Source organism: Pan troglodytes, chromosome 4 (assembly GCF_028858775.2).
Source record: "Pan troglodytes isolate AG18354 chromosome 4, NHGRI_mPanTro3-v2.0_pri, whole genome shotgun sequence".
In the NCBI taxonomy this organism is placed as follows: Eukaryota; Metazoa; Chordata; class Mammalia; order Primates; family Hominidae; genus Pan; species Pan troglodytes.
The window spans coordinates 152,634,290-152,922,647 of record NC_072402.2 but is presented as its reverse complement, the minus strand read 5'-3'; the positions used below and the strand labels follow the sequence as shown (position 1 = coordinate 152,922,647).

General features: G+C 41.2%; 2 protein-coding genes and 1 pseudogene across 9 annotated transcripts; 1 reads left to right on the top strand and 2 right to left on the bottom strand.

Annotated features, from left to right (window-relative positions):
* Positions 1–74,467: 74,467 nt before the first annotated feature.
* On the bottom strand, positions 74,468–255,047 carry KIF4B (kinesin family member 4B). Of its 6 annotated transcripts, none has more exons than XM_054684741.2 (3): positions 209,052–213,337; positions 95,005–95,149; positions 74,468–74,526 (listed from the first exon to the last, which is right to left on the bottom strand). In XM_054684741.2, the coding sequence occupies exon 1, from the start codon at positions 213,222–213,224 to the stop codon at positions 209,520–209,522; it is 3,705 nt and encodes a 1,234-aa protein (XP_054540716.2). In that variant the 5' UTR covers positions 213,225–213,337; the 3' UTR covers positions 74,468–74,526; positions 95,005–95,149; positions 209,052–209,519. The 6 variants fall into 6 exon arrangements, 3 of the variants coding, with proteins under 3 accessions (XP_054540716.2, XP_518055.4, XP_054540717.2); XR_010157386.1 differs by lacking the exons at positions 74,468–74,526; positions 209,052–213,337 and adding exons at positions 251,273–251,381; positions 254,917–255,047; XR_010157385.1 differs by lacking the exons at positions 74,468–74,526; positions 209,052–213,337 and adding exons at positions 254,215–254,262; positions 254,917–255,035.
* Positions 116,588–117,737, top strand: LOC100614931 (large ribosomal subunit protein eL6-like; annotated as a pseudogene).
* Positions 255,048–260,106: 5,059 nt separating the features above from the next.
* Positions 260,107–286,184, bottom strand: MRPL22 (mitochondrial ribosomal protein L22). 3 transcript variants are annotated; one of them, XM_001170128.7, is made up of 7 exons: positions 285,986–286,184; positions 285,859–285,907; positions 276,124–276,241; positions 270,616–270,681; positions 269,840–269,917; positions 267,005–267,074; positions 260,107–260,392 (listed from the first exon to the last, which is right to left on the bottom strand). In XM_001170128.7, exons 1-7 carry the CDS (start codon positions 286,011–286,013, stop codon positions 260,181–260,183), a joined length of 621 nt encoding a protein of 206 aa, XP_001170128.3. In that variant the 5' UTR covers positions 286,014–286,184; the 3' UTR covers positions 260,107–260,180. The 3 variants fall into 3 exon arrangements, with proteins under 3 accessions (XP_001170128.3, XP_016809594.3, XP_001170109.1); XM_016954105.3 differs by lacking the exon at positions 285,859–285,907 and having other exon boundaries at positions 285,986–286,086; XM_001170109.6 differs by lacking the exon at positions 276,124–276,241 and having other exon boundaries at positions 285,986–286,051.
* Between the last annotated feature and the right edge of the window lie 2,174 nt (positions 286,185–288,358).

Genomic DNA, 288,358 nt, shown 5'->3' with positions numbered 1-288,358 from the left:
GACCATTTGCATCTCTACTAGACACAAATGTACAAGTTAACACATTACTTCATGGAGTCTCAGTCTAATCAACAATAAATAACAAGACAAAGTTACATGTCCTAGAATGAACTAATCCTTGGTAGGCCAGCTAGACCATGCTTCAACATATCATTGGAAGGGCATGATAGTCATCCTCTTCCAGGTTTGAATAATTTTTTAAGCATATTTATTAAGTTAACTTACTATATGGAAGGCATTTTTAGCACTTTATATATACTTATTCATGGGATCCTAGCCACAACCGCATGAGGTATCTGCTATGATTTTCCCATTTTTTTATTATACTTTAAGTTCTAGGGTACATGTGCACAACGTGCAGGTTTGTTACATATGTATACATGTGCCATGTTGGTTTGCTGCAACCATTAACTCATCATTTACATTAGGTATTTCTCCTAATGCTATCCCTCCCCGACACCCCCACCCCACGACAGGCCCCAGTGTGTGATGTTCCCCGCCCTGTGTCCAAGTGTTCTCATTGTTCAATTCCCAACTATGAGTAAGAACATGCGGTGTTTGGTTGTCTGCCCTTGCAATAGTTTGCTCAGAATGATGGTTTCCAGCTTCATCCATGTCCCTGCAAAGGACATGAACTCATCATTTTTTATGGCTGCATAGTATTCCATGGTGTATATGTGCCACATTTTCTTAATCCAGTCTATCATTGTTGGACATTTGGGTTGGTTCCGAGTCTTTGCTATTGTGAATAGTGCCGCAATAAACATACATGTGCATGTGTCTTCATACTAGCATGATTTATAATCTTTTGGGTATATACCCAGTAATGGGATGGCTGGGTCAAATGGTATTTCTAGTTCTAGATCCTTGAGGAATCGCCACACTGACTTCCACAATGGTTGAACTAGTTTACACTCCCATCAACAGTATAAAAGTGTTCTTATTTCTCCACATCCTCTCCAGCACCTGTTGTTTCCTGACTTTTTAATGATCGCCATTCTAACTTGTGTGAGATGGTATCTCGTTGTGGTTTTGATTTGCATTTCTCTGATGACCAGTGATGATGAGCATTTTTTCATGTGTCTGTTGGCTGCATAAATGTTGTCTTTTGAAAAGTTACTTTTCACATCCTTTGCCCCCTTTTTGATGGGGTTGTTTGATTTTTTCTTGTAAATTTGTCTAAGTTCTTTGTAGATTCTGGATATTAGCCCTTTGTCAGATGGGTAGATTGCAAAAATTTTCTCTCATTCTGTAGGTTGCCTGTTCACTCTGATGATAGTTTCTTTTGCTGTGCAGAAGCTCTTTAGTTTAATTAGATCCCATTTGTCTATTTTGGCTTTTGTTGCCATTGCTTTTGGTGTTTTAGTCATGAAGTCCTTGGCCATGCCTATGTCCTGAATGGTATTGCCTAGGTTTTCTTCTAGGGTTTTTATGGTTTTAGGTCTAACATTTAAGTCTTTAATCCATCTTAAATTAATTTTTATATAAGATGTAAGGAAGGGATCCAGTTTCAGCTTTCTACATATGGCTACCCAGTTTTCCCAGCACCATTTATTAAATAGGGAATCATTTCCCCATTGCTTGTTTTTGTCAGGTTTGTCAAAGATCGGATAGTTGCAGATATGTGGCATTATTTCTGAGGGCTCTGTCCTGTTCCATTGATTTATATCTCTGTTTTGGTACCAGTACCATGCTGTTTTGGTTACTGTAGCCTTGTAGTATAGTTTGAGGTCAGGTAGCACGATGCCTCCAGCTTTGTTCTTTTTGCTTAGGATTGTCTTGATGATGCAGGCTCTTTTTTGGTTCCATATGAACTTTAAAGTAGTTTTTTCCAATTCTGTGAAGAAAGTCATTGGTAGCTTGATGGGGATGGCTATTGAATCTATAAATTACCTTGGGCAGTACGGTCGTTTTCACGATATTGATTCTTCCTATCCATGAGCATGGAATGTTCTTCCGTTTGTTTGTGTCCTCTTTTATTCCATTGAGCAGTGGTTTGTAGTTCTCCTTGAAGAGCTCCTTCACATCTCTTGTAAGTTGGATTCCTAGGTATTTTATTCTCTTTGAAGCAATTGTGACTGGGAGTTCACTCATGAGTTGGCTCTCTGTTTGTCTGTTATTGGTGTATAAGAAAGCTTGTGATTTTTGCACATTGATTTTGTATCCTGAGACTTTGCTGAAGTTGCTTATCAGCTTAAGGAGATTTTGGGCTGAGACAATGGGGTTTTCTAAATATACAATCATGTCATCTGCAAACAGGGACAATTTGACTTCCTCTTTTCCTAATTGAATACCCTTTATTTCCTTCTCTTGCCTGATTGCCCTGGCCAAAACTTCCAACACTATGTTGAATAGGAGTGGTGAGAGAGGGCATCCCTGTCTTGTGGCAGTTTTCAAAGGGAATGCTTCCAGTTTTTGCCCATTCAGTATGATATTGGCTGTGGGCTTGTCATAAATAGCTCTTATTATTTTGAGATACATTCCATCAATACCTAGTTTATTGAGAGTTTTTAGCATGAAGGGTTGTTGAATTTTGTTGAAGGCCTTTTCTGCATCTATTGAGATAATCATGTGGTTTTTGTCTTTGGTTCTGTTTATGTAATGGATTACGTTTATTGATTTGCATATATTGAACCAGCCTTGCATCCCAGGGATGAAGCCAACTTGATTGTGCTGGATAAGCTTTTTGATGTGCTGCTGGATTCAGTTTGCCAGTATTTTATTGAGGATTTTCGCATTGATGTTCATCAGGGATATCGGTCTAAAATTCTCTTTTTTTGTTGTGTCTCTGCCAGGCTTTGGTATCAGGGTGATGCCGGCCTCATAAAATGAGTTAGGGAGGATCCCTTCTTTTTCTATTGATTGGAATAGTTTCAGAAGAAGCGGTGCCAGCTCCTCTTTGTACCTCTGGTAGAATTCGGCTGTGAATCCATCTGGTCCAGGACTTTTTTTGATTAGTAGGCTATTAATTATTGCCTCAATTTCAGAGCCTGTTATTGGTCTATTCAGCAATTCAACTTCTTCCAAGTTTAGTCTTGGGAGGGTGTAGGTGTCCAGGAATTTATCCATTTCTTCTAGATTTTCTAGTGTATTTGTGTAGAGGTGTTTATAGTATTCTCTGATGGTAGTTTGTATTTCTGTGGGATTGGTGATGATATCCCCTTTATCATTTTTTATTGCATCTATTTGATTCTTCTCTCTTTTCTTCTTTATTAGTCTTGCTAGTGGTCTATCAATTTTGTTGATCTTTTCAAAAAGCCAGCTCCTGGATTCATTGATTTTTTGAAGGGATTTTTGTGTCTCTCTCTTCTTCAGTTCTGCTCTGTTCTGCTCTTATTTTTTACATATTAGAAAAAGTGAGGGCACAGATGGGTTAATTGACTTGCCTAAAGTCAAATGGATAGTAAGTGGTGTCACAGGGATTAGAACCCAGGCTTACAACAAAGTCCCCATTCTTAACATACCATTGTGCCTTACTAGGATAAAGTAATATGACAGTCTACCACGGCCGCAGGGATTGTATTTCATTACTGTCAAAACACCAGCACCTAGCTCAGTGTCAGACAGATGGGCAATCATACATGTTTGCAGGTTTGAATCTAGAGCTAGGACTAAAGTAAGCTATCCCTGAGACCATAAATTATTAAGTGCCACTATGTGCCAGACACTGAGCTTGCTCATGAACTAACAATTTGAGAATTCAGTTGAGCTACTCAGAAGCTTAAAACTAGTAAGTGAGCGTAGGAGACATGGCCCTGCTCTCACAGAGCTCACAGCCCAAAGGGGAGAAAAGAAGTAAACAAGGATCAAGAGCACAACATGAGGCATACTGTGAATGGGAAAGTATGGGGTGGCATGGAGGACCATAATATGTAGGCTTAATGTGGTCCAAGAATCAGAATCCCTGAAGAATGATACTTGTCCATCTGTGACTGTTTAGTCCTTAGAAATCATCTGGACCTCTTGACCATCTACAAGTCTTCCTTCCTGGAAAACCAAAGAGGACAATGATATCTTTTCCATTTTAGGCCAAAGTCAAAGATTAGACTAGTGCCCATCTTACAAATACACTCATAGATATATTGCAGGAATTGGGATGGTTGGGGAGGAGGATGGCAGAGGACTCATCAGCCTGGTGGACCTGCACCTTCTTATCAAGTTACCTAACAGTACTGTGCCATGGGAGATGCTCAAGCAGTATTTGATAAATTCATTCATTTGAATGGATTAATTAATGACTGTTTTTACAAAGATTACATTAGGTGCAACTAAGTGAAATAATATGTCAAGTGTAAAAGACTACCTTGAAGTTAGTGCTTCTAGTTAGTGCTAAGTCTCTATGCTGTCACCTTGAAGTGGAGACAAGCATCATTTGGCACTGGAAGTGTCAACCGCTCCTGTGAAGTACCCTACTGCTGCTGCTGACTCACCTAAAACTGTAGAGATTCAGCAACGAAAGAATGGTGTTTTTCCAGGAAGAAGGATGGGAGAGCCATACTTTTAACAGTTCTGACTCATATCTCCTCCGGAGAAGGGAGCCTCTTGCCAGCTATAAAGAAGAGAATGGAGACCATGGAAGTCACTGAGAAACAGTGAACATGGCAGGGAAGAAGCCAATGACATATTTTATTCAATTAAAGCTGTCTCTGTTTATATAAGGCTTTATGGGCTTTAGTTAATGTAGCATGGGCCAAAATGTGTGGAGCTACTGATGCTCAGGAGTTAACCTAATGGGCCGATGCTGCCTACAATCAGCTGACACTAAGCCCAGACTTATTCTCTGCTCTTTCCCAGAATTTACATCATATAATTCTGTGCACACCTCAAAGCCAGAGAATTCCAAATGTGTCTTACCCACTTGGGTATCCCAATATCCAAATACAGTGCTTAGAACATGGAAGGGACTCCATAAATGTTGATCCTCTCTTGGTCTATGGCATCTGTGCACAGAGGTGGACTCCTTTGACCTGGAAGTTCCCGTTTAGCAACTGGGCAGAAAGGAACTGCGTGTTATGCCTCTCGGCTTAAAGAAGAGCTTTGGTTACCTCACCCTGGCAGAAAGTCAATGGGAAGTCATGTGATTTGTGGGGCCTGGCTTCATTGAGCAGAGATTGATGGCCAAGGGCAAGCTGGCCTCTGGGTCAAGGTGGCACTGGGCCAGTGAGCTCTTCTGGGAGGGTGCAGCGGATGAAGCATGGCAATTTTTAATGCAGCTCTGAGTTTTTTTTCTAAAGATAATATACTTCCAAAGCTTTGATCTTGGGTGTTTTCATTGCTGAGGTCTGCATTTTTATACATAGAGGACTCCAAGTTGGCTGGCCCTTCAGAGGAAATAGGATAGGATTCTGAGTCTCTTTTATCTTTTTTTTTTAATTTTTGAGGTTAAACTAGATAAATCTAATTTTCAGGATATGCTCACGCAAAACTGATTGAAATAACAAAAGTGTGTGGAAATGTGTAAAGCCCAACTGATTTTTGTTATTTTCACATCAAACTGGGGTTTTCAAATCGGTCTATCTACCTACTGTGTGTGTATGGTAGAGGGAAAGGGTCTTTGTTTCAGGTTCCATACTTTTATGCAAATTAAATACCAAGACACCGTCTAGTCCATAGGCTGGCAAAGTACACCTGTTTTTGTAACGAAGTTTTATTGCAGTAGCCATGCTCATTCCTATACGTGTTGTCTATGGCTGCTTTTGCACTACAGCAGCAGAACTGAGTAGTGTGACAAAGATAGTATGATCCGCAAAGCCTTAAATATTCACTATCTGGGCCTTTACAGAAAAACATTGTTGACCCCTGATCTTTCAACACATTTTGCATTCTTTCCAGGTGAGCAATAAAGAAAACGTCCTTGGCACACTACTGCAGAAGCTTGAACTGAAACTTCTCTGCATACAATAAAGATAGTAGCACCAGAAATCCAATAATTTTGTAGCTATTTTTATTTTCCAATATTTTTATTTTTCTCTCACTCATGTTCTTGTGCAGCCTCTCATCCTTTTACTCCATTGCAAGAGAAATATTTGTCAGTCTTCAGCTAAGATAACAGGTTTGAAAACCAGGCTGTGAAAGAGAGGGAATTTTCTCAATTCTTTAGCTTTCACTTAACATATCCAGTGTCAGGCCTGCTGCTCCACCAAAGTGAAAAAGACCCCCACTCCTAAGTCCGATGGTCAGTTATACCACATAAAGAAACCACATTTTTTTGGACGTGGGAGAAACTCTATGACCCTGAGTAAAAAGAAACTGTATTGAAGGCATTCAGTCATCACTTTCTGGAACATAACTTCCAGTTAGTGCTAAGTCTCTATGCTGTCACTGCTTTAGATTCTGTAATCCCAGACTAATTCTGGTGCCTGTTCAGTTACTCCCCAGGAACAAAAGTCATGTGTGGATGCAAAACACAAAAGGAAATGGGAGAAGTGGTATTAAAAATCATCAGAATATATCAACAACAGAAAATGGAAAAGCCTACTCATCACCTAATAAACTCAGTTTATTTGTTCTTTGATTCATTTCTTCATGTTCCTTCACTTAATAGATGTTTAATAAGCACCTAAAATATGTCAAGCATTGACCTAAACTCTGGGGACACGGAAGGTAACAGAACAGAGAAGTTCACTTAGACCATATGTTCTAATGTGAAGACAGATAATAAATAAGTAAATGAATGAAAATTACAAATCATGATCATTGCTACGCAGGAAGTCACCAGAGTGAAATCAAGGTATAAAAGGGAGCCTACTTAGAATTCTCATTGCCTAGCACAGCACCTAGTACACAGAACGTGCACCTTTTTAAAAAAAAGTAATGGTCGAATGTAAAACCAAATATTAAACATACTGTATTTGTTGTCACTTCTATATGGGCAGCTCAAAGCAACTTTGATTTGTAGAAAAGGACTAAAAGGAAGAGAGAAGAGGCCTAAGAGGCACTATCTTCCTCCAAAGAGTTTATGATAGACAGAACAACAAATTCTCCTTCAAGTGCATTTGCAATGATAAGGCATGTACTTTACCAATAGCTGTTTTGGCCAGCAAGTCTGTAAATCAGTGGTTAAAAGAACAGGATCTCAATTGGAGGATCTGGGTCCCTGACCAGATTCTGACACTCATTTGTTTTGTAACCTTGAGCAAGTTTTTAACTTGTCCAAACCTCAATGCCTCATCTTTAAACTGGGTATACAAACAGCACCTATTTCTTAGTATTATTACAAGGATTCAGTGAATTAAAATAAAAATTGCACGGAGCCCTGAATCTTGTAAATATTCAATAAATGATAGACTCACTTAGACTCCTCATGCCTGTCTTCTTATCGGTGTAATAAAGATAACAATACCTAAACTCACAGGGTTAGTAAGAGGATTAAATGAATTAATCCACATAAAGCACCTACAACATTTCCTGGCACACAATAAGAGGTCAATAAATGTTAGCTTATTGTTAATCTGATTTAATTGCTGATGACTGTAAAATGGGAGGTGAATCATCCCATTTTAAAAGGAGAAATAATGAATTTGAGTCCTGGATTCTGCAAAAGACTCAGATTAGCTGAGACAGACCCACCCGGACCATTGATTTTTCTGTAGTAATTTATTCATCCCTTGTCATAGAATTGTGGGGGATGAGGCATGGGAATTCAGTGCTACTTTAAGCCCTTCAAAGGTTTCTACGTTTATCATGCACTAACCACTTCTCCCAAGTTTATTTATTCAAGTTACTTTTATTTTCCAGATCATACTCTTCATATTACTGTACTGTTTCCTCAGTTTCTACTATTGCAGAGGGGCCAAGATTAGATCAATCGTATATTGTCTTTTTCCCTTCATTCTGAAAGCTTACTTCTGCACTAGACTGTAACTTCCATGAAGGCAGGGATAATGTCTGTTTTGGTCTTGCTCTGTCCCCAATGTCTACGGGGTTTGGGCCGTGTATGTACAATAGGTGCAGAATTACAGGGTTGCAGAGAAGAAACAAGCAGTGAATAAAGGTCTTGTCTGTCTAGCATGAGTCCCTCTACCTTCTGATGGGGGCTGGACACACAACCCAGGCCAACCCATCATGGCAGAGCATGCAGGAATTGGTACAGCGATGGGCATATGATTTCAGCTCAGCCAATCAGCCTCCCTCCCATTTATCTGGCTAGCGCTGGTAGGAGGTTTCTTTTCCTCTCTGGTCAACCTATAAGGATAAAATCCTGAAGCTATCTGATGGAACATTTTCCGCTGCAAAGGGAAAGCCTTATCTGGAACAGAAGCAAGATGATGGCACACAGACAAGAGGAGGAGATGCTAAGGAGGAGTGAGTTTAGACAAGAGGAGGAGTGAGTTTAGACAAGTAAGCTAGCTCAAGTTCACTTTCCTTCCTTGTACACAAGAGTCTAAAAGGTTCCAAGAAGGGATTATCAAGTCCATTATTAACGATAAAAATGACAACATAACTTTCTTCTTGAGGGCTTACTCTGTGTGGCACACTCTATCAAGCATGTCTTTCTGATACAACTCCATGATGTAGGGGTTTGGGCCATAATCCCAAAAGACGCAAAATCCTGAAACACCAAAATCCCAAATGTTGAAATCTTGAAAGACCAGAATCTCTCCAGCTTAAAGTTCTAAACATCACAATCCCAAAAGACCAAAATCCCATAAATATAATTCTGGAAAAAAATAATTTTAAAAAAATTATTTAAAAGACATTTATTTACATTTGTGAAGAGTACTTATTTGAGAAACATATAAAAACATGACAGAACACTTTGTAGGCCACTTTACACAGTAAGAGAGCCTATAATAACATAGGTATTTTGTGAGCATGAACATTCAGGTATACTAATGACAATTGCATGGGCATAAGAGTTATGAGCAGACAAATAGTATTCATAAAGAAATAAGTCAAAAAGCAAAAAGTATAAACTTGTTTCACTATGGTTGGTAATTGCATGCACCCAGTTTTATACCTACAGTCATTTGAAATACTGTTATGGACAACTTAAGTCTTTTGACAAGATGGACCAAAAACTGTGATGGGTTACCACCAAATATGCAGTCACTCAGAGCCAAGATCAAGAAATTTTATCCTTCGCAAGTATAAATATACAAAAATGGCATCTCTATGTATTGAGAAATTTTCAAGATTTTTACATACATGCTCAATGTTTACCCACAAAGTCAACATTGTGATAATGCATTTCATGGAGTCAAATTTGAAAAAAAAATGCACAAAATGAATTAGTACTCAGTAGAAGTCTTTGCTCAATTTACGCCTCCAGTATTAGAAATGATGCAAAGATGAAATATGTAGCATAATAAATTCTAAAAAATAATGCTAATGACTTAGATTAGTGGGGAATAAAACTTAAAAAAAACAACATGTGAAAAAAATATATCACAGAGACAGATGATGGGCAATTGCACGGAGGTAGTCCATAAGAGCTGGCCAACTTTCATGATCATTAACTATATTTTGAAGCTTTGCATCTCAATAAATAGCTGCATTTTTTTCTTTTAGGGTATGGCTTTCCTTGTAGAACATGTTCATATTCATTTTCTACGTGGCCCTGCTCTTTTTGAAATTCTTCTATGACTTGATATACACCGATGTGAGCATTCCCTGTTAAATTTTTCCATCTTCTGTGCCATGCTGTTTTGGGGACATGGAAATCCATTCTGCATACACTGATACACAGACCACAGATTTGATGGAAACAATAGTGGTAATGAAACAGCAACACCACTGCATAAGTGTCTTCTTAACCTACCATGCACAAAATTATTTTTAAACCAGTCAGTAACTTCACTGGCTTCCTAAGGCAAATGTGGCTTTAACTCATTAAAAGTCTGGGAATTTCATTCATTGGAAGGAATGCCAATGCAGACAAATGACGCATTTTTAAACTGAAGTTTTCATCATTGCCATATTGTGTTTCCAACCTACTTATCTGAATTTTCCACCAAAAGCAAATAAAGACAATAGCAAGGCAAAAGTTCCACCTAACATGATTTAAGTAGCATGACTCAACTATCCTGCATATAAACACAAACACACTAATCCCTTCCCCATAATTCAGCTTTCAGGATTTCAACATTCAGGATTTTAATCTCTTGGGATTTTGGACATTCAGGATTATCATCAGCACTGATGAGGTAGATACTAATGTTATTCCCTTTTTATACAGGGAGAAATAGGCACAGAAATATCAGGTAACTTGCCCAAGGTCACACAACTAGAAGGTGGCCAAGCTGATATTCAAACCATATCTATCTGACATCAAGGCCTACCACATACATATGCCAATGTCCATATGTCTCAAACTATGATCCCTGGATTATCTGCATTAAGATTACTTAGGGTGCTTGTTTATAATGCAGATTAGAAGACTCCACCTTCAATTATTGAATCAGAAGCTCTGTGTGGGGATTAAACTGTAGTTTACTAAATTGGTGGGGGGTATCTTTGAACTCCGCAGAGATGAGGACACACCATTTTGGGGGGAATATGTCTTTACCATTATGTTTGGTATTCACCAGAATAGGTCAGCCAAATCAAAGGCAATATAATCTCAGTCCTTCATGGTGGAGTGAGAGAGAGAAATGAAGGAAGGACAAAGAAGAATCAAGAAACTCTGTGCCTGCTCTTATTCTTCCCCTCTGTACCTAATTGGAGCCACTGACTTCATAATAGCAAATCAAGAGTGAGGTGAGTTTAGCAACTTGGCTTACAGAATATTATAAATAATTATCGCTTTGCTTCCTTTATAGTATGCTTTAGAACTCCAAAGAAATAAGCAGTCTTTACATAAGTTCTTTATTTTAAAAAGCAATTTAAGGCAGATCCTCTGAAAACCCTTTGAGCTCCAAGTAGAATCAAGTTAGATAATAACAAGTGTAGGCTCAATTCCACCTTTTCTACTTTTTCCTCTGAATTGCTTTTCTTTCTTTCATCCTATAAAGACATTTTCACTTTATTTTCACGTTTGAGTTTGTTTGGGCTTTTCTCTCCAGAAGCAATGATTTCATACTTCTCCTTGGTTGACTTGTGTTTTATTCATTGTACTTCACCCCCCATGAAGTTTCTCCATGGAAAGGTTTTATCTGTATGTTACGGCCTCACCTCTTGCCTGACCCACCACTAGGAGATGATGGGCAGCTGTCATCATTATTTTACAGTCGCTCTCCACCAGCAAGAACTGCATCTCTGCAGAAAGAGAATCATAACTATGAATGCTAAAGTTTAGGGCCTGGCTCGTATGAACAACAGCAACAAGAGCTCATGTCTAGGTTTACAATTCTACCCTAAATATTCTCTATTTTGTTGTTGTTGTTGTTGTTGTTGTTGTTAAGAGGTCCAGAATCCATTTCTGTAATAGTTATGGCCCCTAACAGAGGGGGCAGAAATGCTTTGAATTCAAAAAAGGATAGGAATTTTAACTGGGCACAGGGTAGTCCAAGCCTCTTAGGAAAACAATTTCACAAATTTTTTCTAAGTCCCAATATTGTCATCTCTTTCCCTGTTTCCTCCAAATCTCATTGCTACCACCACCACCAATTGCCATGGCAACCCACCCAAGGAAGATGAACTTGTCTTATGTAACCTATTTGGGGTCTTGCTCTTCATGTCTTATTTCATGACTTACACCATCACCAGGTAGGCCTCAGCCAAACTCCATGATTTCTATCCCCACCTAACAGGTGCCTAATAAAGCACAGATAGCTTAAACCCCACATAACCAAATTTAACATATAAGTTATGCTACTCCCAGCAAGCCTCCAAACTGTAGCAGAGACACCTTAAGACAGTAGTTGGAAACAACAGGAAAATTATTTGGCAAATACAAGGTCTTTCAAGGGCATTCTGCCTTGAGGAAATAGTGTAAGGTACAAGGTAGAGAATGGTGAGGTGGAAGAGTTAAAAATTTTTCTTCCCTTCTGTTTCACTCCAGTTCTGTTTAAGTATTAAAAATTTCTGATATTTGCATCTATTTAGTACTGTTCAACTAATATCCCTAACTTGGACAACAACTGGAACAATCAACATTTAGTTGTTATTGTTGTAACCAGCAATGATGACAAATGTATAACTACCTTTCTTCAACCAACACCATGGAACCATTTTACTGAAACAACTGGTTAAATTACAATGAAGCTATCAAAGAAAGGATTTTTCTCAGTGCTTCTATGTGAAAGGAAAGTTCTACCTAGGCTTGGAACAGGCATATTTAGTGTTGCCTGCAAAGTGATCCAGAGTCTACTAACCCATTCTGGAGAGCCTGACTAAGGACTATGTTCTCAGTGTCAATGACACAAAACTGAGTAATAGCCTGTCCCAACAGAGACCTTCCAGTCTATTTTTAATCCAATCAGAAATTAACTCTCAGATTTTTACCTTACTTAAAATAAAGCTTCTTTCTTAGACTAGATCTAACTCTCTTGTTTTCTATTTAAAGAAACTAAAGTATCTTTCCTAAGGAATGTGGGTCTCCCTTGCCTAGCAATCAATCAACTGAGCTTTGTTTCAGACTATTTGTCATTGAATCTGTCCTGTGATAGACCCACCTAGTTCTTTGACTCTATTACATTGTACAATAGACGAGCATAATTTCTCGTAAGTTGGGACATCCAACTATTCATCCATCTATATAGCTGTTCTTTTACCCACCCAACGATTGCAATGTTTTCCAACCTTCTTAACATAATGGCGCACATAAGACAATTTTACTTCATACTGGTGTAAACAGATGAAGCTGCCAGAGGTGGAAAGAGACTGGTCCTGAGACCCTTGCAATCTCTACCTGAGCCCAGATCCTGAAGGGCTAAGTGATCAGTATCTCAGCACACAAGTTACTCACTCAGGAAGCCCATTTGTGCCATGACCTGCCAGGGAATGACTATGATATTTGCACTAAGACCTGAGCTAAACCATGAAGACAGAATTCAAAGGCATGGTTCTGGCCCTTATAGAGCTAAGAGCCAAGTGAGGACAAACTGAGCAAATTGTTTTGAGGGTAATAAGTGCTGAAAAAGGAGAAATATGGGGGTGGTATTAGCATATAATAGAAGACTTGCCTAATCTGGGAAGCCTATTAATTAGAGCTCAGTGAACTTTGGAAGTGATCCAAAAGAACAGGGTCAGAATTCAACACTGTGAGGAGGCGAGAGGTATGTTTAGAGAACACTATAAAAGGGATTAGGTGTGCTAATCTGTTCTCTTTTTGAGATACTGTCATGATATCTAACTCTTTCCTATTTTTGACATCATTGACCATTGCACAATTGCTGCATGTATAACATACTTCCCAGATATAATTTTTCAAATACTTAATTTTCTTTCATATTTACATACCTCTCACACATTAGTACAAAAAAAGAAAATCGGCACCCTCATTTGAAAGCTGCAGAATCCTGAGAAGTGGACTAATGATGCATAACATTCATTGAATGCTGAATCCATGCAAGCCACTGTGCTGAGCATGTTTATATGAACTATCTCTTTTGAAACCTCACAATGACTCTGAAGAAGCAGGTGCTGTGTGTTCCCCCAATTTACATATGAGGAAACTGAGATTCTGAGACAAGAAGTAATTTAACAGAAGTCAGAAGTGATGGGACTCAACCAGGCATTGTGGCTCACGCCTGTAATCCCAGCACTTTGGGGGGCCAAGGCAGAAGGATCACTTGAGCTCAGGAGCTCAAGACCAGCCCAGGAAACAGAGTGAGACCTCATCTTTGCAAAAAATAAAAAAATAAAAAATTAACCAGTTGTGGTGGCATGTGCCTGTGGTCCCAGCTACTTGGGAGGCTGAGATTTGAGGATCACTTGAGCCCGGGATGTTGAGGCTGTAGTGAGCCATGATTATGCCATTGCCTCCAGCCTGGGTGACAGTGCAAGACCCTGTCTAAAAAAAAAAAGAGGGAAGTGTTGGGACTCAAATTGAAAGCAGGCAGTATGAAGTCAGAGCTCCTGTTCCTGCCATTAGGCAATACTGCTTCCACTGAGGTAAGACCAGAAAAACCCAAGACTGCAAGAAGGACTTCATAGCCAACATGAACTCTCCTTTTTCAGTAATGAGACTCACTCACTGAATGCACATGACTGCAAACACTTACTTTTCTGAATCTAAAACTAGTTCCCAGTTGGTACTGCTGCTGGAAGGCTTTCTACATAGGTCTGTCTTGCACTCTGAAAGGTAAACTGTTATTTGATTTCTACTGGCAGAAAGGTGATACAGGAATGCAAGAAGCAACGGGAGAAATCAAGTAGAATCTTAGACTCACAGACTTACCACCTGGAAGTGAGCTCTGAGACCAGGAAGACTGGCCATTTCAGTTCTTCTGCAGCATTAGCTCAGGCATCTGGCATTCAAGCTTTTCTAGTGGGATTATTCAGAGCAGTTCTCAAATTTGAGCATGGATCACAATCACCTGAAGGGCAGGTTAAAAGACAGATTGCCAGAGTTGCAGAACTGTAAATCTGGGTGGGGTCTGAAAATATGCATTTCTGATTGGGTAAGGTGGCTCATGCCTGTAATCCCAGCACTTTGGGAGGCTGAGGCAGGAGGATCATTTCAGTTTAGGAGTTCAGGAGTTCAAGGCTACAGTGAGCTATGATCATGACACTGCACTCCAACTTGGGTAACAGAGATCCTGACTCTTAAAAAAAAAAAAAAGAAAAAAAAAGAAGAAGTAGAAAGAAGGAAAATTTGCATTTCTAATGAGTTCCCAGGTGATGATAATCATGCTGATCCAAGACTACCCTTGAAGATCTAGATCAGGTTTTGTTGTTGCTTTCTTAAGCAAGCAAGCAAGCAAGATGGAGAAACCAAGGCATAGACCTAGCTTCTTTTTTAAAGATGGAGCAACTGAGGCATAACAAGGTAAAGTAACTTGCGCAGGATCACACTGCGAGTTTTGCCCAAAGTCGTCTTTCTTTAAGCATGAGTGATTTCTCCTCTGTCTTTGGTCCAAACTTTTATATACATATATACACACACACACACACACACACACACACACACACATACCTACACACACATACACATACATAGTTTTTCCTTTGTAACAACAGAAAGCTTGTCTATCACTAAAACAAATGTATTGAGCTAGGAAGTAATTACATTGAAAATTATAGTAGGACTATGCTTCCACAATAAACTGTCTTGAAATTATTCTTAAATTCTTCTTAGTTTTTCACTCTTATACTTAAAAAGCACTCTCAGGCATTCTACTTTGCTCAAGAAAGTTAATGAAAATAGTCCCATTTGGAGTCAGGCATACTAGTGCAACATACACATTAAGACTCATGTTATTTCTCTCTGTGATTTTCACAATCCATATATCAGAGAAAAGAAATACTCAATGTCCAGTTGTGGTTTTGCCTTGGGCTGCCAGTCTCTTCTCCTTGCCTCAGGTTTTTTTTTTTTTAACTTATAAAATGAGGAGAGTAACCTCTAAGGTCTTTTCTTCAACTCCAACTTTCTACAGACCTGAGTAAAAACAGAAGAAACATATCTGAACCAAAGGAAGCCTGAATGACAATGAATTCTGTTTAAATAGCACCCCCATTACAAATAACCACAAAGAAAGAAACACACAGTCCCTAGAGAACAATGTCATGGTGATGGTGGTGAACAGAAGGCAGGAAGAGAGGTAGGGAGCCATTTGAGGCTGGGTCTGAAAAGGTGGAAGCAAATGAATCGGGACATTCTCAGTGACTCATTCTGTTTACCCTATTTTTCTTTCCCTCCAATAAATAAAGAGATCCACAACACATGAGGATTTTTTTAAGATTATTTTTATTTATAATGATTTTTTGTTTATGCTTGGCAAAAAAAAAAAAGAGTCACAGGATGCTTGAGTATTTTTTCAAGAAAAGATGCTGTGAAGAGCCACAATGTATTGCTCATTAAGGGAAAATCCACTCCTTGCATAGCAACAAAACATATACCAACCAGAAATATGAAGCCCAATTCACCCCCATTTAGGTAAAAGGATGAAACTGTCAAAAGACTACGCTGCCATCATTTTAAGATTAACACCTGTCAAGGAGAAAAGGAAACTAGCGTAGGTACATAATCTGTCTGAGAGTCAAGGTCAGAAGCAAGCAGGTCCGTATTTTATTCATTTTTCTACAGGTACAAAAAGATTACATCTAGCAGATGGAGGCTTTTAGCATAAAATAAGCTCTTATGGCTGCATTTACTCGCAACAACGAGAAATATATGGCTACAGATGGCCATCTGCTTCTTAATTTTAAGGTAGAGGGCAAAGAAAGTATCTCAACTTTAGTTTTTAGACTTACTGAATAGTCATTATTATTTGTAAGCACAGACATCATTAACAACTTTCATTCTGCATTGTTTGTGTCTAAGGTCTATGTATATTGTATGAGGGTTTTTGCCAAAATGATAATATCAGATGCCTATATGTATATATACATATATACCATCAGCCCTTTTTTAAAAAAGTAGCTGCTTGCAAATTAGCACCTGAGCACCCATTCCTGTTAAGGGCTCAATTTGCATTCTTACATTCTTCTTTGTTCTGAGTGATATATTCTCACAGAAATGGAGCTGTTTCTGGAATTATGGAAGACAAAAAACTCATGAGATTTATTTTCTTTATCCTGAGGCTACCAAATGAGACCAAGGCACTTAAGAACAGAAAGTTAGGCCCTGACACTAAAAAGAGATGTGCACATTGTGATGAATTAGGAAGTTTTATGTTGAGGCATGCTACAAAGCACCTTTTCCAAGTCCTACAGAAATTAAGATGCTCAGATTTTCCCATATACAGCTCCTCAGAAAGAGGCCATGCTGGGGTGGAGATGATGCCTAGAACCTGTTTTGGTGGTTAGAACATCACAGGGAAATACACGGAGCTGGAGGTAAGAGTCAAAGTGCTAAAGCATTAAGCAAAGAACATTATGTGAGATACCACTCATGCAGGGGCCAAGGAGAAAGTTCTCCTTGGCCCTCTATAGGTTTTCTGAAAAAAAAAAATCAACTCAAAAAAAAAGTCATGGGATGGCTGGGTCAAATGGTATTTCTAGTTCTAGATCCCTGAGGAATCGCCACACTGACTTCCACAATGGTTGAACTACTTTACAGTCCCACCAACAGTGTAAAAGTGTTCCTGTTTCTCCACATCCTCTCCAGCACCTGTTGTTTCCTGACTTTTTAATGATTGCCATTCTAACTGGTGTGAGATGGTATCTCATAGTGGTTTTGATTTGCATTTCTCTGATGGCCAGTGATGATGAGCATTTTTTCATGTGTTTTTTGGCTGCATAAATGTCTTCTTTTGAGAAGTGTCTGTTCATGTCCTTTGCCCACTTTTTGATGGGGTTGTTTGTTTTTTTCTTGTAAATTTGTTGGAGTTCATTGTAGATTCTGGATATTAGCCCTTTGTCAGATAAGTAGGTTGCGAAAATTTTCTCCCATTTTGTAGGTTGCCTGTTCACTCTGATGGTAGTTTCTTTTGCTGTGCAGAAGCTCTTTATTTTAATTAGATCCCATTTGTCAATTTTGTCTTTTGTTGCCATTGCTTTTGGTGTTTTGGACATGAAGTCCTTACCCATGCCTATGTCCTGAATGGTAATGCCTAGGTTTTCTTCTAGGGTTTTTATGGTTTTAGGTCTAACGTTTAAATCTTTAATCCATCTGGAATTGATTTTTGTATAAGGTGTAAGGAAGGGATCCAGTTTCAGCTTTCTACATATGGCTAGCCAGTTTTCCCAGCACCATTTATGAAATAGGGAATCCTTTCCCCATATACCCAAATGACTATAAATCATGCTGCTATAAAGACACATGCACACGTATGTTTATTGCGGCATTATTCACAATAGCAAAGACTTGGAACCAACCCAAATGTCCAACAATGATAGACTGGATTAAGAAAATGTGGCACATATACACCATGGAATACTATGCAGCCATAAAAAATGATGAGTTCACGTCCTTTGTAGGGACATGGATGAAATTGGAAATCATCATTCTCAGTAAACTATTGCAAGAACAAAAAACCAAACACCGCATATTCTCACTCATAGGTGGGAATTGAACAATGAGATCACATGGACACAGGAAGGGGAATATCACACTCTGGGGACTGTTGTGGGGTGGGGGGAGGGGGGAGGGATAGCATTGGGAGATATACCTAATGCTAGATGACGAGTTAGTGGGTGCAGCGTACCAGCACGGCACATGTATACATACGTAACTAACCTGCACAATGTGCACATGTACCCTAAAACTTAAAGTATAATAAAAAAAAAAAAGTCAGATAAATTGGAGAAAAGGCATCCAAATTTATTTAATGAATATACATGGGAGACTTCAGAAAGAAGACCCAAAGATACCGGGTATAAACTAAAAATAAAATCTTAAGCCTCATCCCTCTTGGCCAAGGGACCGCAGAGATACCTTAAAAACTGAGTTTCCAGCCATGACAGGAAGGAAGGACAGACATGCCTCAATACACTGCCCCCCCTTTTGGAGTTTGAACATAACAACTGACTGGTATTCATGTTTAAAAAGAGGTCATAAGACTAACAAAACAGACTGTTTGTGGCAATAAGATACCAAATTATAAATAAGACCTAAGGCCATGCAGGCAACGGTTAAGTCATGCCTGCAGGCCATCAACCTCTTAATCATCTAAACCTATCATATTTTGGCTGACTCTGACATGGCATCCTTATCTTTTCATAAACCTTCCTTTCTGCTAACTTCAAGTTTTTAGACAAAGTTGTGTTCTTTTAACCAATTGAAGATTAAAGAATCTCTGAATCCATTGATGACTTACCATCTCCTGCTTCAAGACATCCTGCCTTTTCGGGCCAAACCAATGTATACCTTTCATATACTGACTTATGTCTTTGTGTCTGTAACTTCTGCCTCCCCAAAATATATAAAACCAAACTGTAAAGCCAGGCATAGTGGCTCACACCTATAATTTCAGCACTTTGGGAAACTGAAGCAGGTGAATTGCTTGAGCCTAGGAGTTTGAGAGCAGGGTGAGATACATGGCAAAACCCCGTCTCTACAAAAAAAAACACAAAAATTAGCCAGGCATGCTGGTGTGCACCTGTAGTCCCAACTACTCAGGAGGCTGAGGTGAGAGGATCTCTTGAGCCCAGGAGGTGGAGATTGCAGTGAGCTGAGATAGCACCACAGCACTCCAGGCCGGGCAATGGAGAAAGACTCTGTCTCAATAAATAAATAAATAATGTTTTATTTTATTTTTTAAATGAAATCATTGTACTTTATTAATAATTTTAACTAAAAATCATTTATCTAAATATTATTTTTAAAATTTACTTTAAAATATTCTGTATATTTAAGCTAATTATCCAGGTTTTATATATCTTTTTCCATAAGTTATTGGGGTACAGGAGGTATTTGGCTACATAAGTTCTTTAGTGGTGATTTGTGAGATTTTGGTGCACCCATTACCAAATCAGTATACACTGAACCATATTCGTTGTCTTTTATCCCTCACTCCCCTCACAGTCTTCCCCTCAAGTCCCCAAAGTCCATTGTATTATTCTTATGCCTTTGCATTCTCGTGGCTTAGCTCCCACCTATCAGTGAGAACATACGATGTTTGGTTTTCCATTCCTGAGTTACTTCACTTAGAATAATAGTCTCCAATCTCATCCAGGTCACTGCAAATGCTGTTAATTCATTCCTTTTTGTGACTGAGTAGTATTCTATCATATATATATATATATATTTGATATCATATATATTCTATCATATATGTGATATATATATCAATTATATATATTTGATATCATATATATATTCTATCATATATTCTATCATATATATTCTATCATATATATATTCTATCATATATATTCTATCATATATATATTCTATCATATATATATTCTATCATATATATATTCTATCATATATATATATATATACACCACAATTTTTTTATCAACTCATTGATTGATAGGCATTTGGGTTAGTTCCACGATTTTGCAATTGTGAATTACGCTGCTATAACATGCGTGTGTAAGTTATCTTTTTCATATAATGACTTCTTTTCTTCTGGGTAGATACCTCGAGTGGGATTGCTGGATCAAATGGTAGTTCTACTTTTAGTTCTTTAAGGAATCTCCACACTGTTTTCCGCAGTGGCTGTACTAGTTTACATTCTCACCAGCAGTGTAGAAGTGTTTCCTGATCACCGCATCCATGCCAACATCTACTGTTTTTTGGTTTTTTGATTATGGCCATTCTTGCAGGAGGAAGGTGGTATTGCACTGTAGTTTTGACTTGCATTTCCCTGATCATTAGTGATGTTGAGCATTTTTTCATGTGTTTGTTGGCCATTTGTATATCTTCTTTTGAGAATTGTCTATTCATGTCTTTAGCCCACTTTTTGATGGGATTGTTTTTTTTTTCTTACTAATTTGTTTGAGTTCGTTGTAGGTTTTGGAAATTAGTCTTTTGTCAGATGTATAGATTGTGAAGATTTTCTCCCACTTTGTGGGTTGTCTGTTCACTCTGCTGACTGTTCCTTTTGCCATGCAAAATCTCTTTAGTTTAATCAAGTCCCAGCTATTTATCTGTTTTTATTGTGTTTGCTTTTGGTTCTTGGTCATGAAACCCTTGCAAAGCCAATATCTACAAAGATTTTTCCAATGTTATCTTCTAGAATTTTTATAGTTTCAGGTCTTAGGATTAAGTCCTTAATCAATCTTGAGTTGATTTCTGTATAAGGTGAGAGATGAGGATCCAGTTTCATTCTCCTATATGTGGCTAGCCAATTATCTCTTGTTGAAAAGGGTGTCCTTTTCCCACCTTAAGTTTTTGTTTGCCTTGTTGAAGATCAGTTGGCTGTAAGTATTAGGGTTTACTTCTAGGTTCTCTATTCTGTTCCATTGATCTATGTGCCTTTTTCTTTTCTTTCTTTTTTCTTTTTCTTTTCTTTTCTTTTTTTTTTTTTTTTTTTTTTTTTTTTTTTTTTTTTTGAGACAGAGTCTCACTCTGTCACTTAGGCTGAAGTGCAGTGGCACAATCCCGGCTCACTGCAGCTTCCACCTCCCAGGTTCAAGAGATTCTCCTGCCCCAGCCTCCTGAGTAGCTGGGACTACAGTTGCACACCACCACACCCAGCTAGTTTTTGTATTTTTAATAGAGATGGGGTTTCACCATGTTGGGCAGGCTGGTCTTGAACTCCTGACCTCAAATGATCCACCCACCTAGGCCTCCCAAAGTGCTGGGATTACAGGTGTAAGCCACTGCACCCAGACCTGTGTGCCTATTTTTCTACAAATACCATGCTGTTTTGGTGACTCTGGTGGCCTTATTGTATAGTTTGAAATCAGGTAGTGTGATGCCTCCAGGTTCATTCTTTTTGCTTGGTCTTGCTTTGGCTATGGGGCCTTCTTTATGGTTCCATATAAATTTTAGAATTTTTTTTTCTAATTCTGTGAAGAATGATGGTGGTATTTTGATGAGAATTGCATTCAATTTGTAGATTGCTTTTGGCAGTATGGTGATTTTCACAATATTGATTCTACCCATCCACGAGCATGGGATGTGTTTCCATTTCTTTGTGTCATCTATGATTTCTTTCAGCAGTATTTTATAGTTTTCCTTGTAGAGGTCTTCCAGCTCCTTGGTTAGGTATATTCCTAAGTATTTTATTTTTTTGCAGCTATTGTAAAAGGGGTTGAGTTCTTGATTTGATTTTCTGCTTGGTCACTATTGGTGTATAGCAGAGCTACTTATTTATGTACATTAATCTTGTATCTGGAAACTTTGCTGAATTCTTTTATCAGTTCTAGGAGCTCTCTGGAGGAGTCTTTAGGGTTTTCAAGGTAAACAATCATATCATCAGCAAACAGTAACAGTTTGACTTCCTCTTTACTTGGATGCCCTTTATTTCTTTCTCTTGTCTGATTGCTCTGGCTAGCACCTCCAGTACTATGTTGAAGAGGTGTGGCAAGAGTGGGCATCCTTGCCTTGTTCCAGTTCTTAGAGGGAATGCTTCCAATTTTTCCCCATTCAGTGTTATGTTGGCTGTGGGTTTGTCATAGATAGCTTTTATTACATTGAGGTATGTCCCTTGTATGCCAATTTTGCTGCAAGTTTTAATCATAAAGCAATGCTGGATTTTGTCAAAAGCTTTTTCTGCATCTATTGAAATGATCATGTGATTTTTGTTTTTAATTCTGTTTATGTGGTGTATCACATTTATTGACTTGCATATGTGAAACCATCCCTGCATCCCTAGTATGAAAGCCACTTCATCATGGTAAATTATCTTTTTGATATGTTGCTGGATTCAGTTAGATAGTGTTTTGTTAAGGATTTTAGTATCTATGTTCATCAAGGATATTAGTCTGTAGTTTTCTTTTTTGGTAATGTCCTTTCCTGGTTTGGGTATTAGGGTGATGCTGGTTTCATAGAATGAATTAGGGAGGGCTCCTTCTTTCTCTATCTTGTGGAATAGTGTCAAAAGGATTGGTACCAATTCTTCTTTGAATGTCTGGTAGAATTCTGCTGTGACTCCATCTAGTCCTGGACTTTTTTTTGCTGGTAATTTTTAAATTACCATTTCAGTCTCACTGCTTGTTATTGGTCTGTTCAAGGTGTCTAATTCTTCCTGATTTAAGGTAGGAGGGTTGTATTTTTCCAAGAATTTATCCATCTCTTTTAGGTTTTCTAGTTTATGTGCATAAAGGTGTTCATAGTAGCCTTGAATGATCTTTTATATTTCAGTGGTGATGGCTGTAATATCACCTGTTTCGTTTCTTAGTGAGATTATTTGAATTTTCTCTCTCCTTTTCTTGGTTAATATTGCTAATGGTCTATCAATTTTATTTATCTTTTCAAAGAACCAGCTTTTTGTTTCATTTATCTTTTGTATTTTTTGTTTTGTTTCCATTTCATTTAGTTCTACTCTGATCTTGGTTATTTCCTTTCTTCTGCTGGGTTTGGGTTTGGTTTGTTCTTGTTTCTCTAGTTCCCTGAGGTGTGACCTTAGAATGTCAGTTTGTGCTCTTTCAGTCTTTTTGATGTAGGTGTTTAGGGCTATGAACTTTCCTCTTAGCACCACCTTGGCTGTATCCCAGAGGTTTTGGTAAGCTGTGTCATTATTGTTGTTCCGTTCAAAAAATTTTTTAGTTTCCATCTGGATTTCATTTTTGACTCAATGCTCATTTAGGAAGAGGTTATTTAATTTCCATATATTTGCATGGTTTTGAAAGTTCCTTTTGGAGTTAGTTTACAGTTTTATTCTACTGTGGTCTGAGAAAGTGTCTGATATAATTTCAATTTTCTTTTTTTTCTTTTTTTTTTGTTTGCTGTACTCATCAATCCGTCACCTACATTAGGTATTTCTCCTAATGTTATCCCTCTCCTAGCCCCACCCTCTGACAGGCTCCAGTATGTGATATTCCCCTCCCTATGTCCATGTGTTCTCATTGTTCAACTCCCACTTATGAGTGAGAACTCATAATTTCTAAAATGACATTTCTTTAATTTCTAATTTTCCTGAATTGTCATTTCATTTCTGAGTTTTATTGTTTAAACTTATATTGTTTCATCTCATGAATCATTTCCTTAATATCTTCTAGCTTATCTTAAAATATTATGTTGTGGTTTTCATCTGTTTTATGGACATATTTTTCTGACTTTCATTGACACTAAGGATCATACTCTGTTCCTTATTTTCTTTTAATCTTATAAAATCTTTATGTGGGGTTTGATCTTGATACTTTTTAAGTTATTCATTTTTATGTGAAATAAGTTTTCCTGAAGTTTTAAAATGAGGCGGGGTTCAGGAAACTTTACCTGATTTTACAGATTTCCCTCTTCTGTTGCTTTGAGTTATGTTTTAAAATATGGCAGCTTGCCTTTTGGGATTTCTGGGATTTCCTCACTTTTTTCTAGTCCTTCTGTTTCCATACTCTCTTATTAGTCTGTCTGTTTTTATGTGGCAGGTTCAGAAAGATTAAAAAACTACACTACTGCCATCAGCTTCCCAGAATCCTTCAGATCTGATGGTTTCATTGTGTTTGTCTTCTGGCTTCACCCACCTTCCCTCTCCTCAATTTTCTTAAATTTGTTGAGGCTCATTTTGTGGCCTATCTTGGAGAAAGTTCCATGCGCTGTTGAATAGAATATGTATTCTGCAGTTGTTACATGAAATGCTCTGTATATATCTGTTAATTCCATTTGTTCCAAGATATGGTTTAAATCCATTGTTTCTTTGTTGACTTTGTCTTGATGACCTGTCTAGTGCTGTCAGTGGAGTATTGAAGTCCCCCCACTATTATTGTGTTGCTGTCTATCTCATTTCTTAGGTCTATTAGTAATTGCTTTATACATTTGAGAGCTCCAGTGTTAGGTTCATATATGTTTAGGATTGTGATATTTTCCTGTTTGAAAATGTGAGAAAACATTTTAAATGGTCCATTTTCAAGGCATGATAAATCTAAGTACTGGCAGCCAGCCTGAGGATGTGACAAACCACATGTCTCATGCACCTAGAAAGTTACAATAAGCAAACGGACTGTAGAGGAGGGGTCAGCTTACAAAAGGGAAGAAAGTTTTGTTGTTGGGAAATCGAAACTTAAGCAGGGAAGGGGATGGGGTATAACCTTATAAGGGAGATAATGAAAATTAGGTGACATCTAGGAAGATTGTAACCCCAGAGTACTCGACCAATGAGGAACTGGGCGAAGGACTTTTGTGCTAGGAGATAAATTACCTGTTGTAACTGCCCCAGGTGTGCCTGCCTACTAGACACTCAATTTTGCAAGACTGCCATTAAAAGTCTCGCTTCTGCTGTTCTTCGTGTCTCCAAGTCCATTCTTTGGGTTTGGATGGGTGAATGTGTGTGTCTCACAGACAAGGTATTTTACCATTATATATATGTCCCTCTTTGTCCCTTTTAACTGCTGTTGCTTTAAAGTTTGTTTTGTCTGATATAAGAATAGCTACCCCTGATCACTTTTGGGGTCCATTTTCATGAAATGCCTCTTTCCATCCCTTTACTTTAAGTTTATGTGAGTCCTTACGTGTTAGGTGAGACTCCTGAAGGCAGCAGATAGGTGGTTGGTGAGTTCTTATTTATTCTGCCATTCTGCATATTTTAAATGGAGCATTTAGGCCATTTACATTCAATGTTAGTATGGAAATGTGAGGTACCATTGCATACATTGTGCTATTTGTTGCCTGTGTACTTTGTTTTTTTTGTTTTTTGTTTTTGCTTTTTAACTTATATTTTTGTTTTATAAGTCCTGTGTGATTTATGTTTTAAAGAGGTTCTGTTTTGATGTGTTTCCAGGATTTGATTCAAGATTTAGAGCTCCTTTTAGCAGTTCTTGTAGTGCTGGCTTGGTAGTGGTGAATTCTCTCAGCATTTGTTTGCCTGAAAAAGACTGTATCTTTCCTTCATACATGATGCTTAGTTTCACTGGATACAAAATTCTTGGCTGATAATTGTTTTGTTTGAGGAGGCTGAAGATAGGGCCCCAATACTTTCTAGCTTATAGGGTTTCTGCTGAGAAATCTGCTGTTAACCTGATAGGTTTTCCTTTATAGGCTACCTGGTGCTCCTGTCTCAAGGCTCTTAAGATTCTTTCCTTCATTCTAACTTTGAATAACCTGATGAAACCATGCCTAGGTGATTATCTTTTTGCAATGAATTTCCCAGGTGTTCTTTATACTTCTAGTGTTTGGATGTCTAGGGCTCTAGTAAGGCTGGGGAAATTTTCCTCAATTATTCCCCCAAATATGTTTTCCAAGCTTTTAGAATTCTCTTCTTCCTCAGGAACACTGATTATTCTTAGGTTTGATCATTTAACGTAATCCAAGACTTCTTAGAGGCTTTGTTCACATTTTCTTATTCTTTTTTCTTTGTCTTTGTTGGATTGGGTTAATTCGAAGACCTTGTCTTCAAGCTCTGAATTTCTTTCTTCTGCCTGTTCAATTCTATTGCTGAGACTTTCCAGAGCATTTTGCACTTCTATAAGTGTGTCCAATGTTTCCTGAAGTTTTGATTGTTTTTTCTTTATGCTATCTATTCCCTTGAATATTTCTCCCTTCACTTCTTGTATCATTTTTTGGATTTCCTTGAATTGGGCTTCACCTTTCTCTGGTGCCTCCCTGATTAGCTTAATAACTAACCTCCTGAATTCTTTTTCAGGTAAATCAGGGATTTTTTCTTAGCTTGGATCCACTGCTGGTCATCTAGTGTGATTTGGAGGGGGTTTGGGGAGGATTAAAGAGCCTTGTTTTGTCATATTACCAGGGTTGGTTTTCTGGTTCCTTCTCATTTGGGTAGGCTCTATTGAGAGGTGAAGCTGGCTAGGCTTCTGGGTCAGGTGGGGACTTAGAGAACTTTTCTGTCTAGCTAAAGGACTGTAAACACACCAATCAGTGTTCTGTGTCTAGCTAAAGGTTTGTAAATGCACCAATCAGCACTCTGTAAAAACACACCAATCAGCACTCTGTGTCTAGCTAAAGGTTTGTAAATGCACCAATCAGCACTCTGTTAAAATGGACCAATCAGTGCTCTGTGTCTAGCTAAAAGTTTGTAAACACACCAATCGGCACTCTGTGTCTAGCTAATTGGGTGGGGACCTGGAGAACTTTTCTGTCTAGCTAAAGGATTGTAAATGCACCAATCGGCGCTCTGTGTCTAGCTAAAGGTTTATAAACACACCAATCAGCACTCTGTAAAAACAGACCAATCAGCACTCTGTAAAATGGACCAATCAGCACTCTGTAAAATGGACCAATCAGCAAGATGTGGGTGGGGCCAAATAAGGGAATAAATGCTGGCCACCCGAGCCAGCAGTGGTAACCTGCTTGCATCCCCTTCCACACTGTGGAAGCTTTGTTCTTTCGCTCTTCACAATAAATCTCGCTGCTGCTTACTCTTTGAGTCTGCACTACCTTTATGAGCTATAACACTCACAGTGAAGGTCTGCAGCTTCACTCCTGAAGTCAGCGAGACCTTACAAACCCACCAGGAGGAATAAACAACTCCGGATGTGTCACCTTTAAGAGCTGTAATACTCACTGCAAAGGTCTGCAGCTTCATTCCTGAAGTAAGCAAGACCACAAACCCACTGGAAGGAAGAAACTCCAGACACATCTGAACATCTGAAGGAACAAACTCCGGACACAGCGTCTTTAAGAACTGCAACACTCACCGTGAGGGCCTGCGGCTTCATTCTTGAAGTCAGCAAAACCAAGAACCCACTGGAAGGAACCAATTCTGGACACACTATCAGAGGGAAGGTCTAGGGCTGAAGGCTGTTGTTCAGATTATTTTGTCCTATGGGGTGTTCCCTTGATATACTACTGTTTCCCTTTTCCTATGGATGTGGCTTCCTGTGAGCCAAACTGCAGTGATTGTTGTCTCTCTTCTTGGTCTAGCCACCCAGCAAGTCTACGCCGCTTTGGGCTAGTACTGGGGGTTGTGTGCACAGAGTCCTGTGATGTGAGCCATCTACGAGTCTCTGAGCCGTGGATACCAGCCCCTGTTCCAGTGCAGGTGGCAGGGGGATGCAATGGACTCCATGACAGTTCTTAGCTTTGGAGGTTTAATGCTCTATTTTTGTGTTGTTTGGCCTCCTGCCAGGAGGTGGTGCTTTCCAGAAAGCTTCACCTGTAGTAACGCGGAGAGGGACCGGCAGTGGGCATGGCTCTAGAACTCCCAAGAGTATATGGCCTTTGTCTTCTGCTACCAAGGTGGGTAGGGAAGGACCATCAGGTCAGGGCAGGGCTAGCCATGTCTGAGCTCAGATTCCTTGGGCAGGTCTTGCTGCAGCTGCTGTGGGGGATGGGGGTGAGAGTCCCAGGTCACTGGAGTTGTGTACCTCGGGGGATTATGGCTGCCTCTGCTGAGGCATGCAGGTTGTCAGGGAAGTGGGGGAAAACCAGCAGTCACAGGCCTCACCCAGCACCCACAAACCGTAGAGCCAGCCTCACTCCCACTGTGCTCCCTGCCCCAACAGCCCCAAGTCTGTTTCCAGGCAGTGGGTGAGACAGGCTTGAGAACTTGCCTCAGGCTACCTGCCTCCCAGAAGTGAGAGAAAAGGGCTTGGTTCTTCCCCCACCTGTGGAGTCTGCACACCGGATTTTCACCCTCTCCCGAGTTCTGGCCAGGAGGCTTCTCACCCTGCTCAAATTTTTACAAAGTTCAGCTAGAGATTTCCTTTTCCCTTTGGAGGTCTACCCCTGACTCCTCTGGCTGCCCTCCCAATGGATCCCTGTGGTGCTGGGCAGGAATGGGCTGCCTGGGGACCCAGCAAGCTCCCAGGGCCTTTCTGCTGCTTTCTCTGCCCATGTGTTTTGCTTGGCTCTCTAACTTGACTCAGCTCCAGGTAATGTTGAAAACTTCTCCCACAAACAGAACTTTAGTTTATCCAGTGGGGGTGTGTGTTCAGGAGAGGAGGATCTCCCTTTCCCACTTCAGCAGTTGGGGCACTCACAGTATTTGGGGTATCTCCTGGGTCCTGCAAGAGCAGTCTACTTCCCTCAGAGGGTTTGTGGCTCCTCTCAGGATTGCTAGCTTGTTCTTGCAGTTGATCTTAGCTAAAATTCATAATGCGAGCCTCTGCACGCTGCTCAGCCCTGAGCTGCAATCAGTCTAGTCCTGCCTCTCATCTGCCATGATGATCCTCCTTCCAAATAAATATTAAAAAATAAAAACAAACTGTAATCTGACCGCCTTGGGCACAGTTTCTCAAGACTCCTTGAGACTATTTTTCCAAGTCACACTCACTCATGTTGGTTCAGAATAAACCTCTTCCAAAATATTTTACAAAGTTTAGTTTTTCCATTAACAAGTAGAAACTGTCCTTTTATACGCTTAGATTCAACAAAGTATGGATGGCTATGTAGAAATAGGATTGGGCAAAAGGGTATAATCCAATGTTAATAGACGAAGTGGGGAAACCCAGCAAGGCCTGTCTGTCTAGATGTCTCTTGGCCTCTCTGAGCAGAATTCCTTCCTCCTGGATATGCAGCAGGACCCTCTCGGGAATGGGGGGGGGGGGGGTCCTCTGATCTACAATCAAACAAGATAGGTCACATAATTTCTTTATGGTCTATTTTTACAGAGTAAGACAGAGGAAAGTTAGAGTAATATTTTCAGGTTTTATAGCTGGCTTTGGAGAGAAGATATTTTGTTTTTTATGACCCACCTTCAGGAAGGGGAGTTCTAATTTCTATGGCTACCCTCAGGGGGAGAATGAGACTGAGAGACAGGAGGACAGAGGTCAGAGAAAAACTTCTGCTTCTGAGGCCCTCATCCTGGGGTGCTATTTTCTGAGCTCCAACACTCAGAATGGAAGAACTAGAGCCAACGTAACCAGGGGTGAGAAAAGGCTCATTCTGTATGTTCTGCTCCTGATTTATTTGGCAAATTCTTCCTTGTGTTACTTGTGTTAGTCTGTTTTCGTGTCATTCTAAAGAAGTACCTGAGACTGGGTAATGTATAAAGAAAAGAAGTTTAATTGGCTCATGATTCTGCAGGGTGTACAGGAAGTATGGCGCTGGCATCTGCCCATCTTCTGGTGCGGCCTCAGGAAGCTTTCAATCATGGTAGAAGGTGAAGTGGGAGTAGGCGCATCACATGACGAGAGAGGGAGCGAGGTGGGAGGGGTGAAGTGCTACAAGCTTTTAAACAACCAGATCTCACGTGAACTCATTATATAATAGCAAGGACAGCACCAAGCCATTCACAAGGAATCCACCCCCTGACCCAAACACCTCCCAGCAGGCCCTACCCCCAGCATTGAGAATCACATTTCAACATGAGATTTGGAGGGGACAAACATCCAAACCCTATCAACCCTGGTGCACCGTGAAGCTCAGAGTTCCTTCTGCCAATCATGCCCTTTTGTTTTTTAGGAGTGGGAAACCTGGCACAGCAAAACAAAATAAACAAAAATCCTATAAAAATACTCATGCTACAAACTTCAGGGAAATCAGTCAAAACCCAAAACAATACAAGTTAGTTAGTTAGATGCCATTTGGGGTTTTCCAAATGCCAAGTCTAACAGTCAGGCTACACAGGATGGACTCTCAAACTTCCCTTCCCCTAGCAGAGAATAACAGAGGACATACTATCCCAACACCATTACAATTATTCATTTTGCTTTTAGTGTTGTCAATAGAAGGGAATTGATTTGTGATACAGAAAATACTAATAAGCTAAAACAGGTTTGTTTTATTTCTCTGATGTAGGTTCACTGGTCAGCAATCTAACATTAAAAAAAAAAAAAAAACCTAAATTACCCAGAAGTGTTTTTTCCTCCTGAACCAAATTAACAGATGCAAAAGAAAAAATTGCTTGCTTTTCCAAGGTACAGTTCACTTCAGTTGCTATAAGATGGGCTCATGTTAAAATAGCCTCATCTCTTTAGACACAATATTTTTTTTTTTTTGAGATGGAGTTTTGCTCTTGTTGCCCAGGCTGGAGTGCAGTGGCACAATCTCGGCTCACTGCAACCTCCGCCTCCCATGTTCAAGTGATTCTCCTGCCTCAGCCTCCCAAGTAGCTGGGATTACAGGTGCTCACCACCACACCCATCTAATTTTTGTATTTTTAGTAGAGACGGGGTTTCGCCGTGTTGGCCAGGCTGGTCTCAAACTCCTGACCGCAGGTGATCTGCCCGCCTCGGCCTCCCAAAGTGCCACCACACCTGGCCTAGACACAATATTAGGGCAAAGCATTTGTTTCATTTTCTTTTGTGATATGGTAACTTGGATGTGGCCACAAGAGGAGACAGAGGAGAGGCTCAGGAGAACAAAATTTGTTATATTCATAGGTCCTGGAGATAGGAAGCATGGCATGTCACCCAGGACCACAATGGAAAGACATCAGGAGGGTCAGGAGGCAGGAGACAGGATCAAGGGAAAGGCACTAGACCAGAGCTTTTGTCGGGGTTTCCGCGGGAAAGACAAGACAAGACAAATAGTTTAGCATTTGGTGAGTCTGAATAATTTTAGCAGGTTCTAAATGATAGTGGAGATGGGGTCCTAGTTGCCTGGTACTTGTTTCTGGGATGATTATGGCAGAGGAATATTGTCTCCTGGGTGTACAGGCCAGAGAGAGGAGGGGTGGCTCTGGATTGGTTAGTTTGCCTATCAAAGGCATGCTCCTGGCTGAACACTTGCTATCTCTGAGAAGTCCCTGGAGGGTTTAGTCACTCCTGAGCCAGAAAAGTTTTTCTAAGATGCTGTCTTAGTCCATTCAGGCTGCTATAACATACCATAAACCAAAACACTTATAAACAACAGAAACTTATTTCTCACAGTTCTGGAGGCTGGGAAGTCAAAGATCAAGGAACAGGCAGATACAGTGTCTAGTGAGGACTCACCTTCTGCTTCACAGAAAGCTGGTTTTCTCACCATAACCTCACATGGTGGAAGGGGCAAATGGTCTCTCTTAGGCCTCTTTTATAAGGACACTGTCTTAGGCCATTCTTGCATTGCTATAAAGAAATACCTGAGGCTGGGTAATTTATAAGAAAAGAGGTTTAATTGGCTCACAGCTCTGCGGGCTGTACAGGAAGCATGGCACCAGCATCTGATTCTGGGGAGGGCTCTGGGAAGCTTTTACTCGTGACAGAAGGTGAAGTGGGAGCAGGCATGTCACATGGCAAAAGCAGGAGCAAGAAAGAGAATTGAAGGGAGGTGCCACACACTTTTAAAAGACCAGATCTTGCAGAAACTCACTATCATGAAGACAGCACCAAGCCATGTGGGATTCACCCCCGTGACTCAAACACCTCCCACCAGGCCCCACCTCTAGCTCTGGGGATTACAAATCAACAAGAGATTTGGGCAGGGACAAATAACCAAACTATATCGTACACTAATGCCATTTATGAGGGCTCCACCCTCAATAACTAATGGGGTTAGGATTCCAAAATATGAATTTTTGGGCGATATAATCATACAGATCTCAAAACATCATAATATACAGAACCAAAAAATAATAAATCAAAAAAAGTGTGTGTGTGTGTGTGTGTGTGTATACACACACACACAATACAGCATTTAAACTAACTGGGTCCTAGAAAACAAGATCTGAACTTACTATTGGCTAGGGGGAAAGTCATTATAGGCTTTTGTAGCAATAATAATACCACCAGCTCTGCCTCAGAACTAATGGGAGACTCACTGCTTTCCCCTGCTAACCCATGCCCCCACCTAGCTCTGCTTGCTGAAGCCTTTTTCTTCTTGGGCCAAGGAGCTGTCTGTCCTCCTGACACTTCAGAAATACAAGCTTGACTTGCTGTAAGCAAACTTGAAGTTCCATAAATCAGTATTTTTAGCAGGCAGATTCTATGTACCAATATTTATTTATAACATGATTATATCCACACTGAACTTCCTTCATAAAACTATTACGTCTGCTGGCCTTTAACACCATCTCATACAAAGCAGCAGTGGGCCATTACTTCTTGAAAACAAAAAGCTCTGTTTTGGCGGTGGAATTTTGTTGATTCTTAGCATTTAGGTTGATTCTTAGAATTTTGAGAACAAATAATTTGAAGCTTTGGAACTGTGCTGTTCAACACAGTGGCTACTAGCCACATGTGGCTATTTAAATTGAAATTAGATGAAATTTAAAATTCCATTCCTCAGTAACAATTGCCATATTTCAGGTCCTAAATCGCCACATGTGGGTAGTGGTTACTGTATTAGCACAGCATAGAACATTTCCATTTCAAAAGTTCTATTAGACAGAGCTGCTCTAGAAGCTTAAGTTGGAAGGGATCTTTCATGTCTCTCTAATTCCACATGCTGTGAAACCTAGGACTTCCCATAGAAAATCTCTGACAGAGATTCTAAAAACAAAATTTGAAGAAAGGAAAGTAAAGGTGTCTGAAATCTTCCTGAGAGTTTGTCATAGCAATTAAAACCCCAGGTTTGGAAGTTCGAGCTTCATTCAAAATCTAGTTTTCCACAAACTGGCTATGTAATATTGGCATGTCACAGCATTTGTAAGCCTTGCTTTCCTCACTGTCTGTGGCCTATCCACAGCCTCTCCCCACTTCCTTCTTTCCTAGTAACAGAATCCCAGTGTATTTCAGTGGTTAACAGAGACCCATTGATTTCAAGAAGGTGGATCCCACCACAGACATAGGAGATGCAGTTCTGTATGAGATATTAAGGGAACTAGGCTCAGGAGGAATTCCCTTCCCACATAAAAAGACAAAGCCTGTGAGGAGCAGAACTTTGGTGCTTCCTCATCCTTCTTGCTTGCTCTGTGGACATAATGCCTAGAGCTGTAGCAGCCATCTTGCAGCCATGAGTTGTCAAGCATTAGGATTAAGGCCAATATTCTAAGGGTCAAAGAACAGAAGGTTGTAGAGAACTTGGGCTCTGGATGACATCATTAAACAGCCACATACTTCTGCACTCTTTTATGCGGGAAAAATACGTACCTATGTTTAAGCTTCCGTAAGTTTTGTTTAGTTACTTACATCAAAAGCTTTATAAATTGATATTTCATCTTGGATCAACAGTATTAAGCTTGGCTGCTTTAACTAAAAACCTCAAATAATGGAAGTTTTAAAAGATAGAAATTTGTTTCTATCCCAGGTAAAAGAGATGTGAGGTACACAGTCCAGGGAAGGTCCAGCTTCACATGAATATCAGGGCCTCTTGCTGCTTCTCTCTTTCTGCTCCATCATACAAGCACTTGGTTTCCATCTTCAAAGTTACCTCATAGTCCAAGATGGCTACCGGAATTCCAGCCATCACAAAGACATTCCAGGCAGCAGGAAGGAGGAAAAGGAAAGGACAAATGGGTACTTCTCCCAGATGAGTTAGCATCACTTAAACAGCCAGTCTTAGAAGTTACACACAACACTCCCACCTAACAGCTCCTGCACCAGAATATAGTCCCACAGTATGCCTTGTTGCCAAGCAGCCTGGAAATATAGTCTTTTCGCTGGGAGCTATTGTTACCCCAATACAATCAGCATTCTTCTACTGAGGAATAAGGAGAGAACAATTCTCAGGTGGCAACTGACAGGCTGTTGTAAAACAAAGTGAGTTGATGCCAGAAAAATATCTGGCATGGTGTATGACATATATAAACTCTAAAAAAGATTTGGGAGTGGGGATAGGAAGGGAGTAAAATATTTTATCTTCACCTTTGAGTTATTTTGTAATGAGTTGGTCTTTGTTCCATTAATACAGCATTCTCCAAATTTTAGCATTTGCTTACCATCTTTGTGTTTTTTCTATATTCATATACCACCTATATATTATTCCCTTTAAATCAACTTGACATTTAAGCTTAAATTTAAGTATATAATTCCCATAAATAGAAAACCAATATTCCTCTAATAATAACACAAAAATTATAGCTATTAAAAATTTCACTTTGGATATTACCTAAAACCACCTCACATGCCACATTTTGGAAAACATTTCTCCATTAAATACTTCAGAATAAATGACTTTTGTGATTGATTGCCTCAGGTTTGCTTTGGTCATTAATCAACCTCCACTGCTATTTATTTGCTTCATCTAACAGCATAAGATGGAGATTATTCCTTAAATATCTTTAGTAATTAGAAAAACTGACATCTTCTTTGGGTTCAACCAACCTTTAATGAGAATTGATGACAAGAAGAATACGCTTATGGGACTTAAAAGAAAGCTGACACATTCAGCAGCTTCTTAATTTTCTTTTTTAGGATCCAGACAGAGCCCTATTGAGAAGTAATTTTTAAACACATTGTCAACTTCAAGTACGTCTTCAATATCTTTTCTTTTCAGTCTCTAATCTGTATTTAACTTTCCAGGCCAAACTCCTTGACATGACATTCAAAGTGCTCTATGCTATCTCCCTACATTCCTCCACACACTTGACACTCGTCCCCAGTGTCCCTGGCATGTACAAGCCCCCACACTGTTCCTCAGCTGCTGTTGGCATCACTGTTCCCTCATACGTAAAATGGCAATTTTACCTCCTGCCTCATTTAACTGCTAAGCCTATCATGAGGATAAAATAAGACCATGCTGCAAAAGCTCTTGGAAAAGTGAAAAGTGCTCTGTGTAAGATGGCATCATCTCAGTCAACTGCCCTCATGCTGAAGTGGCTCTGAGCATGGGCTCTGCAGCCAGAGCACCTGGCTCACTACCATTTTCGTGCTGTGTGACCTTGGGGAAGTCACTGTACATCTTCGCATCTCAGTTTCTTCTCCTGTAAAATGAGACTAGCACCTACCAATGTGGTATTATGAAGATTCAATGGGTTAATCCACAGGAAGCACTTAGAACAGTGCCTGGCACATAATGAGCTCTCAGAACGTGTTAGCTATTATCCTTATTATTATTATCTCCAAAGGACAGCAGTGAAAAGAGTGGGCTCCAGAGTCATGCAAATTTGGTTTCAAATCCCAGCCCCATGACTCACTACTGGGATGTAAATAGGTCACAAATTCACTCACATTGCTCTCCCAGGTGCCAAGGAAATGGTGTTTCTCTATTTATCTCCCTAACAGACCTGCTCTTTGACAGAAGCACTCACTTCCTGGGCAACGGGAAATGGGCAAACAAACAATAAAACCTAGATGGAGTCCACTTCAGCAAACCTGAACTGACACAGTAATTTTAAATTCCTTAGGTAAGACTCACTCACTTTAAATATAAATGTTCGGTCATAGATTTCCACCCGCTTCCCTGCTCCTCTCCAAGACCAGAAATGTGGGAGGTGGACTTATGTAACCTGGCAGTGTTGTAACCAGGGCTGAGACTAGGATGCAGCAAGTGAGGTGTGTAAGATGCAGAATTTGGGAAGAACCCGCACAATCCTGAGAGTGAGCCCCTCTTTAAATCTGGTGACCTTAGTGCTCACTTGCTTCACTCTAGTGCGAGCCCTGGGGCAGGAAAACCCCTAATCTCCTGCTCCTCATTGGTTATGAGCCAATTGGTTGGGGACCTCATGGCTGTTACTGGTTCTCTTCCTGGTGTTATGCTGTTGCTGAAATTAGTGCCTAACACACCCCAAAGTCTGGTTGCGATGATAGCCTGGATAGGTTCTCCAGCTGATTTGGTCTTGCCATAGCCCTTGCTAAAGCTGCTGAGTCTTGGTCTCAGAAACAGTCACCCACATTATCTGTAAGGCAGTGCTGGTGTTCCTCAGACCAACTCCTCCAGGATCCACTCTCTGGAGCACACAGGCACTTCCCTCCATGCCACAAGTACACTGAAGGCAATTTAGAAAAGCTAAACCTTGGCCTTCTCTCTGCCTAATCATGTGGGATGGCCAGGGGTCCTTTGATACACTGTCCCCACTCCAGTTTGGAGCAGGGCAGCCTAGAGGTAAATTCTGCCCAGAGCCCTAAATGTGCCTTGAATCCAAACCAACTTGACATTGTCACTCCTTTAATTAATTCCATCATCCCCATTTGCTGCAGCCCAATATCCACAGTAGGGAGATCAGGACCCACAGTCCCACCGCTGACTCTCCTCTTCTTCCCACAAACACCCTGGCCTGAAGGATCAGGCTTCTGCTTTCTCATCAGATTTTGTATATCCTCCTCCAACTTGGGGCAGCAAGCCTTGTAGCCTAGCCAACACATGGAAGAGGTTTCTTCTCTACACTATGGAAGAAACTATGATCTAAATCATGCAGGTTTTCTTCTAGATATACTAAAAATACTATAAAATAAATAGATTTCCTATCCTCTTCTCTTTCTCTCTTCTTACATTCTTCCTTCTAAAGCCTGGCTTCAATTTTACTGTGAAGCCTAAATCTTATTTTAAATGTCAGAAGCTGATTACCTTTTTTAAATTTTTGCATGTCTGCTATCATTTTCCTAAAACTGAAGTAGATGAATGACTTGGGGCTAATTTGGGGATTCAGTAAAGCATACACAAGTGCAAAAAAAGAAAGCATATGCTATATTTTTTCAAAATATTACTCCTGTTGCATTTATCACTGATATGGTTTGGCTCTGTATCCCCAGCCAAATCTCATCTCAAATTCTAATCCCCACATGTCAAGGGAGGGACCTGTAATCCCCATATGTGGAGGAAAGGAAATGGTTGGATTATGGGGGCAGTTTCCCCCATGCTGTTCTTGTGAGTGAGAGAATTCTCATGAGATCTGACGGTTTTATAAATGGTAGCTTTTCCTGCATGTACTCTCTCTTGCCTGCCCCATGTAAGACGTACCTATTCCCCATCTGTCATGATTTTAAGTTTTCTAAGGCCTCACTAGCCATGTGGAACCGTGAGTCAATTAAACATCTTTCCTTTATAAATTACCCAGTCTTGGATATCTCTTATAGCAGTATGAAAATGGACTAATACAATCACCTTGGGCAAGTTATAAATTTTTTTATTCTCTGGAGAAAAATACATTGTAATGGTACTAGCCACAGGATAATTGGGACAACCAAAATTCTGTGTGTATACAAAGACATATAAGGAAATATTACAGCAGTGTTGTTTATAATAATCCAAAACTAGAAACAATTCAAATGACCATCAACTGATGAATGGGCAAAGAAAATGTTGTATATCCATATAATGAAATACTATTGGCAATAAAAATAAATGAACTATGGATATATGGTACAATATGGATGAATCTCAAAAACATTCTGCTATGTGAAAGAAGTCAGACTCAAAAGATTACACATCGTATGGTTCCATTTATTTGCAATGTCCAGAAAAGGCAAATGCACAAAGACAGAGAATTAAGCAGTCTAGGGCTGGGAGTGGGAATAGGAATGGGATTGACAGCAAAAAGCACAAGGGAACATTCTGGGGTGATGAAAATGTTCTCAAACTGGATTGTGACAATGCCTGTAGAACTTTATAAATTTACTAAAATCATTAAATTATACATGTGCAGTGAGTAGAGATTATATGTAATTATACCCCAATAATGCTATTTTTAAGTGTTTGTGTGTGCATATACACACCAAGGAGCATGTGTGCATGAAAACACACACAAACACACACACACACATACACACACACAGTGCCTGGCACAGAATAAGCACTTAAAAATGTTGGTCATATTTATTATCATATTATTGAAATGCTTATTATTATTAAACTCCATATTTTACATCATTTGAATGGGCTATTGCCTTAAAATAATTTTGGGCACTATTTATGTTTAGGGGGTTATTTGTTTAGTTGTACTACCTATTATCAAATTCTCAGCATCTTCAGAAATTCCACGAGGTATACAGAGGTTAGCAAATGTCTTCATTATTTTATTGTACTTTAGAATCAAAGGCAAATATCTATTAGAGTATTATTAGAATCCTCATTTGCTCTTTGGCTGTTGTGAAAGTCAGTTTTCCAAATCACAATATTTGAGACTAAAAATAAATACATAAAAATGAAAGCATTCAAGACACCTGCTTCACTCAAATGCTAGAGCCTTTTTATAGAATGCTAACATTGAAACCCTTGCCTTTGGTTTGTATAAAAGATGCTTCTTCCTTAATGCTTAAAAGCATAACTACTTAGAGTTTATGGTTATTTGTCCTATTCATAAGGTAATTTCTGTTTTAGCAGAAAGAGAAACCTGAGGCACACATGCACCTCTCCGGTAAGCAAGTGCTCAGGCACAACTTCACACTGCTTCCTGAAAGGAGCTATTGTGCTCCACATTAGATATGACTCACCATCCAATCTACACTCGCCAGGGCCCAAGACCTTGTTACGCTTCCTTTCCATTTGGCCAGTTTCCAAAATTTATTCCTTTTGTCTCCCCAAACTGGTCTTTTTCCTCCAGTCATCCAGGTTCCTAATTACCCAATCCCCTGATAACAACTGCCCCCCCTTGCTCAACTCTGCCATTGAGATTTTACTGCTGCCATTGTCCCTACCACAGATGTCTTCATTCCTCCAAGTCCCGCCAACTGCTAGGTGGCCTGGCTTAAGATTCCTCTCTTTCTCTCCGTCCATATCCCTCCTTTGACTCAACGCTAGGAACAATTTACCCTCACGCATGCATTTATTTCAGAATGAGTGGCATTTTCTTCTCAGCATTAGTTACAATCTTCTCATAGACGAAGACCCTGGCTCCTACTTCTTTGACAGCCTGCTTTGCGCTAATCTGAGGAATGTACCTCCTGCTGCTCACTCTCTCTTGTGCATGTGCTCACTGAGGAAATGCCATACTGAATTGCCCACACAATTTCCTCTCTCTCTCCACAGAGGTGAATTCCCTTAGCTCAGTGATTCTCAAAGCCCAGCATCAGCATCACCTAGAAACTTGATAAAATGCAGATTCTCAAGCCCTATCCCAGAGTGACTGAACCGGAAATTCTGAGAGTAGAGCCCAGTAATCTGTATTTTAACAAGCCCTCCAGGTGATTCTGATGCACACTTAAATTGGAGAACCACTGCCCTGTGTGGTTCAACTTGACTCTAATTGAGATCAGGGGAGCTGTAACCCTCAAACTCATCACTGTATTACCCATGCTTCTAAATTGTCAGCTGCCCCTTCAAGAGACCTCTGTCACCCTTCAGACTACTTTGCCTTTATGGTAGCCAGACAACCACAAAATGAGGGAGAAAGCAAATCAACTGGTTAACTTCCCAGACTGTTTCCAGAGCTGAGCTGACATTATTAATGATAATCATCAAAGATGCTGATGGAAGTGAAAAAGTACTTTCGGTGAAAACCATCTTGGCTTGTGTTCCACTGGAAACAGGGGTGAGAAAGGGCCAGCTTTTGGCAAGTGGAGGAGCGCCTATGTAAAGGAAAGATAATTTGCTGCAAAGCTTTGAGCAGGACTTAGAAAGTGAAAATGCAGTGATCTTAAAACTTTTATTCTAAAACAAGTGGCAATCCCTAAAGTACCAATGATATTCTTCAAAGAAACGGGGGGGAAAGCCCTAAAATGTATATGGAACCACAAAAGACACAAATAGCCAAAGCAATCCTGAACAAAAAGAACAAAGTTAAGACATCACCCTACCTGACTTCAAAATTTACTACAGAGCTATAGTAACTAAGCCAGCATGGTACTGGCGTAAAACAGACATACAGACCAATGGAACAGAATAGAGAACCCAAATATAAATCCACACATTTACAGTCAACTTATCATAGACAAAGGTGGCAAGAACATACAATGGGGAAAGGACAATCTTTTCAATAAATGGTGCTGGGGAAACTGAATAACTATATGCAGAAGAATGAAACTAGACCCCTATATCTCACCCTACACAAAAATCAAATCAAAATGGATTAAAGACTTAAATCTAAGACCTGAAACTATGAAACTACTAGAAGAAAACATTAGGGAGATGCTCCAGGACATTGGTCTGGGCAAATATTTTTTTCTATAAGACCTTAAAAGCATAGGCAACCAAAGCAAAAATAGACAAATGGGATTACATCAAGGTAAAAGGCTTTTGAACGGCAAAGGAAACTATCAACAGAGTAAAGTGACAACCCATAGAATGGGAAAAAATATTTGCAGACTATTCGTCTGACAAAGATGAACAGCAAGTATATATAAGGTCAAAAAACTCAATGGCAAAAAAAAAAACTAATAATCAATTTTTTAAATGGGCAAAAGATCTGAACAGACATTTCTCAAGATATACAAATGGCCAAAGGGTATACAAAAAGCCACTCAACATCATTAATCATCAGAGAATTGCAAATCAAAACCACAATGAGATGTCATTTCACCCCAGTTAAAGTGGCTTGTATCCAAAAGACAAGCAAGTACAGATGCTGGCAATGATGTGGAGAAAGGGGAATCCTCATACACTGTTGGTGAGAATGTAAATTTGGCCTGGCGCAGGGGCCCACATCTGTAATCCCAACACTTTGGGAGACCAAGATAGGCAGACCACTTGAGCCCAGGAGTTCAAGACCAGCCTGGCCAACATGGTGAAACTCCATCTCTAATAAAATACAAAAAATTAGCCAGGCACGGTGGCACATGCCTGTAATCCAGCTACTCAGGAGGTTGAGGCAGGAGAATCACTTGAACCTGGGAGGCAGAGGTTGCAGTGAGACGAGATATGGCGCCACTGCACTCCAGCCTGAGTGACAGAGACTCTGTCTCAATAAATAAATAAATAAATAAATAAATAAGTACAGCCACTAAGGAAAGCTGTATAGAAGTTCCACAAAAATCTAAAAATAGAACTACCATATGATTCAGCAATTCCACTCCCAAGTATATAACCAAATGAAAGGAAATCAATATACTGAAGAGATATCCCATGTTTATTTCAGAACTATTCACAACAACCAAAACATGAAATAAACCTAAGTGTTCATCATCAGATGACTGAATTAAGAAAATCTGATAAATATACACAATGGAATATTACTCAGTCATAAAAAGGAATGAAATCCTGTCCTTTGCAGAAACATGGATGGATCTGCAGGTCATTATGTTAAATGAAATAAGTTAAGCACAGAAAGACAAATATTGCATGTTCTCACTCATATGTGGGAGCTAAAAAATGGATCTCATGAAGATAGAGAGTAGAATGGTGCCTACCAGAGGCTGGGAAGGGTAAGGAGGGCAGGTGGCATGAAGGTAAAAAAAAAAAAAGGATATAAATGTATTTATTATCAATGAAGTGTACACTTAAAAATGGTACAGATGGTAAATTTTATATATTTTTACCACAGCTAAAAATGTTTCTAAAAGTGGAGAAGGCACAGAAGTTCTCCTTCAAATAGATGCAATAAATATATGATATTAGCAGAATATAAAGGAGTTTGATTTTTAATTTTTAAATATTGTTTTAACGTATCACTCATTTTAATATTTGGAGCTTCTGAGAATTCACTCCCTTTTTTATGGTCTAAAAAAATAATACACTTTAAACTTCTTTTGAAAAGAAAATAAGAGTGGAAGGTAGTGCATTTGCCTCAATTACATGGGTTTTACAGATACCCAAAGGAGGGAGGGGCAGTGAAGTCCAGGTGAATAAAAACCTCAAACATTTATTGAGTACCTCTGATATGTGAGGATTTCTGCTAAGAGGTGATCACCACCTCCACCACCAAACCACCATCATCTCTCACCAGAACAATTGCAAGAGCCTCCCAACAGCTTTTTCAAGAATGAAAACACCCTTTTGTCCTGCATACACCAGCTCCAGATACTTCTGAAATATAAACCAGCTTATGTGACTCCCCTATTCAACTCCCCACCCCCAAGACTTCCATCATACTCACACTAAAGTCCAAAGCCCTAACCTTGACCTACCCAGCCCTTGGTGAACAGTCCTCTTCCCCCTCTACCTCTAAACTCTTATCCTGCTACTCTGCCCCTCCACCATGCCACTCCGCCCCTCCACCATGCCACTCCAGACCCTCTTGCCGTCCTGCTGCATTACAAACACACCAAGAACATTCCCACCTCAGGGCCTTTGCATTAACTGTTCCATCTGCCTGGAACACTCTTCCCACAGATAGCCACATGGCTGTTTCTGCACTTCTTTCAGTCTCTATTTAAATGTCATGGGATCAGAGAAGCCACGTACATAAAATAGCACACACATATATACCTCTCCTTTCATTCTCTCTCCCCTTATTCACCTTTTTCTTCATACCTGTGTATTATATTTTTTAGCCTTATCCTCTAAAATATAATCTCCATAAAAGCAGAGATTTTATCTGTTTTATTCACTGAAATATCCTCAGCATCTAGAACAGCATCTGACACATAGTAGGTGCTTAGGTGCTCAGTAAATTTTTGTTGGATGCAATAATTGTTAAATGGATGAGTGAATGTGAGGTGCTCAGGATACAAAGATAAGCTACAAATCCCTGCCATCGATGAGCTCAGTATTGGGTTCATATTTACATCCTTTCTCCACTTGAAGAAATTAAAATTGATGGCAGATGTGAATTAGGCAAGGTTCTCACATTCACAGATTGAAAATGTACAAACATATTGGCCCCTGAATTGTTTTTGTAAACGTCTGGTAAATCAAATTTATCTAGTAGGACTCATGAGAACAACCACTTTAAAATTCTGTGTCTTCTTAAAAACCAACCTGTCACTATTGGCCAGAACAAGCAACATTACTTCTCTCTGTTTGATGGTGGAGCCAGGTGTCTAGAAGTAACTTAATAACTGAGAGGTGACTTTTCTCAAGAAAAAAAAAAAAAATGATGCACCTTTAAATGCTTCTGACTGCAAGAAGGACAACAAGATTTATGGTTTAACCAACGTGTAAAATACCTCACTTTATAAGTGATTCCCTGAAGAGTTGGAGAACACTCAATAACCCCTCTTCCGTGAAGACAAGCAAAATAATCATTACTATTAGAAATGCAGTTCGCTCATTAAGTCAGAGTAGCGTGTCATGATTGACATCAGCAACATTTTTCCTCTCTCATGGTTTGTTTTAATGAAGGTGACATTATAAAGACATTCTCTCTCACTTTAACCCTGTTGTGGAATAAAATAATTTTAAAAACAACCTCCTGAAATAGCTTGCTGTTTGTATAATTTGTTCCCTTGGTTGGTGTCTTTTTATACGTTGGACTTATGAAATAACTTAACTTTTAGCATGAACCAGGGTCTGTTGGTGAAATATTCACCAACCATTGTACAGCAAAGCCCTGGCAGAACCTAACTCAGGCATCATCTTCAACGGTCAAATATAAAAATATATCTAAGGATCTTAAGTCAGATCAAGTTAGTATACAATAGAAGTATTTCTTACACAAACCTGAAGAAAATGGAAAGTATTAAAGGTAGAAGCCTGAACCCTTATGAGTTGATCTTGTATGGGCTGGTATCCCATCTATGAATATACTCAGAGAAAGGGGCTGTATGAGTTCTCATCTCCCTGGGAGGAGGGCATCCACAGGAAAGCACCTCCCATGCCAAGCCAGGAAAGTGGGGCTTTCCAGTGGGAATTGGTCCTCCAGTCCTCCAAAGGGCTCCCGGTATGGGGACTGACAGTTTGGAAGTTTCCTCTGGACCCATAATGACAAGCATCCTGCTACTAACCTGGCATCAAATATTTGTCCAACAAGAGTTTCGTTCCATCACACGCAATGTTCCTGCCTCAGAAAGAGTCAGAAGCCTGAAGGGCTTCTTGGTAAGATGTCCTGTTTCCAAAGAACGGCACCTAGAGAGGGCTCCACTGTGTGGTCCTCATGGCTGTAACTCCCTAGAGGGGTTTCAATTCCAAAAGCCTTGGCATTAAAGCTCCACCCAAGCTGGATGGGCAATCAGGAACCCAGTAAGCATGGAGGGATCTAAGCTTTCCTTGGCCTTCAGATCCTAGCCTAAGCTGCTTCTGGCTGCATAGCTTTCTACTCTGAGGGATACGTTGTGTGTTTCTCAGAGCTAAAGAGTAGGCAGCAGACCCAAGGACATAACCACAGTGCTCAAGCAATCTACCAGTGAGTACTTCAAGAAAGGGAGCTGCAATGTTTTATTAGCCAAAACTTACCAAGATATTGACTAATGAAATTGAAATAGAGGAGCCAGGAGGGGAGAAGTGTCTGTGAGTAAGAGAGGATGAAAAGCTTTTGCTAACATGTCAATGAAAGATCCAAGCAGCCTGGGAACTGAATATCTCTCAGAGTCTCTTTAGCCTCAAACTAAAATGGCATTGAAAGAAAAGAGACTATAGAAAGTGCTTGATGAAGTTTAACAGTGGACAAGAAGTCAAATGAGAAGCTCCATACCCACATGGAGAGAGGAATTTGGAATAAAATAAAGAAAGTAAACAAGATGTCAAAGGGACTGTAAGTATCAGGAATGCTAGAGGTTAGAGGTTCCTGGGGAAACTAGTGTATTAGTCCCTTCTCACACTGCTATGAAGAAATACCCAAGACTGGGTAATTTATAAAGGAAAGAGGTTTAATTGACTCACAGTTCTGCATGGTTGGGGAGGCCTCAGGCCTCAGGCCTCATGGCAGAAGGCACCTCTTCATAGGGTGGTAGGGGAGAGACTGAGTGCCCAGCGATGGGGGAAGCCCCTTATAAAACCATCAGATCTCGTGAGAACTAACTCACTATCACAAGAACAGGATTGGGGGTAACTGCCCCCATGATTCAATTACTTCCCCCTGGTCCCTCCCACAACATGTGGGGATTATGGGAACTACAATTCAAGTTGAAATTTGGGTGGGGACACAGCCAAACCATATCAACCAGGTTAGATCTTTAACCTAATATATATTAAATGTATAATATATATTAAATACTATAGATTATATTAATATATACCTAACCTAATGTATAATACATATATTTTAATATTTTTATATATTATACTTTAATATTATATTATAGAGAAAATATTATATAGAGAAAACAGCTGGTAACCAATAGTCCTTATGAATAACAGCAAATAACATTAGAGAAAAGATGTTACAGACATTAGAGAAAAAACTAACGGAAGACTTTATAGTACCCAAAGCATTTCGATGGATATAAATACCTCAAGTGGAGTAGTGGCCCTCACAGCTTATGATTGTAAGAGTACCAGCCCACCACTAATAGCTTCCCAATGGACTATTACAGCAGCATGAAATTAATCCAAGTGAGATTGGGCCCCCAAACTTACAGATTCATCCCATTGTAAAATGTTTACTAGAGTAATTCAGAGGCATTTGCCCTATCAGCCTTCACCATCTCAGTGTAAGTGAAAAGAAGTACTCAGCCACAGTTAATCACATGAGTTCCGGTCTCAGATAAACCTAGGTTTGGACCTTAGCTCTACCTCTCATGAGCTGGTGGGTCCTGGACAAGTTTCTTACCCTCCAAACCTGTTTCCTCACATAAATTGATTATGCCCATCTCACAAATTGTTGTAAGAGTTAAATGAGCTAATGAAGAGTAAAGCATTTGGCACAGTGCATGTACTAGACTCAAACTAAAATGGCGTTGAAAGAGAAAGGCTCTAGGAAGTGCTTGATTAAGCTGAACAGTGGACAAGAAGTCAAATGAGAAGCACCATACCCACATGGAAAGAGGAATTTGAATCATTTACAAAGAGATTGACTGAAAATTTTCTTTGGACTAATCCTGACAGGTGGACCCTGAGTCTACATCCTATTCATCTTTTGCCTGTGAATTACCAAAAGTTGGCCAAGAGAAGAGTTCAACGTATCTTTCTCAAACCGAATTGAATTTGTGAATGAGGCCAGACTGCAGACTTCTATCTAGCAATATTTTATCCCACTCAAATACCTACATCTGTTGTTTTTCATTTTCAACACTAAATAGAATATTTAGGGGCTAATGTATTCCCTTATTTATTTCACATGACTAAGAATGGTGTGTGAAAATGGCTAAATATTTTTTAAACTTACTGTTAAGTAGCTGCCATGTGCCTACAAAACATCTGCATCCCACACTGCAGGGAAAAAGAAAGAAAAGAAACAGAACCCCATTTTTAAGAGGGAAAAGAAAATCTAAATGGGCACAAAAAGTATCAAAAGACATGGAGGAAGTGATATGGCCTTTTACACAGAAAAGCAACAACAATATATTGTTTTAAAATAGAGAAAATATCTCTTTAAAATCTAGCTTTTAAAAAAGGTCAGAGAAGTTTAAGGTTTATTCAAGTGTAAATGTCAATTGGAATAAGTGACACCTGTGAGAAAACGGGGAGCCCACTGACCTTTTATCCAAAAGAAGGCCAGAAATGCTGTCTAGGAAGGGTGAAGGGCAGAAAAATTTTAGAAGGATTTTGAATGAGGGAAAGAAACCAGAATGAAGGGAAATCTAATATCCAAAATACCTAGTTCCATACACTGAATGCTTTTAGTTGCAAAGCCATACCCAATATGGTTAAATCAAAAAGGTGATGCAGTAAGTGCATGCTTCAGGAGAGGTTTCACCAGGTCTCAATGCAATCCCAGGCTAGCTCTCACCATTTCTCAACTGTTTTAACTTCAGAACTGGGCTTCATTATCTAACACATTTTTCCCTGGTAGTGTCCAGAATCTTCCATGTTTACATAGAAAGAATCTGCTCATTGGGCAACTTAAATAATATCCCAGAAGTCCGCCTTCTCTTGATGGGTGTAACCTGAATTATGTGCTCATCCCAGAGCCAATCACCATAATTATGGGTGTAGAATGTACTAACTGGCTCATACCCTTCAGAGCCTGTCTGTGGAGCTGATAGTCAGGTCCCTTTCACCCTAACCACATGGCTTGGAATATTGTGATATATAATAAAAGCTGGACTATGAGGAACAAACACAAGGTAAGCAACAAATAATAAATACTTCCTACACAGGGCGACTAGGTTTCTATTTGAAAATAATCTTCATACCTGTAATTAACCTTCTTAAGAGAATGGCATTCAAGCATTCTTATAAACCTCACAAGCTCATCCCGAGATACATCTAGCATTTAAAGAAATGGAATCTATGAAGAAGTGCCACCAACTAAACTTTGCAGAAAAATCTTTTTTTATCACAGTTGGTGGGAAAAAAATTTCATTAAGTATTCAAAAGATGTTCACCAATTTAGACTAGTTTATAAGGTTCTTCATAATCAAGCCCCATATGCCTTTCTAGCTTTATCTCAAGACACTATGCTCACTCCACACTTTTTATACAGTCAACATCTTTACCAGACTTCTCACCATTTCCCCCAAAGCATCATGATTTTCACATGTCCATGCTTTTATTTTTATTTACTTATTTATTTTTGAGATGGAGTCTCGCTCTATCACCAGGCTGGAGTGCAGTGGCACAATCTCAGCCCCCTGCAACCTCTGCCTCCCGGGTTCAAGCGATTTTCCTGCCTCAGCCTCCCAAGTAGCTGGGACTACAGGCACACACCACCACACCCAGCTAATTTTTGTAGTTTTAGTAGAGACATGGTTTCACCGTGTTGGCCAGGATGGTCTCGATCTCTTGACCTCATGATCTGTCCGCCTCGGCCTCCCAAAGTGCTGGGATTACAGGCTTGAGCCACCACGCCCCATCGTGTCCATGCTTTTAGATTGCATTTTTATTATTCTATTTTATTTCCATTATTAACTCATTATTTATACTTCTTATTCTAATATTTTCAGTTGGTGCCCTAGGACTTATTAGTCTACCTTCAAATAATATTGTATTACTTCATATAGGTGTAAGGACTTTTCTTATGCTCACTCTTCCAATTCCTCCCTCCCATCTTTTGTGATGTTGTTAACGTACACTTTACCCTTACATACATTATACACCAAAATACGTTATTAGTCTTTTTTCTTTAGGCAGTCAATTCGCTTTTAGAATGATTTAAAATAATAATAGGATTTATTTCTATTTATCTTCAATTTTAACCATTTCCAGAACTCTATTATTTTGCTTCCATTCAAGGTTCCATCTGGCGTTATATCACCTATGCCTGAAGAACTTTTTTTGTAGCCCAGGTCTGCTGATAATACATTCTTTCAACTTTTGTATATCTTGAAATTTTTAAATTTTACCTTCAGGTTTGTTTGTTTGTTTGTTTTGAGACTGATCTCAGCTCACTGCAATTCCGCCTCCCAGGTTCAAGTGATTCTCCTGCCTCAGCCTCCAAAGTAGCTGGGATCACAGGTGTGCACCACCATGCCCAGCTAATTTTGTATTTTTAGTAGCAACAGGGTTTCACCATGATGGTCCTGATGGTCTCAAACTCCCGACCTCAGGTGATCCGCCCACCTCAACCTCCCAGAATGCTGGGGTTTCAGGTGTAAGCCACAGCGCCCATCCTACCCTCAGTTCTGAAAGCTATTTTCACTGGGTGTAAAATTCTGGGTGGTCATGGTTTGTTTTCCACTTAAAGATGTCACACTCTATTGCCTACTGATTTGCATATCTTCTGAAAGAAGTCAGCTATAATTCTTACCTTTAATGTATGGTATGTGTCTTTTTTTCTGTGGGTGTTTTCACTATTTTCTTGTTGTTACTGGTTTTGGGCAGTTTGAACATGGCTTAGTTGTGTTTGTTGTTGTTGAGTTTTTCTGGGGTTTGTTAGGTTTTGTTTTGGGGACTTTTGTTTGCTTGTTTTTATCATCCTACTTGGAGTTTTCTGAGCTTCCCAGATCTGTAGTTTGATGTCTTTTATTTTTTTTTATATCAGCTGTTATGTCTTCAAATATTTATTCTGCTCTGTTCTCTTTCTGGGATTCCACTTATACAAATACCAAACTGTATCATAGCTCTCAGATATTCATTTATGTTTCTTTTCTCATTGTGTTGCAGTTTGGCAATTCCTACTGACCTATCTCCAAGCTCATTGATTCTTTTCTCAGCTGTGTCAAGTTTACTGGTGACCCATCAGAAAAATCATTTACCTCTGATTTATGTGAAATTTTTGTTTGTTTCTAGCATTTCCATTTGACTTGTTTTTATACTTTCCATTGCTCCTGAAATTCTCCATATGTTCATGTATCTTGTCCACCTATATATGTGATATAAAATTATATTGTAAATATAATTATTTTAAAGTTCCTGACTGATCTAAAGTTCTGAAATCCTGGTCATCTCGGAGTCTGGTTCTGTTGATTGCTTTTTCTTTTGGCAAGAGTTTTCTTTAAATGTTTTGTGTGTCCCATAACGTCTTATTGAATCCCAGATATTTTATGTAGAGCAGTAAGAGTAACAGTACTTCTGCCTTGAAATGGGCATGCCTTTTCTTTGTTAAGGCTATTAGTACAGGGGTTAAGTCAATCTAACAAATTTAACGCAGGAGAGGCTAGAAGTGCATTCATACATTTGGACTTGATCTCTTGGGCCTCTGCCTTTCCCTGTAGCAACAATGAGTCTTTACCTAGTCCCTGTAAGTTATAGGGTGCTGCCCTTCCCCAGCAATTTAAAAGTTTGACTATGTAGGAAATATGGTTCAGGGTAAGAGGGTGGGCTTTGTGCCTTTCTTTCTCACAGTGACCAGCCCCTCCCCCATGCCTGCATAAATGAGGATGGCTCTCTGGTCTCTTGTTCTTCCCCCAATCTTTCTTGTGAGGGCTTGGCAAACATCTATAGAAAAGAGCCTGCAACTGGGTACAAACTCCTCTTGTGTCAGGAGGTCCCTGGGATTTTCTTCTTCTTTAGGCTGCCCATACTTAGCCTAAAGAAACTCATGAAAATGTTAGTTGATTTATCTTTCTCATTTATATAGCAGCCTCCCCTGCTTCCTATGTTCCGTCACAGAAGAGACACTTCACATGTTCGTTCTTTCCTCAGAGGGACCTCTCCCTTCTCAGAATTCAGGCTATTTGCTTGTTCTGTGACCTCAGCTCTCTAATGAGTCTAAAAACAGTTAGGATTTTGTAGTTTCACTGGCTTTTCTCATGGTTAGAATGGGAGTGATGCTCATTCCAGCTTTCTGCATCCTTGTCTTAGTCTGCGTGGGCTGCTATAACAAAACATCACAAGTTAGATGTCTTATAAACAAAAGAAATTTCTTATAAAGAAATGTCTTATAAACAAAAGAAATTTCTCACAGTTCTGGAGGCTGGGAAGTCCTAGATCAAAGCACCAGCAGATTCAGTGTATGGTGAGAGCCTGCTTTCTGTTTCATAGTCAGCACCTTCTGTGTCTTCACATGGTGAAAGGGCAAGGGATATATTAGGCCTCATTTATAAAGGCACTAATCCCATTAATGAGACTCTTCCCTCATTACCTAGTCAATTCCCAAAGACCCCCTTTTTAATATCATCACCTTGGGGGTTAGAAATTTTATAAATGAATTTGAAGGGTTCACAAACGTTCAGCCTATAGTACTCCTCTATGCTTTTATACACTAACAATAATAAGAGCTAATATTTAATACATACTTATTATGTGCCTGGGATAGTGCTATGGGATTTACATAGATTTGCTCATTTAATCCTCACCATTATTACATTCATTTTCTGGGTTGGGAAACCAAGATACAGAGAAGTTATTTGCCTAGGTCTCGCAGCTGCTAAATGGTAGGAACTGAATACAAACCCAGACAGTGTGGCTCAAGGGCAGTGATATGATTCTATAATGTTGCCTCTTTTCCTTGGGGGCAGGGAGCAGTCTTTATTCTTGTATGTATCCTTCCAGAGTCTATCACATTGCCTCATTCAAAGGAAACTTTCGGCCAATGACTGTTTAAAGAAGGAATTAGGCTGGGTACAGTGGCTCACGCCTGTAACCCCAGCACTTTGGGAGGCCAAGGTGAGCAGATCATGAGGTCAAGAGTTCAAGACCAGCCTGGCCAATGTGGTGAAACCCCATCTCTACTAAAAATACAAAAATTAGCCAAGCATGGTGGTGCGCACCTGTAGTCCCAGCTACTCGGGAGGTTGAGGCAGAAGAATTGCTTGAACCTGGGAGGCAGAGGTTGCAGTGAACCGAGATCACACCACTGTACTCCAACCTGGGTGACAGAGCGAGACTCTGTCTCAAAAAAAAAAAGAAAGGAAGGAATTAATTGCCCTCTCTTGCCCCTGGAAGTCAAAGTTGGGTTTGGAAGCAGTGACCTGGTGATGGGCTCACCCAGTTTTGTCTCTTCCTACCTTCCAGTATCACACACAGGAACAGTGTGTCACAATACATAACGAGAAAATGTTTCTTTTTTTTTCTTGTTTTTCCTTTTCTTTTTCTTTTTTCTGTTTGCCGGATACCTGTTAGAGAAAAATTTCTTGTATCTTGAACAATCTCCTTCTTGCACTCAACAAGTCAGTCCATAACAAGAAAGCAATGATTGATGACTTTTCTGCCAAGTGATGCTTGCTTGATTAAGAGAAAATATGGTACATATTTCCTATTATTTTTCCTAAACTTTCACCACAGAGACTGGAAGTTTAGACATTGCTCTAACAAGCTATGGTTTCACAATGTGTGGTTTTACCCTACTTTCATTGTGATTAAGCAATAAAACCTTAAAGGGCAAAATCTATAAATTGTACTTTTCTGTATCCCACACGGTACCTGTCACAAAGCTCTACAAATACCTGTTGAATGAAGAAATGGAAAAGATTAACTTCAACCACTTCAATGTTGCAGTCCAAATAAACCATTTCAGAGTGACATTCTTCCACTGAATTATGGAAGTTTTTAGGAGACATATAATTCAAAGGCTTGGCACCCAATTGTTTCAGGGATAAGTCAGTTTTATCCCAGGTGAATGAATGTCACCATTAAATCTTTTTACTAGATATTCTTCTTCTGATTCTTCAATCTGAAAGGCTTCTGGACTTGGGAAATACAAACTTTAGGTTCTTGTCCAACTTTTGCCATATTTTAGCCACAGGACATTAAAACAGGGATAATGATATTTTAGATGCTGAGTTGTCGTACAAATTGAATGAGCAGACAAGTGCAAAAATACCTCAATAATTACAAAGTACTATACAAATGCCTGTATTTTTACTATAGTCATTTCCACTTGGGTTGGTGCATTTTAATGCTATTCTTAATAATTAGAATAATAATAAAAAACGATTTTTATTTAAGGCTCACAAGGATCTAGGCTATAATCTAATTTAACATTCACAAAATTCCTATATGTTAGATACTATCATTTAGCCCCATTATGTTAGGAAACTCTGAGACTCAGCAAGTTTAAGGGTTGGATTAAGGTCACAGAGAGCAAATTACAAGGTTTGGATTCAAACCCAGGCATCTACTCCAGAGCCCTGCTCTTAAGCACAGCATTCTTTTGCTTTCCAAAGAGAAGGCAGAGATTTTGTTCAAATCCAGTTACAAGGAAGCTGGATGGAGAAATTATGGGCTAGCTGATGGGTTCTGCACTTGACTCTCATCTCTACACCATTCCCAGATGACCTCCTCTACTCTTACTGCTTCAACCATCATCTATATGTGAACAGTATCCAAACTTCTGTCTTCCTGACCTCTGATTCCATCCATGCACCCAACCATTCAGGCATTCATTCAGCAAATACTCATTAAGCATCTACATGTCATGCCTGAGCTAGATGTTGGATAGAGCATAAGATAAATAAGGGACCTGATCTCATGGAGTTTATTCTATACTGGGAGGGAAAAAGCAATGAACAAATTAATTCATTAAGATACAATAATTTCACATACTATTACATTATATGAATATATCATCATTCATTTAACCAGTGACCTATTGGATGGCCATTTAGGTACTTTCTCATCTTTTGCAATTATATACAGTGCTACAGTGAATAACTGTTTACACAAACCAACATATAAATGCTAAAGTAAACCACAAGATAAAACTTAGAAATGAAGTTGCTGTGTCAAAGGTCATGGACATTTTAAATTTTGATAGAAATTACCAAATTGTGCACCATAAAAATTATGCCAAAGTATTATCCCACCAAAAATATATAAAAATTCCTAATTCTCCACATTCTCTCTTCCATAAATGTGAACTGGACATATCACATACAAACTGTACATTGGATTTTTGACACATTGATTAAGAGGTGAGCATGCACCTGCAAGGACAAAAAACCAAACACCGCATGTTCTCACTCATAGGTGGGAATTGAACAATGAGAACACTTGGACACAGGAAGGGAAAGAAACATCACTGGGGCCTGTTGTGGGGTGGGGGGATGGGGGAGGGATAGCATTAGGAGATATACCTAATGTAAATGTTGAGTTAATGGGTGCAGCACACCAACATGGCACATGTATACATATGTAACAAACCTGCACGTTGTGCACATGTACCCTAGAACTTAAAGTATAATAAAAGAATATACAAAAAAAAAGAGTGGTAAGGCAGATAGTGAGAAGAAAGGATACAGCAGAAGGATGACAAAGGTCTTTTAACCCTATAGTGTGCTTTAGCACCATTCTAGAAGCATTATGGTTGCACCATAGCCAGGAATATTCATCAGCAAATTAAGAGGTGAAAGAAATAGGATTTGATCGGCCGGGCGCAGTGGCTCATGCTTGTAATCCCAGCCCTTTGGGAGGCCAAGGCGGGCAGATCACGAGGTCAGGAAATTGAGACCATCCTGGCCAACATGGTGAAACCCCATTTCTCCAAAAAAAAAAATACAAAAATTAGCTGGGCGTGGTGGCACACACCTGTAGTCCCAGCTACTAGGGAGACTGAGGCAGGAGAATAGCTTGAACCAGGGAGGCAGAGGTTGCAGTGAGCCGAGATTGTGCCACTGCACTTCAGCCTGGGTGACAAAGTGAGACTCCATCTCAAAAAAAAAAAAAAAAGAAAGAAAGAAAGAAATAGGATTTGATCATTGATCATTTCTTTTGCAAACTTGAAAGCAAAGCAATTGTACTAACAACTGTGCTTGCATCTACTCCCCTATCTACAATTATAACACCCTTAATGTTATCTTTACTTCCTTTTCATTTATTTTTAATTAATTTTTTTCATATTTTATTATTATTATACTTTAAGTTTTAGGGTACATGTGCACAATGTGCAGGTTAGTTACATATGTATACATGTGCCAGGTTGGTGTGCTGCACCCATCAACTCATCATTTAGCATTAGGTATATCTCCAAATGCTATCCCTCCCCCATCCCCCCACCCCACAACAGTCCCCATAGTGTGATGTTCCCCTTCCTCTGTCCATGTGTTCTCATTGTTCAAGTCCCACCTATGAGTGAGAACATGCGGTGTTTGGTTTTTTGTCCTTGCGATAGTTTACTGAGAATGATGATTTCCAATTTTATCCATGTCCCTGCAAAGGACATGAACTCATCATTTTTTATGGCTGCATAGTATTCCGTGGTATATATGTGCCACATTTTCTTAATCCAGTCTATCATTGTTGGACATTTGGGTTGGTTCCAAGTCTTTGCTATTGTGAATAGTGCCGCAATAAACATACGTGTGCATGTGTCTTTATAGCAGCATGATTTATAGTCCTTTGGGTATATACCCAGTAATGGGATGGCTGGGTCAAATGGTATTTCTAGTTCTAGATCCCTGAGGAATCGCCACACTGACTTCCACAATGGTTGAACTACTTTACGGTCCCACCAACAGTGTAAAAGTGTTCCTATTTCTCCACATCCTCTCCAGCACCTGTTGTTTCCTGACTTTTTAATGATCACCATTCTAACTGGTGTGAGATGGTATCTCATTGTGGTTTTGATTTGCATTTCTCTGATGGCCAGTGATGATGAGCATTTTTTCATGTGTCTTTTGGCTGTATAAATGTCTTCTTTTGAGAAGTGTCTGTTCATGTCCTTCGCCCACTTTTTGATGGGGTTGTTTGTTTTTTTCTGGTAAATTTGTTTGAGTTCATTGTAGATTCTGGATATTAGCCCTTTGTCAGATGAGTAGATTGCAAAAATTTTCTCCCATTTTGTAGGTTGCCTGGTCACTCTGATGGTAGTTTCTTTAGCTGTGCAGAAGCTCTTTAGTTTAATTAGATCCCATTTGTCAATTTTGGCTTTTGTTGCCATTGCTTTTGGTGTTTCAGACATGAAGTCCTTGCCCATGCCTATGTCCTGAATGGTAATGCCTAGGTTTTCTTCTAGGGTTTTTATGGTTTTAGGTCTAACGTTTAATTCTTTAATCCATCTTGAATTAATTTTTGTATAAGGTGTAAGGAAGGGATCCAGTTTCAGCTTTCTACATATGGCTAGCCAGTTTTCCCAGCACCATTTATTAAATAGGGAATCCTTTCCCCATTGCTTGTTTTTCTCAGGTTTGTCAAAGATCAGATAGTTGTAGATATGCGGCGTTATTTCTGAGGGCTCTATTCTGTCCCATTGATCTATATCTCTGTTTTGGTACCAGTACCATGCTGTTTTGGTTACTGTAGCCTTGTAGTATAGTTTGAAGTCAGGTAGCATGATGCCTCCAGCTTTGTTCTTTAGGCTTAGGATTGACTCGGTGATGCAGGCTCTTTTTTGGTTCCATATGAACTTTAAAGTAGTTTTTTCCAATTCTGTGAAGAAAGTCATTGGTAGCTTGATGGGGATGGCATTGAATCTATAAATTACCCTGGGCAGTATGGCCATTTTCATGATATTGATCCTTCCTACCCATGAGCATGGAATGTTCTTCCATTTCTTTGTACCCTCTTTTATTTCATTGAGCAGTGGTTTGTAGTTCTCCTTCAAGAGGTCCTTCACGTCCTTTGTAAGTTGGATTCCTAGGTATTTTATTCTCTTTGAAGCAATTGTGAATGGGAGTTCACTCATGATTTGGCTCTCTGTTTGTCTGTTATCGGCATATAAGAATGCTTGTGATTTTTGTACACTGATTTTGTATCCTGAGACTTTGCTGAAGTTGCTTATCAGCTTAAGGAGATTTTGGGCTGAGACAATGGGGTTTTCTAGATATACAATCATGTCATCTGCAAACAGGGACAATTTGACTTCCTCTTTTCCTAATTGAATACCCTTTATTTCATTCTCCTGCCTAATTGCCCTGGCCAGAACTTCCAACACTATGTTGAATAGGAGTGGTGAGAGAGGGCATCCCTGTCTTGTGGCAGTTTTCAAAGGGAATGCTTCCAGTTTTTGCCCATTCAGTATGATACTGGCTGTGGGTTTGTCATAGATAGCTCTTATTATTTTGAGATACGTCCCATCAATACTTAATTTATTGAGGGTTTTTAGCATGAAGTGTTGTTGAATTTTGTCAAAGGCCTTTTCTGCATCTATTGAGATAATCATGTGGTTTTTGTCTTTGGTTCTGTTTATATGCTGCATTACATTTATTGATTTGCATATATTGAACCAGCCTTGCATCCCAGGGATGAAGCCCACTTGATCATGGTGGATAAGCTTTTTGATGTGCTGCTGGATTCGGTTTGCCAGTATTTTATTGAGGATTTTTGCATCGATGTTCATCAAGGATATTGGTCTAAAATTCTCTTTTTTGGTTGTGTCTCTGCACGGCTTTGGTATCAGGATGATGCTGGCCTCATAAAATGAGTTAGGGAGGATTCCCTCTTTTTCTATTGATTGGAATAGTTTCAGAAGGAATGGTACCAGTTCCTCCTTGTACCTCTGGTGGAATTTGGCTGTGAATCCATCTGGTCCTGGACTCTTTTTGGTTGGTAAGCTATTAATTATTGCCTCAATTTCAGAGCCTGTTATTGGTCTATTCAGAGATTCAACTTCTTCCTGGTTTAGTCTTGGGAGAGTGTATGTGTCGAGGAATTTATCCATTTCTTCTAGATTTTCTAGTTTATTTGCATAGAGTTGTTTGTAGTATTCTCTGATGGTAGCTTGTATTTCTGTGGGATTGGTGTTGATATCCCCTTTATCATTTTTTATTGCGTCTATTTGATTCTTCTCTCTTTTTTTCTTTATTAGTCTTGCTAGCGGTCTATCAATTTTGTTGATCCTTTCAAAAAATCAGCTCCTGGATTCATTAATTTTTGGAAGGGTTTTTTGTGTCTCTATTTCCTTCAGTTCTGCTCTGATTTTAGTTATTTCTTGCCTTCTGCTAGCTTTTGAATGTGTTTGCTCTTGCTTTTCTAGTTCTTTTAATTGTGATGTTAGGGTGTCAATTTTAGATCTTTCCTGCTTTCTCTTGTGGGCATTTAGTGCTATAAATTTCCCGCTACACACTGCTTTGAATGTGTCCCAGAGATTCTGGTATGTTGTGTCTTTGTTCTCATTGGTTTCAAAGAACATCTTTATTTCTGCCTTCATTTCGTTATGTACCCAGTAGTCATTCAGGAGCAGGTTGTTCATTTTCCATGTAGTTGAGCAGTTTTGAGTGAGTTTCTTAATCCTGAGTTCTAGTTTGGTTGCACTGTGGTCTGAGAGACAGTTTGTTATAATTTCTGTTCTTTTACATTTGCTGAGGAGAGCTTTACTTCCAACTATGTGGTCAATTTTGGAATAGGTGTGGTGTAGTGCTGAAAAAAATGTATATTCTGTTGATTTGGGGTGGAGAGTTCTGTAGATGTCTGTTAGGTCCGCTTGGTGCAGAGCTGAGTTCAGTTCCTGGGTATCCTTGTTAACTTTCTGTCTTGTTTATCTGTCTAATGATGACAGTGGGGTGTTAAAGTCTCCCATTATTATTGTGTGGGAGTCTAAGTCTCTTTGTAGGTCACTCAGGACTTGCTTTATGAATCTGGATGCTCCTGTATTGGATGCATATATATTTAGGATAGTTAGCTCTTTTTGTCGAATTGATCCCTTTACCATTATGTAAAGGCCTTGTCTCTTTTGATCTTTGTTGTTTTAAAGTCTGTTTTATCAGAGACTAGGATTGCAACCCCTGCCTTTTTTTGTTTTCCATTTGCTTGGTAGATCTTCCTCCATCCTTTTATTTTGAGCCTATGTGTGTCTCTGCACATGAGATGGGTTTCCTGAATACAGCACACTGATGGGTCTTGACTGTTTATCCAATTTGCCAGTCTGTGTCTTTTAATTGGAGCATTTAGTCCATTTACATTTAAGGTTAATATTGTTATGTGTGAATTTGATCCTGTCATTATGATGTTAGCTGGTTATTTTGCTCGTTAGTTGATGCAGTTTCTTCCCAGTCTCGATGGTCTTTACATTTTGGCATGGTTTTGCAGCGGCTGGTACCGGTTGTTCCTTTCCATGTTTAGTGCTTCCTTCAGGAACTCTCTTAGGGCAGGCCTGGTGGTGACAAAATCTCTCAGCATTTGCTTGTCTGTAAAGTATTTTATTTCTCCTTTACTTATGAAGCTTACTTTGGCTGGATATGAAATTCTGGGTTGAAAATTCTTTCCTTTAAGAATGTTGAATATTGGCCCCCACTCTCTTCTGGCTTGTAGAGTTTCTGCTGAGAGATCCACTGTTAGTCTGATGGGCTTCCCTTTGTGGGTAACCTGACCTTTCTCTCTGGCTGCGCTTTACATTTTTTCCTTCATTTCAACTTTGGTGAATCTGACAATTATGTGTCTTGGAGTTGCTCTTCTCGAGGAGTATCTTTGTGGTGTTCTCTGTATTTCCTGAGTCTGAATGTTGGCCTGCCTTGCTAGATTGGGGAGGTTCTCCTGGATAATATCCTGCAGAGTGTTTTCCAACTTGGTTCCATTCTCCCCGTCACTTTCAGGTACACAAATCAGATGTAGATTTGGTCTTTTCACATAGTCCCATATTTCTTGGAGGCTTTGTTTGTTTCTTTTTATTCTTTTTTCTCTAAACTTCCCTTCTCGCTTCATTTCATTCATTTGATCTTCCATCATTGATATCCTTTCTTCCAGTTGATTGCATTGGCTCCTGAGGCTTCTGCATTCTTCACGTAGTTCTCGAGCCGTGGCTTTCAGCTCCATCAGCTCCTTTAAGCACTTCTCTGTATTGGTTATTCTAGTTATACATTCTTCTAAATTTTTTTCAAAGTTTTTAACTTCTTTGCCTTTGGTTTGAATTTCCTCCTGTAGCTCGGAGTAGTTTGATCATCTGAAGCCTTCTTCTCTCAACTCGTCAAAGTCATTCTCTGTCCAGCTTTGTTCCATTGCTGGTGAGGAACTGCATTCCTTTGGAGGAGGAGAGGCGCTCTGCTTTTTAGAGTTTCCAGTTTTTCTGCTCTGTTTTTTCCCCATCTTTGTGGTTTTATCTACTTTTGGTCTTTGATGATGGTGATGTACAGATGGGTTTTTGTTGTGGATGTCCTTTCTGTTTGTTAGTTTTCCTTCTAACAGAGAGGACCCTCAGCTGCAGGTCTGTTGAAGTTTGCTAGAGGTCCACTCCAGACCCTGTTTGCCTGGGTATCAGCAGCAGTGGCTGCAGAACAGCGGATTTTCGTGAATTGTGAATGCTGCTGTCTGATCGTTCCTCTGGAAGTTTTGTCTCAGAGGAGCACCCGGCCGTGTGAGGTGTCAGTCTGCCCCTACTGGGGGGTGCCTCCCAGTTAGGCTGCTCGGGGGTCAGGGGTCAGGGACCAACTTGAGGAGGCAGTCTGCCCTTTCTCAGATCCCCAGCTGCATGCTGGGAGAACCACTGCTCTCTTCAAAGCTGTCAGACAGGGACATTTAAGTCTGCAGAGGTTACTGCTATCTTTTGGTTTGTCTGTGCCCTGCCCCCAGAGGTGGAGCCTACAGAGGCAGGCAGGCCTCCTTGAGCTGTGGTGGACTCCACCCAGTTCGAGCTTCCCGGCTGCTTTGTTTACCTAAGCAAGCCTGGGCAATGGTGGGCGCCCCTACCCCAGCCTCGCTGTTGCCTTGCAGTTTGATCTCAGACTGCTGTGCTAGCAATCAGTGAGACTCCGTGGGTGTAGGACCCTCCAAGCCATGTGCGGGATATAATCTCCTGGTGTGCCATTTTTTAAGCCCATCAGAAAAGCGCAGTATTAGGGTGGGAGTGACCCAATTTTCCAGGTGCCGTCTGTCACCCCTTTCTTTGACTAGGAAAGGGAACTCCCTGACGCCTTGTGCTTCCCAAGTGAGGCAATGCCTCACACTGTTTCAGCTCGCACACAGTGCGCTGCACCCACTGTCCTGCGCCCACTGTCTGGCACTCCCTAGTGAGATGAACCCGGTACCTCCGATGGAAATGCAGAAATCACCTGTCTTCTGTGTTGCTCACGCTGGGAGCTGTAGACTAGAGCTGTTCCTATTCGGCCATCTTGGCTCCCCTCCTAATTAATTTTTATTGATACATGGTAGTTGTACATATTTTGGTGGTACATGTGATAATTTGATATATTGATATAATCAAATCAAGGTAACTGGCATATGCATCACCTTAGATATTTATATTTTCTTTATGCTATACTTTCTTTTCTTATCATTATTCAAGTATGTAGGTCCCCATGAGGCAACTCTCTATAGGTTTTTGGATAGCTTAGGGTCCATCTTCCTTTTAAACTAGAAGAGAACAATTTTACATGAAATTGCTTCCTATGCCACAGGAGCAAGATACCTGCTCTCTGAAGTCATTATCCAGTCACCAGATGTTCCATTTATCTAATGTTATTGTAACAAAACACCCAGAGCTTAGTTGCTTAAAACAACCACAACATTTATTTTTCTTCCAAGTCAGCAATTTGTGTCGTGTTCAGTGGGGACAACTGGCCTCTGCTGTACTTCCTGTCACCTGGCATGGCTTGAAGGCTGGGGGCTGGAATCATCTGCAGTGTCACCCATTTTCATGTTTGGCAGTTGAGGCAATGCTAGCTCTTGTCCGATGCCTCAGCTGGGGCCACATATTTCTATGTGGCTGCCTGGCATCCTCACAGCATGATGCCTGGGTTTCAAAGGTGAGCATCTCAAAAGAGAGAGAGCCTGATGGAAACTGTATTGCCTTTTCTAACATAGGCTTGATTGAAAGTCAACCAAGTCACTTTTGCCACATTCTATTCATTATGAGTGAAGGGAAAGGGAATTAGATCCCATCTTTTAATAAGAGGCATGTCAAGGAATTTACTGACATGTTTTAAAACCACCACACCAGCCACTTTCCCTAACCTATAGAGGGATAGAAGCATCTCAGCTCTCATGGTCAAAACTGGGAGCTTTAGAGATAGCAGGCTTCCCTGATACCCAGTGTCAACTTAACTACATTCTTGAAGGAACTCCTCTGGAAATCCAGAGAGCTGTCTCTGTCCTCCCTGCCCAGCATAATCCTTCCCTCTTCTGAGATCACAGCACTCACACTCTCATCATGACACCGCCTCAATTACTATTCCATATTTTAATTCTTAGTAATATAGAACTTTGCCTTTCTGGCCTTGTCTAGGTCATAGGCTCCTAGAAAGTACTAAGCATGTACTATACATGTCATTTCTGAGTACCTTTCACAGTATTTTAAACAGTACTATACTCATACATTGTGAAATGGAGGAAAAAAAGAATGAGGGTTTTTTTCTTTTTTACTTTCCAAAATATCTAAAAATAGAAATCCACTCTAATTTTTACACTACATGTGCTATAAAATACATATACACAAACTCTATGAATTACTCTGCAAATTATGTGAAATATCAGATTCTCAGACCCCTCCTGAAATATCATCTAGGATACAACCATCCTATTATTTCCTGGGATTTGACAAACATTGCCTTATTCAAATCTCACAATAAATCTATGAGGATAGTCCCATTACTTTTTCCTTGCTTCTCCCATGAGAAAAATGAAGTTAAGAGTGAGATATCCCCATGTTCACACCGATCAGTAAGTGGGAGAGCTGGAGCCCGAATCTGTGTCTGCCTGAATCCAATCCAGGGACCCCATCAACAAAGAAGCTCAAGTCCAGAGAGAAGCAGAGACTTGCCCGAGATTAGGATTTGAGCATCCTAATTCCCAATTTAAAGTTCTGCTCAAATTAATACGGGAAAATTATTTCCTCACTAAGTTCAAAGTTACAGTCTGTTCTCCCCCAACCTGAAATTTCAGGCCACATCTTTTGTCTTCATTTTTTTCCTATCAGGCCTGAATTCAAATAAGTTGGAAAGGGGAAAAGGGCAAAAAAAATCATAGAAAGAGGGAGTTCTGATAATACAACATCCTGCCACATGAAAAGGTCATGGTGGTCTGTTTCAGACTGTAATAGGCTGTAATTTGAGCAACCCCAGCCATGAAATACTGGGCAATTTTCTGACCTTTTTAGCTGTGGCTGCAGGTGCTTTGATTCTTGGGACATTTTATATCTATATTTGAAACTAACTAAAAAGAAAAGAAAAAAAGTGTTTCTAGATACTCTGCTCTTGTAATATAAAATATAACCTGCAGGCATGTGTGGCAGACATTAGCTGTTGCTGGGTTTTTTTGTGCTTTGTGTTGTTTTGGCCACCAAATGTCTAAATGGATGACCCATCTCAGGAATGTTGGAGGCACAGGGTTCATCTATCACCATAAAAACTAAAAAGGCAAGACACTCCTATCCCAGCATCCTCATAGCTAGGGCATGAGACCTGGGCTTGATCAATCAGACACCTCTATCTTGGACTTTGAGCAAGGGCCTAGTGATACAAATAAGCAGGAACAGAGGAGAATCTATTCTGGAAGTAGGAATAACAGTGGCAGCAGAAGCTTCCAGTTTTCAAAGACAGCAAATCAGGGACAGCATCCTCTGCCCAGTGCCAGCGGCAAAACGAGCCATGGCATCAACATTCCATGATGGAGACAGCTATGTCTTCTCAGACTGGGGCTTAGCATGCTCTTGGCTGTGGTGGTGGCTGCTACCCATAATCCCTTGTTTCTATCCATATTCTGAGCCTAGATCCCTGTCCTTCCCAGTGATTCTGTCAGCAAATCAATATCACTTTAATAAATTCCTCTTCTGTTGAAATTAGCCAGAGGCAGTTTCTTTTGCTTACAACTAAGAACCCCAAAACAACAAGGAATAAAATACAAATGTAATAAAAAAGATGGAATGGGGTATGGGTAGAATTTCATAAAGAAATTGTATTCAAATGTACTTGATGAAAAGTTTAACTCAAACTGATTCATGTATAAAGGAGTCAATACATCTGCCTGTTATCATGTTTTTACAATTTTTATAACAGGATCAAAATGTAGACTGATTTCTTACCCACAGCTTGGTATCCCTGTAGATATCTCTATTTCTGTCAGAGATATCATCAACTTCCTCATCGCTCAAGCTTGAAACCCCACAATTATTTTCATCTCTTACTTCTTCCTTATATCCATGATATAGTTTGGTGGGATCCCCAACTAAATCTCATTTTGAACTGTAGTTTCCATAATCCCCACATTTACCTTTATAAATCACCTTGTTTCAGGTATGTTCTTATAGCAGTGTGAGAACAGACCAATAGAATCTGTTAACCAAATACTTTCTATATTCCTTTATAATAACCTCTCAGGTCTCTTCCTGTCTTTCATACTCTCAGTGGCCAAACTTAATACAGGAACTTTTCACCTCCCACGTGAGCTACTGCTATGATTTTTTAAACTGGCCTACTACCTACAATGTATCCTGTGCCAAATTAATCTTCCCAAGATACTATTTGTGTCTTCTCACTCTTCAGGTCAAAAATCTTCAAGGACTGACTATTGCCTACAGAATAAAATCCAAACTACTCAGCACAACATACGAGACCTCTTATAATAAAATGCCTTCTTACCTTTCCAATTCAACCACCATATGTTTCCTTATATTACTACCATAGTGTTCGACCAAGGAACATATTTTTAAACATAATATGTTGATTTTAAAATTTTTTTAATTTAAAAAAAAATTTAGAGACAGGGTCTCACTCTGTTGCTCAGGCTGGAGTGCATTGGTACAATCATAGCTCAATGTAACCTCAAACTCCTGGGACCACGCTATCTTCCCACCTCTGCCTCTCAAATAGCTGCGACTACAGGCATGTACCACCATGCCTGGCTAATTATATTTTTTTAGATAGAGGGTCTCAGTATGCTACCCAGGCTGATCTTGACCTCCTGCACTCAAGCAATTCTCCCACCTTGACCTCCCAATGCCCTGGGATTACAGGCATGAGCCACCATACCTGGCCTGATTTTTTTTTTCTAGATGGAGTCTCGCTCTGTCACCAGGCTGGAGTGCAGTAGCACGATCTCGGCTCACTGTAACCACTGCCTCTCGGGCTTAAGCAATTCTCCTGCCTCAGCCTCCCAAGTAGCTGGGACCACAGGTGTGCATCACCACACCCAGCTAATTTTTGTATTTTTAGTAGAGACGGTGTTTCACCATGTTGGCCAGAATGGTCTCGATCTCTTGACCTCGTGATCTGCCCACATCAGCCTCCCAAAGTGCTGGGATTACAGGTGTAAACCACCACGCCTGGCCCTGATTTTTTATAAACAGAAAACCAAGTGATATAATACAAGCTTAAATAAAGAATGTGGCAATTTAACTCAGGAGGCTGAGGTGAAAGGACTGCTTGAGTCCAGGACTTGGAGGCTGCAGTGAGCTACAATCATGCCACTGCACTCCTGGGCAACAGAGTGAGACCTTGTCTCTTAAAAAAAAAAAAAAAGAATAAGAATGCAGCAATTTAAAAATCACCACAGAAAAGTTGTAAGAAGATCTTTATAGTTACAATGTTATGCTAAAAATAACTATACTAAAAAAGACAATTATGTATAAAATGCTTACCGCATGCCAGACAATGTTCTAAATGTCTATTAGTATTGTCTATATGAACATTACAGTAGCTTTATAAGGTAGGTGTTATAATCTCATTTACATGTAGGAAAATTGGAATGTTGAGAGGCTAAGAAATATATTTAAAATCATTCAGGAAGGCGGTGGAGCCAAGATGGCCAAATAGGAAAAGCTAAAGTCTACAGCTCCCAGTGTGAGCAACGCAGAAGATGGGTGATTTCTGCATTTCCAACTGAGGTACTGGGTTCATCTCACTGGGGAGTGTCGGTAAGTGGGTGCAGGACAGTCGGTGCAGTGCACTGAGCATGAGCAGAAGCAGGCACCGCCTCACCCAGGAAGCACAAGGGGTCAGGGAATTCCCTTTCCTAGTCAAAGAAAGTGGTGACAGATGGCACCTGGAAAATCAGGTCACTCCCACCCTAATACTGAGCTTTTCCAACAGTCTTAGCAAATGGCACACTGGGGGATTATCTCCTGCACCTGGCTCGGAGGGTCCTACGCCCACGGAGCCTCACTCATTGCTAGCACAGCAGTCTGAGATCAAACTGCAAGGCAGCAGCAAGGCTGGGGGAGGGGCGCCCGCCATTGCCGAGGCTCGAGCAGGTAAACAAAGCGGCTGGGAAGCTCAAACTGGGTGGAGTCCACCACAACTCAAGGAGGCCTGCCTGCCTCTGCAGACTCCACCTATGGGGGCAGGGCATAGCCAAACAAAAGGCAGCAGAATCCTCTGCAGACTTAAAAGTCCCTGTCTGACAGCTTTGAAGAGAGTAGTGGTTCTCCCAGCACGCAGCTGGAGATCTGAGATTGGACAGACTGCCTCCTCAAGTGGGTCCCTGACCTTTGAGTAGCCTAACTGGGAGGCACCCCCCAATAGGGGCAGACTGACACCTCACACGGCCGGGTACTTCTCTGAGACAAAACTTCCAGAGGAATGATCAGGCAGCAACATTTGCTGTTCACCAATATCCAGTGTTCTGCAGCCTCTGCTGCTGATACCCAAAAACACAGGGTCTGGAGTGGACCTCCAGCAAACTCCAACAGACCTGCAGCTGAGGGTCCTGACTGTTAGAAGGAAAACTAACAAACAGAAAAGACATCCACACCAAAACCTCATCTATACATCACCATCACCAAAGACCAAAGGTAGATAAAACCACAAAGATAGGGAAAAAACAGAGCAGAAAAACTGGAAACTCTAAAAATCAGAGCGCCTCTCCTCCTCCAAAGGAATGCAGCTCCTCATCACCAATGGAACAAAGCTGGATGGAGAATGACTTTGATGAGTCATCAGAAGAAGGCTTCAGACGATCAAACTACCTCGAGCTAAAGGAGGAAGTTCGAAACCATGGCAAAGGAGTTAAAAACTTTGAAAAAAAATTAGATGAATGGCTAACTAGAATAACCAATGCAGAGAAGTCCTTAAAGGACCTGATGGAGCTGAAAACAAAGGCACGAGAACTACGTGACGAATGCACAAGCCTCAGTAGCCAATTCGATCAACTGGAAGAAAGGGTATCAGTGATGGAAGATCAAATGAATGAAATGAAGCGAGAAGAGAAGTTTAGAGAAAAAAAGAATAAAAAGAAATGAACAAAGCCTCCAAGAAATATGGGACTATGTGAAAAGACCAAATCTACATCTGATTGGTGTACCTGAAAGTGACAGGGAGAATGGAACCAAGTTGGAAAACACTCTGCAACACTCTGCAGGATATTATCCAGGAGAACCTCCCCAATCTGGCAAGGCAGGCCAACATTCAAATTCAGGAAATACAGAGACCACAAATATACTCCCCGAGAAGAGCAACTCCAAGACACATAATTGTCAGATTCACCAAAGTTGAAATGAAGGAAAAAATGTTAAGGGCAGCCAGAGAGAAAGGTCAGGTTACCCACAAACGGAAGTCCATCAGACTAACAGCTGATCTCTTGGCAGAAACTCTACAAGCCAGCAGAAAGTGGGGGCCAATATTCAACATTCTTAAAGAAAAGAATTTTCAACCCAGAATTTCATATCCAGCCAAAGTAAGCTTCATAAGTAAAGGAGAAATAAAATACTTTACAGACAAGCAAATGCTGAGAGATTTTGTCACCACCAGGCTTGCCCTAAAAGAGTTCCTGAAGGAAGCACTAAACGTGGAAAGGAACAACCGGTACCAGCCGCTGCAAAAACATACCAAATTGTAAAGACCATCGAGGCTAGGAAGAAACTGCATCAACTAACGAGCAAAATAACCAGCTAACATCATAATGACAGGATCAAATTCACACATAACAATATTAACCTTAAATGTAAATGGGCTAAATGCTCCAATTAAAAGACACAGACTGGCAAATTGGATAAAGAGTCAAGACCCATCAGTGTGCTGTATTCAGGAAACCCATCTCATGTGCAGAGACACACACAGGCTCAAAATAAAAGGATGGAGGAAGATCTACCAAGCAAATGGAAAACAAAAAAAGGCAGGGGTTGCAATCCTAGTCTCAGATAAAACAGACTTTAAACCAACAAAGATCAAAAGAGACAAAGAAGGCCATTACATAATGGTAAAGGGATCAATTCAACAAGAAGAGCTAACTATCCTAAATATATATGCACCCAATACAGGAGCATCCAGATTCATAAAGCAAGTCCTTAGAGACCTAGAAAGAGACTTAGACTCCCACACAATAATAATGGGAGACTTTAACACCCCACTGTCAACATTGGACAGATCAACAAGACAGAAAGTTAACAAGGATATCCAGGAACTGAACTCAGCTCTGCACCAAGCGGACCTAATAGACATCTACAGAACTCTCCACCCCAAATCAACAGAATATACATTCTTCTCAGCACCACACCACACCTATTCCAAAATTGACCACATACTTGGAAGTAAAGCTCTCCTCAGCAAATGTAAAAGAACAGAAATTATAACAAACTGTCTCTCAGACCACAGTGCAATCAAACTAGAACTCAGGATTAAGAAACTCACTCAAAACCGCTCAACTACATGGAAAATGAACAACCTGCTCCTGAATGACTACTGGGTACATAACGAAATGAAGGCAGAAATAAAGATGTTCTTTGAAACCAATGAGAACAAAGACACAACATACCAGAATCTCTGGGACACATTCAAAGCAGTGTGTAGAGGGAAATTTATAGCACTAAATGCCCACAAGAGAAAGCAGGAAAGATCTAAAATTGACACCCTAACATCACAATTAAAAGAACTAGAAAAGCAAGAGCAAACACATTCAAAAGCTAGCAGAAGGCAAGAAATAACTAAGATCAGAGCATAACTGAAGGAAATAGAGACATAAAAAACCCTTCAAAAAAATCAATGAATCCAGGAGCTGATTTTTTGAAAAGACCAACAAAATTGATAGACCGCTAGCAAAACTAATATAGAAGAAAAGAGAGAAGAATCAAATAGATGCAATAAAAAATGATAAAGGGGATATCACCACCAATCCCACAGAAATACAAACTACCATCAGAGAATACCATAAACACCTCTCACAAATAAACTAGAAAATCTAGAAGAAATGGATAAATTCCTCAACACATACACCCTCCCAAGACTAAACCAGGAAGAAATTGAATCTCTGAATAGACCAATAACAGGCTCTGAAATTGAGGCAATAATTAATAGCTTACCAACCAAAAAAAGTCCAGGACCAGACAGATTCACAGCCGAATTCTACCAGAGGTACAGGGAGGAGCTGGTACCATTCCTTCTGAAACTATCCCAATCAATAGAAAAAGAGGGAATCCTCCCTAACCCATTTTATGAGGCCGGCATCACCCTGATACCAAAGCCTGGCAGAGACACAACAAAAAAAGAATTTTAGACCTATATCTCTGATGAACATCGATTCAAAAATCCTCAATAAAATACTGGCAAACCGAATCCAGCAGCACATCAAAAAGCTTATCCACCATGATCAAGTGGGCTTCATACCTGGGATGCAAGGCTGGTTCAACATATGCAAATCAATAAACGTAATCCAACATATAAACAGTACCAAAGACAAAAACCACATGATTATCTCAATAGATGCAGAAAAGGCCTTTGACAAAATTCAACCCTTCATGCTAAAAATTCTCAATAAATTAGGTATTGATGGGACGTATCTCAAAATAATAAGAGCTACCTATGACAAACCCACAGCCAATATCATACTGAATGGGCAAAAACTGGAAGCATTCCCTTTGAAAACTGCCACAAGACAGGGATGCCCTCTCTCACCACTCCTATTCAACATACTGTTGGAAGTTCTGGCCAGGGCAATCAGGCAGGAGAAGGAAATAAAGGGTATTCAGTTAGGAGAAGAGGATGTCAAATTGTCCCTGTTTGCAGATGACATGATTGTATATCTAGAAAACCCCATTGTCTGACCCAAAATCTCCTTAAGCTGATAAGCAACTTCAGCAAAGTCTCAGGATACAAAATCAATGTACAAAAATCACAAGCATACTTATACACCAATAACAGACAAACAGAGAGCCAAATCGTGAGTGAACTCCCATTCACAATTGCTTCAAAGAGAATAAAATACTTAGGAATCCAACTTACAAGGGATGCAAAGGACCTCTTCAAGGAGAACTACAACCACTGCTCAAGGAAATAAAAGAGGATACAAACAAATGGAAGAACGTTCCATGCTCATGGGTAGGAAGGATCAATATCGTGAAAATGGCCATACTGCCCAAGGGAATTTATAGATTCAATGCCATCCCCATCAAGCTACCAATGACTTTCTTCACAGAATTGGAAAAAACTACTTTAAAGTTCATATGGAACCAAAAAAGAGCCCACATCGCCAAGTCAATCCTAAGCCAAAAGAACAAAGCTGGAGGCATCACGCTACCTGACTTCAAACTATACTACAAGGCTACAGTAACCAAAACAGCATGGTACTGGTACCAAAACAGAGATATAGACCAATGGCACAAAACAGAGCCCTCAGAAATAATGCTGCATATCTACAACCATCTGATCTTTGACAAACCTGAGAAAAACAAGCAATGGGGAAAGGATTCCCTATTTAATAAATGGTACTGGGAAAACTGGGTAGCCATATGTAGAAAGCTGAAACTGGATCCCTTCCTTACACCTTATACAAAAATTAATTCAAGATGGATTAAAGACTTAAATATTAGACCTAAAACCATAAAAACCCTAGAAGAAAACCTAGGCATTACCATTCAGGACATAGGCATGGGCAAGGACATCATGTCTTAAACACCAAAAGCAATGGCAACAAAAGCCAAAATTGACAAATGGGATCTAATTAAACTAAAGAGCTTCTGCACAGCTAAAGAAACTACCATCAGAGTGACCAGGCAACCTACAGAATGGGAGAAAATTTTTGCAACCTACTCATCTGACAAAGGGCTAATATCCAGAATCTACAATGAACTCAAACAAATTTACAAGAAAAAAACAAACAACCCCATCAAAAAGTGGGCGAAGGACATGAACAGACACTTCTCAAAAGAAGACATTTATGCAGCCAAAAGACACATGAAAAAATGCTCATCATCACTGGCCATCAGAGAAATGCAAATCAAAACCACAATGAGATACCATCTCACACCAGTTAGAATGGTGATCATTAAAAAGTCAGGAAACAACAGGTGCTGGAGAGGATGTGGAGAAATAGGAACACTTTTACACTGTTGGTGGGACTGTAAACTAGTTCAACCATTGTGGAAGACAGTGTGGCGATTCCTCAGGGATCTAGAACTAGAAATACCATTTGACCCAGCAATCCCATCACTGGGTATATACCCAAAGGATTATAAATCATGCTGCTATAAAGACACACGCACATGTACATTCATTGTGGCACTATTCACAATAGCAAAGACTTGGAACCAACCCAAATGTCCAACAATGATAGACTGAATTAAGAAAATGTGGCACGTATACACCATGGAATACTATGCAGCCACAAAAAATGATGAGTTCATGTCCTTTGTAGGGACATGGATGAAGCTGGAAACCATCATTCTCAGCAAACTATCGCAAGGACAAAAAACCAAACACCGCATGTTCTCACTCATAGGTGGGACTTGAACAATGAGAACACATGGACACAGGAAGGGGAACATCACACACCCGGGTCTGTTGTGGGGTAGGGGGAGGGGGGAGGGATAGCATTAGGAGATATATCTACTATTAAATGACAAGTTAATGGGTGCAGCACACCAACCTGGCGCATGTATACATATGTAACTAACCTGCACATTGTGCACAGGTACCCTAAAACTTAAAGTATAATAAACAAAAAAAAGAAAAATAAATAAATTTAAAAATAAAATAATCATTCAGCCAATAAATGCAGAGCCAAAATGCAAGTGCCAAGTAGTAACTCTTAAATAAGGAACATATTTTCTTAAAGGCAGATTATCATGCAGGTAGAGCAACTACATAAATTTAAAAATAAAATAATCATTCAGCCAATAAATGCAGAGCCAAAATGCAAGTGCCAAGTAGTAACTCTTAAATAAGGAACATATTTTCTTAAAGGCAGATTATCATGCAGGTAGAGCAACTACATAAATGCATAAGTTATGTTGTGATATGTGCTTTAAATCAATTGTGAAAGGAACAATATTGCTAGCATCAATTTCCCAATGAAGCCTTACTAACCTCTTATAGACAATCAGTGTTCTGTATAAACCTTGTACTACTCCACAATAACTCAGAAAGTTTGTTAAACATCTAGATTCTCAGACCCCACTTTCCAGGAGTTCTATTCCACTCATATGGCATGAAGTTCAGCACCATACATTTTTATTAAGCACCTGTGTGTTGCTTGATACAGCTGGTACGACTGACCCATGAATCTAGCATTGAGAAATCCTGAAAGAAGTCGTCAGTGTGGGGTCCTGATCTTGAGATGGGGTTCTGTTTCTTCTGGCTCTTCAACTCACTTGTTGCATGACTCTGATTAATTATTTTACTGACACTCTGTGTTACAATCTTGAAGTGAAGGAGGATGAGGTAGATTATCTAACTGCCACCACATACCCTTCTCACCAAGGTGCTACTCCAGGAGAACCAAAAAAACTTATCTCACGTGCTCACAATCTCATTTCGCAGTGCCTTCTTGAAGCTTTGTGCTGGGAAGGATTCCGAGGTGCTATTTCACATTGGGGGACAAAATATGATAATTCAGAGATGTGTGTCATGAGTGCATGAAGGGGACTGAAAACATGCGCTCCATGTGTGTGAAGTCTCAACATAACTACACAGATCTATTTTTTCTTGCTCAAACCATTCCTTTACTTATACTGTCCCCTTAACTTTACTGAAATTATCCCTCTAGTTTAACTTTAAAGGCTTCATAAATACTTTCTTGTCACCCCTTTCCACATCTCAATTTTTATGCTTCTAATAAGTAGTTGTTCCATTCTGCCTTGTAACATGGGTAGTAGCTTATCCCCACCTCTCTCTTCCTCAAAAGAAAGAAAGGTCACTGAATTGTTGTGAAGCCTTAGTAAAATAACAAATCTAGAATGCTTGTCACATGGTGTATATGTGACTATTATTTATCACAGCCCATTCAGCTCTAAAATTCTAAACTTTCAGCATAGACATTACTAAACATTGATGATGGGTGCAATAGATAAAGATACTTGAGTTGAAGCATCAACTCAGCATCTTGGGCAGCTTGTGAGACTTTCTGGCATTCCTTCTGCAATTCTGATGCAACCTACAATATTCTCCAGCCCCACCTCTCTGTAAGGATAATTTAAGGGCTTTCTTCTTATAAATGCGAGCTCTGTTAGTCTACAGAGGGGGGACATCCTTTCCTAATTAGCTGATCTCACTGCAGTATATCAATGAAGTTAAGAGTCCAGGCTCTGGGTTAGATGCCTTGATTTTGAATCCTGGCTCCCTACTTACCAGCTGTGTGACATTACACAAATTGTGTAGTATCTTAGTGCCTCATTATCTCCTCTGATAAACGAGAACAGTTATAGTACCTGCTTCATAGAATGTTAGTGAACACAAAAATATATTATCTACATATAGTGTTTAGAACAGCCTAGCACATAGCAAGCCCTCAGCAAATATTAGCTGTTAGCTATTAGTGGCTACCTTGAGGCCTTAGAACTGGTTCTATCCTAGGTCTGCCATAGATTCCTGTGACCTCAGGAAAGGCCCTTTATTTCTCAACTGTGAAATAAGAGAGTTGGAACAGAGCAGATGTTTCTAAAGTAGGATTCACAAAACCGGAAATCTTTCTTTTTTTCCCATTTAACTTTTGTTCCTTTTGTTTAGTCATCCTTGGGTGTTGTCAAGACCCAGACTTCGGGGAGTCTGAGGATTCTGGACTGAAACCTCAGCCTTCAGCTCAGGCTCCCTGACTTCAGTGTCCTAAATTTTAGATGACTCAAAACAAGCATGAGGTTCTCAGCATCCCTCCAGCCCAGGTTTTCTGAGCCTTCCTCGGGCCTAACTGCAACCCCAATACCAATTTATACAGAAGAGGCCCTTAGAAAAGGGAAGGAGGCATGAGGCACCAGCATTTCCAGGCCATTGCCCTGCTCGATGCTATCCATCAAGATCTTCCTCGGTCTCTGCAGTCATTCATTTCAATAACACTAGATTGTCCCTTCAAGTGGTTGGATGGCTTGCATATTTCAGTTTTCTATTGCACCTTTCTCACTGAGGGTTCCCTAAACCAAGGCATGGAGGAGCTCTGACTCCCTCTGTACAAACCTGCTTATGAGTTTTTCCTCTAATCCCCAGCATCTTTGCCGAAGTGCTTCTAGAAGGGTTAGGAATCCAAACAGCTTCCTGGCTGACGGCAGCTTCTAACATGAGATCATGGCTTTAAATCTCAAAATCACAGTATACCTAGTTATTAATAGCAGGGGATTTCAGCTCAACACAATGCTTTGGTAGACTGCCAGCAATCCAAGTTTAATATTCTCCAAGGTGTGAAATTAAAAGAAAAAAAAATCCTTAAAGGCTGAGCATTTCTGTTTCATTTGAACTAGAGTTTTAACTCCTTCTCTACATCTTCCATTACTGTACAGGTAATCAATTTTTTGAGGGCTCCTAGGGAAAATGACTATATCTTATTCGTCTTTTTAGCCTTAGTGACTAGTATATAAGACTTGAAGTAGATTGCATTATTGTTCAATAATATTTACTTCCTCCACTTGACTCCCATAGAAGGACCATATATCTCTGTTTCATTGATGTTGGGCTCAGCCATGTGTCTTTGCTTTGGCCGAAAGGATGTTAGCAAATGTAATGCAGCAAAGGCTTAAAATGTGCTTATGCAGTTGAACCTGCTTTCTTGGACCTCTGCCATAACTATGAGAAGAAAATTTCTAGGCTAACGCACTGGTCCCAGAAGGAGAATAAGAAATATGGTGAGCAAAGCTCAACAGCTTCTGCTGAGCCTCAATTAGATCAACCAACTCCCAGTTAACCCAACTCATAAGCTAAATAAATGCCTATTGTCGTATGCCACTGAGATTTAAAAGCCATGGTGTTACCGCACATTGTATCAGTCGCAAACCAATAAAGGTCTCAATCGATGAGTGAATAAATGAACAAGCATTAAGACTGCAGAATTTCCATATGCCAATTCTTTATTTCCTGGAAAGCAATAAGAGAGAAATCAGGTCATTCATCTCTAGAGAAGTATTCTAATACCTGTTTCTTTTTCTATTGGGGATGATGGCATAAGAATGCCATGACCACATTTAAAAGTTAGTAGACATTACCTACAATTTGTTGTTACTCAACACCAGGTTAAAAACAACATTTTCCAATTTTGTTATATACCCTCTCTTCTTCCCTGACCTTGTCTCCATCTCACAGATAAGAAAACTACCTTTTTTGAGAAGGGCAAAACTGTCCTGAAGTCACACTGTGCTGGGGAAAAATCTAACTTCTGCTGTAATAAAACTCTTCAGAATTTATAAGAATCAAGAATTCCCTATAAGCATATAATTGAACTTGTTTTTACTGCCATGGCAGAACTGGACTGAAAATTTAAAATTCATTCCATAGTGCAGTTTACAGAAGCTATGTTTCAGCTACTTGGAAACGGTTCCAAATCCACTCAATTTAGCAAACGTAAGAACACAAAAATGACCAAACCAGGTCAGATCCCTAGTACCCTTCAGCACCGAGTTCTTTGACAGTTGAAAAAACAAAGTTGTCCTTGATGAAAAATTAGGTTGCAAGCAAGAGACCCCTTGTTGCCCTTAATAAATCATCCTAGATATATCATTCAAGTAAGCTTCTGATATAATTAACTGGTACCAGACTTGCCCTATGCCACCAAAAAAAAAAAAATGTTAAAGTAGGCAAATAAAGGAAGCCACTGTTTTCAGGTGTCAGAGCAACCTGCCTGGGGATAACTTCCCAACTAAGGCATAGTGAGCTGAAGTCCAAGCAGAGAACATTGGTCCTGCTAAGTGGCAAAGATCAAAGTTTGGGGCAGCTAAAACAGCTGGGAACCATGGGACAGGGCACTGGAGAGAAGAGAACTATAACAGAGGGGCACTACAGAAGTTCATTTTGGAGTTCCCCAAAAGTCCTGGTCCAAGAGCTAGGCTCACATGTACAGGATGAGACTGCATGAGGCTTATCAAAGACTGGTGGCTGTGAGCTTGATAATGAAACAGACACTAGAGAGCAAGTGGTCCTAGAGAGCATGGGAAGTTTAGCCCAACCTGAGTGGAACGACTTTATTAACACCTTATTAATTATTAATTTATTAACACCTTATTAATTCCTCAGGCAGTAAGTTGACATATCAGAAAGACTTCCTCTTAGGATTAAGGACCATGTGCTAGAATAAGATCTACTCTAGACCTACCTTAGCCTTAATCTAAGCTCTGACAAGAGCCACAGAGAAAACAGTTTAGAAGTTCAGTCCCACCAAATTGGAGAGCCTTCTGAACTATCTCAGACTTTCCACAGATATGGCATAACAAGATATAAACACAAAACTACACAATCATTAGGTGTCCATCCAGTAATTGAACTGTGTACTAAACAAAAATAAGTCATCTTCAGAGGAAGATTACAGAATCCAGTGTCTCTACAACATATTATCGATGAGTAGTACACAATAAAATATAAATGGTGGGGGTAAAAACAGAAAAGTGTAACTATAGCAAAGGAAATAAACAGTCAAGAGAAACTGACACCTAGGTATTTACCCAATAGAAATGAAAACCTATACACAAAAATCTATACCTGATGTTTAAAGCAGCCCTATTAATCATCATCCAAACTGAAAACAATTCAAATGTCCTTCAGTGGGTGAATGGATAAACAAACTATAGCATATCTATACAATGAAATGTCACACAGCAATAAGAAGAGAGAAACCATTGGATACTTATAACAGGGATGACTCTCAAAGGCATTATGCTGAGAGAAACAAATCAGTCTCAAAAAGTCGTATACTGCATAGTCCCATTTGGAAAAGGGCAAAAATATAGCTACAGAAAACAGAGTAGTGGCTACCAAAGTTCAAGAGTAAGGAGGGCTTAACTACAAAGGGGCAGCACAAATGAGTGTTCAGCAATGATGAAACTGTTGGCCAGGCATAGTGGCTCACGCCTGTAATTCCAGCACTTTGGGAGGCCGAGGCTAGTGGATCACCTGAGGTCAGGAGTTCAAGACTAGCCTGGCCAATGTGGTGAAACCCTCTCTACCAAAAATACAAAAATTAGCTGGATGTGGTGGCGGGCGCCTGTAATCCCAGCTACTCAGGAGGCTGAGGCAGGAGAATCACTTGAACCCAGGAGGCAGAGGTTGCAGTGAGCCGAGATCGTGCCACTGCGCTCCAACCTGGGCGAGAGAGTAAGACTCAGTCTGAAAAAAAAAAGAAAAGAAAAGAAAAGAAAAACTGTGCTGTATCCTGATTGTGTGGTGGTCACACAAATCTATAAATGTGCTAAAACTTATAGAACACCAATAAAGTAAGTTTTACTGTATGTTAATGTTTTTAAAAAGTCTGAAACAGGAGGCAAATTAAATATTATAAACATTTTTACTCTAATAAATTCAATAACAAAAACTTATACTTCTGAACTAATCAAAAAATGGCCAAAGGATATGAACAGACAATTTACAGAAAAGGAAACACAAATTGACTTAAACATATGAAGAAATGTTCAACCCCCTTTTTCATTCACTAGATTGGCAAAGATCTAAGACTAAGAATATATCATGTTGGTATTTGGGGTCAATAGTCACTCTAACACATTTCTGGTAGAAGGTAAATTGGTATAACTCTAACGAAGGGAAAATTGGCAAGATCTAACAAAATGTTTAAAAAATGATATGCCATTTCACTCAGCAAGTCTACTTTTAAAAATTTATCCTACAGATATACTTGAACATGTATCAAATGACCTAGGAGCCAAATTATTTACTAAAGCCTTGTTTTTATTAGCGAAAATGTGGGGGACAACCTAAATTTCCATTAACAACAGATTGGCTAAACCAAGTGTGACACATATAGGTATATAAAGATGTAGATATAAGTACATAATGGAATACGATGCAGCCATTAAAATGAAAGCGACAGCTTTCTTGTTCTGAAATGAAATACAATTAAGTGAAGATTGTTATATGAAAAATGTAAGGCAAAAAACACTCTGCAGTAAGCTGCTGTGTAAAATAAAAATAGAAAAAAAGACCCATAAAATACTATAATTGGCATAAAATGTCTTTAGAAAGATACACGAGAAACTGATCAAATTGGTTGCCCCTGCAGAGGGGCCTAGATGGCTGGGGAACTGAGGACAAGAGGAAGGCATTTCACTATACATCCATTTGTTCCTTTTAAATGTTGATCCATGTGATTGAATGACTCATTTTTAAATAAATGAAAATTTTAGTCCATCAGAACCTTTTGGGAAACTATGTGTTCGGGCCTAGGTTATTTGAAATTAATCCTTTCCTTACTGAAAGTGTTCACTGTGCTACAGTGATCTGTCCCACAAAACAGGGACCAAGAAAAACCTAATCCTACCAACTACACCTCTCCTGGTTATAGCACTGTGACTCAGAGCCAAGCAAGAACATAACCAAGTACAAAAGAATCCCTCACTTCAAAGACACACATGCAGTGCCCATTTTTTCCACAAAATTGTATTTTTTAAATAAGTCTTTAAAAAGGCTTATTTTCCCATTTTTTAATTAACCTGTGAAAGATTAATCATACCTTTTGACGGAGGTAACAGCCACTTAAATAGTCCAATATGAAGGATTTAGTATGAGCCCCTAAATTTTGCCCCAAAACATCTACTCTTGGTATATGTTGACACCTAAAATTTTTAGAATCATAATAATAGAAATAATAACAATGACTAAAATTATTGAGCTCTTATCATGGGCTTAGTATACATGCTAGGTGCTTTGCTATGCCCTTTACGTGAATCATCTCAATTTCAGCCTCAGTTACAACTCTTTGAGGTTGTGCAGCATTTTAGGTAGATCACAGATGGCAGAAAAGAAAGATAAACACAGGTAAGTACACAGGCACACATGCACGCACACACACCACTTTTTATATGAGAAAACTGAGACTTAGAGAAGTTGCCCTGCCTAAGGTGACTCATCTCACTAGCAGTAGACCCTAGATTCCCAGGTTCAACTATGGGCAGCCTTACTCCAAAGCACATGCTCAACCACTTACCCAAGACCATCTCTAACTGCAGAATCTGCACAGGAGAAAGCCTTGAGGCCACTTAGTTAACGCTCCCAGTCACTACATGGACACACTCTACAACATGCTGACAGGAAGTGACCCAACTCTGCTGAGTGACAGGAAGCTCACAGTCTCCTGAGACAGCCCATTCCATCGCAAGATATCTCTAATTCTCCACAGAGGTCAAACTGTCGGCTTCCCTGACACTTCCTCCCTCTCTTGCAGAGTGACACACAATAGGTGTCTAAGTCTTCACACAACAGCCCTTCCACTCTAGGGAGTTGGCCCTCCTGCCTTCTCTCTGTCTCTCTTCCTTGGGCTTGGTTTTTAGGCTCTTCCTGTAGGAAGGCTCCAAGATTCTTCAAGAGACAAAAGGCCCTCTTTGGTTTTTTATTTTATAAATAAAATATTTTATGATCTCTTTTTTTTTTACTTTATAAATCGACTTTATTGCGGTATAACTTACATAAAATAAATAGCACAGACTTTACGTGTTACAATGTGATGAGTTTTAACAACACATACATACCATACCTATGAAACCCACACCCAGATAAAATTATAGAATATACCCATCACCTCAGAAAGTTCCCTGGTGTCCTTTCCCAGAGAACACCCCGTAGAGAGCCACTGATCTGATTTCTATCACCATAGATGAGTTTTTCCTATCATCACACAGTAAGCACTCTTTTGTCTCTGGCTTCTTTAACTCAGCATGTTTTTGAGATTCATTCATGTTGTTATAAATTACAGTACAGATACTCTTCCACTTACAATGGAATTACATCCCAGTAAATCCTTCGAAGTAAGTCAAAATATGCGTGGCTGATGGAGCTGCAGCTCACCACCACTGCCCAGACTCTCGAGAGAAGTACAGTTTCTACTGAATGGTGTTGCTTTCACACCATGTAAAGTGAAAGAATCATAACATGTACAATTATAAGTCAGGTATTGCCTAAAGTTCTTTCCATTTTTATTGCTCTATTTATTTATTGTTATTCTATAGTGGAAATATACCAAAATATACCATAATTTCTATTCTCCTGTGGATCAACATTTGACTATTTCCAGTTTGGGGCTGTTTTGAATAAAGCTATTATGAGCATTCTTTTATACATTTTGTTTGAAGGTATGTTTCATTTCTCTTGACTAAATATCCAGAAGTGGAATAACTGGGTTTATGGGGTGGTGTATATTTAATTTTCAGGAATCTGAAACACCCAGGACTGGGGAAAAAGTAATTTTTGGAAAATGCAACTAAAACCACAGAGAGATACAATTTTTTACCCACTAACATAGGTATAATTAAAGACTGATGACTCTTGAGTATTGGCAAGGATGTGAAACAACACTCCTTTGAAAGTGAAACTCTAGTAATTGCATATTCACAGTGTTGGCTGACACTAGCTCAGGTACTGTTATCTCCTCTGTTCTGGGCACTCAGTATCCATTAATTAACCCAGCTGACTTTGCCCTGGCTCCCACTGAGCTTACCATCAGCTGACATTCCAAAGACTTTTTCACATCTACTATTGTTAAACTTATTCCCTCCAACCTCTTCTGTGCAAATGATTTTTATAATCCAGTTGCCTAACATAATTTTCCAACTTCAATAAACTTCATAACAAATTACACTTGTTCCAATTATAAAGGGGAAATCACTGCTTGCCATTAAAGCAATCAAAGAAAGCACATAAGAAAAACTTAAAATGTCTATAAAACAAAGCAAAAACCAAAAACTGTAAAATTTTTAGAAAAGAAATGCAAGTGATGAAGACAAAGAATGCACGAAACCATATTTTAGTCTAGAAAACATTTCTAGACACAGTTTCATTTAATATCATAACCACTGTGTCAGGTAGATATTTGTAAAGCATCCTGCCCCCATTTTGTAAATGAGGAGGCAAATTCAAAGGGAATATGGGATTTGCTCAAGCTCATACAGCTAATGAGTTGTCAATTCATAATTTAAAATGAAGTTCATAACTGCAAATTGTATGCTTTTTTGTCTATATTGGTTCATCTCAAGCTGATCACTCCAAATATCCCATGAATAACCCTAATCCATTTGACGAGTTTGCAAAAGACCCTGAGGATGGCCAATGCCCCCATTCTCTGACCCTTGATTGTTACAATTAAAATATATCTTTTGAAGCATGCTGATTTGCATTTCTTTTGCCCTTTTGTCTGAGTTTCTGGTAGCAGCCTGACACAGAACCAGGAACACCGATATTGCCCCAGCCACTGGCAAGCTCTAGGATCTTGTGTAGAGATCATATGGTAAGGAAAATGAATGTGGACTTTGGAGCCAAAAAAATTCATGCCAGCTACTAACTGTGTGGCCTTGATGAAATTTACTTCACCTTTCTGAGTGTCCATTTCCCAATCTGTAAAAGGAGTATAATAATCTCTATCTTGCAAAGTTAGGGTGAGGATGGAATTAGGTGACATGTATAAACAGTCTACAGTAGTAGGTGCTCAATGAATGGCATTTATATCATCATCACCATTATCATCATCATCATCATCACCATGAGTTATTACTGTCTCAAGGTTGGACTAGATTAGCTTTAAACCTATAAGCACCTTTGTCTGATATCTTGTGAGCCTATTTATGACCACATCTTCATATGTGTAACAGAAAATTCATTGTTTGGAAATTTTGACTCAATTTATTTGGTTTCAAATAATTGGTTACTATCTCACTCTCTGAGATATTCTAGAGCAATGTCTCCTTGACTCAGTCACGCACTTATCCATTATTGCCAACGTATTATGTGTCAGGTATTGTGTTAGACAAGGAATGAAATCCAGTGAACCTGACAATTATCCTGTTTATAGAAATATGCATATTTTCCCTGCAGGGGGCACTAAGAAACCAGTTCAGTTTCCTTCTAAAAAGTATTGCTCTTTTAAAGTCTGTGAATGTTTACTCACTCCTGACAATCACCACTCTACAAGAAGAATTCACCAGAGAAGCTCCTTATTGTCCCACAGATGGCATGTTTTATGAAAAGGAATTTTTTTAAAAACAGGCATTAATTTGACAATACTGCATATTTGTTCAGATGAAAAGCCACTCATAATAGGCCTCATAAATGCAGAATTAGTGAAATGAAAGTTGGATGCTGAAGCCAGTTCCAGTCCTAAACACAAAACAACACAGAATTCAGAGGCACGTTACTTCTTTTCCAGGGGAATACAGGTGTACCTTGCTCTACACAAAGCGGGCATCCTGAACAATTGTGTATAAATTGATTCCTTCTGAAATGAAAGTCTCTTTCAAATCTATCTAAAGAAGCTGTTCTTTAAAAGAAACCTATAGCAAATGCTTTTGCAAAGCTAAAAATCACCTTGAAAAGTAAATAATGATTCCTGAAATACATTGTATAAATCTAGTATCTCATGTATCAAGACTGTTTAATAAAACACCATGCATGTGCATTGTCTGTGAAAATTTCAATTAAAACTTCATACATATGATTATTTATCATTGTGGTCTGTAGCTACCAACAAAGTCCAACAATAATTTATTTCTATTTCATTTCATTAAACAGGTACAATATGAAAATGAGGCAATACATGGCAATTTTCATAACATTAAGCTCTTTCACACAATGCATTAGCAGGAACTGAAAGTATCAGAAGGTTTAAGTTAATGAACAACTCTTTTCCCAATTATGAAGGATTTGTACGAGGGAACAGCATGAGTAGGGTGCAGTGGCAGGACTAGGAAGAAAAATCGGGCTTCCAGGACAGGGAATCTATTTGACTATCAATCTGCAAACTGTATTTTATTAAAAATGTAATTACCCACAGGACTCTTATTTGCAGAGCCTGTTGAAGGTATATTGACATTTGGAGCTGTGTTAAGGTCTCTGAAGTCATCTCTGTATTGGAACCTTCCTTATCGGGTTTAGTGTTTGTGGAGAAGAGGTTTCTTTCTCCTCAAAAGGCAAAGGCCCAGGAGAAAACTGCTTTATAACAACAACTCCTCAGGTCAGTTATTTAAAAAAAAAAAAGAGAGAGAGAGAGAGAGAGATGCACAGTCTTGGAATCCATCCTTTGTCTTTTTTGCATCCCTTTTCATCTTACCTATAGTCCTAGAGCCCACTTCGTGGATGGCAGCCTGTGCACAGAGAGAGCACCGAGCTTAGAAGGGCCCCATGTTTAACTTAATGTTGTGTTGTCACCATTTTTAAATTCTTAATGTTTTTTTTGAACAAGAGGGTCCCGCATTTTTATTTTGCACTGGGTCCCCCAAATCATGTAGCCAGTCCTGTCAAGCCTATACATGCACGCGCACACACACACACACACACACCTCAGACATCTTCTCCAAGCCCTCGTTATAACCACTTGCTATACTTCCTAACCAGGTCCAGATGATGGAATACCGGTTTGGAGCTAGAGTTCAGAATGGGCGGCCTGGGCTCAATCCTCCTTCCTACTAGCTTTGTGACTTTGATTTCCTCATCTAATGAGGATGGTGTTCATCTCACCCCACAGGGTTGTTATGAGAATTAAATGAGTCAAAGTATATAAAGTATATAAAGCACTGAGAACGTGTGGGCACTCTATACAGGTGAGTGTTCTTTCCATGATGTTTATATTATTAGTGGGGAAGAAGAGGGAGGAAGTCTCCTGCTTCCTCTGTGAAACTTGCCTACTCTCCCAGGTTGAGTTCACTGGCCTCTCCGCTATTTTAATGAACTACATTTGGTATAACATTACTATCCTTCTACCTAAAATGCAGCATTTCCTAAACTTCAGTCATTCATGTACCCCTTCCAGGATTTTCACTCTACCTACCATTTCTACTACTTACTTCTTATATTTGTTTACATCAACTTACTTTTTGAAGTGAAATAGTTTTATCTTATAAACTTAATTTTACTATATACTTTATTGTATATAGTGTCATTATTATATACTCTAAGTGAAAAACTAGTATCCCATGTCAAAAAAGAATGTAATACACAATAGTTAACATGTTTAGATGTATTCATACAACACCTTCAATCCTTTAGATACCACCAGTGGCACCCATATTAACTTTGTGTCCTCTTCCATTGGTCTCTGAGCATTCTAAGTGCAGTTATTGGGATCTCTATGTGCTCATGCACAGTGCACTGTGAACATCAAGTTTCCCAGAACTATTTGCTGAATGAATACTTATTAACAAACTGATAAGAGAGATAGCCCCTTGCAAAGATGCCTACCTTTTGGCTGGGGCTATCCTAAGGCCCTAAAATCTTGAGTCCTAACAGCAATGGATTTCTTCAATGCAGCACTCCTCACAATGTAGTCTGAGAAACACCTACATCCTAATCACTCAAGGGGCTTGTTAAAAAGGCAGATTGCCCAGCCCCAATATGAACCTACTGATTCAGAAGTTCTGCACATTAGTATAGCCTAATATAGAATTTTAGTAATTCAGATAAGTAGTAGTAGTAGTAATAGCAGTACTAAAAACAACTAGCATTAATTGTGTTCTTACTATGTACCAGAAATTATACCACACACTTACATACATTATCACTTCACCTCCTTAACAAGCCTAGGAAGTAGGTACTTGCCAAAGCCATATAACTATTATGGGGCAAGGAAAGGGTTTCAGGCAGCCTGACTCCAAAACCAAACTCATAACCACCACACTATACTCTGGGTAGAGGGGAAGCTTCTGGAGAGAGGTCTTACCCATTTTGCCAGCCATGGACCCTTCAGGTCACACCATATATTTTTTAGTTCATAAGCACAGACCAGCCTGCAGTGCAGTCATTATTCAAGCAGAAAATGTTAAAACAAAAAAATTATATTTTAGTTCATCAAGTGCATTCCTTCAAACTACATACTTATCAAAGTTGCCTGAATACAGTTGGATTAAGAAAGGGTCCTTTTTATCAAGGGCGTGGGGACCTTCATTACTTGGAAGGACAAATATGTCCCTTTCAGATTCAGAAAACCACACCAAGGATGGTAGGGTCACGTATCTCTGAGAATCAGTAGAAGGGTCTCATAAGGGAGCCATCCTAATCTGGGGCAGTGAATTCCCTGGCACTGAAGACGAACATGGAAAGGCTAAACAATCTCTGCCCAGGTATTCTAGAGGAGATTTTTGCCCCAGATGGAGGATTAGAGTTGATCAGCTCATGAGATCGCATCCAAATCTAATTGTCTAGGATTCCATGATTACACAGAAGGAAACTTAATTTAAGGCACTGTTTGTGTTCTGCTCAGAAAGAAGGGAGGAAAAGGAAGGGAGGGAAGGAGGGAGGAGGGTAGAAAGGAAGGAAGGAGAGAGAGAGAGAAAGGGAGGCAGAGAGGGTGGAAAAAAGGAAGGAAAATAAAAGGAAAAACACTGGCTGATGTTAGGAATCATACAAGTCTCATAAACACAAAGGAAATACAAACCAGGTGCAGGCATTGCTGAACAGGCACATTATTAATCATGAGTCTAAAGAAAAGAAAAAAACCCACTGAGTCAGGCGACATCCATCTGAGAAATATTTAGTGCAGCAGGTTCCTGCTGAAGTCTTGATGTTGGAATTTACAGTTCAATGCCCAATGGAAACATTTACTTTAGCAAAAGCTGAGCACAATGCATGCAAGTCTCTTGTTCCACACAATTATCATTCTTTGTGGTGGCAAGAAAGATTTTTAAATAAATAAATAAAACTTTTAAACTGCCTGTTCTTGAGTCCTCTTATTTAATTTAGCAAAAGGGATTGGAGCCGTCTTTGTCTAAACTCAATTAATAGAGTCAGTGATGAGCAGTTCTTGCAAGTACAAATGTGTTGAGCAGAAAAGAAAAATAATTCTATTCTGAAATAGTCACCGAGAGGAGAAAGTTCTGAAATGAGTCCCTTTCATGTTTTCTGTTTCTGTCCAAACTTTGTTTTGATGCTTTGTTTGGGCTCTCAGATGAAAAACCACATATAAGCCATGTTCCCAGGACTGCTGCTAAGGCTGGACATTTCAACACTATTAACAGATTGTCATGCATACGCAAATTGAGCCTCTGTGTCCTGAGACATTAATGTGGCTGCTATGGTTTGGATGTTCGTCCCCTCCCAATCTCATGTTGAAATTTGATCTCCAGGGTCAGAGGTAGGTCCTAAAGGGAGGTGTTTGGAGGATGGGGGCAAATCCCTCACAAATAGATTAATACTCTCCCTGGGGATGCAGGGTGGGGGGCAGTAAGGGAGTTCTCCGTCTATTAGTTATCTTAAGAGTTGGTTGTTTAAAAACAGCCCGGAACCTCCCCTCTGGCTCTTGCTTCTTCTCTCACCATGTGGTCTCTGCACACATTGGCTTTCTTCACCTTCCACCATGGGTGGGAAGCAGCCTGAGGCCCTCACCAGAAGCCAAGGAGATGCCAGCACTAGCTTCTTGTACAGCGTGCAGAACCGTGGGCCAAATAAACCTTTTTCCTTTATGACTTACTCACCCTCAGGTATTCCTTTAGAGCAATACTAAATACACAAAGTGGCTGAAAGAGTTTCCTGCCTATAATTGGCAATAATGGGCTTGGCCATTCTTTTCTCCTTGTTAGTATTTTTTCTTTACTTATCCCAATTTCTTTTTTTTTTTTTTTTTTTTTTTTGAGATGGAGTCTCGCTCTGTTGCCCAGGCTGGAGTGCAGTGGCGTGATCTTGGCTCACTGCAAGCTCCACCTCCCGGGTTCATGCCATTCTCCTGCCTCAGAATGCCTCATGCCATTCTCCCCTCAGCTGGGACTATAGGTGCCCGCCACCACGCCCGGCTAATTTTTTGTATTTTTAGTAGAGATGGGGTTTCACTGTGTTAGCCAGGATGGTCTCGATCTCCTGACCTTGTGATCTGCCCACCTCGGCCTCCCAAAGGCCTGGGATTACAGGCGTGAGCCACTGCGCCTGGCCGACTTATCCCAATTTCTTTAGCTGGTTGCAGCGCTGCTGCCATTTATTTTTCCTTCTGCAATTTTCTCATTTGTTAATTTGTTACTGATTTGACCATGTGTGATATGAAACATTTAGAGTTACTTTGCATAAATGTAGTTATATAGGAGGCGTGTTTTCTGAGACTTTTGCATTTCCTTTGGATGCCTTGGTCAAAGAATACAACCTCCCTAGGATATAAAATTCCTGCATCACAATGGAATCCTCTCGGAACTCTGCAGGTCTTACCCCTGTTCTTCTGACATTAGTTATTTAAAATAAGAAAACTGAAACTAACTTGACTTATGTCCTTATTTTATTTTATTTTTATTTATTTACTAATTTTTTATTTTTTGAGACAGAGTCTCGCTCTGTCGTCCTGGCTGGAGTGCAGTGGCACGATCTCAGCTCACTGCAACCTCTGCCTCCCGGGTTCAAGCAATTCTCCTGCCTCAGCCTCCTCAGCGGGGATTACAGGTGCGCACCATCATGCCCCGCTAATTTTTTGTACTTTTACTAGAGACAGGGTTTCACCATGTTGGCAGACTGGTGTTGACCTCCTGACCTCAAGTGATCCGCCTGCCTCTGCCTCCCAAAGTGGTAGGATTACAGGCTGGAGTCACTGCACCCAGGGCCAATTTATGTCCTTTTAAAGTAAACTATTCTGTGTTTTCTAATTTTCTGTTTGGAAGCTTGTAGAACTCTCCATTCATCACTGAAATTTAAAAATCCTTATCAGGCTTTGTCTTGGAATATAAATTTTACCTTTGCCTGAAAAACTTGAAAAACACTTTCCATCCAAGTGGCTTTGTTTTGTTTTGTTTTAATTTTGGAACGTTTTCTTCTATTATTCCTTCAAACACTGCATATAATCTGTTTGCTTTATGCCTTTCTTCAAGAATTCTTATAATTTGCAGGTTGCACTTGCAATCTCTGACTTCTATATCTCTTCTCTCTTCTCATCCTTATTACCGTTCTCTGTGTTCTGGAGAAGTTTCAAAAATTTATCCCCGGTTCCTGATTAAATTTTCTGCAGTGTAGACTCTGCCTTCCTGCCTCCAATCAACAATCTGTGTTGTGATTTTTGTTTCATTCTACTTTCTTTTCATCTCAAACATTTTAAGAAATGATATCCTCTCTTTTTATCTTATTCCACACAAATTATCTCCTAAATTTTACATCTGTTCATTGGGAGGTTTATTTAAAAAGAGGAATATATATACTCTTGCTTTCTTAAATTCTGTGCTCACAGAGAACATGGAAATCTTAGAGCGATAAAGCAGTTAAGCTAAAGATTTTAAACTCTAAAGCTACCAGGTCAAGCAGAGAACACACAGCCAAAGAAGCAGAGAGACACTTGTCCTGACCACAGGGGACAGCCATTGTGCACCTCCAGTCAGAAACCTGGATGTTTCCATGGTAAGTCTAGACGCTCACATATTAATCACTAATTTGAAAATTGTGTAAAATGCTATGCAGGCCATGCTGCACACCTGTGTGGACTAGATGTAGCCTGGAGGCTGCTTGCTTATAACCTCTGAGTTCACAAAGCCTGCCAAACTGGGTTTTTCTTAAGCGGACTCATACAGGCTGTCCCTTCAAAGACAAACATCTCCACCTAGTAGTTGTTCTAAGAAGGGGCTTCGAGCATCAAATGTGAGTAGTGGGAGTGGGATCCTGAAATATTTGCGGTCCCTCCCAACCTTAGGTCTAAGTTTCCCTGACCCTCTCACTTCATCCATCCTGACCACTTCCTAAAGTCCTCCTCATCCCCACACCACAGGTGGGCCTCAGGGCCACCTCAGGAAGTCATCCACGATTAGTTAATCCTCCTTCATGTTTTTCCTTCCACAAAGAACTTCTCTACCACTTTTCCTTTAACTCTCTTGATTGCGTTACACTCTGGGTGTTATCACATCAACCTGTAATCAATATAACATTTATCAAGGACATATTTTACACATCTTTTTAATGCCAGTCCTTCAAAATTATCTCCTCCGGGATTTTCTCTATGCTTTTCCTGGCCAGATCTGGAATTGGCTTTTGATTTTTTTTTTTTTTTTTTTTTTTTGAGATGGAGTCTCGCTCTGTCACCGAGGCTGGAGTACAGCGGCACAATCTCGGCTCACTGCAACCTCCGCCTCCCGGGTTTCTAGCAATTCTCCTGCCTCAGCCTCCCCAGTAGCTGCGATTACAGGTGTGCACCACCACACCCACCTAACTTTTGTATTTTTAGTAGAGACAGGGCTTCGCCATGTTGGACAGGCTGGTCTCAAACTCCTGACCTCAGGTGATCTGCCCGCCTCAGCCTCCCAAAGTGCTGGGATTACAGGCATGAGCCACCACACCCAGCCGGATAAATATCTATTAAAGTGAAAAAAATGAGTGGTATTTTTAGACAATAAGAATTAGCTCTGCAGTTACCCATTTTTCATATTAAAAGGATCCAGTTTCCCATCACGTCTGCATGTGAGCCCCAGATGCTCAACTCCAGCCAGTGAGTGACCTCAGCTATCCCAGCCGAGGACAGTTAGGGCATTCCCTGGCTACCAACTGTCTCTGGCACCACCTGCTGGTCACTCATGTATTCACCAGACACAACGAAGACTGAAATTACGGTTTCTAAAAGTGGATCAGAATCTATTTGCCTTGAAAAACAGAAATATACTTAAGGCTCAGACTGGACACGACAGGAGGATCTCCTCCCTGCTCACCCTTCCTCTGCCTCGTGGGGGGAGTAGGGCTTAACACTTCTTTTATTTTAATGTAGCCACAGTGTTGTGCATAGTAGAGCCACCGCAACCACAACGTCATCTTCAGCCTCTAGTGAGAGTTCACCGTGTGGCCTGCATTTCATTACCTCCCGATAATCCCAAAACGGAAGAAGTGGTACTGGGACAGCAGAGACCTGTGTCAATTCCTTACCACGGCCCAGCCACGTGGCCTTGGCAGAGACTTCTCCCTTCAGTGTCTCTAGTGAGCGTTCGCTTACTAAACTCCTCTCCAGCTCTAAAATCTCATGAAGCTATAAGTCTTATGTCATGCCTTCCGGGCCACCATCCAGACTCATGCTGGCCAACCGTCACACAGGCCACAGTAGGGCTATTGAGCTCTTGAAGTGTGCCCAGGCCTATCTGAGATGTGCTTAAATGTGAAATGCACACTAAATTTTAAGACTTCGTATGAGAAAAAATATAAGATATCATTAATTTTTGTATTGATTATGTATAGATATGATCATATTTAATATACTGGTTTAAATTAAATGCTATCAAAAATACTTTCACCTTTCTTTTTTATTATGGCACTAAATGTTAAATTGCATACAGGCCTCCTGTTTTCAGCAGATAGCACTGATCTAAACAAAGTACCCAGTCGTCTTATATATTAACAGAAGGAAGAATAGAAAAATATCTCTATCTTAGGATCTTTTTATTTATTTATCTCGTCCTTTTTGTACGAGTCTCTATGGTAAATAAAAATGCCTAGGTCTCCCACTCCCAGGATGGTCATTTATGCCTGTCAGCATCTTTGAACCTTGAAGATGGTCTCCCTGGAGCTAAAGTCGGCCTGGCCTGGAAAGCTCATGAAACCCCCAGAAAACATCCTAAAGAGGTGAGAGCTATGCTAGAAGGAGCTCTGATCCAGAAACATAAATATGTGGGGTCAGGTGCAATTTAAAAACTGTAAATGACTTATATGCTTATGAAAATGTTCTCTCATGCTGGTAATCAAAGAAATGGAAATTAAAACGAGATCTCCTTTTTAGCTTATCATGGCATAGACTTTTTAAGTTAGAGTTGGCCATGGAATATGGAAATCAGTGCATTTATTCCCTACCTGGGGGAGCTAAAATTCATACAGCCTTTCAGGGGGCAATTTAGAAATGTAGAAAAACAGCTTTACAACTATGCACGCCTTCTGAGCCAACAATTCCACCTCTAGGGATTTTGTCAAAGGCAATCACCATTGCTATGCTCAATAACTTACTGTAGGGATGTTCACTACCTCAAAAGTTATAACAAAAATAACACCAAACCAGGGAATTTTTTAAATTACAGCATATTGAGAAAATAGAATAATATGTTGCCATTAAAACTTGTGTAACAGAATGTGTAATGATAAATTAAATTAAATTCCTCCTCCCCTGCCCCCCATCATACTCCTCAATTCAGCCTAAATGATCATTTTAAAGTGAAGCAGATCAGGATCCTCCCTTGTTTAAAACCCGTCACTGCCTTCACTTGGTATGAGGATAAAGACCGCCCCCGCCCACCCCAGCCTTTATATGGCCCTAAGGCTCTAGGTCCTGCCTTTTCTCCAGCTTTGCCTCTTGCCAGCCTCCTCTCCCTTGCTCTGCTCCCACCTGGCACGGGGACCTTCTTTCAGCCCCACAGCCCTGGAAAGTTCTTGCTGGCTCTGGGATTTCACTCATAGCCCGCAAATTGGATGCTGCCTGCACCTCAGCCCCGACTTCCTGGCAAAAGCCTCCTCAGTCCAGAGGACTCAGTTTTAGTTTTAAGTGTCTCTTCTCCCAAAAAGCCCTTCCCTAACTCTTGAGTCTAAATCAGATCTCCTTGTCCCCTGCCTCCTATCATCTTTTTTCCTCCATGTTACTCTCACAGTCCCTGACTCTGCATTTACTACTGTGATTATTTGTTGAATGCCACTGTCCCCACCTGACTATGGGACTCAGCTCACACCTGGCATGTAGAAGATGCTCCATAAAGGCATGTCAAGTAAATGAATGCTATTCTAATAAGTCAAAGGCAAGGCATAAAATGACAGGTGTAACAGGATTCCAATATCCAAACAAATGTGAACGTGTACGTAGTTGTAATACTTCTGGGCACAGAATAAAAAGACCAGAAGAAAATCCAAGCTGTTAATAGCAACTATCTCTGTTGTCATGGTTTTACTTTTCTTCTTTTATCCAGATTTTCTATAGTGAGCATATCTAACTTTCAAAACCAAGATAAAATTTATTTTAAAAATATTAAGAAAAACTAGAGATCATGTCCTTTGCAGGAACATAGATGGAGCTGGAGGCCATTATTCTCAGCAAACTAACGCAGGAACAGAAAACCAAATACCACATGTTCTCACTTCCAAGTGAGAGCTAAATGATGAGCATGTATAAACACATAGAGGGGAACAACACACACTGGGGCCTGTCAGAGGGTGGAGGGTGGAAGGAGGTTGAGGATCAGGAAAAATCACTAATGGGTACTAGGTTTAATACCTAGGTGATGAAATAATCTGTACAACAAACCTTCATGACACAAGTTTACCTGTATAACAAACCTGCACGTGTTCCCCTGAACTTAAAAGTTAAAAAAAAAAAAAAAAAAAAAAAACTAGCCCTGGGTTCAAGTTCAGTTCTTAACAAAAATATGGTCTTGAGAAACCAAAGCTCTTCACAGGCTCATCGTTATAAATAAAGGGGAGGACACCTCCACTGACTATGTCATAGAATTAATGGAATAATGTACATATAAAGTTTTGTACACTTTTCAGTATTTACTCTGGGTGTTTAGGGGAGTAAGACCCAAACACTTTAAAGTGTAAGGCAATGGGCATTTTCCCAATGGTTGTGTAATTTGCAAACACCATGAGGAGCTGACAGTTGAGTAGCTGGAGCTTTTGTCTTTCGACAAGCATGTTGCAGTCGTTGCTATCTAGTGAGGTGAGAGTTGAAAGTCATTAGGAATGCAGACAGAGAGTCTCCCATGGGGTGAGAAGTGGGAGGAATTTCACAGGAACAGAGACATCTCCTCTCCTTTCCCCAAGACCAAATGCTGGGAAACAGGTGGCCTCCAGAACCCCAGCGCAAGTTCCCAGCAGGAGTGAGAAAGCTACAAGTGGAAACACTAAGTTACAGGGAGATATGGCATTTTTCATGTGGAAGAACTCAACTTGGTGGACTCCTTCTGTACTCTCCTGGCAAAAATCCAGCAGTTTGGGGCATCCTCTTTAGGCTCTTTCTCTTCAACCGTGTGCTTGTTGAATGCAACTTCAGAGAAGAGCTGCTCCAGCTTTAACAGAAGACAGTAGCTCATTCAGCTTCTTCCATGAATATTAACAGGGCATTTATAACACGTTGGACACTATGCTAGGAGCAGAGGCTAAAATGGATGAATAAGGCCCTGTCCCTGCTTTCAAGCAACACATGATCTAGTCATTATGATCTTCTGGTACTAAGTCTCCCCAACGTCCTCCAGTACTACCCACTTCATCACTCCCTACTTTGTGTTTCCACTATGATTATTTTATTTTATTTTATTTTATTTTTCTTTGAGGCAGAGTCTCACTCTGTCACCCAGGCTGGAGTGCAGTAGCATGATCTTGGTTCACTGCAACCTCTGCCTCCTGGCTTCGAGCAATTCTCCTAAGTAGCTGGGATTATAGGCATGCACCACCATGCCCAGCTATTTTTTTCTATTTTTAGTAGAGATGGGGTTTCACTGTGCTGGCCAGGCTGGTCTTGAACTCCTGGCCTCAAGTGATTCGACTGCCTCAGCCTCCCAAAGTGCTGGGATTACAGGCATGTGCCACCACACCTAGCTGCTATGCTCATTTTAGCATTTAACCCACTGAACTATAATCCACTCCTCCAGGAGCCTATCTCTATTAAGCCTGTAATCTCCTTAAGGACACAGACTCTACTTTGAATCTGCATCTGTAGCACAAGTCTGTTATGTATGGTGCTCAATAAATGAGCAAATGAATGATTTAATTGCTTGAATAACTTCATAAGTAAATGCCTATAAAATAGTGGAGGTTACCTGGAAAGCAAATGCTCAGCAAGGTGTTATGCTTTGCAGACTGAATAGAGATGTGTGTGCTATCTTTGTGTGTGTTCTTTCTGTAGGAAAGAGACTAGAGGTGAAAGAAGACAGGTACAGGAAATAGGAATCTATTTCTTCAAAGCCCTCTCTGATACAAATGCTTCAGTTCTAACCCTTCTAGTCAGTGCCCCAAGAAGATCACAGCTCACAGAGCTGCAATAAAGACTGAGAGTTCCTCCTAAGAGAAGCGATTGCATTTATGGAAGGGCAATTGACCTATCAAAAACATAGATCATTCATATCCCAAGTTATCTTGCCACAGGTGCAAAACTGGGCAAAACGCCATCAACAGTAGCTTGAGGCAACCAAAACAGTGAGGGCAATATTGTGGGAAACAGGAAGAAATTGTAGATGGTTAACCCAGGAGAGACAAAATTCAGAAGAGGTGTAATAGCTGACTTCAAATACCAGAATGGCCATGGTACAGAAAAAAAGGTGATACTAGAGACAGAAATACCATTTGACTCAGCAATCCCATTATTGGGCATAATACCCAAAAATATATAAATCATCCTATTATAAAGACACATACATGCGTATATTCACCACAACACTGTTCACAATAGCAAAGACATGGAATCAACCTAAATGCCCATCAATGATAGACTGGATAAAGAAAATGTAGTACATATATACCATGAAATACATGCAGCCATAAAAAGGAATGAGATCATGTCCTTTGTAGGGACACGGATGGAGTTGGAAGCTATTATACTTAGCAAACTAACACAGGAACAAAAAACTAACCACCACATGTTCTCACTTACAAGTGGAAGCCAAATGATGAGAACACATAGACACACGAATGGAAACGACACACACTGGGGCCTGTTGGGAGGAGTTGAAGGAGGGAGAGCATCAGGAGGAATAGCTAATGGATGCTAGGTCTAATACCTAAGTGATGGGATGATCTGTGCAGCAAACCACCATGGTACACATTTACCTATTTAACAAACCTGCCCATCCTGCACATGTACCCCTGAACTTAAAATAAAAGTTAAAGAAAAAAACAAGAAGTGAAAAGAAAAAAGGTGATACTTTTTCCCTATGATTCTCAAGGTCAAAGTTAGGCTTCAAAGTGGGTGTTAGAGGCAGGCAAATTCTTGGCTCAATAGAAGAGGCACATGTCAGGAAATTACCATAAATGATGCAAGTCTATAACTCAAGGCAAAGGCAGTAACACAGACTAGAACTGCCTTTGAAATGCTGCTTTCAAAGTTTACAAAAAGGTACTGGGATATGCATGCTGAGGACACATAACTGAATGATTTAGCTCCCTGTCTACCAGGAGAGAGTGCTAAATCTAACATCCCATGAGAGTGCTTTCCTCAAATTGATGCACTGGAGATCTTCCAAATGGGTGTTGGCTTTTCGGTAACTTGCCTTGCACAAAACAGCTCTACTTACCTTGAATGTGCTTTGACCTATCAAGTCCATAAGGCCCAGCTAACATCTCCATATGTTATCCCTTCAGTCTTCAAAGCATACATCACTAGGGTCCCTCTACTTCAACCTCTTTGGATTTGTCATTTCAACGGTTCAACTATTCATGTTTTGCCCTCCAATTAGATTCTAGTCTCCATAAAGGAGGATGCCATATGCTTTTAATACACAAGGATTAGCACAGTACCTTGCATTTAACAGGCCTTCAGAAAATGGTCACAGATTTGGTGCTGCTGGATTCAAGCCAGAGAATGGAGGCAACCCATTCTGCCAAGGTCTTGGACAACATCTGTTTTTTTCACCGCAGCATTTGCCATCCATCACAGAGGAGACTAGAACAGAAAAAATTCAAGTAAAGTACAAGGTCACTTTCAGGAGCCCCAACAATTCCATTCTCCAAGGTTGGAATGTTCTTCCTCTCTTCAAACAGCAGAACAGATGGTCTCCTAAATCTTGGCTTTCATGGTTTAACTCTAATTACAATGTTAGTTAGCAATGAGTTTGGTGATTGAAAATCACTAGTAGATTCTTTCCAGGCAGTCAAGCTTTTCTTCTGCTCTCACTAAGAAAAGGGTGGCTTTGTCGTCAGCCTTGTTCTTGCTTCCAGTATTATAATTGCTTAGCTGTTTGGAAAATGAAAGGAGCCCAAGGCTACCAAACCTAGCTGGATGCAACAGCACTGCAGGAGACAGGAGGTAGCAACATCCAGATGGCTAAGTAGCCTCCAGTGATATTGCAATCAAATTGGGAGGCACAAATCAGGAAGAGCTCTTCAATTGTGTAAATGCCACATGCCAGGTGTTAAACTCAGAGGTGCACATGTGTTTGCCTAGATGTTTTGTGAATGTGGTTGAGAAGAAACCCTTAAAAGTAAGTCCTTGGAATTGCAAATGTTGGAAAAAACTTTTCAAGGTCATTGGATGCAAGTCTTTCCAAATGCACAAATGCTTCATTGAAAGAGCTCATCCATGTTCTATTCAAACATTTTCTGTGAATAAAACCTACAACCTCAAGATGCAGTCCATTCAACGACAGTTATTAGGGTTTGTTTTCCTAATACACTCAGCACCTCACTTTAACTCTTAGTTACTGGTTCATGCTATACTCTCTGGAGCTACTCAGAAAAAAAGGGCCTCCTCATCCATGGAATAACCCTTTTTGAACAATCAAGGAAGCTGTCAGTTCACCTCTGAGTCTTTATTTCTTCAAGTACCCCCACATATTTAACTGCTCATTACTTGATTTAATCTAAAATTTCCACACTTCCCTCAGGGACTCTGTTTCCTGCCAGAGCCCTGCTGAGCCAGCCTAATCAGGTTCTAACCACATGATCCTACCCCATGGCCATGTTTAACTGGTCCAGGGGTAGACACCTGGCACAAGCACAGCTACCTATAGACATCCTGTACCATCAGTCTGACAAAAAAGATGAACTAGGCCAACCCGGGTGCTCTCCTAGCACTGGGAGCTGGTACACTTAGAGACTGTTGTCATTTATCTGTGGGCTGCTGAGCTGGAGGGTCCTGCAGAGTCAGGGCAGGAGTGACCCACTGGGCCAGGGGCCACATGAGTAAGCAAAGGAAGGAAGCATATTACAAAAGATAGGAGAGTGAGCAGATAGAGAAAAACAGAGGCCCCGTGAGAAAGAGAGACTGAGATGAGATGGGACCCATCCCTCCCTTTCTTGAGACATGAGTTGTAGCTCTTCCAAAATCCAAATGATCTATAGCCTTTCTACAAAGGACAAGGAAAGTCAAGAGAATCTCTACTCCTTACAATCCTAAGCTGCTGGGCCAGAAGATCTCCTTCTTCCAATGCCTAGAACAATGACACATTTCCATGCAACTCTACAAATAAAAACCAACTAGGTTTACCTATTATATGTGCCATATACATTATAAAGTCTGTCTAAATAAAAACTCTTAGAAGTGATAACATGTGAATACAACAATGCAAACATTATTGTATGCTCACCATCTACAATGTACTGCACTGGATACAAAGTTATGGTGGCAATCTTCAAGGAGTTTAGAGTCTAATGAAGAAGGTAAACAGTCACATAAAACACAGCAGACTATTAAATGCTAAAGTTAAAGATATGAAGGAGAGGGCAAGGAGGCATTTACTTTTTGCTTTGGTTCCTTTCTGTACTATCAGAATTTTCCAACAAAACATATGCATTACTTTTTAGGTCAAGAAATATTAACAGGATGAAGAAATTGTGGGTCATTTTCCATTTTCCTTATATTTTTTAAAGCTTTGGATTTTTTTAATAAATAAAGAAGTACTTAATAAAAAAATAAGATAAAATATACACACAAACATATCTGGAAATACAGGGGAGAGATGAGAAATTAAGATAAAATAAGGACATAAATCTGGAAATGATACAGACAGGAGACAAGGAAATACTGGGTAGAAGAGGGCAGTTCCCTGGCAAAGGTCCCACCCTCAAGCCTGGATACTCACAGCCCTAAGTGAGAATGGGCACTCCTGTTTTGGCACCCAAAAAGTTGCCTTTTGGCCTGCCACTCCCACCTATCCTGTACCCATATAAACCCTGAACCCCAGGCTCCAGAAGCAGGAGAGGAACAGATGAGCAGATGGGGGGCAGAATGGCGTGGCAGAGGAGAAAACAGAAAGTGAACGTTGGGAGGAGTTCAGCTGGGGACGGTCAGAGAATCAGCAGCTGGATAGCCAAATTCCAGAGGAAGATCATCTTTCTACTCCATCCCTTGTCCACCTCCCCATCCATCCCACTGAGAGCCACCTCCACCACCCAATAAAACCCCTCATTCATCATCAAGTCCATGTGTCACCTGATTCTTCCAAGACACTGGACAAGAGCTCGGGATACAGAAAGCTGTCATACTGGCCCTCTGCCTTTGCAAGAAAGGGTTCCTGCACCTGTCCATCTGCGTGCTCCCCCTCCCATAAGGGGTTTGAGCAGCGGCAGCAACCAAACAGACAAGCCACACCACTGTTGCATGTCCTGCGAGGGGGCTCAGAGAACTCTCCTGTTTCAGAAATACAAGGGAGAGATTTTCTCTGACTAAGAAGATGTAGGAAAATGTTGTAGAGGTGGGGCCATTTCCATAAGGTTGAGAAGGATGGAAAAACAAAATAGGTCACATGTGGGGAGAAAATCCTCCAGGGAGACACAAAAGAAACAGCTAAGGAAGAATGGCAGATTAGGTGACCTGTTCAGGGTGGGCAGCCCAGCATGATGAATGATGACAATAGGGCAGGGAATAGCCAAACAGTTATTTGGCTCAATTTGTTGAAGGTCTTAAAAGCTCAGGTTCTCAGGCAAAGGAGAGACATGGCCAGAGTTTTGTTTAAGATGGCAGCAAGGAGAATGGAATTGAAGAGAAAGAGCTTAGAGCCAGGGTCACTGGTTGGGAGAATCACTGCCAGGGTGTTTCAAAAGTCCCTTCCCAAAAAGATTTTGTTTATGCTGTTGGCATTGTGAAAGTAGAATTGCATATAAACATGTGTGGTATTACCTTGAAATATGTTTGAAGGCACCTGTGACTACATATCTCTTCTGTACATCTAATTTATTTTAAGCTAACTGTGGTATATAAAATGCTTGATGGCAAAATTGAACTCAAGTATTTCTGGTTTCTTCTGGGGTAAAGAAAGGCTTGTGTGAGAAGCTAGGAACAAAATAAGTCTGTAAAGTTGAAGGTAGAATTGAGGTCAAAATGCAAACAGCATCAAAAACTTCAGCTATAGCTTAAGTAGGCATGAGGGCATGGTGAGTGTGTGTTGAAACTTCCAGGAGGTTCTGCAGCTTAAACTTGCTCCATATGGTTGGGTTATGAATACTCCACTCTTCTCTGAACCAAGAGTTTTCAAAATATTGCTGCTTGGCTTTGATCAACTGAAAGTATATACTCTTCCAACATGACAAAGCCCACATAAAATTACAGAAAAATTCAGGAATCAAAGTTTAGCTGCATCCAGCCTAAAACCCATAACTTGTACCAACAAACCACAGTTTAATCCATGGCCAACTTTCTGTCTACCTGAATGATGGTTTGAGACGTTCAGTGATGTTAAAACAGGCTGGCAAGGATTCTTCACTTCCAGATCCAAAGATTGTTTACAGGTAGTTGAGCCATAGCCATTGAAAATGATCAACCTTATTTCAAAAATAACCTTGTTGTTTTATCACCCAATAAACTGTCCACTTGTGGGAATAAGTGTTTGAGAACTTTATTGTCCACACAAGAGATCATGAGACAGAAATAAGATAGAGGTGAGAAAATGGGGGTGTGCATAGGAAAGGGAAGGTATTTCAGGGATAGGAATTACAATATGTGATGACTAAGTATAGAGATTAAGAACCAGAGGGAACAAAGATGAAATATTCACTCAATCAACAGTTATGTACTGCGTACTCACTATATGATCAACATTGTGCTGGGTGTGAAGGTTACAGCTGTGATGTACATATTGCTCACTATCCGGTAGACATCACAGATAAGGAGAAAATTACCACAAAGTAGAGGAAACAGATGATGCTGTGGAAACAGCAATACCAAATTCTAACCTAGTCAAGAGGCATCGAAAAAGATTTCCAAGAGGAATCAATATTAAAGTTGAGACCTAACAGGCACCATATAAAAATCAGCCATGTGAATGGGAGATCACAAGGCAGGGGAGATGAGTCAAGGCGTGTGCCCTGAGTCAGACTTTGCAGATTCAAATCTTGGCGCTGGCGCTGCCGTTAGCCGGTTGTGTGACCTTGGGTAAGTTACTAATTCTCTTTGTGTCTCATTGTCATTATATATTAAGTAGTGATAATAATTCCTTCCTCACAGGGCTATGATAAAAGCCAAATTAAATAAGCAAAGAGTTCTTGGCACAGACACTGGCGCAAGGTACATGCCAAATAAATGGCAGCACTCTCTTTGTTATTAAGAAGGAACAGCATCTGCAAAGGCTACAAGGTAAGAAAGAACATGGCAGTTTCAAGGAAAGTAGTTCAGTGTTGCCAGAGTGTTGGGGAAACGGCAAATTATGAGCCTGGAGAGGAGGAGCAAAGGCAAAGTCAAGGAGGCTCTTTTAATATGATTTCTACGGTAATACAGTGCATAGTGATGTCACTAGAGAAGGCACGGACTTGGAGAGAAATCCAGAGCATTTTCGGGATGACTTCACAACCACCTTATGACCACTTTCCTGAGGTACATGCACTTCCAGGAGGGAAAAACAGTGTGGTTGTGATTCAGCTAAGAGCTACAAATGATGACAAGAAACCAGGGGCTCAGGAGTGGTAGGAAACAAGAAGGAAGCTGAGTCCTTGGACAAAAGCTCTTGGAGCAGGAATGGGCCCCTTAGAATGGCACAGTAGAGGGGAAGGGCACCTCTGCCCTTTATCTGGACTCGACTGCTGACCCTGCCAGTTACTTACATGTGACCAAACCACTCTCTTTCTCTGTATCTTAATAAACAGGGAGGCAGCCTAGATCCGTCATTCTTAACCCAGAAACCACAGATACTATGAATCCATGAAGATGCTAATAGAGGTTCAATCTATTCTCAATTACTTTTTTTAAACCCCAAGGCCATACTAGTTCTTTCAAGCTGATCCAAAGCTCCTGTAGGCATTGCACATCTTTAATTAATTTATAACTGAGTGAATAAATTAATTATACCATTAAATTCAGTTACTACTCTTAGAAATTGAAAAATAAAGAAGAAAAAGGGTGCTAGTAGTAAAAGGTTTGACACCACCAGACTGAATGGTTTGATAAGGCCATTCCGGCTCTCATATTCTGGAAGCCTACCTTCACCTGTCAGCTATTTCATTGTCTATAAAGGTTTACATTCTTGGGGTTAAAAACATGGGACTCAGAGTCACAAAAGCCTGGGTTCAAATCCCAGCTCTGCACTTGCTAGCTGGATGACCGTGGCAAATTACTTAACCTCTATAAATCTCAATTTCTTAATACGCAGAATAGAGATTAAAATAGCATTTTTTGACAGAGTTGTTGCAAGGAATGAGATAATGCAAACTTTAGTCATTGGCATACTCCTTCCCAATCTTTGCCAAATCTGCATAAAACCTGAAATATTAGTTAGATAATATTTTTTATTTAAATCAATTCATGTTTTCAGTTAAATTTATGTGCTTTAATCGGAAGCTTTATACTGCTACCATAAATGGAAAACAAGTACTACCGTAAATTGGTAGTAACCATAAGAATAATACTAATAAAAACTGTACTGAAAATTTTATCTCAATAAATAACAATTAAAGTGTTGTTAAATTCTAGCTAAATGCTGTTTCCTGCTGCAGGCTCTGTGCCTGAGGCTGCCCTCTCTTTGTTAAAATGGAGATTCACATGTATAAAACGAAGTTAAAAACACCGAGGCTTCAAATTGCAGCTTTGTCCTTGAAGTAATCAGGAAACTCCAAAGAGAATTAAAAAGGAAAATCTCTATGCGATTCAGTTTTATTCAATGCCTCAACTGGGTATCACCTAAAATAATCTCTCATAACATATATGCCACATTTTGGATACACTGAGGTAATACATTCGAAGCACGTGGCACTGGGCTTATTCTGAAGTAACTGAAGAAATGTTCATTTCTATTACTTTTGGTAAGAAAATAAAAAAACAAAACACAGAACCATTTGGCCCTGCCACTACCTCCTACCGCCCACCCCCACAAAATTGGGACTGACAGGGTGGCCATATTATTGCAGAAGGCTCCTTCCTGATCCTTGCTCCTTCCTGTCTTTTAAGGCCACTTAGTCAATTTCTTCCCCATAATACATCTTTAAGTCATCCCTTTCTGTCTATCTCCACACCAACCACACAGCATCTGGCCTTGGCTCTTACACCAACCTGCCCTGCCATCTTTTCCTTTAAGATTCATCTGAAAATGATACAGACAGGAGACAGGGAAACCACTGGGTAGAAGAGAGTGGTTCCCCAGCAAAGGCCCCACCCTCAAACCTGAAGACCCACAGCCCTAAATGAAGACAGGCATTCCTGTTTTTATGCCCAAAAAGTTGCCTTTTGGCCCACCATGCCTCCTATCCTGTATCCATATAAACCCTGAACCCTAGGCTCCAGAGGCAGATAAGCAGGTGAGGAGATGAGGAGACAGCAGACGGACAGCAGAACGACACAGCAGAGAAAGACAGAAGAGGAGGAATGTCTGAACACAGAGAGGAGTTTGGCTGGGGGTGGTCAGAAAGAGGTTCAGGCACTGGATGGCCAGGCTCCAGGGGAAGATCATATTCCCACTCCATCTCCTCGTCCAGTTCCCCATCCATCCTGCTGAGAGCCACCTCCTAAACTCCCACATTCATCCTTCCAGGCTGTGTGTGACCCAATTTTTCCAGGACACTGGACAAGAGCTCAGGATACAGGAAGCTGTCACACTAGCCCTCTGCCCTTGCAGAAAGGCAGAGGGTCCACTGAGATGGTTAACACTCAAGCTGTCTACAAATGGCAGGGCTGAAAGGGCACACTGTAATACACGCCCACTTGGGCTCCTGCACTTGTCTGTCTGTGTGCTCCTCCTCCCGTAAGGGGTTTCAGCAGTGGTGGTGACTGAACAGGTGAGCCACACCTCTGTCACATGTCCTGTGAGGGGTATCAGTGAACTCTCCCATTTAAAAACACTATTCTCAGAGGCCTTGCTAATCGCCAACCTCTGTGCCACACAGAGACAGCAGCCTGCTATACTGGGCTCCCTGGATCCCCTTCACAAAATTCTGTTGTAATATTAATAATTACCTTGCTACATTGCAGTAATGTGTTTGTGTCTGTCTTCCCCACTCAGCTATAAATTTCTAGAGGCCAAGGACTGTGTTTAGTTCATCTTTGTATCCCTTAGTTCATAATAAATGCTCAATTCAGTTTTCATAAATGGATGAAAAAGAGGATGGATGGAAGAAAGGAAGGATGGATAAAAAAGAAGGAAGGAAGGAAGCAAGGAAGGAAGGAAGGAAGCAAGGAAGGAGTGGCAGTGATGGACCACATTGCTCCTGACTTTCTGATTTCTAAGAAGGAAGAAAAACAAGGTAATTCCAGCAGAGTTGGCTTAATTCCCTCTTGTCCAATTTTTGTACAACCTCTTCACACACCATCTGTGGCATTTTCCTCATCTTACAAATACCGAAGGACACTAGCCTTCACAGAAATTATCTTGGCTCCTTGCCAGAAAACAAACAAGCCTGAGAATAAAGAAAAATAAATAAATAACAACAGTGATGTTTAGCACTTTGAGGTCTGGGAAATGAATTCCGAATGGGAGCTGAACTCAAAACCAAATGTTTGGCTTTCGGGGACAACCTACTACTTGGCTGAAAGCCTCAGCCCCCTCCTGAGACCACTTAGCAAATGTCGGCCCAGAGCTCTTCCTGCGAGCTGCTGTCTATGCCACCCCTTTCTCAGGCCTGGAAGAAATTACTGCCAAGAAAAAACAATCAAACTTTCCACCTACTACTTCAAGGTTGCTTGTGGTTGATCTTTTCCTACCTTGGGAACTTTCCAAATGTTTCTTTAGGAATTAGGTTGTGTTTGAAAAAGGTTTACTCAAAGCAGATTAACACCTGTGTATGTGTGTGTGTGTGTATCACACACACACACACATTCACTCACATGCGCACACACGGTCTCACATACAAAAGCTCAGATTTTTAACCTGGCACATCCTTGCCATTCTGATTCCACAGGAATTGATGTCTGACAACATGTGGGTGCTTATGTGCCCTGAGCCTGGGGACAAGGTGAGCTTCCAGAGAGTGGATGAAATTGAGAAGTGGGAGTAGCTGTGGGGGCACTGAGGGATGCTAGGAAAGGTCGCTGGGGAAAATGCAGAAAGCAAAAGAGAACACTTCCCATGCACCTGACTCAGCTAGCCTAATTTCCTGGGAAATTTTTAATAGTGCTGCTACTTGACAAGATCATGGGATTATTTATCTGCTCCCTTTTCCTCTTTAAAAACTTCTCAACCCACCCACTGAAAAGACAGAGCCAAGGCCTTAAGTTCCCCTTTCCAGAGCTACAATATTTGGGCTTTGCCCTTTTCCTTCCACTGATATCCTCAGTAGCAAGGTATCTGTACCAACACAGGCAGGCCTACCTTCCTGATTACCATGGTAAGCTCTTGTTACCGTCTGAGAAAGCATCAACCCCAAACCAGAAGCGACCAGGAAAATAGCCGGTTACGGCACTTAGAGGAGGAGCAGTGTTATCAACCAGAGGTACATAGGTTCCGGAGCCGTACTGACCCAAGCTCAACTGCACAAACGCCTTCTCCTCTCTGAGCCTGAGTTCTTCATCTGTAAAACAGGGATATGGTTTGTCTTAAAGGATGAATTTTGAAGATTAAATTCAATGATAATGACAGGTACTATTATCAAGTAAGTGCTTAACAAATGTTTGTTGAATAATTTTTAAAAAACAAATGCCCTGGTAGCGTGATGCCTCCAGCTTTGTTCTTTCGGCTTAGGATTGACTTGGCGATGAGGGCTCTTTTTTGGTTCCATATGAATTTTAAAGTAGTTTTTTCCAATTCTGTGAAGAAAGTCATTGGTAGCTTGATGGGGATGGCATTGAATCTGCAAATTACCTTGGGCAGTATGGCCATTTTCACGATATTGATTCTTCCTACCCATGAGCATGGAATGTTCTTCCATTTGTTTGTATCCTCTTTTATTTCCTTGAGCAGTGGTTTGTAGTTCTCCTTGAAGAGGTCCTTCACGTCCCTTGTAAGTTGGATTCCTAGGTATTTTATTCTCTTTGAAGAATAGTGAATGGAAGTTCACTCATGATTTGGCTCTCTGTTTGTCTGTTGTTGGTGTATAAGAATGCTTGTGATTTTTGTACATTGATTTTGTATCCTGAGACTTTGCTGAAGTTGCTTATCAGCTTAAGGAGATTTGGGGCTGAGACGATGGGGTTTTCTAGATATACAGTCATGTCATCTGCAAACAGGGACAATTTGACTTCCTCTTCTCCTAACTGAATACCCTTTATTTCCTTCTCCTGCCTGACTGCCCTGGCCAGAACTTCCAACACTATGTTGAATAGGAGTGGTGAGAGAGGGCATCCCTGTCTTGTGCCAGTTTTCAAAGGGAATGCTTCCAGTTTTTGCCTATTCAGTATGATATTGGCTGTGGGTTTGTCATAGATAGCTCTTATTATTTTGAGATACGTCCCATCAATACCTAATTTATTGAGAGTTTTTAGCATGAAGGGTTGTTGAATTTTGTCAAAGGCCTTTTCTGCATCTATTGAGATAATCATGTGGTTTTTGTCTTTGGTTCTGCTTCTATGCTGGATTACATTTATTGATTTGCGTATATTGAAACAGCCTTGCATACCAGGGATGAAGCCCACTTGATCATGGTGGATAAGCTTTTTGATGTGCTGCTGAATTCGGTTTGCCAGTATTTTATTGAGGATTTTTGCATCGATGTTCATCAAGGATATTGGTCTAAAATTCTCTTTTTTGGTTGTGTCTCTGCCCGGCTTTGGTATCAGGATGATGCTGGCCTCATAAAATGAGTTAGCTACAGTAACCAAAACAGCATGGTACTGGTACCAAAACAGAAATATAGATCAATGGAACAGAACAGAGCCCTCAGAAATAATGCCACATATCTACAACTATCTGATCTTTGACAAACCTGAGAAAAACAAGCAATGGGGAAAGGATTCCCTATTTAATAAATGGTGCTGGGAAAACTGGCTAGCCATATACAGAAAGCTGAAACTGGATCCCTTCCTTACACCTTATACAAAAATCAGTTCAAGATGGATTAAAGACTTAAACGTTAGACCTAAAACCATAAAAACCCTAGAAGAAAACCTAGGCATTACCATTCAGGACATAGGCATGGGCAAGGACTTCATGTCTAAAACACCAAAAGCAATGGCAACAAAAGCCAAAATTGACAAATGGGATCTAATTAAACTAAAGAGCTTCTGCACAGCAAAAGAAATTATCATCAGAGTGAACAGGCAACCTACAAAATGGGAGAAAATTTTCACAACCTACTCATCTGACAAAGGGCTAATATCCAGAATCTACAATGAACTCAAACAAATTTACAAGAAAAAAAACAAACAACCCCATCAAAAAGTGGGCGAAGGACATGAACAGACACTTTTCAAAAGAAGACATTTATGCAGCCAAAAAACACATGAAAAAATGCTCATCATCACTGGCCATCAGAGAAATGCAAATCAAAACCACAATGAGATACCATCTCACACCAGTTAGAATGGCAATCATTAAAAAGTCAGGAAACAACAGGTGCTGGAGAGGATGTGGAGAAATAGCAACACTTTTACACTGTTGGTGGGACTGTAAACTAGGTCAACCATTGTGGAAGTCAGTGTGGCGATTCCTCAGGGATCTAGAACTAGAAATACCATTTGACCCAGCCGTCCCATTACTGGATATATACCCAAAGGACTATAAATCATGCTGTTATAAAGACACATGCACACGTATGTTTACTGCGGCATTATTCACAATAGCAAAGACTTGGAACCAACCCAAATGTCCAACAATGATAGACTGGATTAAGAAAATGTGGCACATATACACCATGGAATACTATGCAGCCATAAAAATGATGAGTTCATGTCCTTTGTAGGGACATGGATGAAATTGGAAATCATCATTCTCTGTAAACTATCGCAAGAACAAAAAACCAAACACCGCATATTCTCACTTATAGGTAGGAATTGAACAATGAGAACACATGGACACACGAAGGGGAACATCACACTCTGGGGACTGTTGTGGGGTGGGGGGAAGGGGAGGGATAGCATTGGGAGATATACCTAATGCTAGATGACAAGTTCGTGGGTGTAGCGCACCAGCATGGCACACGTATACATATGTAACTAACCTGCACATTGTGCACATGTACCCTAAAACTTAAAGTATAATAATAATAAACAAAATTTAAAAAATAAAATAAAATAAAAGTTAAATCATAAAAAAAAAAGAATGCCCTGTTCTGACCTCAGTTAAGGAAATACAGGCAGATCTGGGACTCCCTCCAAGAGGTGCTTGCTCAGTCCCTGACTTCCATAAGAAACTCCTTCTTACCCCTGCCCCTCAAGCCCTAGGACACAGACCCTGGGCCTATGTTCAGAGGCATAGAAGGGCAGGCAGGGCCAGGCGCAGTGGCTCACGCCTGTAATCCCAGCACTTTGGGAGGCTGAGGTGGGCAGATCGCAAGGTCAAGAGTTCGAGACCAGCCTGGCCAATATGGTGAAGCCCCGTCTCTACCAAAAATACAAAAATTAGCTGCGCATGGTGGCGGGCACCTGTAATCCCAGCTACTCAGAAGGCTGAGGCAGGAGAATCGCTTGAACCTGGGAGGCGGGGGCTGCAGTGAGCAAAGATCATGCCACTGCATTCCAGTCTGGGCAACAGAGAGAAAAAAAAAAAAGGACAGGCGGTAGAAACAGTCAGCCCTATGTGCAGGCAATAAAGGGGTGCATGGGCATGGCCTTTGGAGAATTTAAAAACAATAAGAGTCAGTCTGATTTTATTATCAGCCTGCACCAGCAATTCCAAATAATGTCAGTGATAAACTACTCTTTTATACTCCCACCACCCATGCTTGCTATGCCACTGTCTGTTGTATCAAAAGATTATGTCCCCTGTCCTGACTGAGTCCCTGCCTGGCCTCAGAGTCTACCTGGGGGTTCCAGAAGCCAAGCCCCTGGACTCTGCCAGCAACCAGATGTACACTTAGATCATTGTCTGTGCCTACATATCCTGAGAATTCCTTAAACTTGTTGGCCCAAACTCTCTTGAGATGAACACAGTGTGAGGAAAAGAGGAAAAATTACTTTAAGTCATAAATGTCTAAACAGGCCCAGACCAGAATAATGGGTCCAATTTATCAGACAGAACCTTTCCTTTCCTCTTTCACTGTCCCTTGTTTGGTGTTGCTCAATAGTCCTATTTCCTTGAAAATTGAAACTTCACCTTTAGGAGGCCTATGGCCTCTATTTGGTTTTTATATGTAATAGAAATTTTAAAAATTCAGAGCCAGGGAGCTCAGCACCCCCTCAGATGCTCCCTTGTCTCAATTTCTCTTACTCCTGGAAGCTCATTTTGTCCCCGGGATGAGTTAAATCCTTATAAATGAGGAAACTGATGCTCAGAGAGGGAAAGGGACCAGCCCAAAGTCATACAGCAAGTGAGTGGAAAAAGGGGAAATGCACCTATCCGAGGCATTCTGAGGAGCGAAGCAGTGCACATAAAATGCTGAGCCATGTGCTGGCACATAGTAAGCAATTGATGAGCATTAACTGCTACTTTTGTGTAGTTGTGTGCTATTACTGTTAAACAAGACTAGACCCACATCTCCAGGCTTTAGGGCAGCCTCTTCCCAGTACCTTGCTTGGTGTCAAGCACAGTGTAGGAGCTCATTAAACATCTGTTGAATAAATAAATTAGCTCTATTCCTGCTCAGCGACCATCCAACCTCTGTGTAAACATCCCCAGTCTGAGACACTGCCTCCTTCCTTTAAAGATACCCCATCCCATCTCTGGGCCCATCCATTAAACAGATCTACTTCATAATGAGTCAATTTTTTAAAATCTCTCTTCATCTCTTGTGCCCATTGGTTAGTCCTAGATTTAATCTCCCTAGCATTGAGCCTTCTACAAAAAGATTTTGATGTTAAATCAGAACATGTTGGTCCCTGGATAGAAACCATCCAATTAACCTCACTGGGTGGTAAAATATATATATATATTTCATCAGTCATTCATCTCAAGAAAGAAAAGGTCGGTTTTATCTTAATAACAAAGAGGACACTTTAATCATGGCAAATCTGCTGAATAAATCAAAACAACAAGTTTGCAAGAGGCAACTGCCCTCTATTAGGTAAATTAAGACAAGCATCTCAACAGGCACCCATTACCCTGACAGGAGCAGAGAGGAAGTCTTGTCTCTGTCAATCTTCCCTCTGGAAAGACAGTATTGATTAAATGCTGACACATATTTGTGTCTGAAGAGCAGGAAAGAACAACAAACCAAAGGGATGCGTCAGGCATCACCTTTCCACTCAACAGCACACGTAACAATTACCACCTCACAGTTTTATACAGTTCTTTTTGCACTCTTTTAAAAAATGCTCATCAATAATCCCAGCACTTTGGGAGGCCGAGGCAGGCGGACTACCCGAGGTCAGGAATTCAAGACCAGCCTGGACAACATGGCGAAACCCCACCTCTACTTAAAAAAATACAAAAATTAGCCGGGCGTGGTAGCACACACCTGTAATCCCAGCTACTTGGGAGGCTGAGGCATGAGAATTGCTTGAACCCAGGAGGCAGAGGTTGCAGTGAGCTGAGACCACATCATTGCACTTCAGCCTGGGCGACAGAGCAAGACCCTGTCTCAAAAAATAAAAACAAAAAATGCTCATCAGTTTATTTCACCTTCATGGAAATCTTATGATGTAAGTAAAGAAAGTGCTCGATTTTACAGATGAGAAGTAAGACAGAGAGTGGCCAGTCACGGGACAAGCCAACCATTTATTCCTTCATGTGGCAAATTATGATTGCATCCTGACTCCATGCTAGGCATTGGGCTAGGCTCCGCAGATGTGATGGTGAGCAAAACAGACACATTCTCTGCTTCCACATCCCTTAAAATAGAGAGGGGGAAAACAGATGGTTAAACAAACATATCGGATAAGTGATAGGATAGAGAAAGCAGGGTAGGAGGAGCATCAAACCTAGCCCAGGATGGGTCATGAAGGGTGAATAGGATGCCGCCAAGCAGAGACTTTGACCCTAAGGCGGCAGAAGAAGTCAGCCCTATGTACAGGCAATAAAGGGGTGCATGGGCATGGCCTTTGGAGAATTTAAAAACAATAAGAGTCAGTCTGATTGTATTATCAGCATGCACCAGAAATTCCAAATAATGTCAGTGATAAAATACTAAGAGGGCCAGCTTAAATGGAAGAACTTGGATGTAAGGCAGTAGACAGTGCTGAGAACCATCATACCAGCAAATCATGCATGCACACACACACATTCCTGTGCACACACACACACAAGCACACAATCACAGCAAGGTATAGGAGGCCTCCAAACAAGGGGACGAGAAACAGAATGGTAAATGCAAATGCTTTCAGATGTTGAAGGCTCCTGGGGCTTCAGAACTTCCTGGAATTCCATGGTGTAAGAGTTGAGATGTAATGAGATGTGACCACTACATGGTAAGGTAACAGGCAAATCCAGAAGCCAGGCTCCTCGTTATGACCATCTGGTTTGCCAGAGAGAATACATATTCAACATAAGTCACAAGATCTCCCTGGCAGTCCCTCTGCCAGTACAATAGCCAGGGCAAGCCAGAGTTGAAGGGGCTTCACAGAGTTGAAGGGGCATCTCACCAGACTGACATGAAGAGAAAAAGAGCATTTATCTCCAAATTTCCTCTTTCAACGTAAGCCTCTGAGCTGAAAGCGATATACCTAGGCCAGGAAGAAGAGAATGACAGACATTAGGGAAAGAGAAGGTACTTCACAATTCTAACACTGTTGCTGTGAATTGATTTTTCAAAGCATACAAATGGGAAATGCCTCTAATTTAAGGCATGAGGAATTGGCCCATGTGATTATGGAGGCTGAGAAGTCCCACGATCTGTTGTCTGCAAGCTGGAGACCCAGGCAAGCCAGTGGTGTAGTCCCAGTCTGAGTCTGAAGGCCTGAGAACCAGGGGGACCCATGGTGTAAATCTCAGTCCAAGGGCAGAATAAGACCAAGATCCCACTTCATGCAGCAGGCAGGAAGGGGCCAAATCCCTCCTTCCTCTGCTTTTTCTTCTATTCAGGCCCTCAGCTGATTGGAGGGTGCCCATCCACATGGGGAAAGGCAATCTATTTCATGGAGTTCACCAATTCAAATGCCACTCTCATCTGGAAGTAGATATATCCTTGCAGACACATCTAGAAGTAATGTTTAAACTGGACACTCTGTGGTCCAATCAAGTTGACGTATTAAAATTAACCATCACAGCCCGGGGCGTGGTGGCTCACACCTATAATCCCAGCACTTTGGGAGGCCGAGACAGGTGGATCACTTGAGGTCAGGAGTTCAAGACCAGCCTGGCCAACATGGCAAAATCCCATCTCTACAAAAAGTAGCCGCACATGGTGGCGCACGCCTGCAATCCCAACTACTCAGGAGGCTAAGGCAGGAGAATCGCTTGAAGCCGGGAGGTGGAGGGTGCAGTGAGCCAAGATCATGCCACCACACTCCAGCCTGGATGACAGAACAAGATTCTGTCTCGAAAATAAGATTAAATTAAATTAAATTAACCATCACAGTGAGATTAATGGTTCTTTTTGTGAACTATGGCTTTTGAAATAGGTTTCGTGTGGATATTTTATTCCCACTTTCATTCCTTTACAGCAGAGGGGATCCATAGTACAAATGAACCCAGCTTTTTGTCCTGTTTGGCTCCTCACACCTCTGACTCCCTCTCAGTCGTCTTCTTTCTATTCTCAACTTTGACTTCTCTTCTGTAATCACTTTCTCCCAGCTCTGAGCCCTAAACTCGTTTGTTTTCCAGATCCATAAAATGCTTTGCCTTTCTTTCCTCAGTCAACAAAATTTATTAAAGTTATTTTGTTATAAGTTGGCTACTCCAGCGTCCCTTCTCCAGCTGACATAAATTCCTAACACAACTCCTCTGTGCTTCATTACCGCGAGCAGGGAGTAGCTTTTATGACATTGCTATAGGTGCACAAACGTAGCCGGGTAGCTCCGAAATAGAAAGATATTAAAAGCTCTAGCCACAATGCTCTGAGCCAGACTCCCACTCAATCAGGAAAATAAAGTTTCTCTTGCGCCCCATGGGAACTCTAAGATTACAATTGATACGGTTCTACTCTTTACATTGTTGAAAATATTTATTGTCAGAGTGTGGTCTGGGGCCTCTGGTGGCCCATAATAAGCCTTTATTGATTCATTTAACAAGTATGGAGCAACTGCTACTTAGAAGCTCCACCTTCAGTTCCTTGGTATGAAAACTATTTTCATTCCACATATCACCGTCTAAAATCTTTCTACCTTTGTTCGTTCTGTCTCTCCCAACAAAATATATGGTCCATGAAAACACGGACCCAGTTTTGTCCAACACTGTATCCCAGTGCTAAATGCAATGTCTGATGCACAGCAGATACTAGGCGAATATTCACGGGATGACTGGATAGTGATGAGGCAAATTCACTGTAAGGACTTCTCATTCCACTCTAGGATTTTAGAAATGGAACAGCTTTTTTATGTCCTTGTGTTCGTAATACAATTAGGACTGGCTTTTCTCTCACACAAAAATCTTTTTTTTCTCTCCCATACCAGGCATTTTATCATTTGGATCTCAAAGAAGTACCTCTCTTCCCAGCCTCTATGAGGGGAATTTGGTCGAACACACATTGGAGGTCAAGGTCCAAGAAGTCGTTGGTGAGGTAGCAGAATTTAACACGCTGGGAAAGTTTTAATACCTCTTTCTGAAGATGCCTGGGACACATAATTGAATTAAAATATATTTAATACTTGCTCTACGCCAAGGATCTGGGAAGCCTAGTAAGAAATAAACACCTTCAAACAGAATAGCACCACTTACTGGTTTATTGTGTTGGGTGTGCATAAGGATTTTGTCTGAGGGGGAAAACGGAGTTTCTCAGATTTTAAGAAAAAAAAAAAAAAAAACAGGAAAACCACTCTCCTAGATAATATTTAAGTTCCTTTCATCTCTGACCTTTTTCAATCTCTCCTTTCTGTGTAGGACTTCACACTTCCTTTTCCCTAAACCCCTCACATTTGTAAAATAAATAGATTTATAATGGAGCTCTGAGTCTTACATAAATCTATAAGCTGTCCAGTTATCCTTCCATTTGGAAAATGGCAATATAACAATATATTATACAGATTTCTGGGCTTTCAAATCTTTTTCAATCTTTATAACAGTCTTTTAAATTTTGTATGAGAGACTAAATTTCCTCTAAATTAGCATTTGAGAAAACTGGGATAGTGATGTTTGTCCAATATCATATAGCATGCTGCGTCCCGAATTGGTGGGTTTGGGGTCTCACTGGCTTCAGAAGTGAGGCTGCAGACCTTCGCAGTGAGTGTTACAGCTCTTAAGGCAGCACGTCTGGAGTTGTTCATTCCTCCAGGTGGGTTCGTGGCCTCACTGATCTACAGGAGTGAAACCGCAAATCTTCGAGTTGAGTGTTACAGCTCATAAACGCAGTGCCAACCCAAAGAGTGGGCACCAAGACTTACAAGAAAGAGTGAAAGAACAAAGCTTCCACAGAACAGAAAGGGACCAAGGCGGGTTGCCACGGCGGGCTCTGGCAGCCTGCTTTTATTCCCTTATCTGGCCCCACCCACATCCTGCTGATTGGTCCATTTTACAGAGAGCTGATTGGTCTGTTTTACAGAAAGCTGATTGGTCCGTTTTGACAGGGTGCTGATTGGTGCATTTACAATCCCTGAGCTAGACACAAAAGTTCTCCAAGTCCCCACTAGATTAGCTAGACACAGAGCATTGATTGGTGCATTTATAAACGTTGAGCTAGACACAGAGTGCTGATTGGTATATTTACAATCCCTTAGCTAGACATAAAAGTTCTCCAAGTCCCCACCAGATTAGCCAGATACAGAGTGCTGATTAGTGCATTCACAAACCTTGAGCTAGACACAGAGTGCTGACTGATGCATTTACAAACCTTGAATTAGACACAGAGTGCTGATTGGTGTATCTACAATCCCTTTGCTAGACATAAAGGTTCTCCAAATCCCCACTAGACTCAGGAGCCCAGCTGGCTTCACCTACTGGATCCTGCGCCAAGGCCGCAGGCAGAGCTGCCCACCAGTCCTGCACCGTGTGCCCGCACTCCTCAGCTCTTGGGCAGGACCCGACGCTGGGGAGCAGGGAGCAGCACTGGTCGGGGAGGCTCCAGCTGCACAGGAGCCCAGAGTGGAGGAGGGGAGGCTTGGGCATGGTGGGCTGCAGGTCCCAAGCCCTGCCCACAGGGAGGCAGCTGAGGCCCGGGGAGAATTAGAGAATTAGAGCACACTCTCCACAGCTGCTGGCCCAGGTGCTAAGCCCCTCACTGCCCAGAGCCGGGGGCGCGGCGGCCACCGATCGGAGTGCAGGGCCCGCCCAGCCCACGCTCAGCCAGACATGCGAGCCATGCGGGCAGCCCTGGTTCCGCCCGCATCTCTCCCTCCACACCTCCCCGCAAGCAGAGGGAGCCGGCTCCAGCCTCAGCCAGCCCAGAGAGGGGCTCCCACAGTGGCGGGCTGAAGGGCTCCTCAAGCACCTCCAGAGTGGGTGGGCGCGGAGGCCGAGGAGGTGCCGAGAGCGAGTGAGGGCTGCAAGGGGTGCCAGCAGGCCATCACCTCTCAATGCTATGGCTAAACCAAGACCAGACCCAATTCCTAATCTTGCGTTCTTTGCACTGGTTGAGGACGGCAAAATAAATGATATTCAGGCCAGTACTCTTTATCTCCAACCCATGGCAGGCATTACTAATCAATCACTGCCCTCCTTCGCACTGTGCCTAGAGGCAACTTTTTACAAGCCCTTTCAACACAGTGTTCCAGGTAGCCACTACCAATCAATTTCAGGTTGAAATCTGAGACTTGAAACCTATTTGCCTTCCCTGCACTAGCCAACTTCTCTCTGTAAATTAGGAGGCCTGTGGTGCCAAGCAATACAGAAGTTAAAACTACTACTTGCAGAAGGAGGATGAGTATGAGAGGAATACAAGGAAGGTGAGTTAGTAGGACAGAGACAGGATGAATGTTGAGTTTTTACATTCTATAGTTTCCAGAACGTCTTAAGACCTGGGTTTAATTTTGCTGTAGATGCTGTAGGAAGTAAGGATGAATCATTGTCACCACCATGAAAGATTTAACTGTTATGTGCAAATGATTGTTAATTACATTCTCTGCCTCCATTAAAGAGGTAAATGACTATTTCAACTTCTCCCTGGGTGGCCAGTGTGTACATATTCCATCCCTAATTCTTCCATGAAAACATTTAAATGGTGCTTTTAACAACCAACCCAGCTTTAAACGCAGCAGCTTTAGAGGTGATGTGCTAACTCTGAAATAGCGTCTTACATAAACTCAAATGATCCTCAGTTATGGGAAAACAAATGTATGCACATCTCTTAGAATCCTTCTTTTTTTGCTGATTCATTCTCATTCTTAATTTAGCAAAAATGCTAAATAATAATAAAATTGATGCCTTACCTGAAAAGGTGAGTCGGCAACACCAACAGATTATTTCTTAGGCTGCATCTTTCATATTTTCTCCCAATAAATAAAAAGAGATGCCTCTCAAATTAGCACTTAGCAGAACTAAAAACCTATTTATTATCTGCTGGATAACTGGAACAAAAATAGAAATGTGAGTTGCCCAAAGATTGATGACTTTCCCAGGATTCCAACCTAAACAAAGGTTGTTGAGATCATCTGTGTCTGAGAACGCCCCCCTTTTGAGTTCGGCAAAGACATTCCAAAAGAACCTTCTGTAAACTAGAGATAAACATTTTCCCCAGCACTGTCTAATGGCTCTGCCTAAACTGAGCAGATGGGGCACCGGGGTGGGTCTAGCCCTTGAGATCACTGAGCATTTTCCTATTTAATTGTACTTTGAAAGCAGATTGTTCTGCTCAGGCACCTGTGACCAGTAGCATTTGGGAATTTGCCCATCTTGTTTGATGGAGGTCATCCAACTTGGAGGTCACTCACTTCATCTTTCATCATGACCTCCTTCCTCCAAATGATCCTTGAAGGTAGACACCTGGTACATCCTGGACATCGGCAGGCCTTGCATTTTGACCCTGTTGGCCAGTCCTCAATCTCAAGTCTTTCTAAATTAGCCATTTATTAAGCACTATTATATGCTGAGCACTGTCCTAGAAGCTTTATGGATATCATCACACAAGAACTCTAAGTAAGAGATAAGTGCTAAAGTCATTTCCACTTTATAAATGAGGAAACTGAGGCTGAGAAAGATTAAATGATTGCTCCCAGGTCACACAGCTAGTAAGTGGGAGAGCCCCAATTAAAAGCCAGGATCCAGAGTCTTTGCACTAAGTTCAATGTAAACTTGCCGCAGAGCCAACGACATTTCATTCAGACACTCAAGGAAATAATAGACATAGTAGATTCTTTTGTGATCCTTCAACCATCCATGTTGTTGTGTTGGACCAACAAAGCATTTTAATGTCAGAATCTAAAACATCAAAAAGATGGTTCTCTTACTATTACCAACAATGGCTTAAAATTGATGTCATGGGCATTTTTCTTTTAGCTACCCAGCAGATGAAATTCTTTATCACCTTTGGGGAATTCTGCTGGTCCCTAACCTTAAGCATCTTGTTAAGGAGCCTGAAAATGTGGTGCTGTCTTCTTCTCTCCTTTCTTTTGAGACAGGGTCTCATTGTCACCCATGCTGGAGTGCAGTGGCATGATCATAGCTCACTGCAGCCTTAATTTCTGGGCTCCAGTGATCCTCCCACCTCAACTCCCAAGTAGCTGGGACTATAGGCACACGCCATCACACCCAGCTAATTTTTATATTTTTTTGTAGAGATGGAATGTTGTCATGTTGGCCAGGTTGGTCTCGAACTCCTGAGTTAAAGCGATTTGCCTGCCTCAGCCTCCCAAAGTGCTGGGATTACAGGCATGAGCCACTGCACCCAGTTTGGTGCTTTCTCATCTTGTAAGATGGCGAGTGAGAAAGTTGAGAAGCCAGATACTAGGGAGAAGAAACCTGAATCCAAGAAGGCTGATGCTAGTGGCAACATGACAAAGGGTAACCTCAAAGCTAAAAAGCCCAAGAAAGGGAAGCCCCACTGCAGCTGAAATCCTGTCCTCATCAGAGGAATTGGCAGATATTCCCGACCTGCTATGTGTTCCAGAAAGGCACGTACAAAAGGAAGTATTCAGCGGCTAAATCCAAGATTGAAAAGGAGAAGTTTCTTGCAACTGTTACAAAACCAGTTGGTGGTGACAAGAATGGTGGTGCCCCAGTGGTTAAACTTCACAAGATGCCTAGCTATCATCTACTGGAGATGTGTCTAAAAAGTTGTTGAGCGGCTGGGCGCAGTGGCTCACACCTGTAATCCCAGCACTTTGGGAGGCTGAGGTGGGTGGATCACCTGAAGTCAGGAGTATGAGACCAGCCTGGCCAACATGGTGAAACCCCTTCTCTACTAAAAATACAAAAATTAGCCAGGCATGGTGGTACGCACCTGTAGTCCCAGCTACTTGGGAGGCTGAGGCAGGAGAATCGCTTGAACCCAGGAGGCAAGAGGTAGCAGTGAGCCGAGATCGTGCCACTGCACTCCAGCCTGGGCGACAGAGCGAGATGCTGCCTAAAAAAAAAAAAAAAAAAAAAAAAACCTGCAGTCAGCATGCCAGAAAACTGCAAGCCAGCATCTCTCCCAGGACCATTCTGCTCATCCTCACTGGGCGCCACAGAGGCAAGATGGTTTTCCTGGAGCAGCTAGCTGGGCAATGGCTTTTACTTGTGACCGGACCTCTGGTCCTCAATTGAGTTTCTCTGCAAAGAACACACCAGTAATTTGTCACTGCCACCTCTACAAAAATTGCTATCAGTCAGCAATGTGAAAATCTCAAAACATCTTACTGATGCTTACTTCAAGAAGAAACTGCAGAAACCCAGACACCATGAAAGTGAGATCTCTGGTGCAGAAAAAGAGAAATATGAAGTGATAGAGTAGCGCCTGGTTGATCAGAAAGCTGTGGACTGGCAAATTTTACCAAAATCAAAGCTATTCCTCAGCTCCAAGGCTAACTGTGATCTCTGTTTGCCCTGACGAGTGGAATTTATCCTCACACATTGATGTTCTAAATTTCTTAAGGAGAATCTAATTAAATAACTGATACTTTTTTTAATGTAGTGCTTACCTTCCCAACCCCTCTTGAAAGCAGGGCACCCAGGACTTTGAAACAGCAGCAAGAGATGCAGAGAATAGGAGACTGCAAAGAATCCATCCTGGGGGCAGGTGATAGCAAAACAAAATCCCATTCCCAGGAGAAGTAGGGTCAGCAGTGTTCACTGTATGTAGCTAGCAGCACCTCTGCAGGCTGTGGTAATCAGGCTCAGTGGCAGGCACTGCAGGGACCCTGTCAGTCTGGTTCCGTGGCCAGGGACTATTCACAATTCTAGCATTGGTCCTGGCTGCCCACTCTCCTTTTGATCTTGCCCAATTCTCCAGCCTTTCAGGTCACTGTGGGGGGTGCCGAATGCCCTTTCCATACATTTCTTCTCTGCTTATATCAGTCAGTTTCTGCTGCTGCTTGCTCTAACTAGGCCAGGGAGGTGGAAGTCTAGTAGGCAAATGCCTCAGTTCTCCACAATCCCTTGCCAATCACTTCACTGAAGGGTTGCCAGGGGGACCTAATTTTAGGATAAAATTCAGATTCTAGAATTTTGGTACCCTTAGATAAGACTATCTATTTAGCAATAAATGCCAGCTCTGAAGTAATTCATTTGTACTTGGCTACTCCAGGTAAATTTACCAGCCCTATAGATGCCTGTTGGGGCCCAGAAAACAATACCCTAAAGTGAAGCCCTCAGAAGCAAATGTTTCTCCCTGACCTGCTCCTGCCCTCCTGTCTCTCAGTCCCATTCACCTACAAGGCTAGCCAGAGAAACTAGAATCTCTCTTCCCCAATGTAGGTCATAGGAACCAGAACGCCCTTTCCTTAATGCCAGCCATAAAACCTAAAAATATTATTCTAACTTTCCCCCACTTTTCTGTGTGAAAACTGGCCATAAAGAAATGATCTGACCTATTTTGTTTGTCTGTGAGTCATAAGACCCCCCCTTCCAGAGAGGGTCCTGCCCCATACCTAGAAGGAAGGAAAGCCACTCAGACAGGCCAAGAAGAACCTAGACAGACAGGCCTCGCTGAGTTTCACTACTCGGTCATGCCTGTTTTGTCCAATCCTATTTCCACACGGCTGTCCACACTTTGTTGAACCTAAGCATAAAAATGGACAGTTTCCCCTGTATCTTTGGGTCTTCATTCTAAAGGCTCTCTTGCATACACGTTAAATAAATTTGTATGCCTTTTTTCTAATTAATCTGCCTCATGTCAGTGATTTTCAGCAAACCTTCAAGGGCCCTTGGCCCCTACATGCCCTAAATGGTCCGGGTTTCATCTTAGAAACAGGGAGCTGGATTCCAGCAGAGCCCAAGGGTTTGCAGCAATCAAAATATCTTAGGGAAAAGGATCCTAGGTCTCCACATTAAAGAGAAAATGTTTGGCTGGTTTGGCTGGTACCTAACAAGACAAGAAAACTTCTTAAGCGAAGGAGGCTTTTGCAAAAGAAAATATTCTTCAAAAATCAAGTGAATAAAAGTTGAAATTGACAGGATGCTTTATTGTCTCTGACGCTACACTGTTTTGCCTTTGGGGAGTGGGTTTTACACACACACGGGCTACAAAATAATTTTTTAATGTCTTCTACACAGAAAAGTTACCCATTGAAATTCCCAGCTGCTTACAATTGTGTTTCTGGTACGATATCCACACATACTTTTTCTATTCAACTGTAAGTCAGCAAATGTCTTCTATGTGTTAAGCACTTTGCTAGGCCCTAAGAATACAGAGTTGAATCAGGTCAGTCCTTGTCCCTGAGAATTAAAAGCTAAGAGAATACAAAGTGCAATGAGAACACTGAAGATGAGGAGCTACCTGGAGAAACCCAGAAAGGAAAGCAACATTTAAACAAACCTCAAAGGAACAATAAAACAAGTTGATTCTTAGCTAATAAGTCATCAACCTTGTCATTTTACGTGCTACACATGCCTATATCCATTTCCCCCATCCTAATAACACTCTAATGTATTTCCTTTTGGGAATTTACCACACCAATATGTATAATCATGGGAAAATAATTCCAGGTACCCACCCCCCAGCACAAAAGCTGAAGTCACCAGAGGATTCCCCTCCAGTTACAAAACAACCAGGGCACAGACCTGCAGCCTAGGCTTAGCTAGTTGTCTTTTGGGACTTTGAGTCTAGAACAAATGCAGGGAGAGAAGAAGAGTTGATGGTAGACCAACCAGGAGACAAGCCAGACTCTTACTTCCATGAGGCCATTGCGGGGGTCCCTGCTGCTCAATCCTCCCAAGTCCTGTTAGGTTCTTGCCTCTTCTCAAACATGGTCCTCTAAAGTGCCTCATACTCAGAGAGCCTCTCATAGGTTCCCTCTGTGGGATCCAGCTCCCCTAACCTTCCATTAAATTCCCATTGGCTTAAGTAGCCAGAGTCTTTACAAACCAGGGAACCTATCTAATTTATTACAGCTGGGCATCTTATGGCAGGTTATAGAGCCCACCAAAGCTCCCATAGTCCAGGTGCCATCCTCCTTGCCAAAGACCACCAATCATTTTTTCTTTCCACTGCTATCTTCGCACACTCCTCTTATCTTCTGTTTTTCCTCTTGTATTAGTCCATTCTTGCACTGCTACAAAGAAATACCTGAAACTGGGTAATTTATAAAGAAAACAGGTTTAATTGGCTCACAGTTCTGCAGGCTATACAGGAAGTATGGCTGGGGAGGCCTCACGAAACTTTCAGTCATGGCAGAAGGGGAAGCAGACATATCTTACATGGCTGGAGCAGGAAGAGAGTGAAGGGGGAAGTGCTACACATTTTTAAACAACCAGATCTCGTGAGAACCCACTATCAGGAGAACAGCAAGGGGGCAATCCACCCCCATGATCCAATCACCTCCCCACCAGGCCCCTCGTCCAACATTGAGGATTACAATTCGACATGAGATTTGGAGAAGTGATAACCCAACCATATCACCCCTCAGGTGTTCAGTAGCTCAATTTCTCCTTTGAAAACTTACAGGCTCAAAACCAAATACGTTATTTTACATGGAAATTTTTAGCCATCTCTAGGCACTAGATAATGATGGGATACATACCCACCCTCCCAATCCTTTGAAAAACATTAAATGTAATGTTGCAGGGTTAGCCACATATAGATTACTGAGCCAGAAAATGGTGTTAGACCTCAAGTATCTTTGCTTCAGTTTTATGGGTAATTAAGCTGAAAATACTGCCAGGGCTTGAGAAATCAATTAAATTGAATGTATAGAATACAGTGTCCACCTCCATAACATGTTCAGGATAGTGTTGGGGTGTTACTGTCCAGACCAAGGAGCCGCTGGAGCTTCATGTTGTCTCCATGTGCAAAATGAATGGGCCAACAGCAGAGAGATATAACTAAGAATAATAAGCAACTATTGCCACTACTGTTTATCAAGTGTACCAAGGGAGCAGGGACCAAATCTACTTTGTTCATTGCCAAATCCCCAAAGCCTAACACATTGGAGCAAGTGTTCTGTACATATGTTTTGTTTTGTTTTGTTGTTTTGTTTAGTCACCCAAGCTGGAGTGCAGTGGCTGAATCTTGGCTCACTGCAACCTCTGCCTCCCAGGTTGAAGTGATTCTCTTGCCTAAAGCCTCCCAAGTAGCTGGGATTACAGGTGCCTGCCACCACGCCTGGCTAATTTTTGTATTTTTAGTTCAGAAGGGGTTTCACCATGTTGGCCAGGCTGGTCTTGAATTCCTGACCTCAGGTGATCCACCCGCCTCAGCCTCCCAAAGTGCTGGGATTACAGGCGTGAGCCACCACACCCGGCTGTACATATGTTTTTAATCAATGAATGTCAGGCATAGGCTAAGCACTTTATCTACATCATTTCATTTAATCCTTTCCACGCTGTGGCAAGTGTCATTCTCATCTATAGCCGACGTGACAGTGGAAGCCCTGAGAGATTAAGCAATTAGGACATAAAGGAGGTGGGACTTGAATTCAGGCTCAAATGACTCCAAGGCTTGTGTTGTTAAGCATGATGCTACACTGCCTCCCTCTACACTTCCTGAGCACCATCATCAAGAAGCCCACTGCCTAGGGAAAGAGGCAGATATGGACGGAATATTGCAGGAAGTTGAACAGGACAGGGCTAAGGAGTGAGGCCGCATGCCCACTGCCACTACCTTAGTTGGCAAGTTTCTTATGACTGTCTGCTACTACCACCTCCTCACTGATTTTCATTTTCCAGGTCTACCCACCTAAAATTCATTTATCACATTGTGGGTAATGGTATCTTCCTACCACACAATTAGGTCATGGCATTCTCCTACCTAAAACGCTTCAATGGCTCTGCCATTGCCCTCAGGGTAGAGTCAAAAGCCCTCGACCTGCAGCCACATCCTCACCTGGAAGCTCATTACACGTGCAGGATCTCAGGTCCCACCCAGACCTACATCCAAATCTGCATTTTAACAAGATCTAAGGGTAATTCATAAGATCTTTTAAGTTGCAGAAATATGGCACTAAAGTCCTTCATGAATCCTTCAAAATCACTATAAACTGGCTATCTCTACAGCCCAGTCTCCACCCCTGAGCCCTCGCACTCCAGCCACTGTGAACATCTCTCTAATCTCTCTAATGAACACCTCCCACATACAGCTTCCTTGTATGTGCCACTGTCTCCTTATTTCAAAGCTTCGCATGTGCTATTTCAGCCTCTCTACCCTGCCCCTCCTTTCCCTGGCTATACCACCTTCCTCATTCCTTAGGCCTTAGCTTAAGCATGGCTCATTTCTAGAAGCCTTCCCTGCCCATCCCCTCTGCCCCCAGCCCTAGCAATATTCGATGCCCTTGCTATGTGTGCTCAGAAACAAATGCCTCACCCATTTGCAGTTGTGTGTTCAACTTATCTTCAGTAAAGTGAGTGAGGAAAGGGATTGTGTCTTCCTTTTTCTCATTCTATCTGCAGTGCCTAGAGCAGTGCCTGACATGAGGTATTTCATAAAACCAATCGCTCTATGAAAAAGCAATGTTCGGCTTCCTCCTCATACTGTCATCCAGCCCACATTGCTACCTCTAATCCCCCGAATTAGAAAAAAAGATACATGAAACCTATTTAAACAACATTTCTCTTGCTATTGACTTTTGCAAAGAATCAATAATCAGGTGAACGATATCTGATACCAACACACACACTCATGCATGCTCGCCTACACAAAATGACACCAATTATTTATTCTGATAAAGGGAAAAGGAGTTTGTGGACTCAAGTCAAAAGGGCTAGTTGAAGGAGCATTAGAAAAGAAAATTAAGTTGCTGCACATGTGCTGAGTCATGAAGCTATTGTGGGAAGACCTCTGAATCTTCAAGTAAGGGCTGGAAGGTAAGAAAATATTGAGTAATCCCAGCACTTCGGGAGGCTGAGGTGGAGGTCAGGAGATCGAGACCAGCCTGGCCAACATGGTGAAACCCTGTCTCTACTAAAAATTACAAAAATTAGCCAGGCATGGTGGTGCACACCTGTAATCTCAGCTACTCTGGAGGCTGAGGCAGGTGAATCACTTGAACCTGAGAGGCAGAGGTTGCAACGAGTGGAGATCATGCCACTGCACTCCAGCCTGGGCAACAGAAAGAGACTCTGTCTCAAAAAAAAAAAAAAAAAAGAAAAGAAAAGAAAAGAAATATTGAACAGGCAAAGTACAAAAAAAGTGTTATGGTGTTTATGTGATTTCATTGGTCTCTAATTTTCTTAAGAGCTCAGTTGGACTCCAAGGAATAAGTAAAAAATTAGAGAATTCTTTTAAAACTTGTGACAATACCAACCCGAGAGAGGTTACATTAAGATGGCAGAGCATGGAAGATTCTTTACATCCATGATGACAATCTAAATCATCTCTTTTTCCCAATTCAAATAAGACCCTGTCTTTATACCACTTTGTACAAATCTATGGACGAATCCCACAATTAAATTGGATTGTTGTCCAACCCTCTAAGGGAGGATCACCAAGGTAGTATGAGAGAAGAGAAGTTAAATGACTTCAAAACTTACAAAGATTTTTACTTTTGGCAACTTCTAAGACATCAGCCCCCGTCTTCAGACTCCAAGTCTGATATTGTCTAGCCCAGCACCCTGCTCTGGGAGGGACAGTAAGCACATAGCCTGCATGTTCTAAGTCCCTGACGTCTATGGCAGGTACCCCAAGTGACATTATTATCACCCTGGCCAGGATGCAGCCCTCAAAACCTTATTCACATCATATTCTAAGTAGCCGCCATTAATGGATCAGAACTTGCATCCAAAATGGACCTTCTTTGTCTTTGCAGATTTGGAGCAGGATGCCCTTCTTCAGCATGAAGCTGATTTTCTCCCTTCCTCCCCCAGAGCACATTTGACTCAACCTTCATGATCTATCAACCAAAGACTCTGATTTGAATCAAAGTCCCCTTTCCATGCATATCTTGAACATAAAGGTTTTCCCTGAATCAAGTCCAATGTTAATCCATTTAATGCCTTCCTTTTTATACCGCTTTTAACTTTTTCGAAAGCATTCGAAATTACATTACTATTTCATTCTCAGAAAATCCCTGTGAGCTAGGTTAAACAAGTAGTATTATCTCCAAGAGAACTAAGGCCCAGAGAATTTAAATCAATCACAGAAAATCATGCAGTGAGTTAAAGGGAAAATGGGGTTGAACATCCAGGGAGCCTAGCGGCCATTCCGCACTCTTCACATGATGTTACCCTGCCTTAAATTTATCTAGATCTCCTGGGGGGTTGAGGGGAGCTGCTTCCTCCTCTCAGGTTACTCTTTTCCACTTGAGCTTGAACTCTACACACACACAAACACACACACAACACACACACATGTGCCTGCACACATATGCAAACAGGGATACACATGTGCATATAGAGAAACCTGCACACAGAAAGATACTTGCATAGAAAGGAATATACTCACATGCCAAAACACACAGAGAGACAGGCTTACACGTGCCCAGAGACAGGAAACAGAGATATAGAGGGATACATTCAGAAAGACACACACAGGTTATTTCATATTGCATGCCTGTATCAAAACATCTCATGTACCCCACAAGTATATACACACCTACTATATACCTGCAAAAGAGCTCAACTGGGCTCTAGAGAATAAGTAAAAAATTAGATAATTCACAAAAACTAAAAATAAAAATAAATTTTATAAGACACACAGACGGCCGGCCGCGGTGGCTCATGCCTATAATCCCGGCACTTTGGAAGGCCGAGGTGGGTGGATCACCTGAGGTCAGGAGTTTGAGACCAGCCTGATCAACATGGTGAAACTCCTTCTCTACTAAAAAATACAAAAATTAGCCAGGCATGATGGCGGGCACCTGTAATCCCAACTACTCGGCATGCTGAGGCGGGAGAATTGCTTGAACCCAGGAGGTGGATGTTGCAGTGAGCCAAGATCACGCCATTGCACTCCATCCTGGGCGACAGAGCTAGACTCCATCTCAAAAAAAAAAAAAAAAAGACACACAGGCACAAAGAGATGCACACACAGACACATACACAGAGACACACACACAGACGTATACACACACAGCAATCACATAGAGATATACAAACACAGACACGTGTAGAAACACATACAGAAATACAACAGAGGAAGATACAGAGACACACTCAGAAAGACACACACACACAGGAAGACTTATAAACAGACTTTCTAACAACTTTGATTTCATCCGCCCACTATGGAACATCCCATTTTTTCTGCGGGACTCTTCCAATATGAGTCATGGAAAACATCCCTGACTTTGTTCCACAAAGAACAGGCCTCCTTGTGTGAGCTCAGTGATAAGACAATGTTAGATGGGAGATTATGGCTCTCAGCAGAACTGGCATATGGCGATCTGTACAGCACTCATCCACTTATTAATCAATCATTCATAACCTAGTTTGTGCTGAGATCTTCTCAGAGGCTGTTATGCTTATTATGAGGAATCAGGAATGCATTGTAGCTGTCACATTGGGTTGTGATGACCCCATCTGGGGGCCGAATCCCTATTGTAACTGTCACATTTTCTTTAAGAACACGCTACTTGTGCATCCCTTGATTTCCCAGGAACAGGAGCATTTGCTCTTGGTACTAAAAATTGCAATAGATCTCTATGAAGAGGCAAGGGGAGAAAAGGAACAAATATAAGAGTGAGAAAGTACAAGCATGAAAAAGAATTCAAACTGTGGTCTTATCGAGGGCCCTAGTCTATGGACATAATGAAAGCCATCTTTAACTTCTTTCTTAAACCCCTCCTAATTAGGCCAGACTCTCCTTATAGAAAGTTTATGCAGACACTGTAAGTCACCTCCCCAAATCCATTCCCTTGAGTTTCCTCCACGGTGGCAGACCCTAATTTCGGAAGAGTATTTGCCCATTCCATAGGACCTTATGCTTAAAGAAAGCCATCCTATCTTCAGCCCAAGGGGAATGGATCTTGATTAGGCTAAGCTGAGCAGGGCAAATGACATTATTTTTGCCAGTTTGGGAAAGGACATACAGCCCGATTCTCACCAAGGAGATGTGAGGAGAAGCCTGCTGGTGGGACTTCAGGGAAACGTTTTCCTTTTCTACCCTTGGATGTTAATGTGTGAGATTGTGACACATAGAGCATAGAGTTGCTGTAGCCCTCTTTTTTTTTAGACAGGATCTTGCTTTGTCACCCAGGCTGGAGTGCGGTGGTGCTTACTGAAGCCGCTCAAGCGATCCTCCCACCTCAACCTCCCAAGTAGCTGGGAATACAGGTGCATGCCACCATGCCCAGCTAATTTTTTTGTATTTTTTGTGGAGATGGGGTTTTACCATATTACCCAAGATGCTGCAGCACTCTTAACAATCGTGAAAAAAACTAGCTCCCAAGATGAGCATGGAGTGGCAATTTTTTTTAATGGCTGCAAATTCTTTGACACTCCTCCCACAATCGATGAAATCTAGGTCCCCTCCCCTCAAATCTGGTAGAGCTTTTGACTACCTCTGCCAATAGAATGTGACGGAAGTGGTCTAGGGCATAAAAGGCTGTGCCATGCTTGCCTGATTCTCTTGGAGCACTCACTGCCGGCATGCTTGTTCTGAGGAAAGCCATCTGTCATGTAAGATGTCTGACAACCCTGAGACCACCACTCTGGAGAAATCTAGTGTAGGCATTCTGGCTGACAGTCCCAGCTTAGCCCAGCCTTCCAGCATCACAGGTTTCTAGATGCGTGAGTGAAGAAGCTGGAAGTGGCTCTTCCAGCCCCAGCTGTCCCAGTTCCCAGCCATTTGAGTCATCTTCAATCATTCAGATCACACCCAGCCTCTCAAGGTACCTCCCACAGAGGGCCCAGAATCGTGAAACAGGAACCAGCCATCTCTGCTGTGCCCTGACAGAAGTCTTGACCCACAAAATCCATGAGCATAACAAGTGGATTTATATACCACTATGTTTGGGGGTGATTTGTTTAGGCAGCAGAAGTAACTGGTACAAATGGCAAAGTAAAAAGATGGAAAAACTTCCTCCTTGAGGCAGCCCTGAGTGGCTAAGTTAACAAACCCTGGAGCTGCCTTATCTCTGGGCTTCTCGTTACATGAACTAATTCGTTCCTCTAGTGTTCAAGCTCTTTTGAAGTAGCATCTTAGTCAACTAGGGCTGTCATAACAAAGTATTACAGACTAGGTATCTTAAACAACAGAAATGTGTGCTCCCATAGTTCTGGAGGTTAGAAATCCAACATCAAGGCGTTTCTCCTGAGACTTCCCTCCTTGGCTTGCAGATAGCCACCTTCTTGCTGAGACCAGCAAGCTGGAGAAGCCTAAGTGTAGGTGTTCTGGCTGACAGTCCTAGCTAATCCCAGCCTTCCAGCATCACAGGGTTCTAGACTCATGAGTGAAGAAGCTGGAAGTGGATCTACCAGCCCCTGCAGCCCCAGTTCCAGCCATCTGAGTCCCCACATAGTCTTTCCTCCATGCACACATCCCTGTGTCTCTCCTGTGTGCTCAAATGTTTTCTTCTTACAAGGACATTAGCCGTCATGGATTAGGGCCCACCCCAAGAGTCTCATTTTAACTTAATCACCTCTTTAAAGGTCCTATCTTTAAATACAGTCACATTCTGAAGTAGTGTGAGTTAGGACTTCAACATAGGAATTGGGGGGTGGGGGACACGACTCAGACCATAACACATGGGATAACACATGGGTTCCCTGTTACCAAAATCATCCTAAAAAGTACAATGAGAAAAAACTAAATCAAACCAGTTTAAGCAAAAGAGTTAATAGAAGAATAGCTCAAAAATTTTAAAAAGAACAACATGAAGAAGCAACTCCAGGAATGTCAGGTTCAGTGGCACTCAAACACACTTTCACTCCTCTCTCTCACTCCATGAACTATGTTTTTGTTTTTTTTTTTTTTGAGACAGGGTCTCGCTCTGTCGTCCAGGCTAGAGAGTAGTGGCAGTCACAGCTCACTACAGCCTCGGCCTCCTGGCCTCAAGCAATCCTCCCACCTCAGCCTCCCAAGTAGCTGGGACTACAGGCATGCACCACCATGCCCTGCTAATTTTTGTTTAATTTTTTGTAGACATGGGGGTTTCACTATGTTTCCTAAGCTGGTCTTGAACTCTTGGGCTCAAGCAATCCTCCTGCCTTAGCCTCCCAAGCATGAGCTACTATGCCCGGCCTCAGCATCTCTGATTCTCTCTGGGGTTTGCCTTCGTTTTCTCAAGAGCATTATCTTGTCACTTACTCGCTGAAACATGTCAATCTCCCAGTGAACTGTGAGGATACTGTGGGGAGTAGAGCTAGAACTGGCAGGGTTCTACACACCTGCTTAGGGAGAGCAGTAAGATTCTTAGTGCTACGTGAAACAAGTGATCAGGTTTCTTGGCTTCCTGGAGTGCCCTACCATATACCTACCCACCTTTTGCCCCAGCCTATAATATGCCACATTCTATGATACTAAGAAAAAAAAACCATAAATATATCTGTGGAGAGCAGGGACATTCCAGCAGCCTCCCTGGAACTCACAGGAAAAAAGTAATTGAACATTACTGAAACAGAGGCATCTGCTATTAACATGCCTACATTCTCACATCATATCTGGACTTTAAGATAATTCTCTCGCTTAGAAAATAACAGAGAGTAATCTAAAATGTGAAAGTTAAACTATGGTGCATCCACAAAAGAAATATTATGCATTCATTAAAAAGAATGCACCATCTCTATAAGGAAACATATCCAAGCACCATACCAAGATAAAAGTAAAGTGTTTAACAGTATATATAGTATGCTGTTATGGGAGGAAAAGGAGTATGTATCTTTATCTCTTTAAAAATATGCATCATCTCTGGAAAAAAAGCCCAATAAATTGGTGACGGTAGTTGCCTCTGTATAGGGGAACTGGAAGACTAGGATGCAGAGTTAGAAGAGAGATTACTACACGTCCTCTTGACAGTAGATTAGAGCTGCAGCAGAAAAGATTCATGAACTTGAAGACACAGCAACAGAAACTATTCAAAATGAAGCTGAAAAATAAGACTGGAAAAACAAATGAACAGAGCATCAGTGAACTGTGAGATAATTTTAAGCAGCCTAATGAGATTTGGTGAAAAAAATAAACCCGCAGTTCCAACAAGTTCAATGAACCCCATACAAGAATACCAAGGTACATCATAATCAAATTGCCTAAAACCAGTAATAGAGAGAAGAGCTTTAACACAGCCAAAAGAAAAAGATACATCAAGTACAAAGGAACACAGCTAAGAATGACAGCAGACGGAAAGCCAGAAAATAGTGAAGCAACATCTTTAAAGTACTGAAAGAAAAAAAGTCAGCCTAGAACTCTATACCCACTGGAAATATCTTTCAAAAACAAAGGTTAAATAAAGACTTATTTCAGATGTAAAAAAGCTGGAAGAATTCATCACCCATAGTCACATACTATAAGACATGTAAAAGGAAGTCCATCAGAAAGAAAATGGTACCAGATGGAAATTATGATCTACACAAAGGACTGAAAAGCACTAGAAATGATAAATATGTGAATACATATACGATAATTTGTTCTTATTTTTAAATTACTTTAAAATGTTTAAACAAAAAAAAATCATGAAGATACATCTTACTGTAAAGGCATTATGTGAATTCCTGTAGGGTGGCAACACAGAAACACTTTAAAGATCAGCTGCTGGAAAGCTAAAAAGCAACTGAAATCAGTAATAGTTTGTGTTTTTTAACCTTAATCATATTATCATCTATATGTATTTAAAGATAGTCATGCACTTATGTGTAAGACCTATTACTTATTCTTGGTGAACTCATGAATTTGTGAACTTGTTGCAACAACCCACTGCCCAGAGTGTTCTGCAAACCCAGATAGGGAATCACAGAACTAAGATTCTTTTGTAAAGCAAACAAGAATCTTATGGTAGTATAAACATTGATACTTACCCCCTCATTAACACCTTGATAATAGTCCATTTTACGTATTTGAGTTTCTAAACCGTGCTCTGATCATCTTATCTGCTGTCCCATAAAGCAGGGCTTTGTGCGTGGGCACTCAGAAAGGAGCTGTCCAATGCATACATGGCATCTACAATACAGTAGCACCAATATGTGGCAACTATTTTCTGATGGCCTTCAAAACAACACAAGTCCTGGGTCATAAGTGCCAAGACCAGAATCTAAACTTCAGTTTCTCTTCTCAGTTATCTCTACCTTCCCCACTGCATATCTTCAAATCATGCCTGGTTTCTAACAACTCCAGACTTCAGCCACATTCTCTGAGGCTACAAGGCATCGGGTATGACTTACCATAGTAAATCAACTTTCAGAGCCAGACTTAGGAGAATATATTTAAATCACGGAAGAACACAGGTCAGAGTTGTAATTATGATCACAGCAGACATTGGTGTGTTGTACATAATTAAAATGATTGTAGGACCAGGTGAAAAAGTATCTCTCTCTATGGGTATAAAAATGAGACATGAGGCTGGGTGCAGTGACTGATGCCTGTAGCCCCAGCTATTCAGGAGGCTGAGATGAGATGATCTCTTAAGCCCAGGAGTTCAAAGCCTGCAGTGAGCCATGATCGGCCACTGCACTCCCACCTGGACAACAGAAAAAGACCCTGTCTCTAAAAAACAAAAAATGGATGGAAAAAAAAAAAAGATATGAGCAGCCTGTTGTATCCAGGTGAAAACTTGACCTTGACATAACTATCATTTCTATACCCTGGTAATAGACCATACCTGTCCACCTGTTGCCTTTGCCCTTGAAAAGTTTTAGGTGTTAGAACTACTATGGTCATAAACCACTCAAAGGGTCTAACATTGTGGCCTGGACAAAACTCACATTCTCAGACTCCCTTAAAACCCAAAGAGGTTAGAAAAAGATCTTGCAGAAGGAGCAGGATTGGAATTTTTTTTTTTTTTTTTTTGAGACAGAGTCTGGCTCTGTCGCCCAGGCTGGAGAGCAGTGGCGCCATCTCGGCTCACGGCAAGCTCCGCCTCCCGGGTTCACGCCATTCTCCTGCCTCAGCCTCCCGAGTAGCTGGGACTACAGGCGCCCGCCACCACAACTGGCTAATTTTTTGTATTTTTAGTAGAGACGGGGTTTCACCGTGTTAGCCAGGATGGTCTCGATCTCCTGACCTCGTGATCTGCCTGCCTCAGCCTCCCAAAGTGCTGGGATTACAGGCGTGAGCCACTGTGCCCAGTGGGAATTTTTAAAAATTAAACATAAATAAGAGAAGATCTTGCTGTTCCCCTGGGAAATTCCCAATACTTGTAGTAATGTAGAACGTGCCCACATACCCACCATGGTTCCCCAACAAAGCTTTCTCTCATTCACACCTATTTTACCAACTGCCCATCAATTTTCCTCAGCAGTACCCAACTCTTAGCTGGTTCCCGCCATTTGGTTGGAACTGAAGAGATTCTCACATCATTTGTTCAGTCTGCTCCATGGGAACTAGGAAATATTATTCACACTCTGCCTAAAACGTCAGCTTAGGCAGAGTGGGGGCAGAAGGCAAGCCTCGTTTTCTTAATTTCATATCTGATTGAACATTATTAAAAGAACCGTTAAAGTTATGAAATTCCATGCTCATATTAGGTTTGGGCTGGAGGGGCTAAGGACACATATAAAAAGAATGATTCAGCTTCTCCTTTTCTTAGTAATAACATTTAGCACTCAGATATTGCTTTTCATCTCCATTGTTTACAAACATTAACTGTACGATTTCACTGCATTAACTGCAAAGGGAGAGTCAGAGATGGCCCTGTAATTTTGTAGTCACTTTGGTGACATTCATTATCTCTCAAAACGATATACTATACCCCAGAGCCTAGGTTTTATCCTGGTTTAAGGTAGGAAGATAAGAAAAGAGGAAGGGAGAAAAAGAGACCATATTCTAAAATAACAGAGATCTCAGATGCTTACCTAAGAGTCCAGGGATATGGCCTGTGGATTAGAATGTGGAATTGGAACAGTTAGCAAGTAGGATGATGTAGCTGAATTTTGAAGAACGGTGTTATGTTTAACATATTACAGTTTTTATTTTTTAAAAAGGAGGAGAGACACCAAATTCAAATGCCTCCTCACAGAGAAAAAGATCCTTCAAATTAAAAAAAAAAAAAGTATGTCATAGACAAATAAGCATACTATCATTGTTGTCATTGTTGACAATACTTTTATAGCTCACCACTCCCTATATCACTTTTAGGCAAAGACCCTCCCAATAATAAAAATAACTATCATTTGTTGAATATTTACTATGTGCTAGGCACCATGCTAAGTATTTTAAATACACACTGATTCGACTCAGTTTACCCGTCTGTAAAATGGAGGAATTTACCTAGAGCAGTGTCAGCAAACTGCAGCCTAATCCATGGGCTAAATCCACACACTATTTTTGTAAATGAAGTCGCTTTGGAACACAGCCATGCCCATTCATTTATAAACTGTCCATGACTGCTTTTACAACACCTGGGTAGAGTTGAGTCACCAAGACAAAAACTGTATGGCCCGCAAAGCTTAAAATATTTATTATCTGTTTTCTTACAGAAAAGATTCGCCAACCTCTGATCTAGAAGATGGTTTCAAAGGACCTTCAAATACAACATCCTATGCTTCTGACTCTGGGTGTTGAAACATCTTTCTCCAGTTTCTCCACCACGTCATTAGTAGTATGAAACAGCAAACACAGTATGTCAGCCTGGACTTATCTGTGTGTTGTTATGTAGGCTTCCATGTCAGTGTCAGTTCTTTAGGAAAATATTCTTCATATTTTAAATTCTATAATAACTCATTTATCAGCCCATTGTTGAGAGCTAACAACTTCAGGTAATTCCATTTTAAACTATATGTTATTAATAACACCCACATCAGCTGTGAAAAAAATATCATTATGGGGCTCTAATAAATTACACCAATTTTTTTTAATCAAATTCTGTCACTTTTTTTAACTTTTATTTTAGGTTCAGGGGTACATTTGCAGGTTTGTTTTATAGGTAAGCTCATGTCATCGGGGTTGTTGTACAGATTATTTCATCACTAAGCCTAGTACCCAATAGTCTTTTTTTTCTCTTTTTTTTTTTTTTTTTTTTTTTTGAGACAGTTTCTCTCTGTTTCCCAGGCTGGAGTGGTGCAATGGTGCGATCTCAGCTCACTGCAACTTCTGCCTCCCTGGTTCAAGTGATTCTTGTGCCTCAGCCTCTCAAGTAGCTGGGATTACAGGCATGCGTCACCATACCCGGCTAATTTTTGTATTTTTAGTAGAGACGGGATTTCACCACGTTGACCAGACTGGTCTCAAACTCCTGACCTCAAGGGATTGGCCTGCCTCAGCCTCCCAAAGTGCCGGGATTACAGGCGTGAGCCACCGTGCACAGCCCAGTAGTTATTTTTTCTGATCTTCTCCCTCCTTCCACCCTCCGCCTTCAAGTAGGTTCCAGTGCCTGTTGTTCCCATCTTTGTGTTCATGAGTTCTCATCATTTAGCTCCCATTTATACATGAGAACATGCAGTATTTGGTTTTCTGTTCCTGTGTTAGTTTGCTAAGGATGATAGCCTTCAGCTCCAAATTCTGTCACTTCTTACCTCACTTTCTCAAATTCATTGTTCTTACTTCTCTCTGCCATCATCATTGCCTACTGCAGCTTCACCCCACACCTGAATTATTACCTGAGCAGCATTCAGCCCAATTCTAGGCACAAAGTAGGAGCCTACATACCTGAAATCCAAAATCTGCCTTTAGACAGAAACAGAACTGGGATGTAAGAATTTTCTTAACATTTTTTGGCTAATTGACACATGGAGTCTAACAGGTGACATCTTGATAGAACACATGATTGGGATGGGAATTTACAAGGCTTTAAGCATCCTTTATCACCATCATTGTTGTTTTAGAAAGGCCTGGGAAAGCAACAAGTTAACAAATAATTTGAATTCCTATGCTCTCTTAGGTTCTACAAAGAAAGATCACCCTAAAATAGCCAAAGCCACAGTGTAGCAAGGACATGAACACACTGCATTACACAATGCTGCCAACTCAGTGTCAGTATGTACACGGCACAGTTTCAAACAAGTATTTTTAGCCCCAGTAAAGGCCTGGTACTAGATTTTGGTATTGTTCATGAGAACCTTTTTTTCCTATTCAATCTAAAATATTAATCATTCCTTTAATTGATAAAATCTCTAACTTTACCATTCTATTTTTTAATAGCCTTCACTGAATTCACTCAAATACTTTAGTACCAACCCAGTAATCATCTAGATTCAGTTATTAATTGCAGCTTATGTATTGTAAGAAAAAGAGGTAAAAGTATCACTGTCCTCTTTGAGTGTCAACTTTTAATGTTGTCATCAAAGTATTCCTTTAAATACCACCTCTACCCACCCCCCAGGCAGAAGACTGGACATAAGAGAGAAAGATGGTAAAGAATCCAAGTTTAGCCCATCTTGAAAACTTTACATGTAATTAAAGCTATTTTATTTTGTACTAATGCTTCCCATGATTCTCTAGAAGTAAGCAACTGAACTAAAACAGCTTCTTTTTAATTTTTTAATTATTTTTAGAGATGGGATCTTTCTATGTGGCCCAGGCTGGAGTTCAGTAGCCATTCACAGGCATCATCATGGCACACTACAGCCTTGAACTTCTGGGCTCAAGCAATATTTCTGCTTCAGCCTCTGTGAAACAGCTTCTTTAATTAAGTAGCTATAGCCTCTGTCATACTATTCATGCTTACCTATTTCAAAAAATTTACTGATTATACCTGCATGCCTCTCGTCTTAGACTTACTTTCCTCTTTCCTTTAGCACACCTGTAGAATGTACATAACTTTTGAATGTGTCTGTCTTCTAATAGGAAGACTCCTATTAGAAAAGGCAGGCTCCAACTAATAGCCCCTTACATCACCATCAACCTGAAGGCCAAGAGCTCCCAAAAAAGACACAAGAAGGTGAACACCTCTGCATTAGAGGCAAAGATCCCATAGCAGGCCAGCTACTCCCTTGTTATTCTGGTAATTGGAGGAGGTTAAAACCAGGAGGGTATGGAGAAATGGCGTAGTGGGAAGAGGTGTTCTTGTCTCTTTTATATAAGGCTTATTAAGAAATGTAATAGTAGGAACCCATTTGTTGAAAGATCAATTGCTCTGCTATGTGCTTTACAAATAGTATCTCATTTAATCCTCTCAAGAACCTCAGGAGGTAGAAACTATCATGTCCATATTTACACATGAGGGAACTTAGATGAAACACAGCTAAGCAGTGGAGAACCAGGACTTAAACAGTGGTCTCACTGATTCTCTAAGCTGGGCTTGAGACTGTCTTCGTTTTGGCTCCTGTGACACGTCCTAGGTTTAAAAAAGTCAGTAAAAGCTAAGATGCAGAAAGTAAGATCACTGGATGTCCTTTTTGTTACCCCAGAACCCTAATGCTCTCTGATTATTTTAAATGGGGTCTTGGAACTGGCGAAAACATATATTTTGCAAAAAGTGGGTAACCTATTGGTATTTGGCTTTTGAAAGTTACCAGAAGATCAGAGAAGAGCATAGAACACATTTCCCTTGGTTCCTTCTCATGTGTTAGATTCCCTAGGTCTCAAGCACATCAACGCAGGCCAAACACACAGACAGTACCAACCTCTCTTCTTGACATAGACCTTACAGAAATCATGGGGAAAAGAGAAAAAGCATAGTTCCTGGGCCTTTGGTTATACAAAACAAAAACAAAACAACCTCAGAGCCAAGTTAGGATGTAGGAGCTATGGAGGACCTAACTGTTCTGCATAATAAAGTGAAAGGCATGCTTTCCACGGTTGGAAGAGTGGAGGTGAAGAAAAGGGGAAGGCTGGAACCACTGAGGGCACACATGGCTTAGGGAATATTTTTAAAGAAAAGGAAAGTCCAGTATTCACATATGAATCATACATATTATGTGCAATATTGAATTTTTCCACACCTCCTCAATCCTTCAGGAAAGTTAGCTCCACCTCACTAAACCATTTTATGACTTTACCTTCCTTAGAGAAAAGTAGGTAAAAAATTGAAAGAAATGGCAGAAACAGCTTTCTTAGTACTTTCGAAATGGCAGAACATCTTGTTTTGTAAGCTAGAAGAAATTCAGGAAGAGGGTAAGGATGATGTCACCTCAGAGGCAAGGAAAGGAAAACACCATTAGAGAAACCTGGCCACCAGTTAAGAAATCCTGTATACCTATGCCATTGTTATTTCAGTTCTATATAGGAAGTTACTACCTATAGAGAAACTAAAGTGTGCTCCTGGAACTTTCTGGAACCCAACCAATCAGTCCCCAGCCCTGACTCTGTTCTACTATCCATCTCCCAGCAAAGACTCAGAGATCAAGGAGCTCAGCTGGTAGACACCAGGATTAAACTCTGGTGCACTTTTCAGCTCACATTTTCCACATACGCACCCTCCTTATATGATTCACCTTCAGGATTCATGCAGAGCTTGACTCTTTTGAACTTATTTACAAGTTTTATCATTATACTTGCCCACATTATGCAAGCAGTTTGCAATCTCCCCTAATTCTCTGGCTTTAATTATATAATTGAACAAGCCAAAAACTCATTTTTCCCAGGAAACATTAAGCATTACCATCTTTATGAAATTCTTAATGAAATGGTCCACTATGCATGCAAATGACCAGTAGTGGCTAGGCCACTAGCTTATCACTGGGCAAGGCAATAGAATAAATGCTCTTTTGTCAGTCACTGGAAATGGCAGTTCCCACCCACACTTTTGGCTGGAATGATAATTCCATAAGACCAGAGGATGAGCCTCTGTGAGACACATGGATATAATTAAGACTGGATGAAAAGAGTTTAAATGAAGTAGGAACTGATCTCAACCTATAAAAATCAAAACTTATTTTCAAGGCTGAAAGAGCTCACGTGAACTTCTCTTGCCAATTAAAAAAAAAGTTATCAACTGTCCTCCTTATTCTCCAGAGAGTAGAGGTCTGAAAAATTAACAGTATTAAACTTACTTCTCAACTTACTTTCAGGACTGAGAGGAGGAAATGGCTAAAAGAAATTTGGGGGACCTCTGAAAATTTCAGCATAATTAATAACTCTTCAAGCATCTGTTCCTGCCCAACTGCATTTTTCAAATGCCCTGTGGCAAACAACTTAAATCTTATACATACCGTACACTCTTCTCATGCAAAAGTCACTGTCCGCCAAAAGCTAAAATGGAAGGATTGCAGGCCTGTTCACACTTCTTTTTTTCAAATAGCATGGACAACCGTGTCCTGTGCCAAGTAGACACCAACTTGAAGTACTTAATAGCTACTATTTATATGACAAATTCCCAGTTCTCAAACCTTATCAAATCTTTGCATTGCCAGAAAAATGTCAAGCTGCCAGAAATGTCCAACACAGAAGCTTACCCTGAACATTCAAGCTGCAGTACTGTAGAGAAGGGAATGTAGCTCTTGCACCTATCACAGTGCTTAGCTGAATAAATGTTATTTCCCTTCCTCTTAAGTTCCTCCATTTTTCCACAGAAGAACATAAAGCCAAAGAAAATCATGTTTGCACATTTTTAGCAGCTTTATTGGGATATAATTCACATATCATACAATTCGCCCATTTAAAGTATAAAATTCAGTGGATTTTGGTGTATTACATCATTTTTTAAATTGTGGACAAATATATGTCATAAATTTTGCCAATTTAAATATCTTAAGTGTACAATTCAGTGGTATTAGTTACATTCAAAATATTGTACAACCATGACCATTATCTATTTCCAAAACCATTTCATGACTTCAAATAGAAACTCTGTAACCATTAAACTATTATTATTTTTTTTTTTTGAGACAGCGTTTTGCTCTTATCACCCAGGCTGGAGTGCAATGGAGCGATCTCGGCTCACTGCAACCTTTGCCTCCTGGGTTCAAGTGATTCTCTTACCTCAGCCTCCCTAGTAGCTGAAATTACAGGTGCTCACCAACACGCCTAGCTAATTTTTGTATTTTTAGTAGAGACAGGGTTTCACCATGTTGGCCCAGCTGGTCTTGAACCGCCTACCTTATGTGATCCACCTGCCTCAGCCTTCCAAAGTGCTGGAATTACAGGCATGAGTCACCATGCCCGGCCTCTAACCATTAACTCTTTAACCATAGTTGCCCTTTGCACATTCTCGCAGCCCCTAGAAACCTCTAATCTATTTTCTCTCTCTATAAATTTCCTATTCTAGATATTTCATATAAGTGGAATCACATAATATTTACCTTCCTGCATCTGGCTTACTTCACTTAGTGTACTGTCTTCAAAGTTCATCCATGTTGTAGCATGTATCAGAATTTTATTCCTTTTTATGGCTGAATAATATTCCATTATATGTATATACCACATTTTGCTTATCCATTCGTCTCTTGGTTATAGATTTTTTTCTAATACTTTGAGTGCAGAGAATTAAAAAATCTCAAACCTCAATTCATAGAACATACTTATCAGTTAAGATGACCCCCTCTCTTGGGTATTAATTTTTTATCTCCAGAAGCTTCTCCCATACCCTTCTCTTCCAACAGACACCCAGTCTAATGTGTTTGACACAGACCCTTAAATATGTATGTAGGTTTGTAAAATGCAAAACTGTGTGTTGTTTAATTTATATAAATCTCATTCAATTTCTCACTTTTTCACTCGACTCTGTTTTCAGAGCTACACGTTACTAGATCTAGTTAGTTGTTAATTGTTTCATGTTTACTGCTGACAGATGGCATAAAGAAATATAATAGTGTCATTTTATCACATTTTCTCTGCAGAGGAAGATGATTCACAGGGTGATTGCTCTACTTCTCTGTGAGCCACTGGTCAAGCCTCTTAATCTCTCCAAGTCTTGGTTTCTTCATCTCTATAATGAGGTGGTTACACCAGATCAGGGATCTTTGATGGGTAATATGCATCAAGTGACTTGGGAAACTCTTCTAAAATAATATGCTCAACCCAACAGCAAGATCTAAGGTAGCAAAATCCTGGTCTAAATAGTGTTAGAGGACAGACATGGTGGCTCACACCTGTAATCCCAGCACTTTGGGAGGCCAAGGCGGGCCAATCACTTGAAGTCAGGAGTTTGAGACTAGCCTGGCCAACATGGTGAAACCCTGTCTCTACTAAAAATGCAAAAATTACCTGGACGTGGTGGTGTGCCTGTAGTCTCAGCTCCTGGGGAGGCTAAGGCGGAGAATCACTTGAACCCAGGAGGCAGAGGTTGCAGTAAGCTGGGATCACACCACTGCACTCCAGCCTCAGCGACAGAGCAAGACTCCATCTCAAAAAAGAAAAAAATAGTATTAGAGAAAAATCCCCCATATGATTCCAGTGTGCTCCCCTGGTTAAAAACCCTGCAGCACAAGATGGATCTGTAAAGCCCCTTCCTTTTAGTACACCAGGATTCTGTGATTACAAGGAAAATTTCCTGGCAAAGGTCCTACAGCAAACTAAGGGCTAGAACCCGGCAATAAAAATGATGCCTATGTCCCAGCTTTCTGTTTTCTAAATATAAAATCTATTTCAAAAGCATTTATGCTATTTTATTGCTCCCTCCTATAAGTATATGCCAAGGATGAACTGCTTCTGGTTAACACACTCCTCCGCAACTCCTCAGGGCTCAATCCTTCCTTAGCTTGGATCATGGCCTCTGGTTCTTGTATTTGATAAAAGCTGAAAGAGACTGGGAACATCTTTTATTTCTATTCCCATCAGAAATTTGTGTAACTCAATAGGGTCACCTCTGAGTCTCTGCTTTTGCAAGGAATACAGAACTGGTTTTTATAGCCTGGTTTAGAAAGCAAATGTCTGCACCCTTCTACATGTCCGGAGCCGCTTCTGCCTCATCCTCCACATCTTGTTCTGAATTCAATAATCAGAACTCACCTTCACAACCTTCATTTTCTTGCCCCAAGATATTAGTGTTAATAACTTGGAAATAAAGAAAATAGGGGAAAAAACAAAAATTACTATTATCCCAATGAGTGAAATAATTTTTCCTTGCAAATATGCCCCCTACCCAGTCTTCCCCATTTCAATTAGTGGCAACATATTGGTCCTGTTGCTCAGACCCCAAACCCAGGAATTATGCTCAATTTCTCTCTTTCCCTTACTACCTCCAACCCATCAGTCTACCCTCCAAATACAGCCTGAATCCATCCTTGCCTTTCTGTTTACATTCCTACCGCCCTTAGGCCAAGCTGCTGTCGTCCCTCCCCCAGGATATCCTCTCAGCCTTCTTGGTAAATTATTTAGAAAAGGAAATATATTAACAGAATCAGAAAGCAAAAAGATCCAGACCAGCTTAAAAAATTAGGCCAAAACTAACAAGATTACATTTAATACAAATAAATGTAAGCCTCTGCATTGACTTTCCAAAATAATATGGCACAAGTTCCAATATGCATAAAGGACTTAGGTAATTTATTTGACTGCAGGCTCAATTAAAAAAACAAGGTGATGCACCGAAGCAAATTTTTTAAAAATGTTGGCTGAATGAATAAAAACGCAGCATGCAGTACAAGGACTTAATAGTCTTTTTGTAGTGGTCATACACAATGTTTCATCTGGACACCAGATTTAAAATATACATATATTAGATTGTAAGCAGAGTTTTTAAAAAAAGAAAAAAATATATATATATACATAGAATTAATTAAGGATTTTGAGAGGAGCTAAATTGGGTCACATGAGCAACAGCTGAAAGAACTGTAAATGCTTGTCTGGAAAAGAGAAGACTGAGGGTCTAAAGGGCACACCCACGCCTAGAATACTTGAAGGCCTTGCTCCTGCAAGGAAGAGGAGTCTCCAACATTATAGCTTCAGAAGGAGAGGCAGAATTTGGTTCAAAAGAAACCCAGACATCCTTCATAGCTCAGCTGAAATCCCCCCTCCTCAGAGAAGCCTGTCCTGATTACCTTAAAGAGCCCCAGTCGCTCTCCACCAGGTAACCCTGCTTCGTCCACTCTGTTCCTGGCACTTCTTGCCAGCTGGAGTTATCCTGTTTTGGCTTCAGTATACATTCTCTCTCCAACTTGCCTGTACCATCTGTAAGAGCAGGGATCTTGTTTATCCTGTTCACCACAACATCCCAGTACCCAGAAAAGTGTCTGGCGCATAGTAGGAGCTCCATAAGTATTTGCTGACTTGAGGAATGAATTGATAATTGAACGCCTTCCTCCCCACAGCAGCTGCAGGCATTAAAAGGCCATGAAGAGCCAGTCTTAAAGAGACCTGGCAATTCATTTAGGGGTTCCTGCTGGGAAAAGAAGTTGCAGAAAGTTGAGTTCATTATCTTTTTGCCTCGGGCTTTTACCTCACTCAACATTTTTCATTCCATGACTCAATCTGCAGACCCATGCCTACAGATACCTCGGATGTCCTCTGGTCTCAGATTGTCCTTGGATGAGAATCTTACTCTGGGATCTCCCCCACAGTGAGCTTCCAGCAGCCCTCTGGATTCCCCTGGGGCATTGCTGACCCTCTCGGCCTTCTTCATGCTACGTCACCTGGAGATGTTTGGAAATGGAGGCTCCTGAGGAAACCAAGAGGAAGATTCCGGAATGCTGTTCTCCACAGCCTGGCATATTCCTTTCTGAAAGGTGAACTGAATCCAGACAGCAGATTTTGTCTTTAGATGTCTACTCTAAATGGATAGCCATTAAAATAATAATGAACGGTCTCTACATGTGGACATGAAACCTACCAATAGTATATTATTATATTAAAATGCTGATGGCCGGGCCTGATGGCTCAAGCCTGTAATCCCAGCACTTTGGGAGGCTGAGGCAGGTGGATCACTCGAAGTCAGACGGAGGCTGCAGTGAGCCAAGATTGCGCCACTGCACTCCAGCCTGGGCAACAGAGTGAGACTCCATCTCAAAAAAAAAAAAAAGAAGATTTTTTGACTTTAAACCTGAGACTGATCAGAAAGCTGGAGAGCGGAAAGGAGCTTACATTGTAGAACAGCGATAAAAATTGCTTTAATCTCCTTTAGTCCTCACAACCTCCCATGATGTGAAAGCCCCATTTTATAGCTGGGAAAGCTGAGACTTAGGGAAGATCAGCAATTTGCCAAACTCACAGTTAGGTAGATTGGATTTGAATCCAGCTCTGCCTAATCTTGCACTGGTGTTTCCATAGTTACGACACTTTCTCCTTCTAAGTCAGAAGCTGGGGCAAGACCAGCACCAGTTCCTGGGTCGGCTTAACATTTGATGAAACTTCTCAAAGTTTTAGAGTCCTCTATCCCCTCAAATTATCCTTCAAGCTCTAGTTTCTCAGGGGGTGGCACATGGCAGCACCAGCATCACCTGGGAGCTTATTAGAAATGAAGAATCTCGGGCACCGTCCCAGACCTACTGGATCAGACTCCGCATTGTAACAAGGTGCCCAAGTGATTCATCTGCACATTGCAATTTGAGAAGTGCTGCTTTTAAAATGCCTCCCCAGCCCCATTTTCTACCCAAGTTTCTATAGAAATGACCATCTTTTGTGCCAATGTCCAGTTGCTTCCCCCAAAGCAAAGGGATCTCTCCATCAGACACAGGAACCTTGGAGCCCAGAAAGAGAAAAGCTATCTCCAAAGATAACTTTATTAATCAACATAATGCCTGGTGTATAGGTGTATATGTGCGAGCTTCAGGATAACTGGACCTGGTCCCTCTACAGCAGCCAAAGCAGTGGTATATTGGCAAATATTTAACACCCAGCTTAGGGTAGAGCCCTGATTGACAGCATTCGCCAATGTCTATAAAGTAAATCTTCCCACCAGGGCCAGTTCCAAGCTACCAAGGTGATGTCACCGAATATGGAGCTGAGAAGGGATGTGCGTAATTGACTCACAAGAACAGGCAGGAGCAGGTATAACCAGTCCAGCACACCACTGAGCTGGAGCCTAGTTTTTACAAGTCAAGAGAGGGAAAGCCACAGCATTATTTCAGCTAATGAAGACATAATGTTTTATTGTTGGCTTCCACAGCCATTTAAATTTATCCATCTCTAATTAGCTTTGGAAAACAAAAAATGACTTGCCAAATACACTGTGCAACAGCCTGTCAGACTGTAAAATTGCCTATGGTGGCTGTTCTCCTGGAAAATAGAAGAAGTCGGGTTTGCAGTGGAGAAAGGATGGGAAGCCCTGACTCAGCCTCATGAATAAATCATTTCTAGCAGCTTCTGGGTGGGAGGATAAAGGGTTCAGGCAAACTCTGTGAAATGTTTTCCCCCTAACTCTTCAGCATCTGCTCTTGTTCATTTCTCAACAGGGACAAGGTATGGCAGCTGCGTAGTTTTGAGTTAGAAAGAGAAAGTCCAGCTGGGAATATCCGAATGGAGCTGGGTTGACAGAGAGGAAAGGAAAGATAGCCTGGGTGATGGGAAATTGGGAACAGGTGTATGGAGGAAGGAACCAGGAATTGTTTGAAGAACATTGAGTAGATCTGCTTGGCTGGAGGAGAAAGTTGTTAATTATTGTCATCCTCATTAGCCACCACTTACCAAGCACTCAACATGTGCCAGGCTCTGTGCTAAACATTGTAAGTCGATTATCTATCTCACTGACTCTTCACAAAAATCCTGTATTGATATTGTTATCATCATCTCCATTTGACAGGACAGAAAACTGTGGTTTGAAAAGCTTAAGATATTTGCTCAAGGTTACACAGGTAGTAAGAAAAGGAGGCACATTTGCAACCCAAGTCCATCAGATACTGAAGCCATGCTCTAAGTTCTGCAATAAACACATCACCTCTAGATTTATGGGACTAGTAGGAAGAATTTATGAGAGTTATGGGAGGAAAGAGATATGTTCCTCCCTGAGAAATATTTCAAGAAATTTCTCCAAGCAAATCAAAAGGCAGAAGGACTGGAGATGGACCACCATTACTCCCCCTGGGTCTTGAAGGCTGAGAGTGGGTGCTTAAATTCAAAGAGCCTCATCTACCAGTTTCTTCCCTGCACAAACAATCCTGGGGCACATGCTCAGTTCTGGAAAGGGCATTTTCAGGGGAACACTGACAAAACAGTACATGAACATAGAGGAATGACTAGAAAGTATAAAGATTCAAAAGCTACCCTTGTTGAAAAGAAATAGAAGCCAGGAAGGTGGAGGCTGAACTGACAAACAATCAGAGATTGCTGGCTAATCATAAAACCTATTTCCCCCACTTCCTGGACACAGAGCTAGATCCCATTTTTCAGTTGTCCTGACAATCAGTGTGCCCACAAACTGAGTTCTAGTCACTGGAATATGGGTGGAAGTGATGTAGGACACCTCTGGGCTTGGCCTCAAAAACCCTCACATGTATAATCCTTTGTGTTCTTTCTCCTTCCTCGGTGACCTTGGGAGTCATTGCTGGAGATGGCAGAGCCACAACATGGAAGGAGCCTGGTCTTTAAATTACTCCAACTAATGACCCTCCCATCAATCAAAAACACTGAGTTAAACTTTATGTGAGCAAGAAATAAACTTGTACTTATTGAGTTTTTTAAAAAGAACATCTTTGTCAAAGAAACCAGAACTACTGGGCTGGAGAAAACACAGAGGTAGAGAGTGGTGTTAAATCAAGTTTAGCCTAAAGCTGCCTCCTTACATATTGTAAGTTCAGCCTAAAGGCTTTTCTGCACATCATGAACTATATCCTAAACGGAGTTGTAAACAGACTGTAGCCTACTCTTGTGCCAATCACTGAGTTTTGGCCAGTCAAAGGTGGCCAACTGTTCAAACTGTGTTCTAATAAGGCAAATGCTAAGTTGTAACCAAATTGGCTGTTTCTGTACCTCACTTCTGTTTTCTGTATGCCACTTTCCTTTTTCTGTCCATAAATCTTCCAACTACATAGCTGCGCTGGAGTCTCTGAGCCTACTCTGGCTCAGGAGGCCGCCCAATTCATGAATCGTTCTTTGCTCAATTACACTCTGTTAAACTTAATTTGGCTAAAGTTTTTCTTTTAACAGTAGTTATGATATCCAACTTCAAATACCCGATGGGCCACCATAAATTAAGATTTCTTGGTGTCACTTCCAGGTAGAGAACTAATATCTGCAAGGAGATTGATATGGTTTGGCTCTGTGTCCCTACCCAAATCTCATCTTGAATTATAATCCCCATAATCTCCACCTGTCAAGGGTGGAACCAGATGGAGGTTATTGGATCATGGGGGTGCTTCTCCCATGCTGTTCTCATGACAGCGAGTGAGACTCAAGGGATCTGATGGTTTTATAAGCATCTGGCATTTCCCCTGCTTGTACTCACTCTGTCCTGCCACCCTGTGAAGAAGGTACCTGTTTCTCCTTTGCCTTCTGCCATGATTGTAAGTTTCCTGAGGCCTCCCCAGCAATGCAGAACTGTGAGTCAATTAAATCTCTTTCCTTTATAAATGACCCAGTCTCGGGTATTTCTTCATAGCAGTATGAGAATGGACTAATACAGAGACTGATTGTGTAGGAGATTTCCAATGTAAGGAGAAAAAGTCCTAAGAATCAGAGATGTCCAAAGATCTGCCTACTGCCCACCCTTCAACCTCATCATGCTCCCCTTGGCCACTCATCCTTCCTTCTGTTTCATGCATATCCTGGGCTCTTTCTTACCTCTGGGCCAGTATGCCTTCAGATCCCTCTACTTCAAACACTCTTTCTGACTCTTCACAGGCTATATGCATGTATTAATTCAACAACTATGTATTGTTCTGTGCCTGCTCCATGCCAGCACTGTTCTGGGTGCTTGGGATAAAGCAGTGACCAAAACAGACAAAAATTCCTGCCCTCATGGAGCTTAAATTCAGCCAGAGATCACTATAAACAGTAACATGATTAATGAGATAATATGTTAGATGATAAATGCTATGGTGAGGAAGGAAGAAAGGCATAGCAAAGAAAGGACTGGGAGTTCCAAGGCAGGGATGAGGGGTGGTCAGAGACAAGTCACCATGTTAAGTAGGGTGGGCATGGCGATGGTAGGCCTCACTGAGAAGATGGTATATGAGCCGCTACTTGAGGGAGGTGAGGAAATGAGTCAGAGGATGACTGATTAGTCAGAGCGTTCCAAGCAGGATGAGCATTCCAGGCAGAAGGAATAGTAGGAGGAAAATCCTTAAGGCAGAAACATTTCTGGAATTTTCAAAGAACAGAAAGGAGGCCATCATGGCTAGAGTGCAACAAGCAAAAAATGGTGTAATAAGAAAGGGAACGAGAGGCAACCAGGGCACATGAGTCTTCAGGTTAAATGCCACCTCCTCTGGGAAACCTTTCTGAACTCTCAAATCTAAACTGAGTTCCCTCCTCCAATCCCTTTATTCTCTCTCATGCATCCTTGTCTTTTATAATATAATAAGTTATAATTCATGAATTTAATTTCTTACTATCTTTAACCCCCATTAGACTGTGATGCCACTGAAACCACTTTTGCAAAAATTATAATTGAGGAAATTATGACAGTGAAAGAGAGCTGACCTAACAACAGACTCTATCTTGCTTCTAACCTCTCAGCTGTCCTTGTTCATTCCTGGGCATAGGCTGAACTAACCTTGAGAAGGAATTTGTAGTTTAACTTTGGAACAAAAATGGTAACAGCCCTTTCCCAAAATAAACCTCCTTCTTGCCTTGGGACCAGTCTGCTTTTGTAGGACTAACAAATTAGCTACAAGACTAGAAATTATGGTTTAGAAACCATGCAGCCTCTGGCTGCTCTGAACCTCCCCAAATTGCTCCTGAGAATAACATCACTGTTGTAAAACCTAAGATCAGTGCTTGAGATATTTTGCAGACCCTGCATTCTGATGCACCAGCTGATGCCACCCAAGCCAGTAATCTGGTGCAACCAGTTCTGCGATCCCACCTAGGGACAGAAGACAGCAAGGAGTATTCACCTCCACCTGCTATGATTTCATCTCCAACCCAACCAATCAGCACTCCCCACTTCCCAAGCCCCTACTCGCCAAATTATCCTTAAAAACTCTGATCCTGGAATTATCAGGGAGACTGATTTAAGTAATAATAAAGCTCTAGTCTCCTGTATAGCCAGCTCTGTGTAAATTAAACTCTCTCTATTGCAATTCCCTGTCTTGATAAATCAGCTCTGTCTAGGCAGCGGGCAAGGTGAACCCATGGGGCAATGATATGCCAGGACAGGGGCCAGGTTAACTTCAATCATCTCACTGCACCAGCACCTAGCCCGGTGCCTGGTAGTTGCCCAATTAATATTTGGTGTTTAATTAATATTTCTTGGCCAAACGAATGGCTGTTGTAATAAGTTGCCTTATTGGTAGTCAATTGGTGAGGATTCCCCTGTCACAGGGTGCAGTTAGACAGCAAACTCCAAAATCCTTTCCCACCAGGAGAGTCTGTAATGCTCTGGCATTCCTGAAATAAAGCCCTAAGTTTATTTTCTGTTGCAAACAGGCAAACAACTTTCTCTTGTCCTTCCATTTGGCAGAATTCTTTCTTTCCACTTAAAATCCTCTTCCTTCAGGCTTTTCTTTGTCTGTGCCCCTCAAGGCTGTGCTGCGTTCTGTTTGCAAATTATACATCCTACTAGGTTTCTCCACTTGATACTGCCCCTTGGCCATTTCCAAAAACAACTGGGTAACAATTCCCGTAGTTTTAATGAAGCTAGGTTTACTCCGCTCTCTTCCCTCCCCCACTCGCCTTGCAACCTTAACACAGCCAGTTGGCTATGGAAGGACACTGCATAGCGTGTAAATATAAACCACCTGGACAGAGACCAAAAAAAACATCCAGAGTTTCATTTGGGGAATCATGCAACAAAATGTCAAAGAGAGCAATGGTGTAGTATAGACATTGGTCTCCATTCTTTAGCCAGATGTTGATTTGTGGTGGAATTTCAGAGATGTTATTTAACCTCTCTCAGCCTCAGTTTTCTTATGTATAAATTGGAGATAACTAATGGGGTTAGCATCATTACAACACAAGGATATGAACACACTATGAAGACTTCTAAGTATTATTCTAACGAGAAAGGTTTCATTAGAATCTATTGATACAGATTTCCTGTCAATCATCTCTAAAGACCTGCAAAATCTGGCCCCTGACTCTCTGAATTCACTCAGAGCCACTCTCCAACTAGTTCCCTATTAGTTCCCGTAACACACAAGTTCTTTCCTGCCTCACAGCTTCTTTCCTCTGCCCGGAATACTTTTCCTTCCCAATATTTATCATGTCTAGATGCTTCTTTCCTTTGAGTTCTCAGTTTAAGCGTTGCCTTCTGCTATGATCTGAATGTTAGTGTCCCCTCCAAATTTCCTGTGTTGGAACCTAATACCAATGTGAATAGTATTAAGACGTGGGAGCTTTGGGAAGTGATTAACTCATGAGGGCTGCACCCTCATGAATAGGATCAGTGCCCTTATAAAAGAGCCTCAAGCAAGCTCCCATGCCCCTTCTGCCATGGGAAGATGCAGGAAGAAGTCACCTTTAAAACAGAGAGCAAGCCCTCACCAGACACCAAGTCTGCTGGCGCCTTGATCCTGGACTCCCCAGCCTCCTGAATGTGAGCAATAAATTTCTGTTGTTTATAAATTACACAGCCTAAGGTAGCTTTTCTGTAGCAGGCTGAACAGACTAAGACACCTTCTAGGAGAAGTTTTTCTTTTCTTGTCCATCCTACCTAAAATGAATGTTCTCATTCTCAACTGTATCTGATTTCTTCATGGCACGTATTATGTCTTTCCATTCATTCTAATCACTTGCCTGTCTGCCTCACCTGATCAAGGACCACGTTTCCCTCCCTCACCATCCCCACTGCCCAGCACAGTGCATGCCCAGCCCATGACAATGGTTCAATAAATATTTGTTAAGCACATGAATACATTAATTTATGACAGCAGACTATTGAAAATAACACAAAGACCCAACAAAAGGAAAATGCTCTAGAGCCATGCAAAATTATCACTGAAAAGACTATAGTAGCATAGGAAAATATTTAGGATATATAATTAGGTTAGAAAATGCTATTTACACTTGATTTGCAACTATGTAAAAATATGAGGCCAGATGGCCAGAAACTAGAAGTAAATTTGGAAATAGTCAAATGATTTGCTAGGGTGGTGGGACTGTAGGTGTTTTTGGTTTTTTACTCTTTTATTTCTGCTCCTGTTGCTATAATACTCTTTGTTCAGCAATTATAATGTGTTTTTCGTCACTAAACAGGGCATACTGTTGAATTGCTCAAAAAGGAAGTACAACATTTGCTCACAGGTGTATTTGGAACTAACTTCTTTTTTATTTATTTTTTAAATTATTATTATACTTTAAGTTCTAGGGTACGTGTGCACAACGTGCAGGTTTGTTACATATTTATACATGTGCCATATTGGTGTGCTGCACCCATTAACTCATCATTTACATTAGGTATATCTCCTAATGCTATCCCTCCCCCCTCCCCCCACCCCACAACAGGCCCCGGTGTGTGATGTTCCCCTTCCTGTGTCCAAGTGTCCTCATGTTCAGTTCCCATCTATGAGTGAGAACATGCAGTGTTTGATTTTCTGTCCTTGCAATAGTTTGCTGAGAATGATGGTTTCCAGCTTCATCCATGTCCCTACAAAGGACATGAGCCCATCCTTTTTTATGGCTGCACAGTATTCCATGGTGTATATGTGCCACATTTTCTTAATCCAGTCTATCGTTGATGGGCATTTGGGTTGGTTCCAAGTCTTTGCTATTGTGAATAGTGCCACAATAAACATACGTGTGCATGTGTCTTTATAGCAGCATGATTTATAATCCTTTGGGTATATACCCAGTAATGGGATGGCTGGGTCAAATGGTATTGCTAGTTCTAGATCCTTGAGGAATCGCCACACTGTCTTTCACAATGGTTGAACTAGTTTACAGTCCCACCAACAGTGTAAAAGTGTGGAACTAACTTCTTTTTCACACATTGCTAGAGCCATCTGGGACATGGTAAAGAGGGAGCTCTATGTAGCATGAGTTTTGAGCCCCTCTTAACTTTGTCTTGTAGTTAGCCATCAGGAATGGGACTGCACCTAAAGTACCTAGAAAGAGGTGGTTCCTTACAGGAGAAGTCAGGGGTGGCCACCTCCTAGAAAAAAGAATGACTGCTGGCTGGTCACAAATAACACCCATATCCACTACATCAGTTAAGATTTCTCTGTAACAACTTACAAGTGCAAAGCTTTTCTCTATTTTTTAAGACCATTTCACATTCATAATCTCAATCAATCCTCAAAACTCCTCTTTTGAGGTCATTGGTTATCATACACACATTACAGAATGCGAAACTGACACTAGTCTTTTTTCTCGCCTTGCAGGGGCTGGTGATGTATCAATGAAGGCAGTAATACATATGACTAGAATTACACTTGCTGGGAAGAAAATTGCACCATAAGTTTCCTTAGCCAGTTCATTAGAGACGGATTCCTGTAACCATACAGCAATATAAATGCTAAACTACCCAGGTACCTGAACTGCCTCTCACAAAGCCTGTGATGTTAATATTAGGTATCAACATGGCTGGATTGAGGGATGCCCAGATGGCCAGTGAAGTACTGTTGCTGGGTGTGTCTGTGAGTGTGTGGCCAAAGGAGATTGACATTTGAGTCAGTGGACTGGTAGAGAAAGATCTACCCTCAATGTGGGTGGGCACCACCCAATCGGCTGCCAGCATGGCTAGAACAAAGCAGGCAGAAGAAGGGGTAAAAGCCGCTTGCGGGGTGTTTTTTTTTTTCCTCTCTCTATCTCTCTCTATCTCTCTCTCTCTCTCTCTCCCCTTGCTGGATGCCTTGCTTCTTCTCCTCCTGCCCTTGGGCATCAGATTTGGAAGTTCCTTGGCTCTGGGACTTGCACCAGTGGTTCTCCCACGGGTTCTTGGGCCTTCAAACCTCAGATGGAAGGCTGCACTGTCAGCTTCCCTGGTTTCGAGGTTTGTGGACTTGGGCTGAGCCACTACCAGTTTCTCTCTTTCCCCAGCTTGCAGATGGCCTATGGTGGAACTTCACCATGTAATCATGGAAGCCAATTCTCCCTAATAAACTCCATTTTATATATACCTATATCCTATTGGTTCTGTCCCTCTGGAGAACCCTGACTAATACAAAGCCCAACGGGATGGCTCAATAGTTCTTAAACTTCTCCCCATGGCACAAATGGTTGACACTCATGTGTACAATACATCTTCATGGAAAACCACACAGTTCCTGCCCACAAGACAGCATGACTTTCTCACCTAGCCAGGTAAGCACCCTACAGCACAAATAAGCTAGAAGGTGAGTAAATCATTTGAATACTTTGATATTTTCACAATTATTAGCATGAGAAGCAGTTTTGCACAGAGGCTAAGAATAACCTTTAGTGACAGATGGAGCATGGCTTCAAATATCGTTTCTAACTAGGTATGTGAGATCGAGCAAGTTTAATTACCTCCCTGAGCCTGTTTTCTCATCTGTAAATTAGAGATGATAACACCCATCTCATAGGAACCTGTAATAATTAAAGAAGATAATACCTACAAAGTTCTTTGCAACAAGCTTGCTACATAGCATGCATTCAATGCACTGGTAGCAGTGTTGGTGCTACTAAAAATTACTTGAAAAATCCTTCCAAAATGACCACAACACACTAGACAAGCTCTGGCTCAGAGTGACCTTGTTCCCAAAGTTTTGCCCTTGAAGAGTTGAGAGTTGCACCGTTGGTATGAAGTTCAGAATGAAGCTGGACCATTCCACTGGGAATCCTGCCAGTGTCTGTGGTGTTTCCTCATTGAGTATTAGACCCCATGGAGGATGAGAAAGGAGAAAAGGTCAGAGAACCCATAACGAGATAGGTTGATGGATCAGAGGAGAACACTCAGCACACCTAGCAAACATACCTATAAGTCTCTTTGGAAGGCTTCTGAAAAAAGGAAGGGGTAGGCCTTGAAGTACAGGTAAGATTTGGGTGAGAGAGGAGAGGCAGGGCAGAGCCAGGTACACAAGAAAAGGAGGGACATGGGGCCGAAGCACAGAGTTCGTGCCAGAAAGCTGCAAGTAAAGGTCTCCTTGCCTTTTTCTCCTTGCCTCTTCCATCATCCTCTGCCCTTCCCAAAATAACTCAGCCCTTTGGCTAAGTTATAATGTTCCAAGTAGGTTCTGCTTGCAGTGTTTCCCCAGCTAGCTAATTAAACATAGCGCATTTAATTGAATCATAGTGAAGCCCATAGCTGATGTCTCTACACCCAGAGGGGAAAGGGGGAAAAGTGATGAAAACTAAGCGTGTCTCACCGGACCCAGCCAGAATTCTGTAGGTATTTTCAGATCTCAGCAAAAAAAGCATGATATTCAAGGCAATATCATGTATAGATTAATCTACCAAACAAGAGAAGAGAAGATATCCCTTTTATACTACAACAGTTCAGTAAATTTTGTTTAGCTTGCGTAGGATACAGTTAATTACAGTAATTTATCAAAGTGGCATAAGGTGGTATTCACACACACAAAGAGCATTTTCCCACAGTTGAAAATCCTTAGTTTTATATAAGCTGAAGCTAGTACTAATTGAATTTTCACTTGGGTAGATAAAAATCTTTAACAACTCTGGAATAACTAAATGCTCCTTGCTCAATGATGTGGATCGGGATGATTTACAACACCTATCACACAATCATGCTAATTTTGCTTTTGTATGATTAATTAAAACAATATGTTCATTCTTCCTAAAGTGGAATTAGGGCACCCAAGGAGTTGGCTTTTATTACCAACTTCCCCATTCAGCAGTAAAAGCAATTTCACACATTGACTTTAAGGAGGTGCTAAGGACATAGGGCCCTGATGGAGACACTTTTTCAAGTTCAACTTTGCTGTTTGGAAGACAATAGAGATGAGTGTGATGGGCAGATAAAGGTTTTTAGGACTTCAGAGCTAAAAAGGACTTTAGAGCTAAAAAGAACTTTAGAGGCAACATTGTGAAAATCCCCCACTTTGTAGATGAGAAAACTGAGGCTCAGAGGGGACAAACGGTAGTCTCCAAATTATAAGGCCCCATTTTTGGTAAATCTTATATTTGAATCCAGCCACCTGACCCTTAACCCAACCTTCTCATCTGTAAATTAGGGATAATAACGTCATAGGGTCTCAGTAATTAGTACTAGTAAGAAAGAGCACTGTGCTAGGAGTCAGTAAACCTGGATTTAAGACTGCAGGACCTTACAAACGTTGACTCTCTCTAGCTCGCTTCCTTCTTCTGTAGAATTGGGATGAAAGCACTTGCACTGTCAATCTTCCCAAATAAGAAAACAATGGGAAAGTCTGTGACCAGAAAGATTAATGGAACGTTGGCTTCTAGAAGACTGATGAAAGCAGTAGCCATAAAACCAGAGGGCTTCCACTCTTTCAGTATGGAGTGTTTTTCGGGTTACTAACAATATTTTCTGAGGACATGCTATAAGCTAGGCCCTAGGCTAAGTACCAAGGCTCAGACACACTAAATTACTTGCCCAAGATTGCCCGATTTATAAAGGCAGAACCAGGCTTTGAACTCAGGTCTTTCTGATCACAGAGCTGTGCGAATGTGCTCCAGCAGAAGTCTGAATCTCAAAACCCTAGGGGAGCCAGACCAAAAAAATAAATAAAATGTGTGAATTGGGTGAGTGTAAGGACAAAAAGGAATTTGGGTGAAGTGGGTGTGGGAAAATGAGATAGTGGTTTTGCACAGTAGCACATAATTAACTTGAAGTAAATAGATCTGAAGTTCTAGGGGCCATGAATTAAGTTATTCATAGCATTTTAGCATGGATGAAAATCTCCCAGCTCCAGCAAAGAGGAAGCTGAGTTATAACAAGCTGCATCTGTTACTCACTGCCAGTTACTGACAGTGCTGGGGCTCAGAAAACAGTGCCCCCAAATGAAGGCCTCAGATGCAAAAGTTTCTCTCTGACCTTGTCCTGCCCTCTTATATCTCAGTCCCATTCTCCCCCAAAGCTAGCCATAGCAAGTAGAATCCCTCATTCCCAAGGCAGGTCATAGAAACCAGAACCCCTTTTTCCCCCAAAGTGGAGCTATAAAACCTAGAAATATTGCTCTAACTTTCCCTCTATCTTTCTGTGTAAAAACTGGCCACAAAGAAATTATCTGACCTACTTTGACCATAGGTAATAAGATCCCCATGCCAGAGAGGGTCCTGCCCCACACCCAAAAGGAAGGAATGCTGCTCAGAGAGGCCAGGAGAAATCTAGACAGACAGATTTCTGTCTGGGTTTCTCCACTTGATCTATTAGCATTAGATCTTACCCTTTTCGTCCAATCCTATTTCTACATGGTTGTCCATAGTTTATTGAACCTAAGCATGAAAATGGACAATTTCCCCTGTATCTCTGGGTCTTTCATTCTAAAGGCTCTCGTTAATAAAATTTGCATGACTTTTCTCCAATTAATCTGACTTTTGTGAGTTGATTTTTCAGCAAACATTCAGAGGGCAAAGGAGAACTTTTCCCTTGGTTCCGACAACAAATTATGACTGATCCATGTTGAGAGCACTACGTGAAGTAGCTATTATTAATGTCATCCTTGTTTTAAATGAAAAAAAGTTAGTTTAGAGAACTTCTCTTTGAGTAGTTACCAAGATCACACTGTTGGTAAGAGGCAAAGTGGAGACTCCAAAGCACTGGGCCTTGGGCAGGTCTCTGGGCTTCAGTTTCCTCATCTAGGAAAGGAAGGGCTAGGGCTTTACAAGCTTTGAATTCCCTTGTATCTCCAACTGTAATGGTTTCCTGATGGAGTGAGAACCTCCAGCACCTTCTAATCACCTTCACCAAACCAGGAAGGTTTCACTGCTTGGGTTATTCTTTGGCCACTGAGCAGCCTTCCTCTTTCACTTAGGACATTGCATTTCAATGCTTGGAATGAAATGCAGTTCTTGTTGCCCAGGATTTACTAACTGCTTAATGTCTTTATATGGTTTGGCTGTGTCCCCACCCAAATCTCATCTTGAATTGTAGCTCCCATAATTACCATGTGTCATGGAAGGACCTGGTGGGAGGTAATTGAATCATGGGGGCAGTTTTTCACATGCTGTTCTCATGATAGTGAATAAGTCTCACAAGATCAGATTGTTTTATAAAGAGGAGTTCCCCTACACAAGCTCTCTCTTGCCTGCCACCATGTAGGACATGACTTTGCTCCTCCTTCACCTTCCACCATGATTGTGAGGCCTCCCCAGCCATGTGGAACTGTAAGTCCTTAAAGCCTCTTTCCTTTACAAATTACCCAGTCTTGAGTAAATCTTTATTAGCAGCATGAGAACAGACTAATATATGGGTGAAGCATCACAATGACTGATATGATTTGGCTGTGTCCCCACCCAAATCTCAACTTGAATTGTATCTACCAGAATTCCCATGTGTTGTGGGAGGGACCCAAAGGAAGGTAATTGAATCATAGGGGCCGGTCTTTCCCATGCTGTTCTCATGATAGTGACTAAGTCTCACGAGATGTGGTAGGTTTATCAGGGGTTTCCACTTCTGCTTCTTCCTTATTTTTCTCTTGTTGCTGCCATGTAAGAAGTGCCTTTCACCTTCTGCCATCATTCTGAGGCCTCCCCAATCACATAGAACTGTAAGTCCAATTAAACCTCTTTTTGTTCCCAGTTTCAGATATGTCTTTATCAGCAGCATGAAAATGTATGAATACAATAAATTGGTACCAGTAGAGTGGGGCATTGCTGAAAAGATCCCCAAAAATGTGTTAACAACTTTGGTACTGGGTAACAGCAGAGGTTGAAACAGTTTGGAAGGCTCAGAGGAAGACAGGAAAATGTGGGAAAGTTTGGAACCTTCTAGAGACTTGTTGAATGGCTTTAACAAAAATGCTAGTAGTGATATGAACAATAAGGTCCAGCCTGAGGTGGTCTCAGGGTCTTATTGGGAACTGGAGCAAAGGTGACTCTTGTTATGTTTTAGCAAAGAAACTGGTGGCATTTTGCCCCTGCCCTAGAGATTTGTGGAACTTTAAACTTGAGAGAGATGATTTAGGGTATCTGGCAGAAGAAATTTTTAAGTAGCAAAGCATTCAAAAGGTGACTTGGGTGCTGTTAAGAGCATTCCATTTTAAAAGGGAAACAGAGCATAAAAGTTCAGAAAATTTGCAGGCTGATGATGCAGTAGAAAAGAAAAACCCATTTTTTGAGAAGAAATTCAAGCCGGCTGCAGAAATTTGCATAAGTAGCAAGGAACCTAATGTTAATCCCCAAGACCATGGGGAAAATGTCTCCAGACCATGTCAGAGACCTTCACAGCAGCCCCTCCCATCACAGGCCCAGAGGCCCAGGAGGAAAAAGTGGTTTCATGGGCCAGTCCCAGGGTCCCCATGCTGTGTGCAGCCTACGGACTTGGTGCCCTGTGTCCCAGCCACTCCAGCCATGGCTGAAAGGAGCCAATGTAGAGCTCCAGCTGTGGATTCAGAGAGTGGAAGCCCCAAGTCTTGGCAGCTTCCATGTGGTGTTGAGCCTGTGGGTGCACAGAAGTCAAGAATTGAGGTTGAGGAACCTCTGCCTAGATTTCAGAAGATGTATAGAAACACCTGGATGCCCAGGCAAAAGTTTGCTGCAGGGGTGGGGCCCTCACGGAGAACCTCTGCTAGGGCAATGCAGAAGGGAAATGTGGGATTGGAGCCTCCACACACAGTCCCTACTGGGGCACTGCCTAGTGGAGCTGTGAGAAGAGGGCCACCATCCTCCAGAACCCAGAATGGTAGATCCACTGACAGCTTGCACTGTGCACCTAGAAAACCTGCAGACACTCAATGCCAGCCAGTGAAAGTAACCAGGAGGGAGGCTGTATCCTGCAAAGCCACAGAGGTAGGGCTGCCCAAGACCATGGGAACCCACCTCTTGCATCACCATGACCTGGATGTGAGACCTGGAGTCAAAATATTTTAGAGCTTTAAAATTTGACTGCCCTGCTGTATTTTGGACTTGCATGGGCCCTGTAACCCCTTTGTTTTGGCCAATTTCTCCCATTTGGATGGGCTGTATTTACCCAATACCTGTACCCCCATTGTATCTAGGAAGTAATTAGCTGGCTTTTGATTTTATAGGTTCATAGGCAGAAGGAACTTGCATTGTCTCATATGAGACTTTGGACTGTGAACTTTTGGGTAAATGCTGAAATGAGTTAAGACTTTGGGGGACTGTTGGGAAGGTGTGATTGGTTTTGAAATGTGAGGACATGAGATTTGGAGGGGCCAGGAGCAGAATGATATGGTTTCTCTGTGTCCCTACCCAAATCTCAACTTGAATTGTATCTCACAGAATTCCCATGTGTTGTGGGGAGGGACCCAGGTGAGGTAATTGAACCATGGGGGCCAGTCTTTCCCATGCTATTATCGTGATATTTAATAAGTCTCACAAGATCCGACAGGCTTGTCAGGGCTTTCTGCTTTTGCTTCTTCCTCATTTTTCTCTTGCTGCCGCCATGTAAGAAGTGCCTTTCACCTCCCACCATGATTCTGAGGCCTCCCCAGCCATATGGAACTGTAAGTCCAATTAAACCACTTTTTGTTCCCAGTTTCAGGTATGTCTTTATCAGCAGTGTGAAAACAAACTAATACAATCACAAATCAGTATACAGCCAGACAGTCAATTCAGGAGTTCCCAGCCTTTGAGCCTTCCAGTTCCACGACCAGGGAAGATCCAGAGCCACCCTGAGATATCCATCAATTCCCTTTCATTTATTCAATAAATTCACAAATATTTACTGAGCAACTTCTATGCACCAGACACCATTCTAAGAATATAGCCTGAACAATAGATTCTGTAAGTCCTGAGAACATAGAATTGAACAAACAAACCCCTACCCTCATGGGGCTGAGATTCTAGTGAGGGAGATAAATGCTAAATATAATAAAGAAGTCAAATTGATTAAGTGTTAGATAGTAGTGTGTGCTAAGGAGAAAAAAAATAAACAAGAATGGGAGATATCGATGTTAGGAGGAGGGGGTAAAATGTGAAAGTGTCTTCTCTGAGAAGGTGACTTTGGGAAGAACCTAAAGATGTGAAGCCATTAGGATGTCTGGGAGAAGAGCATCCAGGCTGAGGGAAAAGCAAGGGCAAAGCTTGTCTGTGTGTTGATGGAAAAGCACAAGGTAGGAGGAGGGGGTAAAATGTGAAAGTGTCTTCTCTGAGAAGGTGACTTTGGGAAGAACCTAAAGATGTGAAGCCATTAGGATGTCTGGGAGAAGAGCATCCAGGCTGAGGGAAAAGCAAGGGCAAAGCTTGTCTGTGTGTTGATGGAAAAGCACAAGGAAAATCACAAGGGGAGGAACCAGCCTTGTAGGTCGTGGTCCTGGACTTGGAATTTTGGAAGGTTCTGAGCAGGAAGTGATATGATCTGACTTAAACAAGGACACAAGAGGCACCTGAAGGGAGATCTGAAGAGCAGAAGGTGGGAACAAGTTAGGAGGCAATTGCCTTTATCCCAAGCAATAGAGGATATTGTCATGGATCCAGGTGGTGGCAACAGGGGTGCTGAGAGGATATGAGATTTGGGATCTGAGGTATAGGTGGCAAAGAACAGTCAAAGACATGTTCACAGTTGTAGCTCTGAACAACTGGGCCCTCTCTGCCTCCAGTCTCCTTCATTATTGCACACAGGCTCAGCACATGCTGCCAAAGTGAGAAACTCAGCGTGTTTCTTGCAAAAGCGAATGTATTCATTTCCTATTGCATCTGGAACAAATCACCATAAGCTGAGTGGCTTAAAACAACAAAATTTGGCCAGACGTCGTTGCTCACATCTGTAATCCCAGCACTTTGGGAGGCCAAGGCAGGAGGATCACTTGAGCCCAGGAATTTGAGACCAGCCTGGGCAATATGGTGAAACCCATCTCTACAAAATATACAAAAATTAGCTGGGTGTGGTGGCATGCACCTGTGGTCCCAGCTACTCAGGAGGCTGAGGTAGGAGGATTACGTGAGCCCAGGGAGGTCGAGGCTGCAGTGAACTGTGATCACGCCACTGCACTCCAGCCTGGGCGACAGAGTGAGACCCTGTCTTACACACACACACACACACACACATATACACACACACTTATTACCTTACAGTTCTGGAAGTCAGAAGTCAAAAATGGATCTCACTGGGCCAAAATCAAGACGTTGGCAGGGCCGTGTTCCTTCCAGGGGCTCTAGGGGAGAATCTGTTTTCTTGTATTTCCCAGCTTCCAGACACTGCCTGCATTCTTTTGCCACGGCCATAGATCACTTTGACCTGCTTCCAGTGTCACATCTCCTTCTCTGACTCTCTAAGGATCCCTGAGATTACACTAGGCCTGCCCGATAATCTAGAATAATCTCCTCATCTCACGACCCTCAATGTAATCACATCTATGAAGTCCCATTATGCCCTGTAAAGTAGCATATTTGCAGATTCCAGGGATTGGAACATGAACATCTTTGGGGTGCCATTATTCTGCCTATCACAATGAGCTATGTGGAATTCTCTGATTTCATAGACAACACAGAAAAAAGGACTTTACATCACCCACCTTACAATAAAACACGACAAAATGTCCATCAGACATTCTTGTCTTCCTGTGTGATTCTCAGCAAACTCACTCCGGAGGTCTCCTGGGATTACTGGTGCCTCTCTCCTCTTCCTGAATTCCCCTCCCACACACTTCTCAAAACTCCAGGTTCCTCTCCCTTCTGTAATATGGACCGCCAGCTCTCCCAGGATGAGCAAGGGAACTGTACTTAGAACCAGCAGCACTTCCTTGAAGGAACATGCTCATAGCTCACCCTAGCTCTCATTCATCCACACATCTAAGTACACTGGCAGTTTCTATCTTGGCACCTACTCACACAAAAGCTACTGTGGACCTGAAATAATGGTTGACCTGACCATATTGCATTCCACAACTTTCTTTCTCCTTGTAATCTTCACACACCAGGGAGCAAAACTTGAATACTTAGGAAGGACAACTACGTTTGTTCTTGGTTTGCAAATATTTTTACCAGATCCTCAAATACAAGGCCTTTGAGATAGGAACAGGTCACTGTGACCCAAAGCAGAAATTGTTAAGCAGGCTGTGACGGGCAGTGAGAAATCCTGGTTCCTCCTTCCTCTGAGGACAAGCTGTTTCAGTGAAGAATACACACTGTCCAATCTAACTACCTGGGCTGGAATCCCAGCTCATAATCTAAAAGTCAAATTCATAGAAGCAGAGTCGAATGTAGGTTACCAGGGGCTGAGGGTGAAAAGGGGAGATGTTGGTCAAAGGATACAAAATTTAAATTAGACAGGAGGAATGAGCTCAAAATATCAATTGTACAACATGGTGGCTATAGTTAATAACAATGTAATGTCTACTTGAAAACCCCTGAGGGTAAATTTTAAGGGTCCTCACCACAAAATATGATAAGTATAGGAGATTATATATGTGCTAATTAGCTCGATTTAGCCATTCCTCAATGTACACATATTTCAAAATATCATGTTGTACACTAAAAATACATACAATTTTTGTCAAATTAATTAACTAAAATTAAAAAGCCAGAGGTCAGCAGGGAGTGGTGGCTCAGGCCTGTAATCCCAGCACTTTGTGAGGCTGAGGCAGGAGGACTGTTTAAGCCCAGGAATTTGAGACCAGCCTGGGCAACACAGCAAGACCTCATCTCTACAAAAATTACCCAGGTATGGTGGTATGCACCTGTAGTCCCAGCTACTCAGACTTTCTGACTGAGATGGGAGGATCACTCAAGCCTGGAGGTCAAGGCTGCAGTGAGCTGAGATCACACAGCTGCACTTCAGCCTGGGTGATGGAGTGAGACCCCATCTAAAAAGCCCCAAAGTTCAACAACAATAAAGAATTCCAGCTCCTAGTTCATAGGTTTCAAGCTGAGTGACTGTGGGCAAGCTACTTAACCTCTCTGAGCTTCAGGGGGTTTTTTAATCTGTAAAATGGGGCCAGTAATAGTAGTTACCTCTTAGCATTAGCTAGAAAACTCAAATGAGATAATGCAGATAATGCCTTGAGCATTGTGTTTGGCACATAGTATAAGCTGTTTTCACTATCATTCGTATTTCAATGATTTTGACTCTCAGGTCAGTCCACATGCTGAATTACATCAAGATTATAAATGTTCCAGATCTAAAGGTAAAATCTGGCCTCAGCTATGAGATAGATGAAGTTTGAGTCACTCTTCCATTCCTAACTCCCCACTTTCTCCTGAATTTCCCAGAACCCTCTGCCTCCACGCCCCTTCACCGGATTCCTTACCACGGTCCACTCCTTAGAATCCTCAAGAGGGGTCCTCCTATTTTCCAGTTGGATCAGCTAAAGCTGGAGACAGCAAAGCCCCACTGCTAATTTGTGGCAAAGTTGGTTTGGAGTCCATCATCCCGGCCACCTCTCTATGTTGCCTCCTCCCGCGCCCACTCCCTCAGGACCCTGCACTCTGCCATGGGTGACAGTGGATAGCAACTCTCTTGGGTGATGACCGTTAACCCTGTGGGAGTCCTACTCACCCTGAGGCTTTGACTTACCTGGCCAGTCCCAAAAAGGATACCCCTTTTAATCAGTACCTATGATATCAGACCCAAATTCTTAGGCAGTTAAAGACAAAAAAGATTTCAACCACCTTCACCTTACAGATGGGAAGACTGGGGCCCAGTGGGAAGGAAAGTACCCTTCACTAAGCACCTCTGATGTGTCAGACATCCCTCACAGTGCTTTCTCAGTTGGTCACATTTCATTCAAGGTCAGAAAGAGCATGTAGCTTGTCCTAGGTCACCCAGCTGCTGAGGGCTTGATCAAGACTCACTCAGGGCTTCTCTATTTGACATGCAAATGTTAGCCCTCTCCACAGCTTTCTCCTCTACCACTGATCAACCATAACAGAGTGTTCGGTGTTATCGAAGTGTTCTTCGTGCACTAATTTATTTTATACTTTGGACAACCCGCTAAGAGATTGGGAGGGTACTCCTATCACTGCCACTTTCCAGATGAAGAAAAGGAAGCAGAGAGGTGAAGGCACCTGCCCCAACTCACATGACCACTGAGGCCAAAGGCTGAGATTCTAATCCCAGCAGTCTGTCTCGAGAGTCCACAATCCAAACCTCTGCACTAGACTGCCACCTCCAATATGCTGCCTCTCCTTAAACTTCGGTTAGGTCTGCAAGGTCATTGCACTTTAATGGAGCAATGCTCTCTAGGCAAGTGAAAAATAAAATCAATTAGGAGGTGCCAGGTACAAGCGTCAGAGCCTTCAAACTGATGGTGCAAAGGCTTCGAATGGACCTTCCAGAGCTCTTGCTTTCCCCAAGGGGTCACTGGCTGTGGCTCCACGGATGCTATTAGCATAATGACAACCCTGCTTGCCACCTCAGCCCCCACACTGCCGGCGCCTGAGTGAGTGGCTGCCTCCTCCAATCTCCCCTCCACTTCATGCTCTGCTGGATGGCGCAGGCAGCCATGTTCATCTACTGAACAAGTCTCAAAGCTCACTCAGCAGCTGGCATGCCCTTGACCTTGTGGCCAGCTCACCAGAAAGACCCATGGGTTTATCCAACCTGGCCTGATATTCAAAAGGAAAGAAAGCAATTACATTTTTTTAAATGGGCAACATCTGCAGCCACAAGAAAGAACAAAACCATGTTCTTTGCAGCAACATGGATGCAGGTGGAGGCCATTATCCTAAGTGAATTAACACAGGAACAGAAAATCAAATACCACACGTGCTCACTTATAAGTGGGAGCTAAACATTGGGTACACACAGACACAAATGGGAACAGTAGGGACCAGGCGCAGTGGCTCACACCTGTAATCCCGGCACTTTGGGAGGCCAAGGCAGGCGGATCGCTTGAGTCCAGGAGTCCGAGACTAGCCTGGCCAACATGGCGAAACCCCCTGTCTACACAAAATACAAAAATTAGCCAGGTGTGGTGGTGCCCGCCTGTAATCCCAGCTACTTGGGAGACTGAGGCACGCTTGAACCCAGGAGGCGGAGGTTGCAATGAGCCAAGATCGCACCACTGCACTCCATCCTGGGTGACACAGCAAGACTCTGTCTCAAAAAAAAAGTGACGAGGGAGCAGGGTAGGAGTTGAAAAACTACCAATTGGGTACTATGTTCACTACGTGGGCAACGGGATCATTAGAAGCCGAGACCTCAGCATCAGGTAGTATACCCATGTAGTAAACCTGCACATGTACCCCTGAATCTAAAATAAAAAATTTAAATGGGTAATATGGGATATACTACAGAAAAAAATGAAGTTTATACCCAGCATGAAAACATTAGTTCATTCATCAAAAGTTCTTATTATGATGTTTCACCTTCTCAAACTCAGTACTTCTAATCAAAGATTCTAGAATTACACCAAACAGCCAAGTGTTTTTTAGATACTTTAAAAAGTAAAAAAAAAATAAGGGTTTGTATTTCACTTCTGCAAAAGAAAAAAATTGTATTCACTTCTGCAAAGCAACCACAAATTATTTTGTCATCCTTTGTAGAAAATTTCAGATAGAGAAACAGAAGGTAGAAAACACTTTCTATAAACCTGGATATTAAGATTTGCACTCACTGATCTGAACACTACACATGATATGTATGGAAACATCACCATATGCCTGATAAACATGTACAATTATTATGTGTCCATTTAGAAAAATAAACTTTAAAAAACATTCAGACAGCAATGGGCTTGGGAATCAGATTGCCTGAGTCTTATTCCATCCTACCACTTAACAAGTATGTGACCTTGGCTAAATTTCCTGTCTTGGGCCAGCCTCATTCTCTTCCTCTGTAAAGTGGAGGCGATACTAGTACGTATACCAATGTGGTGGGGTTGTTAAAAGGATTAAATGAGATTTGTATGTGATATTATTTATTTTGGTTGTTATTAGCATGTTATTATTTATCAACAAATATAATAGTTGTTATACTAATGGGAATTCTTTCTATTCGAAGAAATGGAAGCTAGTTTGAACAAAAAGAAAGACAGGGAAAGTATCAACTTACATGTCTTGAGGTACGTGGGTGGTAGTGGCCTCAGGATTCAGGAACTGAAAAGCATTAGAATCTGTCACCATTCAATGTCTCAGAGTTCATCTCAGCTTTGGTCTATAAGTTGTCCTCATTATCTCAGGCTCCTCGGGGACATTGCTTCTGGGATCAGTTTCTTACATTTTATGACACAGGGGGCAAGAGAGAGCTACCATCTCAATCTTCAATTCAAACATTTCCAGGGAAGTTATATGCCTTTTTCAATGGCTGGGGATGTAGGGATTATAGCCGGTAACCCCACCAGAACTACATAGAGTAGGAGATAAGTTTTCTAAAGGAAGAGGAGAAGGGTGGAGCAAGCGATGCTGGGCAGACAGAATTATAGATGTTCATTACTCCTGTTATGAATATGTGAACCAGTTTGCCATGACAAAGTCCCTTTAAGTCAATCTATGACATTTGATATATAAACACATTATTCAACAATAGAGATGAACCGTATCACCAGAGAAGTTGTACATATTTTGCAAACAGAGATTAAGGTTACACTTTCTCAGGTCCTCCACAGTACCCAGCACAGAACAGGCACTCTAAGAAACAGTTGTGAAGTGACTAATAACTTAGATCTAGAATCAAATTGTGTCACTGTATTAGCTGAGATAAATTAGATCATGCTTCAGTGAAAAACAAAAAAAACACATCTTAGTGACTTAGCACAACAATTTTATTTCTCACTCACGAAGTCCACTATGGGTACAAATGATTCTCCAGGGCAACTGTTCTCCAGGTGATGCTCAGAGGCCCAAGTTAATGAAGGCGCCACCAGCCTGCAGAGTGCCATCTGTAGCACGGGGCCTTCTCAGTGAATGTGCAGAAGAAAGCTCCAGGGGGTCTTATGCAAGCAATTAAGTCCTTCATTCTACAAGTGATCCATATTATTTTGTTCACAGGTCATTGGCTAGACCCTGTCGCCAGCCCCACTTACCGGCAAAGAACTGCGCAATGTCATTTTTCCATATGCTTGGAAGGAGAGGAGAAGCACCTATGTGTGAGCACTAGCCATCTCTACTAAAATCGATTAAAATAAAACTATGTTCTATAAAAATACTACTCCAATTTTTTAATGTTAAAAAGATCCATAGAAAAGAAAATCGCCTAAAAACTGTGAAGATGGCGTTCCTTCTCCTCTATCATTGAACACTATTCCCCAGCTAGAATTACAAAAATTTTTGATTAAACCCATATTACAGCCCAGCAGAGAGTAATTCCATTTGAAAGTTCAAAGTTTATGTATTTTGCACCCTCCACTATTAGGTAGAATGACCTTCAAAATCCAATTGAGCATACAATCCTTACCAGAGGGCAATCGACAGTCCTTTGCAAAAGCCTTTTTAAAGAATATGCCTACTCTTTGACCCTATAATTTAACTTCTGTGATTTAACCTGAGGGGGGAAAAAAAAAACACAGACGTGCACACAGATGTAACTGTGAAGATATTCTTTGCAGTCCATTTGTAACTGGAAAAGGTAAGAATTAACCTTAATGCAGCAAGAGTGTGTTGGCTCAATAAATTAAACCATATCCTCACCCTGAAATAACATGCAGCCATTAATAATCACATTGTGAAGGTGTATTTATTAAAGTGAAAAGAGGTTTCTGGTACATTAAGTGGGGGGAAAAAGCAGGCTATCAAATGGTGTGTATACCACATATACCTGTGAAAGATTCTAGAAGAAAATATGTCAAGGAATTAGTAATGTTTGCTCTTGTGTGGGTGGGATTATGGGTGTTTTAATTTTCTCCTTTTAGCTAAACTATTATTTCCTACTATTATGAGTATTGTCTTTGAAATAAGAAAAACAAGGTAGTTTAAATTATAAATAAAGAATCTCGCCAGGCGCGGTGGCTCACACCTTTAATCCTAGCACTTTGGGAGGCCAAGGAGGGCAGATCACCTGAGGTCAGGAGTTCAAGACCAGCCTGACCAACATGGTGAAACCCCATCTCTACTAAAACTATAAAAATTAGCCAGGCATGGTAGCACATGCCTATAATCCCAGTCACTTGGGAGGCTGAGGCAGGAGAATTGCCTGAATCTGGGAGGCAGAGGTTGCAGTGAGCCAAGATCGCGCCACTGCACTCCAGCCTGGGTGACAGAGCAAGACTCTCTCAAAAAAAAAAAAAAAAAGAATCTCTTTGGGCTTGTCACATATCCACTGCTCATAATGGGGCTTTTATCTTAGAAACTGACTACCAGAAATGGGGTTCTTCATAGTCCTTACTCTTCACGTCACTACTGGTGACAATAATGGCAGGAGCATTTGTGAAAGACGGCACTTCCCAGGTCATAAGCCTGTTCACTTTCGCCAGCCTCCCACAACTGTAAGGGTAAGTAGTTCAAGTCTTAATACCCCCAACCGCACAACTAAGGCTCAAAACCACTAAGTGACTTGCCCAAGAGAGGAGACAATACGAGGATCCAGGACTCTTCCAGGCTGTCGCTCTGTCCAACTCCAGAAAGAGTTCTGGGGTGCCGTTTACATAGAATATAATGTGAAAAGCATCCCACTGGACTTGTGCGGTGTCAGGTCCTGCTCAAAACCTTACTGGATAGCTACAGCCCTCCTACACTAATGGGTCACCGTGTGCCAATGTGGAGTACAGGTAAGTAAGCAAATTAATAATCAATAGATATTTATTGAGCACTCCTATAAGTTAGCACTGCTGGGGCAGTGCTTTAGGCAACAAGGAGATATTTGAGGGTTCTAAGTAGCAGAATGATGTGATCAAAGCTATGTTTAGAAAGATAATTCTGGGGGAAATAGGAGTCAGTGGACATGAGCAAGATCAGATGAGACAAGGAGTAAAATGAGTCAGAAGGCTGCTACAATAATCCACACAGGAGAAATCAAATGTCTAAATAAGATGAAAGCACCTGAGTTATAGAAAGCATCAATGTCATCATCATTTTGATAATATTAGCAGTAGCTACTTTTATTGGCACATATTATGCTCCAGATATTATGATAGTGGTTTATATAATGGCCCCATTCAATCTTCAGACTAACCCTATGAGGAAAGTACTATTATTATCCCTATTTCTGAGGTTAGGAAAGCAGGGCTCAGAAGGGCTAAGTCACTTGCCCAAGCTCACATAACTAGTATGTGGCAATGGTTACAACTTAGGTACATGTAATTTAAAAGCTCATCCTCTGAGCCATCATGCTAAGAATAGAAAAGAAGGTGGTGGCTGGATGATGACAATGACAAAGGGAGATAAAGAGTTTAGTTCTGCTTATATACTGCTGGTCGGAGTGTAAATTAGTTCAACCATTGTGGAAAGCAGTGTGGCATTTCCTCAGAGACCTAAAAACAGAACTACCATTCAACCCAGCAATCCCATTACATGGTATATACCCAAAGGGATATAAATAATTCTACCATAAAGACACATGCACATGTATGTTCATTGCAGCACTATTCACAATAGCAAAGATATGGAATCAACCTAAATGCCCATCAGCGACAGATTGGATAAAGAAAATGTGGTACATAGACACCATGGAATACTAGGCAGCCATAAAAAAGAATGAGATCATATCTTTTGCAGGAACATGGATGGAGCTGGAGGCCATTATTCTAAGCAAATGAACACAGGAACAAAAAAACACAAATCACATGTTTTCACTCATAAGTGGAAGCTAAATGATGAGAACACATGGACACAAAGACAGGAACAACAGACATGAGCCTAACAGAGGGAGAAGGGTGAGAGGAAGGACAGGATCTGAAAAAAGTAATTATTGAGTATTAGGCTTAGTACATGAGCAATGACATGATTTGTACAACAAACCCCCATGACATGAGTTTACCTAAATAATAAACCTTCGCATGTACCCCTGAATCTAAAATAAAAGTTCAAACCTTTTTGTATTTAATTTAAAAACAAAAGAGTTCAGTTCTAGAAATTTGGAGGGCCATGTAATATCCAGATGAACACATCTAGTAGACATGGAGAAAAGCAAAGCTTGAAAGTGAATCATTGGGTATATCTAGAAAACGCCATTGTCTCAGCCCAAAATCTCCTTAAGCTGATAAGCAACTTCAGCAAAGTCTCAGGATACAAAATCAATGTACAAAAATCACAAGCATTCTTATACACCAATAACAGACAGAGAGCCAAATCATGAGTGAATTCCCATTCACAATTGCTTCAAAGAGAATAAAATACTTAGGAATCCAACTTACAAGGGACGTGAAGGACCTCTTCAAGGAGAACTACAAACCACTGCTCAATGAAATAAAAGAGGATACAAACAAATGGAAGAACATTTCATGCTCATGGGTAGGAAGAATCAATATCGTGAAAATGGCCATACTGCCCAAGGGAATTTATAGATTCAATGCCATCCCCATCAAGCTACCAATGACTTTCTTCACAGAATTGGAAAAAACTACTTTAAAGTTCATATGGAACCAAAAAAGAGCCCGCATTGCCAAGTCAATCCTAAGCCAAAAGAACAAAGCTGGCAGCATCACACTACCTGACTTCAAACTATACTACAAGGCTACAGTAACCAAAACAGCATGGTATTGGTATCAAAACAGAGATATAGATCAATGGAACAGAACAGAGCCCTCAGAAATAATGCCACATATCTACAACTATCTGATCTTTGACAAACCTGAGAAAAACAAGCAATGGGGAAAGGATTCCCTGTTTAATAAATGGTACTGGGAAAACTGGCTAGCCATATGTAGAAAGCTGAAACTGGATCCCTTCCTTACACCTTATACAAAAATTAATTCAAGATGGATTAAAGACTTAAACATTAGACCTAAAACCATAAAAACCCTAGAAGAAAACCTAGGCATTACCATTCAGGACGTAGGCATGGGCAAGGACTTCATGTCTAAAACACCAAAAGCAATGGCAACAAAAGCCAAAATTGACAAATGGGATCTAATTAAACTAAAGAGCTTCTGCACAGCAAAAGAAACTATCATCAGAGTGAACAGGCAACCTACAAAATGGGAGAAAATTTTCGCAACCTACTCATCTGACAAAGGGCTAATATCCAGAATCTACAATGAACTCAAACAAATTTACAAGAAAAAAACAAACAACCCCATCAAAAAGTGGGCAAAGGATATGAACAGACACTTCTCAAAAGAAGACATTTATGCAGCCAAAGGACACATGAAAAAATGCTCATTATCACTGGCCATCAGAGAAATGCAAATCAAAACCACTATGAGATACCATCTCACACCAGTTAGAATGGCAATCATTAAAAAGTCAGGAAACAACAGGTGCTGGAGGGGATGTGGAGAAACAGGAACACTTTTACACTGTTGGTGGGACTGTAAACTAGTTCAACCATTGTGGAAGTTAGTGTGGCGATTCCTCAGGGATCTAGAACTAGAAATACCATTTGACCCAGCAATCCCATCACTGGGTATATACCCAAAGGACTATAAATCATGCTGCTATAAAGACACATGCACACGTATGTTTATTGTGGCGTTATTCACAATAGCAAAGACTTGGAACCAACCCAAATGTCCAACAATGATAGACTGGATTAAGAAAATGTGGCACATATACACCATGGAATACTATGCAGCCATAAAAAATGATGAGTTCATGTCCTTTGTAGGGACATGGATGAAATTGGAAATCACCATTCTCAGTAAACTATCGCAAGGAGAAAAAAACAAACACCACATGTTCTCACTCATAGATGAGAATTGAACAATGAGAACACATGGACACAGGAAGTGGAACATCACACTCTGAGGACTGTTGTGGGGTGGGGGGAGGGGGGAGGGATAGCATTAGGAGACATACCTAATGCTAAATGACGAGTTAATGGGTGCAGCACACCAGCATGGCACATGTATACATGTGTAACTAACCTGCACATTGTGTACATGTACCCTGAAACTTAAAGTATAATAATAATTAAAAAAAAAAAAAAGAAAAGAAAGTGAATCATTGGAAGCCACCAGTGAGTAGCTGAAAGCTGATTCCATGAGAATGAACAAGCTCATTGAGAGAACGCATGGAGCAGAGACAGCCTTGGATGAGACTCTAGGGACCCTCGAACTTTAAGGATAGGGAAGCATCTTCAAAAACACAACCAAGGCAGGAGAAAAATCAGGAAAGAATGGGGCCAAAAAAGAAAAAAAAACAGAGTGAAAAGAGTCTCAAAAAACAGAGAATGGACTCAATGGTGTTAAACACTACATACTGAGTAATGACTGTTAGAATTAATAATTTCAAGCCCTCACTACATGCCAGGTACTGCTCTAACTGCTTTGGGTATATTACTTGACTTAATCCTCATAACAGTCTGCTGAGGTAGAATAGACACTATTACTACCCCCAGTTTACAGATATGAAAACTACCCTGCCCCAGGTACCATGGCCTGTAAGTGGTAGAGCCAGGATTCAAAGCCAGGCAGTCTAGCTCCAGAGCTGGTACTCATAGCCTCCACACTGTATTGCCTTCCTCACCAATGTCTAACACTTTTTGAGTACTCAACATATGCCAGACACTGTTCTAAATACTGACTAATTTAATCCTCCAACAACTTTTTTAGCAGGTGTCATTATTATTCCTATTGGACAGATGGGGAAACTGAGTCACAGAACAGTTTCCCAGGATCACATAGCTAGTGGAACCATGTAGGGATAGTAGACCCCTCCATGAGGAAATTAAAGAATTGTCAATCAGCACTTGGTGAATGAAGGCAATCTACTTTAGAATCAAGAATCCTAACCAAAGTGAAAGGTGGAAATAAAAACTCAGAGTTCAATGGAAACTAGAAAATTATAAAGCTTTGGAGTTGGAAGGGGCCTGGGATATGCATCAATGCTATTCACTAAATGCCAGCATGGTAGCATTGCGCTTTCTGGCCCCCTGTGATTGTGTGAGGCCATGGGACTCATTGGCCACATCCAATGTGTTGTGAGAGGACATGGCATATGTCACTGCCAGGCCAGTTGATTGCCAATGGGAGACCTTCCAGAACATTCTTTCCCTCTGCCACAGCAATCTGCAGCAATGGAAATGGTGGCCGCTCCATCAACCTGAGTCCCAGAGAACACCGAAGTGAGCTCTCAGCTGATTCACAGTAGACATGTGGCATGAATGAGAAGTAAAGCTTGGAGACATAAGTTACTACGATGGCTGTGCTGGCTGATACAAAGCCTTAAACGTGACCAGAATGGGGAAACTGAGAACCTAAAAGGAAAGAGACCTGCTCAATGTCACAGAGCTGGCAACCTAGAGGCACTGAGGGCAAGACTCCAACTCTCTGGCATTCCATCCAGTTATCTTCCTTCTATACCTCACTGAGCATCTCACATATCTTGCAACTTATTCCCCCTTCTAACCCACAGCACATTCAGTTTCTGTATATTAATGCAAAGGCCGAATTAAACTAATCATTGCCTAAATTTTACAAACTGTCTCCTAGTGCAATGCACTCAGAACTCAATTTTCTGAAGAGGTACAGGAAGAAGGTACAGGGGTCTGGAGGGGTGTGGGGAGGAAAACTTTGTCCTATTATTTATAGAATCAAGGCTAATTTAATTAAGTTTTGACAGAAAGTGCTCAATTTTGCAGACAGTTGCCACCCGTTTCTCCTGAAGCCTGGATCTCGTCATAGAAACTGACTCCGCTCCATCTTCCTCTTTGATGTATGAGGCTATAAAACAGGGAGTGAGCAAGTCACCTTCGAAGAGGCCTTTCGTCACTGCAATAACTAGAAGTAATTTATGGGCTCCTGGAATCGTGCGTTCTCTGTTTCTGACTCGGCAAGAGACTGAAATCACAATCTGGATGCTGGCAGTCAATTGGAAGGTCAAAAAGACTCTGAAAGGTATCAACCTTCTAGAATCTAGGATGAAGAAACATCAGTGTCCACATTCAGTGATGAGATCATCAGCAAAGGTTTTAGACAGAGGCTACCTTTTAGGTATTTGGATTTAATTCACCTTTGTGGGGGTGTCCTAGAACAGCCTGCTCTATCCTGGCCACCATCCAAGTCCTCCCCTCCTTCAGGGCCCAGTTTAACTCCTGCTTCTACTAGGAAGCCCTCCCTGCCTACCCTAGCCTATGATATGTATTATGTGCTCTGACTTTACAATTCTTTTGGCACTTGTCACATTCTCCCTTGATATACATTCTTTATGTTTGCACATCTAGAATCTATACATCAGGTTTCTGTAGCAATAGGTTTCATCTCATGAGCTGACTCTGATCAATTAGTAGTGGCTTCCTAGAGTGCTATCACAAGAATTCTACAGCTGTAGGCTGGATGTAGTGGTTCATGCCCATAATCCCAGCAATTTGGGAGGCCAAGGGGGGAGGATTGCTTGAGTCCAGGAGTTTGAGACCAGCCTGGGCAACATAATGAGACCCGGTTTCTACAAAGTACAAATAAAAAAATTAGCCAGGGCCGGGCATGGTGGCTCATGCCTGTAATCCTAGCACTTTGGGAGGCTGAGGCAGGTGGATTATCTGAGGTCAGGATTATCAGATTATCTGAGCCTGGCCAACATGGCGAAACCCCGTCTCTACTAAATATACAAAAATTAGCCAGGAGTGATGGCAGGTACCTATAATCCCAGCTATTCGGGAGGCTGAGGCAGCAGAATCGCTTGAAGCCAGGGGGGCAGAGGTTGCAGTGAGCCAAGATCGCACCACTTCACTCCAGCCTGGGCGAAAGAGCAAACCTCTGTCTCAAAAAAAAAAAAAAATTAGCCAGGCGTGGTGGTGCATGACTATAGTCGCAGCTACTCAGGAGGCTGATGTAGGAGGATTGCTCGAGCCCAGAAGGTCAAGGCTGCAGTGAGAGGTTGGGCGACAGAATTAGACCTATCTCAAAAATAAAAATAAAAATAAAAAATTCTGCAGCTCTGCAGCTATATCTGAGTTCAACAGTTAAAAGTGCAGTGACTGACCAGCAAGTTCTGAGATGGGCATGTGAGGTAAAAAAAGGACGTGTATGGCATGTGTTTGCCTTCTATATGCTGTAAGCACTAAGTTCTTTGAAAATAGGGTCCATCACTTACACTTACTTTTATTCCTATGAACATTTACATAAGCATTCTCAAAAAGTATTTGAATGCTCAAAATTTATTTGATAAGTAAACATCTCCCTTTGCAAAAATGACCTAACTCTAATGCATTATGTGTTCTAATTATGATTCTTTCAAACAGTCCTTAACACACCTACGTGTAGAGCTGACTCCCATCAGAAATTCTTCAAAGCTAGTTTTATGTGAGAAATGGCTTTTGACACATTTGGCACTTTAACGTTTCTGAATCTTAAAACATCCATGCTTAATAACTCCTTGTCTGCAGTTAGCAGTGATTTTCAGAATTTTTGTATCTATTACCTCATTTGACTACTATGTGACCTTCATGAGGTAAAATGTTATCCCTGTTGTACAGATTTGAAACCACTTGTTCAGAGTAGCAGAATAATAGGTCAGGACCAAAGGAGGTAACCCCACAAATATTTACCAGTTCTACATAAAGTAAAATAAGCTGTTAAGGTTTAGGCCGGTGTTTCCCGAAGTTTTTTTCCACAGAACATTAGGATGTCAATAGGGCCACTGCGTGTGTTTTTGTGGTCAAATAAGTTTGGAAAACATTAACAGGTTTCCCTACAGTAGGATGTCTCAGAGCTCTTACGACACTAACGTACTTGGTGAACTCTACAGAGGCCCCACAACGTGGGCCCATATAAATATTCCCACAAAGGTTCTGTAGAACACAGGTAATTTTTTTCTAAAGTTACCAGCAGGGGTACCAGAAGAATGGCAGAGTGGTTAAGAGCCTAGGCTCTAAAATTCAACTGGTATCGAGCTCTGGCCCCAACACTTACTGGTTTTGTGGCTATGAATAAGTCACAGAATCCCCAGCCTCGCTCCCTCCCCTGTAACATGCAGATTCAAACAGGGCCACTCCTGGGGTTGTCGTGAGGATTAAGTGAGACAAGGCAAGTAGAGTGTCTAGCTGATCATAAGCACTCAATAAATGTTAGCTGGTATTTCTGCCAATGAGGAAGAAAGTCAGAGTGGGATCTAAAAATAAAATAAAATGCACAGGTTGGGCTGAGAAGCCCATTCTGAGTTTATCACATAGGAGATTTACTGATGAGTGCTCTTGGGTCAATACCTGTGGAAGGGAGGGGACAGAAGAGACAGAAAATGAAGCTGTGATCCAGCTCAATGACAGCCAACCCCACAAAGAGATGTAGAGCTAGATTAGCCCTTCAGAATTGTCCTTGGTTGGGCTGAGAAGGCCAGCTCTTTACAACCCCACATGGATGAGTCGATGGATATTGGACACCCCAGGAAAGGCTGACCTTGGGCGAGACAGCTCTCTGCAACTTAGGCAATTCCTCAAGGGGCTACCACCATTCTCAGAAGCCAGGACAATAAGTCTCTTACCCAAGGAGAGTCTGAACAGTGCAGACGTACAATGTCCTGCACTGCAGCAGTGCATACTGCTTCCACCACACCAAAAAAAAAAAAAAGCAAAAGCTTCCTCCGACCCTCTGGGAAGGAAACAGGGCAGTCTGCAGACAGCAACCAAATCTAGTCATTTATTCATTCATCATTTATTAATGCCTACCATATGCCAGGCCCTGAGGCTTGGGGCTTATGAATCAGGTACTGATTCTATAGCAATCGTAATAGAAATGTTTTCTCTTTACTCTTTAAGGCATGAAAATACAGATAGGGAAACAGAGAAGGAAGAGATATCAAATCACTAGAAGACAGGATATATTCTCAGGTGATCAGTCACCTGTCATCCCAGTATGAAAAGGTGCTAATTTGAATGACGAAAGGAACACAGCATTTTTTTTCCCCACAGCAATACATCAAGTTGTTCTCTCAATGACTTAGTGTGCTTGGCAAACTGTGTACGCTGCACAAAATTGAATTCCCAGGTTTAGGGAAGCCTGAGCAGGCTCGAGGTACATGAGGATTTATTGCTTTAAGTACTTAAAATGCCTCCCACTAAATTTGCTGTGACCTTCTCCCCCTGCCTATGGCCCCAAGTTAACCACAGCCTAGGACTGAGCAAAGGTTAACAACACACCAAATAAAACAAATCAGCCCCAAGGAGACAGGTCCCTGCTTCACAGAGGCAATAGAGCCAAGTCCTTCTTGTCCCTGGAAGGGTTGACTGCATTCCTCTCTCTTCCACGTCATTCCTCAGTGCCTGCCCGCCCTCCATCCTCTTCTCCTCTTGTCACTTAACATATTCTTCAGAGTGGCCCCTCAAGCACTGTTTTCCTGTAGCAGAACTCTTGTTTTTCCCACTGATCTTCTCATTTGTTTGTGTTGTTGGAGATCAGGACACAGCACCCCAAAACATGACCAGAATATATCAACCCAAAATATGCCTGTGTAACATAAGGATTATTTTGAACTGATTATTTGTGGGGAAAGCAGGCATAGGAGAAGTTCTGCAAACAAGAGAAGTTGTCCTTTTTCAAGAGAAATTTGCATCTATAAAGGAGATCTCTATTTTAAGGGTATCTCCCTCTCTGCCCCAGGAAGAGAGAGATTACTAAATCACTAGATTCTCTTATCCATGGGGAAGGTGTCACTTAAGTCTGTATAACAAACCTTGCCCTTGTTAACAGTGCTTTTCCTGCCCTTTCCCATACCTTTCTTTTTTTGTTGGGGGGCCAGCAGGTGAGTGGGGAGGTATGATGGTATTTAAGCCTGAACCCTCAGACAATTCTTTGAGATCTACTCTTGAGATTTTGCTCTGAGATGTCCCTGAATATCTCCCCTGTACAGAGGAGGTATACATGTTATTAGACTTCTCTTCATTTTTCTCTTGTTTATCTGTCTTTTGTTACAGGGAATCCCAACTAAGAACAATGGAAAGTAGAAAGAAAATTATTTTTCCTCCCCTACAAGATCTTGTCAAGACGCCAACAAACTACTCTGCTTCTAATGTTTCACATTTGCATAGCACACTACAATTTACAACCTGCTTCTGGGCCTCACAACTGGCCAAGAGGCAGGCACTGCAGAAATGACTATCTCCACTCTGGAAGTGAGGGCCCTGAGAGGCAAAGTGACTTGCCCAAAGTCACAGAGCAAAAAGGCAGGACTTAAGCCAGGCCCTCTGTGCCACAAACTAGACCCACGCACTGCCTCTCAGCCAAAGAGACTAAGTCACATATTGGCAGTGTACCTTACACTTAGTAGGACAATTGATCAAGGTCACAGACTTGGAAAGAAATTGCCTGGGGATCCACACTGTGGATATCCAGCTTCCCAGAGGGGATGCTTATCTACATTTATGTGCAAATATCCAACTTGAGCACATCTGCAGAATCCAAAGTTTCTTCTTCCTCTTTGTATTACTACCAAGCCAAATAAACAAATTAAAATTTGGAAAAAAACAACAGACATTTTTAGCTTCACTGTCCCAAGTACTAATGGAAAAACAAGACTCTCTTAAAAAAAATCAATTAAAAAAAAAAATCTTTGAGACAAGGTCTTGCTGTGTCACCCAGGCTGGAGTACAGTGGCACGATCATGACTGTGCAACCTCAACCTCCTGGCACGAGCAATCCTCCTGCCTCAGCCTCCCGAGTAGCAGGATTACAGGCATGCACCACCACACCCAGCTACATTTTGTATTTTTTGTAGAGATGGGGTTTCACCATGTTGCCCAGGGTGGTATTGAGCTCCTGAGCTCAAGCGATCCACCCACCTCAGCAACCCAAGGTGCTAGGATTACAGGCGTGAGCCATCATGCCCAGCCTCTGTAAAATATGTCAAAGAGGTTTATTCTGAACCAATATGAGTGACATGGCCCAGGGAACACACTCTCAAGAGGTCCTGAGAAAGCGTGCCCATAGCAATTGGATTACGGTTTGGTTTTATACACTTTAGATAGGCAGAAGTTATAGGTAAAGACATAAATCAATAAATGAAAGGTATACCTTGGTTCAGCCTGGAAAAGTGGGATATCCTGAAGGGGAGGCAGGGTTATAGGTTGTATGTGGATTCAGAGATTCTTTAATTTGCAATTGGTTAAAGGAGTAAAACTTTGTCTAAAAATTTGAAGTCGACAAAAAGGAATGTTTTAGGTTATAATAAGGAAGTCTACTAACCAACATACTGAGTCAGAGAGACCTGTAGGAGTGTGTGACTTAACCATTGTCTGGATGGCCTTAGATCCTGATTATAATTTGGTATCTTATTGTCACAAAGAGTCCATTTTATTAGCCTTAGGATTAATGCTGGCTGGGCGCGGTGGCTCACACCTATAATCCGAGCACTTTGGGAGGCCAAGTTGGGCAGATCACCTGAGGTCGGGAGTTCGAGACCAGCCTGACCAACATGAAGAAACCCATCTCTACTAAAAATACAAAATTAGCCGGGCGTGATGGCACATGCCTGTAATCCCAGCTACTTGGGAGGCTGAGGCAGGAGAATCACTTGAACCCGGGAGGCGGAGGTTGCAGTGAGCCAAGATCCCGCCATTGCACTCCAGCCTGGGCAACAAGAGCAAAACTCCATCTCAAAAAAAAAAAAAAAAGAAAAAGAAAAAAAAATTAATTCTGGTCAGTTGTGCCTAAACTCCAAAAGGGAGGGGCTATAACAAGGTATGTCTGACCTACCTATCACGACTGGGAATTTCATGTTTAAAGTTTTTCTGGGGTCCCCTTAGACAGATGGGGGTCTGTTCAGTCGGTGGAAGACTTAGGATTTTATTTTTAGTCTACGAAAGTGAGTTTAGAAAATTATGGTCCTCCAAGCTTAATTTTTTTTGTGTGAATTGGAAGTTCTTGTTTTAAAATTTTCCCAGGCAACCTTCTAAGAAGAAGCCTTTGGCGAGTGTTCACTCTGCGCCTTTTGTTTCACTCGACAAATACTTACAGAGAACCTGTGGTGGGCCAGGCACTGTGCTAAATGCTGAGGACACAGCAGAGGAAAGGCAGGCAGATTCCTACCCTCAGGGAATCTTACAGTCTGGCAGGATAATGTGGTCATTAAAAAGGGAAGTACAATGCAGAATTCATAAACATTGCTGTTTGTAACTCTGTTGGTGGGAGTTAAAAATAATACAGTCTTTTTGAAAGGCAATTTGGCAGCAGCTATCAAAATTGTAAATGTATATAACTTAGGAGCCAGCAGATGCAAAAGTAAAACAAAGCAATCTAAAAAAAAGTAGATATTAAAACAAGGCATAAAGTTATGGGTAAAAAAAATTCATTGCAACATCATTTATAATAGCAACAAGAAAAATAGCAGGAAGGAAGGGAAGGAAGGAAGGAAGGAAGGAAGGAAGGAAGGAAGGAAGGAAGGAAAAAGAGGTATTAAAAGACGCAGTTTATTTGAGCATTTAACCATTCATAAACTGGGCAGCACCAGACCATAAGCAGTTCATGCCTCCACCAAGGTGGTGGGAGAGAAAATTTTTATTAGGTGTTTGAGGAAATAAGACAAAGATAATATTTGATTGGTCAAAGTGGAAAGTCTCTAGTTAGAGGTTAGCTCCATGCAGTTTCTCTTTAAAGGGTCTTAATCCTGCTAATAAGGGAGCAGCTCTCATGGCCCAGTCACCTCTTACAGGCCCCACCTCTTAATACAATCACATTGGCAACATCTACATTTTAGAGGGGACACATTCAGACCATAACAGCCTTTCCACTCAACACTTTCAGGCCCAGCAACCAGTCTTGCTTCTGAGACAAGAACTCCCTGCAAAGCCATCTCTGTCTCCCTCCAATAAAACTGGCTGAGCCACATTTTTCTCTTGCTGCTCGCCAGGGGGCAGGATGTAGGACCTCACTCTGCAGATCCACAAACTTCACTGCTCTCATCCTCTCCACCTGTGCTCTCCTCCCTATATCATGGGGAATCTTTCTAACCTGGATGGGGCTGTGGGGAGTTGTAAATCCCTCTGTTTCCTCCAAACTCCACCAAAGTCAATCAATGAAAGGACAAAAAGCCTAGAAGTCCCAGCCTCCCTGTGGTGAGGAAGTGCAGTGCAGGACAGACTAGGGTGCAATGCTGAGATGGAAAGAAGGAAAAACATAAGGAAAAAAAGAGGATCCTAATGCACCACAGGTAACACTGTAGCCTGGTGGCTACAGGTTTGGTTCTTGGTATATGATTGTCTGGGCCTGAATCTCCACTCTACCACTCACTAAAATTGGTCAAACTATTTCACTTTTCTTTAAGGATAATTGTATCTACCTCAGGGGGCCATTGTGGAAATTAATACAAAGGAACAGCAGATTCTGAATCAATCATCCTTCCTTTCTTCCACTTACAACTTAAGACTGCAATTTGACATTGGTCCATTGTAATTCAATTCAGGGTGCTTTGCCACCCACCCTCCATCTTAAGGTGGGAAATGTCAATTGTCCAAGAAAGAGCCTCATGCTGACATCACTTATCCTCTAAAGGATGAAAGACAGAGAGCAGTGTCACCCTCTATAGCTCAGCTTCTGTAAGGAATGTTTAAGTTAACATCCTTAAGGTATTATAACTTTTCCCAAGGCTGAAAGAAGCGATGGTTGGAGCTTATGGCAGTATCACTCAAAGCCTCCTTAGGGTTTAATCTCAAAGACCTTGCTCAGAGAAGTCTTCACAGGCATGTATCCTTTGAACCCTTGAACCAAGGGGCAAGCCTCTCCTAAAAACAGAAGAAGGCAGTGGTTTTCCCAGTGTTAAAGTGCATCAAAATCACTGGGAGGGCTTTTTGAAATAACCTGCTGGGCCCCACCCCACAGAGCATCTGATTCTGTACATCTCAGGTAGGCCCCATGAATTTGCAGTTCTAACAAGTTCCCAGGTAACGGTGTTGACAGTGTTGATGGAAGACCAATCTGAGAACCTCTAGGCTGGGTAGACATACAGCTCAACAGAGAGGACCAGCGGGAACTCTTGACTAAGACAAGGGATTTGCATATGCAACTCGTTCCCCCTGGGGTAAGCTTACAAATCTCTTACATGAAAGAGTGCAATGATACCTTGCTCAAGATACAAGATATAGGGGTCTTACATTTATTATTAACACTCATTATTCCCATTAGAATGGAAAACGTTACATGACTGATGGAAACTTTCAGGCCTCATTGGAAAGAATTTTCTAAAAATCCCTCAAATCCTACTCCAATATTATCCATGTGGACAGGACCAGGGAATCCATCAGTTCTGTAATTTCTACATACACATTTCTTCCCACCCACCCCTTCTGCAGATCCCACCCATCCCTTCTTCCACAGACTCAGCTGGGCAAGGCAGCCACTGAAATGCACGTATGGCAGCTCAAAAGCCCTTTCTGTAGAAACCCACACCCCCTCATCCACGGGAGAGACAGAGAGCCACTATGTGACCCTACTCCCTACCATTTCTGATTAGACGAGGAATGGATACCTGACGCAAGCTCAACCCATCAGATTTACTCCTGGAAATTTGAAATTGAGATTCAGAGATATCCACTCAGTATTTGAAATTGGCTGGACTAATAATTGTGAGGTGGACAGAATTCACCAGATAGTCTGAAGAACAGAGGAAACTACAGAGAAAAAAGAACAAAGTAGCTGTGAATCGGTGGAGAGAGAAGGTAAGTGTGTCCTCATGGCATTCCAGACGCTGATTATATTTCTTCCTGAGGCCTTTCTGGAGCCTTCCTTCTCCCCACCCTTGGGTTCTGATAGGATTTGGCTCTGTGTCCCTACCCAACCTCATCTCGAAGTGTAATCTCCACGTGTCAAGGGAGGGACCTGATGGGAGATGATTGGATCACGGGGGCGGAATTCCCCCTTGCTGTTCTCATGACAATGAATGAATTCTCAGAAGATCTGGTTGTTTGCTAAGTGTCTGGGCTTCCCTGCTCTCTCTCTCTCCTGCCACCACGTAGGAAACGCCTTGCTTCCCTTTTGCCTTCCGCCATGATTGTAAGTTTCCTGAGGCCTCCCCAGCCATGTAGAACTGTCAGTTAAACCTCTTTTGTTTATAAATTACCCAATCTCAGGTAGTATCTTTATAGTAGTGTGAGAATAGACTAATACAGGTTTTATGTGACATTTTATGTCTTTATTATTATTTTCCGTTTTCTATTTAAGCTAGTGGTTTCACTCACTTTTTCAGTCATCAGCTGTTTATTGAGCATGCTCTCTGAGCCAGGTGCTGCCCCTGGTGCTGGAGAAACCATAGAGTTTACCTGCGACCACTTGTGTTACCTGCAACTAGGACAACTAGTATAGCCACTTACACCTACCATAATGTAAAGAAATGCACACACAGAAAGAAAAGTTGTAGAAAAACATATATAATTTACTGAACACCTACTATGTGCCAGGCACCCTGCTAAGTGCTTTACATGCATCTTCTCTCACAACAACCCTATAAGGCAGGTACTATTATCTGCATTTCCTTAAGAACACACAGGATTCAAACATATGTAGCCTAATCCCTCAGAACCACTAAAAGGCAAGAGAGTGGAAAAGATCTAGAATCATGGTAACAGTGAGGGAAAATACAGACACACACTCACACTCATGCTCACACTCACACAGAATTCAGGCCTGGCTATATCAGCACACACTCAGGCATCCTGTTGTTCTCTGTCAGGCACTGTCTTTTCAGCTCCTCTCCATTCCTAAAAGTAGGGGGGAAAAATCAACATCTCCTTCTTTAGAAATCATCTTGAGAAGTAATTGGTCTTGATAATACTTTAATTGGACAAGAGTCTTCAAATTTGGCCTCCTGAGCACAGCAGGAATGCATTTCTATCTGCCTTTGAGAAAATGTGCCCACCTTGGATTGCCTAAGAATGCTCTTAAGGTAATGCCAGAGAATCCCCTTAAATGTTCCTCACCAGCAGGTCAGCACTTACCCACCGGATGCCTCTTCAGGATCCCCATTGAGGTTCCCTTTCAGTTTTGTCCCAGCCTGCTCCCTGCCAGGTGCAGGAGAGCAGGGAGCAGCTCTGGCTCAGGTGGACAGAGCTGTGAATGGTTCCTGCCAGCAACCCCCTACCTCCTCAGGGCAAACAAAGCACTCAGAAGCCTGCCAGGGCTTCAAGGCTGTAGAGCCTGGGGAGGAACAGGATTCTAAAAGGCGAAGGCATTCCAGCAAGAGAGAACTGGGGAAGCAGGGTTCCCAGACCCATTCAAACCACATGCAGCTCAGCTTCCTCATCTGTAAAGTTAGGATTCCCAAATATGCCCTGCCTAGAAACAGACACCACTTACTGAGCATTTTTTATGTGCCAGGCACTACACTACACATGTTTGCACATGATTTTTAAAGAACCCCATTTGGCAGGAATAACTGTCTCCATTTTATAAAAGGCAAAACTGAGGTTCCAAAAGGTAAAGATGGTTCAAGAGCCAGTCCTGGTTCACATGGTTAGCAAATGGCTGAAATGTTACTTCCTAAATCCCATGCTCTTAGCTACCAGATGGCTTCCTTTGGCTTCTGTTTAGGAAGATAGAACTGGTAGTGAGGGGGAAAAAATGGCAGAGCCACCAGAATGTCTTCATAATTTGCCAGCATCAAGCCCTATCTAGCTGGAACTCCACTTCCTCACCTCCCCCACCCCACCTGCGAATTATCTCCCAACCCAGCTGAAGACTTTCTGGACCATTTTCAGGATCTTAAGACAAGAGGTTTAGTCCCTGAAGGCCTCGGCTGCCACCCAGCCCAGCAATGACACTGGGCTCTGAAAAAAAATGTACCAACAAACACATATCCCATCATCATGGCTAGAGATTTTTAAAAACAGAAATCTGAGATGTGCTGAGGGAATTGGGGAGTGGGAAGTGGTATCAGAATTTAGGCTTCAAATGCTTCTCTAAAGAGCAATAGGAAATGTTTGTCTTAAAGGCCTAGAGAATGGAACTGTATGATACATTTGGGGTCATGACAAATTTGGGATCACAACTTTGAAACCTTTCCTGTCTCCTCATCCTTTCTACTGGAAAGAGTCGTTCACATTCTTCCTTGTTTCTTGCTTTGCCCTCACACAAGTTGCAGGGTGAGCTCCTTCTTTTCTCTTGTCCTTCCTGAATTCTCAAAATTCTCAGCAGAAGAAAACAAGAAAAGCACACAGCCAAACATCCAGTCCTCTGTGAGAAAAGAAATCCTCACACATCTCAGAAATTGAAAGATATTCTTTTATCCCACATCAGATCAGATATGTTTCCAGTTGCAGAAGAGAACAACCAATAACTTAGGACCTATCAACAAAGAGAGTCAAACTCCGGAAAATATGTAAAGAGATTTATTCTTAGCCAAATGTGAGGATCATGACCTGTAACATAGCCCCAGGAGGTCCTGAGAACCCAGGGTGATTGGGTTACAACTTGATTTTATACATTTTAGGGGGGACAGAAGTTACAGACAGACATCAATCACTATGTGTAAGGTGCACATTGGTTTGGTCCAGAAAGGTGGGACAATGCAAAGTAGCGGGGAGGGAGCAGTGTTCAGGTCATATTTAGATTCTAAAGTTTTCTGATTGGCAACTGATTGAAAGGGTTAACTTATTATCTAAAGATGTGGAATCAATAGAAAGGAGTGTCTGGGTTAAGATAAGGGGTTGTGGAGACCAAGATTCTTATTATGTAGATGAAGCCTCCAGGTAGCCAGCTTTAGAGCTCTTATCAGACCTAAAAAGGTGCCAGGCTCCTAGTTAATTCTCTCCTGGATCAGAGAGAAGACCTGGAAAGGGAAGAGGATTCACTACAGAATGTTGATTTCCCCACAAGAGACAGCTTTGCAGGGCCATTTCAAAATATGTCAAAGAAATACATTTTGGGGTAAAACACTTCATTTCCTTTCAGTGCCTGCTATTTGTCATGTGATGCTATACTAGAGTCAGGTTGGAATTTGGTACCTTATTGCTACAAAGAGTCTGTTTTGTCAGTCCTAAGATTTCTCTTTCAATGTTAATGCTGGTCACTTGTGCCTAAATTCCAAAGGGAAGAGGGTATAATGAGGCATGCTCTACCCCCACTTCCCAACATGGCCTGAACTAGTTTTTCAAGTTTACTTTGGAATGCCCTTGGTGGAGAGTGGGGGTCCATTCAGTCAGCTGGGGATTTAGAATTTTATTTTTTATTTACAAACCAATTGTAACTCAGCTGTCAGCTGGAGCCTCTCTGTCCTTGTCATACAGAGAAAATAGAATGTAAGCTCTTTTAGAGCAGGCATTTTTGTCTGTTTTTCCCTCTGCTCTATCCCCAGTGCCTAGAATAGTGCTGATATGGTTTGGCTGTGTCCCCACCCAAATCTCATCTTGAATTGTAGCTCCCATAATTCCCATGTGTCATGGAAGGGACCCAGTGAGAGGTAATCGAATCATAGGGGTGGGTCTTTCCTGTGCTGTTCTTGTGATAGTGAATAAGTCTCATGAGATCTGATGGTTTTATAAAGAGAAGTTCCCTACATAAGCTCTCTTGCCTGCTGCCATGTAAGATGTAACTTTGCTCCTCATCTGCCTTCTGCCATGATTACGAGGCCTCCCCAGCCATGTGGAACTGTGAGTCAATTAACCCTCTTTCCTTTATAAATTACCCAGTCTCAGGTATGTTTTTATTCACGGCATGAGAACAGATTAATACAAGTGCGTAACACATTGTAGGTGTTCAATACTCATGCATGCACGTACACATATCATATCCTCTGTGGTAGGCAGACTTATAAGATGGCCCCCAGTGTTTCCCATTTTCTAGTGTGGAAGTTCAAAAATTATTGACATGAGACAGATTAGTGGGAAAAAAAGGCATACAAATTTATGTAATATGTATACATGGGAGCCTTTGAAATGAAGATCCAACCCCTCAATGAGGTACAGAAGCTTGTATACCATCTTGAGGCCACAGAAAGAATGCAGGTTCAGATGATAGCCAAAAATAAGTTATGTTGATGAATCAGGTTTTAGTGGGAAGATAGATTATGGAATGGGGAGAAGAGGAGGCTTTGCTAACAAAAGTGGTCTTGTTATGTAGGTGAAACCTCAGACAGAATAGGTGGTAAATATTTATTTTCACACTTCTAAAGGTATGAGACTCTCAGTTAATCTTTCCTAGATCTGGACCAAGGTAGGGCAGACTGCCTTAATACAGAGTCTCCACAGATCTACAGATGCAAATTCCCTCCACAAAAGACAGCTTTTCAGGTCCACTTCAGAATAAGTCAAAAAAAAATTTGGTGGTAAAATATTTTTATTTCCCTCACTAGCATTTATAGTTTTGTGTAATTATCCCTTCCCTTGAGTGTGGACTTTGCCTAGTGACATACTTCTGACTAAAAGAATATGGCAAAGATGATGGGATGTCACTTCCATTATTGATTAGATCACAAAAGATGGTGATTTCTGTCTTGCTAGCAAACTCTCTTGTTGGCTTTGATGAAGAAAGATGCCACATGCCCGAGAAGCCCACACGGCAAGAGACTGAGGCAGTCTTCAACTAACAGTCAGTGAGGAAATGGGGTTTTCAGTCCAACAGCCCTCGGTCACCTGAATTTTGCCAACAACCATGTAAATGAGCTTGGAATCAAACCCTTCCAGGAGAAAGGGAATGGAGCTATGCAAAAGCAAAGTTTTGTACGTTATTTAATTTAAGTTTGTATTAATCCAAGCTAGACTGTTATAAATTAAGATGTTAATTGTAATCTCCAGAGACACCACCAAAAAAATTCAAAAATATAATCAAAGAAACAACATGATAATTTAAAAGGTATTGAAAAAAATCTATATATAACACTAAAGAGGGCAGTAACTGAGGGACAGAAGAACGAAAATATATAGATTTATAGAAAACAAATAGTAAAATTGCAGATACGAATCTACCTTCTCAGTAATTAAATTTAATGGAAATGGATCAAGCACTCCAATTAAAAAGCAGAGCCAGGAAGAGTAGGGTGCACCTGCAATCCCAGCTACTCGGGAGGCTGAGGCAGGAGGATCGCTTGAGCCCAGGGATTCAGCAATATAGTGCATAGTGATTGTACCCTGGAATAGCCACTGCACTCCAGCCTGGCAATATAGCAAGACCTCACCTCTAAAAATAAAAGCAGAGATTGGCAGAATAGATTTTTTAAATGATCCAACCATATGCTGCCTATAGGAGACGCATTTGAGATTCAAAAACACAAATAGGTTGAAAGTAAAAAGACTGGAAAAGATATATATATACTATGCAAACAGTAATTGAAAGAGAGCTGGAATGGTTATACTATATTATACAAACTAGATCAGTGGAAAACAATTGTTACTAGAGACAAAGAAAGATATTTTATAATTTTTAGGTCACCCATCTAGAATATGTAACAATTATAGAAATATATACACCTAACAACAAAGCCCCAAAATGCATTAATAAAAAACTGACAGAATTGAAGGGAGAAAAAAGCAATGCAAAAGAGACTTAAGAGACATATCAAACAAATGCAATTCAATGCATGTACCTTATTTGAGTCCTGATTCAGATAAACAAAATGTGAACACTGACTGGATATTTAATGATACTAAGAAATTACTGGGTTTTTTAGGTATGATAGAGGCATTGTGGATATGTCTAGAAAGAACGCCTCCTTTCTTTTGGAAGTACACTCGAAGATTTTTAGATAATTTTATGTTATATCTGCAATTTTCTTCAAAAAATCTGAGAGAAGGAGATGGAGTGTGAGGAAATAAATAAAACAAGATTAGTCATAAATTGGTAATTAATGTTGCAGAATGATGGGTGCATGGCAGTACATTTTATTATTCTTCTTTTATATATATACATCTTGAAATTTTTTCATAATAAACGGCTATTTATTTATTTATTTTGAGACAGGATCTTCTTCTGTTGCTCAGGCTGGAGTGTGGTGGTATGATTTTGGCTCACTACAACCTCCACCTCCCAGGCTCAAGCCGTCCTCCCACCTTAGCCTCCCAAGTAGCTGGACTACAGGTGCCCACCACCACACCTGGCTAATTTTTTGTATTTTTAGTAGAGATGGGGTTTCACCATGTTACCCAGGCTGGTCTTGAACCCCTGGCTCAAGTGATCCACCCACCTCAGCCTCCCAAAGTGCTGATATTACAGGCGTGAGCCACCACACCTGGCCCTAAAAGGCTTTTAAAAGGCACAACACAGTTACTCACTCTGAGCTGCATGGCACCAGAATATTAACAATTATCCATCCACTCAACATTTATTTATTGAGCATTTACTATGAACAAGTCTCTGAGATAAACATGCCCTCAAGTGGGTACCGATGAAAATAATTATAATCAGAGCAGGAGACATCACAAGAGAGGCCCAAATGCAGGGTGCTAGTGAGTCAGTGAGGGAGGGGTTATTACTGATGGGGTACAAGGCAAGACTGAATCATAGACTATTCAAGCAGGAAGAGTCTTTATTACAACTATTGTATTTACATTTGATAAATCTAAGCTCCAGAGAGGGGAAGTCACTTTCCCCATTTATCACAGCAACATTTTTTTCTGTAGTTAACATTCATTGAAAATGTATTATGTCCTATCACCTTGCCAAGAACTTCGCCTATACTATTTCATTTAATTCTCATAATGTATTCCATTATTATCCCATTTTCCAGAGAAGGAAACAGCACCTCAGAGAGTGTAAGTGACTCATCCAAGTTAGCACAGCCAGGAAGTGGCAGAGCTGTGTCTCAAACCTAAGTAGTTTGTCTCTAAAAACTTTCTTCTTCCCACTATTCTTGGGTTTAATCAGAATTCCTTCCACTACTCCATGCTGGGTTATGCTGTAATAAGATGTACAGAGAAAGACACAGAGAGAGAGAGAGTAACAAATATTTTAGGTACAGGAAATGGAGAAGATGAAACTAACGTGATTACTTTGTCCTGCAGGGCTTTCTAGGACTGACAAATAAACACAGAGAGAAAAAGCCTATGATATTAATAATTTTGTCACTAGACAATGATTGCATTCATACAAATGCATGAAATTTGCCTACTGTAGCCATTTTCCAGACAGGGCTTTCTGCTCCCTTGCTGTGGGCTTTTACATTTGACAGTATGAAGCCCAGTTGTAGTCTTCAGTCCTGCTGAGGGTCTCTGAGCCTCCTCTGGCAGTTTTCCCCACTCCCACTCACACTGAGCTGCAGTGTGGAAGGCTACAGGGGCCAAGGCTCTCACACGAGACCCAGCTCTTTTCTCCTCCCAGAGGGGCTCTGTGGCATCATGGAAAACTGGGCTCTCATTCCCAGCTTTGGCACTAACTCACCAAGTGACCTTAAGTGAGGCATTCAACCTCTCTGGGCCTCAGTTTTCCCATCTGTCACATAAAAATTGTTAGACCACATGAGATTTAGAAAAGCACATTATTCTCTGACAAGGCATAATTACGTGAAATCCAGAAAGATCTTCTCTTTGTGTTCTATCAATCAGTGAAGTCAGAGAAGGAGAAAGACATTGTAAAAAAAATTAACAGAAACAAGAAACTTCTATAAACCAAATATAAAACTTGTTAGAGACTGAACGTTTGTGTTTCCCCAAAACTTGTATGTTGAAATTCTTCTAATCTCCAATGTGATGGTATTAGGAGGTGATTAGGTGATGAGGCTGGAGCCCTTATGAATGGGATTAGTACTGTTATAAGAGGAGACACAAGAACTAACTGTCTGTCTCCTTTCTGGCCTGTGAGGACACAATGAGAAAATAGCCATCTGCAAACCAGAAAGCAAGCCCTTACCAAATACCGCATCTGCTGGCACCTTGATCTTGGATTCCCAGTCCCCAGAACTGTGAGAAATAAATTTCTGTTGGTTAAGCTACCCAGGCTATGCTATTTTTCTTATAGCAGCCCCAAAATTAAATAATGTGTGTGTGTATATACATATATATTTATTTATTTCACTATAGAGTGTTTGAGTGCCACATTATTTTTTGTTACTATTGGACTCAGAATATCAGATAGATTAGGGTTTGTACCTCAGCTTTGCAAAGCACTAGCTATGGACCTCATTGGTTATAATAAGAATAATAATTAATATTCCTTGAATACTGTATATATGTTACAGACATAACACTCTCATGTGTCCCTCTGGGGCAAGTCACATGACTTCAGCTCATCTATCATGACAAGTGGGCGCACATGTAATACAGTGGCTGTAACATTACAGATTCTTGGCAAACACTTTTTGAAATCATGTCACATTATTTTGAACAATGTGTAAACTTATTCATGACTATTACTCTATAAACATCCAGGCTTATACAAAGTTTGCAGCCACCTACTGTGGAAAAAAATATATTCAGATATGCTTGTCTTTACATCCTTGAAAACTAATGTTTTTAAATGTCACCTTATATCTTCTGGGTTGTTCATTCCAACAATAATAATAGTGATAAATGTGTTATTTCCATGTTTTCTATTATAATTCCAAAATAATTTCTCACAAACTCAGGTAGCTCATTATAAGATGCCACAAAGATCAATAAGAAAAATATATAAAACATCCATGGGAGGGATATACTCCATTGAAAAGTTAAAGCCAAAAATCGAGGATTTTAAAATGATGCATATCACAACTAGATGGTCCATTGCTCTTACTAGGCACTCATGTGTTAATGACAATATTTTGTCACCATCACGAGCATGTTCTTTTGATTGGATTTTAATTACAAGCACACCTCATTTTCTTGCATTTCACTTTATTATGGTTTGCAGATACCGCATTTTACAAATTGAAAGTTTATGGCAACCCCCCATTAAGCAAGTCTATTGGCACTGCTTTTCTAATAGCATGTGCTCATTTCATGTCTCTGTGTTGCACTTTAGTAATTCTCACAATATTTCAAGCTTTCATTATTTATCATATCCATTATGGTGATCTGTGATCAGTGACCTTGGATGTTACTATTGTAATGGTTTTTGGGTGCCATTAACCACACCCATATAAGACGGTGAACTTAATCGGTAAATGTTGTGTGTGTTCCGACTGCTCCACCAACCAGCCATTCCTGTCTCCCTCCCTCTCCGTGGGCCTCCCTATTCCCTGAGACACAATAATATTAAAATAGGCTAATTAATAACCCTACAATGGCCTTCAAGTGTTCAAGTGAAAGGAAGAGTTGCATGGCTCTCACTTTAAGTCAAAAGCTAGAATTGATTATGCTTAGTGAGGAAGGCATATCGAAAGCCAAGACGGGCAGAAAGCTAGGCCTCTTGCACCAGAAAGCCAAGTTGTGAATGCAAAGGAAAAGTCCTTGAAGGAAATTAAACATAATACTACAGCGAACACACAAATGATAAGAAAGTGAAACAGCCTTATTGCTGATACAGAGAAAGTTTGAGTGGTCTAGATAGATGATTAAAGCAGCCACAACATTTCTTAAAACCAAACCTAAAAACCTAATCCAGATCAAGGCCCTAACTCTCTTCAATTCTATGAAGGCTGAGAAAGGTTAAAAAAGCTGCAGAAGAAAAGTTGGCAACTAGCAGAGGTTTGTTCATGAGGTTTAAGGAAAGAAGCCATCTCCACAACATAAAAGTGCAAGGTAAAGCAGAAAGTGTTGATGTAGAAGCTGCAGCAAATTATCCAGAAGTTCTGGCTAAGAAAATTAATGAAGGGCTATACTAAACAACAAATTTTCAATGCAGAAAGGAAGCCTTCTATCAGAAGAAGATGCCTTCTAGGACTTTTATAGCTAGAGAAGTAAAGTCATATAGACCAATGAAACAGAATAGAGAACCCAGATACAAATCCACACACTTATAACCAATTCATCTTTGACAAAGATGCCAAGAACTTACAATGGGGAAAGGATAGTCTTTTCAATAAATGGTGCTGGGAAAACATATTTGGGGGAATAATCAAGGAAAACCTCCCTGGCCTTGCTAGAGCCCTAGACATCCAAATAGAAGCACAAATCCAATAGAAGCACAAAGAACACCTGGGAAATTCATTGCAAAAAGATCATCACCTAGCCACACTGTGATCAGGTTATCTAAAGATAAGATGAAGGAAAGAATCTCAAGGCCAGTGAGACAAAAGCACCAGTAACCTAGCAAGAAAAACCTACCAGATTAACAGCAGATTTCTCAGCAGAAACCCTACAAATCTAGAAGAGATTGGGGCCCCATCTTCAGCCTCCTCAAACAAAACAATTATCAGCCAAGAATTTTGTATCTAATGAAACTAAGCTTCATATGTGAAGGAAAGATACAGACTTTTTCAGAAAAACAAATGCTGAGAGAACTCACCACTACCAAGCCAGCACTACAAGAACTGCAAAAAGGAGCTCTAAATCTTGAAACAAATCCTGGAAACAAATAAAAAGAGAACCTCTTTAAAGCATATATCTCAGAGGACCTATAAAACAAAAATACAATTAAAAAAAAAAAAAACCAAGGTACACAGGCAACAAATAGCACAATAAATGGAATGGTACCTCACATCTCAAAAGGCCTAAATGCTCCTCTTAAAATATACAGAATTGCAGAATGGATGAGAATTCACCAAGCAACTATCTTCTGCTTTCAAGAGACTCACCTAACACAGAAGGACTTCCACACACTTAAGGTAAAGCGTTGGAAAAAGACATTTCATGCAAATGGACACCAAAAGCAAGCAGGAGTAACTATTCTTATATCAGACAAAACAAACGTTAAAGCAACAGCCGTTTAAAAAGACAAAGAGGGAGATTATATAATGATAAAAGACCTTGTCCATCAGGAAAATATCACAATCCTAAACAAATATACACCTAACACTGGAGCTCCCAAATTTATAAAACAATTACTAATAGTCCTAAGATATGAGACAGACAGCAACACAATAATAGTGGGGGACTTCAGTACTACACCAACAGCACTAGACAGGTCATCAAGACAGAAAGTCAACAAAGAAACAATGGATTTAACTATACCCTGGAACAAATTGACTTAACAGATATATACAGAACATTCTACCCAATAACCGCAGAATATATATTCAATTCAATGGCACAGGGAACTTTCTCCAAGATAGACCATATGATAGGCCACACAACGAGCCTCAACAAATTAAGAAAATTGAAATTGTATCAAGCACTCTCTCAGACCACAGTAGAATAAAACCAGAAATCAACTCCAAAAGGAACCTTCAAAACCATGCAAATACACAAAAATTAAATAACCTGCTCCTGAATGATCGCTGGGTCAAAAATCAAATTCAAGATGAAAATTTAAAAATTATTTGAACTGAATGACAACAGTGACACAACCTATCAAAACCTCTAGGACACAGCAAAGGCAGTGCTAAGAGAAAAGTCTATAGCACTAAATGCCTACATCAAAAAGTCTGAAAGAGCACAGAGAATCTAAGGTCACACCTCAAGAAACTAGAGAACCAAGAACAAACCAAACCCAAACCCAGCAGAAGAAAGAAAATAACCAAGATCAAAGCAGAGCTCAATGAAATTTAAAGAAAAAAAAATACAAAAGATAAATGAAACAAAAAGCTGGTTCTTTGAAAAGATAAATAAAATTGATAGACCATTAGCAAGATTAACCAAGAAGAGAAGAGAGAAAATCTAAATAAGCTCAATAAGAAACAAAACAGGAGCTACTACAACTGACACCACAGAAATACAAAAGGTCATTCAAGGCTACTATGAACACATGTACATGCATAAACCAGAAAACCTAGAAGAGATGGATACATTCCTGGAAAGATACAACCCTCCTAGCTTAAATCAGGAAGAATTAGATACCCTGAACAGACCCATAACAAGCAGCGAGACTGATGGGATAATTTAAAAATAACCAACAAAAAAAAGTCCAGGACCAGACAAATTCACAGCAGAATTCTACCAGACATTCAAGGAAGAATTGGTACCAATCCTATTGACACTATTCCACAAGATAGAGAAAGAGGGAATCCTCCCTAAATCATTCTATGAAGCCAGTATCACCCTAATACCAAAAACAAGAAAGGACATAACCAAAATAGAAAACTACAGATTAATATCCCTGATAAACGTGGATGCTAAAATCCTTAACAAAACACTAGCGAACCAAATCCACAACATATCAAAAAGATAATCCACCATGATTAAGTGAGTTTCATATCAGAGATGCAGGGATGGTTTAACACACCCAAGTCAATAAATGTGATACACAACATAAACAGAATTAAAAAGAAAAATTACATGATCATCCCACTACATGCAGAAAAAGCATTTGACAAAATCCAGCATCTCTTTATGATTAAAACTCTCAGCAAAATCAGCATATAAGGAACATACCTCAACATAATAAAAGTCACCTATGACAGACCCACAGCCAACATAATACTGAATGGGAAAAAGTTGAAAGCATTCCCTCTGACAACTGGAACAAGACAAGGATGCCCACTGTCACCACTCCTCTTCAACATAGTACTGGAAGTCCTAGCCAGAGCAATCAGACAAAAGAAAGAAAAAAAGGGCATCCAAATTGATAAAGAGGAAGTTAAACTGTGACTGTTTGCTGATGATATGATCGTTTACCTAGAAAACCCTAAAGACTCCTCCAGAAAGCTCCTATAACTGATAAAAAAGAACTCAACAACTGGATCCTCATCTCTCACCTTATAAAAAAATCAACTCAAGATGGATTAAGGACTTAAATCTGAGACCTGAAACTATAAAAATTCTACAAGATAACATTGGAAAAACCCTTCTAGACACTGGCTTAGGCAAGAATTTCATGACCCAGAACCCAAAAGCAAATACAATAAAACAAAGATAAATTGTTGGGACTTAATTAAACTAAAGAGCTTTTGCATAGCAAAAGGAACAGTCAGCAGAGTAAACAGACAACCCACAGAGTGGGAAAAAATTCTTCACAATCTATTCATCTGACAAAAGACTAATATCCAGAATCTACAATTAACTAAACAAATCAACAAGAAAAAAATCCCATCAAAAATGGGGCTAAGGACATGAATAGACAGTTCTCAAAAGAAGATACGCAAATGGCCAACAAACATGAAAAAATGCTCAACATCACTAATAAACAGGGAAATGTAAATCAAAACCACAATGCGATACCGCCTTACTCCTGCAAGAATGGCCGTAAGCAAAAAATCAAAAAATAGTAGATGTTGGCATGGATTCGGTGAACAGGGAGCACTTCTACACTGCTGGTGGGAATGTAAAGTAGTACAGCCACTATGGAAAACAGTGTGGATATTTCTTAAAGAACTAAAAATAGAACTACCATTTGATCCAGCAATCCCACTACTGGGTGTCTACCCAGAGGAAAAGATGTCATATGAAAAAGATACTTGCACACGTATGTTTACAGCAGCACAATTTGCAATTGCAAAAACATGGAACCAACACAAATGCCCATCAATCAACGAGTGGATAAAGAAACTGTGGTATATAGACTGGGTAAGGTGGCTCACGCCTGTAATCCCAGCACTTTGGGAGGCCAAGGCAGGTAGATCACCTGAGGGCAGGAGTTCAAGACCAGCCTGGCCAATATGGCAAAACCCCCAACTCTACTAAAAATACAAAAATTTTCCAGGTGTGGTGGTGGTGCATGCCTGTAATCCCAGCTACTTGGTAGGCTGAGGCAGGAGAATCACTTGAAACCAGGAGGCAGAGGTTGCGGTGAGTCTAGATCATGCCATTGTGCTCCAGCCTGGGCGACAAAGTGAGATTCCATCTCAAAAAAAAAAAAAAAAAGAAAGAAAAGAAAAGAAACTGTGGTATATATATATAAAATATATATTTTTATATATATAGTGTGTGTATGTGTATATACATATATATATATATATATATATATATATACACACACACTACTCAGTCATAAAAAGAAATGAATTAATGGCATTCACAGTGACCTGGATGAGATTGGAGACTATTATTCTAAGTAAAGTAACTCAGGAATGGAAAACCAAACATTGTATGTTCTCACTCACAAGTGGGAGCTAAGCTATGAGGATGCAAAGGCATAAGAATGACACAACGGACTTTGGAAACTCAGGGGGAAAGGATGGAAATGGGGTGAGGGATAAATGACTACAAATTCACAAATCACCACTAAAGAACTTACTCATGTAACCAAACATCACCTGTTCCCCATTAACCTGTGGATATAAAATTTTTTTGAATCTTTGTAAACAATATCAGTATAATAAATTTACATTGTCTAATAAAAAAAAGTCTGAACAAACCTATCACTAACGAAGGGATTGAATCAGTAATTTAAAAAAAAAAAAACAAAACAACAGCAAAAAAAAAATCCAAACAAAGAAAAGCCCAGGACCAAATTACCTCCCTGGTGAATCCCACCAAACATTTAAGGAAGCACTAATACAAATACTTCTCAAATTCTCCCGAAAATTTGAAGAGGAGGGAATACTTATAACCTCATTTAATAAGAAGAGCATCACTCTGTTATTATAGCTAGACAAAGACACACCACGTGAAAAGAAACTCCAAGTCAATATCCCTGATGAATATAGAGGTAAAAATCCTTAATAAAAGGATAGCAGACCAAATTCAACAGCACATTAAAAGGATCATACACCATGACCAAGGGGAATTTGTCCCTGGGATGCAAGAATGATTAAACATATAAAAATCAATTAATGTGATACACCACGTTAACAGAATAAAGGATAAAAATCACATGATCATCTCAATAAATGCAGGAAAAGTATTTGACAAAATTCAATATCCTTTCACGAAAAAAAAAACTCTCAACAAACTAGGAATAGAAGGAAATTGCCTCAATATAATAAAGGCCATATACCAGGCTCAGTGGCTCACGCCTGTAATCCCACATTTTGGGAGACCCAGGCGGGTGGATCACCTAAGGTCAGGAGTTCAAGACCAGCCTGGACAACATGGGGAAACCCCATCTCTAGTAAAAATACAAAAGTTAGCCGAGGGTGATGGCGGGTGCCTGTAATCCCAGCTACTCGGGAAGCTGAGACAGGAGAATTGCTTGAACCCGGGAGGCAGAGGTTGCAGTGAGCCAAGATCACCCCACTGCCCTCCAGCCTGGGCGACAGAGAGAGGCTCTGGCTAAAAAAAAAAAACAAAATAAAAATAAAGGCCATAGGCCGGGAGCAGTGGCTCACGCCTGTAATCCCAGCACTTTGGGAGGCCGAGGCAGGTGGATCATGAGGTCAGCAGATCGAGACCATCCTGGCTAACACGGTGAAACCCCGTCTCTACTAAAAATACAAAAAATTAGCTGGGCGTGGTGGCGGGTGCCTGTAGTCCCAGCTACTCAGGAGGCTGAGGCAGGAGAATGGCGTGAGCCCGGGAGGCGGAGATTGCAGTGAGCCGAGATCGCGCCACTGCACTCCGGCCTGGGGGACAGAGCGAGACTCCTTCTCAAAAAAATAAAAAATAAAAATAAAAATAAATAAAGCCTATATATGTAAAAACTACAGCTAACATTCTACTCAATTGCAAAAACAGAAAGTTTTCTCCGTAAGAACAGGAACAAGGCAAGGATGCCTACTCTCACCACTTCTATTCATCATTTGGTTTTCAGTTGTGTGGAATCTCTTTTTCTATCCCTTCACTTTCAGTCTATACGTGTTTTTATAAGTGAAGTGGGTTTCTTGTATGCAGGATATAGTTGGGTCCTGTTTCTTTATTCATTCAGCCATTTTATGCCCTTTAATTGGAGAATTGAGTTCATTTACATTCAGTGTTATTATTGATATGTACGGACTTAGTACTGCCATTCTGTTGCTTGTTTTCTGGTTGTTTTGTAACTCCTCTCTTCCTTTCTTACTGTCTTCCTTTTTGGTTCAGTGATTTTCTCTGGTAGTATGTTTTAATTTGTATTTTTTTATTTTTAGAGAATCTGTTATAGATTTTTACATTATGGTTACCATAAGGCTTACAAAAAACATATCATACATATAATCAGATATTTTAAAGAGATGACAACTTGGTCGGGCATGGTAGCTCACATGTGACATCCCAGCACTTTGGGAGGCTGAGGTGGGTAGACTGCTTGAGTTCAGGAGTTCGAGACCAGCCTGGGCAACACAGTGAAACCCTGTCTCTACTAAAAGTTAAAAAATTAGCCGGCCGTGGTGGCGCGTGCCTGTAATCCCAGCTACTGAGGAGGCTGAGGCAGGAGAATCGCTTGAACCCTGGAGGCAGAGGTTGCAGTGAGCCAAGATGGCACCGCTGCACACCAGCCTGGGTGACAGAGCAAGATTCCATATCAAAAAAAAAAAAAAAAAAAAGAGATGACAACTTATCTTAGATCACAAAGAAAATAATAGAGACAAGAAAAAAACAGAAAAATAAAACCTTCTACAGCTTAACTTCATTCCTCCACATTTTAATTGTCTCGATTTGCATATTTTTATGCTGCCCAACTCTTAGCAGGTTGCTATAGCTATTATCGTTTTTGGTAAATTTGTCTTTTGAGCTTCATACTGGAGTTATGAGTAGGAAATAATATTACAGTATTACAGTACTCTGGGTTTGTGCAGTCAATTTTACCAGTGGGTTTTATACTTTCAATTTTTTTGGCACAGTAGTGTTGTTTTCTTTCAGATTTGAAAACCCTCTTTAGCATTTCTTGTTAGATAGATCTGGTAGTGGTAAATTCTCTTAGCTTTTGTTTGTCTGGGAAAAAAAACTTTATCTCCCCTTCAGATTTGAAAGATAATTTTGCTAGATATAGTATTCTTGAATGTCAGTTTTTTTCTTTTGGCACTTTGAAAATGTCATTCCATTCCCTCCTGGCCTGTATGGCTTCCACTGAAACGTCTGTTGCCAGATGAATTGGAGCTCCTTTATAAATTATTTGCTTCTTTTCTCTTGCTGCTTTTAGGATTCTCTCTTTGTCCTTGACCTTTGAGAATTTTATTATTACATGCCTTGAGGTAGTCTTATTTGGGTCAAAGCTATTTGGTGTTCTCTGACCTTCCTGTGCCTGGTTATTTATAACTTCACCAAGTTTTTTAAGGTTTTCTGTTATTATTTCTTTGAATAAGCTTTCTACCCCGTACTGTTGCTCAGCTGCCTCTTGAACATCCATAAGTCTTAGATTTGGTCTTTTAAGGTAATATTTTTGTATCTTGTAGGCAATCTTGCTGTTCATCCTTTTTGTTTCTCCTCTGTTTGTGTGTTTTCAAATAGTCATCTTCTAGCTCATCGATTCTTTTCTCCACTCTATCAATTCTGTTGTTGAGACTCTCTAATAAATTTTTCAGTGTAGCACATATATTTTTCAGTTTCATGATTTCTGTTTGATTTTTTTAAATTATTTCAATCTCTGTTAAACTTTTCTGATAAATTTCTGAATTGCTTTTTTGTGTTATCTTGGAGATCCCCTAAAACTACTGTTTTAAATTCTTCCTCAGAGAGCTCACATATCACCATCTCATTAGGGTCAGTTACTAGTTCCTTGCTTTGTCTGTTTGGGGAGATCATGGTTCCCTGTTTGCTGTTACTTCTTATGGATGTATGTCTATGTATTTGTATTGCTTTAATTATTTATTCCAGTCTTCTCTAACTGGCTTGTTTAGGTTTTTATTAGATGTGTTTGCTTGGATGTTCTTTACTATTTGGTTACTGCCTCCCCTTTGGCTCTAGGTGGCACCTTAAGCCCAGGTTCTCCTCAGCTCTAGTAAATAATTGAAGCACTGTCCTTCCTGAATGCAGAAGCTCCTAAAGGGGATATCCCAGCATTGTGGGAAGGCTGGCTAGGGGTTTGTGCCCAGGGGACCTGTGGAATGAACCACCTTCAGCGTGGTGCGCTACTGTGATTTGGCATCTCCTTTGGCCAAGTTACAGAGCAGAGTTCCCAGGGCTGGAAATGGTAATCATAACTCCCACTTTGTCTCTGCCTGTCTTCAGGGATATTTCTCTCTTCAGACACTCTCGATGCTACCCGTGGCTTAACGAAGGGACAAATCTCCTGCCAGGGCATCCAAGATGGTTGTCCACCTTAGTCTCACTGTTTCCAGTGTAGAGACAGTGAATTGGGGGAAAATATTTCTGCATGCTTGGTGCTGGGCAGAATGGAGGGAGGAGCATCACCGATGTGGAAGTCCTATTCTCTGCTCAGAATTTTTTTCACTTCTCTGAGGCCCTGGGAGCTATCTCATCTTCATATTTGAGTTCTGGCGTATTTTTTAGGATAATCTCAGTACTCAATGTTTGTTTTTGGTTTTCTGTGAAGGGGAGTAAATCCAGCTTGCTTCTGCACCACCATTTTGGAACTGGAAGTCCTCTCAGTAAGCATCTTTATGATGGGTATTTCTGGACATTTATCTTGTTCCTTTTTGTTTGGAACATATTTCCCTATTTATTCATTCACCTTGAATATTTATTTATTAATTTACCTTGACTGTGTTGGTGTTTGCTCATTAGAAAAAAAAAGTCCACCTCTCCTAGTCTTCATGGACTGGCCTCATATAGGAGAATATCTTCATCAGCCAGCCCAGCCAGAAATTCTGGGGCCTCAAACTTTTATTGCTAGTCCAACCTGCTTTCTTTATTTTCAGTGACTCCCAGGTATGTTTGGTCCAGTTTGTGCTCTGAGACAAGTGAAAAATGAAGCCAATTCCTTGGGAAGCCCCCCAAAAACTTAGATCATTAGAAACTGTCCAACTCTTTTCCTCCCCCAAGGAGCAGCTGGAATTTGAGTGTTGTTTTTTTTTTCTACCTGCTCACTGTGCACCAAGCTGGGCGGCGGGGAGTGATGACTAACTATGTGCTAGGTAAAGATTCTATCTTTCTTTCACTAGCCCCCAGGTGACTAGAATGCTAGGTTCTATTAATGCTCTGAGACAGGCAAGAAAGAAGCCAGTTCTTTAGGCAGCATCCAGAAAAGTTAGAGCATTGGATGTGTGGTCTCTTTCCCTCCCCACAGAGAAGCTGGGAGCTAGGGTTTTTCATTCACTAATTCTGTGCTGAGTGAGGAAATGGGGCTACGGAGACTGTCAGCCTAAACCTCTGTCTGTCCGCGGGGCACGGTGGCTCACGCCTGTAATCCCAGCACTTTGGGAGGCAGAGGCGGGCAGATCACCTGAGGTCAGGAGTTTGAGACCAGCTTGGCCAACATGTTGAAACTTCATCTCTACTAAAAATACAAAACTTAGCCGGGCATGGTGGCGCGCTGCCTATAGTCCCAGCCACTCGGGAGGCTGAGGCAAGAGAATTTCTTGAATCCGGGAGGTGGAGGTTGCAGTGAGCCGAGATCATGCCACTCCAGCCTGGGTGACAGAGCAAGACTCCTTCTCAACAAGCAAAAAACAAAAAATAAAATAAAATAAACCTCTGTCTCTGTTTACCCTAGACCTCAGGCAGCTAGATTATGCTGGGTTCTATCAGCACTCCAAGACAAACTCCAGTCATTTGGACAGTGCCTGCAAAAGGTGGGGCATTGGGCATGCAGACCAACTCTTGCTGTTCCTTGGGAGAAGCTGGGAGCTAGGGTTTTTCATATGCTCACTCTGTGCTAAGCTGGGGTAGGAGCTATGGCAACTGTCAGCTCAAACCACTATCTTTACTCTCTTCTAGGTGATTAGGGTATGCTGGGTCCTATCAGTGTTCCAAGACTGGCAAGACAGAAGACAGTCCTCAGGAACCTCTGAAAAAGCTGGGGCATTGTACATGCAATTCAATTCTTTCCCTATTCAGGGAGAGGCTGGAAGCTAGAGGCGTGGTTCTTCTCAATCTTATGGCACTGTGCCAGGGGTAAGGGTTGAGGTGAGAGGGCGTCAAATTTTCCTACTGGCTTTGATGTGTCAAGTTTTGCACTCACCCAGGGTGAAAGAGCCTCTCAACTAGTTTCTGTATTTCTCACAGAGGGAATTTGTCCATGAATTGTTGTTGAATCAGTGTATTTGTTGGGGGAAAGGAGAGTCTAGGGCCTCTTATTCCACCATCCTGCTGCCCCAGTACTTTTTAAAAACTTTTTTCAACCAGCAAATATTTACCGGACATCCATCCACTCTGCGTCTGGCACTAAGTAGGTCTTGGGACACAGTAGAATGTAAAACAGAAATTGCCCCTGCCCTCAGAAAAAGTATATTCTAGTAGCATAGGCAGACAGAAGCAAGCAAAGAAACAAATAAAATAATTACAAATTGCTTAAGTTCTACCAAAAAACAATGAGGAGATGACACGCAGAATAACAGTGAAGTTTAAGGAAAGAGGAGGTAACATTTCAGCTGAGATGCAAAGAATAAGGCAAGAAGGCCATTAAAAGAGGTGTGCCTTTGTATAATTCCATTTCTAGAAAACATCCAGAAAAACAAATATATAGACATAGAAAGTAGATTAGTGGTTGCCTGGAGCTGGGGGTGATATGGAGAGTGACTGTAAACGAGTATGGGGTTTCTTTTGGGGATGATAGAATTGGATTGTGATGGTGGTTGTATAACTCTGTAAATACACGAAAAAGATTATTGAATAGTACATTGAAAACAGTTAAATTTTATGATGTAAAATTATCTCAGTAAAGCAAGAGAGGGGGGAAAGAAAGAGAGAATAATGACTGGGAAACAATATTTTCTGAAGGCCCCCTGACCAGCTCTCATGAAACTCACAATGCTTCTCCTGGGTTGCTCAAGATTCTGATTCGTGAATTAAAGGGACTCTATAGGAGAAGACAAAGGGTTTTTTTTTTTTCCTTACTTATCTTTTGGGTTGCTCTGACTCAAAATAGAGAACATACATTAATTACTAAGAGTGCTACTTCACATGATCCTATTTGCATTATAAGTATACTGTTCCTGAATTGTGGTTCACATAAACAGAGAGAGAGAGAGAGGTGGGAATATTATCGCAGGTGGAGGGAACTGCAGGTACAAACGTTCTCATGTGGGAAGGCATGTGGCATGTGTGAGGAACAGAGAGGACACCCCTGATCTGGACACAGAGAGAGGTAGGAAAGTAAGAGAACTGAGCAGCCAGATCACGTAAGGTCTCCTAGGTCATGGTAAAAATCAAGTTGCTTTCAACTTTATAAAATAGACCCATGCCATTATTTCCTAAAGTTATTAATGTCTTATTAGGTTGCTGCAAAAGTGATTGTGGTTTTTGTCATTACTTTTAATGGCAAAAACCACAATCACTTTTGTACCAACCTTAATAATAAAGAATGGACAGAGTATAGAGAAATGATGCCAACCTGCTGTTTTATAACGTGCTGCCCATACTTTCTCCCATTTGCTCTGCCCAATAACCCACCCCAAAGAATCTACTTTGTTAACTTCAGTTATCAGATGAAGAAATTGAAACAACTTGCCCAAGTTGATACAGCTGTTAACATCAAACCTAGAAATTATTTTTATTTATGAATGAATTATCCTTACTTTTCTAATATCTGGCTTACCAAAATCCAGATTGTCAATCTCCCTGTATCAGTTATCTGTCACAGCATAACAAATTACTCTAAGATGTAGTAACTCAACCTTTAATATTGCTCAGGAGTCTATGGGTCAGCTAGGTGGTTGTGTTGATCTGGACCTGACTCAGCTGATCTTCACTGGGCTTGCTCATGTGTTTGCAGTCACCTGGTTGGTCTAGGGTGACCTCACTAACATGTTGGTCAATTGGCTGACTGGTCACTGGGGCAAAGGAAGTAATTGGGTCACATCCCTTTAATCATGCAACAGGCTGAGGTTTTTTACACGACAACAGCGAGGTTCCAAGAGAAGAAGTGAAAGCACGCAATGCTTAAAGATGTAGGCTTAGAAGACCAGGCGGGGTGGCTCACGCCTGTAATCTCAGCACTTTGGGAGTCTGAGGCTGGCAGATTGCTTGAGCTCAGGAGTTTGAGACCAGCCTGGGCAACATGGCAAAACCGCATCTCTACAACAAGTATAAAAATTAACTGGGCTTGGTGGCACACTCCTGTAGTCTCAGCTGCTTGGGAAGCTGAGGTGGGAGGGGGCGACAGAGCCAGACCCTGTCAAAAAAAAAAAAAAAAGACTTAGGTTTAGAACAGATACCTATCTCTTTTGCATTCTATTGGTCAAAGAAAGTGCAAAGCCATCAGAATCCAAAGAAAGTGGCAAGGCCATCAGAATCAGGTATCTTTGCAATGTACCAAAATCCCATTTCACAAATAGCAAGAGGTAAGTTGTTCCTAAAGTACTAATGATTAGGAACTATATCTAGGGTCCTGCTGTTCCCTCTGATCACTGCTAGGTACCCACAGACACCTCTGGTTATAAGGAAGCACAAAAAAGATTATTATATCTGTTCATCAATTTGCCTGCTCCTTCTACATCCCCTTCTTAGAGATTCTTCTGCACAGTGTCTGGCTCGACCCCTCCACCCTGGCCATAGCTAAACCAGATGAATGCACAAGGTGGACATTGGACCCAGTTGGGCCAAAGAAACTCTCTCTGTTTCCCAGGGCTGCCGTAACAAATGACAACGACTGGGTGGCTTGAAACAACAGAAATTTATTCTCTTACAGTTCCAGAGGACAAAAATCTGAAATCAAGGTGTTGGCAGGGTTGGTTTCTATGGCAAGCCCAAAGGAAAATTTGTTCCACTCTTCTCTCCTAGCTTCTGGTAGTTCCTGGTAATCCTTGGCATCCTTTGACTTGTGGCAGGGTAACTCCAATCTTTTCCTCTATCTTCACACAGCATTCTCTCCTATGCCTGTCGTCCTATAAAGACCTCAGTCATTGGCTTAGGGCCTACACTAATCCAGTATGACCTCATCTTAATAAATTACATCTGTGAAGACCCTATTTCCAAATAAGGTCACATTCTGAGGTTCCAAGTAGACCATACATTTTGGGGATACACTATTCAACCCAGTACAGGCATTCTCTGTCCCAGGCATTTGGAGTCAAGACTTGGAAATGTCCATTTGCCTTTGTTGGCTCTTGAACAGAAAGGACGTGTAAGGACTGAATGAAGTAGCCATTTTCTGCCATATATGTAAAAGCAGAGGACATCAGTCTGTACAGAGGAAAAGAATGAAGCAGATGTTTAGAGAGAAGCAGAGATGACAAATCATGCAAAAGATGCTGGGACAGACAGACAGACAGACATATAGAGACAGACACACTTTCCATTAGTTTCTGAGGGTTTTCAGAGTCCTGGCTTAGTCCCTCATGGGGCCAGGTTGAACTTCCTACCCTTGCATTCCAGGAGATAGCTCTGTATCCTTATAATAAATGTCCTTCTTTAGGGTAAGTTAGCTTGAATGGATTCTGTTTATTGAAACCTAAAGAGATCCTTAATGCCAGTGATGACCTTTTATCCTGCCAAGATAGCTTCCAGTCAGCATGACTAGGGCTTTAGCAGAAAGTATCAATCACAAAGTGGAAAGTCTTGTCCAGGATGTTGCTGCTGTCTCTGTTCCTGGCACAATGTTACAAGTAGTGATGGTTCCCAGGCCGATCACAAAAGCTTCTTTAATACTACAGTGCTATTAGCATGCTAGCTTAGCTACAGAACAGGAAGATGAATAGGTAGATGTTTAAAACTTCATACAAATAACTCAAGTAAATTCATACAATCTCTTTTAGGGCCTGCCAAAATTAGGGATATTTCTCCTCCCTTTCTAAACATTTTTTGTTTTGTTTTGTTTTTAATTTTACAAGAAAGAAAGAGACAGTGCCTGATCAACGTGTTTTCACTCTCCTTTTAATTGCAGATAGCTGCTATGTGAGATGAGTAATGTCATAATATGTTATAGACATTTTAACCATCTAATATCTTGGGAACATGTTATAAGTCGATCTTCTCCAAGAAAGAAGCCAGAACTCACTTTCCCAGGCTCCCTTGCTGCTCAGATTTAAGCACATGATCTAGCTCTACCAGTCAGACATATGTGAGACTTCAGTTTGGAAATGAATCACATGAGAAGGCAGACACTATGCCAAATCCATATTTTAATGACTGAAGTAATGAAAGTATTGAGATTTAGGAGGCCGTAGTAGCACAGCTTCTGCGGTCCAGTCCCTCACATGATCAGTGATAGCACCATATGTATGCTGAGCAATAGTGTTGTCCTCATTGTAGTGACCCCACAGTGTGATTTGGGCTTGGTTTCTAAATGAATAGCCTCAGACTTCATCTCTGGCCTTCCCTGAGATTCTGTAAGCCTCTTATATCCTTTAATGAATTTCTTCTTTGAATAAACCAGCAAAAGTGGATTCTGTTGTTTGCATCTGAGAACCCTAACTGATATAAGATATTTCTAGCATTACTCCTACCTTCTGCTGAAGGTGTAATTCTTTAACCTTCTACACTGTCCTCAATCCCTGAGCTGGCTTGTTATATGCAGGCAATGCAGCTGTTTCCTTTGAATGTTTTCCTCATGAAAGCAACTCAGAACCTATGATAGAGTCCCCCATCAAAATTGAAAGACATGTTTTTTATATGTTATGAAGACATAAAAGCAAATAAGCATAATTTCTAAATACTGAGGTTTAAAACAATAAAATTTTAATTCTGTAAACTGCCTCCATTGCAAAAATACAGACTTTTTTGAGGAGCACCAAGACCTTAGCCTGCCTTGCTAGACAATATTAGTCAGTCTTTTAAACATATCTGTTATCCCATGCCAGTGACAAGTGTCTCAGGCTCCAGAAAGCGTATCTTTTCAAGGGTCTTCCATGACTCAATCCATTGGTATATATAAAGTAGGTATATTTTTTCTGCAAATTTTTAACATGTATCTAATTATGCCACTCTACTGAGTAAAACTCAAGTCATTCCATACCATCTTTAGAAGAGTTCAAATGCCTTAGCATGGTATATAAAGCCAACAATGCCTGTCTCTCCAGCTCCATGTCTCACTATGCTTTAAAACTCTAGTTCCTGCTGTCCACATCCCATTCTCCGCCACACTCCACTACTTATGATTCATTCATTGAACAAAGTATTCTGTTCCTTACTTCTGTAGCTTTGCCCACTCTGCTCCCTCTGCTAGAGTCACCTTCTATATTTTGATAAACACCCATTTATCTATACTCAACACCAGTGTCAGTTACTTTAGGCTATCGGCACATGTAGATTTTGTCTTGATGACAACTCTTTTATTTCCAAGTAACAAGTCATTCAAACTGGTTTTAAATGGGCAAAAGGTTTAAACAGATATCTTATGAAAGAAATTTTCCAACTGGCCAAATAAGCACATGAAACTATGCTCAATAAAACTAGTCATAAAAGAAATGCAAATTTAAACCACAATGAGATACCATTTTACATACATTAGAATGTCTAAAATTACAAAAACTGACCATACCAAGTGTTCACTAGTATGTGGAAAAACGAACTCTCTTACATTGCTGCTGGGAGTATAAAAATGGTACAGGTACTTTGAAGAACTGTTTGTCGGTTTCTTCTCAAGTTAAACATACATCTACTTATGACCCAACATCTCGATTCCTGAATATTAATCCATGAAAAATGAAAACATATGTCCACAAAATGACTCATAAAGGAATATTTATTACAGCCTTATTCATAATAGCATAAAATGGAAATAATCCAAATACCCACCAATAGGAGAATGATAATCAAATTGTTATATATTCATAATATTGACTACTACTTAGCCATATAAAGGAACCAACTACTGATGGCAGTGGCTGCTGCCATCATGCCGGCTGCAGCAGGGAAGAGGGACTGGGGCTGCACATTCCATGGAGTCTGTGGGAGCCCTGCCCCTTCTGAGTTGAGATGGGGGCTCTCCGTGGAGCTGCAGCCACCCAAACTGCAGCTGCAGACCCAGGCCTCCTGCTCTACAAAGCAGGCAGGAGCCCCGCCCTCCTGGAGATACAGCCGCCCAAACGTCAGCTGTGGATCCGAGCCTCACTGTGCTCTTGGGGAAGCCAGGGACAGGCAGGATCTGCACCCCCGGGTGCAGAAGCATCTGCCACACCAGCAGCTGCAGACCTGGGCCTCCCACTCCAGGAAGCAGGCATGAGCTGGGCTGAGTTGGCGGGGCGGAAGCTCCCGGGAGCAGCTGCGGCCGCCCTCCCAGGCGCAGGACCCAGGCATCTCTGCAGCCTGCACCCTCCGGGGCCCCAGGAAGTCTCCCACCCCACCCCCACCCCACTCCCAGTCCCTGCAGGCTCGGGAGGTGTCTGCTTCCACTGTCTGGCCCCTCTTTGCCCTGCTCTGGTCTCAGAGCAAGGGTTGGGGCCGAGCCCCGGGGCCATGAATGACAGCAGGAGGCAGATTGATTCCTTGGCAGAAGGGGACAGGGTCCCCAGTAAGGCCCCACCCTCAGGCCAGAGAGGGCCTGAAGGCTGGGGGCTGGGCTGCCAGGCCCGCAGACTGGAGTGGGAACTCGTAGTGCCTCTTCCGGCTCCCCATGGCCGCTCATGGACCAATCAGCACATACTTTCTCCCCTTTGAGGTCCATAAAAGCCCTAGGCGCTCAGCCAGAGCAGGCCGGAGGACAGCCAGAGGAGGGAGAGGGCAGAGAGACGACGAGGGGACAACCAGCTGCAGAGCAGAGCACTCGCTCTGCTGATAGCTGGAGGTGATGGGACGACCGGTGCAGAGAGTAGTACTCTCTCCACTGAGAGCTACAGAAACGACCTGCCGGCAGAGAGGAGCGACCCTCTCAGATGAGAGCTTCAGAAACCTGCAGAGACATCCGAATGACTTGTCTGCGGAGAGAAGCCACCCTCTCCAGGGTCTCCTCTCTGCCGAGAGCTGAACAGTTGATGGAACAACCTGCTTACAGAGGGAGCTACCCACTCTGAGCTGTTCTAATACTAGATAAAACTCTTCACCCTTCACTTGTCTGTGTACCTCATTCTTCCTGGACGCTGGACAAGAACCCAGGCAAAGGTGCTGTGGCCACAGAGGTTTCTGGCCAGAAAAATCTACACCCCAGAGATCCCCTAACACTACTAATATACACAACAGCATGAATGAATCTCAGAAAACATGATGTGATTATATTATCAAAACCAAAGACATCATAAGAAAATGAAATGAAGAATTATATACCATAACCTAGTAGAATGCATCCCAGGTATGTAAGTCTGGTTCAACATTCAAAAATCAATGTAATCTATCACCTCAGCAGGCTAAAAAAGAAAAATTAACACGATCGTATCAATAGATGCAAAAAAAGCATTTGACACATCCAATACCCATTTATGATGAAAACTCTCAGTAAACTAGGAACAAAGTTGAACTTATCTTGATAAAGAATATCTACAAGAAACCTACAGCTAACGTCATATTTAATGGTGAGAAATTGGAAGTTTTCCCACTAGGACACAGAACAAGTCAAGGATGTCCTCTCTCTCCACTTTTTTTCAACATTGTACTGAAAATATTAGCTCACGTCATAAGACAAGAAAAGGAAATAAGTATACACATTGGGAAGGAAGAAATCAAACCGTCTTTGTTAATGGCCAGGTGCAGTGGCTCACGCCTGTAGTCCCAGCACTTTGGGAGGCTGAGGCGAGCAGATCAGTTGGGGTCAGGAGTTCAAGACCAGCCTGGCCAATATGGCAAAACCTCGTCTCTACTAAAAATACAAAAAATTAGCCAGGCATGGTGGCATGAGCGTGTAATCCCAACTACTTGGGAGGTCAAGGCACAAGAATCACTTGAACCATGGAGGCAGAAGTTGCAGTGAGCTAAGATCACACTACTGCACTCCAGCCTGGGCAACAGAGTGAGACTCTGTCTCAAAAACAAAACGAAACAAAACTTATCTTTGTTCACAGATGGCATGATAGTCTATGAGGCTTTTTTTTTTAACAGTAGATGGGCTAAGGTTTATTTACTTAACATTTAAAAATAATTCATTTACTTCAACAACATGGCATACAATCAAGAGTACTATTGAAACACTTACAATTCAGAGGGGGTCAGGACAGGAAAGATCACAACCCCATTCCCGAGGTGGAGTGAAAGATCTGAGCCAGACCGCCATCCTAGGCCAGGCTCCTCCATTAAGCAGAGACAACCAAAAGATAAGAAAGCCTTGGCCTCATCCCCATCAGGAGATAGCCTGAACTGCTCACAAATAAGAATGAACTTGATCATACTGAGGACTGGTTCCTGATGAGTCATTAGGAAAGTCAGTTTGTTCTCTCTTCAGCAGGTGGTTTAGCAGCCTTCTAGAGAGCAGAGAGCAGTAGTCTGGGGATGGAGGCTGAGGGACAACATCCAACAAAGGTCACCTTCTTTTTAGTAATGCTTTGTTCCTTTTTTCAACGGCAAGAAACCTGAAATCCAGAGAAGTCATTTAAAAAACCCCTTCTGGCTGCAATCTGAAAGCATCTCCCAAGCCAGATTGGGGGTAGAGATGATGACTCCAACTTCAGTGGGCCTCTTCTTCGATAGGGGAGCAGCCAGAGAAGAAGCTGGTGTTGCTAGCCAGAGCTCGTTTCTTTTTCTTCCCTGGAGGCTTATTTTGTTGGTATTCTGTTGCTCCATGTTTTGACTCTGGGAGGTCAAAAGGGGAGGGAGCTGGAGCAGTCTTCTTTGACAGCACCTGCTCCATGTCACACATCTCTTTCAGGATCTTGCTATTGGGGGTGGCACAGACAGGGTTAAAGAAGCTCAATCCTGGGGTCACCTCAGTAGGATCCTCCAGTTTGAAGGAGCCTTCGGAATCCTGGGTCTGTTCAACAGTGCCCAAGCTATCCTTGCCTTGTTGGCGGTTCCGACACTTTGTGGGGTCACAGCTACAGTCCACACCACAGTCTGACTTTTGCTTCCTGCACCCACACTGCTTGTTCCCACACCAGCCCTTGCAGGAACACCCTTGGATGTTCTTCCTGGACACCTTGACTAATTTTGTTGGCTTCCATTCCTCATCATCCCCCTCATCACTGTCGCCATCACCATCACCATCTTCATGCTCATTCACAGAATGCTCTGAACAATATTTTAGATCCTCAATGTCCATGCTTTGCTCCAGAAACTTTTCTTTAACACGAGAAGGTTTTGGCTTAGGTGGGATATATTCAAAAGAAGAGTCTGGAGATAGAAGGGTATCATTAGGAAGATGTTTCTGTCTGCTGGCTACCTGGAGGAGGATCAGTTTCTGCTTGATGATTTCATTCTCTTGGAGAAGCTGCTGATTTTGCTCACACACTTCTCGCATCTTCTCAAGTTCTTCATCCTGACACTGCAGTGTGCTCACCAGCTGTTGTTCCTTTTCACTGGCTGATTTCTCTAACTGCTTCTCTGCCATTTGGCTTTGCTGCAGCTGGCTGACAAGGTATAGCACCTTCTCTTGGTGCTGTTGCTCCATTCTGACCATCTCAGCTTGTAACTCTGTCTCTATCTCAGAAAAATGATTTTGTTCCTCAAATAGCATCTTCTGCATGTCAGCACAGCTGGCCTTGCTCTGTCTCAGGCTGTTTTCAAGTTTGGTGACATGTATTTTGGAGGAGACCAGCTCTCCAATCAAATATTTCAGGGCACACTTGGCTTCCAGAATGGTGGCAATATTCTCCCAGCATTGTTTTGGCCTGTCTTCACTTTCTGCATCCAGCAGCTTCTGCTGTAGGTCAGCAATCTGAGCACTCCTGAGTTCCATTTCAGTCTCTAGGCTTTCAATCTGTTTTGTAATACAATCTTCTGACTCCAAAACTTGACCATGCACCTCAGAAGGGGAGAATGTACACTTCCGGAGTTTAGGAGGTGGATTCTCCCGAGATTCCTTTTTTTCTTTGAGTTGAACCACATCCTGAGCCAGGATCTTTCTGTCTTCAAGGAGGTCATTCAGATGGCGTTTGGCTTCCTCAGTACTGACCATAACCTCAATTTCATTTCTAAGCCAATTCCTCACTCGAGCTGCAATACCTTCCTTTCCATGGCTCTGAGTCTCTTTCCGCTTATCTGTGACCTCTCGTTGTTTCTGGAGAGCATCCTTGAGACGCTTGTTGGCAGCTGCTGCCTCTTCCGTTTTACGTCTGAGCACACTGGATTGTTTCTGGAAGTTTCTTTCGAGTTTGAGCAGCTCATATTGCCTCTTACGGTCTCGTTCTTTTAACTGTATTACTTCTTTGTCTTTTTTCTGCTTCCACTGTCTAAACTTCTCAGCATCCTCTTTCATTTGACGCATTAACTGTACCCGCTGGTTTTTCATCATCCATATCTCTTGGTTCAGCTTGGAGACAGTACGCTCTGTGGATTCCTTTAGTTTCAGAAGTTTGGACTGCTCATTCAGTTTCTTCTTCAGATCAGCTATTTGACCCTCCAGCTCCTGGAGAAGTTTGTGGCGGTGCTCACTTAGCTTGGCTTGGTTGACATCCTTCTTTGCTGTCTGAAGTTCAAGAACCAATTCTTCCTTTTCCTTTTGCAGATTGATGACTTCTAATTCTAGATTTTTTATGTTATCCTGGTATTGAAACTGAATGGGCTGTAGTTGGTTGTCGTTCTGAGTCATCTTCCTAACTAGGGCCTCTTTCAGTGCAAGGGCATTATTCAACTCAACCACCTTCTTAGACATCTGAGCTTGATGGAGAGCATGCTGAGTGGTAAAAGCGTCAGAAGACCTGCTTGTCTCTGGACTGGTTTCCACTTGAGCTTCTTGTCCTACCGCAGTATCAATGGCTGCAGCCGTGCAAGCAACAGTTTCATCTGATAACTGGGTAATCAGTTGCTGCAGGTTACAAATTATCTCTACATTTTCTTTCAATTCCTGGTCTTCCAAAGTCTCCACTAGCTTTTGAAGATCCAGCTTGCAGGCCACATGCTGCCTGAGCTCTTCTAGCTTGGCGTTCAGTTTTTCATTCACTTGCTCTGTCAAAATGATCCTCTCCAACATCTGGGCTGTCTGACCAGCTGCCTCGCTCAGACAACGACTTAATTTTTCATTCTCCTCTACCAGGGACTGATTCTTCTCCATCAGGGATTGTAGATTCTCTGATGGTTCCGCATTTATAGATCCAGGCAGGGTACCTCCATGGGCTTGTAGCAACAAGACTTGTAGCTGTTGTACCTGTTGCTTTAGATGATTAAGTTCAGCTGTGTGGGGATCAATATTAACAATAGGTTTGTTCTTGATTTTTCTTGCTCTGTCAGCATAGCGAAGGGTACTTAATGTTTCCTCTAGATTGGAGTCAGCAGGACTCACACAGGCTATCATAAGAGTGTGGCTGTTACCTCCTAGAGAATCTTGCAGCAGTCGAGTTAACTTGGAATCTCTGTAGGGCACAAAGCTACCCTTTTTGTCATCTCCAAGAGCACTGATTACATTTCCCAAGCATAGGAGGCCTCGGTTAATATTAATACCCTCTTTTAGACGATCCCCTTCAGCCTTGGTTTTCTTCTGTCTTTCTGATCCAGCGAGATCTACAAGATGCAGCTTGGAGCGAAAGCTGCTATTCTTGTCACTTTTCTTTCTTTGCTCTATGGAGATTGTAAAGATGGCATGAGATCGGGACGACTGGGAGTTCATAGCTGTGGAGGCCACAGTCCTAGAGTTGTTGCCCTGCTCCAAACAGGAAACAGTATCCAAGGCAACTAAAACAGTCTTCTCAGTGAGTCCCACAATCTTTATGCCTTCCTTAGGATCCTCCCGTATATTTATTTGAGCTTTCTCACGAGATGGGCATAGAAGATCCAAAATTTCTTCATTGTAAATCTCTAAGAAAGACACTTTCAGAGTAAATTCAAAGTCACTCTTTTTATCAATTTCTTTGAAGAGCAGTTGTATTACCCTAGGAATAATGCCAACTGTTGGTTCATTCTCCTGCTCCGCAGTGTATGCACCTCCCATTGAATAGGTTTTTCCAGAGCCAGTCTGCCCATAGGCCAGGACCGTTGCATTATATCCTTTAAATACGCCTTTTATGAGCGGCGCTACTGCTTTATTGAAGACTTCTTCCTGCTCAGTACAGGGGTCAAACACAAAATCGTAGGTGAAGGATTTATCAGTACCAACCACCACCTGAGTCTCCCCGGGCACGAAGGAAAGGCACATCTGGCAGCCCTCGCTAATCTCTTTGCGGGACAGAGGGCGACAACGCAATGCCACTCTTACAGGAATTCCCTTCACCTCTTCCTTCATGATCCTATCTCAGCACCGTCTCAAACTAAATGTCCCTTCCCCGTTCACCGGGGGTCTCCCGCCGCCCTGTCCCAGCCAGAGCTTTAACCGCCAAGTTTCAAATCCCTCCCAGAGACACCAACCAATTGCAGTGCAGGCGGCCCGAGGGCGGAGCGCGCTCGTCCGCGCGCGCAGGCCAGCACGGTGGGAAGGGGAGGGTAAATCGAGAAATTTCTTTTTAACCAACAACAGAAAAATGTCCTGGAACTAATAAGTGAGTATAGTATAAACTTAAAGGATACAAGGTTAATACACAAAAGTAAATTGGTTTCCTATATACCAACAGTGAATAAGTGATATTCAGAATTGAAAGCACAATACCACTTACATTAGCACTTAAAAAATGAAATAGGTATAAACCTAACAAAATATGTGTGAGATCTACGTGATGAAAACTACAAAACTCTGATGAACAAGATCAAAGGGGAACTAAATAAATGGAGAGATATTTTATGTTCATGGATAAGAAGACTGAATATTGTAAAGATGTCAGTTCTTCCCAAATTGATCTATCCATTCAATGCAATTCAAATCAGAATCCCAGCAAGTTGTTTTATAGATATTGACAAACTGACTCTAAAGTTTATATAGAGAGGGAAAAAAATACAATGGCAAACATAATATTGAAGGAGAAGAACAAAGTCATAAGACTGACACTACCCAACTTCAAGACTTACTATAAAACTACAGTAATCAAGACAATGTGGTATTGGCAAAAGAATAGACAAATAGACCAATGTATTAGAGTAGAGAGACCTTTTAGATACAGTGAATAGACCCACATAATATAGTTTAATGATCTTTGACAAAGAAGCAAAGGCAATACAATGAAACAAAGATAGTTTTTTCAACAAATGGAACAAATGGTGCTGGAACAACTGGACTTCTGCATGTTAAAAAAAAAAAAAAATCAGACCTTACAGCCTTCACAAAAATTCACTCAAAATGGATCATAGTCCTAACTGTAAAATGCAAAACTATTAAACTCCTAGAAAATAACATAGGAGAAAACCTAGATGAACGTAGGTGTGAGATGACTTTTTAGATATAACACCAAAGGCACAATCCATGAAATAAATCATTAAGTTTCATTAAAATCGAAAACTTCTGCTCTTCAAACAAAACTGTCAAGAGAATAAGAAGAGAAGCCATAGACTGAGAGAAAATATTTGCAAAAGACACATCTGATAAAGGAATATTATCCAAAATATACAAATAACTCTTAAAATGCAACAATAAGTGAACGAACGACCTGATTTTAAAATGGGCCAAAGGCTTTAAAAGACACCTCACAAAAGAAAATATAAACATGGCAAAAAGCACATGAAAAGATGCTCCACATCATATTTGGTCAGGAAAATGTAAATTAAAACAATAAGATACTACTACACACCTACTAGAATGGCCAAAATCTGGAACACTGACAACATCAAATGCTGACAAGGATGTACAACGCTAAGAGTGAACCCTAATGTAAACTATTGGCTTTGAATGATAATGATGTGTCAGTGTATGTTCATTAATTATAACAAATGTACCGTTCTGGTGCTGGATGTTGATAACATGTCTGGGGGAAGGAGGCATGTGGGAAATCTCTGTACTTTCCTCTTAATTTTGCTGTAAATCTAAAACTGATCTAAAAAATGTTGTCTTTTTACAAAAAAAAAAGTTGAGCAAAAGATACAAGACAAAAAAGCAAAAACTGTACAGTTCCATTCACATGAAATTCTGAAACAAGAAAAAAATAAACTGTGGTCATATGAAATAGAAGTCAGAAAGTGATTGCTGGGGGAATGGGGGGCAGGGGAGGATTGACTAGAAAGTGACATAAGGGGTGCCCTTTGGGTGTGATGAAAATGTTTTAGGTCCTGTTTTGGATGATGGATGCTCAAGTTATATATTCGTGGAAACTTACAAATTGAATATTTAATGTGTACATTTTAAGATCTTAATTGTATCTCTGTTAAAAATAAGCTGGCTTTAAAAATTGATCTCCTCTACCGATTCAAAAATGTACATACACACATTCTTCCTCTAATTTCAGTGTGTTCCCAGACCTCAGAGGTTCACAGAATCCAGATTAAGAACTGCTGGACTAAATGACTTCTAAGGGCTTTCCAATATCTCACATTCTCTAAAGGAAAGAGAGTTCTGGAATCACAATGCAATCACAGAGTCAGCAGGGAAAAATGATTACCCCAAATTCCATTTACTCATATTTCACCTACAGCCTAAAGCAAGAAACACACACATCTTTCTTGGAAGTTAACTGCAAAGGTCAGTGTCTTCATTCTGGCCTGGTGGAGTGGAGGTGGAAGCCAGGGAATTCATCAAAAAGAACAGCATGGACTGGAGAAGGCTGCCAGCTGGAGGAGATATGTCATGAGGAAGAAGCCCTAGTTTGGAGCCTTGGCTTTACCACCAACAAACGAAGAACCTAGAGGGAATCTGGGAATCAGTCAGTCCAAACTGTGTCTTTTTTTTTTTTTTTACTTTTTTTTGTTTTTTGAAACAGGGTCTGACTTTGTCACTCAGGCTGGAGTGCGGTGGCATGAACATGGCTCACTGCAGGCTCTACCTCCTGGGCTCAAGTGATCATCCATCCCATCTCAGCCTCCCAAGTACCTGGGACTACAGGTGCATGTCACCACGCCTGGCTAATTTTTGTTCAATTGTTTGTTTGTTTTTGGCAGAGATGGGCTTGCACCATGTTGCCCAGGCTGGTCCCAAACTCCTGAACTTAAGGGATCCTCCCACCTCAACCTCCCAAAGTACTGGGATTACATGTATGCACCACCACACCTAGCCAACTGTGTCATTCCAAAGAGGAGCACATTGAGTCCTAGCGAAGGAGACTGAGTGGCTCAGCAAGTTTCTAGCAGACCATAGATTAGAACCCTCCCTTATCAAACCCAATTGTTTTGGACCCTGTTGCCTTGTTTGCCCAGTCACTATTTTCTAAGAATTTCTTCTTCTTCTCATTATGCATAGGGTTATAGAAGTTGCTATATTTCTTCAGTGTAACCCACCTTATCTGGCCTATGGTTTACGGATCCAGATGTGAGTATCTGACTCAGGTTATGCCAATCTGTCTTTTCCAGAGAGAGAGCGAGAAAGATGACAGAGAGCGAGAGAGAGAGAGAGAGAGAGGAAGAAGAGAGAAGGGAGGAGGAGGATAGAAGTAGGCCAAGAGAAAAAAGATTCCATCTCCTATTAGATGCTTACACTACCCATACAAACTATGGAGCCATCAGCAATGGCCAGTATCTGCCCCATGTCTAGGAAATCTGTAAATCAGACGTGCCCAGAAACTAGAGCTGCTGGTCAGCTTCCAGATTATTTCTATAAAGCTACTGAGAGTTCAGAGATAATTCAAGAGGTGCTTAGTCCAGAGGCCATAAAAAAGCTGTGGGAGAAATTAAACCTAATGGTGGCAACTAAGATTGAGAGTTGGCATATGAACTAAAAAGGAGTATCTCTGAAGCTGAGATTCCTTATTCTAAGGAAAGGATGTGTGAAAAGATGTGACTATTTATCATACAGTTACTTATATTAGCAAAAAATTGAAAATTGCCTAAATGTCCAAAATAAAAGTGTTAAATGTTGATTTAGCCCTGTGATAAAACATTATATAAACATTAAATATCCTGTCCTAGAAGAATACTTAATGATTTGGCCATTGCTTTCCATATAATGTTAAGTATAAATAGAATACAAACTATATAAAACATAATAATTCCAATTTTGTAAAAGTATAGCAACTTATTTATATTTACATGCATAGAAAAAAAGCCCGGAAGAAGAAAACATGCTAACAGATGTTATCTTTGGTAAATCAGATTTGGTTTTGTTCCAACTGGTCCCTGGTTACCTAACAGAATTAAGGACAGGGAAAAGCAACTTATTCTACTTCTACCCAATCCACCCAATTAAATTAAATACCCTAAATGCCACATTTCTTAAAGGGGAAAAGGGACGTATCTATTGGAGTTGTAGACGAAGAGGAAAAATGGCACCAACTCCATGTCTTTCTAAATGATGTACTATTGGCCCCAGGCAGGGTGTTTTCAGAATCCTAAGCATCACTCTTGAGATAATGTGGCAAGCAGCAGTTGCAAGGTAATCACCCCTCATGACTCCAGTTTGTTTTGCCGCTGGGTTCCTGCCAAAGATGCTTGTTCCGGAGAAACCAAAGTGGTCAAGGTGGCTCTCAATGTGCCACATGATGAAATGGATGAGACCTATAGCATCCCAGCTTGTCACCTGGGCTTTGTTTTCTCATAGTACCCATCTTGTTTTTATCATCGGTGGTCTCTGACACAAAATTGTCTTTAGAGAAACAAGGGCATGGTATTCACTGAATATTTACTCATAAGTAGGGGTAATAATAAAAATATGTAACAACCTGATCAGCACATCCTCCATCCCTTCTGTGCCAACAGAAATAGGCACAGCAACACCTCTGGAGCCATGTTCTAGAGGCCCTTTGCTGTTCTCGGCATTAACCTTTCAGTTGCTGGATCATGAGGAGGGCAGGGGAGGTGGTTTCTGGGGAGGGCCAGGGTAGGGGGAGTCACGGGGAGAGATCATTTGGGATGCAAAGCAGCATCTATTACCAACTGTATGAACAGAATTCAATATCTTAACAACCAGTGCGGTCATGCCAGTGTAGAGTCCCACCCATAGACCTGGGCAGGAGGGGCCCCGCTCTGAGCTCCCCATTTTAGAAGATCCCACATGTCATAAAAAATCTGTTTATTAAAAAATATATTGGCCCCTTTGTCCATCAGTGCTCAACTCGAGTAAGCATGGCCCATTCCCTGAACACTTGCTCTCAAGACCAGCACCATCTAGGCCCCAGGGAAGCAGCCCTGCTCTGGCTCTGTGTCCTTGAACACAATGAGTCCAAATGCCATGAAGGTTTGCGGATTGTGTCACTGCTGATATCAAAGACAGGCAGCGATTCAGAGTGCACAGAGCATTTGTGTGATGGGAGTGGTCAGTTTAGAGAAAAGGCAAATTAATTCATTTGTCACATCCTTCCACAAAGATAATGCAAATGTGATAAATTCTAAATAATCAAGTATCATTTCCCAGTAGTGCCGAGTGTCCTTTTTTCTTGTCTTTGTTGCTTCAATATGTATTCCAGAGATATTCACAAATTAACATGGTATTCATAATTCATGACATTCACAAATTAACATGGTACTCATAACATGGCACTCAATGACTAAGGTATATTTGCCATATTCACAATTTATCCATATGTGCTGTCATGGAAAGGTATTTGGAATTTATTAAGTAGAATAATAAGGTGCTGGGATCACACCTGTAATCCCAGCACTTTGGGAGGCCAAGGCGGGCAGATCACCTGAGGTTGGGAGTTCGAGACCAGCCTGACCAACATGGAGAAACCCCATGTCTACCAAAAATACAATAATAACATTATGCTCCCATTTGTGGTTTTCTTTTAAGATCATATGCATAGAGACATACATTTGTGCAGGTAGAGTAAATTTCTGGAATTTTTTGTCTCAAGGGAAGGGGACTTGGGGGTCCAGCAACAGAGGATCTCACTCCTTATTTCATGCCCTTCTGAAGCGTTTGAGTATTTGGTTTTCATTCATAGATTTCTTTTCTCATATTTTTAAACTGGTATTTAATTTAAAAATTCCTTATACACTCAGTGATTTTCATTTGCTTTTTTGTTTACCTATATTTTCTAATTTTTCTGTGTTGAACATGTATTATTCAGTAACTTTTTGAATTCATAAAATTTATAGTCATCAATTTCCCTCACTAATTGGCCCAATGTGCTTCCATGGGTTGTCCTCCTTGTCTCTATAGCTGAGAATGTGTGGGTTTCTAGGTGTGTTGGGAAGTGAAGCTACTGCAGCAGGTGGTGGGGGGTTGTCTGAGAGAGAGAGAGGATGAAACAGAAAGACAGAGACAGAGACAGATATAAATATAGACAGAGAGAGAACAGAGACAGACATGGAGAGAATAATCACAACAGCTGCCACAATCCCCCTGGATGAGCAAACCCAGGAAAGCAGCAAGGATAACTCTTCCTCCTAGGGGGTGTCCAGGGAAGCTTCCCAGCAGCACTCTCATCTCTGAAAATCACAAGGTCCAGGCCACATAGATGGCATAGAAATTGCAACAGGAGCTGAGGCAGAGAAAGCAAGCAGTCCCGCTGCTGATGTTAAGTCAGTATCACTCTTTAGACTGCAGTGGCCTGCAACCACCAGCCTGCTAACCTTCCCAGCACCTAGGCGTCCTGGTCATTCCAGCTGCCGGCCCTCCAGTTTATGCACAAGCTGTCCAAGACTCTGAAACCAAAGCAAGAAGTCTCCTTGATCCTGAGCTTCATACTCATTTCATCTCATTCTAAAATCTACTACATCGTTTGGGGAAATGGGACTCTTTTGATCTGCGATTGCCTGATCATTCATAATTGATAAACTGCCTTGGGAAAAAAAAAAGTCACCATTAGCTGTTCCATTTGATATGCCCCAAGCCTCAATTATGGAAGCCCCACTAGTTGAATGGATCTTGATTCCAATGAGGCAAATCCATAAGTGAAGGGGGCAGGGAAGAACATGGGAAAGAGACAAAGAGAAACTGACAGACAGACAGAGACCAAGAGTCCAACCAATAGAAACAGATACCCACTTGAGAGCATGTTTGTTTATCTCAGCGACTTGCTCATAGTAAATGCTCAATAAATATCTGTTGAGTGGATGGATAATTGTTAATCTAGAACCAGAAATACCATTTGACCCAGCAATCCCATTAATGGGTATGTACCCAAAGGATTATAAATCATTCTACTGTAAAGACACATGCACATGTATGTTTATTGCAGCAATATCCACGATAGCAAAGATTTGGAACCAACCCAAAGTGCCCATCAATGATAGACTAGATAAAGAAAATAAGGCACACTGGCCAGGCACGGTGGCTCACACCTGTGATCCCAGCACTTTGGGAGGCCGAGGTGGGCAGATCACCTGAGGTCAGGAGTTCGAGACCAGCCTGACCGACATGGAGAAATCCCATCTCTACTAAAAACACAAAAAATTAGCAAGGTGTGGTGGCACATGCCTGTAATCCCAGCTACTCAGGAGGCTGAGGAAGGAGAATCGCTTGAACCTGGGAGGCAGAGGTTGCAGTGAGCCAAGATCATGCATTACACCACAGCCTGGGCAACAAGAGCAAAATTCCATCTCAAAACAAAAAAAAAAAAAAGAAAAAGAAAAGAAAAGAAAATGTAGCACATATACACCATGGAATACTATGCAGCCATGAAAAAGGATGAGTTCATGTCCTTTGCAGGGACATGGATGAAGCTGGAAACCACCATTCTCAGAAAACTAACACAGGAACAGAAAACCAAACACTACATGTTCTCACAATGAGAACACATGGACACAGGGAGGGGAACATCATATACCAGGACCTGTCGGGGGGTGGGGGCTAGGGGAGGGATAGCATTAGGGGAAATACCTAATGTAGATGATGGGTTGATAGGTACAGCAAACCACCATGGCACGTGTATACCTATGTAACAAACCTGCACATCCTGCACATGTATCCCAGAACTTAAAGTATAATTAAAAAAAAAAAAAAAGAATTTTCATCAAGAAAGGATGTTGAAAAAAAAAAAAAAAGAATGCTCTGTTACTGTAATTTATATGTGCCTGGGTGCAATTTCACTATTCAAGATGTATGTGTATAATGTTCAATCACATCAGTTCTGGGGGCAGTGGCATGCTTAAAATATCTGAGCAGATGGCTCTTTTCTGGAATATTCTATTGCAATGTAAAATCTCACACACACAGACACACACAGTGACCTGACCCCAAGATAGTTTTAATAGGCATCCAAGCACCCAAACAGGGGGGTTACTCACACCAAATCATGTGTGTAGAGTCTCAGTAGGCAAGAAAGTTAGAATTCAACCCCCACAAAACACAGCTTTCACATCACTGCAGCTACCTCTACTTAATTCTTATCAATTTGCTTTGAAAAGCCTGAGACAGGCATTTTTGAGCTCTGAGCTGGGGTGACTGCAGCTCTCCTCAGAAAATTTGATCACCAAGCTACTTGCAGAATTCAAAGTCCAAATCCCTAATCGCAGGTAACTTGTTTTCAAATAATGATACCACCTGGAAAACATACAGTGCTTCATATTTTCAAAGTGCCTTTACCCACGTGGCCACATTTGACCCCCTCCTAACACTGGCAGCCAGGCAGGGCAGGGAAGGAGAAACCATGAGAGGCAAGGTGATATGCCCAAGCCTGCATACGTGGGAAGTGATGCCCCAGCTGTACACCACGGATGAGTCAGAAATAAAACCCCAACCCTAGGGTCTTTCTGTGATGGGTGGGAAGCCTTGCATTTGACTGAGCTGCAAATTTTACATGTCATTACCCTACTAGCTTACTTGAATATTCACACTCATTCTCTCCTACCTTGGGGCCTTTTGTCCTCCCTCTGCCTAGAATACTCATCCCTCCTACCTCTCACTCCCCAGAATAGCCATTTCTTTCTCATTCTTCACATCTCAGCTCAAATGCCTCCTCAGAGAGGTCTTTCCTAACCACCCTTTCTAGGAGGTAAGCCCCCACTATCACATACGTTGCTTTATAGTCTGCATTGAAATTAGCACTTTCTGAAATTGTTTTGGGTACTCAACAGTAATAATTTCTTGTTAATCACCTATTTCACCACAAGATCAAGAATGAGGACAGTGATAGTGGCAGGAGGCAACCAAATGCCCAGGTAGATAGGGGAAGACCACCAGTGAAACCCCACCTTCCAGCCAAAAAACAGCCTGAAGTCTGAAAGATCAGACTGCTGGTCCCAGATGAAACCCACAAGCCAGAGTGAGAACTTCTGTTCTTGTTTGTCCACCATTTCCCTATTGAGTCTTTCTGAATAATGCCTCTTAACCAATCAAATGTTGCCTTTTCCAATACCACCTATGGCCTGCCCCTGCTATTCTGAGGCTATAAAAGCCCCGGACTCAGTCACACTGGGGGGGACTTTCCCGCATTCGGTTAGGGGAACGTCCTGTCTCCACAGAAAGCTGTTTCATCACTCAATAAAACTCCCTGCCTTGCTCACTCTTTGATTGTCAGCATATCCTCATTCTTCTTGGATGCTGGACAAGAGCTTGGGACCCACTGAGAACGGGTACCCAAAAAGGCTATGACACTGGCCTTTTGCCCCTGCCAGCAGAGGGCAGCCATTCCACATGATGGGGCGAGGGGCTAACTGAGCTGGTAACATGCCACCATCCATCAGGCTGTGTATGGCAAAACTAAAAGAGCTAATTAGCACCCTAACACTCCCTCTGGGGCTTCTCTGTCATGGGCACCCTTGAACCTGGTCTGGCCATGGGCCCCACACAGAGCTTGCTCCTGTGTCATGCTCGGAGTGGCCGGCCAGATCCCACACTGGCTCGCTCATGTGCTCCCTCCCGGAAGGGGCTGAGTGCGGCAGGCCAAGTAGACAGGGCACCACTGCTGTGAGTCCAGCAAAGGGGCCAAGAGAAAAATCCTCTGTCAACAGGAACCTGGCCCAGCTTGTTCACTATTATATCTCAAGTGCCCAGAACAATGCCTGGTATATAGTAGTTGCCCCCAAATATTTTGAGGGTTACTAAACTATTTTATTAATATTCATTAATGACTTGTAAAGCAAACAGGACAGTGTTATTATTCCCACTTTACAGATGAGGAAATGGAGTCCCAGAGAGATTAGGTGACTTATTCAAGTGCACACAACTGGAAAGTGACAGAGTTGGGAAAAGAACCCAGGTCTTTGACATCAAGCCCAATGCTATCTCCACTATATAGTTTTTTAATATAAAATTTGGGAAATGAGAAATTATTATTAATCAAGAATTATTTTATATACCATTCATTCACTCAACAAAAAATTTTGAGCATTTACTAAGTCCAAGAAAGTCCATTAAACACTGTGGGAGATAAAAGGATAGAGATAAGATATACTTCCTGCCTTCAAGGAGCTTACCATCGTCTAAGGGAGTTAAAATAAGTACACAAATATCCATAAAATAAAATAAGAAGTTTTAAGTGCTGTTATGGATTGAATTGCGTCCTCCCATCAAAATTTATATGTCAAAGTCCCAATATGCAGTTCCTCAGACAGTAACCTTATTTGGAGACAGGGTCTTTAAAGAGGTATTCAGGGATACACGAAGTCATATGGGTGGGCCTTAATCCATGCACCTGTATTTGGTATAGGATTTCAAATAGTAAATTAAAATGAGGCATCTAGGATGGGACCGTAATGCAGTATGACTGGAATCTCTATAAGAGGAAGAAAGACCAGTTGCAGTGGCTCATGCCTGTAATCCCAGAATTCTGAGAGGCCAAGGCAAGAGGATTACTTGAGCCCAGGTGTTCAAGACCAGCAACACCACAGAGAGATTCCCATCTCTCTTTTTTTTTTTTTTTTTTTTTTTTTGAGATGGAGTCTCACTCTGTCACCTAGGCTGAAGTACAGTGGCACGATCTCGGCTCACTGCAACCTCTGCCTTCTGGGTTCAAGTGATTCTCCTGCCTCAGTCTCCCGAGTAGCTGGGATTACAGGTGCCCACCACCATGCCCAGCTAATTTTTGTATTTTTAGTAGAGGTGGGGTTTCGCCATGTTGGTCAGGCTGGTCTCGAACTCCTGACCTCAAATGACCCACCCACCTCGGCCTCCCAAAGTGCTGGGATTACAGGCATGAGCCACTGTTCCCGTCCCCATCTCTTTAAAAAAAGAAAAAAAAAAAAAGCCAGTCATAGTGGCATGCACCTGTAGCCCCAGCTACTTGGGAAGCTGAGGTGGGAGCATTCCTTGAGCCCAGGAAATTGAGCCTGCAGTGAGTCATGATTGTGTCACTCCAGCCTGGGCCACAGAGTGAGACTCTGTCTCAAAAAAAAAAAAAAAAATAGGCCATGAGAGGACCTGGTAAGCAGGTAGCTGTCTATAAATCAAGGAGAGATGCCTCAGGAAAACTAAGCCTGTCGATGCCTTGATCTTGCACTTCTAGCCTCCAGAACTGTGAAAAAATTAATTTATATTGTTTAAGCAACCCAGTTTATGGTATTTTGTTATGAAAGCCCTGGCAAACTAATACAAGCACCTTAATGAAAATGGAGAAAAAGTCCAGAGGCCAGTAAAAACTTCCAGCTAAGAAAACATCTGGGAAGCTTCTTGGAGGAGACAGTATTTGATGTAGGCTTTAGAGGGCAAGTCAGATTTCTACATATGGAGATGGTGGGTGCTGGAAGCCAGCCTGAAAGTGCCTGTCAAGGTCAGTTTAAAGAGCGGGATTTTTCTTCTGTTGGTTTGGGGAAGCTTCGAAGGATTTTGCACAGGAGAGTGGTAAGAGCACAACCAAAACTGAGGAATAATAACCTGGCATCTTGTATAAAATAGGATGGAAAGAGAAGAGGAGGAAAACTTGAAGGAAAGTTGGGCGATTCCATCAGGAACTCAGGCAAGAAGTGCTGAGGACCTGAAATAGAGAATTAAATGTTTGTTTGTTTCTTTGTTTTTGAGATGGAATCTCGCTCTGTTGCCCAGGCTAGAGTGCAGTGGCGCAATCTCGACTCACTGCAACCTCCACCTCCCGGGTTCACACCATTCTCCCGCCTCAGCCACCTGAGTACTGGGACTACAGGCGTCCGCCACCACGCCTGGCTAATTTTGTTTTTGTATTTTTAGTAGAAACGGGGTTTCACTGTGTTAGCCAGGATGGTCTCGATCTCCTGACCTCCTGATCCGCCCACCTCGGACTCTCAAAGTGCTGGGATTACAGGCGCGAGCCACCGCGCCTGGCCGAATAGGGCATTAAATGTTATAGTGGACACTTCCAGTTCTTGCCTATGCAAGGTTCCATTTCTCCTATTTTTGACACTGCTCCTCGATTTTCCTTTAGAGGACCAGCTTTCCCTCTCTCACAGCTCTGGTTATTTGAGTGGGCATGACACATGGGGTGACCATGTGCCCTGGGCCTCGCCAATTGCCTTCCTCCATTCTCCTGGCAACAGCGGTGTGTCAGTCTGCTCAGGCTGCCTGCTGTAACAGAGAATCGCAGACTGGGTGGCTTAACACAGCAGAGATTTCTGTTCTCACAGTTCCAGAGACTGAAAGTGTCATCAGGGCCATGCTCCCTCACAAGCCTCAAGGGAGGATCCTTCCTTGCCTCTTCCAGCTTCTGGTAGCCCCAGGTGTTCTGTGGCTGTTGGCAGCATCATTCCAATCTCTGCCTCTGTCTTCACACAGCCATCTTCTCTGTGTGTCTCTATGTCTTCATGTGGCATTCTCCCCTCTGTGCCTCTCTTCTTTCTAATAAAGACACTACTCATAGTGGATTAAGGTGCCATCCTGGCCAGGCGTGGTGGCTCACATCTACAACCCCAGCCAGCACTCTGGAAGGCCAAGCAGGGCAGATCACTTGAACCCAGGAGTTTGAGACCAACCTGACCAACGTGGTGAAACTCTATCTCTATAAAAAAATACAAAAATTAGGCTGGGCACAGTGGCTCACGCCTGTAATCCCAGCACTTTGGGAGGCCGAAACGGACGGATCACAGGTCAGGAGATTGAGACCATCCTGGCTAGCACGGTGAAACCCCGTCTCTACTAAAAATACAAAAAATTAGCCGGGCGTGGTGGCGGGCACCTGTAGTCCCCCCTACTCCGGAGGCTGAGGCAGGAGAATGGCGTGAACCCGGGAGGCAGAGCTTGCAGTGAGCCGAGATTGCGCCACTGCACTCCAGCCTGGGCAACAGAGCAAGACTCTGTCTCAAAACAAACAAACAAACAAAAAATCAGCCGAGCGTGATGGCACGTGCCTCGCGCTACTCAGGAGACTGAGGTGGGAGGATTGGCTGAGCTCAGAGAGGTCAAGGCTGCAGTGAGCCGTGATTGCACTATTGTGCTCCAGCCGGGGTGACAGAATGAGACATCACCTAAAAAATAAAAAATAGCCAGGCACGGTGGCTCACACCTGTAATCCCAGCACTTTGGGAGACTGAGGCAGGTGGATCACCTGAGGTCAGGAGTTCAAGACCAGCCTGGCCACCATGGGGAAACTCCATCTCTACTAAAAGTACAACAAATTGCCAGGTGCGGTGGTGGGGGCCTGTAATCACAGCTACTCGGGAGGCTGAGGCAGGAGAATCGCTTGAACCTGGGAGGCAGAGGTTGCAGTGAGCCGAGATTGCGCCATTGCACTCCAGCCTAGGCGACAGAGCGAGACTCTGTCTCTAAAAAAATAAAAATAAAAATAAAAAATATGTGAGGGGATACCTAGAGAGCTGATTGCCTTAGCTAGATCACCTGTTCTGCTTTGAAGCTGATATGGAATTCATGCCCCTAGGGACCACATTATTTCCTAAATAGAAACTGGGGGGCAGTCGTGGTGGTTCACACCTGTAATCCCAGCATTTTGGGAGGCCGAGACAGGCAGATCACTTGAGGCCAAGAGTTCGAGACCAGCCTGGCCAACATGGTGAAACCCTGTCTCTACTAAAAATACAAAAAAAATCAGCCAGGCGTGGTGGCACATGCCTGTAATCCCAGTTACTTGGGTGGCTGAGTCACGAGAATCACTGGAACCTGGGAGGCGGAGGTTGCAGTGAGCCAAGGTTGCACCACCACACTCTAGCCTGGCTGACAGAGCAAGACTTTGACTCAAAACAAGAAAAAGAAACTGGGGATATGAATGTTGACACACCCAACTTACTATGTATAACTGAGCCTTACTCTTAAACTCTCTGAAGCCTGCCCATGTTCCCCAGGTTAAGAATTTCTGGTCTAATTCAATCACTTTATTTTAAAAATAGAGCTCTGGAGACCAGAAAGTGTCATGAATGCCCAAAGGCACACAGTCCACTGACTGTCATTGTGCTGCTTTTTCCCCCAAAACTCTTCCACTCACATGCAAAAGTAATCAGACTGCCCAAAGTAATTTATAGATTCAATGCTATGCCCATCAAGCTATCATTGACTTTCTTCACATAATTAGAAAAAACTATTTTAAATATCATATGGAACCAAAAAAGAGCCATATAGCCAAAACAATCCTAAGCAAAAAGAACAAAGCTGAAGGCATCACGCTACCTGACTTCAAACTACACTACAAGTCTACAGTAACAAAAACAGCACTGTACTGGTACCAAAACAGATATATAGACCAATGGAACAGAACAGAGGCCTCAGAAATAACACCACACATCTACAACCATCTAATCTTTGACAAACCTGACAAAAACAAGCAATGGGGAAAGGATTCCCTATTTAACAAATGGTGTTGGGAAAACTGGCTAGCCATATGCAGAAAACTATAACTGGACCCCTTCCTTACACCTTATACAAAAATTAACTCAAGATGGATTAAAGACTTAAACATAAGACCTAAAACCATAAAATCCCTAGAAGAAAACCTAGGCAATACCAGTCAGGACATAGGCATGGGCAAAGACTTCATGACTAAAACACCAAAAGCAATGGCAACAAAAGCCAAAATTGACAAAAGGGATCTAATTAAACTAAAGAGCTTCTGCACAGCAAAAGAAACTATCATCAGAGTGAACAGGCAACCTACAGAATGGGAGAAAAGTTTTGCAATCTATCTATCTGACAAAGGGATAATATCCAGAATCTACAAGGAACTTAAACAAATTTACAAGAAAAAACAACCCCATCAAAAAGTGGGCGAAGGATGTGAACAGACACTTCTCAAAAGAAGACATGTATGTGGCCAACAAACATGAAAAAAAGCTCATCATCACTAGTCATCAGAGAAATGCACATCAAAACCACAATGAGATACCATCTCACACCAATTAGAATGGCAATCATTAAAAAGTCAGGAAACAACAGACTGGAGAGGATGTGGAGAAACAGGAATGCTTTTACACAGTTGGTGGGAGTGTAAATTAGTTCAACCATTGTGGAAGACAGTGTGGTGATTCCTCAAGGATCTAGAACCAGAAATACCATTTGACCCTGCAATCCCATTACTGGGTATATACCCCAAGGTTATAAATCATTCTACTATAAAGACACATGAACACATGTTTATTGCAGCACTGTTCACAATAGCAAAGACTTGGAACCAACCCAAATGCCCATTAATAATAGACTGGATAAAGAAAATGTGGCACATATACACCATGGAATACTAGGCAGCCATAAAAAAGGATGAGTTCATGTCCTTTGCAGGGACATGGATGAACCTGGAAACCATCATTCTCAGCAAACTAACACAGGAACAGAAAACCAAACACCACATGTTCTCACTCATAAGTAGGAGTTGAACAATGAGAACACGTGGACACAGGGAGGGGAACATCATACACTGAGGCCTGTCAGGGGGTTGGAGGGCTAGGGGAGGGATAGCATTAGGAGAAATACCTAATGTAGATGACAGGTTGATAGGTGCAGCAAACCACCATGCTGCAAACCACATGTATACCTATGTAACAAACCTGCACATCCTGCACATGTATCCCAGAACTTAAAGTATAATAATAAAAACAGTAAATCAGAGATGAATAAATAATAAGTGGGACGCTTAACAAATCCCTAAGCTCCCTAAGGACCCAGGACAGATGGGTTCTAATGAAGAGACAGGGAGGAACTATGTCCAGGAGCTGAAAGGGCCCCGGGTGGGAGAGGTGCTGCCTTGAGTCGCTGCCGGCTAGAGACCTCCCATCTGAGACAGCATGAAAGGAAACGATAAAAACAAGGAGGGAGGAGGAATGATTATATTATTCATGCCTGTATCTTGAAGATAATCATTGTAATTTCCTTTCTAAAAACTCTGCTTACTCAGAGGAAGCCACCATATTCTAATAAGCCCTTGTTTATGAAACTCACAGTAATTGGATTGGAATGTGAATTATTAAACTGTATGTGGGGTGGCACTTCTTGCCAGGTGTTTAATGATTATGTTCAAATGTGTAGGGCTGGCCTGTCGGCTGGGAAGATAATACTCCCAGGAAGAAAATTGTTTAACTCTGGGTCAGAGCTAGGGTGTCTTTCACAAATTTCTGAAATAGCTGGACTGAAGAGGCCCTTACAAATCACATAATTGAACGGCCTCATTTTAGAGATGAGGAAATGGAGATCCAGAGTAGAAAAGGGCTTGTTGAAGGCCATACAGTGACCACACTGATGACCAATTGCTCCTCTATCTGTTTTCTCATAGTATTCGTGCATCCATCATGGCAGAATCCGTGGCTTGGCTTTCTTAACTGCCATTTCGTCTTCTTTCCACCTGGAGAGATTGGAAACCTAATCCATTTTTCTCAAAGTTAAGATTCCAGCTGCAAGATAAGTTCCACCAATTGCATGAGATTTTTCTGCAGCTGTAGCTGTTGAGAGACAAGGTGGTGGAGATGTAACTGTTAAGAGGCAGAGGTGGCTCAAGTTTTTAGCTACATGAGCCAATGAATTTTCTTCATTGTTTAAGCAGCTTTGAGCAGGGCTTTCTGTAGCTTGAAACTAAAAACAACTTAAATGATGTTGTTTAAATGTGTTAAGTTCTTAGGAACAGGGCAGGCACAGTGGCTCACGCCTGTAATCCCAGCACTTTGGGAGGCCAAGCCAGGTGGATCATCTGAGGTCAGGAGTTCGAGACCAGCCTGGACAACATGGTAAAACCCTGTCTCTACTAAAAATGCAAAAAAATTAGCTGGAACTGGTGGTGTGTCCCTGTAATTCCAACTACTTGGGAGGCTGAGGCAGGAGAATTGCTTGAACCCGGGAGGCGGAGGTTGCAGTGAGCTGAGATGGCGCTGCTGCCCTCTAGTCTGGGTGACAGTGAGACTCCACCCCAGAAAAAAAAAAGTTATCAGGAAGTAAGCCATAGTTCCTAGGAGATCCTTAAAGGGGATCCGTCACCCTCCCTCACCAAAAAAAATATATATATTAATTAATTTGTTTTGTTTTGTTTGGTTTGGTTTGTTTGTTTTGAGACAGAGTCTCGTCCTGTCAGCAGGGTGGAGTGCAGTGGTGCAATCTCAGCTCACTGCAATCTCCGCCTCCCAGGTAGAAGCGATGCTCCTGCCTCAGCCTCCTGAGTAGCTGGAACTACAGCCACATGCCACCACGCCCAGCTAATTTTTGTATTTTTAGTAGAGACGGGATTTCTCCATGTTGGCCAGGATGGTCTCGATCTCCTGACATCTCGATCCGCCCACCTCGGCCTCCCAAAGTGCTGGGATTACCAGCGTGAGCTACCGCGCCCAGTCTTAATTCTTAAACTAGGACAATCTCTAAGGTCCCTTGCAGCATTAGCATTCTGTAATCTTATGAATCTATAAAGTTCTAAATTGTTGATTTGACGGATAATGAGTAACCTCTGCCATTATAAAAAAGTTTTATTTTTTTAATAAAGCTGGGTTTTTCCATTGCAAAAGAAATACATGCTTATTATAGAAAATTTGTAAGCTATAGGAAAAAACTAACCAAAAAGGCAACCACTGTGAATATTTTGGAAACTTCCTCCCAAATTGTTCATTTTTCTATGTATGATCTTAGCGAGGTTTTAATATAGCCAAGTTCATACTATATGTGCAATTCTGTATCATACTTTTTTCATTTGATGTTATAACATAATGCCACATAACTCCCACATTATTATAAGCCCTTTGTAAACAGCTTTTTTAAATGGCTTACCATTCCATTGAATGGATATTCTATAATTTACTTTATTCCCCTAATGTTGGGCAAAATTAGGCTGTTTCCAGGTTTTGTGTTTATTTGTTTGCTATTCTATTTCCTTTGTAACAAAGGACTTCTTACTGAATGTAAAAGGAAGGGTCCCCAGCAGTAGAGTGGCGTTCCCCCATGTCAGACCACATGGGGGCAGAAGTAGGACAGCTATCTCATTGTCTAGGAAGCCCCTGCCTTGTCATGGAGACCACTCGGATGAGCCTATAGCTAAACAATGTGAAGAGGCATCTCTCTCTCTCATGACTTTCCTTCTATTTGGAAGATGGTCCCCTAGGGCCATTCCTGGCTTCGCTCCTAGAGGCAGAGTCCCTGACCTGTTTGGTGGGCTTAGGAACGTGCCCTATTGCAAGAGGCTAGCATGGCCTCTGTTCCCTCATACTGTAAGTGTATCAAGGACAGACCCCAATCTGGGCAGCTGTCCAGTGATCCAGCCTTGTCTATGGTGGGGTGAGAAGTCTCATTCGGGGGTTCAGCAATATGAAATCCCTTTAATCTCCAAAATCAGTTATATCTCCCCAGGCTTCTGTCTTATTTTTTTTTTCATTCGTGTATTTATTCCACAGTCAAAATAAGTCATAATTTAAAGCCATAATATTTTAAAAAGATAACGGAGAATTGGTGGCACAGCTGCATTAGCAAAGAAGACACCAGTCTAAAGTGCAACACTAAACAGGTGTTCTCTGTTCCCATGATGGAATAAATACACACCATTACACACACAATTTCACTAAAGATCAGAGATGAGGCCAGCAGCCCTTTGAAATGAACTGCCCAATGAATAGAGGCAGACTACAGATAATTTCTCTTAAGATTTTACTGCAAGATAGAAAAATCCCCAAGGTGACTACTAACTTGAGCCCCTCATTTTATGCTCCTGGCCTTGGCTTCTGTCTTCTTTCCTCAGCTGTATCCAAATCCAAAAAGGCTTCTCTACCCCATGCTCAAAAATGCAACCTCAAGTAAGTCCCTAAGGTCCTCAGCACAGACTGACGTGAATAAGCCTGTGGGCAACCAGAACCGCCAGGGAAATCAGGAACACAAGCATAGAGCACGGCATCACTTCTTTAAATGATAGTTTTAACCATCAAATGAGCTCTGAAGCCACATGCTTTTCCTAAACAAACCGAAACACTGTCTTCATATCTTTCTATTCTTCTTGCAATAATGTTAAGTAAGCCATCCAAGTAAAAAAAAAAAAAAATTAACAGAAACAATCAAAAATGAAAAATCAGGCTGGGCAAGGTGGCTCATGCCTGTAATCCCAGCAGTCTGGGAGGCCGAAGCAGGAGGATCACCTGAGGTAAGGAGTTTGAGACCAGCCTGCCCAACATGGCGAAATCCTGTCTTTACTAAAAAATACAAAAATTAGCTGGGTGTGGTAGCGGGCTCCTGTACTCCCAGCTACTTGGGAGCCTGAGGCAGGAGAATCGCTTGAACCCAGGAGGCGGAGGTTGCAGTGAGCCAAGATGGCGCCACTGCACTCCCGCCTGGGCAACAGAGTGAGACTCCATCTCAAAAAAAAAGGAAAAAGGAAAATTCAAAGGGTTTACACCAAAAAGTAAACCAGTCCTCTGCAACCTAACTAACTCCTTAGTTTTGGGGCTGTGAAGCCATGTAGAGGGCGATCAGGTAGTAGATGGTCCCTCCCACAGTTCAGCACCATGGCTGTCCCATAATGCATTTGGTCAGGCAGGCCTTGTTTCAGGTGGATGGTCACACTGTCAGATTTCTCGAAAAACTTCTGCAGTTCTGGAACTTTGTTTTTCCCAGCAGATTCACATGCAGTGGAATTGGAGGTCAGTTTAGTTGGCATGGCAAACACGATATAGGTGATGCTTCTGTGAAAACCACAGGCTTGGCTGGGCGCAGTGGCTCACACCTGTAATCCCAGCACTTTGGGAGGCCGAGGCAGGTGGATCACCTGAGGTCAGGAGTTCGAGGCCAGCCTGGCCAACATGGTGAAACCCTGTCTCTACTAAAAATACAAAAAATTAGCCAGGCATGGGGGCTGGTGCCTGTAATCTCAGCTACTCGGGAGGCTGAGGCAGGAGAATTGCTTGAACCTGGGAGGCGGAGGTTGCAGTGACCCAAGTTTGCGCCACTGCACTGCAGCCTGGGCAACAGAGTGAAACTCCATGAAGAAGGAAGGAAGGAAAGAAGGAAGGAAGGAAGGAAGGAAGGAAGGAAGGAAGGAAGGAAGGAAGGGAAGGGAAGGGAGGGAGGGGAGGAGAGGGGAAGGGAGAGGGGAGGGGAGAGGGGAGAGGAGGGGGCAGGGAGGGGAGGGAGGGAAGTGGGGAGGGAGGGGAGGAGAGAGTAGAGGAGGGGAAAGGAGGGGAAGGGAAACCACAGGTTTTAATCCCTGTGGGCTTTAGGCCTCGAAGCCCATGCTCCCACCAACTTCTGCTTGAAGCCACTAAATTTGTAGTGCATGATGCCCAGGGCCTGGCTTCCAGCATCTGCTGCCTGAGCAGCTGCCCTTTGTCTTATTTTTCAATTGGTTTAAGACTCACTCAGACAGGGAAGAAGAACGCTATTTATTAGATCTTTTCAAAACAAAAAAACTAAGACAATAATAATATCTTCGATTGTTGCCAAGTCTCTACTCCTCCCACCCCGCAATAGGCTGTTGGGGTTTGGGATTGTTTTTAAAGGATTTAGCTGAAGACAAAACTTCTTGCTACCTCTGGATCTTGGCAATCAATACTATGCTCAGGCAGATACAACAGATAACAGAATTATTATTTATAATAGCCACTACCATTTATTGAATGGTAGTAATACTCCCTGCATTGTGTTAAATGCTTTACATACTTAGTTCACGCTAACAAAAGCATGATATTCTCATCCCCATTTAACAAGTGAGGAAATTGAGGCTCAGAGAGGTTATGTAACATCCAGATTCACAACATCAACAGTGGCCTGGTCAGGATTCACAATTAGGGTAAGATCCCCAGAAAACCCATACTCTTAACCACTTGGCATTGGTGCACGCAGCCCTGCAGGTTCTTCTGTGAGGGGTAAGAAGAGGAACAGGTCAGAGAGAGTGAGGACTACCCCCATCCCCACAACACTTAGCCATGGGCATTGCACTGGGGTCAGAGCCCAGCCACTATCTTTATCTTTCCAGAGGCTGCCTTGACAGCATCAATGTGGTTGAAAGGGATCTGAGAGAGGGTTTTGTTTATTTTTAGTTTCTATTTTTTGAGATAAAATTCACATAACATAAATTTCACCATTTTAAATGGTACAGCTTAGTGGCATTTAGTTCACTCACAGTGCTGTGCAACCACCACCTCTATCTAGTTCCAAAACCTTTTCATCACCCTTAAAGGGAGCCCCATCAGGTCATCACTCCCCATTGCCCCTTCTCCCCAGCTTCTCGAAACCACTAAGCTGCTTTCTGTCTCTACGGATTTACCTCTTCTGGATATTACATATAAATGGAGGCTCCTCCAGGAGATTTCTCATAGGCACATAAGTGATAGCTACTCATTTTATAGATAGGGGACCAATTCCCAAAGCACAGGCTGGAGATAATTCACCTTTTGATGCCTACCCTGACTTCCCTCTTTGCTATTGTGCTGCCTCTTGGCTATTCTCTCCTTGACAGGCCAATTTTCTGCCTATACCCACCTCACATCCACTCTAAACAAAACCTACCCAATCAATGAGCTAGGGAGTATGTCTTCTCCTGAGCAGATGATGAGGAAACCTCAGTGATTCAATGTTTATCCTCTTGGCTTGACAGAGTCAAGAGGGTCAAAAATGTGACTGATTTTGATTGGAGGTCAGCAGTCCAAAAAGCAACTTTTACCTGAGCACAGGGTCCTCAGTGGACAGGCGCATAATTGAACTATCTCCCCCATTGGCCTTCACCCTCAGCATCGGAGCTCTGAAATGTATACACCTTTATAATAAATTATCTCTTTTTTTGAAACTGATTCCAGTACTTTATGTAGTAGCCATGGCAATGAGTATTGAACCTGATTTATCATATTCCTATCTATGAATTTTTTCCCTTATGCTTGGAGAAGGTAGGGGAAAATTTCAGAGCTGCTCAAAATGATATTGCAGGTGCAGAGTGGAAGAGGCAGCCGCTTGACCACGGCTGCCTTGTTTGTGCAGAAGAAAGGGAAATGAATCGCACTTATTGGAGGCTTCTAGATTCAAGCACATTTTCGCTTTTATTTTATTTATTTATTTATTTATTTTGAGACGGAGTTTCGCTCTGTCGCCCAGGCTGGAGTGCAGTGGCATGATCTCGGCTCACTTCAAGCTCTGCCTCCCAGGTTCACGCCATTCTCCTGCCTCAGCCTCTGGAGTAGCTAGGACTACAGGTGCCCACCACCACGCCCGGCTAATTTTTTGTATTTTTACTAGAGACGGGGTTTCACCATGTTAGCCAGGATGGTCTCGATCTCCTGACCTCATGATCCACCCACCTCGGCCTCCCAAAGTGCTGGGATTACAGGCGTGAGCCACCGCGCCCAGCCTACATTTTCGCTTTTAATGCTTTCAGCAATTATGTGGAGCAGCTGTGCTATGGTCCCACTTTGCAGCTACAAAAAAACAAGGCTCAGCTGGTAAATAGATTCAGAACCAGGTATGAATCCCTCATGATTCCAAAGCCTGTTTCCTTTACAACCCAGGGCCTGAGGATCACAAAGAGTAAAAGTCACTTTCCTCTTCCTAGAGTTTACACTTCTTTTTTTTTTTTTTCTTAGACAGTCTCCCTCTGTCACCCAGGCTGCAGTGCAATGGTGCAATCTCGGCTCACTGCAACCTCTGTCTCCCGGATTCAAGCGATTATTCTGCCTCAGCCTCCCAAGTAGCTGGGATTACAGGTGTGTGCCACCATGCCCGGCTAAATTTTTGTATTTTTAGTAGAGATGGGGGTTTTGCCATGTTGGCCAGGCTGGTCTCCAACTCCTGACCTCAAGTGATCTGCCCATCTTGGCCTCCCAAAGTACTGGGATTACAGGCGTGAGCCCCTGTGGCTAGCCATAGAGTTTACACTTCTATTGGTATCACAGCTACCAACTTCCATAAGCATGTACTCCTTTTATTTTTTTCATGGTGGAAGAGATAAGATTTTATTCTACTGAAGCCAATAACAAATAAGACTATCTTAGATCTAAAGTCTCAGACAGAATTGAGTGCTTAGGAAGAGTGCAGGAGGAAGTGGAGAAAGTGGTCCTCTTCAGCCTCGGTTCTTCTTCCTCTTGCTCCTGCCACAATGTCAGAATCAAGGGCTGGCTGAGTAATTCCCGCCATCTCTCAAAGCTGCCTTCCTCGCCACCTCCTGGCAGAGCAGTGAAGTGACACAGACCTAGATTCCAGTCCGGACTCTGTCTCCCTCATCTGCAAGATGAGGATGATGCTAGTACCTACTGATATCCATCCTTAATCCCACCACATCCCCCATATCCATTCTCCCCTGCTGCCTTTCAGTAATTAAAAACCCCCAAGCTGTAGTTGGACACATTGCCACCCAGCTAAAGACAACATTTCCCAAGCTTTCTTGCAGCTGGGTGTGTCCATGTGACCAGGTTCTGGCCAATTAGCATTACCAAATAAAATACAGGATGCAGGGTTAAATTTGAATTTCAGATAAACAACTAATAATCTTTTAGTACGAGTATGTCCCAAATTAAAAGTCCAATACTCTGTGTGTGTGTGTGTGTGTGTGTGTGTGTGTGTGTGTGTGTGTGTGTGACTGAGTCTTGCTCTGTCACCCAGGCTGGAGTGCAGTAGCATGATCTCGGCTCACTGCAAGCTCCGCCTCCTGGGTTCATGCCATTCTCCTGCCTCAGCCTCCCGAGTAGCTGGGATTACAGGCCCGTGCCACCACACCCAGCCAATTTTTGTATTTTTAGTAGAGATGGGGTTTCACCATGTCGGCCAGGCTAGTCTCGAACTCCTGACCTCAAGTGATCCACCCACCTCGGCCTCCCAAAGTGCTGGGAGCCACCATGCCTGGTCCAATAATTTTTTAGTATAAATATGCCCCATTTGGACAAAAAAGCATAGTTATTGAAATTCAAATTTAACTGGGTGTACTGCATTTTTATATGCCAAATCTGACAACCCTATGGCTAATGAAATATAAGAGAAAATAATGTCTGTAACTCTGAGGCCACACCCTTAAGACTAGGGGGCATGCCCTCACTTCCCGTTGCTCTTCCTGCTGGCTGCAACACAATTATCAGGGTGGTGTGCATCATCTTTGACCCTATCCACTGCAGCAGCACTCTGGGACATACACAGTACAGCAGCTGAATACAAGGAGCCCAGGCTCTAGAATAACCTTGGGAAATATTGCTGCTCTGCTCTACAGAACCACCCACTAGCCCAAACTTGTATATCTGAGAGAAAAATTAACTTCTGCCTCATTAAAGCCTCTATTATTTTGTTCTATATTAAAGCAGCTAGACCAATATCCAAATGAATGCAAAATTATACATGAATTATGGTAATTTGGGTGCCTGGTACACGAGAAAGCCTCAAGAAATGTTTATCTCCTCTTCTTTTTAACAGGGTTGTCCCCTCTTTACCAAATTTCACAGCCCTGTTTTAAAAGAATTCGACATCTTTTTTTTTTTTTTTTTTTTTGAGACAGGGTCTCACTCTGTCGCCCAGGCTGGAGTACAATGGCACAATCGTAGCTGATTGCAGCCTCCACCTCCTGGGTTCAAACAATCCTCCCACTTCAGCCTCCTGAGTAGCTGGGACTACAAACGTGCACCACCACACCCAGCTAATTTTTTTAATTTTTTGTAAAGAAGGGGTCTTACTATGTTGTCCAGGCTGGTCCCCAACTTCTAGCCTCAAGCAATCCTCCCGCCTCAGCCTCCCAGCCAGCATCCCCATCCTTTATCAGCAGCTCCTGAAAGCTCCATTTGTTTCAAAGCACCAGAGTGAGGCTAAAGGATTTCAGTTGCAAGCTGAACTTCCTACTTGATATTTTATATCTACTTTGTTGCCTGCCTTCCCCAAGGAAAGGTAAGCTCCATGAGGGCAGGGAGTTTGTCTCTTTTGTTCAAGGCTGTGCTCCCAGGACCTCAAACAGGACCTAGCAATTAGAAGGGACTGGATAAATATTTTTGAATAAATAAATAGATATGGCTATGGAGATACACCAGGATCACCAACAAGCCAGAAAGACTTTACCAATGGCTTCCTCCATAGGGTGACAAGAAAAGTAACCAAACTACTATGTGTATGATTATGCTGATTCCCTAGAGAAAACTCCAGGCTTTTGGTGTAAAGCCTGACTCCTTATTGAGATGGAAATCTCTACCAGGTAAGAAGTAACATTTCCACAGAATCTTAGAACTGAAGGGATCTGAAGTCCAAGCCCCAGAGGGGGAAACAGAAAGAGGATGGGGTCATGCCCACCATAGCAACTGATATCTGCAAAGGACATTTTATCTTACAAAGCATTTTCACATCCTTCTCAGTTGACCCTCACCATGATTCTGCCAGGGTAGCGGGGGTAATATTGGTACAGTTAAAATTATACTTAAATACAATTGTTAGCCTACTGAACTGTGAACTTAAAATTGGTGAAGATGACACATTTTAGCTTATAAGTATTTTACCACAATTAAAAATACAAATTACAAAATATATATATATATATAATTATTAGCCACAACTTTGTTTTGCAGATAAACCAAGTAAAGCTCAGAGAGGCTTTGACTTTTAAATATCACACAGCTAGGGATTGGGAAAGCTAGCCTCAACATTGGGACTTTTTTTTTTTTTTGAGACAGAGTCTGGGTCTGTCACCCAGGCTGGAGTGCTGTGGTGTGATCACAGCTCACTGCAGCCTCAACCTTCCAGACTCAATTGATCCTTCCACCTCGGCCTCCAGGTAGCTGGGACTACAGGCACACACAACCACGCCCAGCTAATTTTTGTATTTTTTGTAGAGCGGCATTTCACCATGTTGGCCAGGCTTACACTGGGACTTCTGAGTCACGCCTTGCACATCCTCCCCAAGGGAGAGGGAACCTTCACTGCACAAACAACTTTCACTCCACAACATGCCAAGAACCAACCTGAACCTAGAGGATCAGGACCCCAGGTTTTCCAAGGAGCCTTCCAATGTGCTTAATGCAGCACAGCTGCTCATCAAACTTGGGTACAGAGGTCAGCTTCTTCCATGAGACCATGCGGAGGGGTGGCTAATCCAACAGACAACAGTTCAATACAGACTGTGTGCTATTTATTATCATTTTGTAGCAATTAATTTGCTTGGGGACCAAGTGTGCTCAATGGTTACATTAACATCAAAAGTAAAATTAAACATTTATGCATCTTTTATCTCATTTCCAAAAGGATAAATCCTGCCAGTGTCTGCAGAAGATATTTTCATTGACGTTGTTTATCTGTTCCACTTGATTCAAGATTACACTTGAGAAACAAGAACTAACATAATAGTGTTTTTATATGGGAGTGGTGACTAAAGGGGGCCAGATATTAAAAAACATCTAGCCTCGGGCTGGGCACGGTGGCTCATGCCTGTGATCCCAGCACTTTGGGAGGCCAAGGCAGGCAGATCACCTAGGGTCGGGAGTTCAAGACCAGCCTGACCAACATGGAGAAACCCTATCTCTACTAAAAATACAAAATTAGCTGGGCATGCTGGTGCATGCCTGTAATCCCAACTACTCAGGAAGCTGAGGCAGGAGAATCGCTTGAACCTGGGAGACAGAAGTTGTGGTGAGACGAGATCATGCCACTGCACTCCAGCATAGGCAACAAGAGCAAAACTCTGTCTCAAAAAAAAAAAAAAAAAAATCTAGCCTCAAGATTCTGATGCCACATAAATGCAGTGTAATATGACATGAAGAATCAGACCTGGTCATTAGGAACTCCATAAAGGTTTTTCAGAAGAATCCCTCTGAGTTTCTTAAGTCTGTATTTAATACAAAGCTTGTGCTAGGAATGGCAGAAGGGTTTCATCTCATGTGCCAACTTTGTTCAAATGTCCAAATCACTGTGTTAAGAAAGTGTCTGAGGCCTAATTATAACAGTCACAGTTATAGCATGGAGCAAATGTATTACAATTGTCTGATTTTTTGTCCTCTGCCGGCTCTCCCACCTCACTTAGGTCATGTTTGTCTCATTCACCTGGGCTGCCTCATCTTAACTTAGTATCAGGCTTCTAGGGATGTGCATAAAGGTTAACTCTGGAATCAAAGAGACCTGTGTTTGAATCTTAGCTCCATCATTTACCACCTGTATGACCTTGGAGAAGTTACCAAGCCTCTCTGGTCCTGTTTTCTCATCTCAAAAATAGGGGATAATAATATGCCTACCTCGTAGGATTGTTGTGTGAATTAAATAAGACAATATGTGCAAAGCACTGAGCACAGTGCCTGATATCACTAAGAGTTCAATCAGTGGGCTATTAATATATATGTCCCACAATGCCTAGCACTCTGTCACTCACATAGTATGGTCTCAATAACTGTTTCTTAGCAGTTATCTCAAGATCCTGAGAATGAGTGATCTCTTGTTTTTTGTTGTATTTTGTTCAATGCTAGTTAGTATTTATTGAGCACATGCTATGTTCTAGGCACTGTTCTAAGTGTTGTATGTGTATTTATTTATTCCTCTACAATCCAATCGTTCCATTGGTGGGGAGAAAAGAAATGCTTATTCAGGCAGTCTGGCTCCCACACATCTGCCCTCTTGACCACTGTTTTCACTGTCTCTGCCAAGAAGCAGCTGTCACTTCTTTTGTAATAAGAAAGACAAAATGAAACAATCTTTTAAAATTAGCTGTGCATGTTGACATGCACTTTTAGTCCCAGCTGCTTGAGAGACTGAGACCGGAGGATCCCTTGAGCCCGAGAAGTCAAGATGAGGCCCCTGCACTCCAGCCTGGGTGATAAAGTGAGACCCTGTCTCTTAAAATTTTATTTAAAAATCAGATTTTAAATACGTATTTGTTGAACAATTGTCAACTCCTATGTGAATCTCTAAGAACCTCAAGATTGAGAGATTGACATTCGCTTTCATTCAAAAATTTTTATGGTGAGCAGAAGTGTAAGGCATTGGGCAAGATGCTATCGGAAATATAAGAAACAGAGGAAATACTGTCTTCTCCTCAAGAGCCTATAGATGTGGAAGGTGAATTATTATTGTGAATAGCTGACAGTCATTTAGGGCTTATATGTTCCCAGTCACTGTGCTAAAAGCTTTACCTACATTATCTCATTTAATCCTCATAGCGAATGGATTAGAACAGTGCAGTCGATATCCCCATTGTGTGAATGAGGAAACCAAAGCCTTCAAACGTTCATGACTTGCTTGGGATTCCAAGAAGGAACATTTGTATAGGCTAAATGGCACGTGGCTGCCACAGGCAACAATTCCATCCATCTTTCTTTTCCCCACTGTGTCTTGAAGAGCAGGGAACTTGAGAGGTATCTGAAATCCTCCTGGTGAAATGAATACTGACTTTGTAATATAATCCCCTCACTAAATATCAGTGCATTTATCAGACACTAAATTTTAAATGCAGGCACCTGCAGAGCTAGTGAGTTCTAAAGAATCCCACTCCCTAAGTTTCTGGGCGTCTTCTTACCTCTCTTCCACTAGCACCTCTTTTTCCACCTTCAGCACTTGGACATACGGCAACATAGAGAGGAATCTGTCTCCCTGCTTTTGCTTGCTAGTTCCCAATTTCAAGATGTTGTATTACACCTGATTTATGGCCTGACAGGGCTCATTCTAGTCCACAACCCTGAGCTTGTAAAATGCACAGGGGAAAATTTACTAACGATTTCGTTCATCTTAATGCACTGTAGGGAATTTTTTAAGTGAAAAAGGCTCAATAAGCAGGGACATTTTAAACAGCCAATTATGAATAACAATCGCTTGTTGACTGAGTGCAGTAGATCTTCCAGCTCATTCGGTTTTCATCTAATTAAATCTTTCATTTCCACGGGCAGCCTGCCATACAAGCTTGTGTTTGCCTTTGTCAGCAGGAGATAATCAATAGGAGAAATGTAGATGCATTTCAGCATTTATTAGCAGCTCAATTGGAAATTGTTTTATTTTAATAATATCCTTCTCTTCGTTCTGTTCAGGGTAAATCGACAGCTTTGATGAATAATAGACAACAGAAAATTGGTTTATATTATCCCATTGAGAAGCAAAGAAATCAGAGAATGAAAGAAAGCTCAGAGAGAAATTGAAAAACACTTTAAAACTGAATTTTCTTTGTTACAAAAAAAGGAAAAACAAACAAAAATGCTTTCCATTCACTCTAAAAGATTATTAAAACTACTTGAATTCAGCTAGCTATACCTACCAAGAAAAAGACAATAAACTCTTACTTTCTGAAGCTTTTCACCACTTTTACTTGCATCTGACATTTAATTATTCTTCATTAATTTCCACAGGAGTGAGAACAACATGGATTAGAAAGACAAGAACCTGGTGCAAAATGCTATTTGTTCGCCAGAAATGAACTCAAATACCCAAATGTTCACATCCTCAAATAGTGGACACACTGGTAGGAGTAGGAGGTCTTAAGAACAAACATGGGAGGTCCACTATGATGAGTTAGGTATTTATTTTTATTTTATTTTAGAGACAGGGTCTCACTCTGTCACCCAGGCTGGACTGCAGTGGTGCCATCTCAGCTCACTGCAGCCTCAACCTCCTGGACTCAAGCAATCCTCCCACCTCAGCCTCTTGAGTAGCTAGGACTACAGGCATATGCCACCATGCCTGGCTAATTTTTATATTTTTTGTAGAGATGACGATTTGCCATGCTGCCCAGGCTATCCTCAAACTCCTGGGCTCAAGTGATCTGTCAGCCTTAGCCTCCCAAAGTGTTGGGATTACAGGCGTGAGCTGGCCATGATGAGTTATTCATAAGAGTTCTCTGCACACCTTCATTGATGGAATTCAAACTGACTAGAAGACTTTTCTTCTTAAATCCTGGCTGAAATATCCAACTGTGACTATCAGGCATCTCTAATTTAATATCTAAAAATGTTAATGTTTTATCACAATGAGGTACCACTTTACATGCGTTAGGATGATGATTAAAGAAAAACAAAATTCTAAGTGTTGGCAAGAAGGTGGAGAAAATAGAACACTTGTGCACTGCTAGTGGGAATATAAAATGGTACAACACTGTGGAAAATGGTGTGGTGATTCCTCAAAAAATTAAATGTAGAGGCATAGATGGTCAAAGGGTACAAAGTTTCAGCTTGACAGGAAGAATAAGTTTTTGAGATCTATTGCACACCATGGTGACTACAGTCAATAATAATGCAATGCATATTTTTAAATTGCTAAGTGAGTGGGTTTTAAATGTTTATACCACACATACACACAAAAATAAGTATGTGAGATGATGGATGTGTAAATTAGCTTGATTTAATCATCCCATAAGGTACACATATAAGAAAACATCACATTGTGCTGCATAAGTATATACAATTATTATCTGTCAATTTTTTTTTCTGAGACGCAGTCTTGCTCTGTCACCAGGCTGGAGTGCAGTGGCACAATCTCGACTCACTGCAACCTCCGCCTCTGAGGTTCAAGCGATTCTTATGCCTCAGCCTCCCGAGTAGCTGGGACTACAGGCGTGTGCCACCACGCCCAGCTAACTTTTGTGTTTTTAGTACAGACGGGGTTTCACCATGTTGGCCACGATGGCCTGGATCTCTTGACCTTGTGATCTGCCCGCCATGGCCTCCCAAAGTGCTGGGATTACAGGCGTGAGCCACCATGCCCAGCCTATTTGTCAATTTTTTTAAATTAAATTTTAAAATTAAGCATAGAATTACATATAATTCAGCAATCCTACTTCTGGGTAAATACCCAAAAGAAGTGGAAGCAGGGGATGGAACAGATGTTCACACACCCGTATTCATAGCAGCATTATTCACAATAGCCAAGTGGTGGCAGCAATCGAAAGTCCATTTATGGATGAATAAATAAGAAAACTGTGATATGTACATGCAATGAAACATTACACAGCCTTTAAAAGGAAGGAAATCCTGTAATATACTACAACCAGGAATAACCTTGAGAACATTATGCTAAGTGAAATAAGCCAGTCATAAAATGACAAATAATGTATGATTCCACTTATAGGGAGCATCTAAAGCATCCAAGTTCATAGAAACAGGAAGTAGAATGTGGTTGCCAGGGGATAGGGAGAGAAGAGGAATAAGGAGTTATTTAATGGGTACAGAGTTTCAGTTGGGAAAGATGGTAAAGTTCTGGAGATGGACAGTTAATGATGGATGCACAACAAATGCAGTAGAACTGTACACTTACAGATGGTTAAAATGGCAAGGCTCTTTTTTTCCTTTCCTTTTTTTTTTTTTGGTAGATATGGGGGGGTCTCACTATGTTACTCAGGCTGGTCTTGAACTCCTGGCTTAAGTGATCCTCCTGCCTCAGCCTCCCAAAGTGCTGGGATTACAGATGTAAGCCACTGCATCTGGCCTAAAATGGTAAATTTTGTGTTATGTTCATTTTACCACAGTAAATGAATCTGGGTATTTTAATATCCAGATCTAGTCATCCTCTGATGCTTCCCACCTCAGCATACTGCACATCCATTCACCCTGTGCTCAAGCCAGAGACCTGGGAACCTGCCCTGGAACCGCCACACTCCTGACCACCCCCAGTCAGTGCTGCTGCCTAAATGAATTTCCAGTCAGTCTACTTCCTGTCATTCCCTACCATCTCCCTGGTCCAAGGGACAGTCGTTTCTTACCTGAATTCTTTTTTTTTTTTTTTTGAGACGGAGTTTCGCTCTTGTTGCCCAGGCTGGAGTGCAATAGTGCGATCTCGGCTCACCGCAATCTCCACCTCCCAGGTTCAAGTGATTCTCCTGCCTAGCCTCCCGAGTAGCTGGGATTACAGGCGCCCGCCACCACACCGAGCTAATTTTTTGTATTTTTAGTAGAGACGGGGTTTCACTACGCTGACCAGGCTGGGCTGGTCTCGAACGCCTGACCTCGTGATCCACCCGCATCCACCCGCCTTGGCCTCCCAAAGTGCTGGGATTACAGGCATGAGCCACCGCGCCCGGCCAACCTGAATTCTTAAATGACCTCCTACCTGGTTTCTGGCATCAGCTCAGGCCCCACTACCCACAGGCCATTGTCTACCAGAGACCAGACTGAACTTTTACAGACATCAACCAGGCACTGCCACTCCCCAGCTTCAAAGATTCCCTTTATACTTACAGTGAAATCTGGACTCCTCTCCAAGACCACCTGTCCCGGAAGTCGGTTGACCTATTCGTACCTTGTGCCGCATCCTCCCCCACTCTGTGTTTCTGTGCTTCTCCATACACTCTGCTTTAGTTTCTCCAGTGAACTAGGTTCATCTTCATTTGTGGCCTTTGCCCATGGCACTGCCTTTGCCTGGAACATTCTCCCCTACTCGATTTCCTGGCTAATCTCTCCTCTGACTTCAGGCCTCAGCAAAAATGGCACTTCCTCAAAAAGCCCATCACAGATGCCACATTGCTGAAAGGGTCCCCCTGCTATCCTCCCAAGCACTCTCTTCTTTTCCTCCATGGTACTTTTTACATGTCTATATTTGTATATTCCTCCCTAGCCAGTGGACTCTCAGATTCCTGAGGTCGGCAACCATGTCTATGTTAATATTCCCAGCACCTAGAACAATATCTGGTGCATAGTAGCACTCAAACATTTGTTGGGTGAATGAATATGTAAAGAAATGCATGTTATTTTAGGTCACCCAAACAATAAAAACTGAAAGTCTTCCTTTAACCAGGTAGCCTCCACCTTTTACTTTCTTAGATACACAGACAGGCCTCTGGACAGTTATCTGAAACTGGCTCCATGTACAGTATTCCATATGTCCTGTCATAACCACTTAGTGTTGGTCATATACACTCAAAGGCCCTCTTGCAAAAGGGCCTCACTTTTCCTGAGATGGGGATAAGAGTGATGCTTGTCAAAGACAAGGTAATTGCTTGAGTTGTTTCCTGCAATGATATAAATCTGTTGGCGAGTGCCACACAGCTGTTCCTGTTCCTTGGTTTTTAATGTCATGCTGCCTTCTGTATTAGTGAACAAATTCCTTGAAACAACATGAGATTGGCAATATAGATGGAATATCAAATTAGGACTATGGTTGCCAAGCACTCTGGAGCGGTCCTGATTCCCTACCTAGCAGTAATAATAAACCCCAGCTCCTTCCACAGTTCTTCCACCCTTCTGCAAGCGATGTTCCCCTAGGTAACACTCCTACAAACAATACTTCGGTAATGACCAATGCTACAGTGATTATTATTGTTATTATGGACTCTATTTTATTTTCATTTAATTAGTAATTATTTTAAATTACAAGGCTGAAGAGCTGCTACAATGGGTGTTTCCTGGCAGTCAGTAGCTAATTCTCCATCAATGCAGAAATATGGGCTATTTTGAGTTCAGCCATTAGAGGCTATAGTGATGAACACCTCTCAGGGCCATATGGTGTAGTCTAAACCCAGTGTCTTTTCACAACAGTAGTTTTGCTTCTATTACCATTAAAGAGAAATATGTAAAAACTGTTTTCTCTCTAGACAGAGCTCCTATGCTGGCAGCCTCTTGAGTATCTGAGAGGAGGAAAACAAACAATTCTGCAACATAGATCAGTGTTCATTCCTTTCTGTGTTCCCCTTCATGAATGTTAAGTTCACAGTTAATATTTAATTGCCTATAAAAATGCACACCTCTTCTGTTGGGGTTGATACCTAACAAATCTGGCAGCAATGCAGGGGTGAAATATCAAATCTGGGTGACTTGGTGGTAGCGTATGAACATGAAGCAGACTGGATAACACACTCTGTTTTTGCATTTTAAACATTTAGGCGTAGTCCTATTTCTACAAATAAATCTGCTCTCTTCAAATCATTGACTCCAGAGAATGAGTAAGATGAGCCTGGAACATCTTTTTAAGTCATAAAGTAAGGTGGTGCTCAATGATGGAGAAACATAAAAAGGACACAGGAACTAATTTGAAGTGGTGCCCACTGGCCAAATATGGGAAATTCTGAGCATTAAAATAAATAATGACAGTAACAGATTACAATCCATTGAATAAAGCACCCATGAATCCATACTGATAAGAATAAATGAATAAATACGTGAGAGGAGAAAGCTTTTCTTCATAGTAGAAAGACAACTAATAGATGAAGAAGGAATGATAACAGAAAATCAACATTTGGCAACATCATAGTAATAATTCAGTCAAGAAAAATCAGTGGATGCTAAAACTCCAGTCAGTGAAAGGTTGATGAGGAAACAGATATCTACAGTCTCAAAGTCTCTCCTCACAAGATCCTTATTAATTACAAAGAGAGTAAAGAATAATTTTACAGTAGAGACACCTGGGAGATGCCAGCCTAATAAGTAATCGAGTGAAAAAACCAGCAACCAAATACACATCATGTGCTACCCAGTGGGTTGCAATGAAAAAAATACAGCTCTGTGACATTCTTGCCAAAATGCACACCCTAGGTCTAACTAGGAGGAAACAGGACAAGACCAAATAGAGGAAGATTCTACAAAATGACTGGTCTATAATCTTCACCCATGTCTAGGCCATGAAAGCCAGGAAAAGGCTGAGGAACAATGCCAGGTTGGAAGAAACTACAGAAAAGGACAACTGGTTGCATTGCTGATGAAACTTTGGATAGGATCCTTTGCCATCAGGAGTGTTACTGGGACTATTAGCAAAACTTTAATGGCATCTCTAGATGAAGGGTATGCCAAAGTTCTATATACTGTTCCTACAACTTGCATATGAGTTTGAAATTGTTTCAAAAGAAATCTTTTTTTTTTTTTTTGAGATGGAGTCTCTCTCTGTCACCCAGGCTAGAGTGCAGTGGCAAGGTCTCGGCTCACTGCAACCTCCGCCCCCCCCGGGTTCAAGCAATTCTCCCGCCTCTGCCTCCCAAGTAGCTGGGACTACAGGGGTGCGCCACCACACCCAGCTAATTTTTGTATTTTTAGTAAAGACAGGGTTTTGCCATGTTGGCCAGTCTGATCTCCAACTCCTGACCTCACATGATCCACCTGCCTTGGCCTCCCAAAGTGCTTGGATTACAGGCGTGAGCCACTGCACCCAGCCTCAAAAGAAATCATTTTTATTTAAATGCACTTTTTCAATTTCCTTGAAACAGGCAACTTTTTATTTTTCTCTTTGATAGTGGTATGGCTGTAGGAAATAGCTGTTTTCCATTATTATAAGAAAAGCTGCATAAGTATAATAAAGAATGGCACCTGACACATGACCTCAGTCTTACGGACACCAGGTGCTAGTGTGGGGTGGGAAATGGGTGCTACTACTTTTCTCTATCAATATGTTAGTAGTATCTGATTTTGTTAACTACGTGTATTAGTCCATTTTCACACAGCTGACAAAGACATACCCAAGACTGGGGAAAAAAAAGAGGTTTAATTGGACTTACAGTTCTACATGGCTGGGGAGGCCTCAGAATCATTGCAGGAGGTGAAAGGCACTTCTTACATGGCAGTGGCAAGAGAAAAATGAGGAAGATGCAAAGGTGGAAACCCCTGATAAGACCATCAGATCTCATAAGACTTATTCACTACCACAAGAACAGTATGGGGGAAACCACCCCCATGATTCAATTATCCCCCACTAGGTCCCTCCCACAACACGTGGGAATTAAGGGAGTACAATTCCAGATGAGATTTGGGTGGCGACACAGAGCCAAACCATATCACTAAGTACATTTATTACTTTGGTAAAAATTAAATTTCATTAATTTCCAAATAAACAGAGGTTAGGAATTTAGGCTTTTTTTTTTTTTTTTGATACAGAGTCTTGCTCTGTCACCAGGCTCGAGTGCAGTGGTGCAGTCTCGGCTCACTGCAACCTCCACCTCCCGAACTCAAGCGATTCCCGTGCCTCAGCCTTCTGAGTAGCTGGGACTACAGGCGCCTGCCACCACGCCCAGCTAATTTTTTGTATTTTAGTAGAGACGGGGTTTCACCATGTTGGCCAGGATGGCCTCAATCTCCTGACCTCGTGATCCACCCCCCTTGGCCTCCTGAAGTGCTAGGATTACAGGCGTGAGCAACCACGCCCGGCCTAGGAATTTAGGCTTTCATGTGAAAAGATGCTCAACATCACTAATCACTAGGGAAACGCAAGTCAAAGCCACAGTGAAATACCACTTCACACCCTTTAGGATGGCTAGTATTAAAATATAAATAAATACAAAGCATTGTCAAGATTGTGGAGGAAATGGAACCTTAGTGCATTGCTAGTGGGAATATTAAATGGTGCAGCCACCATGAGAACAGTATGGAGTTTCCTCAAAAAAATTAAACACAGAATTATCACATGACTCAGCAATTCCACTGCTGAGTAAATACTAAAAAGAAGTGAAAGCAGTGACTCAAAGAGGTATTTGCACACCCATGTTCATAGCAGCAATATGCACAACAGCCAAAAGGGAGAAGCAGCCCAGGTGTCCATTGGCAGATGAATTGATAATGTGGTATATAAATATAATGGAATATTATTCAGCTTTAAAAAAGAAATTCTGGGCTGGGTGCAGTAGCTCACACCTATAATCCCAGGACTTTGGGAGGCTGAGGCAGGCGCATCACTTGAGGTCAGGAGTTCAAAACCTGCCTGGCCAACATGGTGAAACCCCGTCTCTACTAAAAATACAAAAATTAGCTGGGCATGGTGTTGGGTACTTGTAATCCCAGCTACTCGCGAGGCTGAGGCAGGAGAATCGCTTGAACCCGGGAGGCGGAGGTTGCAGTGAGCCGAGATCATGCCACTGCACTCCAGCCTGGGTAACAGAGGGAGACTGCCTCAAAGAAAAGAAATTCTGACACATGCCACAATATGGATGAATCTTGAAGACATTACACCAAATGAAATAAGCCAGTCACAAAAGGACAAATATTATACAATTCCATTTATAACAGGTGCCTACAGTAGTCAAATACACAGAGACAGAAGTAGAATGGTGGTGGCCAGGGGTTCTTGGGAGGGGATATGAGGAGTTATTGTTTGATGGATACAGAGTTTCAGATGGGGAAGATTTAAAAGTTCTGGAGATGGATGGTGGTGACAGCTGCAAAACAATGTAAATGTACTTACTGCCATAGAATTATACACTTTAAAGTGGCTGACATGGTATATTTTATGTGATGTGTAGTTTACCATAATCTTTGAAAAAGAATTCAGACTTTGGAGTCAAACCTGGGTTTAAATTCTGGCTCTGCTGCTTACTAGCTGTGTGACCTTAGACAAATTATTTAATTTCTTTGAACATTAGGTTTCTCATTTGTTAAATGGAAACAATATTCAAGTATTCAAGCCAACAAGAAAGAATTGTTATGAGGAGGAAGAGCATACGTTTAGCAGAGTGCTGGGCACATAGTGAGAGGTGAAGCCAGCTGGACTTCCTGGGTCGAGTGGGGACTTGGAGAACTTTTTTGTCTAGCTAAACGTTTGTAAACACACCAATCAGCACTCTGTATCTAGCTAAAGGTTTGTAAATGCATCAATCAGCACTCTGTAAAAATGCACCAATCAGTGCTCTGTGTCTAGCTAAAGGTTTGTAAACGCACCAGTCAGCACTCTGTAAAAACGCACCAATCAGCACTCTGTAAAAACGCACCAATCAGCACTCTGTGTCTAGCTACAAGGTTTGTAAACGCACCAGTCAGCACTCTGTAAAAACACACCAATCAGCACTCTGTGTCTAGCTAAAGGTTTGTAAACGCACCAATCAGCACTCTGCAAAATGGACCAATCAGCGCTCTGTAAAATAGACCAATCAGCAGGATGTGGGCGGGGCCAAATAAGAGAATAAAAGCAGACCACCCGAGCCAGCCGCGACAACCCACTTGGGTCCCCTTCCACGGTGTGGAAGGTTTGTTCTTCTGTTCTTCATAATAAATCTTGCTGCTGCTCTGTCTTTGGGTCCACACCACCTTTATGAGCTGTAACACTCACCGCTAAGGTTTGTGGCATCACTCCTGAAGTCAGCGAGACCATGAACCCACCAGGAGGAGCGAGCAACTCTGGTTGCGCCACTTTTAAGAGCTGTAACACTTGCTGCAAAGGTCGTCTGCTTCACTCTTGAAGTCAGCAAGACCAAGGAAGAAACTCTGGACACATCTGAAGGAACAAACTCCGGACACACCATCTTTAAGAATGGTAACACTCACCGCTAGGGTCCACGGCTTCATTCTTGAAGTCAGCGAGACCAAGAATCCACCGGAAGGAACCAATTCCGGACACAATAGTAGGCATTTGGTAATATCAGCAAGACTGTAACTGCCCAGAGACATGAAATAAGAGGCCATAGGTATTCATAGGTCATTTGGTATGGTTGAAGTATGTGGTAATGAGCATTGATGCTATAATGAAAAGCAGGTCTTTGTAAGACAAGAAGTTTAAACTTTATCCTGACACCTGTGGAAAGCCACTGGAGGGTTTTAACAGTGCAGAAAAATACGAGAAGAGAGGGCAGAGAGGGGAGTAAAAATCAAGCTAAGGTGTTAGGGATGTAGAGGTCTGTACTTTTCACTTAGTCGTGGGCTTGCAAATCCTCTCCATTAACACAGACAATCAACACTGTTGGCTTATGAGAAAACAAGTCATTAAGAGAAAAGCCACATTTAACACTCTCACTTTGCACCATCTTATCAGAGCAGGGAACTTCGATATAAAGAAATAACTAGACCAAGAGCAGTGGTTCATGCCTGTAATCCCAGCACTTTGGGAGGCTGAGGCGGGTGGATCACCTGAGGTCAGGAGTTTGAGACCAGCCTGGCCAAAAATTAGATGGGTGTGGTGGTGCGCTCCTGTAGTCCCAGCTACTTGGGAGGCTGAGGCAGGAGAATCACTTGAACCCGGGAGACGGAGGTTGCAGTGAGCCGAGATCACGCCACTGCACTCCAGCCTGGGTAACAGAGCGAGGCAGAGAGAGAAAGAGAAAAGAAGGGAAAGAAAAGAAACCAGCCACATAGCAAAGTAATAAAGTCAGGTGAGGCTTAAGCATAAACTCCAAGAGACTTCTCTTTCTTTCTCTCCCACTTGAAATCACTGGGTGGAGGGTATAAGGGCTTCTCTTGCTTCTGTGAGTTTACCAAGACTTCCTATTGTGTTCTCTACATCCTGCCTGTGCCAAGCTTTCTTCAGACTCTTAATATCTGTGATGAGCAGGGATGGGTCAGAAGACAGTTCTGCTCAGGTCACAATCTGCACATCCAAGGATGGCCTGTGCCACAATTTCATCATATTTCAACATTCTAATGTGGTCACATTTTCACCAGCATCCACTTAATGCCACTTAATCAGGGGCTTTCCCCTGGTTTTTCTCTCCACCTATAAAACTTAAGGTTTTATGTGAAAACTCAAGGTAATGATAGCTGCCAAAAACACATATTTCTCCTGAGTTAGCTGCATTCTTCCATTCCTGCTTCTGCTCACAGTACTCAAAGTGATATTTATTTTTAATTTTACTATTTTTTCTAATTGCCTAGGTAATATATATTTCACTTAGAAAACATCAAAAATATAGAAAAACACACAAAGTAAAATTAAAGGTTGCCTGTAATCTTATCATTCAGATATATCTCTTAATACTCCTAAGATGTTCATCTTTTTCTTTATGGCTTCTGCCTTTGCTTTATAAAAAGCTTTCTCCATCCCAAGTCAGATAAATTTCACCCATATGTGTTCATTTTTTATTAAACATCTCATATCTGCAACTTAAGTTCTTTTAAACTGGCCTTGATTTTAAAAGTTCAGAGTCTATTAACTTATGCTAAATCATGTGGCTGCTTTAGCTGGCAGAGCATTGGATAGGGAATGGAAAATTGAACTGGGAAATGGGAGTAATTGATCTTCACCAATGGACCCAGCCTCTCTGTGGCTAAATTCCCCTGTGTGTAAAAATGCAGGAAATTACATTTGGACCCCAAATTTACTTTTTCCCTACTTTAAAATACATCATATACCTAGAAGGCAGCACAGTGTCATGAACAATAATAAAACAAATGCCCACTAATCCACACATGGATTTTGACAGCATGTAACAATTTCCCTGATTTCTAATCCACTTAAAAAGTGGTGGCCCCTCTTTTTGTGCTCTGACAGTTAAGACAGTTTGCATAGCTCATCTCTCCTTGGAGGAACTTGTCTCTCTTTTGAATTAGCTTACTTGGTTGCCTCAGAAGCTATTCTTTATTACGGGCTCAACAAAAATAATGATTTTGTCATTTACCTGTCATTTTCATTGTTAGGGTGAGAGTGATGAGCTTTGCAGCTATATCCTAAGCAGAAGTGTAAGTATATTTCAATTCCACCTTTATCCTATATCAAATCTATATACTTGAGCCTGTCTGGGAGGCTACATAAGAATCATGCTGCTTTAATAATAAACCTTTCTTTCTAGCAGTGTAAGTCACCCCTCAATCTTCCAAAATTTCTTCATCCCTTTATTAAGCTTCCCAGGTGACTTTAGAATTATATTCTCTAGTTTAAAAAATGCTTTTGACATTTTTATTAGAATTGAAGTGGTTGAATTCTTGAGTTATGCCATTCAAGAATGGGTATGCCCTATCATTTATTCCAGTCTTCTTTCAAATCCCTCAATAAAGTTTTACAGTTCTATTTCTATGGGTCCTGCCTACTTATGTAAGTTTGTTCCTAGATATTTTATATTTTAGTTTCTATTTTTAATACTTTTTAAAAATTATCTTTTCTTTTGATTTGTTGATTTTGAAAGATAAGCTTTAGCTGGGCACAGTGGCATGTGCCTGTAGTCCTAGCTACTTGGGAAGCTGAGGTGAAGGGTTTGAGCCCCAGAGCTTGAGCCTGGGCAACAGAAACAGTGAGACCCCTGTCTCTTAAATGTGTGTGTGTGTGTGTGTGTGTGTGTATGGCATATTGATTTTGTAACCAACTGCCTTATTGAACTCTACTTACTTCAAATATTTTTTCTGTTTACTTCATTAGATTGTTAGATAGGCAATTATATGTAAATAATAATTTGCCTCCTCCTTTCCAAAGATTTTTCTCTTATTTCATTTGTTTTACTGTTTTGGCTAAACTTTCAGAAAATATTAAATGATCATGGATAGTCGGCATACTTGTCTTGTACCTGAACTTAGCGGGAAACACCAGAGCTTCACTTTAAGTATGGTGATACCTGTGGCAAAAACAATAAATCAGCTTATTCAACAATTCCCTTCTCTTGCATTTGAGAAAGAAAAGAAAAGAGCAGCCCTTGACATTCAGAAGCTGGCCAGGCACTCACAGCTAGGCCATGCTGCCCTCTGTTGGACATAAACCATGTCACAGAATATCAAAGCCAGACAAAGTTACTCTGGGATCATGATTCAATGAAATAAGGCGAGTCCACACCATCATTTTGCTGAAGCTCAGAAAAAAATAAGCTCACTGTGCCCCTCACAAAATAGCAAACATTCCTCTCTTGTGGCCAAAATTAGTAACTGTTAACTCTTTACCACTTACCCCCTTTTTTTTTCACTCGTTTGCCCTCCTTGATAAAACTTGAGATAATCATAGAATTGCACCTGCTTTCTAACAGCATCCAATTTAGAAAAAAATACCTGCCTTCTTAGCCCCTCCACAAATCACCCAACCAATGCCCAAATCCTATAATAGGTTCTAACACCTCTTATTGAGACACCCCATAGCTCCCCATGGTGTGTTTTCCCTCGCTGCAACAAGTAATAAACCCAACTTGTTCAACTAGAGTTGTATTTGTGGTGGTCTCTGACTGGAGGACATTGGCATGCTTTAGAAACCAGAAAACTAAAAAGCACATTTCTGTACTTACAACTAAGGTTCATTCATATGATATATGCCAGTCATTTATGCCCATGCTGATTCAGAGATGGAAGAGAACAATGTGAGGAGGTGGTCACAGAGTAGGAGATTACAGATTCTATTATACCCAGACAGTACACAGGCATCTGGCCCTTTAGGAGCAGCTATGATGGAATCCTAGTCTTTCCACTAGAACCGTCCTATTGTGAGGAGGTATGGTTTTCTTCCTGTGTCATCTGATTGCATTGTTCCTGGCTATGTAGCTTTAAAATCTAGTTCTTGGGCCACTTAGAAATTATTTGAGTGATCCAATACTCTTTTAATAATTCATTTTTACTTACATTAGTCTTACAAGATGATGGAATGGGATGCTTGCTGCTTTAGCATGGTGCCTTCGACTGAGTTACCACTACAATAGGTGTCAGGATGCCAAAATGATTGTGAGAGCATCACTTCCAACTCCCAGATCTTACTCATCTTTCAGCCAATTCTAACCCACAACCCTACAGAGAAGAGGATTCTAAGAAATGTACTTCCAGGTTGGCTACGATACAGCACGTTCCTCAAAGGATTCTTTTTTTTTTTTTTTTTTTTTAACTACATAGGATTCTTAATCTTCTCTGTATGATGCCCTTTTCCCACATCGAATTTTTTCATTTGTATTTGATTGAATTCATAGGTCATGTCCACTTTAATGATCCTTTTTCCCCCAAAGAACCAAGAGTTAGGAGTGTTCAATTATCAAGTAGCTTGAATTATATTTAAACTTTTTTTAAAAAGGAACAAATTTCTAGTTTTAAGGCAGTATGATTTTAAAAAGTTATTTATATAGTTTCTATTTGAAAGAATCTATTAAGGTTCCTTTATGATAACCCTAGAAGCAATTTCATAAATTTTTACAGCCATTTAAAAAGAATAGGTATTTTCTGTAGGGTACAAAGTTTGAAATATTTATCACACCTATTACTGTGTAACAAACTACCTCAAATCTCAATGGCTTAAACAATAAGCAGTTATTATTGTTCATGACTCTGTACGTCAGTTTATAGTGGGTTTTCTCATCTCAACTGGGCTCATTCATGCTTCTATAGTCAGTTTTTCATGGGGTAGGCAGCTCTGTTGATGTGGGCTGGGCTCACTCACATGTTTAGGAGTTGGCTGGCTGGCTCTCAGTGGGTGATTCATTGCTCTCTTCCATGTGGTCTCTAGTCCTCCAGCAGGTTAGCTTGGGTTTGTTGACATGGCAGAAGCAAATGTCCAGGAAAAAAAGAGGAAGCAAACAAGACCTCTGAGGCCTAGACTGAAAACTGGAAAACTGTCACTTCTGCTACTTTCTGTTGGCCAAAGAAGTCACAAAGCCAGCCCAGATTCAAAGACTCCACCTCTTAATAAGAGGAGATACAAAGTCACATTGCAAAGAGCATCAATATATGAAAAGAGTAAAGAACTGTGACCATTTAGATAAACAGTCAAATAGATAAACCATTTAAATCAGTATTTCTTATATTGGGGTCCACCGTGGACACATGCAATTTACAAATGCTCTTCAGAAGACTTGTACATTTTCTCAAATTGACTGCATGTGTAAACAACCTTTTTAGGGTCATTTAACTTTTTCCTTAAATTGCACTTTGAAATTAATATTGCCATTCCTTCCTTTCCAAAGTAGAATTTGTATGAGCCTCCTCGGGCCATATGTGAAAATAATCATTCAAGTCCCTATTGGATATTTTTAAAAATTTTATTTTAGTGCACAAGTATAATTCACCTACCAATATTTCCTTGCTTTCATTCAAAGTATTTGTAATAGGCTGGGTGCAGTGGCTCACACCTATTAATCCCAGCACTTTGGGAGGCCGAGGTGGGAGGATCACTTGAGCCCAGTAGTTTGAGACCAGCCAGGGCAACATGGCAAAACCCCATCTCTACAAAAAATACAAAAACTAGCCATGTGTGGTGGTGCACACCTATTCTCCCAGCTACTTGGGAGACTGAGGTGGGAGGATCACCTGAGCCTGGGAGGCTGAGGCTAAAATGAGCCATGATCGTGTCACTGCACTCCAGCCTGGGCAACAGATCAAGACCCTGTCTCTAAAATAGTAAGAATAAAATAAAATCCCTTAAGTTGACATTTGATATCATAGCTTTTTACTGAACCATGTATTTGTTTTTACCCTTTCTCCTGATTGTATCTCTTTAAGTAAACTCCCAAAGAAGCAGTAACTATTTTTCAGAGCCCCCTGTCCCTCTGAATCCACAATAAACACTTTCAATGACTGATGTACAGTTGTCTTTCCCATCAGTGAGTTCCTCAGGCAGGGGTCATATTTACTATGTTCACTGCCTGTATCTTCAGTACCACGTATATAATAGTTGCCCAATAAATTACATAGAGTTGAAAAAACAAAAGCTGACCTTTTTTTTTTTAATCTATCAGGATTACTTTTTGAGAAGAGAGATGGGGTAGTGACCGGGGGTGCAGGTAGGGGCTTCAGGGTTGCTATTTATGTTCTATTTCTTGTCTTAATGGGGGTTATTTGTACATGTTCATCAGCTGATCATAATTTGTGCTGTATACTTGCAATTGGTGTACTTTCTGAATGTGCTACACTCAAATGATGAAAATTTGGGTCTACAGTAATTCTTTGGAAAAGAAGGAAAGTACAAGCATTCAGAGATTGCCATTAAAGAATAACAGATAATGGCTTCTGAATGTATTAGTCCATTTTCACACCACTATAAAGAAATACCCAAGATTGGGTAATTTATAAAGAAAAGACATTTAATTGAGTCAAAGTTCTGCATGGCTGGGGAGGCCTCAGGAAACTTACAATCATGGCAGAGGGTGAAGTAGGCACATTTTACATGGCAGCAGGTAAGACAGCGAGTGAAGAGGGAACTTTCAAACACTTATAAAACCATCAGATCTCATGAGAACCCACTCACTATCACGAGAACAGCATGGGGTACACCACACCCATCATCAATCACCTCCCTCCGTCACTAGGTGGGGATTACAGGTCCCTCCCTGGACACATGGGGATTACAATTTGAGATAAGATTGGGTGGGAACACAGAGCCAAACCATATCACTGAACATGCAAAGTGAAACTTCAAGTGGGGACCACAATGTTCATGGATGTTAGAAAGTACACTCTTAGCCACAAAAACTAGCCGGATGTCACAATGGGAAAGATTCATTGAGATAATGTATATAAAGTGCTTAAAATAGTATCAGGTACAGTCAGTGACACAGGTTAGCTATTATTACTTTTTGTAACGTACTGGAAGTAGTTCCAAATGAAGGCTTAACCTGGGAAGGAAATTTTCTTCATTACAATCCTACTTTTTCCTTACCACTTTCAAAATAGCTTTTACAGCCTGACTGAAGCAGTGCCTTCACTTACATAATTTATATTTATGATGTCCATGGCACCACCTGGCTTTAGTCACACCCAAGGAAGTCACAACTCCAAGAGCAATAGTGGAGCATCCCCACCACATGAGAGCACAGTGACCTGGTGTGGTGATTCTCCAACATGCAAATCACTGGGGCATTTATTAAAACTGCAGGTTCCATGGTCTCCCACACCAAAGCTTCTGATTCACTTAGTCTGAGAGTAGAGCCCAGGAATTTGCATTTTTAAACAAATTCTTCAAGTGATTCTAAAAAAGGTTTTCTACAGAGAACATTGAGTCTCTTGTTTCATAAATGAATGAAATGGAGGCCAGCAAGGGAAGAGACCTATCCAGTCTTCTTTCTGGCTAATGAGAATGCACAGACTAGAATGAAGGTCACCTTTTAATATTCCAGTGTTATTTCCATGACTCCATGCTACAACAGCTTAGGACCCAGAATGAATCTGTCCTACACCTTGGTTTATTCCACTGACCCCTGATGTCTTTTTACTCATGCATTAGGTTAACTGGAGAGAGACAAAAACCCAGCTGTATACTCATTAGGTATGCAGAACCAGGTACTTTAGAAACCTTTAAATCATAGCCCCAATATTTACATGCTGTGTGACTTGTGATAGTTATTTGAATTCTGTCTGCTTCGGTTTCTTCCTTTGTAAAGTGGCAAAACAAAAGCTACATTTGCAGGATGTTGTGAAGAATTATGTAAAATACTAGCACAGAGCTTGCAATTAACAAGTTCCCAGTAAACAGTAACTATTATTAATGCCATCTTAAAACATGGCAATAAAACTACATTTTTCATTCTCCTAAAGCCGTATTCTCAAAGTGTAGTCCCCTACAACAGAATTACCTGGAAGTGTTTGTTTAAAACATAGATTTCTGAAACCAGCCCCCCATAAGACCTAGTGAATTGAATCATTGGGGTGGGGCCCAGAAGTCTGCATTAACAAGCAAGCATCCTCGATTCTTCTTTTGCATGCAAAAGTTGGACTAGGGCTGTAGACAAAGAGTACTTCTTCTTAATGAAGACGTGTATGAATGAGAGGGAAGCAGTGTTGAACACTCTAATTTGAAACTAACAATTTTCTGCTAATAAAAGGTTGAGTGCCACCTACTGCCTCATTTTAGAATGCAATGCTGAGATTGGTTCAATTCCTCTCTCAGTAATTGAATTTACCCTGAAAAATAAATCAATCCTAAACAAGATATCCAAACAATATAAAGCACTGTTGGAAGAAGAAATAAAAACAGGCTTTGCTTAACCAAAAGAAAATTTTCAAAGTTAAAGGTTTTTGGAGTTTTAGATTCGTATATCTAATAAACTCCTGTAGTTTCGAGTTACTGCTAAAACAGTAAAGGAAAATATAATTCTTGACTCACTGGCCTGTGCCAACAGTGAAAGGAAAAACAGTACCACTGAACACCCTAAAATACTGTAATGAAACAACATGCAGCCACTCTAACTTCCCATGGTCCCAAGAGAAAATTAAGTGAAATAAAAGCAATTTTCTTACCTCATAACACTCTATTCAAGTCCAGTATCAAAACAGCCACCTGCAGGACACTAGTTGGAAAGTTAACATTCCCTTTCAAAGTTACTCCAAAAGCCTTTTGAAATATAGTCTGCTACTATGTTTAAAGCTGATTTCCCCTTCCAAGTAGCAAATGCATACAAATATGCCTAGAGGCTCAAAAGAAATGGGCAAAGCCTTATAAATATTCATTTACAACTAGCAGTTATACACTGTTTCAATAATTCAATGAGAAATCATAAAAAGCATTTGCCTTCAATTTTTGTTTATTTTTGGAAAATAAATGGCAAAATATATACACTGTGGAGTCTGAATCTCCTCATCATAGAGTGTGAACGATGGTCCGGCTGCGAAGCTGCTGAATATACTCTTTGGCATGGGCAACTGCCGTCTTTGGTGGCTCAGGTGGAGGTGGGGGCCCTTCCACCAACTTCACAAAATAATGGCAATAAACCTTCTCCATGATCCCAAAGCGACCTCTGCCATGGTAGCGGATGCGTTTCAGGCACTGGCCTCGTCCTGAGGTGGACTCAGCTAAACAGGAAGAAAAAGAGAATTACAGGAAATGAGTGTTATTCACAAGACTGATCAGCTGAGCAATTTCTGTCCTTTCCTTGACTGGATTCTGAGATTACATGGGCTCACTGGTTGGCTAGAGCAGGCTTGTCTCAAAACAACTATCTCCTGAATGCTAACTAAGGACCAGGCACTATTATAGTGTTGGAGAAGTAAGAGTGCACAAGACTGGCAAGGCCCCTGCCTCCAAGCAGTTTACATTCTGGAGAAGAAAGATGCAAAATAAAATGATAATTTCTGCTAGTGACAAGTGCTGTGAATAAATCAGAATGAGATGACAGACAATGATGGGGTGTAGGGGACTTCAGACTGTGAGTGTCAAGAGGCATGCCTGAGAAAGAGACATTTGATCTAAGAGCAGAATGAATCATCTATGTGAATATCTAGGGACAGGGTATTCCAGGCAGAGGAAACAGCAAGTGCAAAGGCCCAATGGTGGGAATGCACTTGGCTTGTTTTAGGAAAAGAAAGAAGACTACCATGCTGAAGCATAGTAAGCAAGGGGAAGAGAACCACAAACAAGGAAAAGAGATTAGAGATAAAGCTAGGGCAAGATTACACAGGGTCCTGTAGGCTCAGGCAAGGAGTTTTTTATTTTATTCTAATTGTGATGAGAAGCCACTGGAGTCAATGGCTCCCAAATGCTGGTTCTCTGACAAGCTACATCAGACTAACCTAGGGAATGTAACTAAAATGCAGATGCTGAGACCTCACCTCTGTGGATTCTAATTCAGTATATCTGGGGTGGGCCTTGGAAATTACATCCTGGGCAAACACCCATACCCCAACTCTCCCCAGAAATTCTGACTGACAGCCAGTTTTAGGAACTCTGGCACAACAGCCCCCTCAGCTCCCCTCCCCCATTCTGTATATCAAAATTTGACCTTGAAAGTTTAAAGAAATCTTTTAAATAGTATGTAAGGGCCGGGCGCGGTGGCTCACACCTGTAATCTCAGCACTTTGGGAGGCCAAGGCGGGCGGATCACCACAAGGTCAGGAGTTTAACCTTGGCCAACATAGTGAAACCCCGTCTCCATTAAAAATACAAAAAATTAGCCAGTTATGGTGGCGGGCACCTGTAATCCTAGCTACTTGGGAGGCTGAGGCAAGAGAATCGCTTGAACCCGAGAGGCAGAGGTTGCAGCGAGCCAACATCCACCACTGCACACCAGCCCAGGTGACAGTGCAAGACTCCATCTCAAAAAAAAAAAAAAATAGTACATAAGAAGAACTGTTCACCTGTTCACCCACAATAAGTCAGAGTAGTAGCCAGCTACCTTCTGCTATTTTCTGAATGTATTTAGTCAGCTACTTGTTTAGTTAATAAGCCTTTTAAAAAGGTAAAGTCTACAGAATACATATCAAATTATCCATTTCAACACTCATCATTCTTATACACTTACTGTGACATACTTTATAAATATAGGGACTATACCAAAGTATGCACTTGACAACTCTCTAACTACAATATCCTTTAGTGAAGTAGGTTTCAGCAGAAGCTTCCTAGCTTTGCGAAAGAGAAAGCCAAGAATGAAAGTGAAAACTGCCTAGGGTCTAAGTGAGAGAGGGAAAGACCTACTGCCCTTTTATTAACTTCATTTAGTGGGCACTGAAAAAATGAGTTTACAAATTTCCAGAGAAAGCAGCATTACACAAATCACTTTATAAGGAAACCCCATCACGGCACGTCCCCTGGACCAACCTGTCTAGAGGAAACCTACAAATAAGAACAGTGAGACCAGAAAACTTCTAAAAAGCATTTTACAAATGTGATAGCTGCTTCTATCCAAAATCATTTATCTATCCAACTTGAGCTCCAATTTCCAAATACTCAATGGATCACTAGATCACAATGATCAACCCCATCAGGGTCTACGTCGGCTCCCATTTCCCTTCTATCTCCCCCAAAACACAAACTTACAGAGATCTGCACAAAAGCAGAAGCTCAATGCCTGCTGTCAGTCATGATTTCATCTTAAAGCCATCTGCATATCTTAAAGCCATGATGCCATCATTTCTTTATGTCAAAAACATTAATTTTTCTGAAACATCCTAAGATTCTTTAATACACCGTAATGGGAATACCCAACACAGCCACCCTGAGGTGTAAATGAAATCAGGACTTAGAACATAGTTGCCAAACTGTTTCCTGGTTCCTCTCCTCCAATCTCTCCTCCACTAAGTCCATATTTAGGGGTTTCAAACTGCTTTTGTATATGGAATCATTTCAAGTAAAATGAAACAATATGTAGAAGCCTGATATATAAAACACTGTAACGCTGATCTGCTCCTATTGAAACGTGGGTCAAGGAAGACCCAAAACTGTGCCATTCATTCACTCAACAAACATTTTTGAGTTCCTCCTGGGTACCAGACTCTGTCCTGGGCTCCAAGGATATAGTGGTGACCAAGATATCAAGGGTCCCACTGCTAAACACCCCACAGAGCACAATTTCAAAACTACCGCTTATTGTTAGTACTTTTAAAACACTATCTTAATAACATAAATCTCTTACCCAAACCTCTTTGATATAGTTTGAACCAAATACACGGCCTGCCATGTTCAGTTCTCTGGAATATAGGCCCAATCTACCCTTCCCATTTTATCTACTCGAGGTCAAACTTCTACTTCTTTCACACTGTTCTCCTCATTGTACTACACTATTACTGCTTATTCCAACCTATGTGCCTCTGCATGTATGGCCACCCCACTTTAAAAATCTGCTCTTCTCCTGGAAGAGCATTCCTCTAGACTCCCAAAAGCCTATCTTCACATGCCAATTTTTTCTAGAAAGTCTCCACGACTATTCTAACCCATATTGACCTTTTCTTCTCTACTCCAACAATACCATTTGTCTGTATTACTCTTTTTGGTCCCAAATCATATGCTGTCTTTATAAGCATCTGTGTTTCATCTGTAAAAGTCACCTCCTCAACCAAACTTATACCCTTTTTGTATTGCCCCAAAAGTTCATGATCCATAGAAACAGAAATAATTTTGAAACACATCATCTGCTACTTAATATCATTTTTTCAATACAGAGGTCTCTGGTAAATCTGCTCAAATTCTGAAATAAGTTTCAAAGTTTTTCAAGTACATATAATACTAATGGTATAGACGGTATTATTATACTTCAGAAGAACAATGTATGCATTCTTCCAAAGAAATACTACTGTCAAAGAACTACAAGTGTTAAATGTTTTAAAATGACACAAAAGATATAACATCACCTATTTAATGTGGATAGTATGCACACAGAAAGTACTCAAATACTTTTTGAATGAAAGAATACATTAAGATATCTCAAAAATGAAGACAACCTGTGTTTTTCTATAGATAATACCCAATAGGTGTAATGAATTTAAAATATTGCCAATATTTTCAGGGCAGGCACAGTGGCTCACGCCTGTAATCCCAAAATCTTGGGAGGCCGAGGCAGGTGGATCACCTGAGGTCAGGAGTTCGAGACCAGCCTGGCCAACATAGTGAAACCTCGTCTCTACTAAAAATATAAAAATTAGCTGGGTGTGGTGATGCATGCCTGTAGTCCCAGCTACTCAGGAGGCTGAGGCACAAGAATTGCTTCAACCCTGGAGGCAGAGGTTGCAGTGAGCTGAGATCACACCACTACACTCTAGCCTGGGTGCAGAGTGAGACTCCGTCTCAAAATAAATAAATAAGTAAGTAAATATATATACACACAGCGAATATTTCCTATTAGTAGTATTTAGGTAAATACAAATCTTGAAATTGTAACATTAGAAGCCCTCCCCTCCCACCTTCATCACTCTCAGCCAATAAGATTGATGTACAAGGTCAGTTGATCACTTTCCCTAAAGTGATTCACTTTAGATGCCATGAATCACTAAGCAGAGACATTTTATTAGTCCATATCCACTTGTTAAGGCCTATTCACAGTATCATTAGTCATCATTATAAGTTTGAAAGGGAAATGAACTTTCTAAATCTGTGGTCATGCAACACCAGGTATTAGCTTTACACCAATGACAGGCATTTGAAAGAATTACCATATAATGAGAACATATGCTATCAAAAAAGCACTTCCTTTAAAATGCCTATACTTATTTCAGGGTACTGAAAGAACCATTGCTGAACCAAAATAGTAGCCAATAAGTAACTAGTTTTTCAAAACTCTAACAGAAGTCTATGGAATGAAATGTCTAGGCCTTTTCCAAGAACACAGTAAGATAAATCAGTTTCCCATATTTTATGGTTAAGAATCAATAGTTTATTAAACTACTGAATATTATTAACTTGTTTATTAAATAAACAGCTTCCTAGGCCTCTCCACTGGGGTTTCAAGTCCAGTGGGTCTGTGCCGAGGCCTGGGAATCTATATTTTAAATAACAACTTCAAGATGATTCTTAAGAAGAAGCTTGGCAAATACAGGGATAAAATGTCTGACACATCATACTCTTCCTGAGGGAACTCATCTCTTTTGATTATGGAATTAGGCATCAAAATACTTAGTGAATGAAAAATTTTAAAAATCATAATATAAATCCAAATTTATTAGCCTTACTTAAGTCATCAACACAGAAGTAGATGAAAAGACAGTACAGGTAAGGCAGAGATTTTTCAGCAGAAATGTGCAAAAGAACTCTGGATTAAAGGGTCAGACAATGTGGCTTATGCCCGTAATCCTAACACTTTGGGAGGCTGAGGCAGTAGGACTGCTTGAAGCCAGGAGTTCAAGACCAGCATAGGCATCTAAGCGAGACCTCTGTCTCTACAAAAAATTTTAAAATTAGCTAGGTGTGCTGGCACGTGCCTCTAGTCCCAGCTACTCAGGAGGCTGGGGCAGGAAGATGACTTGAGACCAGGAGTTCAAAGCTGCAGTGAGCTGTGATCACACCACTGCACTCCAGCCTGAGTGACAGAGCAAGTCCTCATCTCCAAAAATAAAAAAAGATAAAATAAAGGGTCATTTATGTAGGATTGGTTAAGCATGTTTTTGCTTAATGGCAACAGTGGACCCTGCTCCTTCATTTGGAGCAACAGGATTAAGCTCTTTATCCTATCTCTCTTTACTACAATTATTGAAAAGGATTTAAAGACAGTTATTGAAAAAGGCTTAAAGACAAATCATATTTCATTTGTATCTGAAGTCCATTAGAAAGTCTATCAGCTATGAATCTCACATCCCTGTGAAACTGCATAAAATTAATTAAATTTGATTTGATATTCAGAGTCACAGAGCAGGAAGAATCACCAAGAGGTTTTAAGCAAATGGTCTTGCTCCTCATCCCTTCCAATGATTCCAAGCCCTCTCCAACATTATTTATTCATAATGCTCCCAGAAGAAAATGCTTATGATTAACTACCATGGCCCTGCATCTTGAGTTGCCATTTTGATTTCCCTTTGCATCTTTGCATGTATCAGAATAAAATTATACAAGATTCAGCTTTAAAATAAAGCATTTCAACTGAAAATCAACTAATTTGAATTTCAGGAGGTGTGGTGGCCAACATCAATGCCAGGTGAGTTGAACTGAGATTTTAACCTAACCAGCACAGAGGCTATGTGAAAAAGTAGAATTTAGATAATTTTTTTTCACTCTAATTGTTGAAAAATTATAAAATACAACTAATTCCCCCTGTATTGGTTCAGCCCTTTCTCCTCCATCTGGAGAGTAGCTGTTCCCCATATCTTGAATTTAAAATAGCTTTAAGTAAAATAATCTTTATATGTTGGTATGGCAGATTGAGAAAACTTTGCTTCAACATCAACATCTTTGTTTGAATATAAAACTGCTGAGGTTAGGAGTAATTGCTGTAGTGAGAAAAAAATAATAACTCCAACCACTGCTCCACTTTCCCATGGTGTTGGGAGGAGGCAAGAGAGCTTTGTAATAAACATTAATCTCCTTCTCGGAAAAGAACTGTGTGACGGTCTGCAGCAAAAAGATTCCTTACATTTGTACAGCACATCATGCTTCCCAAAGCATTTTAACTTATATTAATTTAATTTGATGTGGAACAAGCATGTAAAAGCAGAGCTAATGCTTCAGGATGTAGTAACAAAGTGGAACAAACACATCTGGGTCATCTGAGCCTTCCAAGGCCCCTTGGCTTTTACAATTCAACAGACCTTCCATTTTGATAATTGTAAGGTTAAATTACAGGACACCTTTATGGATTAGGCACCTGGCTTGGCACATTATAAATAAAAATTTTTTAAATGCACCTGTGATTATTTACCTCCTTCTGGTTGACAAACAACTTTAAAAATGTGTTAATACTAACTGTTATAATATTACAATTAAAGTACCACTCTATGTACCCCAGTCTTGGTATCTATTATTTAATAATCATTAGCAATTGGCTTTATGATCTCAGTCTCACTACAGAACAGGTAAAACAGTACAGTTGTCATTTACACTAAATTAAAATTGGCATGCATACAGCTGAAGAATAAGCCATTACTAGCAATTTTCACTGACAAACCAAGTCCTGAGGAGTTAGATATTAAAGACTGTTGTTAGATAAAAAACATGGCATTACTACTGAAGACATTTTCTAATGCTAAGAATATTAAAAATCTTACCTATATATAAATTGGACCTGAATTCCACGTTATGGTCTCTCACTGCCATATCTTGTGCTTCTAAGAGAACCTTAAATAAGAAAAAGAAAAGCATTTATACGGCTAACCCTGAAGTAAAATGGAATTAAGTTTCTCATCTCTCATTATCTCTGTACTATGACGGCTAATCACATGCTTCCATAGTCAATTTTAAAAAGAGAATATCAAATGATAAGAGTACAAAGGAGAAGGGAGTTTTCCTGCCTTAGACCAAGAAGTGTAAATGCATAGAACACAGCCCATCCTACTAAGTTTTAAATGACATGTGTAAGCTATAAAGGAGATAGCGGTGCTTGTAAGCAGTACCCTTGGGAAGGAACATTATGTCTTTGAGTCAGAAACTTGTCAAAAGTTCCCAAGGCCAGATGCAGTGGCTCACATGTCCATGGTCCCAGTACTTCGGGAGGCCAAGATGGGATGGGCAGATCACATGAGGCCAGGAGTTTGAGACCAGCCTGGTCAACATGTCAAAACCCCGCCTCTACTAAAAACACAAAAATCAGCCAGGTGTGGTAACACATACCTCTAATCCTAGCTATGTGGAAGGCTGAGGCTGGAGGATCACTTGAACCCAGGAGGTAGAGGCTGCAGTGAGCCAAGATTGTACCACTGCACTCCAGCCTGGGCAACAGAGACCCTATCTTAAAAAACAAACACAAAGTTCATGAAACTCAATAGCTTAATCTTACTGAAAAGTCTTAGCTGGGATGGTGGCTCATGCTTATAATCCCAGCACTTTGGGAGGCTGAGGCAGGAGGATCCCTTGAGGCCAGGAGTTCGAGATCAGCCCATCTCTACAAAAGTAAAAAATTTGCTGGACGTGGTGGCACACACCTGCAGTTCCAGCTATTTGGGAAGCTGAAGGACGAAAATCCCTTGAGCTCAGGAAGTTAAAGCTGCAGTGAGCTGTGATCATGCCACTATACTCCAGCCCTGGGCAATGGAGTGACACCCTGCCTCTAAAAAAACAAAAATCTAATTAAAAACTAGAATAAAATAAAAATTCTTAAACTTTGGATGCAAATAACCATTAATATCAGACAAGTAGAGAAAATCACACTTGATATAATAATCTCCTTGAAGAGGTTAATTATCAAATTTACTCTCCATAGATATTTTGAATTAACTTCCTCCAGAACACATTTTTGTAAAAATATGACAATTGGGCCAGGCGTAGTGGCTCTCGCCTGTAATCCCAGCACTTTGGGAGGCCGAGGTGGGCAGATCATGAGGTCAAGAGATTGAGACCATCCTGGCCAACATGGTGAAATCCCATCTCTACTAAAAATACAAAAATATTAGCTGGACGTGGTGGCACACATCTGTAGTCTCAGCTACTCGGTAGGCTGAGGTAGTAGAATCGCTTGAACCCAGGAGGTGGAGGTTACAGTGAGCAGAGATGGCGCCACTGTACTCCAGCCTGGGCGACAGGGCGAGGCTCCATCTCAAAAAAAAAAAAAAAAAAAAAAAAAAGACAATTGTCAGAAATAACAGAAACCAAATCTTTCACGCCTTAAAAGATAAAGAATGTAGTACAAGGCTGGGTACACAACAAACACTTGTAAATGCATTCTGAATTGAATATAGCAAAATCAAAGCATTACAAAGGAACCCTTTAGAAGTCTGAATCTATCAATCTCAACTATTTACCTATTACTACTAAACTGAAAGGTATGAACTGACTTTTGGTGAGAATTAACTGAATATATAGAAAACAATGCTGATAGCCCCAGATGGTAACGGACAATAATCAATACAACTTTTTGAAAAAAGAATATTAAAAAAGAAAAATAGGCCAGGCGCAGTGGCTCACGCCTGTAATCCCAGCACTTTGGGAGGCTGAGGTGGGCGGATCGCCTGAGGTCAGGAGTTCAAGACCAGCCTGGCCAATATGGTGAAATCCCATCTCTACTAAAAATACAAAAATATTAGCCGCGTATGGTGGCGCGCATCTGTAGTCCCAGCTACTCAGGAGGCTGAGGCAAAAGAATCGCTTGAACCCAGGAGGCGGAGACTGCAGTGAGCCAAGATGGCGCCACTGCACTCCAGCCTGTGCAACAGAGCTGGACTCCGTCTCAAAAAAAAAAAAGAAAAATATATGTAATAAAAAAAGAATATTCATGTTCCTAGAAAGAGTCACCACAGTTACCGTCAGCATATTTGTATCTAGTGAATTAGCTACATTTAGAGTTGGAAGGATCTTTAGGGGTCATCTAATCCAATTCCACATAGTTTAGGTGAGAAAAATAGAAACTGACTGGTTAAGTGTCTTGCCCATGGTCACAAGAAAAAGATCAGAGAAAGGACTAGAGTCCAAGTCTCTTGAGTTCCAGTCCAGGGCTCTTTCCATTTAGTTACAAAATTACTTAGTTATAAAAACTCTCCTTTATAGGAAAAAAAAAAATCTTCAAAAAAATATACCTTGAAGTTCAGCCTTGCTCCAAGAAATAAATAATATATATACACAAACACACATACATACACACAAATACACACATATACGTACCAAGCCCCAAATCATTAAAAATAAGATTCATCACATCATAAGCAGTAAAAAACAGATAAATATTTGGTGGAAATAAAAGCACCTCAGGAAATAAACCCTAAAGCACACAACATTCCTAAAGTATACACATATTTAATAAACTGAGCACCCTAAATCTGTATTATATAAAGTATGCATTTACAACAGAAAATTTAGGGAATTCATGATTTAGGCTAAGCTTACTAATAATTGCAAGACAGCTGCATTCCCCAGTTCCCCATTCCCTACCACACCCAAACTTGTAAGTTTACCTCTTTAATTATTTTGGCCCCTTTTTTGTCATTGAATTCCAACTGAGCCAAAGCCTGGTCAATAGACATTCCTCGTATCTAGAATTAAAGGGTGAGAGACAAAAGAAAATAAATTAGTTTACAAAGTCAATGTTTCCTTTTCAATGAAAGTCTTACATAATTTGAGTAACTTCTAAAAACAGTGAATTGAACCCAAATAAAAGAGAAGAAAACAAGTTTGAGAGGAGATACTATTCTCTTTCAGTCAAAATGAAACAAACATTTTAACCATAAAACTGAGATTGTAATAGTTTCAATAACATTAAAAGACAGCAAACATGACAGAGAGACCACAGGTTGGTAACAACTACACTAGGCATTCAAGGCATCTCCTTCTCCTATAGGATAAATGTATTACATGTATATTTGCTGCTTCAGTCTCCCCTCATCTATAAATTTCATTTCCTAGGGAAAAAAACTTAAAAGCAACACTTTTAAAACAGGTTGAATCAAGTTTACAGATAAATAGGTGGGTTTCCTGGATTCTCTGGTTATAGCCAAACTCCTGATGCCTTTTAGTACCTATCTATCCAATGTGATTTAGTTTCTCAGAAAAAGGTGAAAATTAAGGAAAATCATACATCTCTGAACAATCATTCTTTTGACTACCTACCAATTATATCATATTCCTCACAAATCTTTTTTATTTTTCAAATCCTGGGGTGAGGGGTGGGGAGGGGAACTCATAGCTTCTTTCCTAAATTATTAATTATATGGTAATAGTCATTGCAGCTTACCAATTTTGCCAAATACCACATCTTGTCTTTGCTGTATTTTATTTGTCTTCGACAGTGGTAGATTTCCTTACAAATTGGAAAACAAAGGACGAAAGAAAATGTTAGCAGGTTTACCACAAAATGACAATAACATATACTGTTATTTAAGTTTTTACTTTCTAGGCCTAAAGAAAATGCTGCCATAAGAAATAGAAACATTACTAAGAATTTAAAGATTATTTTCCCCTACACAAAGTTGTATTTTTCCAAAGTTTCACTATGTTAAAAGATTACTACGGGAGAAATAGAAACTATACAATGGCTGGTTTGTGTCAACACTTGCAACATTTCTATCCAAAGAAATCCTAAAAGATTTAAATGAAAGTATCTTTAAAACATTTAGCTGATTAAAAGAACAAAAGAAAAAGTACAAGAAGAAAACGTTCATTATTAATGAGGAGAAAAATGGCAAAATGGACAAAAGTGTTTTCATGTGAAAAGCCAATATTCTAGGTGTTTGATCAACAGCATAGGTTCTAGAATCAGACTGCCTGCCTGGATTTGAATCCTAACTCTGCCATTTACTAGCTACATAATCTTGAGCAAGCTACTTAACCTCTCTCTAATTTTCCTCTTCTGTAAAATAAATAAAATGATAATTAGAGGGAAATAAAATAACCTATTTCAAGAAACCATTTTATAGTGCTTGGCACATGGTAACTTCTCAGTAAATGTTAGCTTTTATTATCTTCTATTTAAAGTTGTAGGTATGTCCTGTTTAATTACAATGTATAGTTCAAAAAGCACTTTTCACTCATTATTTCATTTAGTCTAACTCTATGAGTTGAGAGAGGAAACATTTTACATATAAACTGAAAATCAAAGAAATCAAGTGACTTGTCTAAGACCAGAGGTTTGCAAGAGACAAAGTTGGAACTCAAAGAACAGAGAAGTATGATACACCTGATACAATGTCTAGCACATCTACTTTCAAAAGTTCCTCTATTGACTCTAAAACCCACTTTCTTTCCACTACTATACCAAACTGCCACTTTAAAAAAAAATTAGAAAACATGTCTTATGGAAAACTATAGCAAGGAGGTCTCAAAACTTTCTAACATTCTGACTCCTGCTGGAAATTTTCAAATGCCTTAGAAAGAGCAGTTTTCTCAAGTGGCCATCTTTTAATATGTGGCAGATTTCAGTTGCAATAGAAGCAGACAGCCTGAAACTACAGCAATAGCCTAATTACATTTTCAGCAATAAAGTTTCTTGGGGAGACAGGGAGAGGAAAGAACTATCATGACTGATAATAATAATCTGCAAAAATTAATCCACTCAATGAAATCTTTCATATAGAAGAGACCCTTGGCCGGGATCAGTGGCTCAGCCTGTAATCCCAGCACTTTGGGAGGCCGAGGCGGCCGGATCACAAGGTCAGGAGATCGAGACCATCCTGTGAATGGTGAAACCCCGTCTCTACTAAAAATACAAAAAAAAAAAAAAATTAGCCAGGCATGGTGGCCGGCGCCTGTGGTCCCAGCTACCCGGGAGGCTGAGGCGGGAGAATGCCGTGAACCCGGCAGGCGGAGCTTGTAGTGAGCTGAGATTGCGCCACTGCACTCCAGCCTGGGTGACAGAGCGAGACTCCGTCTCAAAAAAATAAAAATAAAAATAAAAAAGAAGAGACCCTTTAATTTGTGCATTCTTGTGGTGGGATAATTTTAAACCTTAATTTTGTATGATTACCCTCAAATTTTACACATATAAACAATTGTAATCCTGACCAGAGGATGGCAAAAAGAAGAAGTGTTTACAAGAAAGGCAAAAGTTAATCATCCTCTTCCAAAACTGAAAAAAAACCTCAGCATTTACTTTGGGCAGGTGAAATGTCTAAGGGCACTTTCTAAAGATAAACGAGACAAAGTCTCAGTACATAAGTATCAAGCAAATAAAGTAACAAAGGTGGAGGTCAGAAGACCTAGTTATATATCTCTGCCATTAACTGACCTATACAGCAAATTAGATAAAGTGAGGATAGGATACGTAAAACAGTTATTCAAATGAAATAAATGTATGTCTAAATTATAAAATGTCTAAATCAATAATTTTTAAATAAATCAATTTATTTTTAAATGCATATAATAATTCAAATGAGGAAAACGTGTTACCTAATAAAAGTTCTGGCCAGGCGGTGTGGCTCATGCCTGTAATCCCAGCACTTTGGGAGGCCGAGGCAGGAAGATCGCTTGAGCCCCGGAGTTTGAGACCAGCCTGGGCAACATGACAAAAACTCGTCTCTACTAAAAATACAAAAATTAGCTGGGAGTGGTGGCACATACCTGTGGTCCCAGCTACTCAGGAGGCTGAGGTGGGAAGATCTCTTAAGCCCAGGAGGTCAAGGCTATAGTGAGCCATGACTGCACAACTGCGCTCTAGCCTGGGCAACAGAGTGAGACCCTGTCTCAAAAAAAAAAAAAAAAAGTTTTAGGCCAGGTGCGGTGGCTCACATCTGTAATCCCAACACTTTGGGAGGCCAAGGTGGGTGGATCACTTGATGCCAGGAGTTGGAGACCAGCCCGGACCACATAGAGAAACCCCATCTCTACTAAAAATACAAAATTAGCCGGGCGTGGTGGCACACACCTGTAATCCCAGCTACTTGGGAGGCTGAGGCACAAGAATAGCTTGAGTCCAGGAGGTGGAGGCTGCGGTGAGCCAAGATCATGCTACTGCACTCCAGCCTGGGCAACAGAGCTAGACCCTGTCTCAAAAAAAAAAAAAAAAAAAAAAAAAAGTTCTTATTAGAGCTTTATGAGATTCAGATTCACATTAATGTATTATTATCAGTATGCTGACTAATCCATAAATTAAAAATATGTCTCATATAGAAACGGTTGTTGGGGGAGTGAAGAAAAAGAGGAAAAATAAGAAATGGTAGCTCAAAGAGTTTTGACACAGTCTCATTACACTTTTCATTTATTTAACATAGCTTTTTTCAAAGATACTGCAAAAGGAAACTGAAGCCCAAATTAACAAGGTGTGACTATCATAAAGAAAGCCATTTAATTTCTCTCTGGCTCATTTTCTTTTTTTTTTTTTCCCTGAGACGGAGTCTCGCTCTGTCACCCAGGCTGAAGTAGTGCAGTGGTGCGATCTCAGCTCACTGCAACCTCCGCCTCCCAGGTTCAAGTGATTCTCCTGCCTCAGCCTCCCAGTAGCTGGGACTACAGGTGTGCACCACCACACCCGGCTAATTTTTGTATTTTTAGTAGAAATGTGATTTCACCATACTGGCCAGCTGGGCTTGAACTCCTGACCTTGTGATCTGCCCACCTCAGCCTCCCAAAGTGCTGGGATTACAGGCATGAACCACCACACCCAGCCTTCATTTTCTTCATATGAAGCCCCATATAAGATAAAATCTACATAAGAATCTATATTCTTTGGAAATTGGTGCTAGCTAAACTACGAAGTTAGTCTTAAAAATATGAGGAGTAGCCTAGAACAACTCTACATTGGTAACATTCATTTTTATTTACTGCTACGGGGTTTGCTCACTATCCCATCCACTATTATTTATTGACTATATATTCTAATGCAGAAGATCAGAATTAGGTAGAATGGTAGATATTATCTGGCCCTCTTTTCAGCTAGAGATAAAACTAATTTTAATAATGGCTGCAGCTGGCAGATTGGAAATTCTAAGGGACATTGTATATTATAGCACAGTATTATGAACTATATGGCCAGTGAATAAATTATTTCTGGTAAGTTAGGTATTTATGAAGAGTATCGGTATTCCCAGTCATAACAGGTACAACTGATGTACCAATATTAAATTACTAAATACTATTTAAAGTCAGAAAATGTTCATATTTCCCAGATGTCATAATTTGTCCCCCAAAGGATTGCTGAAACAAAATCTGTGCAAAATAGAGAAATTAAGGTTTTCCAAAGTACCTATATCAAATCAAATTAAATGTCTTCCCACAGGCACTTGTATAAGAAGGATAAATGATACAAAAAAGTTAATCAAAATAGTTTCATTAAATATAACACACAACAAATTACTGGATTGATAGTGTTCATCATTTGCTAGAGTTAAGCAGATGACATACTACTAACTATTTGAATTTTGCCACTTGGGATATATCCTAAAGTACATTTTTTTAGTATCTAAAGATACTAAACAAAACAAACACACAACAAAATTGTGCTGTTATAGATTCTGGACTTGACAAATACTGTTATAATTTATTTCCAATTAATACCTGATTTCAGGCCGGGCGCGGTGGCTCACGCCTGTAATCCCAGCACTTTGGGAGGCCGGGGCAGGCGGATCATGAGGTCAGGAGATCGAGACCATCCTGGCTAACACGATGAAACCCCGTCTCTACTAAAAATACCAAAAATTAGCCGGGATGGTGGCAGGCGCCTGTAGTCCCAGCTACTCGGGAGGCTGAGACAGGAGAATGGCGTGAACCCGGGAGGCAGAGTTTGCAGTAAGCCAAGATCGCACCACTGCACTCCAGCCTGGGCGACAGAGGGAGACTCCATCTCAAAAAAAAAAAAAAAAAAAAATACGTGATTTCAAAGAGCTCAGGTAAGAAGCAAAAAAAGTTCATTAGTTACAGAAAAATTTTTATTTATGATATTTGTGCAATTGTGTAACGTTTCATTTAGTCAATTTTGGTTAATTACAAAATGGAGACCAGCCTGGCCAACATGGTGAAACCCCATCTCTACTAAAAATACAAAAATTAGCTGGGCATCGTGGCGGGCACCTGTAATCCCAGCTACTCCGGAGGCTGAGGCAGAAGAATCCCTTGAACCCGGGAGGCGAAGGTTGCAGTGAGTCAAGATCATGCCATTGCACTCCAGCTGGGTGACAGAGCAAGACTCTGTCTCAAAAATAATAATAATAATAAAATAAAATAAACAAAATGGAGTCAATACTTAATAGCCTAGACTGACAAATCTTTCAAGTTGTGATGTCATGACAAAATATGAAAGTTGAAAAGTTATTTGTTTATTCTGTGCAGATAACGATAAGATAAATCTCCAGTAGGAACCCAATGATTAAGTTCAAACTTTAGGTTCAAATTGCAAAACAAACAAACAAACAAACAAAAAACAGTGTGTCTATATTCAAATATATAACACTGGAAAATCATATAAATCAATTTAAACATTGGCCAATAGTTTAAGTCATTCTTGCCAACTCCACATGCTCCATCATTAAGAGCTCATCAGCAAGCCTCTCAGAGTCAAAAATCAGTATGTCTTAAACTATTAGCTTAGTTTTAGAGTTAAGGTCCCTATCCAGGAGGTTAAGTAAAGGCAAACAAATAAGTAAAGAATAACAATCTTTTTCAACTATTGAAGAGATAAATCTAGTACATCTTCTCTGTCAATTAGAGCGAATGGTTGTATAATTTTTTTAACACAGAATAATAAATCATTACTAATCACTTAAGAGTAAGAGCACTACCAGAATTAAGAGATTAGTTCTACCCACGAACTTACTGCTGGTCTCCGAGGTTCTCCAGGCAGTTGTGGAGGATAAACAATTTTATTCTTCTTCTCCCATTTTCGAGAAATGTCAAGAGAAGCACTTGTGTGGATATATGATTGAGGTAAAACACTGTGAAATGAAAGAAGCCTATAAAACAACAGACACTTAGGGGACCTTTTTGTAGAGTTTACATATCTTTTGAACCACTTCAGCTCCATTTTGATAAAAACAATTTAAGGATCACAACTGGAAATATTCTAGAGGTATTCATTAATAGAGACTACTTTTAAACACAACAAAGAGACAGTTTATTAGAGGCTAACAGGAGAGAAAGTAAACACACATAAGTCAAACCGTTAATAGATATTAACCCAAGATTTCTTGCCCTGACTGGCCAATAACACTGTCTTCTATAAGTCACCCACTCCTAAGAAAGATTTAGAGAAGACATAATAATGAGCTCTCTGATCTGACCTGTAAGATTGCCCAACTTTGTTGAGTAACTAAGACAAAAACACAAAACAATTAGAAGACAGTATAAAACCACGTAACTAAAATATGGGAAACAGCAGAGGATTTCAGAGGTGACTTCAGGTGAATCTTGAACATCCTAATTGATATGGCTTGGCTCTGTGTCCCACCCAAATCTCACCTTCAATTGTAATCCATACATGTTGAGGGAGGGACCTGGTGGGAGGTGATTAGATCACTGGGCAGTTTCCCCCATGCTGTTCTCGTGATAGTGAGGGAGTTCTCATGAGATCTGATGGTTTAAAAGTGGCAGTTTCCCTGCACTGTCTCTCTCTCCTGCTGCCTTGTGAAAAAGTTGCCTGCTTCCCCTTCACCTTCCCCTATGATTCTAAGTCTCCTGAGGCATCCCCAGCCACGCAGAACTGTGAGTCAATCAAACCTCGTTGGTTTATGAGTTACCCAGTCTCAGGTAGTATCTTTATAGCAGTGTGAAATGGACTAATATACTAATTATCAGAGGAATGGGGCAACGACATATATCATCTATGCAGAGGTACAGAGTTGAGAAATAAGTGGAGGTCTGACTGAGTCAGAGAATTTGTTAAGTATTGGAAAGGTCATTGAGGCTAGAGTGGTTGTCTTTGAATGCTAAACTAATAGGCTGAGACTTGATGATGAAGATCCCAAATTCACTATTCCTTGACCTCTTCCCCCACACTTTAACTGCTTTAATAATATACAACTAGTCATTCTCCCTCTCCCATTTTCCCCAGCATCCGCTACTCCCCTATATCACTAAATAAAATCACTCTTGAATGGTGTTCTAGAGTTTATCTTCAACTTCCCAATGATTTTCATCCTGCCAGAGCTAGTCACCCAATCTTACAGATAAAATAAAGATTCCCCTGAAATCATTCTCAAATGCTTTACCTCTTCCCCATTCTAATTGCCACCATCCTATATAGCAATAGCCTCTAGATTGATTTCTCTTCCATCAACTTGCCCAATTCCAATCCATCTTTCTCTGCTTGAGTACCAAATGAGCTACCCTTCCATAATTCAGAGCTACTCATGTCATCCTCCAGCTTAAAAACGTCTGTTGAAATAAGCAAATGAATAGTTATGTAATATTCTAATGCTATCCTTTTTTTTCAGTGTCACTGACTACTGGGATTCTTGGTATGGAAATAAGCAGAAAAGGTTCCGCCAAAATCCAATAAGTACTAGATCTCTCCACTGAAGAGGTGTAGAAGCAATAAACAATCTAGTAGCAATTAGTGCCCCTACTTCCCAGATTACGGTCTTGAAATACCACTTCCTATTGAAGAGAACCAAAACTTCTGAGAGAAATGGCTGATTGCAGATCTCAAGCAGATAACATACAAAATGAGCCTAGAACATCTTGTCATATCAGAAAGCAAAGAAGCCATCAAAGATTACCAAGGTCATGTCAAAGGCACTCAGGAGCCAACTTGTGGATGCCCAACAAGCCAAAGATGGGACAAGCCAAGCATTAATGAGGACAATAATTGTAGTGGGTTGAAACACATCAAATATGTTTAAAGCCATAAGTTCATAATAAAACCAGGAAAAATACAAATTAGTTACCATTAGAAGATGCCAGTGAGCCAACTTGTTATTTTGAAAACTGGTGAATGAAGAGAAAGAATGAAGAAAAAGACAAGACTTATCCTGTCTTTCCTATACAAACTGTACCATTAAGTTTCCAAGTAGTAGATGAGGGAAAATTTGACTTGTATAAAGTTAGTAATGAAGGAATAGCAAATTATAATAGCATCATCTTGTAATCCTTAATAAACTAATGGATAAAGGAGGCGTTATGTGCCTCCTTATGGAAGAACACACCACCCACCATCCACAAAGTAGTCTTTCCTGCCCAAAATGAAACTGGGGGCTCAAGCCCCTAGATTCAAAATAGGAAACACAGAGAAAAGACAACATGTTACGTAATATCATGGGGATGCACTCGGTAAAATTCAAGGTATAGAAAACGCTACAAAACAACCAATTGTCTCCAACAAATAAATTACAAGAAAAAAAGAGGGTTGAATAAAAAACCTACAGAGTAAGAGATTTAACAGAAATACCAATTAGTTTCAATATGTGAACTATTATAATTTAAAAAGTATGACAGTTATGAAGCCATTAGAAGTTTAAATATCAAATGGATATTTAATGCTTTTTAATGAGATAATAGTAAAATATTTATGAAAATGATACAGTGGGGGGAGTGTTTCAAAATATGATGAGGGAGAGTACAGGTTATAAATAAGATTGGCCATAAGTAGTAAGTGTTGAAGTTGGGTGACGGATACATGGAGGTTCATCAAACTGTCTACTTTTGTATATGTCTGGGCATATCCAAATAAAAAGTTAACACAGCAAACTTTGGTATTTCCCTACTGCCCACAATACAAAGTCCAGACTCTTTAGCGAGACATAGAAGGCCTTTCATAATCTAGACCCAATCTGCCCTTATAGCCTAGCCACATAGATGTTCATTGTTCCCTGAACAAGCCTTTATTCAAATTGTTTTCTCGTCTTATTATCTCCTGAATGAAATGCTTATCCTGTTTTAAGTTCTAGCTCAAATGTCACCTCAGTGTGAAACATCACCTAATCCCTTATCTGATCACGATTCTCGCGTTAATACTTTGTTCTTGCCAGCCATACAGCAATGACTTAGACCACTGTACTATCATAAGTGGCTATAATAGAATGAGTTATTGTACTAAGTGTACAGATGTTGAGCATTTAAAGGGCAAGTCCGACTTTCTTTGTATTCTAGCACCAAGAACAATGTCTGGTACGTGGATACTGCATAAACATTTAACTCAGACTTACATACTCAAAGTGGTTGTATATTGGCATATTCTCATACAAATATGCAACTTGGATGATTTACTTGGCAAACAAAACCTTTGTTTTTAGTCTTCAAGCCATTTAGACCAAAGACTCAAACAAATCTATTCTTCTAGTGTATCATTTTTACCCCAAGTTCACTATCTCCTATCCTAATATCAAAATTAGTGCCATCAAAATACCTAACAAAATCAATACCTTTGCCATCCACATTTAGGTTCCAATGTCTTAACTGAAAAGCACAAAATTAGGATACATGATGTATGAAGGCCTATTTTGCTAAAATAAGCCGAGTGGTGACAGCTGAGGCTACAGAGTCAAGCAGACCTGGGTCTAAATCCTAACTCTAATTTACTAGGTGAATGGCCTTGGGGAAGTCATGTAACTTTCTGGGTCTCAGTTTTCCCATCAGTAAATAGACTAATAATAATTACCTCATAGCCTTCTTAAGAAGCTCAAATGCAAGTAAAATACTTAAACTGACACTTAAAAGGGCTCAATAAATTTTAGATATTATTACTTGTAGAATGAGGAAAATAATACTTAATACTGTTGATGGATTAATAATTAATATAGTGCATCCTACAATGTCTAGCCCATGACAAACACTGATGGCTAGTGTTATTTTTAAATTAGGCCCTTTGGCCAAGTATGGTGGCTCACGCCTGCAATACCAGCACTTTGGGAGGCCATGATAGGAGGACTGTTTGAGGCCAGGAGTTCAAGACCAGCCTGGGCAACATAGCAAGGTCTTGCCTCTGTTTTGTTTATTTTATTTTGAGACAGAGTTTCACTCTTGTCACCCAGGCTGGGGTGCTATAGTGCGATCTCAGCTCACTGCAACCTCCGCCTCCTGGATTCAAACGATTCTCCTGCCTCAGCCTCCCAAGTAGCTGGGATTACAGGGATGCACCACCACACCCCACACCTGGCTAATTTTTGTATTTTTAGTAGAGACGGGGTTTCACCATCTTGGCCAGGCTGGTCTTGAACTCCTGACCTCAAGTGATCCACCCATCGCAGCCTCCCAAAGTGCTAGGATTACAGGTGTGAGCCACCACACCCGTGTTTCTTTTTTTAAGGGCATAAAAAAATAAAACAAAGTTAGGCCCTTTGAACAGTTAATCTCTCCTGTCCCCACCCCCCAAATAAGTCCTGTGAACTGTAAGCTTTAAATACACAATTTCAAAGTTTCTTCTCAAGTTTATAATCATAAACGTTTATGGTTCTATGTAGTTGTAATTAGCGAGTAGGGTACACTATGTTTGTCACCTCTTTGGACCTTGGTTTCTTTGTTTGTGAAAACAGGAATTAGACTACATCATCTATAAGGCCTCTCCTAACCTTAATTCTATCTCTAATCTCATCACCAACAGCATGACAGAAACATGAACCCCTTTGCTACAAACCAATCTGAAAGATTTCTTGAGTCAGGCCCATACCTGCTGTACCCGCCTAGCACAGTACCTTGCGCTCTTCAAATCTTCAATACATATTTGGTGAATTAAATCTGTTGCTTCATAAATTAAACATACTATGAATTAATAATGTCAAAGCTTTCTGAATTCTTATAATACTTTCAGGACTCAAATAATTCATAAACTGAATTATCAAGCAAAGACCAAACTACTATAATCAAATTAAATTAAAGTATTATTCCAAATGGGGTGCTTAATTTAGAAGTACAGAATATCAAATCAAAAGTTCCTATGTGCCCTCTCCTGGCCAATTGCTGGAATAACACTCAATTAAAACAAAATGAAGCAACCTTAAAACAGAAAATACAGACAAATTCTAATTCTAATTATCAGTCCTCATCTGAGAGTGACCTAAGTATCTCTGGTCACTCGCTCTTCCTTGAGACACTTTCTTTAATCGGGTTCCAGGACACTTGGGGTTTTCTTCTCCCCTCTCTGGCCACTCCCCCACAGTCTCCTTTGTTGTTTCCTTGTCTCCCTCCCTGGTCTGTAATGTTGGCTGCCTTAGGCAGGAATCAATCCTCGGACTCTTTCTATCTACACTCACTCCCTTGATGAAGTCAACCAGCTTTGCAGCTTTAAACATTATCCATGCATTGATGACTCCCAAATGTACATCCATTCCCTGAACTCTATAAACTCATATACCCAATTGCCTACTCATATCTCTACTTGGATGCTTACAACAGCTCAGATTTAACAAACCCAAAACTGAGCTACTAATATTCTCCCCAAACCTGCTCCTCTGGAAGTTTTCCTAGCTCAGTAAATGGTTAACTCTACCCTTCCAGTTGCTCAGGTCATAAACTTTGGTGTCACCCTTCTTTCTCATACCTCACATCCAATGCATCAACAAGATCTGTCAGGTGTGGTTAACGTACTGCCAGAATCCAACCATTCACTTACCTTCACGGCCACCCTAATCCAAGCCACCATGATCTCATACCTGAAATAGCCAACGGTCTCTGCTTCCATCCTTGCTCCCCATCCCCACCCCAGTCTATTCTCAACACAGCAGCCAGAAAGAACCACTCATAAACATAAGTCAGATCATATTACTCCATGCTCAAAACCTTACAACAGTTTCCCATCTTGCTCAGAATAAAAGCCAAAGTATTTACAAAAAATAATAAGGCTCTATATGATTTATGACTCCCCCTTCCTCTCTGACCTCATCTCCTGTCACTATCCCTCTCCTTTTTGTCATTGTTCCTGACACCAGATATGGTTCCTTGGAGCTGTTGCACTTACTATTCTATTTGCACAGAATGCTGTTTGTTCAGATGTTAGCACAGCATGCTTCCTCATTTCCTTCAAATCTTTACTCAAATATTATCTTTTAGTGAGGCCTTCCCTATTTAAAACTACAAGTTCCTCTCTCAAACACACATACTTCTTATTCCCAATCTCTGCTTTATTTTCTCGTAAGCAGATGTCACTATCTAATATACTCTATATTTTACTTATTTTGCTTATTTGCCCCCCTTACTATATTGTACACCCCATAATGGCAAGGGATTATTGTCTGTTCCTGTTCCCTGCAAAATCCTCAGTGCTAGAACAGTTCCCAGCTCAGAGCAGGCACTAAATACATATTTGTAGAATCAATGAAAGAATACAGAGACAGGTAAGGTAAGAGGACTGAGTGTAAATAACTATGCCAAAATTTTACACATGGTTGGAAACTGAGGAAAGCTTAAGAGGATATGCCCCCATCTAAAGGGTGGTACAGACAGGCTTGGTGGCTCACGTCTGTAATCCCAGAGACTCGGGAGCCTGAGGTGGGAAGATCACTTGAGCCCAAGAGTGCGAGACCAGCCTGTACAACATAGTGAGACTCTGTCTCCTAAAAAAAAATATTTTTTTGGCTGGGCGTGGTGGCTCATGCCTGTAATCCCAGCACTTTGGGAGGCCAAAGCGGGCGGATCGTTTGAGCCTAGGAGTTTGAGACCAGCTTGGCCAACATCGTGAAACCCCATCTCTACTAAAAATACAAAACTTAGCCAGGTATGGCGGCCTGCACCTGTAGTCCCAGAAAATATTTTGTTTAGATCCTCACTTTGACATTTAACTGTGTAACCTTCAGTAAGTCACAAAACTTCTCAAATGTATGCATCAGTAAAATAGGAGACTTGGAATTCAAAAACTGAAAACTGTCAGTCAGCTAACAAATATAGCCTACAGAGTAATCCTAGCACTTTGGGAGACTGAGGTGGGAGATTACTTAAGCCCAGGAGTTTCAGACCAGCCGGGCAATTATAACAGGACTTCGTCTCTACTAAAACTCAAAAAAAAAAGTCAGGTGTAGTAGTGTACGCCTGTGATCCCAGCTGCTTGGGAGGCTGAGGTGGGAAGATGGCTTGAATCGAGGCTGCAGTGAGCTATGATCATGATACCGCACTCCAGCCTGGGTGACACAGCAAAACGCTGTCTTTAAAAAAAAAAAATTTTTAAATATCTATATATGTATATATGTGTGTATATATATGTATATATGTGTATATATGTATATATATGTATATATGTGTATATATGTATATATATGTGTATATATGTATATATGTGCATGTGTGTGTGTGTGTGTATATATATATATATAAATATATATCCTGCAGAAATGTTTTATTTGGTCAGCAGCAGTTTTCTTAACCTAATTCAATGTTTTTAGACGAGGAATACACTCTACTGACCACCACAGGCCCTCCTACTCTCTCATTTTACACAGACAACTTCCCTTAGTTTATTTATTTCTAGTCTGGGGCCTATATGCAATTAAGTTTCCTGGCGGCTCATGCCTGTAATCCCTCCAGGCCAAGGCAGGAGGATCACTTGAGCCCAGGAGTTAGAGACCAGCCTGAGCAACACAGCAAGACCCTAAAAATTAGCCAGGTGTGGTGGCATGCACCTGTAGTTCTAGCTACTTAGGAAGCTGAGGTGGGAGCCCGGGAGTCTGAGGCTGCAGTGAGCTATGACCACAGCACTGCACTTCAGCCTGGGCACAGAGCGAGACCGTGTCTCCAAAAAAAAAGGAAAAAAAAGTTTCTAATCACTGAATCAGATTATATGCTAAAATTTTACATGGTTATCATGAACATTATTTATACCTTTCTACTTAGTTTTCTTATGGTCATTTTCCCCACTAGAAAATCCAAAATAAGGATTCACAAAATTATGTAATAACTTCAGAATTGCAAATAGCCTTAGAGATTATCTAGCAAAATTAAACACTCTTGTATCATGACATAGAGGAAAAGACTAAAGGCAAACTGCTTAAGTTTCTTGCTCAGAGCTTCTTAATACAAGTTGGTGCAAGCCAATTCAAATCAATATCAAAATATTTACCTGTGTAAGACCTTATGCTGGAGGTACAACAATAAATAAATGTCCCTACTTCTCCAAGATACACAAGATACACAAGCTAGTAAAGGGCACAGACACATATACATGAAGTCATCATAGAAGGCACACATGCTAAAAGGAAGGAAAAACTAATTTCTTTCCATTTTAGAGAGACCAGTGAAAACTTCCTGAAGGGAAAACATCTGAACAGAGGTTTGAATAATGGGTAGGACTGCTGTTATAGACAAGATGTGAGGGCATAGTAGGAAAAGCCAAGAAGCAAGTAAGTGCAAAGTATATTCAGAAAAAGTAAGTAAATCAGCATGGTTGGGGGAAGAGTGATAGAAGATTATCTAAGAAGAGTACAGACAAATCCTAAGAGCTACTACTTCCTATTTTCTTCTTTAGCCCACCTCTTTATCCCCCTCGGACCCAAAAACTTAGAAAAGGGTTAAATATAATTGGGAACTCAGTAATAATTTATAATAATAAAAACATTAATGGCAACTAGAATTCAGAGTGGGATTATCACATGCCATAAACATACTAAATACTTCATATGCCTTATCTTGTTTGAATTTCCTTTTTAAAATCTACTAGAGCTACATACATGGCATGTGCCTGTAATCCCAGTACCTCAGGAGGCTGAGGCAAGAGAATTGTTTCAGCCCTTAAGTTTGAGACCAGCATGGGCAACATAGAAACACTTCATCTAAAAAAATAAATAAATAAAAATTAAAAAATTTTTAAAAACCTAAGAGATAGGTACTAACATAACGCTCATATCATAAAAGTGATAACTGAAGCTTATTAACAATAAGTAACTTTTCCAAGATCACAGTTAAAAAATGGATTCATATACAACTCATCTGTCTGCAAAGCCTATGAACTAAACCAAAATCAATGCTAACAAATGGACAGACCAGAAAATTTACAGATTATCAATTTTCAAATACCGATTTTTTATTTTGGGGAGAAATACAGCGACTACTTACCCTAACCTTTAATGAATGCTTTTGTCCTAAGGCTACAGAATGCTCTGGTATAAAGCTTCAAAATTTCCTACAACTGAGTGGCCTTAGGCAAGTTATTTTACGTTTGGGGACTTCAATTTCCTTGTCTGAAAAACGGGTATAGCAGAACCTACTCGTAGAATGTTATGAGAGTGAGTTAAGGTATATAAACCGCTAAACACAATGTCAGGTACGACGTAAAGCAGAGTTGTCCACAGCACGGTCCCTGCCCATGTAAGCAAGTAATCAGAGAGGTAACTTGAAAAGTTGAACGCTTCCACATGGAGATGGAATAGTCTAACCTTGTCCAGAAAGATCACAGTAGACGTTCGGAAATCGCATTTACAATCGCCCTTGGGTTATGGGTAATCCTGATCCCTGTACAGTTTATGCAATAAGGTGGAGAAAAAATAGAGTGACAAAGCAGAGACTCGGGCTGTCTCATTCGCCTCAGTAACCCCAGAGCCTAAAACACAGTTAGGCACGGAGGCGCTCAGTTACCAACTGGCAGAGTACTAAAGATGCCTTGGGCCCTTCCGAAACTCCGAAGCGAGAGACTCACCCCAAGGCCAGCTTCCCCCGGCTCCTCAGGTTATGTATCCATAACGCACCTACAACATCAACACAAGCCGTCAACTCAGATTCCATCTCGACTCCCTTCTGTCGCTTAACCACTAAGAAATCCTTACCCAACTGTTCCAGTACTGCCGCCGCCATCTTTCGCCCTCCCGCTACGGAAGCCTCCGAGTTCAAGCGCCTTCTGGACAGCACGCATGCGCAATACTCTGGCTTTCCTGTGGTGCTCTCCCACAAGCAGCACTTACACCCGAGGTGCCGTCACGAAGATCGCGAGCACTGGGCCGGCGCTCGAGGTGTGGTCAGGCGAACCTGGCTTGGGAATGAATTAATTAATAAAGGCCGAAAGCACGTGGGCTTCCGAAAATTCACCTGGATTCAGAAAAACTAATGCCCCAACTCACAAACTAGAAAGGAGTAGGGGAACAGAATCCGTGAACAAGCCACCTAATCCGGTGGTCCTCAGTTTTCTTATCAGAAATGACTAACCTTAGGGCACAAGCTCGTTGTAAAGATCAGTTGAAATAGTGTGAAAGCTATTTTATTTCATTTTATTGAAACAGGGTCTCTCTGTCTCTCAGGCTGGAGTGTGGTAGCAACGACCTAGTCTCACTGCAGCCTCGACCCCGGGCTCAAGCCACCCTCTTACCTCAGCCTCCCAAGTAGCTGGGACTACAGGCGCATATCACCACGCCCGGCTAATTTTTGTATTTTTTATAGATAAGGAGTTTCCCCAAATTGCCCAGGCTGATCTCGAATTCCTGGGCTCAAGCAATCTGCCCTCTTCGGCCTCCCAAAGTGCTAGGATTAGAGGTATGAGCCACGAAACCTAGCCTAAAATCTCTTTTAAAGAGCAAATAGTTCAAATGTGATGTATGCTGTCCTAATCCCTACTAATCTGGTTGACCTTCAAGAATGAGTTTATATTCATCTGGCATTTACTGCCTTATGTCAGGCAGGTATTTCACTAAATCTCATTTATTCCTCACAGCAATCCAACAAGGCATGGATTATCATTTTCCTTCTTCAAATGAGGAAACATATTTAGGATAGGTTAAAGTCTCTCAACTAACAACTGGCAAACCAGTGATCAATCTACGACTAGGTGCCTCCAAATTTGTGCCCCTAGACGCCTTCAAATGTATGTATTTGACCCCTCTGTATTAGAATAACAGGTAGTTCAGATTGCGGTTTGCTACCTATGCAGGAGTGTCAGATACCCAATGCAAACAAGCAACACACGAGTAGTGCAGAATCTGAGCATTTTAGCATTTTTGAGTTGAAAGGAAACTTTCTTCCACACCATTTACCACATACAGCTTCCTTCACACAGCTGGCCCTCAATCAAGCAAATCAAGAGTCACTCCATTTGCTTCTCCTTCATCTTTGAGTACCCAGAACCCAGAGCCAGAATTTCCACCCAGTTGCAGAAACTGTTCTTTCCCTTTTTAATTCCAGATTTGTACTTTCAAATTTTTGTTTGTTTTATTTTTTTGAGACAGGGTCTCACTCTATTGCCCAGGCTTGAGTGCAGTGGCTCAATCACAGCTCACACCAGCCTGTCTCCCGGGCTCCATATTGTAATGCCCAACCTTGTTTTTACTAACCCTGTTTTTAGACTCTCCCTTTTTCCTCTGATCACCTAGCCTTGTTTCCACTTGAATTGACTCTTGCTTAGCTAAGAGAGCCAGACAGACTCCATCTTGGCTCTTTCACTGGCAGCCCCTTCCTCAAGGACTTAACTTGTGCAAGCTGACTCCCAGCACATCCAAGAATGCAATTAACTGATAAGATAATGTGGCGAGCAATATCCGCAATTCCGAGCAATATCCGCAATTCCCAGGAATTCGTCTGATTGATAGCACCCAAAGCCCCCAGTCTATCACCTTGTAATAAATAGTCTTAAAGCCCCTGCACCTGGAACTGTTTACTTTCCTGTAACCATTTATCCTTTTAACTTTTTGCCTACTTTATTTCTGTAAAATTGTTTTAACTAGACCCCCCTCCCCTTTCTAAACCAAAGTATAAAAGAAAATCTAGTCTCTTCTTCCGGCCGAGAGAACTTTGAGCGTTAGCCATCTCTTGGCCGCCTGCTAAACAAATGGACTCTTAATTCGTCTCAAAGTGTGGTGTTTTCTCTAACTCGCTCAGGTACAACAATATTTTTGTTAAGTGGCCTCTTGTGCATATCTTTTTTTGTTTTGTTTTGTTTTTGAGATGGAGTCTCGCAATGTCGCCCAGGCTGGAGTGCAGTGGCGCCATCTCTGCTCACTGCAACTTCCGCCTCCCAGGTTCAAGCGATTCTCCTGCCTCAGCCTCCCTAGTATTGGTTGTCTAGGGATTGTTGCATTTTACTTTTTTTTTTTTTTTTTTTGAGATGGAGTCTCGCTGTGTGGCCAAGCTAGAGAGCAGTGGCGTGATCTCTGCTCACAGCAACTTCCGCCTCCCGGGTTCAAGCGATTTTCCTGCCTCAGCCTCCCGAGCAG

What these genes read in the sequence shown, in the direction of transcription:
- KIF4B (XM_518055.7), bottom strand. Translation starts at nt 213,224, where the DNA reads ATGAAGGAAGAGGTGAAGGGAATTCCTGTAAGAGTGGCATTGCGTTGT.
- MRPL22 (XM_016954105.3), bottom strand. Translation starts at nt 286,071, where the DNA reads ATGCGTGCTGTCCAGAAGGCGCTTGAACTCGGAGGCTTCCGTAGCGGG. An exon ending in GAGAACCTCGGAGACCAGCA is followed by an intron (nt 270,682 to 276,123) that starts GTAAGTTCGTGG and finishes CCAATTTGTAAG; the next exon opens with GAAATCTACCACTGTCGAAG. An exon ending in CAGGTCCAATTTATATATAG is followed by an intron (nt 260,393 to 267,004) that starts GTAAGATTTTTA and finishes CTTCCTGTTTAG; the next exon opens with CTGAGTCCACCTCAGGACGA.